This window comes from Hermetia illucens, chromosome 7, assembly GCF_905115235.1.
Source record: "Hermetia illucens chromosome 7, iHerIll2.2.curated.20191125, whole genome shotgun sequence".
In the NCBI taxonomy this organism is placed as follows: Eukaryota; Metazoa; Arthropoda; class Insecta; order Diptera; family Stratiomyidae; genus Hermetia; species Hermetia illucens.
Window position 1 is genome coordinate 12,269,399 of NC_051855.1, and position 225,958 is coordinate 12,495,356.

At 43.5% G+C, this 225,958-nt stretch overlaps 7 protein-coding genes across 11 annotated transcripts in view; 3 read left to right on the forward strand and 4 right to left on the reverse strand.

The window, feature by feature from the left end:
* The window catches only part of LOC119660961 (glutamate receptor ionotropic, kainate 2), a 45,556-nt gene extending 13,262 nt beyond the window's left edge, over nucleotides 1-32,294 (reverse strand). For all 3 annotated transcript variants that reach the window (XM_038070004.1, XM_038070006.1, XM_038070005.1), the window contains exons 1-8: nucleotides 31,914-32,294; nucleotides 31,147-31,357; nucleotides 13,225-13,386; nucleotides 8,984-9,244; nucleotides 8,735-8,901; nucleotides 4,298-4,537; nucleotides 4,020-4,172; nucleotides 3,365-3,568 (exon numbers count right to left, since the gene is read on the reverse strand). In XM_038070004.1, the coding sequence (XP_037925932.1) occupies nucleotides 3,365-3,568; nucleotides 4,020-4,172; nucleotides 4,298-4,537; nucleotides 8,735-8,901; nucleotides 8,984-9,244; nucleotides 13,225-13,386; nucleotides 31,147-31,258 (1,299 nt within the window). In that variant the 5' untranslated portion in view covers nucleotides 31,259-31,357; nucleotides 31,914-32,294. The remainder of the gene's footprint in view (nucleotides 1-3,364; nucleotides 3,569-4,019; nucleotides 4,173-4,297; nucleotides 4,538-8,734; nucleotides 8,902-8,983; nucleotides 9,245-13,224; nucleotides 13,387-31,146; nucleotides 31,358-31,913) is intronic.
* Nucleotides 32,295-35,508: 3,214 nt separating this feature from the next.
* LOC119660962 (mitochondrial import receptor subunit TOM40 homolog 1-like) lies at nucleotides 35,509-37,301 on the reverse strand. 2 transcript variants are annotated; one of them, XR_005250500.1, is made up of 5 exons: nucleotides 36,906-37,301; nucleotides 36,556-36,818; nucleotides 36,073-36,490; nucleotides 35,812-36,007; nucleotides 35,509-35,756 (listed from the first exon to the last, which is right to left on the reverse strand). XR_005250500.1 is itself a non-coding variant. In XM_038070007.1 (4 exons), exons 1-4 carry the CDS (start codon nucleotides 37,072-37,074, stop codon nucleotides 35,868-35,870), a joined length of 990 nt encoding a protein of 329 aa, XP_037925935.1. In that variant the 5' UTR covers nucleotides 37,075-37,301; the 3' UTR covers nucleotides 35,509-35,867. The 2 variants fall into 2 exon arrangements, 1 of the variants encoding a protein (XP_037925935.1); XM_038070007.1 differs by having other exon boundaries at nucleotides 35,509-36,007.
* A 53,781-nt stretch (nucleotides 37,302-91,082) lies between these two features.
* Nucleotides 91,083-180,492, forward strand: LOC119660960. Its single transcript, XM_038070003.1, has 11 exons — nucleotides 91,083-91,204; nucleotides 138,584-139,525; nucleotides 162,722-163,512; nucleotides 163,633-163,693; nucleotides 174,864-175,367; nucleotides 175,443-176,605; nucleotides 176,833-177,339; nucleotides 177,408-177,783; nucleotides 177,853-178,040; nucleotides 178,106-179,174; nucleotides 179,532-180,492. Exons 2-11 carry the CDS (start codon nucleotides 138,595-138,597, stop codon nucleotides 179,921-179,923), a joined length of 5,982 nt encoding a protein of 1,993 aa, XP_037925931.1. The 5' UTR covers nucleotides 91,083-91,204; nucleotides 138,584-138,594; the 3' UTR covers nucleotides 179,924-180,492.
* Nucleotides 180,493-181,189: 697 nt separating this feature from the next.
* Nucleotides 181,190-200,424, reverse strand: LOC119660984 (phosphatidylinositol 3-kinase regulatory subunit alpha). 2 transcript variants are annotated; one of them, XM_038070070.1, is made up of 10 exons: nucleotides 199,716-200,424; nucleotides 199,368-199,627; nucleotides 199,229-199,297; nucleotides 198,910-199,140; nucleotides 186,706-186,815; nucleotides 185,363-185,497; nucleotides 184,491-185,298; nucleotides 184,192-184,408; nucleotides 182,848-183,945; nucleotides 181,190-182,723 (listed from the first exon to the last, which is right to left on the reverse strand). In XM_038070070.1, exons 2-10 carry the CDS (start codon nucleotides 199,546-199,548, stop codon nucleotides 182,213-182,215), a joined length of 3,360 nt encoding a protein of 1,119 aa, XP_037925998.1. In that variant the 5' UTR covers nucleotides 199,549-199,627; nucleotides 199,716-200,424; the 3' UTR covers nucleotides 181,190-182,212. The 2 variants fall into 2 exon arrangements, with proteins under 2 accessions (XP_037925998.1, XP_037925997.1); XM_038070069.1 differs by lacking the exons at nucleotides 198,910-199,140; nucleotides 199,229-199,297; nucleotides 199,368-199,627; nucleotides 199,716-200,424 and having other exon boundaries at nucleotides 186,706-190,833.
* A 2,989-nt stretch (nucleotides 200,425-203,413) lies between these two features.
* Nucleotides 203,414-205,112, forward strand: LOC119660987 (very-long-chain (3R)-3-hydroxyacyl-CoA dehydratase). The gene is made up of 5 exons (XM_038070072.1): nucleotides 203,414-203,655; nucleotides 203,745-203,861; nucleotides 203,916-204,026; nucleotides 204,085-204,560; nucleotides 204,618-205,112. The coding sequence occupies exons 1-5, from the start codon at nucleotides 203,548-203,550 to the stop codon at nucleotides 204,955-204,957; spliced, it is 1,152 nt and encodes a 383-aa protein (XP_037926000.1). The 5' UTR covers nucleotides 203,414-203,547; the 3' UTR covers nucleotides 204,958-205,112.
* A 2-nt stretch (nucleotides 205,113-205,114) lies between these two features.
* On the reverse strand, nucleotides 205,115-216,106 carry LOC119660986 (transcription factor YY2). The gene is made up of 7 exons (XM_038070071.1): nucleotides 215,765-216,106; nucleotides 215,156-215,351; nucleotides 214,933-215,092; nucleotides 214,444-214,877; nucleotides 214,146-214,368; nucleotides 213,966-214,085; nucleotides 205,115-206,135 (listed from the first exon to the last, which is right to left on the reverse strand). Exons 2-7 carry the CDS (start codon nucleotides 215,346-215,348, stop codon nucleotides 206,030-206,032), a joined length of 1,236 nt encoding a protein of 411 aa, XP_037925999.1. The 5' UTR covers nucleotides 215,349-215,351; nucleotides 215,765-216,106; the 3' UTR covers nucleotides 205,115-206,029.
* Nucleotides 216,107-216,636: 530 nt separating this feature from the next.
* On the forward strand, nucleotides 216,637-218,949 carry LOC119660988 (adapter molecule Crk). The gene is made up of 6 exons (XM_038070074.1): nucleotides 216,637-217,213; nucleotides 217,270-217,392; nucleotides 217,456-217,666; nucleotides 217,728-217,856; nucleotides 217,918-218,067; nucleotides 218,164-218,949. Exons 1-6 carry the CDS (start codon nucleotides 217,182-217,184, stop codon nucleotides 218,476-218,478), a joined length of 960 nt encoding a protein of 319 aa, XP_037926002.1. The 5' UTR covers nucleotides 216,637-217,181; the 3' UTR covers nucleotides 218,479-218,949.
* The last annotated feature ends 7,009 nt before the right edge of the window (nucleotides 218,950-225,958 follow it).

Here is a 225,958-nt window from a genome sequence, read left to right on the forward strand (position 1 = left end):
AGTTGCCAAGCAGGTAGTCGATACTCAGTAACAATATAGGAACAGCGTTGCAAGAAATGCGTTGGACAAGGATCGGTTTCCTGAGGAAGGGTCACTATACCATATATTATAGTGACCATCCGGTGAACCATGAGCTCCTAGTGGATTTCGTCGCAAGCTTAAAAATGAAACTAGCTTTAATAGCCCTAATTAGCGTTCATACCCTAAAAGGGAAGACTCCACAGTCGGAGAAGGATAAGCCTGCCCGAGTTATAATATCAAAATCAGCCAAGTAGGGACGAAGTCCGTATACAGGCGATACGTTGGCTCCCACAGATTACACCAAACTACCAATGACAAAGAACTGCCGATCATCCAACTAGCAGTGTCGCACAAAATGGTTGTTGCAAGTACCTGGTTTGTGCGGAAGCTGGAATTTAACAAATCGAATGAGAAGATAGCGGATGGTTTTCGCGGCCAGGTCTAGAAGGTACTAGGTGAGCAAGCTAAAGTGAAAGCTCGAAAGCAACAGATAGTAATCGAGTGCAAAGACCTAGATGAAGTTATATCACGAGAGGATATCTATTCTGGGCTAAGGAAGCAGTTTAAGCTTCGCGGAATAGAAGAAAGCGCGATAAAAAGAATCAAGAAGGCGCATGGAAGTACACAGGCCACTATCCTTAGCTTGCGGTTGAATCAGGGATTAAATTGATTACCCCGGGCAAGGTAATCATAGATTGGGCCGTATGCCGACTTAGGGAGCAAAAGGAAGTGGATAACCGGCACATTGCACGTTGTGGGAGGTGCCCGGTATACAGGAGGGAGCTCAAGCGTAGGGCTAAATGAGGTTCATACAAATCAACCTCAACCATTGCGAGGCAGCTCAAGACTTGCTCTGGCAAACCATTCGAGAGTCGAATATGGACAATAATCTGTGAACCTTTCGGTAATTCCGGTAGTTCTACGTGGGCGAAAGACTCATCTCGGAACGCGGCGATATGGGCATGTGGACGGCAAACCATTCAAGCCAATGGCGTTCTCGGGAGCCGGTTTTGTAAGAACAAAAGTCAACGTCGTCCATATGTACAGCTGTTATGCTCCTCCAAGTGCAACATTAGCGCAATATGAGTTGTTAGACAACATGGTGTTGGACGCCAGAGACCACAGCCTCAAAATCATTACCAGCGATTTCAACGTGTGGGCCTTAGACTGGAGAAATCGGGAGACGAACACCAGGGGTCAAATCCTGCTTGAAAACTTCGCGGAGCTGGACATGGTACAAGCCAATGTTGAATAGGTGCCCATCTCTCGAGGCAGAGGGATAGGCTCAATCGTCGATTTAACTTATTTCAATGCCTCGTTGGCGGGAGGGATGGTCTGGCGGGTGAGTGAACACTACACCCACAGAGACCACCAGGCTATCCTTCTTGACATCAGAAACGGAGGAGGCGACGATCTAGTGAGCAACAGAAGTGGAAAAACCAGGATAGCTGGCAACTTTCGAAGGGAACGGCGTTGGAAAAAGCATGTCAGCAGGTAACTAAGCTGAGGCATGAGACTACACAATGCCGCGACGGAAGTTTCGCTATAGTAAGAAACCAGACTACTGATGGAGCCAAGAAATCGCGCTGTTGAGAGAATCGTGTCTGCGATTGATGACGCTTTGCCATCGGACAAGAGAGAAGTCAACACATCGCCAGTCGGAGAAAGAATACCGCGATCTTCAAAGTAGCCTTAAGAAGCAATTGAGGTGCTGCGTACAGGGTTGTAATGAGCAAGATTCGTGGACAAAAATCACTCTAAGTAACGTGCCCGCGACTCTTGCTCAAACTAATCACAATCCATTTCCCCCAGCAGGAAGAAAGTGGACCTCAGCCAACGGTTCAATAGGATGCCTTCACAACCCTCGGGGTGACCGAGGAGGAGCTACGAGAGATAGACGAATTGGGGATAATAAGGCTCCGCGATTGGATAGGATTCCGAACGAAACCTTGACGATTGCTGCTAAAATTAAGCACACATGTTTCATAAGCACATTTAAATCGTGCATGGTGAAAGGAGTGTTTCGCGGCCAGTGGAAAAGGAAGGGGTTGGTTCTGCTACCGAAGCCCCAAAAACCATCTGGCGCACCCTCTCCACATTACCTTACCTGTCTTTTAGGCGCTATGGAGAAGATGTTGGAGAGGGTGATACACAACAGGCTGCTTCCGTTCGTCGAGATAACAGATGGTTCATCGGAGCGGCAGTATAGGTTTCGTAGAGCACGGTCCACTGTCGAAGCAACATCAACGGTCTTGGATCTTGCTCAGGAGACATTGGCTGCGCAATGGTGACACTGGACGTTAGGAATGCTTTTAACGCGCCCAACTGGGGTTGGATTAAGGGGACCCTGGCTAAACTAGGTGTCTCTGGTTATAGAGGTATCACGTTGTTGAATATCATCTATAAGATGGTACGCTATCTTGCTAGGCCGGATAGTCCCATACGCCCAGAACATCGTCGGCCATACCAAAGAGGCTTCACTCCAGGCAAATCAGCAACATTTCAATTTTTTTCTCAACGGCAAGCGAAGGAAAAACTGGCGACGAAATTGATAAGACTAATTAGGCTGATTCTGATTGTGGATAAAATCCGGCTCAATAGGTTACGGTGGGCGGGTCACTTAATCTGTATGGATGAGGACGATCCAGCCCGAAAAATTTATAAGGGTAATATCTATGATACAAACAGGAGAAGAGGCAGACCCTGCCTGAGATGGAACGATGGCGTAGCCCAGGACACCAGATAGCTTTTAGGGATATCGAATTGGCCGACCTCGGCGGGATGTCTGGAGTTTCTTATTAAGGCGAGCCTAGACCGGATACCGGTTGTTACGGTGATGATGATGATGATGATTTGGAGTGGTGAAGTTAACGATCTACCCAATTAAAAAATCAACTTTGAAAACCTCCTAATGTGGTTTCCTTCCATTAATGCTGCTACGAGGGAATTACCCTGTCATGCTCACAACTTTACTCTACGAATCTATCTTTTAGAATGATGGTTTCTTCTATAATATCTACTTACCTTCTACGTAAACAATAAAAAATATGAACAATGAAAAAGTAGAAAAAATTAAATTAACGTATCACCATTCCCACTAAGCTTATCAACGTGCAAATCATGTAAACAGGATAGAGTAAAAGACATATTTACTTCTAGATATATGGAAAATATAACCAAGTTAGCGAATGGCGGAAATAGGAGGATCTCAAATGAAGCATGAATTGAGAGGAGATGCATTAAGATATAAGAAAATGAAAAAGGAATATGATGATTTCAAGATCTAAATAGAAAAATTCAATCAATGAAAACAAACGAAATACAACAACCCACCTAAACTCACCAATATTGTTATGACTACCAGGGTTACATTCATGATTCCCGAATCGAAAAACAAGGAACGATCTGTTATATTTAATCTTGTTTCGGGCGACCATTCACCAACTTTAACAATAGAATGTTGTTTTAATTTTACTAAATCCAATTTGAATTGTATCCGTCGCCCTTCTTTAAAATGTATCGGACCCGAGAGTCCTTTCCATTCTACCTGCATTAGTACGGGCGATATGAAAAGGAAAGTTTCATTTTTAAAACTTTGCACAAAGTACCAGGTGGGCTGAAAAGTTCATTAGCTAACACGCTGATGGCGCTGCTAGTATTAAATCTGTGGCAACTCAGCTGAACAAACACAGAGGGCTTCTAACTTTACCACGGGAGGCAGTAGAGAGCTCGGTAAAGAGAGGTATCGAGACGTCAGCCGCAACAGCGCATAACCTTCTAATTTAGTTTAAGTATTCTCAGATGGAATAAAGTAGTTTGTATTTAGAAATGCCTCCTCGTGTCTCCTTTATAGAGGAAGACGTGCACGTGGCGATACGCTCCCTATAAATTTTCAGCCCACCTGTTAGCCACAACTGTACAATAAATAATTCTAATTCATTTTATCGAGGCAAGCGGGATGAAGGTGAAGTGCTATGATTTTGTATCTACACACTTACCGCATTGATATAATTGATTAAACTCAGCCCACCAACCCAAGGACGTTCATCTGCACAGGACATATTAGAAATGCGGAGGGTATGAGATTGTTCCAGTGTTTGCAGTCCAATGGCAAAAATATATAACGAATCGTATAAAAGAGCGGATTCTGTCTAAGATAAATTAGACCAAAAATACAAATTAACTTTGTTGAAAACTTGTAGCGTTAATCACTAATCAATAAAGTTCCAACCAACAATATCAATATCACACACAACGATCATTTCTGAGAGCTCACCTCGATGATTTTTAATTTGTGCAATACGCTGTCATCTTGTTGTTCATCATATTTGTGAGATCGATGATAATGTTCCATGTCCTTGAGAATTTCCCTAACTCCAACATCATTGGCGTCGACTAGACGAAATGCTGTTATATTAACAAAGTTGTATTTGAAATCCTCCAAATCGAAGGTTTCGATATCGAATGAAGTGAAGAGGTAATGATATTTGTACTCGTTCATCTGTAGTTCTAGGATCTGTTTTCAAATTTAAGGGAACATAGTAAGTAGCGGAATCTTCATAAAAGGCGTCATAAAACAATTTAAGGACAAAACGGATTCATGGCGCGAGGATGGCGCCAGAACCAGCTTTTTGCATCCGGCCATCCATTGTAAGGTCTATCCTGAAGGATGAAACCGGGGGGGAGGGGATTGGGTTCACCCAGCCGGCAGGCGAAAATCTTTGTGAAGCGACCCGGGACCACTAGAGCGACATTTTTGTTGTCTCTCAAGAAGTGGAATATGAAAACCGGGACGCTGCACCTTAAATTACCACATGGAAAAAATCTGAGTAGTGGTCTCGGTCATATGCAGCCAAGACGAGGAGGAAGAAGAGACGACCCTGCACTTCATATGCAGCTGCACGGCCTCCACAGACCTCAGGTGAAGAGACCTTGATAAGGTAACGAAGTCTGCGTATTCTCTGTCTTTGAAGAATGTCCTCACATTCGCAAAAGCCTGCGAACGTCATCGGCAAGAGGCCGATGAATAGGCAATATCCGGGGGTAGTACAATGGGCCTAGCAAAGGTCTGAGTGTTTGGAGCTACGGCTCCCCCCACTAAACTAAACTAACTAATTCAAATTAAGCATTATCGGGAAAAGGATAGGCGCTATGTCGTGCCTACTCCTTGGCATCAGGAAAAAATCAAGCTAGGAAACTCTTTCCTTAAAGCGGTTCAACATTTTCTTGGGCAGGAAAGGCGGTGTCTTAAAGACCCCGAGTTCAAGGAAAAATCTGACGAATTTATGATGAATTATCGTGACTTGGGCCATATCGAAGAAGTTTCAAGGATGCTGAGAGAGGATACTAGTGAGGATGTGTGTGTATGTGTGTGTATCTCAGTGTTATTCGTAACGATACAACTACAACGAAACTCAGGAAGGTATTCAATGCCTCGAGTCCAAGCTCCAATGGTATCAGCAGCCTCAACTCTGGTGTGTGACATAACCAAGATGTTTCAGCAAATTCTACTGCTTTTGGAGGATCGGTTGAAGGTACGTATTTTGTAGAGAAGCAGTCCCATGAAGCCAATAGCAGAATAATTTCTGAAGCCCATCACCAATGGGATGGACTGTGTTCCTTGGTAGGCGATTAGGACACTTCACCAGGTCACCGTGAACTACGAGCCCGATGAAGGGCCTAAATGGATTATTACAAATGCGTTTTATATGGATGATCTTTGGTATGGTGCTTCGACTGTGGAAGACGTCAAAGAAATTATTAGGAAGGCATCAGAAACCTTAGAAAAGGGCAAGCTGTCCTTGACGAAATGGGCTGCCAATCACAAAGAGATACTGAAAGACGTGGAAAAAGCTCGGACATTGACCTGGAAAAAGTGGGGAGTGACTTAAATATCTTGTCACCCCATTAAAAGCTCGGATAAGTCATGAAACGCGAAACAGAGCCTGGGAGACATCCCCATTAAATTCATCGCCTCCATTGACTCCCCGAGGTAGCTTTCGTGTGGATCCGGAGTCAGAAAGAGTTGGAGAACAAAATGATGAGACGGAGAGATGCGTCGATCCGCAAAATCGTTGATCCCCCCGACATTCATCATGTACGGCCGAAGTGGAATCCGGCGACTGCGTCCTCCAAAGAAATCGATCCCCGGAAATTTGTGGGACATGATCTACGGCTTTCTGGTCCTCCTTTTCTAAGGCGAGAGCTCCCAACAACTTCAATCGCCTCAGGAGTGGTTACATGCGAGTACGTAGCCATTGGCCACCCGGAACCGATTACCTTACGCGTTTCTTATTGTGAATGTCATTGCCAAGTGCTTAAGTTGGAAGTCTGGGGCAACTGGGCCGCTTTCAGTACTAGAACTGGAACACTCTCTGCCTCTGGAGAATCTTCTCAGCTCGACTGCCGTAGGCTTGAGCCAATGAATATGTGATTAGCGGGGATAGTACAATGGGCTTACCACAGATGCTGAGTGCTCGGAGCTGCAGCACCCCTCAGTACACATATTTTTCGCCGGTTTAACTTCCACGATTGGGCCCTTGAAATCATTGGGTCCTCGCCTCCATTTGCAACCGATGTCCAAACTTGCATCTGTTTTAGAAAGCACTAATTAAGTCCTGTCATTTGGTTATATCCGATGACCCAAGACATGGTCCCTTTCGCTAAATTTCATGACAATTTCATAACCGTGCTTGAGAGAAGTGCGTCTGACAAACAGACAGTGGAACGATTTTAATAAGGTTTTGTTTTCCATAAAAACTCAAAAACTACCACGGATAAGTGGCTCATCTATTTGTAAGATATCCGCCATTTACGTCGTCCTTTCTCACCGTTCACATCATTTCGGGTGTTACGCTTTTATCAACGTTCATTCATGGCAAATACACCATGACTTGGGCACCATTAACCGGACATTGTTTTCTGTCGAATATTGAATCTACACTCAGAAAAAGTGGGAGCCTAAAACGCTTTAATGAGCACATGAATTTCATCCGAGTTAATGGCTAAGGACACGCAACTACATACATAAATGGCAGCTCCGTCTGGACCAACAGAGGATATAAGGCGTCATTTATATTCTGAATAGGAGGGAGATGTTGAGGAGTTGCCGCAGATTAAGCGTATTAAATGAGCACGAGGTTCCTGACAGCTGACATGCAGCATATATGTACATGCATGGGTACACCTAAGGGAGGGATACAAGTACTCGGGTAAACATGCATATTGTGTTTATATGGTCAAGTGGTTTATTAATTTTGCGATTCAGTCAACCATTCAATAAAAACGAAATATATTTCAGAGGGTCAACGTTGCTATTGCAGACCATTCACCGTCAGAATAATAGTAAAAAATAAAGTGAGCCCCATGACATGACACGGCGGATTGGATTTCGAAATTGTTAGCATTCCGGATTATAATTTGTGTACCCAAAAAGTTAGTTAAGTTTGATGTTTATTTGTTGTTTCTGTTCGAAATTAGTGTGCCTGAAATTGGTTTCCTTTTCTCATGGAATCTAACGTCTCAGGTTCTGATTGCGGTCAGGCATCGGCAGGAAACCAAGCCGAAGGGCGAAAGGTACCTGTACTGTAAAATTAATAATAATAAGTTTGGTGGAAATCGCACTATAACTAACGAAGTTATAATAGGCCGAAGTTGTTGCTCTTGTGCAAATTCAAGACTTAGAATGTTCATATCACACTAAAGTGGATATTCTCACATAATATATGCATATATTACGTGCTAGGTACGTTTGACGATGAAGGGAGCAAATCCTTCTAAATGGGTGCTTTAAATGCGTCAAGCTTAGACACTTTGTGAAGGCATGCACCGGCGGTATCGATCGGATATCGAAGGTGTGGGAACAAAGGACATATTGCCAGGGATTGCAATAGGGACCCCAAAGGAAGACCTGTTAAGCGATCTTGTTCGCGACGCAATTGGACGAGGTCCAAAGGTGATAGCCGGTGACTTTAACGCATGTGCCATCAAATAGAACAGCACAGAGACTAACACAAGTGGGCCGTGCTTATTAGAAGCATTCGCCCAGTTGGATGTAGTTCTGGCCAACGAAGGTGATGTAAACACTTATCGGAAAGGGGGATCTGGTTTAATTGTAGATTTGAATTTTGTCAGCAGTCAATCACCTCTGAACAAAGGATGGAGCCACAGCCACAGCCAGTTTGAGGAAAAGCGCTGCATGTTCCAGGCAATGCTCATAAACTGAGTGCGGGCTACAGAAGAACAGCCTTAAGGGTGTATTCTGCCTTTAGAACCATCTCCGATGATGCTGGGTTCGTCAACTTGGGGAATGGTGCCAAGTGACATCCTGGCAACCGAGATAATGAAAATATATATTACACCAGGTTCCTCTCAAAAAAGTTCTCTCTTAAACATGTGGCAACAGTGATGGAACCAGTCACAAAAGGGTCGTTGGATTTACGTCACCACCTGCACAGGTTTAAATTGGACACCTCACCTGATTGTCCAAACTGCGACAGGATCCCAAAGGACCCAGCGCACGTATTCTTCCAATGTTCTAGGGTTGTGGAAGAAAGGAGGAACCCAGAGGAAACTCTTGGTGAATTGCTATCATCAGGATTGTCAGGAGAATTGGGATGCGATCAACTCCATGATCGCAGCAATCGCGGGGCGGTTTTAGTGCGTAGAAGGAAGAAAAATATTTATTACAGAAGTGACAAGAAAATGTACTTACCCCTTTCAAAAGTAGAGAAATATTATCGGCTCTTGTGTCGATTATGAAGTTATGAAATTCTTTGTTTTTCAACTCATTCAGGACCATCATATATGTCCCAGCCTCTATCTGTCGAACATGGACCTCTAATCCTGATGTTCTTGCAAAGTCACGTAATTTTATCATTCCTGTATTAATTACAATTGCTTGTGTAAGTCAAAGAAATAGATGCGTTTATATCTTGTAGATTTTTAATGTCCAGATACTCACCATAATTTTTTTCAAACAATATTGCAACTTTTGTCCAATTTAAATATTGTACAACATCCTGTATGGCCATATTTACAAGATTTTGTGAAGGATGTAAATTTATTGAGAAATCTCGTACACCATTACTATTGCTGTCAATATCGATTCGTGCCTCTAAGTGGGGAATATCAAGCGCATCACATATGGAATGAACATGTGCGCCTAAAATAGGATCCGATGGTCCAAATATCGCATGGACGCCTAATTCTACCTGGGCGCAAACTGTGTAAAAAAAAAATAAGTATTTGTTACGACCTTTATATTGGTTGGCTTTCATTGAAGGCGGTTGAGGGGTCAAGAAACACATAGAATCAGTTTCTACTCAAACTTATGAATAAGCATCCATACCTTCCAAAGATATTTTTGTCCTTCCATACACATACCCCACAAGAGTATATTTGGTGGAAAAAAATGTACACCCCCTTTGCATGTATACCTCCTCCCCCCCTTTAAATTCAACGCAGAATGATGTAACTCCCTGTATGCGTGAGCGTTCACAGTTTCCACGTTTCCACAAAATTTGGTGTCAATCGCTACAACCGTTTACGAGAAAAATAGGTACGACAGACAGAGCTGTGAGGTGCGTCCCTTCGTGCGGATAAGGGAATCCTCGGTGGATGCCTATGAATATGTACTTATACGCATGCGAAGGTGTGCGTGCATGGGCATCTTTATGTGCAGGTCGGGTTGGTGGGAGAAAAACGCCCACCCGTGGGTAAAAATGGCTACGGGAAGGTCACCCAGAATAATAAACTGAAATAAGCTTACGGTGCAGGGGGTCTTAGCCTCAGTTGGGGCAGCTTTGGGGGTGGGTCGTCGATATCCCTCGACTGCAATGTCTCGGTGGTGGACAGCTTGGTCACCTACACAAGTAGCTTAGGTGTTTAAACCGAACACATTGCTCCCAAGAACACCTGAAGCAAACGCACAGAAGGATGTGCTCAAGGGAAAACGGCAGTCGTTAAAAACCGCAGCGACACCAACCACATCGGAAAAAAGAGTTAAGAGTAAAGAGTTAGAGGAGGCTCCTCAGTAGCGAGAGCCGGATCCATTTAGGTGAAGCTCAACGGCGGGGGGGGGGGGAATGTTAACAGGATCCTGCGGAACAAAAAGGGAGATCTCATGATATAACTAAAAGGTCCGAATAGAGCAAAGCCGAAGGCTTCCACAGTCAAGTCAAAAATTACTGCCGTGCGTGTTGTAAGGCATGAGATCGCTACACAATGCAAGGACCTAGACTGTAACAAGGTAACTTCTGGGGCAGGAATTTGCACTGCCTTAATGAAGCAGCTCAAGCTTCACAACTTGCAGGGGGCATCCATTGTAAGCCGTAGAAAAGCGTATGAAAATACACAGACGGCGACCATCCGGCTACCAGCAGAAGCAGCGCGCAAGCTACATATCGGGAGGGTCAACATTGGCAGTCTGTCACCTTAGAGAGCAAATCTCATTGAAGAGATCCAAGTGTCTCTTCTACGAACATCTAGCGAGAGTATGTACAAGTGAGATTAATTGGTCTGGTTGTACTGAAACAGGTCACATTGCTCGGAATTGTAACAAGGATCCCAAATGTATATTGTGTGATGGAAAGTAGGGCCTGGACAACGGGCATATTGCCAGAAGAGGCAAGGGTCCGAGTTCAAAAAGGCGCTAAATGCAGTGAGAAAATGTAATTGATCCAAATCAACCTCCATCACTATAGGGTCGCCCAAGACCTGCTCTCGCAACAAACCCTATAGCAGCCCCAACAATAATGTATGGGATCCAACAGGTGGGGCGGCCTTGTCGCCATGCAGGGACAGGACATACAGGCATGTATGAGGCAGTCCACAAGTGGGTTCGTATGGGCAAAAATAGACGAAGGACATGTTTATAGCTGTTATGTTCCTCCAAGTCTGACGTTGGCTGAATTTGAGGACATGCTAGACAGATAGGTTTTGGAAGTAAAAGGACGGAAACCAAATGTCATCGCTCGTGACTTCAATGCATGGGCCACCCAATGGGGAAGTTCACTGACGAATGCAAGAGAGCGTTGTCTCTTGAAGGCTTTCGCGCAGTTAGATATCACAGTGGCTGACGACTGTCAGGTTAATACTTAACGGAAGGAGGGGTCCGATTCGGTTGTGGATGTGACCTTCGCTAGCCCTTCACTAGTTCACGATATATCTTGAAACAGTATACTCACAGTGATCACCAGGCAATAGTCTTTGACCCGGAGAGCAATTCAAGCGACTGGAAATCTGCTGGTACAAGTATGAGGATAACGTCAGGTTGGTCTACGAAAGGAATTGACGGGCAAACATTCATAGATGTGTGGTTGGACCAAGACATTATACTCGGTATACCCTCGGAAAGGGCCCTTCATATCACAAAATTTATGGCGAAAGCATGGGACTCATTAATGCCAGGACGTCAAGCTTTCCCCAGTAGAGAGCCCAACCGCTGATGGAATAGTGAACGGTCAGATCTCCGGTCGGCGTGTCATCGGATCAGACGAGCGGCTCAGAGAGCAATGGGTATGATTGACCAGGAGGTTAAGCAGGGAGCTTACAAGGAAGCTCGAAGAAAATTGAAGCTGGCTATACAGCGAAGCAAAAGGGACTACTTCAAGCAACTCTGTGCAGAGGCGGATATATACCCATGGAGAAGGGCATAGAGGGTTGTGATCAGAAGATTTAGAGATCGAGCAACTGCGCAGATTACATGTCCCGATCTCTTACCGAAAATCGTTCAGAATTTGTTCCCTCAGGAGATCACAAGCGGTGTCTACGGACATCTTTAGATGTGGCTGTTATACCCCCCGTAACGACGAAAGAAGTACTGTAGTTTTACGGTCGGCTGGGAGATAACAAAGAGGCCGGTCTCGATGGCATACTAAACAAAGCCCTGAAGTCGAGGTCAGACATATTCGTAGAGTTGTTTGAAGCATGCTTGGCGGATGGGATCTTTCCCGAGACATGGAAAAAACAAACTTTTTTCATCGTTACTGTATTTATTCACATAACGACAGGATTATACCAACATAAATCAATTTTCACCATATCTCCTTTAAGATTCATTATTCTACATTGTTCATAGTAATATAATAAACATAAAATAATTTTGCTCCCTTAATTTGCAGGAAATAGCGGCACCAAATATAGGAAGCAGAACCTTCGGGAACAGTCAATCAAATTTAATTTCCACTTTCCCAAAGGCTATATAGTCTATTGCAGTTTTCGGTCTCATACACTTTTAATGTTAGCATGCCGCTATTATCCCTAACAAATTCCTTATATTGATTGGCATCCCCCTATAAGGTAGTCAAGTATATCGAATAAGTGGGCAAAATACAAATCCGCTCCCTATATGAGGCAGACACCCTTGTATCCCCGGAGTACTGCTTATAACTACATTTATCATTTCATGACGGAGTAAGCTCCAGGGAGAAAATATCAGGCATTATTAATCTACACAGGACCCTTTGAATGTTGGATGTAGGCAAATGGAACTTAATTAAATGTTAAATACCCAATGGAATAAAAAAATGGGGCCTCCCAGATAAGATTGAATAAAAAGGGATTTATAAATATGTTATATTTTCAGTTTGCAAACAGGATACCTTTGCACTTGAGTAAAAAGCAATCGAGATTCAACAGGGCAAAAGGTGTAATCTGAATTTACATGTATTGATATCCTTCAGCCTTTTCACGAAATCCTCGGCGTTAACGGTGGTACGAGGGTTTAAAGTTTTTCAAAAGATTCCTCCACTTTCCGGCCATTTTTCTGGCACCCAGACCCCCCAACCCATATACCATTTCAAAGGTCTAATTCTCCTCTAAAATAGTGATCACGAATTAAGGTCCTGTTCTCGGAATTCTCAATATTAAGGGAGATACGAGCGTCTATACTGTGTCAGAAGATTCCTCCACTGTCCAGTCATTTTTCTGGTTCCCAGACCCCCCAACTTAAATACCAGTTGAAAGGTCTAATTCTCCTCTACACTAGTGATCACGAATTAAGGTTCTTTTCATGAAATTCCCAATTCTATCTTTTCCGGAAACTATTTAATCCAGGTGGGATATATGTCTATAATTATCTTGAAAGTTTGCAGATAGGATACAACTTGACCCCCCAAAAAAACCTTGCCTTGAACACTAAACTACTTTCTTTTCCATACTAATACCATGACTACACTGTTATTATTTGGTAATGCTACTCACCCTTTTTTGAAGCATGAAATGAATCATCTTTTGGAACATATTGTACGTTGTAAACAAGCGTTGTATCTGGCAGTATGCTTTTATCACGATTAACATTATGTACGGCGTATTTGAAGGCTAATTCACTAGGACTGTTCCTCTGATCTTCACTGAAGATTGCCCCTGCCAATGAGAGAAACAAAACGACAATGATTATAGTGAAGACAAATTATGGTTAATACTTCTCAATATCAAGGATTGATAAGGTCAATATAATCTAACGGAATTTTTTTTAATGACTAAAAAAGGTTCAAAGGGTCATCAGCGTCAGTAACTAGTCGCTTACGACGTGGGGAGTGACGTTCCCGAGGTGCCCGAGTAACTAGTCCTAACTCCCTAGCTGACAGTGTACCTGCATCCTAGGTAGTAGCCTCTAGAAAGAATCTCGGTGAAAATCGAACCGCGAGTAACCGGTACACGTCAGGACACACTGGGAGTCCTCGGAGCCATCGACCGCTCACTTTCAACGTCGACAGGGTTATGTGAACCTAGTTACGAAAAAGTGGTTATTGTGGCGTGTATTAGGAGCCATCCCCTTCGGGACTCTGATCTGGTAGTGTGCATTGAGCCGGTGGTAGGAGAGCGCATTGCCCCGAACGATCTTGGGTAGGGGCTTTGTCTCCGAGGATACACCCCTTCTTGATTATTGTGGCCCACTCCCTAGCACACGATGCACTGGTGAAATTTCCATGGAGAGTCATCGTAATAACACACGAAAAATTGGCGAAATATCATAGAAGGAAAAATTGCTGACTGCGTTTGGGTGCAGCACAAAAATGCATCACTCACCGTAGCGGACAGCAGAAGAGGCAGCATGACCCAAGGATGCCCAAATAAAGAGGAAGCCTTACCAAGGGTGGCGAGTAAGGGTGCAGGGACGGCAACTTCTGCACCTTTTGGTGTCGCTGTTCCGGAAGATCGTCCAGTCAAAATTGGTAGTCCTGAGCAGGTGAATTCGGACACGAACCGAGTGGGGGTGCAGTCGACCATTCTAACTAGAGCCGAAAAGGAAAAGATCATCAGGAAATGCCTAGTAGTAGTGAAGCGAGTTGATGGAACTACTGGACCCCATCTCCTTCTGCAGACGAACGTCGAGAGCAGCGGACAAACGGGTGGAAAGCAGAGACAGCAGCACTACTTGCTGCCCTGCAAGCCCACTACAAGGCGAACCGTCTCTAATCTAGAGTTTATGTGCTCTCTAGAAATCCGATATCTTGGCTGCCTCACAGAAAATGTCGAAGTGGAACAGGTCATGAAGCGTGAATGTCCAGAAGTAACCAATGCCTGGATAGGTATCACCTCTGTAAATGCTCGAGCCCAAAAACTCGCAATAGTGGAACTCTCCGAGCAATATGCGAGGAAACTCCTTGGCAGGGGGAAAATCAAATTGCAAGGGTACGAATATGGATAAAACCCATCAAGTGCTGCATGTGTCTGGACTATGGACATAGCATGCCGCAGATGCGCTCAGACAGACCACCAAGCGAAGTCCTGCAATGAAAGCGAATGTTGAGTTCCCTACAGGGATCGTGGCGCGTCTGGTGAGAGCGTTGCACACTGCGGATTTGGGACGATGTCCAGTTTTTAGGGCGGAACTAGAAAAGGCTAAGACACCACTAGCGTCATCCGCATCCTACAAATTAACACCAGCTGCTAGCGCAATTCGCTGCGGATGTAGAGACCGATCTGGTGCCAATCAGCGAACAATACTGGAACAAGGACCCAGTTTCATGACATCTTATCGGGACTTATCGGGAACCGCTAGTTTGAATATCGGACCCACGCCAGAGTTTCGACGCCCAGACTTCGAAGGAAGCATCCCTGAATATAATTTTTGTGTCGGAATCGCAGGACGGGTGGCATGTCCTAGCAGGCTTCTCGGCAAGTGATCACCAGTACATCACGTTCGAAGCGGCTTACGCTACTTATCAACATACACCACCCCGGCTGCGTGTGGAATGTCGCGAAGGTGCACATCGGGAAATTCGTCGAAGCTCTTGGAGCAAGCAGCGTCGCGCAGGATGGCGCTGCTGATAACTACTACGTGCGAGGCTTCTATGCTCCGGGGGGTCCCAGCCGTGATAAGAATTCTATACCGGTGCACGGCAGAAATCGCCGTCCTATGGAAAGAGTGTCATAAGTTCGGCCGTTTGACACAACGTTTACACGCCCGCGAGAAGACATGCGCCATAAAGGAAAGATATACATCAGCAAAAAGGAGACTCCGCAGGGCTATAAATAAAAGCAAAGCTTGAAGCTGACAGAACCTGATCAATGAGATGAATGAGGACCGGACTTGGCTATAAACGTGCCTCCCGGAAAATCGGATCTCTGCAGATTCACGATGATCAGCCAAGGGAAAAAGAGACCCGGAGCTGCCGTCTGCATATAGACCGGCGTATAGGCTTGACACGGCCGATATGCTAAGCACTTTAGACAATTCATTCCACTTGCAAAGGTCTCTGATGCGACGGGTAAGCGGATGGATGACTGCTCATGGTTTCACCGAAGTAGTTACCTTGCCCAGAAAGAGAACCCGACCCTGCATCCCATATTAATCGGGGAGTTGACTATAGAATCGAGGCCAGCGGCTAAATACCTTGATTTAATGCTCGACTCGAAAATGAGCTTCTTCGAGCACATCAAAGCAGCAGCGGACAAGGTTGCAGATAGAGTCGCGGCCTTGAGTCGGCTAATGGCGAATGTTGGAAGCCCTATATCTACTAGGGGACGTCTACTTATGGGAGCAACGCAGTCGGTTATGCTCTATGGCGCGGAGACATGGGCTAATGCCCTTGAAAAGGAGGTGCATCGTAAGCGCCTTGCTCAAGTGCAAAGACGGGGAGCTTTGCGAGTGGCGTGATTGCGGGAGTAATCCCCGTTGCCCTCCTTGGCAAGGAGCGCAAAGCTATATACCGCCCGTGAAGAATGTCTACGCACCCTTACCGAGTGGCAGCTTTCTTGGCAAAATGAGCCAAGGGGCAGATGGACCCTAATCGACAATTTAGACCCAACTTCTAAGCGGGCTTGGAGGTTTTCAGTCTGTTCTGCACAGGATTGGGAAGACGCGATCTCCTGATTGTATGTTCTGTAATAGAGTTGGTGAAAGGAATTCCCTGACTTGAAGGATACCGAAGCCGGGACAGCGGGAAGGCGGCCGGAAATAATGTGTCAAACGCTTCCAGGCTAGTTCTCTGATGACAGGGAGGTGTTTAGTTGGTTGTCCGATAGTGTACTGTTGCGGGAGTCTTCCCTACCCTACCCTACTCCCCAAAAAAAAAACAAAATGTCTTGCTTAAAACCTTCCTTCTGGGAGACAAATACTCCCGGGGGAAAACGCGAGCGTCGCGCCCGGTTCGACTTGCCGAGCTGAGGGAGTTACGCTTCGAACTTTCACTGAAGCCCTCTGGTTTCCTTTTCTTAGGGTTTGTGTTTTCCTAATTATTCCAACTACCGATTTTTTTTCTTCGGTAAAACTTTGTCTTTTAATTTTCCCGAAGGCATCACCCTCGCATAAAAAATCAAAACTTCAATTAGATTATATACAAATGTATATTTTTTATGCCTTGATCCTCAAGTAGAAGTGTTAATACTATCCCCGAAGCATTTTTTGCTCCTACCACTACTACACAAGTCCTTTCTTCACTTGGTGCTAACGCAATCCATCGCTGTGAACCGATTTTCTTTGCCTAAATTCGTTAGCGCCTTTCACACTGACAAGCATGAATCTGAATCTTATCTGGGGTATGTTTATATAATACAAGTTATGAGTTATAAGATACGTATCTCTCGCATCGAAGGACTACAACATAATTTTCTACGTTCTCAACCCTCCGTTGTTAATAAAGTATTGCTACAGAAAGGTAAGGCACGGAAAATCTTTTGCCAAGGGTAGCGCGATTGACGGAAGCTAAAGTCGAATTAAAAAGGGAAAATGAGTTTCCTTGTCCTAACTTGTTTTATTATTGTGTTGGGTGTTTCTGCCTATCAAGTCAGATCATCCGATTTGAAGTTATCCTTTGCTGACGGTGCTGCACACACATTATATGTTCTTATCCTTCTAGTTGAATTCCTCAGTGTCAAGCTGGATACAGGACGATTGAAGTGATTTATCTTAATTAGTTCCAATTCCATCGCCTTCACTTTTTGCTAATGTGGCCATCAAGGATGCGATTGAAGCCTTGGTTTTTGGCATACTAAGTTTTACATGTCCTGCTATGCCGGCAAGTCAGACCCCTACTTCTGTCAGGATGATAAATGGATGCTAAACACTGACCTGATAATATAAGGAAGACGTCTCACCAGCGCAAAGTAGCAAATAGAAGACATTGGAAGGAAGACGTATAAAGTTAAGATCTGCTGTATTTTTTAATGATCCTTATGTCCTGTAAATCAGTAATGCCTTGTAATCTGTCTGGATGTTTTCCATTGTTACTATTCCGGATTAACGTACTTCGTCTTATGTTTTTCTTATGAAATGAGTCTTATGGGCAGAAGTGTGCTTTCAGTGTACATTTGTACATTGTCCTCTGTGCCCTAGGTAAAATTCGGCTTTAATTGGCGCACATACAGAGGTATTACCCCAAGGATGTCAAGAAAACTCGTATCGACATAATGCCCGCAGAAGAGAGAGAATCATTTCAATTAGATTACAAAACCTCGACATCTTGAAAATGATTTAGTTAGTTACATTTTTTTAGTTGTCCATTAAGGGAGGAGTGTAACCTTTTTAAACTTGAAGCAGACTTTATCGAAGTAGTTTCCAAGGGTTCAAAAAAAGATGGCGAAGAAGGAAAGGAAACAACTGACTACGCTGCCAGAGACACGTCTGTCCAAAGACAAGGAGGCTGCAAACCAAAAGCCAGGACGAGGAAACGAAGAAGGACTAGACCATCAGCTCTGCTCATTAAGCCGATGGAAGGCAAGACATTCGCGGAAGTCCTTAGTGAAATCAGCTACAGGATGACACCCGAAGATAATGGAGTAGATGTGTCTTCCATATGGAAAACGAGGAGTGGCGGAGTTCTCATCGAACTGAGCCCAAAAACGACTAACAAGATTACGTTCTAGGAAGCGGTCAAGGGGTTATTGGGGCTCTTGTTTCCAGCCTAGAGCCCATGTGCTCTCTAGAAATCCGGGATCTTAACTGCCTCACAGAAAAGGTCGAAGTGGAGGAGGCGATAGAGCGTGAATTTCCAGAGGTAGCCAATGCCCGGGTAGGTATCACGTCTGTAAATGCTCGAGGCTAAAAGCTCACCGTGGTGGAAGTCCTCGAACGATATGCGAGGAAACTCCTTAGCAGCGGGAAAATCAAATTGCAAGGGACTGGACAAAAGGACAGCATGCCTGCAATGAAAGCAAGAGTTGCGTTCTCTGCAGGTATCGTGACGCGTCTGGTGAGAGCGTCGCACACACTGCGACAATTTTCAGGGCGAAATTGGAAAGGACTAGGATGCGAAAGGCATAATCCGCACTTTACAAATTAACATGCACTGAAGTGCAACCGCTCACCAGTTGCTAGCACAGTTCGCTTCGGAAGTAAAAGCTGATCTGGTGCTAATTAGCGAGCAATACCGTAACAAGGACCCGTCCTCATGGCATTTCGACTTATCGGATACCACTGCCATCTGAGTTCGGGACAACGTTCGACTTCGTGTTCTTGCCGAACGTCGAGGGAGCGGGTTTGTCTGGATTCAGTGTTTAGGGATAACGTTTTTTAGCGTTTACCTGACGCCGAACGAGAGCATGGAGAGACGAATCCTAGTGGGCGGTGATTTTAATGCCAGGGCATTTGAATAAGGCATGCCTCAGTCAGACACCAGAGGGAAACGGATTCTGGAAATAGCGGCATAGTTTTAAACACCGGATCCACGGCAACGTTTCGGCGCCCAGGCTATGAAGGAAGCATTCCTGACATCACTTTTGCGTCGGAATCTCTGGCATTATCGGTGGATGGACGGGTGGCGAGTTCTAGAAGACAAGTGATCACCAGTACATCGCATTCGAAGTGAATGACGCTACTTGCCGAAATGGAATGTCGCGAGGGCGAACATCGGGAAGTTCGTCGAAGCTCTTGGAGGGCGCTCCCAGGGTGATCGTGTCACAGCTGACACCGTCGTAAATTCAGTGATGAACCTGATAACGACAGTGTGTGAGGCTTCCATGCCCCCGGAGGGTACCCAAGCGCGACAGGCCTTCTATGTACTGGTGGACAGCAAAAATTGCCAACCTACGGGGGGAGTATCATAAGCTCCGCCGTTTCCCACAACGTTTGCACGCCAACGAGGAGGCATGCGCCATAAAGGCACTGTATAGATCAGCAAAAAGGAGACTCCGCAACGCTATAAATAAAAGCAAGGCTCGCAGCTGGCAGAATCTTGGCAACGAGGTGAATGAGTTTCTCGGTGAAGAGCGAACTGCTAATGACCAATACACGCCGGGAAGCACTAGGAGTCCCCGGAGCTGTCGACGTCAATGGAGTGATGTGAGCCTAGCTCTGCCAAGGTGGTAGTTCTGGCGTGTATCAGGAGCCAGCCCTTCGGGACCCTGGTCGGGTAGTGTGCATTGAACTGGTATTAGTAGAACACGTTGCTCCGAGCGAGTGCTGATCCGTCCGTGAGCTAATCGTAGGTTAGGCCTCAGGGAACTGGAGTAGGGGCTTTCTTCCCGAGGGTATACCCGTTCCTGACTATTGCAACCCGCTCCCTTGCACACGATGCGCTTTTAAACAACTTAAAATGCGAACAAAAACAAATCAAATGAGGAGATAGGTGGCGTGGAGAGTGAGCTGGCTGCGTTCATTCGCAGCACGAAAATGTGCCACTCGCCCCAGCGCCTAGTGAAGGATGCAACAAGGGCTGAAATACCCGACGAGACATCGGAACACGCAGACAGAGAGAAAGACGCAAAAGTAATGCGGCACCTGTAACGGAGACAGGAACAAAAATAGTACCACGCAGCCCTATAATTGCGGAAAGAGGCACAGTGGAAACTGCTGAAACTAACCAAATGGTTTCGAATATAAGCCGAGTTGGAGGGCTGTCGACTACTCTGACGAAAGCTGAAGAGGAAAGGATTGTTAAGAAATGCACGGCAGTTGTGAAGAGCATGCGATCTGCGACGTTCCTCCAGAAAAACGTCAGCAAATGGATGATGAGGGCTAATGGAACTGGAGGAGCTCCTGAACAGGATTTCATGTTATAGGCGGACATGGAGAGTAGGAGAAAATCTGCAGGAAGCAGAAACAACCGCGCCTCCCGATGAGAACACTACGAGTACCAAACTGATCGCAGACAATCCATTGCAGAGCGAACTGGGGAAAAAACGAAAGGAGGAAGGGACATCTGCATACTAAGTACCGACCAGAGCACGGAAAGTATCGAGGATTGCGGCCTTTCACAATGATAGAGCACGAAGAAGCGAAAAAGAAGAAGGCGCCAGGTCAGGACCCGGCGGAAGTTTACAAACTAGTGTTCCGCCAACGGTCAGAATTGCTGCTTGAGGCGTTCAACGCTTGCTTGAAGGGTACATTTTTCCTTGTCGCTGGAAAGTGGCCAGACTCGCGCTGATCAGCAAGGCTACAGGAGACTCGGAGCTCCCGCCTGCATACCGACCGCTGTGTATGCTTGACACGGCCGGAAAAAATTCGAGGAGCTCATCAGGAGTAGACTCACTGCGTTCGGGTTCAGAACAGAGAGATCCTCAGTGGATATTATTATGGGGGTCATAGATGCGGTTCATCGAGCCGAAGCACACAGCCACCGATCTCGACGGATAGTGCTCCTTATAACGCTTGATGTCAGAAATGCCTTCAATTCCGTAAGATGGACAGATATGCTAGGCTCACTAGAAAACTGATTTCACGTGCCAAGCTATCTCTTACGGATATTGAGGGATTATCTGAAAGACCGCTCCCTGCTCTATGAGACGGTAGAAGACCAAAGGAGGATGGAAATCACGTCGGGAGTAGCACAGGGATCTATCCTAGGGCCGGACTTTTGAAACGCTTCCTATGATAGTCTGCTGAGACTCGATATGCCCGAAGAATTCTGCCTGGTCGGTTATACAGACGACGTTGCGGCCACATCTTATAAGGCAGCATGCGTGATTGAGGGATGTTCCCGGTGGATATTCTAGCCGGTGATGAGAATCAAGGAGCGAGCCTAATCAAGCAAAGTGAGCGAATGAGGTCATTGGCTAGGAATGGCCGATGGACACACAGGCTTATCCCAAACATAAGTATGTAGACTATGCAGTTCTTAACCGGACACGGTGAATACAGGAAGTAATTCTAGAGGCTCGGTCTCAATGCACCGTCCGATTGTCCTACGTCTCAAGGTACAGTCGAAGAGGCAGAACACGTATGTCCATATCATTACGAAGCTCACTCCCAACATTGACGGAATGGAATGGTTTTCAAAATAGGACTGTACGATTTTATAAGGTCCTTGACATTCAATAAAACATGGAGAGAGAAACTGCAAGTTAATCGCAGAATATATTCTATTGAAATGTGTCAATAGTTCCAAAGACGATGGCTTCAGTTATCTGACTTGAAGTATGCTCATGTGCCCTAACTGGAAAATTATTGATTTCATTTAATCGTCTCAGCATGAATTTAATGTCCTCAATGGTCTTCTCACACAATAAAAAAATCTGTACAGGAGTAAATGAGTGTGTTCTAGAAGTGCAGTAACATATTCGAATGATTCCTTGGAATACTACATATGAGTACATATTCCTATTCATTTTATGCAACAATGCCTCCCATTAGTGAAAGTATATGTGGGTACGTTTATGAAGCTATTTTGAGGTATAATATATTCTATGAAACCTAAGCAGGCATTTCACTCATCTCCAAGAAGACATGATTTTCCTCTCTCAAATTACAGAGAGTCGGAACTATAATATTGATGTCACTTTATGGAAAAAAAATCAATTTAAAACTCGAACGTAATTCTAGCCAACTTTAGGGGTAGTTCCTTAAGTGCTTTACTCAAGGTTTATAACTAAAATTGAATTGGTGTCATACAGGCTCCTGCACGAGACTATACGAATCGAAGATGGAGCAGAATCTTAGCAATAATTTTTATAAGTAGTCTTCATTAATGTTATCACACTTTCGTCAATACTATTTTCCCGACTACAAGGATATGTCCAAAACGCTATTCTAAAAATAGGAATTTTCAAGTCAGCCATTCTTTTATCAGAAGTCATTCAATTTAGGAGCAAGACTAGGGTTATTTATCTAAAGGGTCATTCGTCTTCAGATCACGTATAGGGCTCTGATGAAGTTATTAACGCGATACTTTTATTAATAAGAAACAACTTTCTCGTTCTGTTTTAGGTTTTAGTAATCAAACGCTACTAGCTGTTGTCATTGTCCTTCAGACGAAATGAAACTCTGTACGTGTAATTTGTCATCAAGGAAATAGTCCAAAATGTCCTTACATGCACCTTGCAATATAGCGTCCTATTTTCGGCAGTTTGTATCCCATGACGGAATATAAAGCTCATCCAATAGAAGTTGCTATTATGGATAATCTCGTCCTGGTTGAATTTGAAAAAAAAGGACGAAAGGAAATGTGAACTCTGAATATTGGAACCAAGGGAGGCATTGCTTCCCTTACAGCCATCTACTCGCGCCGGCCTCCAACCTCCAATTTGTCGCCACATTCCTACTGTCAAGGAGTTTCCTCGCATATTGCTCCGGGACTTCCACCACCTCGAACCTCGAGCATTCACAGAAGTGATGTCTACCCGGGAATTGATTAGCGCCCTTTATGGCCTTCTTCACGTCGACCTTTTCTGTGAGGCAATCTTGATCCCGGATTTCTAGAGAGCACATAGGCTCTAGACTAGAAATGAGAGCTAGCTCTCCCCGTAATCCCTTGGTCGATGCCTCCTTAACTGATCTAAGTGCAAATGTCACGCAGATAAGACGAACACAGAAAGGCGACCAGCTATTCGAACTTAAAGTTGGTGACGATGGAGGTGAAGACCTACGGAAGTAAATTGAAGTATCGCTAGGTGAAGCTGCGATCGTCAAAATGAGTAAGGATTCTGTGGTGATCGAATGCAAGGACTTGCAGGAAGTCATCACAAATTCTGAGATCTGCAAAACCTTCCACACCCAATTAGGATTACAATCGATGAGTGAGTCTAATGTGCTTCGACTAGTTAGGAAGGCGTACGGTAACGCGCAGATAGGGTCATAAGTCTTCCTATCGAAGCAGCGAAAAAGGCTACTGTAGTGGGCAAAATACGTATTGGATAGGTGGTCTGTCGGATACGGGAACAGAGTCTTCTTTCTTCTTTTTCTTCAACCTTTGTCCCGTTCACAAGCGGGGTCGGCTCGTCGTGACCGGCTTCGCCATTTGGCTCTATCGAATGCCTGATCTGGGTGCAATCTCGAGGCTTTCAAATCCCCATCCAGCGTATCAAGCCACCGTTGTTTAGGTCTGCCTTTTGGTCGTTTACCATTGGGAACAGAGTGCAGTGCATAAATGCTATAAGTGCTGGCAATTTGGTCACATAGCGAAAGCTTGCACTAGCTCACCAAACAGATCAAATCTCTGCCGCAAATATGGGGAACAAGGCAATTTTACAAAGAACTCCAACGGAATGCCAAAGTGAGCATTCTGCGTGGAAGCAAAAAATTGCGACAGCGCCCACACTGCAGGAAGCAGTGATTGCCTGGTGTTCAAAAATAAGGTCAAATTAAGTTTATGCAACTCAATCTAAATCACTGTAGAGCGATTCAAGACCTACTTCCCCAAAGTGGACTTGAGAATAATGTCGACGTTGCTACTGCATCCGAACAATACCAGGATCTGCATAGCGGAATATAGATAGCAGACAAAAACAGTGAGGCGACGATATGGAGCTGCCCAAAAAAAACTATAGAAGATGCGACAAGAATATCCAGAGGACGGGTTCACACATGACACGATAGAAGGGATATATATATACATTGTTATTGCTGGAGAAAATATCCTTCAATGCAATTCGCTATAATCCCAAAATAATAGCCGGCGGCTTCAGCGCATGGGCAGAAGAATGGGGTAGCGGAGAAACCAACGCAAGAGGACAAATATTGCTAAAGGCATTCTCGCGTTTGAACGTGGTACTTGCCAACTCTGGGGGAGCTAACACATTTCGGAGGGGAGAATTTCAATCGGTGGTAGACCTCACCTTTGTTAGTGATACTCTAACCGGAGACTTACAGTGGCACAGCGATCATCAGGCTATCACCTTCCAAATCTAACAAAGGAATATTATGAGCCCCTTAAAAAAAAATAACGATGAGATTCTCCTTGGAAGAAGACCTTACTGCGACCCAGACAATGGACTAAAAACATTCCGGACAACTTGCGGGGTGCTAGAAGGCTCAGTTCTAGATCCCTTAGTGTTGCTAGGTATGGATAATGGAGTGTTGACGCTACGCCTTCCAGACAACGTGACAACCATGGGCTTCGTCAATGATATCGGAATAACACTAGTTACAAAGCATCAAGACAAAATCGGGATCTACGAAAATGGAACGATATGGGAGATCAACTCCTGCTTGACAAATCCCGGCCTATCACTTGCTGAACATAAAACCAAAGTAGTTCTCATCAGGAAGAGAAGAAAGAACACAATCGTGAAAATCAAAATAGGCGAACAAACAATTTACTCCCAACCATCGCTCAAATACTTGGGAGTGAGGATTGACAGAAGGCTCAACTTAAAAAAAAAAAACATTGAGTGTGCCGCAACTAAGGCATCTTTTATCGCTGCAACGATCTCGAGGATACTACCAAACATTGATGGACCAAGACATGCTTCCTAGGATAGTCAGCTTCATGCTACTCTACGCAGCTCCAGTTTGGGCGAGGATACTACCGAACATTGATGGACCAAGACATGCTTCCTAGTATAGTCAGCTTCATGCTACTCTACGCAGCTCCAGTTTGGACGAGGATACTACCGAACATTGATGGACCAAGACATGCTTCCTAGGATAGTCAGCTTCATGCTACTCTACGCAGCTCCAGTTTGGGCGAGGATACTACCGAACATTGATGGACCAAGACATGCTTCCTAGTATAGTCAGCTTCATGCTACTCTACGCAGCTCCAGTTTGAGCAACTATTCTGGATAACAAAGTAAACTGCAGAAAATTGGGAATGGCATTTCGACTAAGTGCACTTCGAGTATGCAGTGCGTATTGGACAACATCAGGAGAAACAGCATATGTACTAGCGTGGATGCCCGCAACAGACATCGTGGCGCATGAAGGCCGGCGACTCTATGACAAAACATATGCAGTTGGGGAGTCTAGCGTATTTCAACGGCAGCTGCCACGGTGGGAATCTATCGAAAGGTCGCAAAAGAGATGCACAAGTCGCAAACCAGCAGTTGGACATACCGCATCATTCCGGATATTCGGAGATGGTTTGAACGAAGTCATGGGGAATTAAGCTACGAGTTAACGCAATTCTTAAGTGGACATGGAGGTTATCGTGCTTATTTACACCGATTTGGTAACCATGTTGCCCAAGATGTAGTAACGTAGTTGAGAATGCAGAGCATGTCATATTTGATTGCCCCAGGTTTACCGCGCCCCGAACAAGAATAGAAGCGGTCGCAGACAGGCGCCTAACACCCAAAAATATTGTGGAGTTCATGCTGCAATCAACGAATGCTTGTAACCAGGTTGTAAAGGAACTGCAAGCTATTCATCAAAAGCTTAGGCAGGAAGGACTGCGACGAAAACAAGAAAAGGAGAGGACCATAATGAGCCGCAGTTGAAAGCTGATCCAGCCCTGCGACGCAAAAGTTTATAGGAGAATGAGAGTGAGCAGTAGGCTTTGAACCTTCCAGACAGACAGACGGACAGGCAGGCATCGACCCGATTCTGCAGCAGTAGGCTTTGAACCTTCCCAACTTCCAGACAGACAGACGAACAGGCAGGCATCGACCCGATTCTGCAGCAGTAGGCTTTGAACCTTCCCAACTTCCAGACAGACAGACGGAGAGGCAGGCATCGACCCGATTCTGCAGCAGTAGGCTTTGAACCTTCCCACCTTCCAGACAGACAGACGGACAGGCAGGCATCGACTCGATTCTGCAGCAGTAGGCTTTGAACCTTCCCAACTTCCAGACAGACAGACGGACAGGCAGGCATCCACTCCATTCTGGTTTTGTTTTAAAATCCTACAACCTCTCTCCTGCCATGGCGGGAAATTTATCAAAGGATGTGTGTCCACCCCTCTTCCTTGATCACCCAAGTTTACTAATATCAACCTAATTGAAAATGATTGGAGGTTTATAGGAAACAAAACCTTATGAAGAAAGTTCACATCCACAAAGTATGCCTGGGCAATAGATACAGATTCATCTGATGCCTATCTCTCAAAAGCTGAATAAATATCCACAAATATATGGTGCGTATGCGTATATCTAACAATTTCCTCGACATGTAGTTGGAATTTTTCACTTTCCCTTGTTTTCGAACGTATCCTCGAGAATAATTCCTGTTTCACTTTCTTCGGGGGCCTGATATATTCTTGTTTTCCTTTCGATTGTTTTGCCGCCATAGTGTCTCCCTAGAATTCCTAATGCATTAAGACAGTCCCAAAGGAAAATTAGAAATTTATTTTCGGAAAAAGGCTATAGACGCCGTATTATGTGCATATGGAGTTTGATACGTTTCTTATCAAGCTTTTTGCTTTGTTTTACATAGACCTTTAGTGAACTCTCGCGGATATGCTACTGAGAACCCAGCCCCCCCTCCCTGTACTAGATACGTTTATAAATATTTGATAGATGAAGGATATATCTTACGAGAAAATTGTATAGTAAAAACTTGACGCCAAAGTGCCGCGACATAACCACTTGAATGGCGACATTGCTCTATCACTATTCCTTTGTAATATTTTCGAATGGTGACCGATACTCACGTGCTCCTTGTTGGGGGAGCTCAATATATTACTTGTAGCTATACAAGGACAAATGTGTGTCACATCTCCTGGACTAGTCGCAAAGAGACATACTTGGGACTGGTCTGGTCAGTACTAATGCTATGGAACTGTTAACCATGACACCTTAAGGACATTATTCATATCCTATGACATCTCAACACAATGACCCAAGAGTAGTGAAGTTGAACCAAGGGAAAGCAAACTTCGTTGACTCCCCTACTCCTGCATCTTATCTGTCGAGAAATTTTTGTTTGTGATGCCAAAAAAAAAATCCCGGAAGAGACTCACCCCCTTACCCCGGGAGAATCATAGCAAATCAGGCAAAATGTAGATCAGGCAGACCTGGCAATAGAAAAGGAATAAAAAAAATATTGGTTGAAGGAATTTTCGGTTAACATTCCGTGTTACATTACACGGCGCCTTAGATACTTCCAAACAGAGTTCTTTCAGTGCTGGTTCACTAGTAGGCAAGTAGCCAGACATCCTGAGAGACCGACCAGCTGGCAAAAGAAGCGAAAGTATTTTTTGCTTGAATTCTCACATTTTATTGTTGTTGATTACCATAAAACCGTTCCACTTGGGGCTTTATCGTCCAAAATTTTCAAGTTTTATCTGCTGAAATGAGACTTCTCTTCATGTTTGTTTTTGATATCAAAGATTCAGGAAATCATCCTGAATAGTTTTTACAACATTTACAGCACTTAAAAACGAAGACCACGACGGAGACACGTGGTTGGAGACAAATGATGGACAACAAGATAGAAGTGGTTGTGGAAATGAAGCAAGAAGACAATATTATCTGAGAAAGCCATTCGATCCGTTGCTATAGCGTATTTGGATTTAGAGCAAAAAGATAACCTACTATGATTGTAAGAGCAATAAAAAGTTCCTGTTGTTGGCTAGCCAAACAAATTTATTGCACATTGTCAAGATGTCCTTGTAATATAGTCTTTCTCTTACAGGTTAGTGGGCTTTGCTTGTTATGGAAAATAAGTGAGATTTTCAACAGATAAATAAATAGATATTGCGGCAATTTTTCTCTTTTGGATTTGTTCCGGTGGACGGGATTGATCGACGGGTTTAGTCTAAAGCGCGGTCCTTCCTCGTTGGTAATATCAACCCATGAAAGGGCTCTACTCCTTTGACAAAAAACCGGGAGCGATGAAGAAATTAGGGAATTGAGGAGCCTAATTTGTAGAAGGCGGTCAAAGGGTAGTATGAGTCCCAAGGCGAAACGTGGATTGGTACCCACGATGGAGCATAAAACCTGGGAAACGCCTGCTGGACCAACACCAACAGCTCTACTACCAAACCCTATCTCCACCTCCACGTGGTGACCGTTGGGAGCTCTTTCTTAATGAAAAACTGCAGACGGAGAAGGCTAAAGGCGAGTCTCCCGCGCCTAAAAACGGGGCAAATTGTAGGTTGGGGGTTGGGTAGAACTGACAACCCTACAAGGAAAACAACTTATTACGAAGTCACAACAGGAGCCCCGAACTGGACTGATAACACAACGATGAACCCGGCAATGACAACGGAATAACAATTTGCGCATTTTCTCATGGAACGTGCGCTCCCTGTACAGAGATGGAGCTGCCGAGTAGCTAGGCGATACCCTGTCCCAATATAGGATTGATGCAACAGCGTTACAGGAGATGCGTTCGACAAGGATCGGTTTCCTGAAGAAGAATCTCTACACCATATACTATAGCGGCCATCCAGTTAACGATGTGCTCAGAGTAGGTTTCTTAGTCAGCCAAAAAATGATACCTGCTGTCAGCGGCTTTGAAAATATAAGCCAACGGCTATGCACTCTGCGCTTGCGAGGCAAATTTAGCAATATAAGCCTCATTAACCTTCACGCCCCTACAGAGGAGACTGCAGAGTCGGAGAAGGATATTATACCTTCTACGAGGCAGTAGAACGAACCCTCGAAGCCTGTCCCAGATATGATATCAAAATCATACTTGGGGATTTTAACAGCCAAGTAGGAACGGAGCCCGTATTCGGGTGATACATTGGTTTCCATAGTTTACATCAGAATACAGACGATAACGGACTGAGGATTATTCAATTAGCAGTGTCACACTAAATGGTCGTTGGAAGTACCTGGTTTGCGCGGAAAGCGGTCTACAAACAAACGTGGGCCTTTCCAGACGGGACCACTTTCAACCAAATTGACCATGTGTTGATCGAGGGCCGCTACCTCTCAGCCATGATGCATGTCAGAACATATAGGGGGGGCCAATATAGACTCGGATCACTATCTCGTTGGCATAATGCTCCGAGCTCGAATAACAATTATACTATATACCAGGAGCTTCTAAAACTTCCAGCCATCCAAATACCATTCTTCATCGGCCTTAGTAAAGAATGGAGTCAATTTATTGAATTATACAAGTTCAAGGAGTTTCCTATATTCGGCTCAAACTTCTATTTACTCTGCAAGACCTCAGATAAAGGACCTAAGCCATTCATTCCGTCCGATTTTCGCAAGGAATTATTTCACGCAATACACCATCTTGCGCATCCAGGCATCAGGACACCGAACTGGTTGGTCATTGGAAATACTTGTTGCCGTCCATGAACAAGGACATAAACGTCTGGGTCAAACAACGCATCGCGTGCCAGAAGTGCAAAATCAACAAGCACGTAACAAAGGAATTAGTCGTATTCCATAGGTTGACCAAGCACTTCCACATCATCCATCTTGACATCATTGATCCTTTGCGAGGCTCGTATGGATACAAGTATTGCCTCACAATCATCAACAAGTTTACGCGGTGGCCTGAAGCAATACCTCTTACCGTGTCCGAGAATAGATTCTGCTCTTTGGTATACCAGCCGGCACGGACTAGGGAATGCCGTTTGAGTCTACTCTTTTCTCGGAGTTAGGTAAGCTCCTGGGTTTCGAACGACACAGGACTACTGCATACCATCCGCAGTCCAACAGTATGCTGGAAAGTTGGCGCCTTAATGGCTGGTTCCGTCGCGGTCGCGGTCCTTGCCTTTCGTCCTCCTCGGCCTTCGCGCAGCCCACCGAGAGAATTTCACGGCCAGCCCCACGGAGATGGTGTACGGAGAGAATCTACACCTCCCCACCAACCCTGTGCTGGTCATCAAGCGACTCAGACATGCTTTTCTCCACATTGATGATCAAACCCGCGCTCTTCAGATGAGCAGCTACCTGTTGGAGAATGAAAATGTGGCCCTCGGACGTCTCAGATAGGACCAACAAATCATCCAAATAAACGAACACTTGATTCCTCAGATGGGCTGGAATCACTTTGTCCATTAACTCACACAATGTTTGTTGAGCATTGCACAATTCGAAAGGCGTTGTTCGGAACTGATGCAAGGGTCTCCCTTGGATGACGAAGGCGATCTTATCTCTTGACGCCTCTTCGAGGGGTATCTGCAAGAAAGCGTCCTTAAGTTCAATACCGGAAATGTATTGAGCCTTAGGCAACCGACTCAAGACCCCATGAAAGCTTCTCCACAGCTGACCATACCGGATAGTGACGCTGTTTGATCGGCTTGGCATCTCCTACATCAATGTGATGGGATACCAACAATGAACGTCCCAGTCCTTGTTTCGTGAAAGAGGGCCAAAATGTCATCTGGCCCCCCATGAAGAGGAAAGGAAGACGGGGGCCACTCGTCGCGTAGGGGCCATAATCAGCTCAGGGCTAGCGCTTCCCCGTCTACCACCCCTCTCTCTCTGTCCTCTACAATATTACTTTCAATTTTGGAAATATCTGTTTCGTGTTAAAGGGTTGAAAGTATTTAAGGTCTTGACACTCGTGTCAGAGATAATAGAATGGCTTTATTTTGTATCCTAGCCAGATTGGAACTTGATAATTCTACACATGATTAAATTGTATATAAAATGTAAAATAAAATTGATATTACTCACCAACTTTCATCAATGATGGCAAAGCGTCGACTTTGGTGAACGATTGTGAGATTGTTGTAAAGAATGTTAATGACAGTATTATGTTGGCTTTGTCGATCATATCCGTCATCATAATTAAATCACTGATTTTTATTCACACGACCTTATTATTATTAAGTTTTTTTTTATATATATTTGGTTGATTTTCCTGTGTGGACAGACCCGATTTTTGCTGTATGGACAAAATAAAAAAGAACCGGGAAACCAAATATTAGTTCGTTTATTTATTTTTTTGTAGGGAATAACTTATATAAAATAATAAAATAAATTAATATATATATTCATTCAAATAATTGGGTAAAGATTCCATCATCAAAAAATCAAAAGCTCTACCGTTTAACGGCCAAAAGCAACAACAAGTTGTTAATGATCATATTCAAATTTATGAAACCGGAACAGGAAAACTTAACGGCTGACATGAGGATTTGCGATAATCGACGCGAATATTCTACATTCAGGAGTAAACTAAAGGCGAAAGGCGTTATAATGCATTAAATAACGCTCCTACGAGTATAATTCACGAGCACTTAATGTGCATTGCCTCAAGCACGACTAACTAGAACAATTAAAATATATCAGTATCACGGGAGAGTTTACTAATATGCCCATATGTGTAACGCGACTTAACTACAGGGAGAGTATCTTGCTTTCATTAGATACGTTACCCACACAAAATGCACCACATTTTAATTTAATTAGAATGCTTGTTTGCTTGAGGCAATTCTCACCATTTCTTTTCTCAGCGCATCAAAACTGGGTATTATACACAAACCTTACATTCACATTGTTTCATTAAATTAACAATTACAAAAGTAAACCCAAAGGGTTCACGTCAGGATTAATTAGCTACTGAGGATTTTATTTGGTTTAATATTTTCACGACACACTTAAATTTGGTCCTGTTTTAAAACGTATGCTTGAATCAGCTCAAACTGTCCGTTTCATAGTACATCGGTCAACTTCCGCTTCAACCAAAACATTCACTTGTTTTGGGTATGTTAGAAAAGGATCATTGCCACCGTTCAATCCAGAAAGCTTCCAACGACTATGGAAATATCCGGCATTTCGGACTAACAAACGGCGTTATTTTTGCCTTCCTTCTAAACGTTATGAAGGCTGGGCGAACACTAACACATAAAGCATTGTAAAATGACTCTCAGCAGCTTATCTGTGCCGGGTAGTGACTTCGTTGCCTGCCACCCACAAAGACTGTTCAGATATCTTCCTTCCACCTTTCCTTCTGAGCTTCACTACTTAGCGGCTAAAACTAAGTTAATGCAAGTTTAGAACCAGCATAGACATTAACCGTTATAAAGCTTTTTGTGGGAGGTCGTTCTGCTAAATGACAAAAAAATTTAACAGGTAACGTATCGCTACCTTTAGTCACTTCGGGAAATAACTACAAATTTTTGTTGCAAAAACAAACTAGCCCGTCGCATCATAGAAGGTATAATTTTACCCACCAAATTTGCCATAGGTAGACCGGATGATGGCAGTTTGAAAACAACACAACGTTATTTGCAATTCACAGAAAAATCCGTTCAAAAGCGCTATAACATTGGAAGATGTCACCAGGGCGAACAGGTTCGCTTTTAAAAAAATCCTTCACCAAGTATTGTGGGTAGCGAAGTTTCATAGTTGGTCAGCCAGAAGAAAACTGGTCATCTCCGAAAATGACAGAGAAAACAGTCTGCCTCTGTGAAAGAATGTGCTATCAAATACTATTCAGAAAAATCACGGTTTTAAGTAAGCCAATACGGAGCACAAAACTTACGATATAGATGCAACCCTTAACTATGGCGGCGGGAATCAGTTCGGGTTCCAAAGTATCCATAGTGAATAAATTGGTATCTATTGACCCTCTTGCCGCCCAACCGGGCCGAGGGGCGACCAACCTAAGGATGGGCTGAAGGCAACATCCAAAAGCCCGCATCACAACGATGATGCGTTTTAACGCAAAGTGTGTGCGATCATACAAGAATGTATTGCTACATTCCGATTGTCTCAAACACTTCAAGCAATGACGCGGTAGAACCACCACTACAGAGACATAGATCTTAAATGGAAGACAATACGAATCAAGACCGAAGCCTACCAGGTCAGATTATTACCAGACCGGACTCTTCGGACTATAGCACAGGTTGCAAGAATAACCGCGTCCAGCCCTAAGATCGAGCGTTCGCTGTGGTGTGCGGTTTTGATACCACAAGCTCCTAAGACGGTGACTGTTGTTATGAGAGCCAGGAAGTAAAGTCCAGCCGGCTCAGATTTTCAGGGCCAGTGCGTAGTGTCCACAAAGGAAAGCAGCTCTCCTACCTTGCAGCTATAAATATCTCTGAGGTCCCCAAAGAATGTGTTACCCAGTGTCCGTAGCCTGACTCTAGCTAGAACTGCGTAATCGCAAAGGAAGTGCCTGAGGGTTTCTCCATCTTCTCCGCAGCTTCGGCAATGCGAATTGTAGGGTATGTCGAGCTTGGCGGCATGGTCCCCTATGCCCTATTCAGATCACCATAATCTTGTATGCATTTGCACACGCCTGGCACAGTAGCTCTGGTGATCGGGTTTTGTTATAAGCGGGCCAAATCCTCCCTGACTTGGCACAGGCGATGAACCTTCGCCATCTTAGGTCTGCGGTTGCTAAGTAATGCAAGTAGATTCCGCCCTTGACAGTTGCCAGCGAGACATCAATTGTACCCGCCGAATGACCGCCAATTGCAGAGCCCCGTCTGGCTTATCCGTCAGTCCGCTGATTCCCCTTTATGTTCATATGACCGGGAACCCCTCTATGGCCTTTTTCCCCGTGCAAGCCGACATAATCTTGTATGCATTTGCACACGTCTGTTCTTGATAACTTCACCAAACTTCCTTCGGCCGATCCCCCCGATGGGGTCTCTGAAGGTTCTGGAGATCTCTCCGGCAAGATTTAAACAGAAAAGTGTCCAGCTACGATATGAGAGGGATCTCTGGTCAGACATTCTCCAGTTCTCCAACCTAAGAATGTCATTGTCGGTTAGTAGGGTGATGACAAGAACCTCTTTCCAACCTTCATAGTTCTCTGAACTAGGGTAATGGAAGGTTGGTGTACTGCCCCTGTTATACACCGATAGCTTTGAAGTAATAATAAATTCAAAGAATGACTCACCTCTCTAGTTGATTTCCGAGCTGCCCCAAAGTGTATGTCTTGAATTGGTGTCGCAGCTTATCAACAGGTTGGCTTTTTTTGTTGCTACGGTATTTGTGCGATGTTGTAGTTCTTCTGGCGGAGCTGATCGGTGGTGAGTCATGTAAGCCGAGGGAATATACACGTTTTCCACTCCCGCTTGCTCCGAAATATACACGTTCTCTACCCCCGCTTGCTCCCATTTGACCACAACTAGGTCACTGAAACGCAGGTCCGGATATAGAAAAACGTGCAGACTCTTCTCCGCGAGGGTCCATCTGTCCTGATCAGCGTCTCCTGTGCTGTGGAATAAATCATATCTGCTTTGGAGCCCTTTAATGGTTCGGTCGCCTCCGATCCAAGGCTCCTGTACTAGTACGAAATCCTCCTCTAGGAGGAATGCAAACAGGTTAGTCGAGACACACTTCGAGGGCTGCAAATGCGCCGATTGGATCCAGGTCGTCGTCCGGTTTTGAAGAGCGGAACACTTTCATCTTTGCGTTCCTGATTCCGAACCGCCGCGTCCAGCGTCTCCAAGGACTCTCCGTTTATACAAAGCAGAAAAGGTTGGCTGTTTGTCTGGGGTTCCTCCTCCTTGATCACTATCCAGTCTCCCATGGGAATCCTAGGGTTTTGGTGGTGCAGGAATTGGACGGGCTTGTCTTTATCCATGCGAATCTTCGGCAACCAGATGCAGGCGATCGGTCTCCTGAGAATCCCGTCGCAGGTGTTGACTTTGAGTTTTACGCACTCCCGAGCATCGTTGATCTCACCGACGCACGAACCGAGAAAGTCCCTGAATAATTGGTCGCCGTAAGCTATAACATGGAACCCATTGACCCGCTGAGAGGAATCAAAGCAGGGGATGGATCCCGTGTGTTCACCTTTGGCGTCCAGGAAATGCTCAATGACCATCTCGGACAGTCTGACGTCAACGCTGGTTCACAATTCCGGCGCTAGTTTGCCGCTAGTAGATCAAGGATTCCATCAGCATCACACGTAAGAACTACAAAAATTGCTTTCATGTTGCGCCTTGACTTTCCGCAAATCCTCGCTGAAACCGAATGTTCGGATATGAACATGTGCGTTTTGGTGGGATGGGAAAGCAATCACCATTCAAAGAAGCCTCTTAGGACCAGACAGAAAAAAAAAAACAGAACGAATTAGGTCAATTGGAGCCGCATAACGCTCCATATTTATTTGACAAAGAACAATAAACTTCATCAAACTTCAGTTTAAAGTTATTCTACTTTCACTATACTAACAGGATCATATTTTATTTCACGTCTTTGCTGAAAGTACCACATAATTGTTACATATCAAGATAAAAAGAAAATAAATGCAGCAAGTGGAAGTTATTTGCTTTACTAATGATTTCAGGAAGGAGGGGTGGATGCGCGTGAATTTCAGACTGCAATGAAATAACTATGAACAAATTCAGCCTAAAATCTGGGGCAATTTATTACAAAAAGGAAACTCAATAATGAATGCTGCGAGTGTCGGTCCACATAACGCATGGAATTTAGCCAATTATCAGACCACATCCCAGCCGAAATTGGGTCTTGACGTGATTTAATCGGCCGCTCAGAGCGAACGAAAATGGCAGAGGTTGAAGGCGTTTCTCTAACACGCCGCTGACATTCCAATTTGAGTCGACCATCCCTGCAATTGTGACATCCAATGTAGTTTGCTGTGAACATTTAAAAAAAACAACCAGGCGGACATACCTCGGAATACCAGGTCGGCTTTAGGTAAATCCACTTGATAGCCGACAGATGCAACGGACTCCTGCAGTCGGAAGCTCGTTTCGAACTCGACGCCAACCTGTAATTGCTCACTAGCCTTTTGGTAATAACAAATATGAACACCCCCGGCACCCACAGTGCCCGACCAAGTAGATTTCTCATCTCCGTATCGTCCCGCTGCTGATACAACAGCGACTTTCCCACCTGGAACATTCGGTCCGTACTGATAAGCGATTTCCCCGCCAAGGGCACATTTTTCTGAGACCGATTGCAAATAGTGAGCCACCACGACCCCAGAGTTGGTGATAATGTTGGGGTTGACCACTGTAAGGGACGCGGTGAAATCCTTGCCACGATAATCGGTTGTAAGTTGCGCTGCTGTGACTTTGCTTTGTTGGATCTGGATGGAAATCGGAAGTAGAGCTGCAATCCTAGTTCCAGAATGGACAAGAGTTTGTAATTTACCTGAGATGCGAACTTTAGACGAAGTTGTGGTGAGAATTGGTGAATGAGATTTGCGTTTAGGTTTCCAGATGGATCGATGTCGCCTAGCAATACGGGATAAGCTTCATTAGGCGTGAACTGTTTTGTCCCAACGTATGTTGCACCGAATCTGTACCCAGACGGGCTTGTCGAGCATAAGTTAAGTGTGTGCGAAACTTGGAAGTGATTGCTGAGCCCCTTGTTCAGCATCATCTTTGCACCTTCGAATGGCACGGGCATGACATCTGAAAGAACACAGGAGGGACCATGGACCCATTTTTCGCACCGTAAGAAAGCAATGAACCCCAATTATTGCAAGGTTAGCGCCTCACCTTTACACTTTTTATGTAAATCTTCAATTGTCCCCGGATTCACGGTGTCTTCACCGCTCGCAGCAGTCTCTTTTGTAGATAAGCTGGCCGAGGGCACCGGTTCCGGTATGTCGACCTTGCTGTCAAACAGAGGCGGTGGGGGCTTCGAAGCGGCAAGCACATTTCCCATCTTCGAGTAAGATTTGACTAGTCCGAATGTGTTGAAAGACTTTTACATAAGCAAATGGATTGTCACTTGGGATGGGAACTAGCAAGGATAAATTGTCGTAAAGGGACACACGGAATTTAACTATAAAATATATAAGTGTATATTATGAAATTTGTACAAATTAACGCAACGGAAAATGCACGAACCGCGCGACACCCGAAATGACAGTTGAATGGCCCACCATATGACTTGAAGTTGACAATTGGATTTTCGGTCCAATTGGAATTGAAACGAACATTTTACAGTGTAGCAATGCACGTGGAAAGTATTTCAATGTCAGAATTTTGGCTAAGCTAAAGGTTAAATGTGCTTAATCCAAGACGAGAACCACTTAAACGGACCACAATAAGAGCCCCTCCCACCTGGGGCTCGCAAAACTCGGAGCTGTTAATAAAATTCCTCATAACGAAAATGATCTCGGTTACATGCGTGAACAATGCAAATTACAAAACTTGAATATGCTTTATTGATGCCAAAATCTACCACAGACCTAAACGGTTCTTAACTGTGATAAAACAGCTTTGGAAAGCCTTGTCGAATACTTGGTTTTCAGCACTCCTAAGCTCGGCCCAACTTAGTCCAACCTTCCAACCTTTAGAGTCAAGAACCACTTGGTGCTCGCACTTAGCTTACGACGATGTCTGTTGGCGACCCGTCGCTCTCAATGAACAAGTGTTGAATGAAAATATAGCGTCGTATCGCCACCATCAACGGCCCAACAACCGATATCCGGTCTAGGCCTGCCTTAATAAGGAACTCCAGACATCCGGATTTTGCACCGAAGTCCACTAATTCGATATCCCTAAAAGCTGTCTGGTGTCCAGGCCTACGCCATTGCTCCATCTCCCCCAGGAGTCACCAACGATCCTTAACGGGTCGCTTACGATACGGGCAATGGCGTTCCCGAGGTACCCGAGCAAGAAGTTCTGACCCCTTAGCTGCCATACTACCTGCGCCCCAAGTAGTAGCCTCGAGAAAGTTTCTGAGTGAAGAGCGAACTGCTAATGACCAATGCCCGTCGGGACATACTGGGAGTCTCCGGAATCGTCGACAACTCCTTGTCGATGTCGATGGGGTGATGTGAGCCTAGCTCTGCCACGGTGGTAGTTGTGGCGAGTATCAAGAGCCAGCCCCTTCGGGACCCTGATCGGGTAGTTTGCATTTAACCCGAGCGAGCGCTGATCCGTCTTTGAGTTCCGGGAGCTAATCGTAAACCAGTCTTCAGGAAACTGGGGTAGGGACTTTGTCCCCGAGAGTATATCCGCTCCTGACTATTGCTGCCCGCTCCCTTGCACACGATGCGTTGGTAAAAATCTTAAATGGCAAACAAAACGAACGAGGAGATAATGGGAATGGAGAGTCATCTGGCAGCACGAAAATGAGTCACGCCCAGCGAAGGACACAGCAAGGGCTGAAATACCCAACGAGACATCGGGGATGCGCAAACAGAAAAGAAGACTCGTAAAATGATGTGGCGCCTGCAACGAAGAAGGGAACCCAGACAGTACCACGCAGTGCTGTAATTGCGGAAAGAAGCCCAATGGAAACTGTCGAAACCAACGAATATAAGACGAAGGTTAGCGCTGTCGACTACTCCGGCGAAAGCTGAAGAGGGAAAGGTTTAAGAAATACACACAGTTCTTAAGCGCATGCTATCTGCGACGTTTCAAAGAGCGAACTGGGGACAGAACGAAAAGAGGAAGAGGCATCTGAAGGAGACTTCACTCAAGTACTCTCCAGGGCTCAAAAGATGAAGGCAAAGATGAACAAGAGACAACAACACGCCGAGGCATCAGAAAAACCTCTGCTTAAAATTAAGGCGGACAGGAAGCACCAAAAGAAACGGTGGAGAAACGAGGGAAGACTAGACCGCCAGCTCTGCTTATTAAGCCGACAGAAAGCAAGACTTTTGCGGAAGTCCTCAGTGAAATCCGTTACAAAACCAACCCCGAAGATAGCAGTGGAGAAGTGCGTTCCATTCGTAAAACGAATGGTGTTAGAGTCCTAGTCGAACTAGGCCCGAGGGCAACAAATAAAGTTACGTTCAGTAAAGCAGTCAAGGGACTTCTGGGAGAGAAAGCTTTGGTTTCCATCTTTCCTGCTGAGACTTCTGGGAGCGAGCCTGGAACCCACGTGTTCTCTGGAAATCCGAGACCTTGACCGCCTCACAGAAAAGAACGAGGTAGAAGAGGCCATCAAACGCGAATGTTCGGAGTTAACCAATGCCCGGATTGATATCACCTCTGCGAACTCCCAAGGCCAAAAACGCTGTGGTGGAAGTTGGCGAGCAATACGCGAGGAAGCTTCTAAACAGCGGGAAAATCAGAATTGGTTGGGTAGTGTGTAGGATACGAATCCGGGCCACCCCAATCAAATGTTCCTATGCAGGGACCGTAGTGTGTTTGATAAGAACGTTGTGCACACTGCTGGCTCGGGGCAGGGTCCAGCCTTCAGAGCAGAACTGGAACGAGCTAGGACGCCGTCAACATGATTCGCATCCTACAAATCAATATGCACCGAAATGCAACCGGCCACGAGTTGCTAGCGCATACCGGAGCTGATTTACTGCTTATCAATAAGCAGTACCGAAACAAGGACCCAGTTTCATTGCTGGCGCTGTCATCTGGCCGGTGTTTAGGGATAACGTTTTTCAGTGCCGAATAAGACAATGCCGGAGTTTCGACGCAGGCTTGATGCTTTGGAGGACGCTATCTTGGGAACAGATGGGCGGTTCCTGGTCGGGGGTGACTTCAATACTAGGGCACTTGAATGGTGCATGCACCACTCAGACTCCAGAACGAACCGGATTCTCGAAATAGCGGCGAGAACAAGACTGGTAGTTTTAAACACCGAATCCATCCCAAAGTTCTGACGCCCAGGCTGCGAGGAAAGTATTCCCGATGTAACCTTCGAGTCGGAGTCACTGGCGTCGCTGGTGGACGGGTGACGAGTTCTGGAAGACTTCTCGGCAAGCGCCGTCGAAGTTGTGGAGACTCCGCAGCGCAATAAACAGGAGCAAAACTCGCTGCTGGCAGGATCTAGTCGACGAGGAGAATGGGGACCCGTGGGGACTCAATTACAAACTGGTAACCAGAAAAATCAGGGCTCTATGGAAACCCTGTTTACTTAAGGCCGAGCAGATGGACCTTATTGTATTGGGGATGATGACGTCGGCGCGGAGAGTGCAGAGGACGGACAGTCCTCTGCACTCTCTATAAAAGAGTTGGAACAGGGAGTCCCATCTATGAAAAGGATCTCGATGTCAATTACGATGTCCCGTTTGGGGAAAGTGGGGTCTATTATGGCGAAGTTCAAGCCTTTATTGAGAAGCGAAAGCTGTTCCCGTGTAAAGTGTTCGTTGGATACATAGTTAGATATGAATTCTTCCTTCCGTTTCTCTCTCGGGCCAGGGAACAAGGCCCGCTTGTGTTGTGGTGACCGCCTTTTTTTCCAGTATGCTCCTGTTTCTGGCCTTTTCGCAGGTGTAGGGTCTATTGTTTTTTTTCCCTATTAAGAGTTCAAGGCACTTGATTCTGCACCTTCTGCTTGCTCTAGATATCACCACACTAGATGGTATAGCAACACCCATGTCCTTATTCCCAAAAAAACTTCGCCTTCTTTCGCAGGGCGTTCCATCGTCGTCGACTGGGAGCCCTTCCAGGTTCCCACATACCGGAATTAGACCATCCACATCACCAGCTTCCCTTTCTTCTGCATTTCCTAGTAGAGGCGGAGGAGAAGGTTCTAACAGGCAACCCAGTGGTCCCTTCTCCTGTGCGGTTGAAGTTTCCTTCTGCCGAGACTTCCTCCTCCGTATTTTAGAGGAGTTAGGTAACAGTGTCACCGACAGACCGACCATAGTCAGGTTACCAGTTCCTCTTATTAAGAGAGTTGCTGTACTATCCTTTCTGGCTGACAGACAGACAGACAGATAGACAGAGTGTACACCAAGTAAATGAAAAAATCTGAAAATTTTGGAAAAGGCTCGACAACGACTGCGCAGAATACGTAAATAATTTTCGTCCCCCATTTCTGAATTGCTAAAATGAAATGCGATTTTTAAATTCCAGGTTGGGTTCAAAACCGAACAGGCTGACTCAATTCACACTTACCTCATTTGCATACCCATCAATATTTTATCAAGGACCTTGCATATGTACATCTGCAGAATCGACATATATTATGAACATAAAAAATGGCAATGTGTCAACTGAATTCACGCGTATAACCGTCTCCATTAAAACCCATACTGCATTTTGTAATGTACAAAAATTCAAAAATGAAAAATTTACTGATTATGGAAATTAGGCACAATCCCTTTTTCCTTTATTCTTCAATTTTTATTTGCATCCCTTTCGACATTTCCATTGACGGTGTCCTTGCGTCGAAAAAAAGCGCATTGGGGAAACAACAAATCTATGCGAACGCGCACCGTTTACAATAGACAATGTAAATTTCAAAAACCAACTGCCGAGAGTCCTTGCAAATGTGCATATTGAAAATTTTTTGAATCGTATAAGGGTGCCGGAATTGAAATAATTATGAAATGATTTTTAGAGGGGAATAGGGATGTGAACGAACCCATTGCTTGGCTAAGTGACAATTTGCACATTAGGGTAAATTGCTTCTGCGCAACTGTCGCGCCCTGTTAGCGTTTTCTCGCTGAACGAAAGGCTTTAGTCGAACCAAGAAGACCCGCTTGACCGTACCCCCGACGTGGAGGCTATAATGATGTCAGCCTTGCTCGAGAACTTCGAAGGGGCCTTCAGAAGATGGCTGCAGCGGCTTCCGAGGAGCGTCCGTGGTTGGGGAGTGGTGGTGACTTCAATTTTGGCATTGCGTCCTTGAGCAGACGCAACAGATCGGTAGCGTTGAGTCCCGACCTGACGTCGAGAACAGGGTCGCTGGGAAGTCTTAGGTTCTCCTTGTATACCAGCTACGTGGGACTTGCAGCTTATTCTTGACGATTGGTTGCCCGGAGGCCAAGTAAAACGAGTGGCAGGACCTGTGACCAAGAAGGTTCGTCTTGGGCCGTTAAGGCGTTCTTCAGATCCTGTGCCACCTTTCGAGCATCCCATTGGACTGCGGGTGGTACACGGTTGTCCGGTGGCATTTAAAGCTGAGATTTTGCAGTAGAATCTTTCAGAAATGTCGCCTCAGGCCAACGCATGAACCTATCAATGATTGTGAGGAAATACCTGAAAACGTGCGAGTCTCGCAAAGGGCCAATGATGTCGAGGTGGATTGTGTGGAAACCCTTGGTGGAAGGAGGGAACACTCCTACCTCTTTCCTCGCATGCTTTGTAGTCTCGCGCTGCTGGTATGGGATGCATTGTCTGACCCATAAATTGATCTCCTTCTTCAGAAATTAATACCCCGCGATGACTAACCGATTCGGTGTCTGAATGCCTGGGTGCGCTAAATCGTGAATGGCGTGAAATATTTCCTTTTGGAAATCGGCCGAAATATATGGAATTGCGAGGTATGCAGGGAGTAACTCACCATCATAGGTGCTGTAATTCCGTTTAGCGGGATTAAGCTGTTTGGGAAAAAAAGCTCAACGGCTGCCAAATTTGACAGGACAGCCTCTGGGAACCACATAATCAGACGGGATACTTTGGTTTTCGACCCAGACAAGACGGCGTTAAGGTTCGATTGACTATGGGCGGCCTTGGGCAAGAAAGAAGATAGAAGTTTAACATGCCCAAAAACCTTCTGAGATCCTTAAAGGTTTTTCGAAACTCCACTGAGTCTAGTTGGATGGCTTCAGAGGTAATCAGGTGACCGAGGAATCTCACCTGTAATTGTAGAAATTGCACTTTTGAATGTTGTATTAGACCAGAGCCTCGAGGAGACATTGAAAAATCCGCTCGAGACGCCCTAAATACTTGGACTCAGAGGGAGACGTGACCAGAACGTCACTCAAATATATGAAACAGAAGTTGAGTTTTTTTTTGTTGAGGATGCTGGGAGTCCTGAGTCCGAGCCCACTTGGTGACAGCCGGACCACTTGGGAAGCAACTTACTTCCTCTTTTTTAGTCCACGGACTCCTCTTTTTTGGGCTAAACACCCAAGTTTTCTGGACTTATGACGAATTTCACTTTGAATATGATTTGTACCCATTACGTGTTTGCGATTATATATAAATAAAGCAATTACCATCTGTCATTACTTTCTGTCAAGCTGCTCTCAGGGCGGAGACGAGGCAGCGTCTGTCGTTGCCTCTGCCCTGGACGAAACCGTCAGTTAACTTTTTGAAGTTGAGGTTTCACAGCACAGAATAGATGAATCTCTGAAAGGTTTGCACCGCGCTGCATAGTCCAAAAGTCAGCCTAGTGAACTCGAAACGTCCGCTTTCGGAAAGTCTTCAGGAGCTACAGGGATCTGATGATATGCCTTGACTAAGTCTCAGGCCGAAAAAATACGGCAATTTGCGATAGAGTGCACAAAGTCGTGGTTGAGTGGTATGGGATAGCGGCCTGGACTCATCTGAGCATTTAGGCGACTGTAGTCGCCACAAGGTCTCTCTTGGATTTAGAGACCATGTGAAATGGCGAAGACCAACAATTTTCAGAAGATCTGCAAATAACCTGCTTAAGAAGTTCTTCAAACGCTGGTAATGGACAATTGAGATTGAGATTCTTCCTGATGACCTAAGAGAAGTTATGGGATCAATGTTATGTATATGCACTCGCAATCCACTGTGGCACAGGAAATCCACACCTAAGATGGGTAAGCTGATGTCTGCGATAATGAAGCGGAAAGGAAACGCTTGTTGAAGTCCTAAACTCAAGTCTACCTGCCTGTAGTCATGTTGCCGCGGGTTTTAATGATTGCGATATTAAATTACGATGCCGGGATACGGGAAGACCCGAAATTTCAGCGCCTGTATCCACCATGTAGTTGCGCTGGCTCACGGGGTCGTACATTTTAAGGCGAAGTGGTGCTGTTCGCCTACAATAGTTAGACTAAATTCTAAGTAACGCTGATCTGAGAGTGAGACTTCATCTGGCACTCGCCAGTTTCTAATCAATTCTAGCAACTTTTAAGTGCAGATTGTTAGGTCAATTAATTCACTTTTCCTTGGCCCCACGAACGTAGGGGCACACCCTATGTTTGCGGTCATTGGACCAGCTGAAGTGATAAAATCAAACAACTTCTCTCCTCTAGGATTACATTTGCTACTGCCCCTACAAATTTGCTGAGCGCTCGCATTACAGCCTATGAAAAGTTCAAGGCCGCTTGATTCTGCATACACTACCAGATCCCTTAGTTCTTGCGTCAGCGGGAGCACAAAGAATCATAGGGTAAGTAGGCAGAGGCAACTATGACGTTTCCCCACTTGCCATTAACCTGGTATTGTAAGTTGACCGCAACAAGGTCCTGGGAACAGAATTGTCTCAGCATGGTTGTCTCTAACAATTTTGACATCAGAAAATAGGCCCTCGGTCTCAAGGATCTTTCATCGAAGACGATCCTAGTCTCCTTAATTTGATCCAATACAACAGATTCTGTTAAAACGAACCCATGGCTCTTGAACCAGAAATATATATGGACAGTCCTAGAACTTTGCCAGTTTTGCCGCATGTAGCAGGTTGATTTGACTAACTCTTATGTTTGTAGCCATAAGTGTAGTCTAATATGAAAACTGCCGCTAACTGAAAAATCTGCGGCGTTCAGTGTGGATCTTACCGGGGTTAGCAACTTGTCCTCACCTTTCGCCGAAAGTTCCGCTTTCTTGCGTCCGATTTCTCTGGATATCGCCACAGTTGGTGGTATAGCAACGTCCGTGTTCTCATTCCCATGAAATTTCTCCTTCTTTCACAGTGCCCTCCGTTTTCGTCGGCTAGAAGCCCTCCTCCCTCGGTTCACGGAGTCCGGGATGTATGAATCTGTTTTCACATACCGGTATTAGACCAGTTGGGACCAGGTAGGTAGGTATCAGTGGCCGCTCCGAGGAGCCCAATTAGCGCTTTGGTGCGCCGTTTTGATGCCACAAACTCCTAAGACCGTGACTGTTGTTATGGGAACAGAGAAGCAGAGTCCAGCCGGCTCGGATCTTCAGAACCAGCTCATAGCATTCATGAAGGAAAGCAGCTCTCCGACCCTGCAGCTAGAAATCTCGCTGAGGTCCCCAAAGAATGGTTTACTCAGTGTCCGCAGCTTGACTCGAGCCAGAGCTGAGCAATCGCAGAGAAAGTGCATGAGGGTTTCCCTTCCTTCTCCGCAGCTTCGGCAATGCGAGTTATAGGGTAAGCCGAGCCTGGCGGCATGATCCCCTATGGGCCAGTGCCCCGTGCAGACCGCCGTAATCTTGAATGCATTTGTACGCGTCTGGCACAGGAGCTCTCGTGATCGGGCTATGTTATAAGCGGGCCAAATTCTCCTTGACTTGGCACGCCAGTACTTCCGCCTGGAATACACTGGTGGGTCCACATTACCAGCTTCCCTTTCTTCCGTTTTTCGGGGTACAAGCGAAGGAGAAGGTTCTGACAGGCAAGCCTGTAGTCCCTTCTCCTTTTCGGCTAAAGTTTCTTTTTCTGCCGAGCCTTCTTCTCCCGTATTTTAGAGGAGTTAGGCAACAATATCACTGTGACAGGCTGACCTTAGTCAGATTTCCAGTTTTTAAGGGAGTTGCTGTACTATCTTTTTTGGCTGACCGCGCTGTAGACACCGGATATAGGTTTTCCACTGAAGTGAAGAGCCTGTCTTCCACAGATTTCTCCGTGGGGGAGCATGAATTAGGTGGGGCCTCCACGACCTGATTTCTTAGGGTCGTGGGTGGATTCGAAGTCTGTGACTTCTTACCACTTGGAGAGTTACAATCCTTTGTTTCCATATTCATGTGTTTTAGGACACTCTTAGTGTAGTAGTAAACTACCACAAGGTGGTGTCCGAGGAGGAGCTAAACCAACTAACTAACGATCCTTAAAAGGCCATTTTTATATCCTACACGGAAGGAACAGGAATCTAGCAATAAATATAAAGTTCATGCAATCAACTTCCAATTGTGAACAACTCAACCTTGTCATCAAAAGCAAGAGGATTTATTTTTCCGGTGGTTTCCAGCAATTCTTACAATTTACGAAAATGTGAGTCATCAAGGACGACTTACAATTATAAGAAACCAGCCCCGTCCTTCGGCATTTCTTTTTCCATATATTAGCCTAATATATTCTATGAAATTTTCACTGTAAATGACATAGTAAATTGCAACTTAAAATTCGTCTAAAAGAAACCCAACGCTGGCTACATGATAAAGGCGTGAATTTTCTTCATCTTTCATCCTTAAAATGTGTTTTTTCCCCTCCGGATTACTTTTCATCTACAGACCATGTCCTGGATGGTATAATTTTTGAAATATTTCCATTAAACTTTGTTAGTTTTATGAAATTTTCATCTTTGGATCTATCTTTGTCAGTTATTTCTCCCACAATAGATGTTTTGTAGATTTAATAGATTCGGATATTATATTTTTCTTGGTACTTTGAGATCTTCTTATTCAAAGATACAAAGATACAATGACGCTTTTTGTCTCAGGCATGAAGTCTCTAATTATTGCCATTTAGGGGAGGAATCTTTGGTTGTATACAAGCGGTAAAGCCAGTTTAATTGATGACGCTTTTCCTTTGTAATAATTTCTGGTAGAAAAATTGTCAAAACTCGAGAAGAGTCTTAACCATTTGTTAACGAAGTCAAGATGAATTACGTTCCCAAGTTCGAATATAACTTAGCCCGCATTCCTTCAAATTTCTTCGCAATGGTTGTGTGTATCTTTCTCTATTATACTACAGAGTTTTATGCAGTTATGGTTCTATAGAAAGATACCCTTGATAGTACATAATTGAGTGACATGAAGTTTTGGCTTGGAGACGGAGGGAACGACGCTGGAGCTAAGTACGTACATTGAGATTTCCAGGCTTTGCCACATATTCGATTACCACATGTTTGGGCATATTTAAACCAATTGACCAAATTATGAAAGAATATGTAAGAATTTGTTCACATTCCGATTGTGGACCAGAATTTTCGAGCAAAGTGGATAAGTTGGTCCATCTGTTTGGGGTCTAGTTTGAATAGGTTGACTCCGAATGCTGGTCCATGAATGTGTGCCTATTGTTCTTGATACTTGTCATATTCGCGGTCCAAAATGAGGTGAACGATAAGGTTCCCACAACAGCCAGCCTCCACCAGACAAGTATAGTAAGTCACCACTTTCAGCGACTCTTCATACCTCCTCCTCGTCATCTGTGCTCTGAAGGGAATGAAGTTGTGGTTTCAGATCGTTTGTTTTAAGATGAAGCCACAGAATTAAAGATAATCATGGATGTATTGCTTGAGCATATCCCGGCGACCAATTTATGCTCTGTACAAAGCAATTTAACCGCAAAATATGCAAAAACTTAAAACAAAGACTATTTCAGGAATGAAATGTGCAAAGATACATTTTGAAACAAAAGCGCTATTTCAACACCTCCCTGCAGTGAAGAGATCAATCAAGCAATGCAATCAATTGTTGGATTGCAACCACTGATTCTTTTGAGGAATATTCAACATCAATCTGGAGTTTGTCTTTACGAGCGTGTTTTGTATCTGCGGTCGGCACTGAAACTGGCTGACTTAGGCTCACCAGGACAAAGTGTGACAGAAAAGATACGAAATATCTTTTTATGTCCCATTTAGGACCACATCCTCGATAGCCGATTGCCACACATATCCAATGAAAAACCCTACCAAGTACTTAATTGTTATGTAGGACTGCACGTACGAGTATCTGCGAACACATCCATAGTGGCATACATTGAGTTAGCATTCAGATTTTCAGAAAGTATCGCAATTAACCTAACCAGATATCACTTGCTTTCCAATTGAATCAAGTAAAAGGAACAACGGTTTTTTGGAACCATTTCTATACCATAGAAGATTCATAGAAAAAAAATGTGTCATACATATAAGCACGTGCCTATTTAACTACAGTTAATATTAATTTTGGAATGAAGATACGTAGATTTGAGGCACACATTAAATGCAAAGGCAAAAGACCAAGAATTTATAATGGTCGGGAACATTAATGTATAATACAAAAATAGTATTCAGGCACGCACCTACTACTCGATAACAACCCAACAAATAGCAAAAGAGAAAAAAAAAACAATGTACAAAGCCTAAACCGAATTACAGAAGAGCGGAATAATGGAATACATTGAAAAGATATAAACGCCTAGAATCAAATAAGAATTTCAATCATTAATCGGCATGAATCCAACCCGCATACATAGTTATTATATTGTATTTTTACTTGGAAGCGCGCAGACGTTTTCATATTTACACTAGAACTGAACACTGCAGAGCAAAAATCAAGCACAAGTTCAGTATAAGATATTCACCATCCTCATCAACGGCGCAACAACTGGTATCCGGTCTAGGCCTGCCTTAATAAGGAACTCCAAACATCCCGGTTTTGCGCCGAGGTCCACCAATTCGATATCCCTAAAAGCTGTCTGGCGTCCTGACCTACGCCATGGCTCCATCTTAGGCAGGGTCCGCCTCGTCTTGTTTTTCTACCATAGATATTGCCCTTATAAGATATTCAAATCTGAGATAAAATGTCATCGTAATTATCGGATTTCTGCAACTTCCACCGCCTCGTTCTCGGTGACACAATGTTCGAGCACAGAGCCTGTCATAATGACAGTTGGGTTTCAACTGACCGACCCCCTACGACCAATCAGATCGACCACTTCGCGATCAGCAGTAGATTTAATAGTTGCCTTGTGGATCTAAGTAACAAGAGAGGCGCTGACATAGGCCTCGAAAGAGATCACCATCTGATGGTCACCTAAGTTCCCTTATGTGTTACGTCCGCCATTTATCGCAGAATTGAGGAGTTGCGACCCCCCAAGTTCAACATCGACCGCTTGTACGACCCAGCTGTCACTCGACGCTGGGAGAGCCATCTTGCTGATCGAACGGAATATCTACTATCTATGAACATTGGCCCACCCCATCTAATATCGATGAACATTGGCCCACCATCAAAAATGCTCTTTTCTCGGATACTGCATAGGTCATAAGCCATGTCCCGAAAAGGCATCATAAGATCTGGCTAACTGCGGAGTCATGGAAGCGGATTGATGAACGGCAGGAGTTGAAGGTTCCAACTGACCGCTGCGAGTGATGGCAGCCATGACGCACTCGAACTCCAATACCGAGCGAAATCCTGAGAAGTTCAGCGTAGTGTACGGCGTGACAAAAGATAATTTCCTATTGCACTGGTCAGAGAAGCGGAAGATGCCGCAGGTCATAACGATTTCAGAACTGTATACCACATCACGGAAGAGCTTGCAGGTATTGGCAAATCTTTGGATAGTCCTCTGAACACGGTCGACTTCTCATCTACGATGATAAACAACTGAAGAGGTGAAAAGAGCACTTCACCGTGGGTCCTTTACCGTATTACATCCGATGAGGCATATCCTCTTTTCGATAAAATTGCTAGTCACCGTAACATACGAATAAGGGATGTTCCTTCAAACAAAAGGACTCACATTCAAACGGAGTAAAGCCACTTGATGGTCTCCCCGCAGAGTTATTTATCTCTGCGCCTACAATTACTGCAGATCTTCTGCTTCCACTCATACGGAAATCTATCGAATTCGAGACATTTCTCAGAGAATGGAAAAAGGGATGATCGTTAAAATTCTTAAAATAATAATAATCATTGACGCAACAATCCATATTGGATCAGGGCCTCAAAGTGGGCCAGAGTACTTCATTCAAGACCGCGCGGTATACTACAGGATTATAGTATCCTATAGGAGACAATAGTGGTCAAAGAGTTGTATAGGTCCCAGGACGAAACTTGAATTGGTACACACGATGGGGCATAAAACCTAAGGAACGCCTGCTGAAACAACACCAACAGCTCTACTACCAAACCCTATCTCCCCCTCCACGTGGTAATCGCTGGGAGTTATGAAAAACTGCAGACAGAAAAGGATGAAGTCAAACCTGCGGCGCCTAAAAACGGGATCAATTGTATCAGCTGGTCCTCCGGGTTTAGGGTTGGGTAGAGCTGACAACCCTACAGGGAAGACCGACGTTACGAATCCATGGAAAGATCCTTGGACAGGATGGATTTTACGGCAACGAAAGCGGAACAACTATTTGCACATTTACTCATTGAACGTGTGCTTCCTGTACAGACCGAATGCTGTCCAGTTGCTAACCGATACCCTGTCCCCATATAAAGCTGATGTAACAACGTTGTAAGAGATGCGCTGGACGGGGACCTGTTTCCTGGATAAGAGTCGCTACACCCTATATTTTAGCGGCTATCCAGTAAACCACGAACTCGGAGTAGGTTTCTTAGTCAGCCAAAAAATGGAACATGGTGTTATCGACTTTAAAAACATAAGCGAACGGCGTTTACGAGGCAAATTTAGAAATATACGCCCCATTAACGTTCACGCCCCTACAGAGGAAACTGCAGGGTCGAAGAAGGATACCTTCTAGCGGGCAATTGAGCGGACCCTGTCTCAGATATGATATCAAAATCATACTTGAAGATCTCAACAGACAATAAGGGACGGAGCCCGTATTCAGGCGATACGTTGACTCTCATAGGTTACATAGGAATACCAAGGATAACGAACTGCGGATTATTCTGTTAGCAGTATCGCACGAAATGGCTGTTGGAAGTACCTGGTTTGCGTGGAAAGCGGTCCAAAAGCAAACGTGGGCCTCTCGAGACGAGAGCACTTTCAGATAAATTGACCACGTGTTGATTGAACACCGCCACTTCTCAGCCTGAATGTCAGAACATATAAGGGGGGGGGCAATATAGACTCGGACCACTATCTCGTTTGCATAGTGCTCCGAGCTCAAATTACGACACCACCTACAATACCCTCTGACAATCAGGTGAGAGTGAATACTGAACCCATTCAAAACACAACCCTCCGCAAACCCTATAAGAGGGAGGGGGTACGGGTTGTGCCCATACAATTCCCTTTGCATCCCGTATGGGATGATGACGGCAGTGTAGAGAGCGCCAAGGACTGTCCACCCTTCCCTCTAAAGGAGTTGAAAGAGGTGGTCCTCTCTATGAAAAACAAGAAGGTGCCAGGACTCGATGGTATCCCAGCAAACGTATACAAACTTGCCCGGCCTCTTCCTGCACCCATTCAACGCTTGGCTGAAAGAGTGCGTTGTGCCTTTTCATCGGAAGGTGGCGAGGCTTCAACTGATCAGCAAAGGGAAATGCAAACCTGAGTTTCCGTTTTCATACAGAACATTTTGTATGCTTGACACTTCCGGGAAAGTGCTCACAAAGCTCATCGGAAGTAGATTCGCTGAAGCGATATGCGCTGACGGAGACTTATCCCTACGGCAGTTCGACTATAGAGCCGGAAGATCCACATTTTCTGTTTATCGAGCAGAGGCACACAGCCGCCAATTTCAACGGGTGGTGCTCCTCGTACCGCTTGACGTCAGAAACACCTTTAAATCCGTAAAATGAAAAGACATTCTAGGCACACTAGACAATACTTTCCACGTGCCGAAGTATCCCTTACGGATATTGACCGATTGTCTAAGGAAACGCTTCCTGCTCTTTGAAACGCTAGAGCGTCAGAGGAGGATGAGGGTCACGTCGGGGGTAGCGCCGGGATCCATCCTAGGGCCGCACTTCTGAAATGCTTCCTATGATAGGACATGACAGAAGAGTCGCCCCTGCACGGTTATGCAGATCATGTTACGCGATGCGCTTGTTGCCGCAGGGTCGAACAGGCGCAAAGCAGACTTGGCATATTGATATGACGGGTAAGCAGATTAATGGCTGTTCATGGTTTCAACCTTGCACTGGAAAAAACCGACCCAGCGTCCCATATCGATCAGCGAGTCGATAATCAAGTCAAAACCAACAATAAAGTACCTTGGGCTGACTCTTGACTCAGCCTCAGACCTTTTTCCAGCAAGTAAACCGGCTTCGGACAAGGCTGCAGCTGCAGTTTCGGTATTAAGCCGGCTAATGGCAAATATTGGGGGTCCCACGTCTAGCAGCCGACGTCTTCTGGTGAGTGCATCGGAGTCTGTTCTGCTCTATGGCGCAGAAGTATGGGCTAACGATCTTGGCAGAAACGGGGAACTTTCCGGGTGGCATCTGTCTACCGCACTGTCTCTAAACCGGCCGTGATTTATTTATTTATTTAATTAACGGACAACAAACAGAGAGAATTCCAATTAATTATTGTCCTCAGGAGGAGGAGAGAGCAAAAAACTTATCCTACGTTTAAAACTACTTAAAGTAGGGAAGTTAAAAGGACCAAGCTGTTTTGCATTATAATTCCGGCAAAGCCTGGGAATCGGGGAATGAAAATAGACTTCGAGCTCCGCGAAGGGCACGTTGAAAATATCTGCGTTACGTGTGTTATAAGACGCAGGACGGCAGGTGATCTCGTCAGCGGCGGAGCAATCCATCAGGTCCGAGGAAAGTTTAAAGAATGTGCATAGATCCAGATAGGATCTACGCTGTTGTAGGAAGGGAAGGTTTAGAAAGCGGAGGCGGGAGGGGTAATCCACACGAGGGAGACTTTTCTTAAAGAAGAGAGAACGGGTGAATTTACGTTGCATATTTTCAAGGGCAAGACAATCACAGTTACTAGTGGGTGACCAGATCACGGAGCAATACTCGAGGGTATTCCTCACAAGGGAATTGAAGAGAGCTAAGGAGGGTTGGATGGAGTCAAAATCAGAGGAGGAGCGAAGAATAAAGCCAAAGGTGATCGGGGGAGTGATTCCCATTGCCCTTCTTGCGAACCAGTTGGGGAGTTCCGCCCCCACGTACTCGAGGAGGATGATCAGACCCGAGTCTGCAAGGAACTCATCTGAAGTGGCTCTGCCACGAAGCTTCACCGGAGGTTATCTGGTACCATGGGAACCGGGATGGCCCTCTGAGAGCATATGCTCCAGGAGAATTTCTGGAGGATGTGTTCTCGGCCCGGTTATTTGCGGTTGGCCCCCTAGTGGGAGTTTCATGGTGGTTGTGATTATGCCTACATCGCGGGCAGAGCTCCTCGGAGCTCAAGCGTGGAGTTGCGCTGTACAACTCGGCCGCCGTACCCCTTAGTTGCGGCAGAGGTGTTAGATAGGCCTCGCATCCACTGGTATGAATGCTGAGCCTGCACTCAGTATAAACCAGGACCGCTGTGCTCGCATGGCGGGGCTCTGATTGTGGTCACAAAATCAATCCATGCCCGAAGAGGACCGTGGGATTATGCCTCCTCGGCAGGTACTCACGTTAAACACCCAGGACTTTCATGCCCTTCTTGCGAAGGAGCGTAAAGCCATATACAAGCGCAAGGGAGATGGTTGCTCGTGAAAAATGACGACGTATATTAGATGAGTGGCAAAATGAGACTAGAGGCAGATGGACTGCGCGATTCATTAGCGACTGATTATTTCCTTATCCAGCTCCTGAGTGAGCATGGAAGTTTTCAAGCCTTCCTGCATAAGATTGGAAAGGCAAGATCTCCGGGATTGTGTGTTTTGCAAAAGAGTTGTGGACGACGCCCATCACATCTTTTTTTCTTGTAGAGGTGGGACGGGGTTTGTCGGCAGCTCTATTTAAACATAGAGGATCTATCTCTAGACAACATTGTCGTGGAGATCCTGAGGAGCGCTCACCGGTGGAGTCGTGTTGCGCATGACGTTCGGGTTCTTCTCGATGCAAAGAGGATAGAGCTCGATCGGTGGAGGGGCCGAATGGCAAGGACTTCTGTGATTTGAAGGCTCTTTACATATTGGACTGACCTGCTAAACTGGTCCATTTTCATGGACATCATCTAGCAAACGGGTTCGTATAGCACGCGTCCCTTTTGTGAAGCTTTATATCCGTTTATTGATTCGTAGGCTATGCCTGCAGTCTGTCGATTTCTTAATAAAAATTTGAAGCGCCATATTTCTAAAGCAGAGTGTGGATATTGATGAGTCCCCTGTGTTTATACATTCATACATGCATATACATAAAGACTGCACGTTTGGCTAAGTCCATAAGTGAGCTTTTCATTCATTTTCAAATTCATTGGGTACGAGATATGAATAGGGATATATTCACTGCATATTTGCATTTTCGTATTGAAAATATGGTAAAAGCAGAAAAATTAATCAAGACAGGAATGCCCCTGAAATGAAATATTTAAGAATTGTGCATCATTTATCATTCAACTCATGTCTAATTTCTCTAATAGTTTGAGGCACATATACGAGTATTTCCGATTGCTAATAGTGAATTCAGATTGTTTTCCTCAAAGGTGGACTTAGTAAGAGATTTGATGTGGTCGAAGATTGTCAAGAGCTGACTTAGTGAGGCTTTTTTTTTGAGAACATATTAAGTAGTGATATCCTACGTTGGAGAATGATGAATTGCTTTTAAATCAATGACTTTACAGACCCAAGAACAATATTCCACCCATCATTTCTACTTTTCACTCTTCAGGAAGGTTCACTTTAATCCCAATAGGTCTTCCTCAGCCCCCGGCTTTTCCCTGATCCGCGTCACCTCCACCACATGACCAATATCTAATCTGGTTCATCTTAAAGTTTTTTCTTCATTTCTTCCATCAAGATTTTACATATTCTGCTTATGAATGTATTTATACTGGAGTCTTCAATATAAAATGAGGAATGATACAGTATAATGGTTAAGCAAGCATTTAGTTTACAGCACCGAGACCACATTGAGACGAAAACAGAATGAAGAACGAAGAGGAACGGAGGTCGCCAAGATTTATTAAAGCGGGGGAGTTGAAGGGGACGTGAAATCGACAGCGAGTCTTTTTTAAAAAGGCCTCTGTACTTTGGAAAAAAAGTCGTTCTTTCTATTCCTTCGTTTGTCGTTTTTTGTACCCACTTGAGTGCTCGGGGCTAAATAACAATTTAGAGACTTGTTACATTCCAATCGCGTTACGTTTAATCAACTTTGAATCGAAAAGATACTATGAAATATTCAAGTTGTCCTCATTCCTTGCGGACCCACAGTTTTTTGGAAACACCCTTGCCAAGAAAAGATACGTTTCCGTATTGAAATTAATCCAAAGAGAGATTAAGCACTTAAGCGTCACTTGCATTATCAATAGTGAACGCAAACGATTGCTAATTCTTACCTGAAACACTTAACAATTCAGTTATCTTAGTTATCATTTGCATATATTTGGAGATTTCAGGAAAGATAAAAGTACGGGTGTTAAGATTTTATTGAGAAAGTATACAAAAGACAGTGTCTCCATGCATCTAAAAACCAAATATTAGGATAAGTTTAATAGTTTTTGGTAATATTTCTTGTATAAGCAACAATTTCGGTTTTTATCAAAAAACGGAAATCCAATCAGAAAAGAAAACATTTGTTAGTAAGCATAGAACACGCGATAAGAAAGGTTAACATTAAACCAATTGTGATATAAGAACTGGTTCCCATTTCATACATTAATGAAAAAATCTGAGAACGATTCCAACTTCATTTACACAGACCTGACGAAAGAGGGGATTCCCCCGGGGCCTGGGTTTTTTCCGAGGACACGAGTTTCTTTCGGGGGCCCGAAATATAAATTTTAAGGACATAAGTTACATGCCAGACCGTAGGACAGGAAGCCGACATAAGAGCTAGCAGGCCCGGAGATCACTATAATCTGCAAAGATATATAGATGAAATCACGACGAAGGAGGAGGTTCGCGAAGCGTTGGAGAAACAGTTCGATCTTGCCGGACTACAAGAGTCAGCGATGAAAACGCTAAGGAAAGCCTATGGGGGAACACAAACCACCATCATCAGCTTACCAGTGGAGAACGCACTCAAACTGTTAGCAGCAGGGAGAGTGAGAATAGGCTGGGTAATATGTCGCCTTAGGGAACAGGTGGTGTTAAAACGGTGCTTTAGATCCCTTGGCTTTGGTCACATTGCGAAGTCATGCACTAACCCAAATGATAGGTCAAAGCAATGCAGGAGATGCTGAGTGGAAGGCCACATCAGCAAGGACTGCGGAGCTGACCCAAATTGTCTACTGTGCAAAGGAAAGGAGGGTGTGGACCATCGGCACATTGCAAGCAGCAGCAGGTGCTCGGAATACAGGAGAGCCCTTAGCACAAATCGCAGATGAGATTAATACAAATCAACCTCAACCACTGCGAGGCGGCGCAGGATCTACTCGCGCAAACCATCCGCGAGAAAAACGTCGATGTGGCCATACTAAGTGAACCATACCGAGACCGCGGTGGTAGCGTTTGGGTCAAAGACCAAACGGGCCAAGCAGCGCTGTGGACTTGTGGAGAACAAGCCTTCCAGGAAATAATGGAGCACCCGGAGGAGGGCGAAGGTGAAGGGCATCCACATCTACAGCTGCTATGTTCCACCCAGCGCTACACTCGTCGAGTATGAGCGGATGCTTGCTGCTCTTGTTTTGGATGCAAGAGGACGTTGGCCGATCATAATAGGAGGCGATTTCAATGCGTGGGCTCTTGAATGGGGCAGCCGGATAACTAATATTAGGGGACGTGTTCTCCTCGAAGCATTCGCGGAGCTGGACGTGGTACTGGCGAATGTTGGCTCTTCGTACACTTTCCGGGGAAGGGGCCTGGGGTCTATAGTGGACCTGACATACGTGAGTGCCACTTTAGCCAGTAGAATCGCTTGGCATGTCAGTGAGGACTATACTCACAGCGACCACCAGGCAATCTGCATAGAGATGAAGGGCGGATCGAGCTCGAAAAAGAGTTTTCGCAAAATGCCGGGTGGTATGATTGGCTGGACAGTGAAAGCGTTCGAGGGGGACACGTTTTCCGCGGTGCTCAAATCCGACATATACCTGAATGGTACCTCCAGCCTCCACCCAGATCACTCGATGGGTGACGGAAGCATGCGATGCTACTATGCCCAGAAGGCGATTGCTCCCCAGTAGACAACCCAACTACTGGTGGAACAATGAAATCGCAAGTTTGCGAGTCGCATGTTTTCGGGCAAGGAGGCTTTGCCAGAGGCTCAGGGGAAAACCCGGTGGCGACGGTCGAGAGGAGGCACACAAGCAATTGCGTGGCCGCCTAAAGGAAGCCATTCGGAGGAGCAAAAAGAACTGCTTCAAACAGCTGTGCGACCATGCCGACATAAACCCTTGGGGCGAGGCTTACAGAGTGGTGATGAAAAGGCTGCGGAAATCACCCCAGGTGACCTGTCCGCGCCTCCTGAAACAGATTGTTACCACTCTGTTCCCTCACCACGAAAATAGGGGAAGGCAAGTTTTCGTCCAGCCAAATGAACTTCCAGCAATAAAAATTCACTGAATTTGGCATGAGAAACGTATCGGTTTTCAACATTGTAAGATTGCTTGGATTTTTCAATTATCAGCAATTTCAAAACGTTTCTTAGCTACTCCATTCGATGCCAAACGTCTGTATGGCTGCATATACAAATAATTATTTATTTTTACAGTAAACATTCACCAGCATCCGTAGTTCCCTATCGTCAAATGAAGCATCAATTGGCAAAGCATAAATGGACCTATATATGTATGTGCAGGGAACGTAGCGTTTTTTTTGCATGGTTCATTCTACATAGTGGCTTTTCGTAAGTAAATCGAGGACAAACTCTCAAAATAAGAAGCATGTGAGCATACATCAATCCTAGAGTTCCATCTGACTGGAAGCTCCATAATTATTAGAACATTCACGATAATCGATAGAGGAAGCAGTCTCAACTGGAAGACCTGCAAGCTTCAGACTTATTGGTTAATCTTACTCATATCTAGGAAGGTTTGTCTATCAGACATTCATCCATGGATCCCATCACAAAATACAATTACTCTTTCTTTGCACTGTCCACCATTTAATATGCATTGACACTTTGTGCTCCTTCTGTTTGCAAGAATATATCAATCTAAAATCTTTTTCTGGGAGTCTTTTATGAGCGATCGTGCAGCATCAGCATCATTAATATTTTGTGTTATGGTTTTTCAACAGTCAAAGCGTAAATAATGAAAAGGTTACAAAGTAGATATTTTCAAATGAAAATTAGGTATATGTGTAGGATTTGTTATTTTATTCTTTCTTATGTCGGTCAAGCACAATCGGTAAAGCATAAATGGACGGGACTAAGATTGCAAAAACATCCTCATCGTCACCTGAATAAACAAATTGGTATGTATAAGTTTTCGTAAGAACTGAGAGTCGATTTTCAATATTCAAATTTCCAGTGAAAGATAATTTGTTGTAAGTGGAGACATATAACCCTCCAGGAACGATGAGATCATAAATATCAAGAAAATGAGATGATATCAAAATGTGTTCCAGGAAAACATTACGGGAAATAGTATTGAATAATCAGTTTTGAATGTTAAGGATATATATTGGATAGGCTAGCTCTAGTATATCCTTATGATCCTAAACTAATATATATTGGATACCCTAGCCCTTGAAAGGGGGTCAAGCAGTGCAGGATAGACTGACGCGGAATATATAATAGCTCCCTGGGACCAACCTCTCTCTCTCTCTGAGAATGAGCTGTCTCTCTCCTAGGCTAATATGTAGCTATCAAGGGGTCAAGCGCCTCGTCTACTAAGACGATTAGTAAGTGGTGATAGCCACACCCTGTACGAGGTGACCCTGCTATTAACAAAACGCTACGGATGTAGACTGGGGGGTCGAAAAACACCTCCCCATGTTACATACTGAACAACAGAAGCCCCACATTGGGCGCCAACTCTGTTGATGAGAGTTTAGAGTTGCATTACCTTGGCACCAACATGATACCATCCAAGATTTCAATCCAAAAGGAGCTAAAATGCCAAACGGCCTCATAAGGGAGAGGACTAAATCAGGACTAAAAAAAACCCGCGGGATAGACGAGGAAGGATTAGGTTTGAGCTAATTCTGGCATCTACGCAACGAGTAGCCTCCGTCTTCCTTTTCGCTTCATGGTGGGGGCCAGATGGTATGACTCACCCCCCTTTGACAAGCTGAACTTTTTGGTTATGTGGGACCAACAATAGCTGCAGCGCCAAAAATATGGAGTCGAAATTCAATACTTGACCACTCCACGCTAATTCAACAAAAACGACGCTTCGGCGCCACACACAATCTGCACAATGATTGCCTATTCGCCCCCTCCTCCGCCGATTGGACCATGCACATCGTTTTTTTTTCCGATTCATCTCTCGCTGCCGTTTTGGCGACGTAACCCGGGGGCCTGGTTCCGACAATTAGAGGCTTACACGCGCTCACGGCCATCACTACTGATGTCACGCCATTTAATCATGCGCTCGTCGGCCTGGACTAGAAGTCGATTGGGCTCGTCACCGACCTATTTGAACAGTGATCTTACACAAAATCAGAGGACACCCTCATCAAGGAACTGTCGGTACGTGAGTAAGCAAAGCTGGATCACTTGTTGACGGAGTTCACCTTAGGGGACCACTCCCTGAACCAATTGCTGTATGAGATGAAGCAATTGGGCGGGGATAAGATCGGAGTTGACCTTCTGAAGTCGTTGTGGTTGCAGTGAACCCTGGAAAACACCCAAGCCATCTTGATTTGTGCGGATTCCGGGCCTTTGGAAGTGTTAGCGAACACCGCGAACACACGAGGTGCATGCGCGCCCCGTATTCAGTGAAGTGTCGCGAGAGGACAAGAGAAATAGCCGAGGTTCTGCAGACGGTAGCAACCCTCGCGGCTACCATCTCTAAGCTAGCGTTCGGGAGGTAGGCCCAGAACTCGTTTGCTGTCCACCAACCAAAATGGGCGATCGCGTAGTCGCGCTTCGGGGACCTCAAAGAGTTTTGCAATTTACAAGTACCATCGCATCTTTGCCGAGAAAACAAAGAAGTGTACCATCCTGGCGTTCATGGCATCACAAAACTAAACTCGTTGGGAGCTCTGGCGGTAGCTCCACGCCGCCTAACCGTCTATGATGCTTTGAGCAAGTGCCATTACCTAATCGACACAGGTGCAGACGTCTCAGTCCTCCTGGAACCGCGAAAGCACAAACTGATCTCGTATCAATTCAAACTAGTGGCAGCAAACTCATCAACCGTGCACACTTACGACTACAGGCAAGTGGACGTAAGTCTAGGACGAACGTAGTGGATATCAGCAGTCCCATATTAGGCGCAGACTTTCTAGGCCTTTATGGATTGACCCTCGCATTCGCGCGCTCTTTCGAAAATACAACAACATAACTACTGAAAGTAGCCTCTCGCAGCCAGTTAAGCATGATACTCAGCATCCCATCCGCACTACTGACTCCCCTATTTTTCGAAGGTGCATCCATTACCACCCAAAAAGCTCGCTGCTGCTAACAAAAAATTTGATATACTTTTAAAAGGGGGGTCTTCTCCACTGCACATATTCCCAAACCCAACGGCGAATAGAGACCATGCGGCGATTATAGATGTCTGAATATTCAGACTATCCCAGATCGCTACCCTAAGGCATTCATTCACGACTTTGCGCACAACCACGCTAATTGCCGGGTTTTCACGATCTTGGACTTAGCCAAGGAGTACCAACAAATCCCTGTAGCTCCAGCAGACATTCCGAAAACGGCAATATGCACACTCTTCGGACTGTTCGAGTTCACACGGATGCCTTTTGGTCTGTGCAATGCGGCGCAAACTTTTCAGAGGTTCATCCACTCTGTCATGAGAAACGTTTGTTTCGTGTATTTGGATGATGTTTTGGTCGCCTTTTCTTTTGAATCTGAGCATTTGGAACATCTCGAATGGATTTTCCAACGTCTCCTTGAAGCTAGTTTCGTACTTAACGTTGAAAAGTGCAAATACCTTCGCCAGGAGATGCAACTTTTAGGCCAGACGATTTTCCCTGAGGGAATCCAGGCGATAAAGGCAAGGTTCAGGCTATCGCAGACTTCCCACAGTCTAAAACAGTCAAGGATCTGCGAAGGTTTTTGGGCATGTTAACCTCCTATCGCCGCAAAATCAAGCGATCCGCAACGCCTACTTATCTGGACCCAAGACCAAAGACTCACGCGTGATTATTTGGTCTACAGAGTCCGCGCAGGCATTTCAGCTAGGAAAACGACAGCTTGCGGACGCTACACTCCTAGCATTCCCTCAAGCAAATGCACCCCTAGTTGTGTTCATCGATGCCTCAGACATCACAGTAGGGGCTGCCCTTCACCAAAAGGTGAATCAAATCTGGCAGCTGTTGAACTTCTTTTCCAGGCAATTCAATACTGCTCAACGGAACTACAGCGCCTACGACCGTGAGCTATTAGCCGCGTGTCTGGCAATCAAATAGCTCCAATATTCTCTCGAAGACATCATTGGCTCCTTGTGAGGTTCGCATGACTTCAAGTATTGCCTCGCAATCATCGACCCACCAGGCCCAAGAACATCGCCGTGTCCAGGCTAAAGTCGTTTGTCCCCGGGGCTGATATCTCGGGGAAGAAAGGTGTACGGCACATGAGATTTGATCTGCGTCCCGAAAATTGGCGGACCAGAAGTCTGGTTTTGTCGCTAAAACCCAGTATCAACTGCTGGTGGGGTAGTGTGGAGGCGCGCTGTGCTGCTTAGCGGAGATTCACCCTACCTCCACACCAAAGTAGCGCAACCAAACACATCAAGACTCGAAACTCACCCGCCTGAGTAGCTCGACTATCTGTTGGTAGCAGGATGACAGCCAGAGGGCTGGCGTAGGTACGTTCATTCTGCAGTCAGCCAATTATTATAAAATTTACAAGTTCCTAAATTGCTCGGCTGGAAAGGTGCAGAACTGGCGACAACATTCGTGACCAGCAATAGACAAGAGGTACAAGACATAACTCTAGGGAATACTCTAATGAACTTCCGGGTCGGGAATTGAAAGGTGTCGGATGAGCTCTAGCCAGACTGAGAACAAAGTTACGAAAACTCTTCAACCGGGCAAAACAAACCGGGAACTAGCCGAGGTACAAAAAGCATGAGACTCTTAATCTCAGGGTCGTGGGTTCGGGCCCCACGTTGGGCGCCATTTGTAATGATAAGAGTGGATATAGGAAGGTCAGGTCGCTCATCCTAAGTGGCCGACAACGACCTAGAGGGTAGGGACATCCTCAAAATGATAAACTGGCCTGAGGATGTCGAGGAAGGGTGGGAACCTCAGGAGCCGCGTCTCATACAAGATCTGAGGCGGAAGAGGCAATAATTGAGACGGTGATCCGTCGTGGATCTTCCCCTCCTTGATCGCGGCACTCGGGTCCGGAGACTTATGGCTCCACGCGCGCGGTATAGCCGTTTTTTTTTTTCTATTTTCCAATTTTAGTTCGCGTTCTGTTTATCATTCCATAGGCCGTCGCGAAGTCCCTTTTAATGTCTATCTTGGAACCCGGTGCGGGCCCACGCATCGGAATAGACACGTTGTTTTGTAGTAATGAAGCGTGAGGGATCAAAGCGCTCAAAGGAAAGGTACGAGGACTCTGATGGCCTGCAGGTCCATAGCAGGGAAACATGGGGCCGCACCCCGAAGATACTACTTTGGGTATACACTGCAATAGTAAGACCAATGGTTACCTATGGGCGTTAATCTGGGCACAAAGAACTGAGCTCAGCACACAAGCTGTCTCGGTAATCTACGCGCTGTAAATGTAAATCTGAATTCCTCAATAATAGCTGTAAATTTCGAGCACGAAATATTTAATTTCAACATATCCAGTATCTGGCCACCAACTTAACGTATGTCCTAAATTCATCAACAAAATTGTTACAACTTCCAGCAAAGCATTTTTATTCAATTATGCAAAATGAATAAATGAATAAAGTACAGACACAGTGAAAAAAGGTAATAGAAACGACAGTTGATCGCTTGAAACAGAGAATATAATTGAATAATGAAAATTAGATGTGATAGATTATTGTGTTGTGCTTTTCCCAATTAAAATGCAAAGTGTTTAGTATCCGCTGCCATTTTTATTAGTTTTTCGACAAAAAGAATTTTTATTGTCTTCGCTCACCAACGCTCACCAAAGGCAGCCTATAGCTGTTAAGCTGTTAGGCTCAGTTCTTATTGATTATTTTGTTGTTGCTAATATATTAATTCTATGGTTGTTGCCTTACTGTCATCTATTGTTGTTGCTGTTTCTGATATTATTCAAAACCGCGGTAAACGTATTTTACCCATTGTTGTGAATAATTTTTCTGCGTTTCTCTTTCTTTTGTTTCTTCCGCAAGGTTTTTTCATATGAAGCCTCCGCGCCGATAATAATGTAAAATCATACAACAACTATGGACGCAAACATTATTCACTGAATATATCATGGATTTTAAGAGAAAAATAATATATTCAAAATGATTTGGTATCATTGTCATCAGTCTTGCTCATTGTATGTGTGCGTGTACAATGGAAGAAACCATTCTGAATTAAAAATGTACAAACAAAAATTTACGCCACATTAAAGTACCAAGGAGCCTTAGAGTTAGACCAAACTAAGAACGGTTAGCACCCCACTAAAGGCTTGAGATACAATAAAAATTTGCCCCCAATCAGAAGCAAAGAACCAGATTTAGGACAGCAGGCACTACCCCAGCAATAAATACGACGTGAACCTGAACACACTAGGTACACCCGGAAGACTTCAGGAGATTTCAGGTTAACACCATTGATTATGTGGCACCATAGGAACCAAAAGCTTCCTGTGAGGAGTGGCCAGATCTCCCATCAGGTGCGACCCCAATTGGCGTATTGGGGCAATGTTGTTGAGGCGGCTACTTTTACCCACCGATAATCCGAAGGAAGAAGGCTTGAGCCTAGGTTCATGTACCTAGACTCTGGTTCTGGACTCGCATCGGTGCTTATACCAATACGCAATTGATGCTGTCGACTTGGCCCCCAGGCAATGACAACTTGGAGCGCTCAACCTAAATCACCTAAAACTTCTGGACAATAGAAGAAATGAAGACTTGGACTACACAGACCATACCATCTTCGTCCCGAAATACTTGTGTGATTCGCCCCATTAGCCATTTGAGTGGTGGAATGTGATCCGCTCTTAAGGCGACCATACCTACCTCAGGTGGTCAAAGGGTAGTATAGGTCCCAGGGCGAAACGTGGATAAGTACCCACGATGGAGCATAAAACCTGGGAAACGCCTACTGAACCAACACCAACAGCTCTACTACCAAACCCTATCTCCACCTCCACGTGGTGACGGCTGCGAGCACTTTTTTTAACGAAAAGCTGCAGACGGAAAAGGATGAAGGCGAGTCTCCCGCACCTAAAAACGTTACAAATTGTACCAACTGGTCCCCCACGTTGGGGGTTGGATAGGGCTGACAACCTTACACGGAAAACAACAGGAGCCTCGGACTGGACGGATAACACAACGACAACGGAATAACGATTTGCGCATTTTCTCATGGAACGTGCGCTCCCTGTACAGAGATGAAGCTGCCAAGCAGCTAGCCGATACCCTGTCCCAATATAGGGTTGATGTAACAACTTTGCAGGAGATGCGTTGGACAGGGAACGGTTTCCTGGAGAAGAGTCGCTACACCATATATTATAGCGGCCATCCAGTAAACCATGTGTTTTTTTAGTAGGTTTCTTAGTCAGCCAAAAAATGACACCTGCTATTGTCGGCTTTGAAAACATAAGCGAACGGCTATGCACTCTGCGCTTGCGAGGCAAATTTGCAAATATGAACCTCATTAACGTTCACGCCCCTACAGAGGAGACTGCAGAATCAGAGAAGGATACCTTCTACGAGGCAGTAGAACGAACCCTGGAAGCCTGTCCCAGATATGATATGATATCAAAATCATACTTGGGGATTTTAACAGTCAAGTAGGGAAGGAGCCCTTATTCAGACGATCCGTTGGCTATACTGACCCGTGATGCTGAAGTAAATGCAAGGAGTACGTACGATCCTCTTTAAGTCCACCCAACTATTGGCCTATGATGACGATATCGACATCATCGACCCAAGACGTACAAACTGCCTTCATCTAGATCGAGCAAGCGACGCGACATCTTGAGCTGAGCATCAATGAAGGCAAGACAAAATATATGGTGGCAACGTCAGCATCGAAAACCGACCAACCAACAACATCAACCTACAGTGGTCAAAGGGGAAGAATAAATATAGGAGTCTAGATCTTTGAGATCGTTGATAATTTGTCCTATCCAGGATCGAAAATGGCAACTGATAACAGCTACAACGATGAAATCCGCGCACGGTTGTTGGCCGCCAACAGAGCCATCATAGGGTCAAAGCTCTTACTGTACAAGACAATGATTTTGCCAGTCATTCCTGCGTGTAGTCCTCGGAGACCTGGGTTCTTAGCAAGAAAAATTGAGAACTCTTGATTGCATTCGAGAGAAGAATCCTCCGAAGAATTTTTGGACCCCTACATAAGGAATGACGATTTCGTAGTCTATACAACGACGTCACTTAATCCGTATGAATAAGGATGATCCAGCCCGGAAAGTCTATAAGGGCAATATCTATGGTAGAAAGAGAAGACGAGGCAGACCCTGCCTGAGATGGAGCCATGGCGTAGGTCAGGACGCCAACCAACTTTTAGCGATATCGAATTAGTGGACCCCGGCGCAAAATCCTTATCAAGGCAGGCCTAGATCGCGTTGTTGATGATGATGATGATAGCCTGACAAGTCGTCGCAGAATATACATGAGCGCTAACAAATGTTCTCAGCAATAAACCAAGTGTTTTGGTCAACAGAGTATTTGAGCACTCTTCAATAGCGGACACAGGACACAGAGAATCCAAGGGTTGGTGAGATGGTTTTGGTCAAAGAACTGAAATAACCGGTAGCACGTATTCAAGAAGTTCATTCCAGATCAGACGGAGGACCTCGAGACGTGACAGTAAGGTACTATAGGAATCTACTATTCGTAACCAGCAAGTACCAGAGGGCCGCAAGACATAAAACGAAAAGTAGATCCACCTATGAAGAAACGTTGCTCGCTGTACCTGGGCAAAAAATCTGCTGAACATAGCAACAATATTGTTTTCGCTTTTGAGTTTGGGGGCTGCAGATGCCAGTTTCAAAGAGCAGCTAGTGGTTTCTACGTTAAAAATGGGATATGATTAGGTCTTAAGAGGCAATTTGTGACTAGAAGTGAATCTTCCTATGAAGGAGATTCATGAAGATAGGAAACAACATGCTCAAAACCTGGGACCAGATTGAGAAGATGTGTCAGCGTACAGGACAACTAACAGATATCACGTACTGCCAACTGCTGCTGGCACACTTCAAAATTAAACGCGACTATCTTAATGTGGAAACTGCCATTATTAGCCAACCCTATAGGGGCGTATGGGTTACAGATTTTACTGATGGAATGAGGTTATGGGCGTGCAGTGGACAAGCCATACAATGTACTGGGAGTCAGACAGCTACTGGCTTCTGTGTGGGCGGAAATAAATGCGGTATATATGTACAGCTGCTATGCCCCACCAAGTCTGACACTGTCTGAATTCGAGAAAATGCTTGACAGTCTTGTTCTCGAAGCAAGGGGACCTAGTCCAAAGGTGATTGTCGGTGACTTCACTGCTTGGGCACTTGAGTGGAATAGCAGAGAGAAAAAGCCAAGGAGGCGCAGTCTGTTAGGCGCTTTTGCACAGTTAGATATAATCCTGGCCAACGAACCTTTCAGAAAGGGGGGTCTCCTCAGTCACAGGCCTAACCATTGTCAGCCACTGGTGCGTGGTATGTCCTGATGCGTTAGCGAGGACTACACCCACAGCGATCACCGGGCAATTTTCTTTGAACAATGTGTGGAGCCTTAAGGCAGAGAACCATCATGGACGAGACCGAGAAAGATGTCAGGCTAGTCTGCAAAAGCTTTGAATGAGCGTACCTTCTTAGAGGTGTGATTAGACCAACCTAATAAAGCGGGCGCCTCTACGGTAAGAGCTGTGTATGGCCCAATGCATCGCCAAAGCATGTAACGCGTCCATGCCCAGGAGGTGCTCATTGCCCAATAGAAGACCAAACTACTGGTGGAATACTGAACTGGCCAGCTTTCGATCAACCTGTCAGTGAGCCGGAAGAGCGGCTCAAGGGGCGGTAGGCAGAATCGACCAAAGGCAAAAAGAGCGTGCCTCTAAGGAAGCCCGCAAAACCCTGAAGGTTGCCCTCCAACGGAGCAAGAGGAAATGATTTAAGAAGCTCTGTTCAGAAACGGACCTCAACTCGTGGGGGAGCGCCTATAGAATCGTAACGGAGCGATTCAGAGGCCGTTCATCGTCGCAGATCACGTCCTTTTCCCCCTTTTGTTAAAAATCATTCAGGGGTTCTTCCCCACCCAAGAGGGGGGCACTGAGAGCTTCTGAGAGTTCTGCGGTAGAAAAGGAGATAATAAAGCACCGGGTCGGAATGGCCTACCAAATAGGGCCCTTAAGCTTGCAGTGAAATCCAGACCGGACATGTTCGCTGAATTGTTCGAACCTCCGGTCCCGTGGGGAATCCCTCCCTTTCCGATTCCGATTCGGGATTTTTAGAGTACCTTTCTACATATGAACCGAAAAGGACAGTTTGTCCCGAGTGATCCTAGCGAAATTGATTGCACATTTCTCTATCCTCAATCGGTTGCATTCCATGAGTAATTGGCACGCGCTTCCACACATCATAGTAAAGCCCGTTGGTCTCTTAATCGTTCTTTTATTACCGCATTAGAGTTTGCAATCGCAGTTGCCACGTACCCACTGATATGTAGTCTATAAACACGCGTACAGTAACTAGCGTTTTTCGTTGCGTTTCCTTTCTTTTTCCTTCCATTCATCCACGTAGATGTGTACATTCATTCATTTGTTGGTTTGCTCATTCTGTAATTTGTTCAATTATAATATATTTGCCGCAGAGAGGCTTCCATTGACACATTCCGGCAATGACCAGTAGCCGCATGGGCATATCACGTATATGATTTAACTTCCCTACGTAATCGGATTGTTAACAAGTGGACAGACAACAGCACATGAAGGTTTAGGGTGTGTGGTGTGGCCCAAGAATAGTAAAGAAAAGCAAAAGAAAGACCACGTTTTTTTTTTTCTTTGAGGAACTTCAACCACCTGTTGGACGACGCAGCTACATACATGTTTCTCATTTATTCGATAAATACGATGTACATGCTTGGAATATCTTTTTGAATTCCCAATTTGCGTGCATAGAAACCTTCACGTACGTAAATTAAAATATGTGATTATTCATGGGCGGGTGAGCCTATAAACTTTTCAATAATTCGTATAAGCTGTCGGTTTGAAGAAAGAATTTTGAGCAGGGATCTATCTGATTCTTATGAAAAATAAAATGAGATAAGATACATTACACATACTTGCCATTTTGGAATGAAAGTCCATCCTTCTTTGGCGACAAAGCCATTAATTAAACAAACACAGGCTTCGGGAACCAGCTGCTCCCTTTTTTGGTGAAACTTGCTATTTGTTCAATACACAAATGACTTTGTGGTCAGAAAAAGGAAGCACCTTCCTCAGCTTCGTACTAATCCCAGCCCTCACCCTCGACGACTACCTATCTTCCCTTGGTGAGGGAGCTCAGTAAGGAGGATCCTCCCGGAAACCCGAGGTGACCCCTGAAGCTAAACGCCAACCGAAACCCCAAACCAAAGTGTGGCTACCGTACCGAGGGCTGAATGGTTACAGGGGTTAAGATGTGGCCGTGGGCTATGAACCCTGGTACCCAGGCGACCCCCAGTTTCAACTAGCCTTGTCTCGGCAAAAAGAGGCTCTACCGAGATCGACTTATTTTCCCCGGTAAAACAAAGGCCATGGCAACCAACAGACAATAGCACTTCAATCATGACGACCCAACCCTAAGCGCTTCGATAGAGAACCTGAGTCCAGATTCAGATTCTCCACTTATTCAAGTGGAAACCAACGTTATTGGGACCCAGTCCTTAAGGGACGAGTCGAAGCAGTTAAAGAATTCACTTGAACTTCTTTAGAACTTTTATTTTCATTTCGTCGTCACGTCAACATAGGTAAATGCAAATTACTCTTGCCCACACAGTCGGTTCAACTCTCTACTTCGACACTCAATTCCCAACTGACACCGAGAAACAAATTTCGCTGCCAGAAATTGTTTTTAGATGTCATGGCCAAGAAGATTCATACTTCCTTGCATCCGACATGCAAGTTGCTTGCTTCGCACACTCCATCCCCAGCTGAAACCAAAGAGGTTTCAGCAAAAAACCTTCTCCCGGTTGCACTTTCTTGCTGGACGGAAGGCGTTAGTCGAACTAGGGAGACCCGTTTGACCGTTCCCCCAACGTTGGGGACATAATGGTGTCGGCCTCGCTCGAGGACTTCGAAGGGACCGTCGTAAGGTGGCTGCAGCGGCTTCCGAGAGCGTCCGTTCTAGGACATGCGTACAGAACTCGAGATCCCTGGGCACGTCAGCCACGGTTTTCGTGTGGCATTCCGTCCATGAGCAGACGTAACAGACCGATAGCATTAAGGCCCGACCTCATGTCTAGAACAGCATCGTTGGGAATTGCAGTTTCTCCCCGTATGCTAGCTCCACGGGACTTGATTAGCTGTTCGGAGGCCAAGTAGAACGAGTGCCACAACCTGCGACCAAGAAGGGTTTTCTTGAGCAATTATAGTGGCCTTCAGGGTCCTGTACCACTTTTCGAGCATCCCATTGAACTGCGGATGGTACGCGGTGACGTTTAAAACCACGGATTTTGCCCAACTCTGAGAAAAGGGAGGACTCAAACTGCATTATAATTACCGAACCAACAAAGCCTGGAATCTATTCTGGACAGAGAGTCTCAGCAAAAGATTGTGCAGTAATGTCTTTCAGAAGTGTTGCCTTAGGCCACCGCGTGAACCTGTTGAGTGTGAGGCAATACCCGGAACCGTGTGAGTCTCCCATAGGGCCAATGATGTCGGGGTGGGTTGAGTGGAAACGCTTGGTGGACCGAGGGAACACTCCTACCTCTTTCCTCCTCAATTCTGGCAAACAATGCATTCTGTGGCCCAAAAATTAATGTTCTTGTTTATGGACGGCCAGAAATACTTTACGATGACTAACCCACTCGTTGTCCGAATGCCTGGGTACGCCAGATCGTGAACGGCGTGAAATACTTCCTTTCGGAAGTCAACCCGGATATATGGCAATCGTCCCTTGTATAAGGTCTCGCAGCATATACTGGACGTTGAGCCGAAGATAGGAAACTCCCTAAATGTATATTTGGAGTTGGTCCTCAAGCTCTGAATAACTGCGTCGCCCTTCTGTACTTTGGCGATTGCCTGAAAATCGACGATGGAGGGGATCTTGATCTCCGCAACATGTGATAAAGCGTGAGCAACCGCGTTATCTTTCTTCTTCTTTTGGCACGTGTTGAATGTCGGAAATGAACTGGCTGATAAAGCTCAAGTGCAGAAGTTGGCGAGGGGACGCTTTGTCGGACTTTTGTTTCAAATCAAAAGTGAGTGGCTTATAGTCCGTGAACTGTCTGCTTGGAGAAGAAGCTAAACGACTGCTAGGTTTGGTTCACTTTTTGGTTAAGAGCAGCACCTAGGGCGATGTTTGAGGCACCGACGAACATGGCTAGGGGTGCATCTTGCTGAGACAATGGCAGAAGTGTAACATCCAAGAGCTTGGTGGTCTCAAATGCCTGGACAGCCTCTGGGAACCACCAAATCAAATGGAAGTTTTTGCTTTTCAGCCCAGGCAAGACGGAGTTAATAATCGATTAATAGTGGGCGGCCTTGGGTAAGAAACGACGATAGAAGTTTAACATGGCCAAGAACCTTCTCAGGTTCTTATCAGTTTTTGGAAATAGAAAGCTCGAAATCGCTTGCACCTTGACTGGGTCCGGTTGTATGCCTTCGGGGGTAATCAGTTGACCGAGGGATCTCACCGCCGATTGTAAGAATTTGCACTTTTCAACGTTAAGTACTAGACCGGCCTCAAGGAGACGTTGAAAAATGCGCTCGAGGTGCTCAAATGCTTGGAATCAGAGGAAGACGCGAGATTTCGCAGCACAGGGTGGATAATTATCGGCAAGTTTGCGACCACATGTATGTGACCGCCTGAATTCAACACTGCATGTTGTCCACAGTTGGTGCCTTCATAATGGACTCACGGTGGACGCTAGGAACGTCAGACGGAACAGCTACATAAGGTGGGTAGGGACCTTAGTAGGAGGGGAAATCCATCTGGTACAAACAGGCAAATATGCATCTCGGTTCCAAGTTAACGTGGAAGCACTACATCCAGGAACAACATTAGAAATCCTGCAGATTGCTCTGGTGCTGCAGGACTGCTATAGATAAGGCCTGGGAACTTTTACCAAAACGCATGCATGATAAAATCCATTTTGATGTATGCATTCATCGTCTGGTGACAGAGACTAAACTTTGCTAATAGCAGGAAGTTGGTGAAGCAGAATCAGAGGCTGGATTGAGTAAGTACTACTGGAGCAATGAGTATTACGCCGACCACAACACTCGAAGCTATTCTAAATTTACCCCCAATCCATTTGGAGGTGAAACGGAAAGCAACTAACGACGCATGTAGACAGTCATGTAAAATGGATCAGGCGTAGGGGTGTTCACGGGAAATCCAATTATGGAACCGGCTCGACCTCTCGGAAAAATGACAGCCATACTCCTCATTTGACTGACAGCAGAAGAATTATTGCGACAAAAATGAAGGGGTGGGGCAGGCCAGGGTACTCAACATCGCTGGTAATGAGGAAGTTGACAGACTGGTTCGCCAAGGTTCTGGGTCCAAAATGATGAGGTCAGAACCAGCTTTTTGCATCCGAATATTTACTGTCAAGTCTACTCTGAAGAGGGAAATTGCAAGGATTCACGCAGCCAAATGGAGAAATTTGAACATCTGCCGGAAAACGAAAATCATTGTGAAGGAACCTGGGGCCGATTGAGCGAAATTTTTTATTGTCCCCTAAGAAGTGGGACATGAAAACCTTAGTAGGGCTTTTAACGAGACACTTCCCCTGGAAAAAATGGAAGTGATAACCTCGGCCATATGTCGGCAATGTGAGGAGTAGGAAGAGGCGACCCTGCACTTCGTAGGCAGCTGCTTGGCCTCCTTAGACCTCAGATGGAGACACCTTGGAAAGGTTTTTAGCCAAGGAAGAGTGTGCGCATTCTCTGTCTCTGGGGAATGTTCTAAGATTCCCGAAAGCCTGAGAAGGCCGATGAACAGGCGATCTCCGGGGATTGTGCAATGGGGCTCAGAAAGGTCTGGGAGGACCTTAAAGCTGCAGCTTCCACCATGAAACTAAATTAGTCCCAGGCCTCATAATTGCTTAATCAAACATTTATCAAAGGAGAAGTAAATGTCGAAAATACTCGTGTACTTAATACTTCGTATTGTACTTCTAATGACACAATTCAACCCCCATTAACCCAGCCACGCATTCGCTTCAATACTCCACTATCTTGGAGGTACTATTTTTATTTCAAACATTATAAAATACCAATATGGCATGTAAATTCCATATTTTGATGACTGTATAGGCATTTTGCATAAAATTAAGCATACGATATAATGTAGGGATACCTATTTGACGGTATAATGGCAAAAGAGAGTAAATAACGAAACAAAAGATAAAATAACCTCAGAAGACAATATCTGGAATTTTTGTGTGTATGAAAAACAATTTGAATGCTCACTTATGGAAATGCTTGCGTACAGAATCGGCACGAGCTCAAGCTTAGCTTTCTTACAATACATACCAATAATATGCGTTGTCTTACGTAGACGGTACAATAGGTTGAGACCGGGGCGGTACAAACCAAACCCATTCTTTTTGAAAATTACCATAACCAAGTACTGTCGTATTATGACAATTTGTCATTTCTGTCATTATTGACCTAGACGCTGTACCCACTGGCTAATGATGCAAATATGGGTATGCTTATATGGGAACTCAAAGGCTTCACTTGCACTCTGGTATTTTTCTATATTTTCGTGTTTTTTTGGTTATCATAATATGCTATCATCTCGTAGTCTTTGAATTACCATGCAAAGATGCGTATCCACAATTTTAGGTATTCAAGAGTTAAGATGATCAAGTTTCACAATAGTATAGCTTAACCCTTGGACGCCTGAGTGGGGTCAATCAGGTCCCTAAGCACGTTTGAATGAAAATGTCTCTTAGAATGGGTCCATGAAAGTAATGATCACTTTCGACCCCCGCACTTCCCACTTTTCGAACAAATGTCAAAAGGGCGACATCGGAAAGTACTAATCGAAACCCTTCATTTGATACCCCACATGGGCACCCGTGGACAAAAATGGCTATGGGTAAGACACCCAGAAAAAGTTACGGTGCAGGGACGTCGAACCCCAGTCCCGGTGGCCTTTGGGAGTTGGCAAGCAAGCTCCCGGTCGTAGATATCCCTCGACTCCAGTACCTCGGTGGTGGATTACTTGGCCACTGTTCCATCGAATACTACAAGTAGCCAGTTGAAAGAGGCATTGAAAACGAGTACCTCATTCCCGAGAACGCCTGTTCAAACACGGAAAGATGCCTCATAAACTGGTCATTCATTAGCCCATAGTGGAGTGACTACAAATCATCGGGAGATGTCGCAGGACTTAGTGTAAGGTCCAATTAGGAGAAGCTCGACAATTCTGCGATTCCCTCCGAAATCAACCTTGGTGAAGGCAGGAAAACTCCCAGAAGGCTAATAAATACGGAAGTGGCCAGTGGGAAAACCAAGCAGAGGAGCAGTGTCAGAATACGAACAAATCATCGTTTACCCTACTCGGAGGAAAAATATTGAAGTTGTCTGAAATAGAACATGGTCCGAGTCATTCGTTTACTGTAAAATTATTCCAAGGACGAAAAAAATGCCCCGAAGAAATCTAGCGTCACTCAAGCAACACAAGTGACACCTCCTCAAAATCGGAGTTTACTGATCAGACAGAAGAAGAACGACTGTCAAGAGCGGAATCTACTCGCACCACCGCCGACTCAGATGATGAAGGCTCACCACCTGTAGCAAGTCAAGGAGGATCACGAGAGCTCCTGTGCCAGACGCGTGCAAGTGCATACCAGATTACGGCCCTCTGCATGGCACGCACTGGCCCATAGGGGACCATGTCGCCAGACTCGTCATACTCTACCCCCCGGAAATTTTTTTGGAGAGACATTAAATACGGAAAATTATTGAAAATGCCAGCGAACATTGGAAGATCAACTAGTCATGCGCGACAACTGTCAGCTAAGAGAGATGCTGAAATATCTAAAGAACGAAACTCGCGACTAATACAGAGCCTCTATTTCAAGAGATGCTAAAAAACGAGAATTCTTCAATGATAATACGCTAGATGGTGATTTGGGAACTTCTCAACTCCACCCAGATCAGGCCTATGATCCGAAAAAATAGAGCAATCAATCGAGACAAACCGCGGGGTCGGTGACGAGGCCAGACCGGTATTGTAAAAGAAGATGCTTACTCTTACCTAGTAGCCATACTGAGAAGATACCTTACAAACGCTTAAAGAAGATACACACGCCAAGTCCTTGTATCTGTAACTCTGTTGAATCATTGTAAATTGGAATTTGTTTCTACAAGCAATCATCCAAATGAATGAAAGCAAAAATAACAGAAATTATCACATATGGTGCGGTAAAATACTCAGCTCCAGTTAATAATTGCGAAATCGGTGTCAATTTCAGAATAATGTTGAATTGACACGTTTTCACGTCCATACTATGTTCGGTAGGCAATGATGAAAGAATAAACTATGTCGCTCGTGTAGATCCAGCTCTGTTACAATGAAAATTAAAGCAAAATAACGAATATGTGTTGTCGGTACCCAAAATGAATAATTTTAATATGTGGATGACTATCGCGAAGTATATTACATGGAATTCTCCGATATACTTATTGACTTTTTCTTGGATAAGCGTTTTTACTGCCCCAACTTTTACTGATTTTCCTATAGCTACCAAACTTGTAAAAAGGCCACGAATAGAAGATGAGAATTTTAGCTAAAGTGGAATACTCCAATAAGCAAAATTCAAAATAATCTCTCTTGGTGACAGGTCCCGCGAGAGGCCGACCAAGAGAACGCATTCAATAATGTTAAAAGCCAGTAATGATCGCGTTGAGTACAAAGCCCAGGAACCATAGTAGGGCGTTCACCTTAGTGGACGTTGCAGGACGGGCCTTGGTCCTGCCAAGAAATGGGCAAGGGTTCTTGACGCATAGCCCTCAGGGGTTCGTCAGCGACCTGTAACTATTCTTCACACTACGAAAAACAAGATGGCACCAGGTCCTGATGGTATCCCGACGGAAGTTTACAAACTGGTGTTCGGCCAGACTTGCTGCTCGGGGCGTTCAACACTTGCTTGAAAGAGGGCATTTTTCCTTGTCGATGAAAGGTCACCAGTATGAATGCTAAGCCATGCACTTGGTATAGACTGGTGCCGTTGTTGCTTGTCTCAGCGGGGCTCTGATTGTGGTCACAAAATCAATCCGTGTCTTAAGAGGACCGTAGGATTTAAGTCTCACGACAGGTGCCTACGTAAAACACCATGGGCTTCACTGTCGATGGAAGGTGGTCAGACTTGTGCTGATTAGCAAGGGAAAAGGAGACCCGGAGCTGCCGTCTGCATACCGTCAGCTGTGTATGCTTGACACGACCGGGAAAGTGCTCGAGAAGCACATCAGGAGTAGATTCACTGAAGCGATCCGCGCTGCCGGGGACTTATCCCCAAGACAGTTCAAGGTTCAGAGCAGGGAGATCCACAGTGAATGCTGCGGTTCATCAAGCTGAGGCACACAGCCGCCGATCTCGACGGATAGTGCTCCTCATAATGTGAGAAATTGAAGGCATTTCCGTAAGATGGACAGATATGCTAGGCACATTGGAAAACTCATTCAATGTGCCAAACAATATCTTTCGAATATTAAGGAATTATCTGAAGGATCGCTAACTGTTCTATGAGACGCTAGAGGGCCTGAGGAGGATGGAAATCAAGTCGGGAGTAACACAGGAATCCATCCTACCGCCGGACTTCTAGAACGCTTTCTATGTGAATCTGCTAGACTCGAAATGTCAGGAGAGTCACGCCTGATCGGTTAAGCAGACGACATTGTGGCACTTGTTAACGGATGCACTATTGAACAGATGCAAAACAGACTTGCGAAGGGTAAGCAGATGGATGGTGCTCATGGTTTCAGCCCTGCCCAGGAAAAAACCAAAGCAGTCATCCAGACCAGACCAGAAAGAGAATCCCGACCCTGCTTGCCATATCGACCGGCGAGTTGTCTATAGAGTCTATGGTTTAATGCTCGAATCGAAGATGAGATTTTTAGCCTTAACTGCACAGAATTGCGAAGGCGCGATCCCCTGATTGTGTATTCTGCAATGGCGTGATGGATGACCCTGAATACACTTTTTTCTCTTGCGAAAAGTGGGACGGCTTTCGTCAGCAGCTTTATACAGACGCAAGGAAGCACTCTCAAAACAACATTGTTAGAGAGATGGTAAAGAGCGCTAGCAGCTGGAGTCGTGTTATGCATTATGTCTGGGCTCTGCTTAGAAGAAAGGGGTAAGGGGTTCGCTGAACTAACAACTCCCTTCCTCTTTCCTCCTCCTACTTGTGAAAGGGATCCCCTGACTTGAAGGCCCCCAAAGCCAGGACAGCGAGACAGCTAGTAATTTGTCAAACGTTTCCAGGCTAGCTCTCTGATGACGGGGAGGTGTTTAGTTAGTAATCCGACAGCGTACTATTGCGGAAGTCCAACACTGCGCGTAAACGCATTCACCTATCCTACTCCCAAAAACAGAGGGGTTTCCCGGTAAATTTTTAAAACATGGCAATATACTACAACTTTATTTGCGGAGAGATCGGGACGGGATGTATTTTGAGGCCTAGATTCCATATAGATGCATCGCTGTGATTTTTTTCAGACTTTTCGGTTAAATAGGTTGTGAGAACTTTGGTTTGCCCCAATATCAGAAATGAGATCATTCTCGAAAAACCCTAATCGAACCCTTGCATTTGATACCTCACATGACCATATTCTGCAACAAAGCAGGCACTTCCACGGATAGGGCTCTCCATGCCACACAATGCATCGATGCCTAAGCGATGCTCATTCCCCATTAAATAACCCAATTATTGGTGCAATAGTGAACTGGCTAACCTTCTATCGAAAATGCAATTCACGGAAGGGGTTGTACTAGAAAATATTGCGTGGTGGACGTGAGGAATGCATTCAACTCGGCCAATTGGAACCTGATACGAAACTCTCTGGCAACGATTGGTGTTCCCAAGTGACAATCATGGGCTATTCACAAACGAGGCAATTTCCAAACTCAAATCTTGGTTAGAGAAAGCTAGTCTGACACTCGCAGAGCATAAAACCGTGGTAGTTTTGGGCGAAGAAAGCATAGGTCGATAAACATCAGGATTGGCGAACACATCATAGAGTCGCAGCCAAGGCTTAAGTACCTAGAAGTCATGGTTGACCATAGAGTGAAATTCAAGCCCCGTCTTGAAAATTTAGCAACGAAAGCTTCCGGGGTTGATACATTGTTAGCAAGAATATTACCAAATATAGGTCGCCCTAGACAAAGCCATCGGCACCTTATCTCGAGAGTTGTCAGCTCCATCTTGCTTTATACAGCTTCAGTCTGGGAATCGTCTTTGAAGTTAAAAGCAAATAGAAGAAAAAATTGCAACCCCACGCCGATTGACTGCATTCCTAACGTCGTGCGCTTAGCAAGCATGGTGTCCATCGACATCTTATCGAACGAAGGTCGACGCCTCTATGGACCCATCATATGCAATCGGCGAGTCCTATACCTATCGTCGGCAATCAGTACGAAGTGAATCTAGTTTGGAATGACAAAAAAGCTGGGATGATTTACCTAAAGGACGCTGAACACATGGGATTATTCCAGATGTCTTAAAATGGATCAAACGAAGGCACGGTGAGGTTAGTTACGACCTAACTCAATTCAGGGTACAGGGCATCCCTTTATCGCTTCGAGCGTAATGGCTTTCCGTATTGCCTGACATGCGTGATGGTCCCGGAGGATGCGGAACATATCGTTAAGGTTTTGTGTAAACCAAACCCTTTTTAAAATCGGTTTACTGTCTGTCCGTCAAACGCATTTTTTTTCGGAGATTGATTGACACCAAATTTGATGGAAAGGTGGGAACTGTGAACGCTCACGCATACAGTGAGTTGCATCCTGTTATGGAGCGAGTGAAATGGGCATTTAACTCGTTCCACAGATATAAGTCTGCAGGTCCGGATGGCATCATTCCTGCGCTAGTAATAGAAGGAATGGATGCCCTGGGTCGACACATTCGGAATATATATCGGGCATGCCTAGCACACGCTTATATTCCAATTATATGGCAGGATGTGAAGGTGTTGTTCATTCCCAAACCAGGAAAACCCACCTAAACAGACGCAAAAAGCTTTCGACCGATCAGCCTAACGTCCTTTCTGCTAAAAGGACTAGAAAGATTAGTAGATTGGTTCATAAGGGATACACACATTCCTAAATGGCCACTTCACTATAGGCAACATGCCTACCAGAAAGGCAAATCCACGGAGACAGCACTGCATGAACTTACGGCAAAAAATGAAAAGGCGATGTCCGATAAAGAATACGCTTTAGGCGCATTCATGGACATCGAAGGTGCCTTCAATTATGCCTCATTTGCGGCAATTTGTGATACGGCAAGACAGCATGGAATCGAACCGCTGCTAATCAGTTGGATCCTTCACATGCTAGAGTGGAGAAAAATCCACATATCGGTCGGCCAGAAGTCTATTGAAGCAGGATGTCTCAGGGGCTGCTCACAGGGAGGGGTTCTCTCTCCACTGTTATGGCTCTTGGTGATGGATATCCTGCTGTGGCTCCTGGAGGACAAAAAAGTCTTCGCGCAAGCATTTGCGGACGACCTAGCCGTAATAATTACCGGCAAGTTTGCGGACACAGTATGTGACCGCTTGAATGCAACTCTGCATGTAATCCACAGCTGGTGCCTCCGCAATGGACTCACGGTAGAAAGAGAAGAATGGTCGACAAGTGGCCATGAGTCATTTCAGATTACAGACCTAATAATCTTCACCGACGGGTCAGTCACGGAGGATGGATCGGGTGCAGGCGTGTTCTCGGAGAATCCGATTATAGAACTGGCCCGACCCCTCGGAAAAATGACGACCATATTCCAGGCGGAGATATATGCCATTTCATTGGCAGCAGAAGAATGTCTGCGACAAAAATGGAGGGGCCGCACCATTCGAATCTGTTCCGACAGTCGGGCGGCATTATCAGCGCTAGCTAGTTGGTGTGGAGTTGTCATCAGGTGCTGCTGAAACTTGGTCGACTGAACGAAACATTCCTAATGTGGGTGCCGGGGCACTCTAACATCGCCGGTAATGAGGGGGCTGATAGACTGGCTCGCCGAGGGTCTGGATCCACAATGGTGGGCCCAGAACCAGCTCTTGGAATCCGACCATCTACTGTCAAGTCTACTCTGAAAGGTGAAATTGCAAGGATTCACGCAACCGAGTGGAGAAATTTGGACTCTTGCCGGCAAGCGAAGATCCTTGTGAAGGAGCCTAGGGCCACTAGAGCGGCATTTTTCTCAAGTCTACTCTGAAAGGTGAAATTGCAAGGATTCACGCAACCGAGTGGAGAAATTTGGACTCTTGCCGGCAAGCGAAGATCCTTGTGAAGGAGCCTAGGGCCACTAGAGCGGCATTTTTGTTGTCTCTTAAGAAGTGGGACACGAAAGCCCTAGTAGGGTTTTTGACGGGACACTGCCCCTTAAACTACCATATGGAAAAGATTGGGGTAGTGGTTTCGGCTGTGTGCAGCCAATGTGAGGAGGAGGAGGAAACTGCCCTGCACTTTTTATACAGCTGCCCGGCATCCTCAGATCTCAGACGAAGACACCTTGGCAAGGTTTTCTTCAATGAAGAATCTGCACACTCTCTGCCTCTTGAGAATGTTCTCAGATTCGCTAAAGCCTGCGAACACCGTAGGCGGGAAGCCATTGAATAGGCAACTTACGGGGATAGTACAATGGGCCTAATAATGGCCTGAGTGCTCGGAGCTGTGGCTCCCCCCATTTAACTAAACTAACTAACTAACTGCATCCTGTTACGTCGAATTTAAGGGGAGGTCCCCATACATGCAAAAGTAGGTAAAAGTTCAGCGCACACAGAGCAGAGGCGGAAATTGACGAAGGGGCGCGGTTGACACCCAGGAATATCGTGGACCATATGCTAGCTTCTGAGACATCTTGGAGGGTGTTGGAAAATTAATGAAGGTGATACACATTCTGCTGAGGAAGGAGATCCTCCTTCGGAAGAAAGTAGCAAATAACGATTCGGGGCGCAGTTTGTAACTGATCCTGCCCCGCGACGTAATACCGAAATGACAGTCCCGCGGGGTAAGCGAAGGAGGCAGTTTTAGTGGTAGCCAGCGGTAGATTTCGAATCTTTCCACCTTCCAAAGCCAGGAAAAGAAGGACAGACAGGCAGACAGTGAACCGAATTTAATAAGGTTTTGTTTTACACAAACAGATATTATCTGACATATGTGTGTGCATGACAATCTATTTCGAAGGGTGTGGACTCCATTAGCTGGAAATATGGTTGAAGGGTAATAAAAAAATCTACCTAATTTGCATGACAAATAAATTAGTAAGAGGAAAAAGCCTGTTCAAGCTTACGATCTTTAACTTCCAACAATACGATGGATGGAAACCCACATGTAATACAAATAATCATATTTGTTACAAAACCGCAATATATCATCAATCTTTTTACTTTTCTAATCCGAAATTTCAACTGTGTAGTATGAAAAAAAATCTGAGAAGTAGATACAGAGCCACAAATGCACTGAGACTAGCTGTCAAGGTGCATCAGTGTACCTCTGGCTTTGCAGTTTATTCCTTGTATCTAAATTTACTTGACTAAAACGATGAAACTAACTTTATAGATATCCTATCATAATCGACAACCAGCAACAATATGCTTTGGTTTTGGTTTTGATTTAACGATGGATAGTGTGGGGTCTCGCCACAAAGACCGCCAAGTAGACTAAATTGCATCAAGTTTATTGGATTTAACATTTTATGTACAATCTTTCGAGCGGTCTCAATCCTACGATAAATACGTGTCATGATAAATGTCTGGGATTTAATAAAAGTTTTAGCATCTCCAGTCATTACTAACTCCGTGTAAGATAGAGATTTTCATGTGCTAATTTGCAATTATACTTGAAAAAGATATGGGGCTAACAAAGGGAGGGGGGGATATGTTCCAGTGTTTCACTTTACAAGAAATAGATAAATCTGAACGGCACTGGATAAACTTTAAAACCAACCTGAGAAGATCATGTCCTTAAACGGTGTACATTTTGGGAGGATACGCCCACTATAATCCTGTCACATAGACCACAAGGCCAGCGACACTAAAGACCAACATCGCGGCATCAGGGCAAAACGCTATTTTCCTTATCAGATAGCCGTATATCAAAAGGAAACGATTAACAATTTATGCCAGATCTTTCATTATCTTTCGACCGTATCGTGAGTGTTTTTCTAGATATAGATGTATCTATAATCTCATGGATTTTCTTCTTCTAACTCTCCTCGACTGTTGAATGTATATTTTCAGGATTTCCTACAGGCACATGTTTCCTATCTTGTCGATATTTTACTGAGATACTTTTTCGTTTGTTTTACGTTACTTTTGTATTAGAATTTTTCTAGAGAGAGCGCTAGCAAGCAGACATTGGTCTCAGATCAACTCATTTATATAGAATTCAACGTATCGCCTTTTTGTACAAGAGATGTAGTTGAGAACAGTGAGGGTTACATACAATAAAATGGATCAAGGAGGGCGCTAAACTGTATTATGTAGAGGACCTGGCATGTTGTCCATAAAAGAACTTTATCTGTAAGATATCTTAGTCGTCACGGTCCCTTCTTTGCAACAACACACTCCAACTGGATATAATTACAACCTGAACGAAATGAAATTAATGTCTTTCGAATCGGCAGGGTAACGTGTACATATGAAACATGCCAACCTCATGCTAAAATATACCATGATCATGGAATGTGTCTGGACGAATAGATATGTGCAAAACAGATATGTAGATATAGAAATTCGCTTTTATCTTTAAACTAGATACCATCGAAAACAAACGAGTAAAAAAGTATTGGAAAACCTTAATATCTAGCACTGAATATCTGCTTCGGGACCTTAAAAGTATTTACATGAGTGGAAGCAAAACGTATTGAATTTATCGATTTAAAATTTATCTTTTTGCACTGTTTCCTCGGAAGGCTTTCATGCAACAAGCTCATGATTATTCCCAATTTCAGGAGGAAGTTACATGCATAGATACTTTCTGTATCTGCCGAGAATAATTGATATCAATGCGTCAGGTATAGATAATAGCGTAAGATATTGACGATAGTAAAAGAAAGTTATCAGCAAGAAGAAATCTGTTATCTTTTTTTTCTGTTCGTACACGGAGGTTGAAAATCTTCGGAAGACAAGTCCGCTCCAGCTACGCCGTACAAAACCCGGAGCAAAAACCACTCCTGGTCTCTCTAGCTTCAGCCCAGCAGGACCATCGTTTAGGTATTACTTCGCGGGGTAAGTTTGCCCTTAGGCACTCGTTCTTTTCCTCCTATGGGCTTTCCTCCTTCATTGCTCCTTCAGCATCTCCTCCTGTATTTTCACGATTGCGGAGCAAACCATAAACCAGTTCTCCTTCGACCTCAGTATCTCGACAACTAAGTTATCCGGGCTCAGGCTTGGTTTAGGTTTCACCTCTCCATTGCGAACCTCAGACACTGAAACATCACATGCTCTGGATCCTCCGATATGCCGCCGCTTCTAGGACCATTAAAAGAATCATCCAACTCAAAGCGGGGCAGATACTGACTGTAGCAACCACCGTGTCACGTGAGGAACTGAGTAATGTGGTAGTTGCTCTCTCCATGTTTCTACTCAAACGACACCCTAATGTTGAGAATGAGCCTGTGCGTCCACCAACCCTACGTAGACTCGTCCACATTTCTACGTTCTGTGTACCCCTCCACACGTCTTGTATGGTACAGCACACTCATCTCTTTCGCCAGAATGTCAACAGGGATCATACCCGCCACCACAAATACTGCCTCATCTGATCTGGTTCTAAGAGCACTGCAAACCCTCAGAGCTATCAACCCGTAAACCAAGTTCACCTGCTTCCGTCTCTGAGAGTTTGCAAGCGCCTATGCCCACACAGGTGACGAGTGAAGTAGGATCAATCCCATCATTACAGCTAGAAGCACTCTGCGACAGTGTTTCGGCCCACCAATGTGTGTTTGCTTGAGATGGAGAAAAGGCAAAGCCTCTGAGCACTCAGACCCTAATGGTCCATTGTACTTGATTCCCCCGTCTAACGAAATATCTCAGGTTCGTTTATGTATCGCAGGATTTCTGTTAGTGGACCCGCTACAGTCGTAGCATATCAGCACCAAAAATTGGATGTCTGATCCATCCATAGGTGGACCACTAACATAGAAAATTTTCCGTGGATTCCGCCTCCTCATTACAGGAAGTGGAGAATTCCTACTCTAAACATATGTCCTGCTAGTGAATTAAGGCCAGTCAGAACGCCCACAATGCTTCCGCAAGCCTTCCTGCTTTTCGACAGGATAAACTGTATCATATGTTTCTTTGGTAGCAGCCAACGAATATCCTTGTGAAAGAATCTGGGGTCGCTAGAGCGGCATTTTTGTTGTCCCTTAAGAACTGGGACATATTACCATATGGAAAAGATTGGGGTGGTGATTTCGGCTATGTGCAGCCAATGTGAGGAAGAGGAGGAAACGGCTCTGCACTTTTTATGCAGCTGCCCGGCCACCTCAGATCTCAGACACCTTGGTTTTCTTCAATGAAGAATCTGCACACTCTGAATGTTCTCCGATTCGCTAAAGCCTGCAAACGCCGTAGGCGGGAAGTCATTGAATAGGCGATTTACGAGGATAGTACAATGGGCCTGATAATGGCCTGAGTGCTCGGACCTGGGGGTCCCCGGAGAAGCGACTGCATAGACGGAAAAAGGAAGTCAGGCAGAACCAACAAGTCCGTGATCTAGAAAAGTACAGGGAGCAACCGTACCAGGCGCGCAAGTTTTACCAATAAGCCAGCAGGATGAAGTCTTATACACCTCGATGCTCATCCTGCCAAGACAAAGAGGGAAATCTCATTTCCGATAGAAAGGGCATATTGGAGCGATGGGTTGAGTACTTTGATGAGCTACTGAACAACCAGAATATCGACGAGTTGGAGGTTGCGTCAACTGAAGACGACAGACAAATGCTGTCACTACCAACCATAGAAGAAACGGTCCATGCTTGGCTGGTCCATTGGCTTAAAAACCATCCATAAGTCATCAGGGTCCGATGGAATTACAGCCGAATTGGGTAAATATGGAGGCGACCAATTACACTAAGTGGTTCATCAACTGATGTTCGGGGTATTATCTGTCCCATACATGAAAAGGAGGATATCACGCAGTGCATTAATTATAGAGGTATCACGTTGCTGAGTACCATATATAAGATGGTACGGCCCGGATAGCCCATACGCTCAGAACGTGGCCCATACCAAAGAGGCTGCACTCCCGGCAAATCAGCTACAGAACAGATTTTTTCTCTGCGGCAAGTGATGACAAAACTGCTGGAATATGACCATCTGTTACACCATCTTTTCATCGACTTTAAAGCCGCCTATGGCAGCATAGGCCGGGTAAAACTTTACACGGTCATGACAGAATTCGATATCCCGACGATATTGATAAGACTGACTAGCCTGACCCTGACCAATGTGCGTGGCCAGATAAAAGCAGCGAGATGACTATCGAGACCATTCAACATCAACAACGGTCTAAAACAAGGGGATGCCCTATCATGCAACCTCTTTAACCTGGCCCTGGAGAAAGTAATTCGCGATGCATATGTAAATGCATCATCTTCTTCAAGTCCACCCAACTACTGGCTTACGCTGATGATATCCACTTCATGGGAAGAACAGCGCGAGATGTACAGTCTACCTTCATCCAGATCGAGCAGATGGCGCGAGATCTCGGACTGCACATTAATGAAGGTAAGACGGAGTCACCGCCAAAAACGAAAGAACCAACAATATCGAATCGAACTGGTCAAATGAAAACAATGGAGATATGAGACTACAACTTTGAGACCGTTTTCAACGGTTTCTCCTATCTAGGGTCGAAAATCACAACCGATGACAGCTATGACAATGAAATCAACGCACGGTTGCTGGCTGCCAACAGAGCCTATTTCAGCTTACAAAAACTGTTTCACTCGAAACGTCTCACCATAGGGTCAAAGCTCTTACTGCACAAGACCATGATCTTGCCAGTCCTTATGTATTCCTCGGAAACTTGGGCTTTTAGCAAGAAAAATTGCGAACTCTTGTCCGCGTTCGAGAGAAGAATCCTTTGAAGAATTTTTGGCCCCCTAGATTAGGATGGACGATTCCGTAGGCTACATAACAACGAAATCTGCGAGCGATACCATGACCGTCCGGTTGTGGATAAAATCCGGCTCAATAGGTTACGGTAGGCGGGTCACTTAATCCGTGTGGATGAAGGTGATCCTGCTCGGAAAGTCTATAAGGGCAATATCTATGGTAGACGTAGCATACCCTGCCTCAGTTGCAGCGATGGTCAGGCTGCCGGACAACTTTTAAGGATATCGAATTGGTAGACCTCGGCGCAAAAGCGGGATGTCTGGAGTTCCTTATTAAGGCAGGCTTAGACCGGATACCAGTTGTTGCGCCGTTGATGATGATAATAATGATACATCTACAAGTTTCTAGTGGAAGAAAGTTTTTTGTGTTGCTTGATGGAATTTCAAAGTTTTTTTATTTTACTTTTTATAGTTATAAAAAAAGCATTAACTTGCCTTTGTACGTTTAAAAGGAAATAATTATTAAAATGTTTTGAGTTCTAAAGTTTTTATTGCTCCCTAACCCTCTCCCGGGAAGCATCAGTCAGTTAGGGTTTGCCCTGATTATATTGGAAGCGGCAGGGGGGGGCGAACGATACCATATCATGTGGCCCTCCATGATGAAGAAAGGAAAATGGGGCTCGCTCGTCGGTTAGATGTCCAAATCGACTCAGAGCTGATCCTTCCCCGTTCATTCCTCGCACGTTAGGTTTTTTTGAGTTAGTCCTCTCCCTGATAAGCCCGTTCGGCATTTTAGCTCTTTTGGATTGAAACTTTCGTTGGCCGTCTCGAGACTTCACGTCTCTAATAAAGTAGTTTACCCCGGTGAGTTTAGTTTTGTTGACTCCTGAGTCAAGGCACGTGATAAAATCTCTGTGTCCTGACAGGGAGGTGATATGTGAGAACAAAGAAACCCGGCGCACATCTCGCCGAACTATTAGCATTCGGGGTAGCTCCAGCACGTGCCGTCCGGTTCCATATATTATTTCGTGCAGTCGGTGTTTGCGATTGGTAAACCTGTTAGAGGAGTTTGGTTGACAGCCTTGATGACCGTGTTGGTGCCAATGCTAGACTGTCATCGCAACAAAGTTGGCGCCCAACGTGGGGCCATAGTTGTTGCGTACGTAACACCCGCGAAGCAATACCAGAACAGTGGGGTCCCGCAGGGATAGTGTGTGGAAAATATGGGAGGTTTTAGTCGGTAAGAGTCCGGCATGCGTGTCCTAGATTTCCCCAGTAAAAAAAGAGACATCGACTCGGTTTTGTTTCACAGAAAAACCTTAAAAAAATTGAAACTGGTCAACTCAATCGAAATTTTTGGCGCTAGTGAGAATAATCATAGTCAAGCAGTACAGTCAATGAGAAAAATGCATTCAAATCTTTTCTATTATCCGCATTTTAGATACATATTTCAAAACATATTTAATTCAAGCAACAATACTCCAAAGAAATATAAGTCTCAGCTTTAGCACACAAAGCTCAGGTAGCAAATAACACCCTTCCACTATCCCTACTTTATGTAGATATATTTCCACGTTAGATTTTCATTAGCTGTCGACAAATAAAATTTTATTTATATGTACAGATATATAAATTGTCTTTCCAATATTTTAGAGCTTTAGAGAAAAGACCACCCATCTAACTCCGCCTAGTTAACGTAAAACACGGCACACGCGCACACCATGCTCAATTTTTATAGAAAAAGATTGAGTTTAATGTTTAAAGATTGTTTTCCGATTTGAGATTTTTGTTTTTTTAAGATATTTCAGAATCAAAAATAAAGTTCACTTTTTTTCCATAACGTGTGAGAATCATTTTGATTGGCCACAGCTGGCGGGTTGATCACTAAATGTGATGACAGACCGACATATAAAAGTTATAACGATGGTTGGAGGCTTGGAGCATGTTTCCCTCCTGGACCCACAAAGTGGGGCTAAGGTGATCAGTAGCTACCGAACAAGAGAGACCTGAAGGCGTAGTTAACCGATTCAATAGAAAGATGTAAAACGGCAACACAGCCAGAGAAAAACAGACCATCACAAACTGTGAAATAGCGCGATAGTGATTGGGGATTTCGGATTGGACATAGAAGGCACGGGAGACATCAGATACATAGACGTTTGTCGGTCAGACAACCAGACAGACAGTCAGTTTGTTAGTTGACTCTTATCGCTACTGAACGTTGAAAAAGTAGATGAAAGGTAGAGAGACTCGGTGAGTAGTTTGAACATTTGAGGATGATCATTGGGCCCAAGCGATGTCGATTAATTGTTATATTGATCAAGCCAGGTCTAACTGGCCAATAGAGAATTGATGATAACAATGAACAATTATTGTTGAATGGAAAATCAAAATGAACAATCAATATAGATACATATGTTTATATATGTGTGATATTGCATATCTAATCCGTAAGCTAATTTGTAATTTAACCTGCATAATATGATATTAATGAGGGGTTGTATGGAAACTGCACATCAACACTATCAACAGGCCACCATTAAATGCACCAATAGTGGAATTTATCTAATTTACAATTGTATCTTTGAGTAATTGTTTGATTTGTGACTCATATGTGAGTCGATGTATTAATATTTGAAGAAAGATTAATGATTTGTTATTCTTGGGTGGAAGCTTGAATTGATTGATTGAATCTTGAGGAGTAGTAAGGATCAAAATTTGAGATTTTTCGTATCCCATTACCCTTAAATTTCAGTCTGTTGCACCTTACCAGGCAAAGATAGTGAAAATGAATTTGTATCTTTTCAAATGGCAATTGTGTATGATATTGGTTTGCAAAAGATTGAATTTGAATAATGCAATTTATACGTCACAACAGGTGAATCTGACAGAAAAGATTGAAAAGATACATTGAAAGTTCAAAGTCTCCCTGAAATGCCCCAAAAGTACGCAAAGTCCTTGAAGGGAAGGAATAGATTATTTTCCCTGAATCAGTTAAGCTGATTTCATATTGCTTAGATTATGGGTCCCATTCAGATACTATCTGCGTCAACAGATACATTTCCAAACGATAAACAAATCGGATTATCAGTAAGTCAAATATTTAAGAAACTATTTCAGATTAAATTTTGTACTCATTAATTGGCTTCCAGAAAAGATAATGACAATAACAACGAATCAACCCCATTAAAAATTACTTCACGAAAATAATTTGCCAAAAAAATTTTTATCGAGAGGCGGTCGAAATAGATAGATATAAGTATATATATCTATTTTTTTGCAACTGATCTTGAGAGGATTGGTCGGTCATGTAAATTACCCATCATTTTTCTGATTGTACGTAAGTAGCGCGCGCACACAAGACACGATCGACGCGATCATAATGGATTGGTGGGTGGGCGGATCTAGCGAATTTATGGGTCTCTGAAGCTCCACAAAGCCAGAAATTCACTACGCTTGAGGTGAAGATTTGTATGAATAGAGGAATATATATATATGCGCGTGCTCAGTATATTCCACTAATGGTAAGCACACATGGTAGCACCATATAAAAGGGGGGCTCGTTGGTGGGGTTGTAGGGTGAAACCGGCAAAAAGATTTCAACAATTTCCCAAGAACATATTTTACTATTTAATATAAAAAAAAAAGAAAAATTGTTAAGGAAAAAAGATACTTTCCACAGATCCTTGAATCTCCTAGAAATCTCAAATAAGATGAAATAACCCAAATACTGTCGCACGTATGGACTCCACACCACCCTTGTAATAATTAGGGGAAGCTTCAGTATGTTCTAATGAAAGAGTTTTTCCCCGTTCGCACTCATACTCAGGCCACACAATACTCTATATGCTGGTTGCCATTCGTTAAACTCTACGTATGCCATGTCGTCGTGTGCACATCTCAAGGGTTAGACTTCACTTGATTCAAATTCAATTCGGCCGTGCACCGGATTGCGCACACTGAGCCCACGGATTTTTAACCCGAATGCGCTCCCATCGTCTACCACTGTGTACATGATCCGCGAGTATAATCATATGGCCGCCGCGAGTTTTCATTCTCATCTAAAATCTTTTTTCTTGTACAACTAAATCTAGTGCCATGTGTGTGCTGTGTGTTAGAAACGCGCATGGTACTGGCTTTTTAGTTTTGGATGTCGGTTTTTCGTGGTTTCATCGCTTTTGAGTGAAGTCATTGAGTTTGGGGCTCGTTGTGATCGGGATAAGATTTGCATAAGAGTGAAGAAAAATAAAGTGATCCCGTTTTATTAAAACTTACGTCGCGTTAGTTATCTGATTCCTTAATATTTAATTGAAAATCTTGAGGAGTTCGCGAGGGTTGTGTGACCGTTCCAAAGAAGACGTTATTGACACGGTTGATATCCGGATTCCAGACATCCGTATCCGCTAGCAAAGTCTAACTTACTTAGTGAATCTGTTCGAAACGGTTTCGTGGAATGAGTAGCTAAAGGACTCGCGGAAATCTATCTTCGGCGAAATTAGATAGAAGTTTCAAACTTCTTTGGAATTTAGGGGCGGTTTTTTTGTGGTGGCAAGCTTTGTTTTATATGATCAGTGTGTGTTCATAGAATTTCCTGATTTTAATTTTCTCTGAAAGACAATCACAACTTCTAGTGCTCATGAAGTATCTTTTGTGCATAGTGTGTTATATCATCCCCCGGATAAAGAAAAACATAAACCCTCATTTAAGGGATTGCACTGAAAGTTATTACGCATATTTATCATAAACACTTACATACTTACATCGGATCTAAAGTAATTCAACGTGTCCATGAGCTACCGGAATACAATTTGGAATTCCAAGGAAACAAATTTGAACCCCATCAGGATAAACTACTTTTACGGATATAATTAAATAATAAAATTAAATCCTAAATTCAAGATGCAACCAATCAAAGCAAACTCTGCAATTGTAAGATACATAGCAAACTAATATCTTTTTTTAAAAAAAGAGGGAACCGTTGAAACTCATTCCTTTCCCATAAATGTCTACAATCCTCGATTGTGCTGTGAAACTAATCCAGGAGTTTATAATTACCTAAATCTACTATTGGCCACTGTTTAAATTAACAGTTCTAACCGATCAACATTGCATCACAATAAAAAATTCCCATCTTCGATGATAATCCTTAAATTTTCAGTTTTAATTTAACCAAAAGCTCACAGATTTTAGACTCCTTAAATTTACCTAACTACAGTGATTTATCATAAAATATCTGATGTAGAAATGTATCTATACGAACCAATCAACCAATATAAATCCAGATTATGAAGAAAATAAAATTTTCATTATAACAACAACAAAAAAAAAAGATACAAATAATGGTGATACTGGCCTGACTTTGTCGGTAAAAAAAATAACATGATAGTACGCAATCATATGATGAACCTTTCAATTTAATATTACATATATATATATATATATATATACACATATGTAAAATGAGTGTGACTGTGATCGTAGTGAATGCCTTAATTAAACAATTCTACCGACCGGGATACGCTTAAGGATCTCCTTCACATTCCCCCCAGGTTTATTTGTGTTAACCAAAAAGACATTGGCCAAGGAACAAGAATAAAGTGAGGTAAGTTAGATACATCTCTTTTTAAAAAGATTGGTTTAACTTGGTATTATATACCGCTTCATCCATACGATCTTTTTGAAAGAATATCTATTAGAAGATACATCAAGCTGCTCCTTATCGCAAGAAAGATTCTAAGGTGCCGATCATAACCTTTGTCAACCCTATTTTTTTATGTATTCTTTTAAAATGCCTGGAAGTAAGGGCGATTCAGACTCTAAGCACACATTGCCATTTAGAAAAATAGTAATCAAGCAATCTACAAGAATAAGGCCGCTGAAATAAAAAGATTGAGTAACCTACAACCGCTTAAACTAGTGAAATTAATCACCCTATATCTGTATCAACAAATATCTCAAATAAATCTTGAGCAAGTATAGACAAACTGACATACAAAATCCTGTTATTAGGGACCCGATCTACGAAAAAAAAATCCATTTAACTTGAGTATACACCCAAATTGCTCCTGAAATATCGATATTTGCTGAATAAAAAAATTACTCCCATCGACGAAGACGGTGTTGGGTTTAAAACCCAAACTTTTTTGTTAGAAATATCGCGAACACGCATTGATTCTTCACATCCCCAATAGCGAGAACAACTTGTTCCCGAAATATCGATATTTACTGAACAAAAAAAAATCTCCTATCGACGGAGAGACTGTAATTGAGTTTTGATTCCTAAAAGTTTTTTGTTAGAAATACCGCGAACATGCATTGATCCTTCACAACCCCAATAGTGGAAACAATTTGTTCCCGAGATATGGATATTTGTTGAAAAAAAATCACTTCTAGCGACGGAGACCCTGATGAGTTTTAATTCCTAAAAACTGTTTGCTAAAAATCCCGCCGGATTGATTATAATTTTTGATCCTTCACATCCCTAATAGCGGGAACAAGTTCCTTCCGAAATATCGACATTTAGTGAATAAAAAAAATTACTTCTATCGACGGAGACGGTGCTCAGTTTTAATTCCTAAAAACTTTTTTGTTAGAAACACCGTGAACAACACGCATTGATTATAAGTATTGATCCTTCACATCCCCAATGGCGGGAACAATTTGTTCCTGAAATATCGCTATTTGCTGAATAAAAAAATTACTCCTATCGACGGGGACGGTGTTGAATTTTAATTCCTAAAAACTTTTTGTAAGTCATACCATTAACACGCATTGATTATAAGCATTGATCCTTCAGATCCTCAATAGAGACTGATGAAGGGAACAAGTGGTTCCCGAAATATCGGTATTTGCAAGACCAATAAAATAACACTAGCGAATAGAAAAACCAAGTTTTCATCATTTCAAAAACAAGTAATATGGTTTTAGCACTCCATCGATAGACTTGAAACTTAATTATGAATAACAACGGTTAATTCTATAGCTAACTTTATTAGATAATTTTATTTAAAATTTACACACAAACCTCTAGACGATATTTTACCCAAAATCCTAGCCGTCTACAAGGATTGTATATTTACATCATTCGTAAATAATATTTTCATTTGTAGATTGATGTGTTTGCATGTAACAAAAAAAATGTGTATTAACCGAAAAATATTGGTAACTTGTTCCTTTGCAACTGCTGATTAATTGAATCATCGAAAAGATAATATGCTTCTTTGATGCCATGCTGTTCATGACATTGACAGATCATTCTCCGATCCTTCAGCATTAAGGATCTGTTGATCCTGCTCTAGTTTCCTTTACAACTTTACTACCAGAGGATCAAAAAAGAACGATTGGATCAAGCCAAACGATTGAGAATGGACTCTGCGATCAAACATCCAAAACTAGTAAAACGGATGACCACAAAGAAGGAAAGTTCTTTGACAAAGCAGATAAGCTTGACCATCAAGGATCTGTTGATCTTGCTCTAGTTTCCTCTACAATTTTACTACCAGAGGATCAAAAAAGAACGGTTGGATCAAGCCAAACAATTTAGAATGCACTCTCCCTCAGATGACCACAAAGAACGAACGTTTTTTGGCAAAGCAGATAAGCTAGCCTTCATCATCATCAACGACGCATCCGGCGGTATCCGGTCCAGGCCTGCCTTAAAGGGACCATTCTGTATGAAGTCAATCCGTCAGAAATGGACTGATGAACTGACGAACCAATGACAACTGCAATACACTAGACGATACGGACGCTGCCTCTGGGAGCAGTGTGACCGAACCGGCTCGCAGATGTTGAATGCTCCTTTATATCATATAATTTGCAGAGCACAACATGACCGCCAAATCTTGGCCAGAGCTAGTCTTACTTTGTTTAAGGCAGCGTCTGACGATTTGTCTCTGCCCTGGTAAGACACCGTAAAGCAGTCTGCACCTAATATTTTTGAAGTTTTAGGTAATTAGCCCTAAACGAGGGGTACGTGGACCAAAAAAAGGGGGAGAAAATTGCTTCCTTGCTTGGTCCGGTCCGACCCAAGTGGATGCGAACTTAGGACCCCTCAATCCTTAAACCAAATACTTATTTATTTTTATTTATTTTCATTTTTAAATTTTATTTTAATTTTAAACTGATGTGTTTAGTCTGTCCTACGTATATAGGCAACAATTGGCTTTTTCCGCAAAATTTTATTCTAAATGGCCTCCTTCCTCTTCGATACACTGATTAGCGCGATTTAACAACTTTTCGAATTACGATTTTAGCTCGTTGACCTGCATGGCGCGGCGAATGTCGGTACACGCCTTTTTAATGGTCAAAAAGTCAGCATAACCTTCAGCCTTTCATCGGAAAATGAAATTTTCCGAACAGATAAAAATCACAGGATGCCAGATCAGGCGAATACGGGGAATGATTGACCGATAAAATGCGATTTTTGCTCAAAAAAATCGGTGATGAGCGTCGATCGATGAGACGATGCATTATCATGCAGGAAAAGCCAACTCCCTCTCTCGCGATATTCTAGCCGAATGCGACGAATACAATACAGCAACTGCCTCAAGATACCAAGAAAATATGGTGCAGTAGCCGTTTGACCCGGTGGAACGAACACATGATGGACAATACCCTTTGAATCGTAACAACAAATGAGCATTGTTTTCACTATCGTCTTCTGAAAATTTTTTAGTTGCTGGCTTGTTTTGTGGCCTCCATTCTACAGTTTGACGCTTTGTTTCCGGATCGTATTGGAAATACCACGTTTCGTCACCAGTAACAATGTTGTAAAGGAAGTTCTTGTCCTTTTTCGACTCTCGTTATTCGGTTTGAAAGTTTAAAATTAAAATAAAAGTTAAAAATAAAAGTAATTAAGTATTTTGTTTAAGGATTGAGGGGTACATTCACTTGCTGTCGGACCGGACAAAACGGGAAGCAACTTCCTGCCTCTTTTTTTGGCCCACGGACCCCTCGTTATCAAGAACTAAACGTTGCCTAGGCTCTATCGTAAGTGTTCGAATTGCGCACCGTCGCAGTTGATGCAGTCGTCGAGGCGCTGAATGCACTCTTCCAGAACGTGTTTTCGACGTCTAGAAAAGCGTCATAAATGTACGCCTCCAAGTCTTGCAAATTGCGTGGGCTACGGGTGAATATCTTATCCTTCACGACAACCCAAAAATAAAAATCCATGGGGGTCAGGACAGGGGGACCGCGGAAGTCACTCCATTGGCCCCCCCTGCCCGATATCACGTCCCTGGAATACGTCATCTAGGTAGAAATTGACCATAACCATACTGCGGTGCCGTAGCGTCTTGCTGGAACCGCAGGTCATCAAAATTGAGAAATTGTTGTATTCCTAGGAGGAAGGAATCCTGCAGCATCTCCAGCACTGACATTGCCGTCAAAAATTCAATTTTGTTATTCAGACTGATACCAGACCAATGAAATACTGATCGTCTCAGATCAGCCATAGACTTTCTGGGCTGGATCGTCCTCATCCATACGTATTAAATGATCCCCCCACCGTAGCCTATTGAGCTGGATTTTACCCACAACCAGACGGCCATATCACTCATAGACGTCGTCATTATGTAGGCTACGGAATCGTCCAGCTTCCTGGTAGGCTAGTAGATAGTAGAGTAATGCGATATCGACTAGAAGCCAGGAAAGGACCAAAGGATCAAGAAGACTTTGAAAAATACTTGTAACTAGGATTGAGACCAACTAGGTATATGTATTAAAACGTGATGTGGTCTTATGGTGAATACTACAAGGGATAAACTATAATATTTGAAAATAAAGCACCCTCAGAATAGCATTGATTGTTTATATAGAAGGTGAGGGCTATACATATTAAAAAAAGGCTGTACTTACCAAAAAAGGTGAAGGATTACTCCAACGCAGCAATGATCGTAAATGTCGGAAGCGGCTCCGTCTGCAATGAGAATAGAAAAGGGGATCAGTTGAAGAGTAGATATTGTAAAGCTCAATATTATCAGGACATTAAAAAATAAAAAATAATTATACATATAAGCCTGACGTTCTGTCAGTTGACAAGGTGTGTATATCATTGACGTTGCTATCCCTCATAATAAGCAACGAGGAGCGTCAATTTTCGGAAAACAAGATGAACTATGAGCCACTGACTCGGCAAATTTGGCAGTTGTGGTTGTCAACTGCAGGTAGTCTAGCTAAATCTCATGGCTTCCCTAGATCTCCTGGGACTCCCCCACAGTTGGGTTCAAACCACGCAGAGATACACAATTCTGTAAGGTGCTCGATGTTTTCCCATTATCCAACCCCTCAACCTCCCTATTATTTCTAAGTAGCCAGGATCGCGGAGCTTAAATGTCTAGTGCTTAGTGCTAATGTCATGTCAAATCCAAAATTGACCGAGATTCTGACAACCCGGAAGGAAAAAACAGGTTGGGAAGCCGAAAAGTGGACGTGGAGGCATAAAAGGCTTTATGCGTTTCTTATGTAAGAATATTTAAGTTCAAAATGATCTCATCGTTATAGGTACCTATATTGGAGATATGTTTGGACGACCAATGCATATCTGGCGGCTTTCCAACGATTCTTGTGTAGAAGAGGTCAACCTAGAACACTTCGTTCCGACAACGGCAGAAATTTAATGGGAGCCTCCAACCTCGGATTGTGCAAGCCCCATGATTATATGGTATCACAACACACCTAGAGCCAGTCACTACGAAGGGAGGCTGCTATGGGCAGTTTGAAACGATATATTAAACAAATGTCTTCTAAATCTAACTCATCTTGTGAAGACTTTTGTACCGCCCTTTGTGGGGTGCCAGGCGATACTCAACAACAGACCGCTGTATCCTTTGGACAACAGTTATGATTTGCAAGTGTTGACTGCCGCTCATTTTCTGATTCAAACAAGCTTATTATCTCCCTCAATGGGTGACGATTTGCGCGAAAAACTGCCAGATACAAAAAGGTGGCTCCAAATTAAGGAGCTTCGAAGGTATTTCTGGGTTAAATTTGAGAATGTCTAGTTGAGGTACCTACAAAAATGGTGCACATGGATAAAGCCCGGTCGGTAGATTGCTTAAGGGTATCTATTAGCTATAAAAGAAAGCGGCTACAGTACCCTAAGTTGGAAAATGGCCCGTGTAATCGAAGTGTATCCGGATCCTAAGGGAATTGTGCGGCAGACGAGGCTGAAAACAGCTGCCAGGAACAACGTTCATCGGGCCGTGCATCGGAATTGGAGGAGGAGCTACCCTCAGAGGAACAACTCGATCTAAAGGAGTAGCCTCCAGAAGTGGCTTATATTACTTACCAGCCTCGGACACGAGCTAGAGCCAGAGCGCAACAATTGTCGTTATCACATGTTGCGATGTTTCTGTGTATATGCTTCCTAGTGTGTAAGGTCCGTGCTGGGTCAGTGGAACGGTGGTTGAGATTGAAGAAATAAGGGAAAGTCTTTGTAAATTGAAACTAGAAAAGGGGAGTTTTCAAAAATTTGAGGGTGGATGACAGGAGATTCAACAAACCTATGCTGAATTCCTTGAGGATCATAAGAGACCCGTACATCTGGTATACTTCCGTGAAAATATGTTTGCGCCTTTGAACAGCACATACGCAAGGACAGGAGAATTCATTAGTGGAGTCCATGCTAGATTGGTACCCAAGGAAAGTTCAATTGACGACCATCTTACGAGAACTAGAAAGTGTTTGAGTGATAGAAGGACCAAGTAGTCCTATCGGTAATAACCCAAAAACCCAAAATTAGATGAAGAGGAGACTCGAGGGATAATGTTGAGCAGTCAGCAAATTTAGACCGAAATGAGGTTCGAAATAATTTGGTAAGCCAGAAGCTTGGGTGCAAGCTTTCACGGAAATAGAACCCAAGCCAGCGACGATTGGAGGACGCACAGTGCAACGGACTAAATCCAAACATCAGGACAAAGACCAGGATATAAACCTATACCCTCCTATACGAATTTGCCTTCCTGGAGGCGGGGCTATCGGCCAAGGCCTAGTCCTCCAAATCCCTATGTTTCAGGAAGATATTAGTCACTATTAGTCGTTCAGAAGTCTATGCTCAAGCATGGGACCTGTTGGATCGACGATATAGAAATCGGCGAGCCCTGATAGAGAGGAAGACCCAAGCACTTATTGACCTCTCTCAAATCTCGCAGAAAAATCCCAGAACTTTAGGAATGGAGGATACAATGCAGGATAGAACACTGACGACGCAGGGCCATTCATTCCTTTTATCTTGACGCAAAAGGGGGATGGTTTGGCCCGTAGGGAGTTTGAGATGACATTGGGAAATCCAAAAATCGGAAAATCGTCTAAACAGATACTATAAATCGACGAAGAAAATTCGCAACAAGGATCCTGTCAAGGAAAGTAGTTTCACTTGAGGGATAGCCCGTAGTATAGCCTTTGATTGTTTATTTAACAAATTCAGGGAGTTATTTTTGCCGGAAAATTGAAGAATCTATGTTTTACCAGGAATGGAAAATCTATGGCGCTGGTGAAAATCTTCTTGAAATAACAGAAAATAGTTTTATTTCCTTTAATCCTTAAGGTCCTTACGTAAAATTCAGAGACGATTGTGGTAATTACCGGGCTATTAGGGGGTAGCATTCAATTACTAACATCTCTGCCAATTTCACAAATGGACTTTTAGCAGAAATATGTTCATTATTCGAGTATATTCGAGAAAATTGGAAAAAGAAAAGCCGGAGTTTCCCCCAAGTGGTTCAAATCTATTAGAAAATAATGAATAATTGAAGGAACAACTCATGCAGAAAACCTGAATTTAGATACATAAATCTGTAAATATGAAATTAAAGTCCATAAAAAAACAGTGAACAAATCTGTTGCTTATGACTATCCATCCTACACAATCAAAAAGTATTTATATGTATTGGTATATAATCATATTTTCCCCTTCCTTTTGAAGTCAGTGTAAAAACAGGGAAAATTTGCATACTTTTTTCATACACTTTCCAAGTAACACGTTCGCATAAATTACGACCCTGAATACTTAGTTTCGAGCGCAATATGGACATTAAAATTTGTGTTTTCTTTTAGGATATGGAGAAATACATATATATATATGTATATTTATATGTTTAACGTATGTATGGCAATGATACTTCTAGAGCAAGGGCGAGAGCTGTCCAACGCGCATGAGCAATAGTGTCAAATTCTTTTAAGGACCAGATTTTTTTTTTTTTTTACGGAAGGCAGTTTTTTAAGCTGCATTACATCCCCTCTTTTAACCCTGTTTAATATACATATGAATGCGTGTAGATTTATACGTGCATGTAAAAATGAGAATACCAAAACCGTTTTTATTTGCGCAGATGTGAAATAATTATGCAAATGAGGAATATTCCGCACTATACCGCCTGTGAAGGAAAGAACATTTGAAAAATAGTCTACAATTTAAGGGATGAAGCTCATTGAATTATCAAAATGTACAGCGAGATTGCGCCCTTGTGTTGTGTAGCTTCATAGAAAACGGGCAAACCCTTGCTTTTAGTTTTTCCTTTCCCGTATTTTGAGAGTTCTTAAGGAAAAGAAACTCCGTCTACGTAGGCACGTAAAAGGATTAGTTTCCTAGAGTTCAACGCTTTTTCGGAATTCATATTTTTGTCTTTATCTCATAATGAACTTCTAACTAAACTAACCGGACAAGGGGGAAATAAACTTAAACCGGTCCATCCCCCAAATTTCCACATCTCCCCAGGCACCTATAGGGCCACAGTTCAAAAGCCCAACAGAAATCAGTGGCATGTCCTAACCCGGAGAGAGAGAAGGGCATCGAGGGGCCTGTCAAAATCCCCAATTCAATCTCCCACAATCAAACAACCAAGGATTTCTGGAATTCTACCAGTCACAGCTCAACTCCAAAGCTTCTCCTGAGGTTGCCCAGTCTCTGGAAGGTGTTCCTAGTTCCTATGGGGCAAACAATCCCAGTGTACAAAACGTATACAGTATGTGTGGAAAGATGCAACCCCACGGCATAAATAGACAAAATTAATGGTCAAGAAAGATTTGAGGCGTTCAAACCCCTCAATTTCCATAAGCTTAATCTCAATGACTAGGTATTTATGTTCAAGGAAGATGGACCTACGAGGATAAAAGTTTATTGTAAGTCAGCGTCCTGTGCGAACCACCTGCCATTCGACAACTGCTTGACTACATCTAATACGGACGAACAGCATATCATCATCACCAACGCCCGCAATAACCGGTATCCGGTCTAGGCCTGCCTCAATAAGGAACTCCAGACACCCTAGTTTTGCACCGAAGTCTCCCTAACTTTCTCGATCTCCCTAACTTTCTGAACGCAGTTAACTCGCCACTTGGTCCACTAGGGACTTTAATAAAGATCGTCTGGTCGTCGCTGTGGGTGTAATGCCCACTGACATACCAGGTGGTTCCCCTCACCAATGCGGTGCTCACGTACGTGAAGTCGACGATAGATCCCAGACCTCTCCCTCTGAACGTAAATGAGTTCCCAACATTGGCAAGTACAACATTCAACTCTGCAAGTGCAACCTCACCGATATCCTTGCACTCGATATTTTCCTCCTGCCGTCTGGCCTTTACTTCAGTCCGCTGATCAAAGGATTTTTCCATCTGATCGAGGAATTTCTCCGTTATTAGACTTCTTTAATTCCAGCAAGATGTCTCCCTTCTGTGATCGCCTAATTCGATTGACGATGTTCCCTAGATCCCTAAGCTTCCCTCCTTTTGGGAATGACAAATAATTCTGTATCTTCCTCTTCTTGGAGACAACCCTGCTCCATACCACCCGTCCCTCGAACTTCACGCTCTGCCTCCTTTGCAGGCATCACAACTATCACCTTTTCCTTGATAGTTTTGGGTGTTTTCATTGCCTGCTCTGGTTTCCTTAGAGAAAGGCGTTTGATCCTTTTGGAGACTAACCTTTGCATCCTTTCCATCCAATCCAGTTCTTACAATGCCTTCCGATTCTCTTGTGCCCATACATCTGTTTGGTAGAAGATATGTAGTTACCCTGAAGCATAGAGAGGACTGGGAAGACCCAGAGGAATGCGTGGAGGGATATACGGAAGTCTTCTACACCGATGGCTCAAAAACAGAAGAGGATTCTGGAGCCGTAGTCTACCTCTCGAATAAAAACAAGAAGTGGGCTTTTCCTTTGGGACAATATGCAACGGTTTTTCAAGCCGAAGTTTATGCGATCCTAAGGGTGGCAAACTGGGTGATTGACGAGCGGTTGAAGGGCAGGCGCATCGCAATCTGCAGTGACAGTCAAGCTGCACTGAGGGCATTGAGCAGTCCTTTGATCACCTCGAAAATCGTTCAGGAATGCAGAAACCGTTTGAACTCTATGTCTAGATTCAATACGGTGGAACTACTCTGGGTACCTGGTCACTGTGGCATAGAGGGAAATGAAATCTTGGACGCTTTAGCGAAAGAGGGGTCAACCTCCCCTATGCCGGGACCGGAGCCAGCAATTGGGGTATCAGTAGCATTGGCTAAATCTGTTTTCAAAAACTGGGAACAAGTTTCCCATAATGACAGGTGGCAGAGCCTAAATACTGCTCGACACACCAAACTTTTCCTGCCAGAACCCAACATACGTACCGTAAAGTTTATCCTGTCGAAAAGCAGGAGGACTTGCAGGTGTATTATGGGCATTCTGACAGGCCATAATTCACTAGCTGGGCATATGTTCAGAATAGGAATTACTCCTGTAATGAGGAAGCGGAATCCACGGAGCATTTCCTATGTGAATGCCCCGCCTATGGACACATCAGGCATCAGATCTTTGGTGTCGATGTTCTCCAATTGCGACGGGTAGCATCACATCCACTAACGGAAATCCTGCGATACGTTAACGAATCCGGAATATTCCGTTAGACGGGGGACGCGAGTACAATGGGCCAACACGGCCTGAGTGCTCAGAAGCTGTAGCTTCTCCCCACCATACACAACCTTTGCAGAGAAGGTGTCACCTGTGTTGCTTGGGTCACTTTCTTGCCTGGTTTACTCGCTTCTTTCTCCTCCTGGGCTAGGCTGTACGCCATTCTGATATCCCTTATCATAGCCCTAATATTCTGGTGCCGTTCGGGAATCGGTTCGCTCGTTCCCAAAACCATCTGAGCTCACTTTGGTTTGCTGGTCGTAGGTGCAGTAGGCGAATGCTCCATAGCCTAATTAGGACCATCAGATCCGAATCTGCACAGAGACTCATCTGAAGTGGATTCGGTCACGAAACCTTACCAGGGGTGTACTGGTACCATAGGAGCCGAGATAGCCCCTGAATTCTCATGTTTCAGAAGAAATCCTGGAGTATGTGAATTCAGCTCGGTTTTTTTTCGGTTGGCTTCCTTGTGAGAGTTTCATGGGGACTGTGGTTACGTTCAACCGAACAAGAGAAATTCGGGCCTCAAACGTGGTGTTGCGGTTCATTACATTTACATGGTTTTTTTCTGATTCTGATTTTGGAAAGGAAAACTCTGAATTTGAAATGGAAAATTCTGAAATTGAATTGGAAATCATTTTGGAAAAATATGAAATTTTTTGGAAGATTTGGAATTTGAATTGGACAATTCTGAATCAGAGTGCAGGGGAGAGTGCACGTAAAACGTGAAGTCCTTGGAGCCTGAAGCTAATAATTTCTGGTTTTTTAGTTGTTTAAAAATTTACTCTGAATCACAGAAGCTGGTTTTACTAAAACAAAGTTAAGCTAAAATATCTAAGTTGTGAATCCGACATCAATTCGTACTCCTTATCATATCTACTTCCTTTTAGATACAGACAAACCAGGCGCGCATGAATTTCACTGAAATCGAAGGTCTAATAATGGTTAAGATTATGAATGGACTGAAATTGAAAATTCCTATTTCAAGTATAACCAAAACGGAATCAGATACTTCGTTAATAAAATTCTATTGATTTTATATCTTAATATGCAAAAAACCTTTTGTTCCCTACGAGGGGCATGAGAGGAATTTCAGGGGGAATAAAGGAGAAGACAGAACGATAACCAAAGAAGCAAGTTTTCCTTAAAAAAGAATTATCTTCAACTTCGATTGTGAATCAGTATTATCTTCATGGATACATAAAGAATAGTAACGAGGCATAAAACAACTTCTTCTTTCAGAACGTAACCATCTATCCATTTTTGTAACCATTTAATTTCGTTTAATATGAGAAAAAGATTGGAAGGAAACAACAAATACAAAAGAATCAAAATGAGCAATAGTCGAGACCAGCTAAACCATATATATATATATGCATATAGTATCTGCAGTACGAGTACTTGAAATAATCTACATTCATAGTTTGCGATGCGAGATTTTGAACAGAAACAACATTGTTCCCCATTATCTTTTTCCACTAAGAATACAAAACAAATGTAAAAATAACAATGGACATTGAAATGAGAGTGACTCGATTACGAAATGCATGCAAAAATGTACTTATAAATATCCTTTTAATATGATCGTGTACCTGTATGTGTTGTTGTTATGATTTAAACTCGGAACTTTGAATTAATTGAAGATACACTTATCTATCTTCCTAAGATATCGTAGAGGTTTTATAAATTATGCATCAAAGAACTTTTTTTTACACATAATAATGTCCTGACGTCCCCATCCTAATCTTTCGAATTTCCAGTGATTATCAAAGGATAAGGCGTCCTAAGTATCTAAATGGATTAACACCAAACGGATGACTACGACCGCTACCGACTGAATGACGCTCTGCTTTGCAGTTCAAGTTCCACCAATTTTTCCAAACTAAATTTATAACAAGTCAGAAACCGGTAGCTCGGCGCTCCAGGTATGAAAAGTTGTTGATTCTTTATATAAAAATATTTGGCAACACCTCGCTTCCACTTATATATAACTCGGATACCAGCGGGCTCAGCTGTGAATGAATACCTCAGTCCAATCAGGGTAATAATTGGGGTCAAGATTACCAATGAGGAACTCAACCAAGGAAGGCGTAAGGCCTCTCCAGAGATTCGGAGCAGTCTGCAGCTATGAGAGGAGTAGAGGGTGGAGGGCTCCAGAGAAAAAACCTTGAAGAGAAGTAGGTGCAGAGAAGGTCGCAGGATTATTGTGGGGGGTTGGCAGTAGAGTCAGCAAAACTGATAGAAGAAGGCAAAGATTGAACTGCGAGCATGAGGCCAAACAGATTTTAAGTTACCGCTGGCAAGGGCGGCTTCGACGCTCAATAACTACCCTTTACGCGCTTTTCTAATCACTGACTTCACAGTAGAGCGGATGGCCTTAAAGTGAGCAAGGTCGGAGTCATCCTTAGAAGCCCAACACTTCTTCCGCAGGCGAAAGTTAATAAGAATTTCCGTTGTGAACCAAGTTGGGTACGAACGTAGGCAGGGAGGGGAAGAAGGGATATAACAGGAGAGGAGGGAGGAGGGAGGGAAAGGAATCTGACAGTAAGGAGTTCAGACAAACTGTCAAACAATTCTTCATACAGGTGAGAAGGGCAAGCACAGGGGACATATACACAAGATACAATGAACGGGAGGAAGTTGGGCGGGGGAGACACGAAGAGCAACAAAATCAAAAGGAAAGCCAGAGGAGAAGACGACTTCATTGTACCTTGCTTGATACCCATGAATTCCGAAGAGATCGTCGTCTTCGCTCTCATTCTGTAGCCTACCTTTATACAGGTAGATGCTGAGACCACAGCACAACTCGTGGCTTCTTTTGTTCATACCACCGAGAACCGCGAAACCATTTCTTCCGGCCCAGTTTAGTTTGTTTTGGACTTTTACCATCCATTCTTGTTTGGTTTCCCCAGCTGTCCTGCTAGGTCCATTCCAGACTTCCAGCCGTCTAGTTGAGCAACGACCCTCGTGAGATACGTGAGATACTATAAGGTATGTACATATGCTTGATACTGCTGGGAAAGTGCTCGAAAAGCTCATCAGAATTAGACTCGCTGAAGCGATACGCGCTGCCGGAGATTTATCTCCCCGGCAGTTTGGTTTTAGGGCAGGCAGATCGATAATTGATGCTGTCATGCAGGTCGTGGACGCCGTTCGACGAGCAGAGGCACATAGCCGCTGAACTCGACGGGTGGTGCTCCTCGTAACGCTTGACGTCAGAAACGCCTTCAATTCCGTAAGATGGAAAGACATTCTAGGCACACTAGACAATACCTTCAACGTGCCGAACTATTTCTTACGGATTTTGAAGGACTATCTGAGGAACCGCTCCCTGCTCTATGAAACACTAGAGGGTCAATGGTGGATGGAGGTCACGTCGGGGGTAGCACAGGGATTCATCCTAGGGCCGGACCTCTGGAACGCTACCTATGACAGTCTGCTTAAACTCGACATGCCAGAAGAGTCGCGCCTGGTCGGCTACGCAGATGATGTCGCAGCGCTTGTTGCTGGACGCACTGTCGAACAGGCGCAAAGCAGACTCGACATATTGATGCGACGGGTAAGCGAATGGATGACTACTCATGGTTTCAACCTTGCACTGGAAAAAACCGAAGTAGTCATCCTGACTAAGAAGAGAATTCCGATCCTGCGTCCCATATCGTTCGGCGAGTCGATAATCGAGTCAAAATCAGCGGTAAAGTACCTCGGGTTGACTCTTGACTCAAAGATGAGCTTTTCTGAGCAAATCCAAGCTGGAGTTTCGGCGTTAAGTAGGCTAATACCAAACATTGGGGATCCTACGTCTAGTAGGCGACATCTCCTGATGAGCTCAACGCAGTCTGCCCTGCTCTACGGCGCAGAGGTATGGGCTGGCGCTCTTAACAAGCAGGTATATCGTAGACGCCTCGCGCAAGTACAGAGACGGGGAGCTTTACGGGTGGCGTCTGCGTACCGCACAGTATCTGAACCGGCCGTGATAGTGATCGCGGGAGTTATCCCCGTTGCCCTTCTTGCTAGGGAGCGTCAGACCACATACAAGCGCAAGGGAGGTGGTTACTCCCGAAGAACGGCAACGTACTCTAGACGAGTGGCAGCTCTCTTGGCAAAATGAAACTAGAGGCAGATGGACTGCGCGGCTCATCGTCAACTTAGGTGCGTGGCTGAATCGGAAACATGGTGAGACTGACTATTTCCTTACCCAATTTTTAAGTGGGCATGGAAGTTTTCAGTCTTATCTGCACAAGACTGGAAAGGCGCGTTCTCCGGATTGTGTGTTTTGCAATGGAGTTGTGGACAGGGGTTGGCCCGAAGTAATGTGACAAACGGTTCCAGGCTAGCTCTCTGACGATGGGGAGGTGTTTAGTTGGTAGTTCGACGATGTACCGAATCGGGAGTCCAACACTGTGTGCGTAAATGCATCCACCTACCCTACCCCAAAAAAAAAGGTCAAAAACTTCCCTGAAGCATTTATATACTTTCGAGAGGTCATTGTTGGCAAACGGGTTTTCTGTCGCTAGTTTATAAGAGGATGGTAAAGCTCTTTTAGACCTAATCAACAGTTTAGCCACTTTTTTGGGGTTTGAAGCCCCAGGATAAGCCCGTAGAGAAGGTGACAATTCTTGCTGTTTCAATTGCCTAGTGTGAGTTTTAATTGACAGAGAAGCAGCTATTGTCCTACTCAGAAAAGTGATTTCCTTATTTTGCCCAAGCAGATTTCGATTGACCAACATGTGACATGGTGCGATTCTGCTTTTTTTTTTAAAAGTGATTATGATGATTTTTAAGGTTTTATGTGAAACAAAACCTTATTAGAATCGAGTCGGTGTCTGTCTGTCCGTTTGTCTGTCACATCCGATTTATTCGGAAACGACTGGACCGATTGTCACGAAAATTGGTGAGAGCATGTGATCGGTTCTTCCCTTTACATGCAGCAAGTGGCGCCATTTTGTGTGAAGTTTAAGGGGGGCTCCTCATACATGTGAATGGAGGGTGCAAAAATTTTTCTCACAAATTGTGGCCATGTGGGGTATCAAACGAAAGGCCCGAAGCGCGAGCTTCCGGTATTCCGACTTGTTTGAATTTAGCAGATGAAAATATATAAGAATAGGTTATTTTTCAGTCCGAAAAAAAAAGTTATTGTTGAGCAGTATATCGATAATTTCAAGCATGACTAGATATTTAACAGTTTTTTTCCCTGCATTTTGTTTAAAAAAAAAGTTTTTAAACGCGGGTGAAGGCACTAATCCACATAAATCCTATGTCTCAACGTCTCAGAGCAAAAAATACGAAACGAACACTGCATCAACAAATCTCTGTCAAATCATACAGATATATACCAATGTGTATGGGAATATTAATTTAGTCAAAGAGCTCAAGTCAATCAGTTAGATAGTCTATCATTTTCTAACCATGGAAAAAAATTAACATGTTTCAAAGAGGTTTCCCATTTCGTCCATATCTGCCCAAAAGAGTTCTCAATAAAAATGTATCTGGAATTAATGTTGGTTTTTCAGTCTTAGGTTGTCAAGTAGAAAAAAAAATCGTTCAAAATTTGATGGAAAAGAATGATAAAATACATGTTGAGAAGATCCAAACAAACAGTCAGAATAATTTTCTTTCTATATATTTTTTTTGACATGAAAGCGAAGAGAAAAGACACTCATTTCATCAGTCATTAGACTCTAATGTTATAGATGGGGTTAAATCGTAAAAATTGTTTGAGACGATTGTAACGCATACATGCGTAACTTACATCTTTTCTTCAACTTCATACTATGTCTCCTTCATATTCTCCTACTTCTTCAAATTTTCTGTTCAAATTTCTATTAAACAATATCAAGGAAGCCTTTGTGTTTTTTTTTTCTGTATTGTCCATTTTTTCTCTCTCCTACAATGGAATTGGAGTTTCTTCATCTGTGTACTTCATCTGGTTGTCTTCATTATTATTTTCCATTAATCATTTTGAATGAGATCCATAAAACAGTGTTTTTTTTTCTTTCTGTTCTTCCTTTACTCGAAACTATAGCGTAGACATCAAAAGATGCCAAAAAAAAAAAAAAACGAAAGAAACAAACCAACGAGAACCATTCGACAGATCGAAGGCACCTTCTACAATTCGATATATTTTTTTGACTAGAAAGGAGAAAGATACGGGGCACAAAATGAAATTTGAAAATTGCAAATTTCAGTTTTTTATCTAATCTGATGCTTTTTACTCTTCAATTTAAGATTGCTACCCTGTTTTATTGGATTCCTCGATTAGAGAACGTGCGCTAGCAGTGACCACAATTTTTTTCCTGATCAGAATAAATAATTAGCCCCGAAAGTCAGTAAAGATAAGTTATAAAATTAGATAAAATTTTATCAAAATTTTGTGCATATTCCTTAGTAGCTAAGCACGAGACATAGCTTTTAGGCAAGTGAGAAGCTCAGGCATGAGTGAGTGAGTGCCAATCTGAACCCACACAACAGAGGTTAATCATCAACACCACACTTAGCACCTTAAGATACTCAAAGTTTGCAGTGATAAACGAGGCGATAATATAATATTGAGTCTTTTCTAACCTGCTCGGAAAAAATGGCTCTCAGGCCTAAAGTATAGATTTTCAGGTTTTGACAGTTCTCATACCTACAAGGCTTTCTCTTTCACATACCGTTTAAGTGGTTGGAAATATTGACCCAAAAACTTATCTGAGAGGAAAAATTTCACAAAACTTGCTCCTATTGACGTCTCACGGGCGCTATTTTGAAGCTACCACCGCCTTGTCAAATGCTTGCAGTTTCGACAAGGAGACCCAATTGGGCCCGCCCCGAACGTCGAACTCAAACGAGTGCTCGCCTCACTCCAGAACTCTAAAGGGGACTTCCAGAAGCGTGCACCCGGATGAGGACTTGTGCACATGTCCCGAGGTCCCTGGGGGTGTCGACCTCCATTGTCGTGTGGGGGTAGGTGAAGTCGGCCGCAGCGTCAAAACCATGTCTCTGAGCGGACGCAGCATGCCAGAGCCACGTAACCTTTCTCTGATGTCCAGCGCAGACTCGGCAGAAAGGCGCAGATTCTCTCTGTACACCATCCCTGCGGGGCGGGCCGTAAACTCCTCTCGATGGGCTGTGCGAGGACGAAAGGTAAGGACCGCAACCACAGCAGATCGTCGCGAGCCATTAAGATGGCCTTCAGCGTCCAGTGCCAACATTCTAGCATACCATTAGAGTGCGGGTGGTATGCAGTTGTCCTATGCCATTTGAAGCCAAGGACCTTCCCAACTCCGAGAAAAGAGTAGACTTGAATTGCATTCCTTGGTCCGTGATGATTGTGGCCACACCAAAACGCGGGATCCATTCTCGACAGAGGGTCTCGGCACATGATTGCGCCGTAATGTCAGACAGAGGTATTACTTCAGGTCACCTCGTAAACATGTCGATGATTATGAGGCAATTTTTGTACCTGTGCGAGTCTCGCAAAGGGTCAATGATGTCGAGATGGATGGTGTGAAAGCGCTTGGTCGATCTAGGGAATACGCCTACTTCCTTTCTTACGTGGTTGTTGCCTTTGCCCTTCTGGTACGCGATGCACTCTCTGACCCAAGAGTTTACGTCATGGCTCATGGACGGCCAGAAGTATTTTCCAGTCACTAATCGGTTCGTCGTCCTGATGCCTGGGTACGCCAAATAGTGTATTGCGTGAAATACATCCCTGCGAAAATTGACCGGAATAAATGGCCTGGGTCCCTTATCTGAGGTCTCGCAGAGTAAATAAGAGTTTAAGCCGAAAATAGGAAACTCCTTGAACTTGTATTTGGAGTTTGCCTTCAGGCTCTGAAGCTCTGCGTCGTCTTTTTGTGCTAAAGTCACACCCACTAAATGGAGACCAACCTGCTTTACCAACGTGGAAAGTCCTGTGAGTCTGCTCTTCACTTTTTGGTTACAATTCTGAAGGGCTAGTACGTGAGTATACGAATGCGTATCAGGATATAGAGACGTCTTCTACACCGATGGCTCAAAAACAGAACAGTTTTCCAGTAATATATCCATCAAAATACCGGGATTCAATTTAATTTTGCACTGGTCCCATGCGATTCACCAAGATACAAAAGTCTCAAATATGATATTTCAAATATCACAACATCTCCTCCTCAGCAGTTTAGATAAATTGATAATCAAATGAATTTATATTTACAGATTTCAGGAAAAAAAAATTTCAAATTCAAAAATTAAGTATTTAAACTCAGACTAAATCATGTTTGGAATTCAACCTCTGCTCTGTTTCGTTTTCCTTTCTCCACTTTTGTGGCTTCTTAACTTTTCTTCCACGCCTGCTTTGACATTAAGTACTTTTCAAGTACTATTTAAGATTCAAGTATAGCATTAGTATGTCGATGGTGTATATGTATCATATTTTCAAAATTTTCATAGGAGAGATACTAGATTCAGAGAAAAAAAAAAAAACCTGTTTTTTTGTTTTTTTGTCTGTACTTTCTCGAAAGAGACCCTTCACGGTGAATTCACACAATGAAAGTAGTAATGTGATGGGGAGGGGAAAAAAAAAGGAATAGATAATTACGGAAAAGAACTGAGTAATCGTTGGTGTTTTTAAATTAATTAAATTGCAAAAATCAATAACTGGATAAATTGTTTTGATAAATTGATTATTCGAATGGGATAATTATCTGTTGGTTTGGGTGAAGTTGGGCCGGAAAAGTAACACCAACAGCTAGGAACGTAGGGAGAAAATCTGAGCATAAGTTCTGTCAGTACTTTGACAATTTATGACAGCAAAAACTAAAATAGATACAAAGCTGAAATTATGCTAGAAGATACAGCATAATCCAATAAGTAAGCGTGGTTATTCGGTTCTACACACAAAGCTTCAGACGCTTGGGCCACTCATCGATCCAGCTGAATTTCACTATACTGGGCCCTCAAAGTTGCCAAATTTGAGTGCCGACAACGACAGGCGACCTCGTCAAGCATATTCCACAGAGAATAATCCAATGGATTTCAGTTTGGGTTTCCGAAAGACCAGTCACCTGACACTATGAAATCTGGCACGTTCATCGGTAACCAATTTTGAATTTTCTTGACCTTGTCAGAATCCTGTTGGAAGCACCAATCATTACCCTCGAACAAGCTTTAGTTCAGAGGCTCAACTACGATCTCTAACATTTGTTCGTACAACACTGAATTGGCCTTGACGCCGGTTTCACAAAAACGAATATCCGTCACGCCGTGGTAGGAAACCACCACACCATCACTGAAGGAGAATGGTGTCCCTTTTGAACGTGTGGTGCTGGCGCTTCTTAGCCTCATAACATGACCTTCCATACACCCGATCATTTTGGCGATTAAATTTTTCATCGATAGAAAAGATTTTTTCATCCGTAAAAAAGATTTTGGTGTGCTTATTGTTTGTGAAGTGTTTCATCAGTTTTTTCGCATCGCTGAAGGCGAATTTCTTTTAATTTAATCGTAAGTATGGATTTCATAGCATCTGTAGGCGCCTAAATGGAAATCCATGGTACGCGTGGAGACGTCAATTTTCCCCGTTAAATGCTTCTGTTCGCGCAGCGGATTCCGATAAAATCTTGCATGAATAGCCTGCATAACATTCAGCTACGGTACAAACTTCGCACGCCCCTCTCTCGGCTAATCTTCGATGTCATCTGTACCGTTGTAACGTTCGGTACACGAATGGATAGCGGTTTAAACGTTCTAGGAATCGCTTTGGCCGTCTTTCCACACTCGTATAAGGCAACAACAATACAGATGGGTAGGTGATGTATGTAATATTACAAAAGTGATATCACCTTTAAGTATGATATTACATTACCATCACCGAGCGCGATCCAAACGTTACAACATCACCTAACTTTACCGCATGACCGCATTACCAAGCAACATCGCACTACCAAGCATCATCCTATTACCTAGGATCATTTCATTACCAAGGATAATCGCAGTGCAAGGGTGATATTGTAATATAGCATCACCTAACATTAGCGCTCTTTGTAGTACTAATCGCGGCGGCAGTTATCGATGCCGAGTGTCGTGCTGGCTTTGGGCGAACCGATCACGACGAGCCGAGCCCGCTTGTGAACGGGACAAAGGCTGAAGGAAAAGAAGAAGAAAAAGTAAGGCATTTGCTAGGACCAAATAGCGAAACCGATCACGACGAGCTGACCCCACTTGTGAACGGGGCCAAGGCTGAAGGAAAAGAAGAAGAAGAATTCCACTATGTGTTGTTAAGATAAATTCTTCCATGAAATGCATTATTTGAATACGAATTAGTAAACTTGCACCAATTTGTAAGATTGATGCCGTTTAGTTTCTGCTTAAAATCGTATAGGATCAAATAGCAATCTCACCGGACTACTGAATCTACAGTTCCTAATTAACGATTCTATCGAAGTAAAAGTAATAATTCTATCAAATAGAAATGAAATTCCAATCAATATGAAAAGAATCAGACAATCATTATTCGTTCATTTAAAGCAAATACGAAAAAAACGTTCCACATTGCTTAAAGAGAAAAGGTCTCCACCTCGGTCCTCATCAAAATAGCAATCCCAAACAAAAAAAATGACATATTATAAAAGCCAGAAACGAAGTCACAAAGTGCGAACTGCAAAAAAATAAGAGTCTTAATTTGATTTGTAAAAATTTTTCATTCGTCAAAGATGAAAAAAAAAAAGATACAGTACCACAAATGATAGAACAGAATATTCACAAAAAAAGATCAATTTACCAACTGAACCTAAAAATGACGGTGCAACCAACTTAAAACTTCTCTTGGAAAAGAAAAAAGATGCCAAGAACAGACACAAATGAAATTCTATTGGAGACGAGAGATTACACCCCGCTTAATCTTTTATTCTTTTGAAGAATTCTCTCTTCATTTCATTTTTAATTCAGGTCTGTTATTTTTGGATCAAGCCAAACATTTTGCCGTTTTTATATGCTTTCTGTAGATTTTTCAATTATAAGATATAGTGCCCAGTACCCTCCCTGCTTACTATTTGGCCCGATTTTGCACCTAGTCCAAAAAATCTAAAGATACAACCGAAGCAATGGTAACAAATCTAAGATTTTCAAAATCGACGTAGAAAAGTTAATCAAATGATTGAACGTCACAAAAAAAAAAGATAGAAGCCACCATAAAGCTTTCAAGGTAAGACAAGAGCAGCAAAATAGTGTATTATATTCACGCATGGTCCTATAACTATCTGTAGGCATCCTAGTTCGTTTACTTATTCATGTTACGCTCAGTCAGTCTGTTTGGAAGTATGTTCATCGTCTTTTTTGGCCATTTTAGCCACCACCTTCACCGCCTCCATCGTCAATGCCAGTCCACATACGAGCCATTCTTTACAACTACATCAAGCAAGATCCTCGTCTTCATTATCGCGCGCCGTCTTAAATACAAAAACCGATTAAGATTAAGATGGATTGAAATTTATAAAAGGTGTGTCAGAGTCGAAGAATACATGGCATGCTATAACAAGTGGTTGCCTATTCAATTGGATTGTTTTAGAGTTTTGTATTTGCTGGTACAGATGTTTTTTCTTCAGATATTTCGTTTCTTTAACATTCACAAAAGATAGTTAAGAATATACGCAGCATCGACCTAAGGGATGGGGACGAATTTCGCTACTATTAACATGAAACCTCAGATTTAATTCGTGATGCATTCAAGCCATTTCTAGAAAACAATTTTCATGAGTACTCTTGGTAATCACCTTTCGGCAATTGCCAATCGATCCACGGTCATTTAGTTGAATTTCTCATCTTAAAGTCGACTCCTGAAGACGATTTATTACCTTTTTTGCACATGCAAAATTTAATTTAAAGAGGCAAACGTATAACAAAGCAATTGGTTTAACATACCTATATATGCAAAAGCGTCCGTTTTTGATAAGTACAGTAGTTTGCGATCTACTGTAAAAAGTAATTCGTAGATACTATATAGGTCGTGTATCTTATGAAATATGTTAAAACAAATCATTGGAAATGGACACCAATTGGCACGAGCACTCATCATGAAAAGGAAGTACATTGGTAAAATGCTGATGAATGGCAATTCATCCATATTTATTGTGATGAGTTTTCAAATCATAGCTAACCGATTATAAAGTTGAACAGTAAGGAAGTGTGATGGGCGTGTGAAGATACCACCGATATCTTAGACGAACTTAAGGTAGCTAAGTAGCTAAAAGACAATGGTGGTGGTAGGCTGACATTTGTAGACAACAGACGTTTTTAGAAATTAATATTATTAATATAAATAATTTTAAAATTTAAATTAAATTAAATTAATAAAAAGATATTAATATTAGAGTAGAGTGGGGTCGAATAGATTGGTGTTTTTAGAAAGCTCGTGCGATGGTGTTTTTGCACCGATTTCGACGTATAAGCTTGCGTTGGAAAGGTAACATACCTGACAATATTTTGGCCATACCGAGTTTAGGTCTAGCTAAATATTTTACAAGCTAAATCCAATAAGGCGAAGATACTTTTTTTTTTGCCATTTTAAAAATCTGGGGCACGATAGGTCACTATATTCGAGATGAAATTAAGAAAATTAACGTTTCAACTTTTATTTCAAAAATATGATTACTGCAAGTAATAAAAAAAATAATCACACAACAAATCGGGAAACGCTTCAAGTATAAAAGATGATCAGGCAAGAGGTCATCGACATTAGAGTGACGTCCCCTGACATTGCGGCTTTGATCGGAGAGTGGAGAATATCAAACGATATCACACTCCCAGATCACAAATATTTAACTTTAATAGTCCAATTCTTTGTAAACCACAATTTTTAGGTACACCGAAACATAAGACTAGGTTTTTACAATCAATACTCGATAGATTTAACAATTAGACTTTATTAATTAATTTATTTACAGAATGAAGAAAAAGTGAAGTGACTATTTTGTCGTTAGAGGCAGAAGAGAAAATTATATCGCTTCATGTGTTTCTTTTCTGCCCCTAACTCATGGCACACTTTTCTCGCTAGTCTTCCACTCCCGTGGCGAACCCTACAAAGTGGATAGTTCCGCGCCATCTATTTGTTCGCATTCGCAACATCACTCCGTCCCCAGATGAAACCTAGGGGTTTTCGGCGACTGATCCCGGAACTTCGTTCACCATCAATCCACAAAACGGACACGACGCTGCTTCGGGGCGGACACGGGTTTCAGCCTGGACAGAGAGACCGCCTTCCTGTGTCCACCGATCTCGAGCTGGAAGAAATGTTCTCCCCGCTCGAGAACGCAAGGCTGCAGCGGCTTCCGGACGGCATCCGTCCTGACCAGAACGTGCGTGCACGTGTCCAGTTCCTTGGGCGAACAGGCAGGTGTGGACGAGTGTCGGGTGGGTGGTGTGGCTTTTATGCGTCGGAGATTGTCTCTCAGCAGACGCACCAACCCCGACTCTGTGAGACCCGATCTCTTGTCGAAGACCGGATCGCTTCGAAGTCTCGGGTTCTCCCCGTATACCAGCTCTGCGGGGCTGGCAGCAAATCGGGTTGTACGTAGGCCGAGTAGGACAAGAGGCAAGACTTGGGACCAGGACGGATCGTCACGTGCCATAATGGCGGCTTTCAGCGTCCGGTGCCAACGTTCTAGCATCCCATTGGATTGCGGGTGGTATGCAGTAGTCCGCTGGCGTTTAAAACCAAGGAGTTTGCCTAACTCGGAGAAAAGGGTGGACTCAAATTGCATTCCCTGGTCAGTGATGACCACTGCAGGGACGCCAAAGCGAGGTATCCACTCTCGACAGAGTCCTTCGGCACATGATTACGCCGTAATGTCTTTCAGAGGTATTGCCTCAGGCCACCGCGTAAACCTCACAATCATCGTGAGACAATACCTATAACCGTGCGAGTCTCGCAAAGGCCCTACTATGTCGAGGTGTATTGTGTGGAACCGCTTGGTAGTGTGGCGGAATGAGCCCACTTCTTTCCTTACATGCCTGGAGACTTTACACTTCTGGCATGCGATGCACTCTCTGGCCCAGGCATTGACATCCTTATTCATAGAGGGCCAGAAATATTTCTCGGTGACTAGCCGATTTGTTGTCCTGATGCCTGGATGCGCTAAGTCGTGAACTGCGTGGAACACTTCCTTGCGAAAGGTGGCCGGAATGTATGGCCGAGGTCCCTTTTCCGAATCTTCGCAGCAGAAAGAGAGGTTTGAGCCGAAGATGGCGCGCCACAGATACATTGATTTCTTAATGGCCATACGTCCGCCTCCATCCACTCCATTTCGGAATCCGCGGAAGATAGATTGGGCGACGTATAAAATAGAACTGAGCGCCCGAGTCACGATCCCTGGGAGGCACATCAAATCCATTGCTGGAATTGAGAAGACAACCTAGATGCTCACAACTAGCATAGGCGAAGCTTTCGAACAAAGCTGTCCACTCAAAACGCCAAAGAAGGGAACTCGGATGTTGCAAAACCGAGGAGTACGACAAAGATGCCCTTCAATCGTGCTCTGAAGTGTGATTCAGCCGCTGGGTGGAATCACTATAAAGAGGTACAGAAGGCTCTAAAGAAGAACATAAGATCGGCTAAATGATCGTCATGGAGACGCTTTTGCGAAGAAACTAACTCTCTTGAGGCAATCTCAAAGCTGAAGCAGATCCTTGTTAAAGAACGTAACGAAGCTGGGTTATTTACGTTTACAGAGCGGGGGTAAACAGAAAGCGATGAAAAAATGCCAAACCACTTCCCAGACAGCATCCAAAATCTCATCTCGGGGCCGACAGGTACATACAACCCTCAACTGAGAGACTGGAATCTGGCATACAAAGTAGTATCACTAGAGCGAGTAAAATGGGAATTTAACTCGCTCCATAGATACAAGTCTGCAGGTCCGAATGGGATCATTCTTGCTTTAGTAATAGAGGGAATGTATGCCATGGATCTACACATTCGGAATATACACCGAGCATGCCTGGTAGACGCTTATATTCCAATTAACTGGCATCATGTCAAGGTGATATTTACTCCCAAAACCAGGGAAATCCCCCTACATGGATGCAAAAAACTTCCGGCTGATCAGTCTAACTTCCTTTCTACTAAAAGGACTAGAAAGAGTAGTAGATCATTCCATAAGGGATACACAGATTCCTAAGAGGGCCACTTCACCATAGGCAACACGCCTATCAGAAAGGCAAATGCACTCCATGAACTCACGGCAAAAAATTGAAAAGTCCATGTCTGCCTTAGGCGCATTCACGGACATCGAAGGTGCCTTGGATTATGCTTATTCGCAGCATTTTTTTATGTGGCAAGACAGCATGGTTGCTCACATGCTAAAGTGGAGAAAAATCCACATATTTGTCGGCCAGTTAATTCTATTGAGGCAGAATGTCTTAGGGGCTGTCCACAAGGACGGGTTCTCTCTCCTCTGTTATGGCTCCTGGTAATGGATACCCTGCTATGACTCTTGGAGGACAAAAAAGTCTTCGCGCAACCATTTGCGGACGATCTAGCGGTAATTATTACCGACAAGTTTACGTACATAGTATGTGACCGCTTAAATGAAACTCTGCATCAAATCCAGAGTTGGTGCCTCCGCAATGGACTCACAGAGAACGCTGGGAAGACTGGACATTCATGTTCACTAGGAACGTCAGGTGGGGCAGCTGTACGCTTCCCACCTTAGCAGGGGCGGAAATCTAAATAGTACAAACAGTCAAGTATTTAGGAGTAAATTTCGACTCCAAGTTAACGTGGAAGCACCATATCCAGTACTACCCCGACTGCGACACTTGAAGCTATTCTAAATCTACCCCCAATTCACTTCAAGGGAAAACGGAAAGCAGCCAACGACGCATATAGATTCGATACCATTGGAGGGTGCCACTGTCTGAAAATTCCTTGGCAAACATTCGGTAGCTCTGATCCGGCCCATCATATGGTTTCCAAATTCGTCTTTGAAAAGACATACGCTGTCGTAATCATCAAAAGAGAAGAATGGTCGATAAATGACCGTGAGTCTTTTCAGATTACAGACTTAATAGTCTTCATCGACGGGTCAGTCATGGAAGGAGGCGCAGGGGTGCTCTCGGGAAATCCGATTATGGAACTGGCCCGACCCCTCGGAAAAATGACGACCATATTCCAGAGCAAAAGAACGTCTGCAACAAAAAGGGGTCGCACCATTTGAATCTGTTTCGACAATCGGGCAGCATTATCAGCACTAAACAGCAAGGACATATCAAGTCAGTTGGTGTGGGGTATCAGGGCCATCAGGGGCTGATGAAACTTGGGCGACTGAACGAAACATTCTTGATATGGGTTCCAGAGCACTCAAACATTTCTGATAATGAGGAGGCTGACAGACTGGCTCGCCGAGGATCTGGAGCCACAATGGTGAGGCCTAAACCAGCTTTTGGCATTCGGCCATCCACTGTCAAGTCTACTCTGAAGGGTGAAATTGCAAGGATTCACACAGTCAGCAGACGAAAATCCTTGTCAAAGAACCAGAGGTCGCCAGAGCGGCATTTTTTTTTGTCCCTTGAGAAGTGGGGCATGAAGCCCTTAGTAGGATTTTTAACGCGGCACTGCTCCTTAAAGTAGCATGTGGGAAATATTGGGGTAGTGTTTTCGCCCATGTGCAGTCAATGTGAGGAGAAGGAAGAGAGGGTCCTGCGCTTTATATGCAGTTGTCCGGCTTCCTCAGATTTCAGACGAAGATACCTTTGGTAAGGTTTTCTTCAATGAAGAATCTGCACACTTTCTTCTCAACCTAAATTAATCCTGTTTCGGTATTTGTTCTAAATAGAAATGATTATGAAAATAGCAAATGTGCAATGATTTTTGAGATGGTCTAATTTACAAAAATCCGAAACCAACGACCAATTATTTAATAGCCGAAACTGACTGTCTTCATCTAGCAGCTAACACGATACAACAACTGGAATTCCAGCATTAATGACATTCCATTTGTTTTTGAACCTTTCAAATTAGAATTTCTTCGATTAATAATCAAAATGATTTTATCCCCCCCGAAGCACTTTGAGGTATTGTATTTAAAAGAAAAAGACAACCGCCAAATGTCCGCTCAATTTCTGGGCTCCCCTATCGAATATCTTAAGTACCTTTTATAGAAAATGGTAGTTTCTTGAGAAATTGGCGGGTCGTATGCAGAGAAAACAAAAAAAAAAAAAGATGAAAAAAAAAGAAAAAACGGTGACTGAAGTGGATCTGAGGAAAACTGACGATCAAATTCAACAATCAACGTACAAAAAATGGTATATGATTCTGTAAGAAATCACTATTTAGAGAACCTATACAAGATTTAAATAATAACCTAAAAACGATATGATCGGGTCATGATGGATTTCATTTCATTTATATTTTTTTTTTCTTCTCTTTGGCCTTCTTAAGAGACCTGCTTCGTTTCAATATTATTTGGTTTTTTAGGCACCAAAAATTCTTTCGTTTCATTTCAATTGAGAGAGTTCGTGTGCTTTTTTTTTTCTTTTGAATTCTTTCAAGTAAATGTCTTCAATTTCCTCAAAAAATGAACGCAATCATGTTCTTGGATTAGAGTAGAGCATATGTGTATATACATATAACATATCAAGATCGCGGAGACGTAGTCATATATCTAACATTTTCGAAAAGATACTTCAGGTGTTTTTATTTGTGTGTCCAAATCAAATGTCCATTATCTGTCGATTTTTGTACCTTCTTTCTCTATCTCCTTTTCGGGTTTTTTTTTTTTTATTCATCTGTGTGTATTCAGTTTTGGATTGTTTTCCATTTTGGCATCATATTTCGATTATGCCCCGGGGCCATTCAAGACCATAATCGAAATTAGAATTGGTGGTGGCAACAGGCAATATTTCATGCTGTGGTTGCTTGTGCTGCTGTTAGATGGTCGCACGTTCCGCGGGGTCATAACAACACATTTTATTTGGTTTAACTTTTAATTGAAACTACAAATAAGGTAGTTTCTATCGATTATAATTCTCTTCTCCAATTTGAATATTACAATTGGGATAGCTTGATCAGTCTTCGAGTACTGGCTCATTAATAGCAATCCTCACTATCCAGCTTTATTGCAAATTATCACAGGAGCTGCAAACCAGATATAGATATATTTTGTAATATAGCATCTGACTTACACTAGCAGCCCAAAATCACAATGAAACCATTGAATATCTTGTATCTTGTACTGATTTCTTCATTCGACTCGCACATAGTAGACCAAAAAAAAAAGATTAACACAAACAATTTCGATTTACATTTTTATCCCTTCTTCCCACAATAAGAACATAACACCGACTCCCTTTACTTATCTGCATAAATCCAATTTGATTTGGGACGTAAAACAAAGAAAAAAAAACCAAAAACGCAGATACAAAGAAAAACATCTCTGGTGATAATAAAAATCTTCTGTTCAGAACATACATATCTACATATAGTAATTTTTCATAAATGAAAGAAAGATACTGAACTGCATATCTTTATGCTATGAAACCTGCAGCAATAAAATTGCATTTTGCTATATGGAGACAACAACAACAGGCAGTAAATCGGGGTCCGCGATCGATGAGAACTCATAAAATAGTGGTCAGGCACCAGAAAGTCATTCCTAAACTGAAGAAAACATAAAATTCACATAAATTAAGAAATTCCCGAAAATATCTTTTTTTTCCTTGTCTTAAAGCAAAGCGAAAATGCATTTTGCTTTTCTTGAAATAAAACAGATTTTGCAAACAAAAAAGGCAGATTAAGAAACTTTTCATTCGACCTTTATCCTGTTTTTTAGATAAATCATTGCAATTTTTAGATAAGAAAAAGTGCAACTTGATCTAGATTGATTTCACCATTCACAGGAGTTTCCACCGCTGCGTTTGTCGCGTAGCAAACTGATTTGAGGCTTATGTACTTTCGTTATTGCACCTAGAAGTGCATGTCCCACTGCACTTTGAAACCCCAACGATGAGAAGATCGGAGAGAGCCCAGCAGGCTTAGATCTTCAAAGCCAGCCCGTAGCATTCCCGAAGGAGAAAGCAACTCTCCCACACTGCAGCTAGGAATCTCTCTGAGGTCCTCAACGAATGGTTTATCCAGAGTCCGTAACCTGAGTCTAGCTAGAGCTAGACAATCGCAAAGAAGGTTTCTCCCTTGACAGTCGCCAGCGAGACTGCCAATCCGTCAACCCGCTCATTTCCCTCTATGTTCCTATGACTGACCCAGAGAACGGTGACCAGGAGATCCATTCAGGAGAAGCTCATCAATTTTACGATCTCCTCCAATATCAAAGCCGGCAAAAGAGAAAGCTCATGGGAGCTCAGCAACTGAAAAAGATGAAGGAGTCAGTAAAAGGAGTAGTCTGGCCAGGACTCACCGAGAACAGAGCCCTGACCCAGAAGAACTACCTTTTATGCAGCTTGGGACTAAAATAGTTGAGCTGTCCGAATTCATCAAGGACAAGCACAACGTGCACCAAGCCATTAAGAACATCAGGGTGCTTTATAATAGGTCACAGGAAGAAATAAGAAAGCCTAAGGAAAAGTCGGACATCCCAGCCTCAACAGTGTCACAGGCGACCCAAGTGACACCCAAGCACAAAGTCGCCGACCTTCGCTCAAGTAAAAGAGTGAGAGACAAGGAGGGGGAAGCTTTGGCGAATCAACAGGCCCCAAAAAGGAAAAAAGGGGTCTTGACCAGTCCAACAAAGGGAACTAAAAGTTCAGAAGGGCCCAAAGTACCAAAAGTAGGAAAGTCGGCTAGCGAACCGAAACTGAAAGAAAATAAGAACGATGGTTGGACTAAGGTCGTGAATAAAAAAAAGAAATAAGAAACCAAAGATGCGAATTCGTCCGGAGGCAATTGTAATCTCCAGCAGAGGACATCTAACATATGCGCAAAAGAAATTACGCCTGCATTAGAATCGGGAATCGTATCATCACTTCCAAGCCGGCCATCAAATACTTGGGGGTGATGATAGACGGAGGACTTAATTTTAAGCAGCACATAGAGCGTACTTGTAAACGAGCATCCACCACGAGTATATCTCTGGCAAGGATGATGCCGAACGTAGGAGGCCCGCGGCATACTTGCAGGCTGCTTATAGCCAGGGTGGTGAGCTCTATCATGTTGTATGCAGTCCCAGTTTGGGGAAAAGCACTGCAGGTTTTAGGCAATACACATAAACTGAGTGCGGTCTACAGAAGAACATCCCTAAGGGTGTGTTCTGCCTTCAGGACCGTCTCAGACGATGCAGCGTTCGTCATCTCGGGAATGATGCCGATTGACATCCTGGCAACCGAAATGATGAACATTTATAACACCAGGTCCATCTCTCCCTTATCGCATGTGAAAAAAGCCGAAAGGGAGAGATCCATAAGCAGGTGGCAACAGCGATGGGACCAGTCAGAAAAGGGTCGTTGGACTTACAGGTTGATCCCTTCCATCGGGGAGTGGCTGGAGAGAAAGCATGGGGAGATCAATTATAATCTCACCCAGTTTCTCACCGGCCATGGAGGATACCGTCAATACCTGTACAGGTTTAAATTGGACACCTCGCCTAATTGTCCAAACTGCGGGGTCCCAGAGGACTCGGCGCACGTTTTCTACCAGTGTCCTAGGTTCGTGGAAGAAAGGAGGAACCTGGAGGAAACTCTAGGTGAAGTGCTATCACCGGAAAATTTTGTCCGAAGAATGGTAGCCTGTCAGGAAGACTGGGATGCGATCGATTCCATGATCGCTGTAATCCAGGAAAAACTGCGAAAAACAGAAGAAGTGAGGAAGACGCGGTTACGAACCCCGCGGGTAGACGGAAGGAGACCTAGCTAAAGTAAGCTAACTCCGCCCCGTGATGTAATACCTAAAGGTGGTCCCACGGGGTAGGTGGGGGGAGTCGGGGGTGGTTTTAGTGGGTAAAAATCCCACATTCTGGCGTGCCCAGGCCAGAGTCTTTTGAAGATTTCCACCTCCTCAAAAAAAAAAAGAAAAAAAAAAAGGACGGTGACCTTGAGCATGCCGCTCAGACTGTTCAACGCGTTTCTGCATTGCTGCACCAGCCTGGAAGATGCCGTCGCTGAGTACAAGGCCTTAATGGCCGCTTGGCTGTCAGTCAGAATAGTTATGTTACACTTGGGGCTCGGATCATACCCCACCTATCGACAGAATTCCAGTATCACCAGTACTTCCGCTTGGAATACACCAGCCAAATCTGGAAGACCATATGACTCGTATGCACTGTGTATATCCAAGAAAGCCCTCACACAGACTCCACAGACCATTTTTGATCCGTCGGTGAAGAATACTGTGTCACGCCGCCGGTCTTCCACTCTGCCCTGATTGGAAAGTCCACAGCAAAGTTGCTCGTGAAGTTCTGCTTGGATGTGGCATGGAGGAGAGAAAATGCCCAGATTTCTCGAGATACTTCGTCTTGGATGTTACTATGACCGTAGGAATTCGCTGTCCACCATCCGGACTCACGTAGTCCAAAAGCACTGCACGCTACAGCGTATTTAATGTGGAGGTCCAGGGGGAGGAGATGCAGGAGCACACTGAGCGCATCTGCTGAAAACCTGCCACCATACAATAAAGTCGTACGTTTCGATTGGACGCACCACAGCTGTGTACATCCAGAGAAATATCCTCGGCTGTAGACCCCATTTCTTTTCAAAGGTTCTCTTACAGACATAGAAGGCTATGCAGGCCTTCTTAACTCTCAGTTCTATGTTCAATCTCTAATTTAGCTTTGTATCTAGGATTACACCCAGATACTTTACATTGGAGGAAGCAATCAGGTACCCTTGTCTTGGTGGTGAATAGCATCAGTTCCGTTTGAGATGGGTTTATGCCGAGTCCGCATCTTGCGGCTCACCTTTCGCCACGCACCTTAATGTCGCTCATAATGGAGGAAAACATCCCTGACACTAATATCACCAAGTCGTCGACATACGCCACTATCTTCACTCCGCTCCAATCAAATATTCGCAAAATTTCGTCCATTACTATTAACCAAAGCACCCCCACCCAGTCTCATATTGTCTGAATTTGAAGACATATGAGACAATCCTGTCCTCGATGCAAGGGGACGAAATCCAAACGTAGTTGCCGGTGATTTCAACGCTTGGGCCCTCGAGTGGGGAAGCAGGGAGATTAGCGCAAGGGGCCGAAGTCTATTGACCAGTTAGATTTAGTTGAAGGTAATGCAAGCACCTTTCGCAAAGGGGAGTCTTCCTGAATCGAAAATCTGCCCTTTATCAGCTCTGCACTGGTACGTGGTATGTCCTGGCACATTAACGAGGACTACACCGTCACCGATCACCAGCCCAGGGAAAAGGCCGCTTGCAAAAGCATTAGACGAGGGAAACTTCTTGGATGTGTGGATAGGCCAACCTGCTAAGGCAGGCGGTTGCACGGAGACAACAATGCATCACCGAGGCATGTGACGCACCCATGCCTAGGAGGTGCTTATTCCTCAATAGAAGACCCAACTATGGGTGGAATAGTGAATTGACCAGCCTTCGATCAGCCTGCCACCGAGCCTGACGAATGACTCAGAGGGGACAAAAGGAGCATATTTACAAGGTAGCCGTTGAAAATTTCAAGTTTGCCACCCTTCGGAGCAAGAGGGAATGTTTGAAGGAGCTCTACTCAAAAGCGGAGATGACAGGACAGTCGAGAGACCGGTTATTCCACAGAACACGTGCCCTCCTCTGTTGTTGAAAGTCATCCAGGGGTTATTCTGTCAGTGCTACACCACGGACGAGATGTTGGAGATCTGCGACAGAATAGGTGACGATAAAGCTCTGCCCCTGAACGGGATAACGAACAGAGATCTTAAGTGCGCCGTAAAATCCAGACTTGACATCAAAATGGTTCCTGACTTGCCCGAAATTGCAATTCACGGAAGGGGTTGTACCAGCAAATATAGAGTGGTGGTGAACCTGGACGAGAGGATTAATTGGAACCTTTTCCGAAAGTGCCTTGTGACGTTCCTGTTCCCACCTATCTCCAAGCTATTATTGATAGTTGCCTGCGAGATGGACCCAAGGAGTACGTTGTCTCCGTGTGTGTCTCACAGGGGTCCGTATTGGGCCCACTACTGTGGAACATCATGGTCAACGATGTATTTAACCTTCCGGTTCCGGAGGAGGCCACTGTGGTGGATTACGCCGATGGCATAGCATTGGTTGTAGTCGCAAAGCATCTAGAGGATGCTGAGTTATGCTCTTGTAAAGCAATCAGTGCTGTTAAGACCTGGTTAGAGAGCATTGAATTGGCAATTGCGGAGAAAAAAAAAACGGAAGCGAAATTACGCCCGAATTAGAATTGACAATCACATCATCACTTCCAAGCCGACCATCAAATACTTGGAATTGATGATAGATACGAAGTTAAGTTTTAAAAAAAACGTACAATATGCTTGTGGTAAGGGATGCACGACGAGCATGGCCCTGGCAAGGATAGTGCCGAACGTGCTGCGGTATACTTGTAGGCTACTTATTGCCAGGGTGGTGAGCTCGATCTTGCTTTATGCCAACTCTATTTGGGAAAAGGCATTTTGCATATCATGTAATGCTCATAAGTTGAGTGCGGTCTATAGAAGGACAGCCTTATGGGTGTGTTCTGCCTTCAGAACTGTCTAAAATGAGGCTGCATTCGTCACCTCCGAAATAATGCCAATTGAAACCTCGGCGGATGAGGTGATGAGTATATAGGTACAATCTGAAGTCAGTTCATAGACGAAGAACACTGAAAGATCTGTAAATAGATGGCAGGAGCATAAGGACCACTCGAGAAAGGGTCGGTGGACGCACAGGCTGATTCCTGCCACCAAGGAGTGGCTGTGAAGACAATATGGGGAGAGAAAGGGAATTATAATCTCAACCAGTTTCTGACGGGGGATGTTGGATGTCGCCAGTACCTCTACAGGTTAAAATTAGACAATTCTCTCAACTGTCTACACTGCGAGGGAGTCCCTGAGGACTCAGAGCACGTATTCTTCCATTGTCCAAGATTCAGGGACGAGAGGAGAAACATCGAGGAAACTTTAGATGAAGCACTGATACCGGAATATGTGGTGAGGAGAATGCTAATATTGCGAGAGGATTGGAATGCGATCAACTCAATGATTGCATCAATCCCAGGGGCAAACTCGTTTTATTTTCGATGAGACTAGGTTGGGCTTCATTATCATCACCTTTAATGCTGCGTAAATGATGAGTTTACAACAGCGAGAAAAGAACCCGGGGAACACAAATATTCGTGATGAAATAGGTAACGAAATCGAGAAGCTTGCGTTCAACCCACTCGATCATCGCACTACTTCAAATGGCTAACAGATGAATTAATTCCAAAGCGGAAGTGTTTGTGGATGCAAGAACGTGACGCTAGCCATTAGTTCAACATTTTTAACCTTAAGCTGCACCCAATGAGTGGAATTAGCAATAAATCAATATCTTCGTTAATATAACATTCCTCAGGACACAAAAACACATCAGCCAATTTAGCAACAATCAATTAAACTAAACAAAATCTTTTTCGTGTTCTGTCTAGGTTCATTAAAATAAGAAGTGAATTATCTTCTCAATTTCCTCACAGTTCAGATTGAATTTAAGGATATTCAAATTATCGAGAAGGAGTCCATTCTTCAACAGTGAAAATCTGATTTCGTAGAATTCTGAGATATATCCCCATAGTTGATGCTTATTTTCAAGGGAATATTTCATTAAGCTTCATCAACCACCACACAACGCGAGAGAAGACCAGAATGCCAGGCAATATCATCATCATGATGTAAACGAGACGTGGTCAATGTAAACCAATTTATTGTCATTGTCATCATCTTCGTCGTGTGGTCATTGTCATAAAACAAACGGGCAGCATCGACACACTCTGCGGAAGGAGTTGAATCGAGCACTTTTCTTATCGATTTATCGCAACAAGAAATTGCTATGCTTGCCAGGCTAACGACAAATAATATTCGGTCCAGAAAGAGGAGAGGGGATGATTAATATTAGGACTGAAATTCAAGTGGGAGGATTTGTGGAAAGTGGGGAAAAGATCCTTTAGTGGAGATCTTCGAAAAGGACCACTTGACTATTACTAATTAGCTAGCCAGGCTCGGGTCTTAATTTATCTGAATTTAGCTCAGATACTTTGCTAAGCAATGACAGACATGACTCCTAAATGAATGTTTGTTTCAAATAGAATTTTATTGCATTTACTGTGAATTCCAAAGATTCCACTAAATAATCAAAATTCGATTGAGGTTTCTCTTGAAATTGCCATCATTTTGAACTCATCAAACCTCCTGGCATACCAATTTGAGTATTTTATTTTCAAACATTTCCAACAAAATACAGAACATTCCTCCTTATTGGGATGAAATCAAAGAACAAGAAAAAAAAAACATTCACTTTTCGATTCAATATCAAACATGCTCTGGAAAAAAGTGCCGATACTATGTAGAACTTGGGTAACGCCGTTTAGTATCTTCCAATTGAACACGACTAACTTCTTTCTGATGTTTTCAAGGAAACACATGAAAATGTTAAGTTTGTTAAATATTCCTTGGATATACAATAAGCACTATCGGACATTGTTGATCGTTTCAAATGATATTCCAAAAGATCAATGATTTTTGTAAGTTTTCATAGTACGATAAAGAATGTCAATGGTTTCTTGGCCGCTTAAATTATATATTGTATAGATACTGCAATAGATATATTATCTGTTATTGTAAAATCTTTTGGAGCTTGTGTTCTTCCTTTCCTGTGTTTGGTATTTGTGAAATTCTTGTCAAAAATCAACGCTAAAAATTCTTAATGAGAATTCGTGGCAATGAACGGAAAGGCTCTGTTCAGATATCCCAACTTTTCGGCTTTATTCTTGTTTGATTTTTTGTTTGATATTGTTAGTACAATTTAATTAATCACATAAGCTGAAGACAAGGTTTTCTTCATCATGAAATTGGATAGCCGGAAGTTGGATCCACTATTTTTCAGGACCCATCAATTTGGAGAGTTCTTTATTAAACCTAGTCCCTTGGTGTCAAAATCTACCTTAACGACAACCAGATATACCATTATTGGTCCTTTTAACTACTCAATAAATAACATACGCTAATCACCTAGATAAAAAGGTCACGCAAACTACTGGTCCTCTTCTTTCCACGAAAATGTAAAATACCAGATAGACCACAATATACTATTGACAAAAGACACAGACTCCCTTAGACCCTCCACCAAAATGATCAGTTGCCGCTTGAAATTCCTGAAGAACCATCAATTAATAAGATTTCTGTGAGATTTCAAATCAGACAGTATTTGATTCGGTGACGAATGATACGCTAAAAAATCTAGACGAATTCCCATGTATATCCATCCATATCCATATCTAAATAAATCGAGGTTCTTGTTCTGTTTATTCCTGAAGAAGTTGAAGATTTCTTTTAATCTCTCTCATTTTTACCTACGCTACAAACGCTTGAAATTTTCTTCATATTAGACACAAACAAATTTGAACACAAAAAGATATCGTCGATGGATGGGTCAGGTAAATTAGATTCTTCTCTTTTATAAGAAAAAAAACCTCTTTCCATCAATGTGACAATAGTTATCGTATCTCGAATTACTCTTTAAGTAAAAAAGAAAAAAGACAAGTTGAAATCCTTTTCTTGTTACAATCAATACGTCAAAATGTTATCGAATCAAAAATGAACATTTTACATTATGATGGCGTATAAGAAATTGAAATTAAACCCTATGAAACCACTTGTAAGACTTTTTTGTTATAGACTTTGGATAGGTTCTGAGAACTCGACCTGTTACACTTTTCGGGCACACATTTTGAGCCCCCACTCCCCTATGTTTCCCCTAGTATCAAAAATATCACCAGTTTCGAAATGTACTAATTAGGACCTTTCATTTGATACCCCACACGACCATATTCTATGAAAAAAAAATGTACAAGCCCCCTTCATATGTATTGGGAGCCGCAGCTCTGAGCTCTCAGGCCATTGTTAGTCCCTTTGTACTATCCCCGTAAATCACCTATACAACGGCTTCCCACCTACGACCTTCACAGGCTTTAGCGAATCTGAGAACATTCTCCAGAGGCAGAGAGTGTGCAGATTCTTCATTGAAGAAAACCTCACCAAGGTGCCTTCGTCTGAGATCTGAGGAGGTCGGGCAGCTGTATATAAAGTGCAGGACCGCCTCCTCCTCCAGTCCGAAACCCGCTCTGACGATCCCAGGTTCTTTCACAAGTATTTTCCCCTGCCGGCAAGAGTTCAATCCTTGCAATTTCACCCTTGAGAGTAGACTTGACAATGGATCACTGGATGCCAAAAGCTGATTCTAGCCCCACCATTGTGGATCCAGACCCTCGACAAGCCAGTCTGTCAGCCTCCTCATTACTAGTGATATTTGAGTGCCCCAGCACCCACATCAGGAATGTTTCATACAGTCGGCCAAGTTTCAGCAGCATCTGATGACAACTGCACACCAACTGACTTGATATGTCGTTGCTGTTTAGCACTGATAATGCTGCTCGACTGTCGGAACAAATTCGAATGGTGCGACCCCTCCATTTTTGCCGCAGACATTCTTCTGCTGCCACTGAAATAACATATTGTATATCTCCGCCTGGAATATGGTCGCCAGTTTTCCGAGGTGCCGGGCCAGTTCTATAATCGGATTACGCGAGAACACCCCTGCACCCGATCCGCCTTTAATGACTGATCCGTCGATAAAGATTATTAAGTCTGTAATCTGAAAAGACTCATGGCCATTTATCGACCATTCTTCTCTTGTGGCCATTACGGCAGTATGTCTTTTCGAAGACGAATCTGAAAACCATATGATCGGGCGGAATTAGAGCTACCGGATGTTTGTCAAGAAATTTCTAGATCGACACATAACCTTATGATTGCCCACCTTTCCACCCTCCGATGGTATCCAGTTTATATGCGTCGTTGGCTGCTTTCTGTTTCACTTCCAAGTGAATAGCGGGTAGATTTAGGATAGCTTCAAGTGCCGCACTCGGCGTGGTACTCATTGCTCCAGTAATACGTAGGTAACCGAGCGTCTAAATCTGCGTTAGTAACTTCCTGCTGTTAGAAAAGTTCAGTCTCGACCACCAGATGATACATGCATACATAAAAATACTGTGCCCGCAAACTTGCCGGTAAGTATTATGGCTAGATCGTTCGCAAATGCTTGCTTTTGTCGTCCAAGAACCACAGTAGGGTATCCATTGCCAGGAGGCATAACAGAGGAGAGAGAACCCTCCTATCGGCAGTTCCAAAGACATCCTCCTAAGCTGTTCGCACTGCTCAGTATCGTAACGGGGTGGATTAGTGTCGTCATACAAGACCCATCCATTGGCTTTGATAGCCTTGGCTGCAAATGAAGGCCTAACCTTTGCCGGCCAGGCCCTCTTTGCTGCCTTTTGTGTCGACGAGCTGAGATCGTCCGAGGACCGCTGCTGCAGGTGTCCAAAACGATCCTCTACCCTCAACCTTGGCACAGCCGGTGGGTTGTGATTCGCCCGAAGGCTGTTTGCTGTCCGTGAAAAGGTGCTCACCCAAAGACAAGATTTTAGCCTCAGCAGGCGGCGCCGATTGGAGCTTGAGGTCAGGATTGCTGACAGAAGGGCCCTGCTCTGGCTCCTCCGTTGAGGACTGGGTCCCAATTAGATTGGTTCCCACTTGAGTAAGTGGAGAATCTGAGTCTAGACTCAGTTTCTCCATCGATGAGCTTAGGGTTGCTCTTTCACTTGGGGTTAGATCATCACGATCGAAATTTAATTTTAGTTTTTTAATAGGTTTTTTGCTTTTTTGGCTTGTCATAATTGACTGCCATGGCCCCAGTTTTATCGAGGAAAGTAAGACGATCTCGGCAGAGCCCCTTTTTGCCGAGACAAGGTTATTTGAAACTGGTGGTCGCCTGGTACTCAAAATTCACCGTTTATTATTGAGCTCTCTCAATACGACGTTAAGGGAAATAAAATGTTTTATCTTATTTAATCTCAATTCAAATCCCAACCCCGATGTAATGAGGGACCACTGTAGTTCATGCTACGGTCACTGGCGAGAGGTGGAATTTCATCGAGAGAGAGAGAGAGAGTCGTCCTTCTACCTCATAAACTTCATAGGGGATAACAAACCCACTATTAACGTAGACCACTTTCGTGATGCAATAAATCTTACACAAATCATCATATGCGGCAAACATTTCTTCTTATACAAGGGCGATTCGATAAGTATTTAGCCTTACCGCTCGTTGGCGCCACTCACTATCGAAAAAGAAATTCACTATCGTGTAGTACATTCTCGTAGACGCAAACTGTCAAAATTCCATCCGAATAGGACTGGTAGTTTTGTTTTGACCACATATAACGCATAGCCGGTGTGTCCGCCGATTTTAGAAAAATCTCGCATTGACAGACAGAAGGTGCACGAGATATCTGAGACAGTAGGGATCTGTGGGTCATATCCTGCATGAAATTTTGTACATGAGAAATTAGCCGGTACGATGGGTGCTACGTTTGCTCATTCCGAACAGCAAGCGCAACCGTGAAACTACTTCAAAGCCGCGTTTGACGCTATTTAAAGACAATCCAAAGGAGTTTCTGTGCCGTTTCATAACGCCAAGACTACCGTATCGGCCGAAAAAGTGATGGCCACCATTTTCTGAGATTCAAAAAGTGTGATCTGAAACGACAACCTGTAGAAGGGCAAAGGAGTCAAAGAGCTCCACTATGCCGAATTATTGGGCCGATTCGACGCTGAATTGCTCTTCCACCATGACAACGGACCTACTCACACCTCCTCCGCCACCGCATTAAATTTTGGTCGAATTGGACTACGAACTACGAACTACGGACTTCGAGATTTAACCCCGTGCGATTTCTTTTTGTTACCAAACTTTACAAAAAATCACACGCCGGGCAGAAATTTGAGTCGAATGAGGAGGAGGTCATCGCCGCCACGGAGACCTATTTTTCAAACCTCGAAAAAACATAGTTTCCAGATGAGAGGAGAACTATGTTGACAAATACTTTTCAAAAATTTTCGTTTTTCTTTTCTAGACTAAGTACTTATCGGATCGCCCGCTCTTAGTGTAATTTTTCTTGGAATTTAATGTAAATGGCAAAGCGGAAGCAGGATCAATTTCAAGTTTCTCGCTTGAATCTTTTGTTTTTTGTGTTACCAAATGGTTGACAATCATAGCAACCAGGGCATGTGGGAACCATATTTTCACATTAGTCGTGATAAGGAAACCGTGAAGTGATTTGAGACATACGTGAAACAAGAAAATTGAACTCTTTTAGTTAGCAAAATTTTTTTTTCTCGAATATTATGAAGTCTACATATGAAAAATTGTTACAGGATCAATTTCAAGTTTCTCGCTTGAATCTTTTGTTTTTTGTGTTAACAAATGGTTGGCAATCATAGCAACCAGGGCATGTGGGAGCCGTATTTTCACGTTAGCCGTGATAAGGAAACCGTGAAGTGATTTGAGACATGCGTGAAACAAGAAAATTTAACCCTTTTAGTTAGCAAAATTGTTTTTTTCTCGAATATTATAAAGTCTACATATGAAAAATTGTTAAATTCCAAAAAATCCAATACCCTCATTTGCTGCCTCCATGCACAAAGTAAAACCTAATTAAGTATCCAAAGACAATATACTGTTTCTAATCTTTTCGAAAAATTCCATTCCATTGACAACTTAACCCAGCGGCAAAGAAAAGAAAACATGGATCATGGTATGACTTAGCGGGATTGATCTGTCAATCAAGTAATGTTTGAAGAAAAAAAAAAATAATAAAATGAACAGAAAAATTCATAGAAAGATTTCAAATTCATAAAACTTATAAATGATCCAGCAGAGCAAGAGGGGCACATCGACATATAGACGTGTTGTACTGGTGTGACGAGGTAACGCTCAAGTAACAACTGCTTGTGTTATTCAAGTATTATTCAAATTTTCCAAGGTGAATATTTCCAAACAAGAATCAATTTTTGATAGAGTTTAACGCAGTCCCACCCGCACCACTACATTTATCCATGGTATCCATGGTAGCTTTCATTAAAAAAAAAAAGTCGCCTCAAAACAATTGTATATTCTTAAAGATTCTGATTTAAGATACACATACGCATATACCTAGGTATGAACTAATTTCGAATGTATAATTAATATTAGGAATCACGAATAAAAGTCAGCACATTATTGCATATGTGAAACGAAGGAGTATGGATCAGGGTTGCTTCAATTGAAGGAGGAATTGTGCAGTAAATTGCTGGCGAACGCAAAATATTGAACTAGTTTCAGCAAATGTATCTGATTGTGTGATTAATTTGCCTCTACCCAACTGGTTTTTTTATCTACAGGTTATGAAGGCCTGAATCTTTCTTTCCGACACAAATCAATATTGAATATACTTAAAAATATCAACCCAATCCTACCATGATCGTGTATATTCAAGAGAAATCCACGGACCTGTGGAAACTTTTTATTTTTTTTGGGAATAAATTGAAATTGAACGTTTAATATTTGAAAGTTATCATGTTGCCTGGTATTATCATTGTTGTTGGCGGTGTTCCTGGTGCTGTTGCTTTTTCGATCATTTGCCTCCTCCAACCATCATACATAAGTGTAGCTGGATGCCAACAGCACTAATCATAATAATGATAACAACAACAATAAGCAACAGAGTAACAGTCAATCTATGTTCATTCTATGGCTTGTCTTTTCCATTTTTATACGGACTATGTACACTTGTGATCACTTTTTTTTCTTTTGATTTTGAAATTTTTCAGTCTCCATCGTCATAAAAAAAAATCAAAATTGAGAATGATTTGACACACCTCAAAATGAAATCACATATACGCGTATTGCGCCCAGATAGATTTATACCTGACGAGAAATATCTATATATATTCAGACAAATCTACGTGGATAAGTATTTATTTATACCTTGCGGCATGCGTCCGCCTATAACTAGGGGGCCAAGGAAAAAACCGGTTACAATTATTCTCGAAAAAATAACAAATGGTAATATCTAAAAACAATCTTTTGAAGAAATAAATTCAAATTTAAATTGAATTACGAAAAATCATAGAGAAAAAAGAAGAAAAGATACTTAAAACGAGATACAGGCAAATCAATATGTCAATTTAAGATTTGAAAGGAAGAAGGTTGATGAATATCGGTTGGTTGTCTTTTTAACTTGCTTGCTATTTACTGGAATCATGCGGATAATATTTAGATTTTTGTAAGTGAATTGGAGACAATTGCGAGTAGTGAAACAAAGATATTGCTTTAACTTTCAATCGCCCTGTTAATTTACGACTTTACAACTTTCATGGCGCTCAGACCAATCCTCACTAATCAAGGTGCGCCTCTACGCTACCCCACCGTACCGTGCTTCAGCGACAAACTCGGCTCCTGGCCCGCAAATTTTAGGGGCGCAGACCACATGTCACGCGCAGTAAACCCTTTCTCCCCGAAGACAAAAGATGTTAACTTGGACCCGGAAACGTTCTTGGGCCTGCCGCCAATGTCAAGCCTAAAAAAGTGATCCCCTATATTCAGCACTTCATATGGACCCTCATATGGGGGCTGCAAAAACTTCCGGGAAGCATCAACGCGAACCAAGACGTGTGTGCAGACATCCAGGTCCCTGGGGGTGTAAGCCCTCGTGAAAGAATGACGGTTGTCACAGTGTCTCGGAGCAAACGCAAAAACCCAGTGGTGCAAAGGGTTGACCTGATATAGAACACAAGATCGCTGGGGAGTCTCAAATTCTCCCCATATAGCAACTCGGCGGAAGAACCTTCTTTCGCGTACCCAAAGACGCTCCATTTGTGCTGAAAATGTCGGCCAGAGGTATTGTTTCAGACCACCGCGTGAACCTATCGATGATTGTGAAGTAATACTTGAAACCATGCAAATCTCGCAAACGACCAATAATGTCGATCGTGCGGATCGTGTGAAAACGCTTTGTAGACTGAGGGAATGACTCTACCTCTTTCTGCACATGCTTGATAACTTCTGTCTGGTCCATGAGTTAACATCCGTATTCATTGATGGCCAGAAATATCTACTAGTGACAAGGCCGATTCGTTGTCCGAATGCCTGAGTACGCAAGATCATGTACTGCATGAAATACTTCCTTACGAAAAGCGGCCGGAATATATGGTCTAGGTCCCTTTTCAGAAGTCGCGCAAACTACTTCAAATGTTAAGCCGAAAAGGGGAAACTCTCGAAATTTGTATTTGGAGTCTCTGCATCATTCCTCTCTGCCTCGTCGATTGCCGAAAAATGGACCATGGCAGGGATTTTAACCACTGAAACGCGTGACAAAGCATCTGCAACTACATTATCCTTAAAAAAATGACTGACGGTTTCGTCCAGGGCAGAGTCAACTCATCAGACGTTGCCTCACCTCTGTCCTGGAAACAGCGTGACCGAAAGTAGCGACAGGTGGTAATCGCTCCATTTATACATAATCGCAAACACGACATGAGTGTGAATTATATTGAAGTGAAATTCGTCGTTTGTTGAGGATCCTGGGAGTCCTGAGTCCGCATCCACTTGCTGATGGACCGGACCGAAACCATCAGTCACTTTTTTTGAAAAACTTGGGTGTTAAACCCAAAAAAGAGGAGTCCGTGGACCACAAGAAAGGAAGTATGTTGCTTCCCAAGCGGTCCGGTGCGTCATCAAATGGACTCAGGATTCCCAGCACCCTCAATAAAAAAAATAAATTATCCTTGTCGGACACATCCTGGATGTCCGAAGTAAACTAGCTTATGAAGCTCAGGTGCCGGAATTGACTAGGGGACGCTTTGTCGGGCTTATAGGAGCTTCACTGGATCCGGTTAAATACAAAGACTTAAATTTGGAATTAACATGAAAGGGAACACCATTTAATATTCGCAACTCCGTGACAACTCCAAATACAATAAAGTATGCAATAACGACGCCAGCCGGTTGATTGCTCCAATTCGACTGTTATGTTGCTAACCGAATAAACGCCCCTAGTGGTCAGAGTTTTTGGTACCTGAAGGGAGGTGCACTTGAGTCGCTACATATGAAACACCCCCTGGAATGATGGAGCCACGTGAGAGTAGGAAAGCTACTTCTCGGGATTTCTGTTGGTACACATGTCGGATGTGCTGCGGACGCGGGTCGAATGGACTCAAGATAGCAGATGACTGCTGCTGGGTCAAGTGTTTTTCGACTACAGTCAGCACTGCCTCTGCTTGAGCTGGAATCAGAGATTTGACCTGGCTCGGTGATGAAGAACTTGGTCTGTTGACTGGTTTGGCTGTCCTCGAGACGAATGAAGGCGTCCTCTTCGTAGGCTGAAACTTAGCTGGCTGGCTGGAAAATCGTGGATGGTTTTTCCATTGCAATTTACTAGTTGATGGCCGAGGGGTCGCCACGATTGCACCGGAAAATCCGCATCCAAAATTCGTGTAGTGCTGGGCCTTAGTTCCAAAGGCTGCCTGTATTCCGACTGTGACATCGGATTGTCCACGTCGTATTCCAGGAAGGCTGGTTTCTGCCCTTCGGTGGAAATATTTACCTACGCCCGTTAAGATCCACGTTGACCAATACAAGCGAAATGCGGTGAATGACGCGGTGAGGTTCAGTAAATGGTTTTTCCAAAGATCTTTTTACGGCATCCACCCAAACGAAAACATGTGTGCAGGATTTTAATTTCTTGTGCACAAATGGTGTTCGATAGCTGCGGTGGGCGATGGTCGTTGGACGAAGCTATCTGAGATGCTAATGGATTTTGCTGAGAAATAAGTTGGGATCACTCTCGACTACCATACGCTGGCAACCGTAATGGCGTGCCGAATAATAGCTTTACTGATGATGTGCTCAGATCTTGTTTGACACTTGTCCGGAGGCCGAGGAGAACCATAGGCAAGACCTCTGCCCAGCTACAATTTTCTTCCGAGCACGTTATGGCGACCTTGGAGAACGTTGTCACCGTTTGATGACGGATGATATGGGGATGTTTTGGTCCGCTTGCATCACAGTGTTTTGGTTAAAGTAGTGAAAAGTGACGATTCAAACTGAGTGCCCTGGATATCGATCCGGGGCTGTTACCTCGTTTAATCTCCTTAAATCTCCACATGGCTTCTAAGTTCCGTCCTTTTTGGGGGACAAATGCAAGGGACTGGGCCAAGGGCTGTTCGACGGGCGACAATAACCCATCTTGACCATAGACTCAAACTCCTTTCCAGCTACCTTCACTTGATCGGGACTCGAGACGCTGTCGTCATCGGCTACCTTTTCAAACAAAGACTAACAGTAGAGCAGGTGGCAAGTTTCCCTGAAGACCTGAGCAAAGTTATGGGGCCTGTAAGAGACTTATTCTGCAGACCCACTAGCAACTCATAGTGGCTTAGAAAGTCTCTGCCTAATACGGGGCCACTGATATCCGCTACAACGAAACGCCATGAGAACCTCCGTCGAAGTCCCAGACTTACGTCCACTTGCCTGTAGCCGTAAGTGTATATGGTTGAAGAATTTACCGTCGCTAGTTTGAGTTGATGCGGAATCAGTTTGTGATTCCGCGATACCGGGAGGACTGCGACGTCTACGAATGTGTCGATCAGTTAATAACGCTTACTCAAAGGATCAAATATTGTTTAGCGATGTTCCACAACTTGCCAATGACAAAGGAAATTTCCGATTCCTCTATCAAACGGGTAGTGGACGCCACTGCAGAGTTCATTGCGTATCGGCGTCAACACTGAACATTGGGACTTGTTGGTCCGTCTGTCTGTCACACATATTTTTCTCGGAAACGGTTATATCGATTGACAGGAAATTTGGCGAAAAAGTGGAAACTGTGAACGCTCACGCATATAGTGAATTACATCATCATATGTCGCATTTAAGGGAGGGTTCCCATACATGCGAAAGGGGGTGTAACATTTTTTTCACCAAATAGTATCATGTGGGGTATCCAATGAAAGGTCTCGTTTAGAACTTTCCGAAGCCGGTCTTAGTTTTGACATTTGGTGAAAATATGGAGAATGCGGGGGGTCGAAATTGATTATTTCTTTGACGGATTTATTTTCTCTCTAGAAGTTCCAGTGATGAAAGAAATCACGTGAGAAACCTATTTAACGTAAGGACAAAGGCAAGGACTTTAAAAAATCCTTCTTCAAGAACAAAAGAGTTCATTTAACTTAAATTAAAATGGAATGGTTAAACCAGCTAAATCAGAGGTGATTCTATAGTTGTGAAACGCACCATATAAGTCTTGAAATTGTCATAAAATACTTTTAACGATGTATTTAGCATAGGTTTTGCATGGAGCTATCTAATAGTGGCAGCAGAACAGATAAATTCATTTTTGCTTTTAAAAATTGCAAGTGCATTGCCGGATACATCTATTCCATAGAATTTCGAAAAACCTCGGTTTACATTATACACCACATGATGCTACTCAAAATACAGTCGAAGAGGCTAACCTGCCTTAACGAGTTTTCACAAAACTTCTGTTTGTATCGTAAGAATTGTATCGGCAATATCTTTTCTGCGGTAATGTAAGGGAAGGAAGAAAAAAAAAACGAGAGTAACATACAAAATACAACTGAACAACTCTCCAGACAAATAAACAATATAAAATAATATAAAAAGGTGTTCCAAGAGGAAAGAAATCTTCAACCTACCGCAATGCAAATGATCTATAGAAGTCTATACGCGATTCCAATTAAGAGTAGTGTGCAAAGAGTTTGGAAAAAATGCAAATTGATCTTGGTCGATTGTGCGAGAAGGGCACCGGTGTTAAGAGTCTTCATATTGAAGTCTTCGTTTTTCCTGGTGGCTGGAAATGTATATAACCCACCCAATTAGCTCAACATATTTTCCAGAGAAAGGGCTACAAGAAATTTCATTTTTAAGGATATTCGTATGGAAAATTGATTTAGTTGAATGAATGGAAATATCTATTGCACTTTGGCCTAAAATGATATCCATATTCATCGTAATTTATTGTACAATTTAAATTTTTTTGAGTTATCTTTTGGTAGCATTTCTCACAAATAAATTTTCCTTTTTATTTTTTAATAGAGGATCCGGCGATGGACGGAACAATAACCGAAACACAAAACCTACAATCTAAACCTGCGTCATCTGTTCTCCGCACCTCGCCACGAACTGGTTCCCGAAACGCAATACTTTCTCCGCTACCAACACTATCTATTACCACAACTTCAACAGTGAGCGTGTCATCAACAGTTGAATCCTTACAGAGGGTGGTAATAGACAGAAAACCTGATACAGTACAAACTAATACTACAAGCCTTACATCGAGAAATAAGCGAAAAAATTTCAATCCTCGTTGCTCATCTATCAACGATGATGACATTACAGTAGATCGTGGTCACAACAAAGATACTTATCCTGGGGAGACTGTAGATCGCCAACCAGAGATGCTGCCATCTTTACTTTCAGCAAATAGTACAACGATTACTTCCCGTAGTTATAATAGCCATGATAATAGTTTTAGTGAAATCGATTTGGAGAACAGTGGCGGAGTAGACAATGGAACCAGCACCATCAATAGTAGCGGCAATAGTGCCAGTGGTAGTACAAATTCAATAACCACAACCATGTTGAAAAGTTGGCATAATCTGGTCGATCTTCACCAGTATCGTCGATATAAAGGTTCAGTGATGAAACCTCATCATTCCAGAAGTAATAAGGCGAATAGCAATGATTTTCATAATATTCCGCGTGTTAATAAGACAAATCAACAAAGTGATGATAGCTTTACTGATGGCGATCATCAAATAACAAGGATGACAACAGCAACGACCTCAGTGGCAACATCAACCCCAACACTGGAACGACAGTTAAAGAATGAATTTGCCTGCAATGCTTTCAATGCGGTGCAGGAACTACTCAATGTCTATGGCTTATCTATATCGCCAGGTGATATAGTTGATGCATTCAAGAAACAACAACAACAACAGCTACAGCAACAACAAAAACATTCATTAGCAAAAACTGGTAGGTAGAAGAAATCACTTTGTTAATATAATTTCAGATATTTTAATTATCTGTATCTTTTTTTTTTTGCTGGCAGAATCTTTGCCAAATTTGAACCCGACACCCTGAAAACGGCTTATATCATATTTCTAGTAGTAATTCTATGCCTTAAATGACTCCTTAAAAAATCACTTCCTATCAAATTCAAGATTAAAGTATTCGAATCACATTAATCACTCGATTTTTTAAATGATTCAACATCGTGCGAATCACTTCCAGACCTTTTGTCCCTTCTTCAAAATAACAAAAAAAAAAAAGAATCTTTAAGTTAAGAAAATGGTTACGACCTCAGGACCAGGACCTTCTTCTATAAAGAATTTTAGGCAATTGAATCCCTTCAGTGTTTTCTTTTCACAGACAGAAATTCATCCGATCAATGGCCACTTTTGTCTTCCAACGACGACCAAAAAAAAAAAACAAAATTCATCATTCTCAAGTTGCAAATACCCTTCCTTCTTCTTCGGAAAAATAAGTCCAAGTAAAAGAAATATCTGGGAAAATTTATCAACCCTAGTTATCAATTTGAACCCTGTTTGTTTTTGCTTTAAAAAAATTTTGCGCATTCTATATCGGATATTTTCGTATCTTTTTCTTCCTGGCTTGTCCCTTTATTTATGACCCCATAAACCAAAAGATATCATCGCTTAACCTTAATTGAAAGTAACCTTTGTGCACATTTTGGTTGAATTAGCCCCTGAAGGCCTTTCGTTTTGAGCAATTCCCCTTTTTTTTTCTTGGGGAGAGAAAACTTTGGACGCGGTTATAGATACATATATGGATTTATATGGTTTGGAGTGTGAATATTTACAACTCGATTTCCACTCAGAATTTGAAGATTTTATAATGTAACATAAAATATATATGCCTAAGAAATAATCACCTATTCAAACCCAAAAGATACTCTAGCATTTCCACAACTTGGTGGATTATAAGTGCATATCAAATCTCCAGCAAAAAAAAAGATTTATTTTCCAAAATTCAGCACAATATCTTTTTTTTGGTGGGACTAGAGTAGGTGAATGCGTTTACGCACAAAGTGTTGGACTCCCGCAACAGTACCCCGTCGGACTACCAACTAAACACCTCCGTGTCATCAGAGAACTACCCTGGAACCGTTTGACACATTACTTCGGGCCAGTCCTTCCGTTCCCCCGGCTTTGGAGCCTTCAAGTCAAGAGATTCCTTTCACCAACGGGAAGGCAGCAAGAGAGTTATTATTTCAGGGAGCCCCTTGTCATCTGGTCCTTCCCCCAGTCGAATTCAATCTTCTTCATAATAAGAAGAGCCCGAACATAATGCACAACCCAACTCCATCTGCCAGGGCTCCTCAGCGTCTCTCTGGCAATGTTGTCTGGTGAGAGCCCCCCGTTTTTGCATAAACCTGCTGACAAAAGTCGTCCCATCTTTCACAAGAGAAAAAGATGTGTTCATTGTCAACCGCCACTCCATTGCAGAACACAAAATCAAGAGATTGTGCTGTCCCAATCTTGTGCAGGTAAGACTGAAAACTTCCATGCCCACTTAAAAGTTGGGTAAGGAAGCAATCAACCTCACCATGCGTTCGGTTCAGCCACGGATCTAAATTGTCGATGAGCCTCACAGTCCGTCTGCCTATTGGCTCATTTTTCCAAGAGAGTTGCCACTTGCCACGTTCTTCACGGACAACCAACTCTCTTAAGCTTTATGCTCCACGGCAAGAAGGACAACGGGGATCGCTCCCACTATCGCAAAGAACCCCGTCTCTGTACTTGAGCCAGGCGCTTACGATGTCCCTCCTTATCATAGGCATCAGCCCATACCTCCTCGCTATAGAGCAGAAAGGACTGCGTTGCTCCCGTAAAAAGACGTCTGCTAGTAGATATAGGGCCCCAGGCATTCATCATTAGCCAACTCAAACCCGAGACTCCACCTGTAGCCCAGTTCGCTGCTGCTTTGATTTGCTCGAAGAAGCTCATCTTCAAGTCGAGCATTGAATCAAGGTATTTAACCGGTGGTTTTGACTCTATAGTCAACACACCGATCGATATGGGACGTAGGGTCAGGATTCTCTTTCTGGTCAAGATGACTACTTCGATTTTTTTGAGCAGTTATCCATCCGCTTACCCTTCGTATCGCATCAATATGCCAAGTCGGCTTTGTTGAACAGGCACAAGTACGTCCGGCAACAAATGCCGCAACGTTGCCTGCATATCTGACCAGACGATACTCTCCTGACATGTCGAGTTTCACCTGACTATCATAGAAAAAGTTCCAGAGCTCCGGTCCTAGGATGGATCCCTGTGCTAGTCCCGACGTGATCTCTATCTTCCTCTGACCCTCTAGCGTCTCATATAGCATGAAGTGATCTTTCAGATAATCCCTAATATCCGCAAGAATTAGGCACGTGGAATGAGTTTTCTAATGTGCCTAGCATATCTGTCCATCCTACGGGATTGAAGGGATTTCTGACATCAAGCGTTATGAAGAGCACTATCCATCGAAATTGATGGCTGTGTGCTTCGACTCGATGAACCGCATCCACCGTGAATTTCAGGAACTGCCTTGGAGATAAGTCCCCGGCAACACGGATGGCTTCAGCGAGTCTAATCCTGATGTTTCCAGCACTTTCCCAGCCGTGTCAATGATACTCAGTGGTCGATATGCAGAATGCAGATCCGAGTCTCCTTTTCGCTTGCTGATCAGCGCGAGTCTCGCTACTTTCCAGCGACAAAGAAAAATGTCCCTCCTTCAAGAAAGGGTTGAACGCCCCGAACAACAGGTCCGTTGGCGAAACACCGATTTGTAAACTTTCGCCGGGATACCATCAGGACATGGCGCCTTCTTGCTTTTCATTGTGAGAACCGCTTCTTTGAGCTCTCTCATTGTGAAAAAGGAGCAATCCTCAACGCTTTCCGCGCTATTAACATCAACCCGTACGAGGTGTCTGGGGAATAATGCCCGTACATTGCGGTCCATTTGGTCGGTACTTGCTATTTCGTCGAATTTTTTTCACCAACACAACCTGTGCAAGGAAGCGGGCCGCAATAGTCATAAACGAATGTATCCTCGGGGACACTGCCCCTACTCCAGTTTCCTGAGGCCTGACCCACGCTTAGCTGATCCCGGAACTCACGGAGGGATCAACGCTCGCTCGAGGCAACGCGGCCTACTAGCGCCGGTTCAATTCGCACTACCCAACCAGGGTCCCCAAGTAGCTGGCTCCTGATACACGTCACTACTATCACCTTGACAGAGCTAGGCTCACAACACATAGCCGGTCAAAAGGTTGTTGGATGAGAATGGAACCTCTAAGTGGCAGCTTAGATGGAACGAATGTGGTAAAGATCGGGTCACGTATGAGTACACCAGAAATATGTCTGCCAGAGGAAGTTCAATTGTGGACTTCGGACTTGACGGGGAATGGTTGCTTGAATGAGTTTCTCTTCTCGCGGAGCCTTGGCTCCAGACAGGGTAGTTGTTGTGTGTGGGGTAGACTCAGAGGACTAGTTCCATGTCCTCTATGTCTGTCCAGCGTACTGTGACATCCGTAACGACATGGGCGTTCAAGTGGTGAACGGTATCTTTGATTGGAGCCAGTGTCTTGCTAGCAGTGATATACTTCAATGCGCTAATTAATTTGGGCGTGCTGATTCACCTGCGGTATGATGGGCGAATGGCACTAGTGGTCGTGATGGAAAACCACCAGTTCTGTGTGTTTTGTGTTAGTGTTGTCTTGTGACATCTTACGTGTTCTATTGTACGCAGAGCGGTAGTTGACTGGTGGAAAGTGGAAGTGGAGATAATTCCAATCAGCCGGTTGAGGAGCGCCATCCCCACATACTCTAGGAGGACGACCGGACCCGAGTCTGCAAAGGACTCATCTGAAGTGGCTCTTGCCACGAAGCCTCACCGGAGTTTATCTGGTACCATTGCAACCGGGATGGCCCTCGGAGAGCATATGCTCCAGAAGAATTCCTGGAGGATGTGCTGTTGGTCCGGTTATTTGCAATTGGGCCCCTTGTGGGAGTTTCATGGTTGTTGTGGTTAAACCTATATCGCGGGCAGAGCTCCTTGGAGTTGAAGCGTGGATTTGCACTGTACAACTCGGGTGCCGTAGCTCTTAGTTGCGGCAGAGCTGTTAGAAAGGCCTTGCATCCACTGATATGAATGCTAAGCCTGCACTCAGTGTAAACCAGTACCACCGTGCCAATTAGATTTTGATCTCCAAATCAATCTGTGTCCAAAGAGGGGAGATATGCCTGCATGGCAGGTACTCACGTTAAACTCTCAGGACTTTCATGTCAGCGCAACTTAAGTCAAGAAAGTAATACAACGAATGAAATCGGGGAAAGCGACAGGACCTGATAACATCGCATCTAAGCTCTGCAAAGCGAAGAGGTGGGACCCAACGCTGTGCTCAGTGAATTCTTCAATCGGGTTATTGTGGAAGGTGTATGGTGGGGGAGAAGCTACGGCTTCTGAGCAGATCAGGCCGTGTTGGCCCATTGTACTCGCTTGAGGAAGGTAGAAAACCATCTGACTGGCGAAAAAAAAAACCAAAAAAAAGGTGATCTAGCAGAATGTTTAAATTACCATCCGATCCGGTTGCTTTCGCATTCCATGAAGATTTTTGAACACATTTTTGACAACCATATTCGCGAAATTGTTAAAATAACCGTGAATCAAGTCGGATTTGTCAATAACTGGAACTACTGACGCAATACACTCTGCGCAGTTACTCATGGAGAAACACTGCGAGAAACACCGCCCTCTTTACATTGCATTTTTCGATCTGGAGAAAGCGTTTGATCGTGTGGCAAACGAATTCATCTGGTATGTTCTACGACAACGCTTAGTGTCAGAAGAACCCGTCCCTAGGGTCCAACCCCTCTTCCACAGTTCGAAGTGTGGCGGGTGTATCAAAACCGCTTCGTGTCCGTGTTGGTGGTCATCAAGGAAGCACCCTCTCATCACTCCTCTTTGTTCCTGTTATGGATACTGTCACACGGGACATCCAACGTCCAGCGATCTCGAGCAACTTGTCCAAAAATAATGAATGAACGCCTCAAGCAACACGGTCTCAGATTGAATCTAAATAAAATTGAATTTTTGACGACCAACCCCCATGAAACAGGCGCAGTCACCGATCACTGGCAGTGATCTGCCCAGAACTGAGCAATTTAAATATCTCGGGTCAATGCTATTAACCAATGGAGAACTTCGTTTTGAAGTTGCTTCACGCATTAGCGCAACCTGGATGAAGTGGGGTTCCAGAACTGGTGTTCTTTGTGATATCAACGAATGTCTCAAATCTAAAATTACCGCAGTGTCATCCGCCCTCTATGGTTCTGAGTGTTGGCTGACTATAGAAGACAATGGACAATGAAGGGCGTCTTGTGGTAATGGATACGAAGATGTTGCGTTGGACTAGTGAAGTGACAGGTTTTGATCACATCCGAAATGAGGATATTTGCGATCGATATTGGGTTGCACCGATCGTGAAGAAATTGCGAGGTACGGTAATTCGCTCGCCAAGACTGGTCTGAACATTTAAGTTGATGGGCCGACCAAAACAACAGTGGCCTGATACGCTATATTTCGTAGCAACTGCCGGTAAGGTCCCTCCAAATTCATATATGGATTCATTAATAGTGATGATCAAATTTCAAAATATTCCCTCTTCAACTAGGACGTAACCTTTTTCTTTTTCCACGAACCCTTTTACATTGATTCCCGAACACCAACCTTGGAAAAAAAAACACATTTTCTTCGATTTAAAAGGAAAGCATAGAGGACAATTCATCATTTTCTACAACGATAAAAATTCTTGTTGTTGATCATCGAATATCATCATCATCACAAAAACGCTGGCACTGATGGCCCGAGAATCGATCATTTTGATCATTAATATATGTACGTAATACATAAACTTTTCCTGTAACATTAAACGGGAACCAAGAGATTTTCTCAAGAAAATTTTATCCCGGGATTACATCTTTTCATCATTTTTTTCTTTTTTTTTCCTTTGGGTTTTTTTTTTGCACCCGTCACCCTTTCTTCAGTTCAGTTTGAAATTCGGGAACTATCGCCGGTTTCAACCCTTCCTCTGTACAGCAGATGATCATCTCATCTCGAATTTCACTTAAATATGTAATGTGCGTACAGAACTTTCTATTCCGTAATATGAGACGTGAACCCCTTCCTTATTTTTTGCCTTTCTGTTGCTGGTCTCGGTATTTTTCTTTCAGAAAAATGGGAGAGAATGAAAAACGATTTCCTAGTAATCGTGATGATGACGATGAGTGTCTTGAAAATTTCTCACGAATCCTTTTTCCCCATTTTATATTTAGTAGAACGGAAAAGATCATTAATATATTTACTAATGACCGAATGACTGACAGCCGTAGATGTAACAATAAGGAATGTGATTGTCTTGACTTTCAGTACTACAATTTTCCTGCCGTAACCGTCTATCAAAAATTTTTGATCAATCGGTGTCAATAGTGACGAAACTAATGCTTTAATAAAGGAAGAAATTATTGCCGTTAATATTGTGAATTTTCCTAGGAAAACTGTTCAGGTTTGAATGATCTCATCTACCAGTAAAACACTCTGCACATAATTTTCCAGATGTTTTGGGGCTCTTTTTTTTTATCTCCCGCATTTGTATAAAGAAGGAAAGGATTATCGGTCAATGTATCTTCCTTTTGCGTCAAGTAAAGATCTTAGGAATCGGCGAGAGAATAAATTATCTTTTTTCATGGCTTGGTTTCCCCAGTCTTTGTGGAAATGTGACTGAAGCCTCTCCACACAAAGACGCTCTTACATGGCTACGCTTATATCAGGGGGAACGGTCCTCTTCTGAATAGAAGTGTAGTACGTGGTGATACATATGCTATCCGATATACTCAATTATGCTTACGAAATATTGAAACCCGTTTAAAATAAGCCTGCATGAATATTACTTTCCTTTTCGCTCCTATTCAACCACTTACTTTCAATTTGGAACTTATAATGAGTCCTCAACAGTCTAGACCGGGCATGGGACATGGGAATTTCCTTTAAGTGAAGATTGCGGAAAAAAATTAAACATGAAAATTATTTCTTTTCATAAATGAGGGGGGGGACGACATAAACATTTAAGTGTCATCAGATCTTTATAATCACAATTGAACCACTATCCTTCCCCCTTCTCTAATCTTCTCGGGGCTGCATAGCATACATGTGGCACATATTTCGGCCCAAGTTGTTTTTATCGTCTCACACGCACAATTTGACTTGATGAAGCAATTCTCAGACGTCCACGCAACCATAAAAAAAAACCCAACATGATATGTACTTCCTAAATAAATGATCACTACGACAATATGTTGGAGAATCGTTGATTGAAACTTGAGTTTTTTCATTGCTCATAATATTTTCTTGGTCTCTTGCCGGATTGTATAATAATCTTCCTCCCCATATTCTATTTATTACCAAAAGTTTCAGACAAAAACGGAAGCCGTATGCAAATTAGATATTATGCATATACATATGTACATGCACGTAAAGAGTCAACATGAAAGGAATTAATAATACCATTTATGAAGAGTGCATTTTTTTCTTGGACATCGAATGAGATGCATTTGAAAACTGACAGGAAATAATTAGAAATTCCCAGAGATTTCAATGATTTTTCATATTTGTGAATAGACAGGCAGAGTAGACACCCAGTGTAATGTTAAGGTTAGCTATCACAATTTTATATGTGTATAAGTCAACCCCCAAAACAAATAATGAGAAAAAAAACTTTCCAACATGAGGGTAACCCCCATAGTCTTCTTCTTCCTTTTCCCGTCCGCTAATGAGGTCTACTAATCTTGATCTGGTTCGTCACTAATCTCGGCCATAAACTTGATCCAGGTGACCCAACAAATCATCCAAATAGACGAACGCTTGATTCCTCAGATGAGCTGAAATCACCCTTGTCCATTAACTCAAACACGGGTCTACCTGGGATGACGAAGGCAGTCTTGTCCCTTGACGCTGCCTCATCGAGAGGTATCTGCAAAAAGGCGTCCTTAAGGTCAATACCAAAATTGTGTTGAGTCTTAGCCAATCGACTCAAGATTCCATCAATGAGCAGCATGGGTTAAGCACTCTTTAAAGTGCCTCACTTTGCCTGGACAACCGTCACCCGAGAAGCCCAAGCGCTTTGCGACTTCTCGGTGACTCCAATTTCCAACAGCTGATCTACCTCCGCGTACAAAAGCTTCTCCACAGCTGGCGATGCCCGATAGTGAGGCTCTCCTTGATCAATGTGACCAATGAGACCAACGATGTACGTCCTAGCTCTTGTTTCGTGAAAGAGGGAAACATGGATATTGCAGCTTGCAGCTGAGGCTCCTGTATGGGCGACAGAACCTGCCGTTGGCCACAGGTGTCATAGATAATCTCCCAAGCTCTCAAACCCCTTGAAAACGAAAAAGACCAGGTGCTAAATTGAAAGCGCGGAAAAAATCAACTTCCAAATACAAGCTTTGATTTAGGCTGGGAATGATCCAGAACTCCAGGTCAGCTGTAAATCCTCTAAACGTGACCGTAGCAGAAATGAGGAGTCCTATATGCCGTCTTTAATGAGCGGCGTAATTTTCGGATGAGGACTAATTTTTCAAGTAGGACTTGCTCAGCGATAGATACAATTCACCGAAGCTCTGGTATGCTCCAAGCCCAGTACCTCCTGACCCCAAAGGGGGTTGTCCGCATATGGTCGTAAGTCTCCCTTCGGCTTATCTGCTAACACTACCGGCGAAAGGAATTGTTGTGTCTTCTTTCGTGCAGCCCAGTAGGAGCGGACGCGGAGAGTGGAACGCTTGAACGGGTAAGTGTCATTTAGTTCAGAGATGGTTTCGATTCGCTCTCGAGATTCCTGATACCTCCGCAGCCGAACATGGTACGGAAGCAGTGTCTAGGTACGTGTTCCTACGTCTCCTGGCGAATCTGGCGAAGGTGTCGATGGTAGGATCAATTAACTGTTTACTTCAATTGCCAGTATTGGCTGCAATGCTTGTCAACGAAACCGAGTTGGGTATTGTGGTTACTTTTATAAAGTTATCGTCAGAAGACGCTAATGACTTGTCAGATTCAGACGAACTATAGACGTTAAATGCAACCCCGGAATCATCGCATTGTGAAGGAACTATGCCTGGGGATACAGTCTTATTACGGACATAACAAATCGTTGAATCAGCTGCTACAGCCTTTCCTATATTCTGGGACGGCCGCCAACCTGAGAATGGGAAGCCATTGGTGGTAAGGTCCTCCCCTTCTGCCCGTTTTTTGATGCACATGCAGTGCAATCAGGTTTATTTATTTATTGCTCTCTGGAGGAGTAGAAAGCAATAATTTTATCCGAGGCTTAAAACTACTTACAGAAAAGAAGTTAAAAGGACCAAGCTGTTGTGCGCTGCAACTTCCGCAACGCTTAGGAATCGGGGAATGGAAATAGGATTCGAGCTCTGCGAAGGACAAGTCGAAAAAGTCTGCGTTACGTGTGTTATAAGACGCAGGACGACAGGCAATTTCATTTGAGGCGGAGCAGTCCATCAGACCCGAAGAAAGTTTAAAAAGTGTGTATAAATCGCGATAGGATCTACGCTGTTGCAGGAAGGGACGTTTAGAAAGCGGAGGCGGAAGGGGTAGTTCACACGAAGGAAATTTCTCTTAAGGAATAGGGAATGGGTGAATTTACGTTGCACATTTTCAAGGCTAAGACAACCACAGTTACGGGAAGGTGACCAGATCACAGAGCAGTACTCGAGGGTATTCTTCACGAGGAAATTGAAGAGAGTCAAAATCAGAGCAGGAGCGAAGTATAAAACGTGACAATTTTGCTGCTCGATTGGTGACTTCGAGGCAATGGGTGTCGACTCGGAACTTATTGTCGAAAGTGACTCCAAGATCATGACCGGAATTTAGATATGAAAAGGAATGTTCGTTAAGAGAATAGGAGAAGGAAGTGGGTGAGGAGTTAACCGAATAGCACATAGAGTATCACTTTCTGACCTTTAGCGCTAAACCATTAGCAAAGCAACAACGAACCAGAGTGTCTAAGTTAGATTGAAGGGAAACATAGTCCATAGGCGACGATATAGCGGAAAACAGCTTAAGGTCGTCGGCATAGAGCAAACAGGGTCCTGTTTTCTGTAGGAACTATTTGGATCTGGTTTTCAGTTTCTCTTATTATAGGAGTCTCTGTACTCTCCTTTTTGGCTAGCCGCGCCGTAGACACGGAGTACTGGCTTTCTACTGAAATGGAGAGCATTTCGAGGGAGGGTTCATAGTTCCCACCTTTCTACCAAATTTGGTGTCAATCGTTATAACCGAGGCGGTCGAGTCACTTAGGTCCAACCAGGTGAACTCTAAATTGGAATGCCTTGAGAGACTGAATACACTCGGCTCGTCCAACATGGTCTGGATACTCTGGGTTCCATGCCATGTTGGGTAACCAAGAAGGGAGCAGGGACGCCTTTACATGGCCCAGAAGCCTTCTGTGGAATCGGAAACGGTTTCATGGCTATGGCACTAAGAAATGAAGAGGAGCAATTGAGGGAAGGCCTACCAGGGATGGAGCAGTCCAGGGTGCTTATTGGGGGATACGAACCCATGCGCACAAAAGATTGATTAAACCTCACCAAAAAAAACCTCGGAATCATAGTGTTCACTGTTGGCTAAACTAGGGAAGCTAGGGATATCTACGGACACTGGCTGCAGGTTTTGTGCGGAGTGTGATGAAACCTCTATTCACGTCCTGGGGCAGTGTCCGGCACTTGTTCAATGTAGGTCCAGGCATCTGGGAGAACACTTAATACCAGATGCAAAGTTAAAAGATCTGGAAGTAAGGAATTTACTAAAGTTCCTGCCGGTTTTAGGCTTGCTTGAGATACTATGATTAATAGGTGCACTATAACCAGTAAAAGCGGCACGATAGCTCTTTAAGGACGCGGTGCGACTTTCTCTTAACAGAATACTAATGCAAGTACTACGTAAAATTTTATATCTGAACAAATATTATATGGCAATATCTTGATCATTGATCTCTCTATTTTGATCATTGATCTCTCTATTTAAAAAAAAAAGATAATTGAATAAACCTAGCTCAATATACGAATATTCTCTCTGATTGGGCTTATTAAATGAGTTGATTTCACAAAGCGCTCAATATCGCATTACACTTCCCGCATATGCCAAGAATATAATCTAACAATAAATCCAAAAAAAAATACCCTTTTTAGTATAACACCCCCTGTTACTGACACCCCTACCAATATTCAGGATATCTAATAATTTGAAGTCAATGGCCTTTGCAATTAGAAGTCATTGGCCTTAAATGAACCTACCTTCCTAAGAAATATATTGACCCATGCTAATCTTTCACTTTCGCTCTTAGTTCAAAAATTCAAGGCTCTTATCTGTTCCTAAAGCGACATCGGCTATTATGAACATACACTAACGGCCAAAAAAATAGCACAAAAGAAATTATTTTCCATTTATGAGCAGTTAGTCCCTTTTGAAGGATTGTGTTCAACACAAAACCTTATTAAACAATTTTTTTATTGCTTGCCGTCTCACTGTTTGTTTGTCTGTCTTCCTATTGATAATCTCTCTGAGTTGAGTTTGAAAGCCTGACGTCCGAAGGGGGGTGGTTGTACTTTTTTTTCGCTGAACATAGTCATGTGGGGTATCAAAAGAAAGGCCTTGATTAGTGCTTTCCAAAGTTAAATTCTGGTCCGGCATTTGATCCAAAATGGTGGAGTATGGATGCTAGTTTCCAGGACCCATTTTCAGAAACTACCCCACCCTATAGCCCTCAAAATATCCCTAAAATCTATATCTGCTCAAACAAAGTTAATAATAGTATCTTATTGTAAAAGCGCTGAGATCAGGGAAAGAGATGAATAAAGTCTAGTTGGAGTTATTCCACTATAATAAATCCTACCTGATCTTTTGGTGACAGGTCCCGCGACAGACCGACCAAGAAAATGCATCCAATGTCGTTAGAAACAAGATGATCGGATCGAGTAACAAGCCGCGGAAAAATGCTAGGGCGTTCACCTCAGTCGACGCGGCAGGACAGGTCCCGGTCCTGTCGAGAAATAGGCAAGGATTCCTGAATAACTCAGATTTTCCTTGGCCAGATTGTGGCATTACGCCAGACAAAATTGTCAAATTGTCAAATGATAACGGACTGCGGGTTATTCAATTAGCAGGGTCACACGAAATGGTTGTTGGAAGTACCTGGTTTGCACGAAAAGCGGTCCACAAACATACGTGGGTCTCTCCAGACAGGACCACTTTCAACCAAATTGATCACGTGTTGATCGAACGGCGCTACCTCTAAGCCTTGATGAATGTCAGAATATATAGGGGGGCCAACATAGACTGGGATCACTATCTTGGTGGGATGGTGCTCCGAGCTCGAATAACAATACCACCTAGAATCCCCTCTGACAGTCAGGTGAGAGTGAACACTGAAGCCATCCACAACACAACCCTCCGCGACACCTATAAGAGGGACGCCAGGAGCCGATGGAATTGCAGCCGAATTGGTTAAATATGGAAGCGACCAGTTACACCAAGTGGTTCATCAACTTGTGCTCAAGGTATGGGACAACGAATCAATGCCTGACGATTGGCAACGAGGCATTATCTGGCTCATACATAAAAAAGGAGATATCACACAGTGCAGCAATTATAGAGGTATCACGTTGCTGAGTACCATCTATAAGATATTCTCCACTATCTTGCTAGGCCGGATAGCCCCATACGCCCAGAACATCATTGGCCCATACCAAAGAAGCTTCACTCCGGGCAAATCAGCAACAGATCAGATTTTCTTTCTGCGACAAGCGATGGAAAAACCGTTGGAATATGGACAACAGTTGCACCATCTGTTCATCGACTTTAAAGCCGCCTATGATAGCGTAGCCAGGGTAAAACTGTACACGGCCATGAGAGAATTCGGTATCCCGACGAAATTAATAAGACTGACTAGGCTGACCCTGACCAATGTGCGAGGCCAGATAAAAGCAGCAGGATCACTCTCAAGACCATTCGACATCAACAACGGTCTACGACAAGGGGATGCCCGATCATGCGTCCTCTTTAACCTGGCCCTCGAGAAAGTGATCCGTGATGCTGAGGTAAATACAAGAGGTACGATCCTCTTCAAGTCCACCCAACTACTGGCCTATGCTGACGATATCGACATCATGGGAAGAACCACCCGAGATGTACAAACAGCCTTCATCCAGATCGAGCAGGCCGCGCGAGATCTTGGGCTGCACATCAATGAAGGCAAGACAAAATATATGATGGCAACGTCAGCTACGAAGACGAATCAACCAACAACATCAAACCGCACTGGTCAAACACGAAGAAGAATACAACTTTGAGACCGTTGACAATTTCTCCTATCTAGGGTCGAAAATCACAACCGATAACAGCTACGATGATGAAATCCGCGCACGGTTGTTGTCAGCCAACAGAGCCTATTTCAGCTTACAAAGACTCTCACCATAGGGTCAAAGCTCTTACTGTACAAGACTATGATCTTGCCATTCCTCATGTATTCCTCGGAAACTTGGATTCTTAACAAGAAAAATTCCGAACTCTTGGCCGCGTTCGAGAGAAGAATCCCCCGAAGAATTTTTGGCCCCCTACATGAGGATGGACGATTCCGTAGCCTACACAATGATGAAATCTATGAGCGATACCATGACCGTCCGGTTGTGGATAAAATCCGGCTCAATAGGTTATGGTGCCCAGAAGGCGATTGCTCCCCAGTAGGCAACCCAACTACTGGTGGAACAATGAAATCGCAAGTTTGCGAGCCGCATGTTTTCGGACAAGGAGGCTTTGCCAGAGGCTCAGGGGAAAACCCGGTGGCGACGGTCGAGAGGAGGCACACGAGCAATTGCGTAGCCACCTAAAGGAAGCCATTCGGAGGAGCAAAAAGAACTGCTTCAAACAGCTGTGCGACCATGCCGACATAAACCCTTGGGGCGAGGCTTACAGAGTGGTGATGAAAAGGCTGCGGAAATCACCCAGGTCACCTGAAACAGATTGTTACCACTCTGTTCCCTCATCACGAAAATAGGGGAAGGCAAGTTTTTGTCCAGCCAAATGGCGGCATAATACCGCCTGTAACTGTGGAGGAGCTGCGGGAAATATGTGGTAGGTTCGGTGACAACAAGGCCCCAAGTTTGGATGGCATCCCCAACCGAGCTTTGAAACTGGCAGTGAAGACTAGGGCCGACCTTTTCGCCAACACCTTCGAGGCGTGCCTAAAAGAAGGAATATTCCCTGCCCAGTGGAAAAAGCAAAAGTTGGTGTTGCTTCCGAAGCCTGGCAAGCAACCTGGAAACCCAGCGTCGTATCGTCCTATCTGCCTGTTGGATACAATGGGGAAGATGATGGAGAAAGTCATCTACAACAGACTCCTGCCCATCGTCGAAGCCAGCAATGATTTGTCGGAACACCAGTTTGGTTTCCGACGCGCCCACTCTACGGTCGACGCAGTTGGCATGGTGGTAAGCCTGGCAAAAGGTGCACTGATTTCTGGCGACTGCTGTGCCGTGGTGGCGTTGGATGTCAAAAACGCATTCAACTCGCAGCAAAACACCCAGAAGATGTGGAGGTTTACGCAACGGAAACAGTGAGAGCGGTAAAGTCCTGGCTAGAAAAGGCCGGGCTGACCTTGGCGGACGCGAAAACGGAAGCGGTCTTAATAACGAAACGCAGGAAAAATAATACTGTAAAAGTGGAGGTCGGTGGACATACGGTCGTATCAAAGCCGGCTATCAAATACCTGGGGGTAATAATTGACACCAAATTGAGTTTTAGGGAGCACCTAGAGTATGCATGCCAAAAGGCAGCCAGTGCCACCATGGCACTTGCAAAAATGTTGCCAAATATTGGTGGGCCGAAACATTGCCGGAGGTTGGTGCTAGCCGGAGTGGTGCGCTCCATCCTGCTCTACTCGTCGCCTGTGTGGGCAGAGGCGCTTGCAAACTCTCAGAGACGGAAGCAGGTGAACTCGGTTTACCGGCGGATGGCTTTGAGGGTTTGCAGTGCTTTTAGAACCACATCAGATGAGGCAGTATTGGTGGTGGCAGGCATGATCCCGGTTGACATTCTGGCCAAAGAAATGAGTGTCCTGTACAATGCAAGACATATGGAGGGGCATGCACAGCGTAGAAATGCGGCAAGGTCAGAGTCGCTTGATCTCTGGCAACGCAGATGAGACGAGTCTGCGAAAGGTCGCTGGACGCACAGGCTCATTCCCAACATTAGGGTGTGGCTTGAGCGAAAACATGGGGATACCTGCTACCACAGTACCCAGTTCCTCACGGGACACGGTGGTTGCTACAGGCAGTATCTGCACCGCTTTGGGTTGGATGATTTTCCGAACTGTCCCAGATGCGATGGCATACCGGAGGATCCAGAGCATGTGATGTTTCACTGCCCACGATTTGCGATGGAGAGAAGGAGCTTAAACCAGGTGCTGGGCAGGAGCGGGACCCCGGAGAGCTTGGTTACTAAGATGCTGGAGTCCGAGGAGAAGTGGCTTGCAGTTAGCTCCGCAATCATCCAAATGCAGGAGGAGTTGCTGAAAGAACAAAGAAGGAGGAACGCTGTAAATAGGAGAAGGATGAGTGCCTAAGAGCAAACATACCCCGCGAAGTAATATCTCAATGGTGGTCCCGCGGGGCTGGGGCTGGAGAGACCGGGGGTGGTTTTTAGTGGGTGTGAATCCCACACGCGCCCGCTGTTGTTCCGCTGTTCGGGCGGCGGAGCTGCGGCTGACGTGTCTTTCTAAGATTTTCCACCTCCGTGTACGCACAAAAAAAAAAAAAGATTACGGTGGGCGGGTCACTTAATCCGTATGGGTGACAATGATCCCGCCGGGAAAGTTTATAAGGCTAATATCTACGGTAGAACAGGAAGACGAGGCAGACCCTGCCTAAGATGGAGCGATGGCATAGGTCAGGACGCCAGACAGCTTTTAGGGATATCAAATTGGTGGACCTCGGCGCAAAACCGGGATGTTTGGAGTTCCTTATTAAGGCAGGCCTAGACCGGATACCGGTTGTTGCGCCGTTGATGATGATGAAAATTGTGGAGTATTCACTCTCAACTCAACTCTTTTTTTTTCCTAAACTGATAAAAGATTCAATTTACAAATGGTTTATGCAAGAAACACTTAACAGATGAACAATCTCAAAGCGCGGTTTAAACCTAATTTGAGAGATTGCCCAAAATTTCTGCCTGGAAACGTAATATTTTCCAACAAATTTTCATTGTGCATCATTTTGATCGCTAGTGTGTATCTAACTCTCTTCCTTTTCGGATACTTGCGTATCTTCTCGTACGATCAAAAATCTCAGTGGAGTAGAAGGAAGGAAAATACCAAATTGCTTGTTCTGGGTCAATGATTCCGGTCTCAAATTTAGGTATGAATGTGTATCTTTTCTGGTGTAAAAAGATCGCTAGACACCTGCTTTTGCATCACAGGATACATTCATGCAAGACCGTTCCGGATTCTTATGCATGGCCCTTGAGTGTATATGCAGAAGGACATAAGGAGATGTGTCACATTTAATGGAAAATATGGTCAGGATCTTAAATTAGGGAAAATATGCCGGATTTTTCATAGATATTTATGTGTAGTCAACGATTTATGGGATTGCCATGTTTTGACTTGTGCTGAAAGCAGACGGACGAACTAGATTGACCGGGACTTTGTCCTTTTGTAATCGGCTCAATTTTATCTGGGCGGAGGTTTCTTTTAATAGCATTAATTAAGAGATACAGTTTGAAGTGTGAAGATAGATTTGGGAATTATGGGAGAAACAGTTTTGGTAGTTATTCAGTCGTAGTTAGTAGACATTGTGTACTATGCCGGTCACATCCAATGTGTTTTGACCCACATACAGATTCACAAGGATCAAAGAGGTCAATTCAATTAAGAACTTTTCAACTAAGTCATAATCATAGAACACATTCATGTATTTTACATAATAATAAACTGTAACCATTGCGCCATTAGTAAAGACATCAATTAGCATTTTCCCAAGGAACTAATTATACCGGGGTCGAGGGAATCGGTTACGTCGTCAAAGAAGGTACTCCATGAAAGCAACATTTGTTTCGAGGGGAAAATACAAGACGCAAACAACATACCTCAGCGACTTACCTAAAATTCTAGAATATACTTTTGCAATTCAGCACCAACCTATCTTTTATAGCACATAAGCGCGAAAAAACAATTAGAAAGGTAGCATGCATGCAGTAAATGAGGAAAATTCACGATTGTGTAGATTTTGCGCGAAAAATTGCTACTTGAAGCGATTTATATTGAGTTGTTGCAATAATTTGACATCATTCGACATTTATGGCTATAATGAATCTTGGTCTCGCATATCACTTTCTTACTTAATCAGCTTTAAAGAAAATATTCCAATATTTCGATGATTGAGTAACATTTTTCTGCATGTTTTTATCGAATTAAATGAGTAATCAGTTAAAGAACTATTAATAGGAGACAACATGGAGTTCAAACCAGACGTCCCTTGGGTAATCACTTCAGGAAGCTCTAATTTCCCGAAACTGATGAGATTTTTCCTAAAATTTTGTCACAACGAAAGACCCAAAAAGGACTAGATACACATGGGTTTGCCTAAAATGTGTTTGTATCGCTTTTTTTCCCAGTTATTTCACCAGAGATAATATCCTCAATATTTTAACCCTACCTTGATCCTTGCCACCTCTTTGTTCGAAGCAACAGAAAAATCGTAACCGGAGGCCAAGGAATTACAACAAATATAGAGAAATCTATACGCAATTTACCTGCGACCCCGAACCCTCATTCACTCTTCATACACACAAAATAAAAACACATGAAGATGAATTGATCGACCTTTACTTCATTTGAATGGTTGCCAGGAAAAAAAGGCACTAACGCTTCTGATCTCTAATAACTTCGAAGACGGGGTACGGAAGGACGAACGAGTGGTAACACAATCTTTATAACGACGCAATCCTGGCAGAAATCGGTTCAATTGAGTTCAAAGGAGATTCATATCTTCACCCCTCATTAGGTCATGGCACTTCTGAAGGGTGATGCAAAAGGTTAATTTTCTCATGGAGAATTTACCAAAAGGAATTCTTCCTTTTCTTCTTTTATTTAATCACGGTCTGATACGAAGATGATCCTTTGAAAAGAAAATTGAGATTTTTCGTTTTTTTGGATTTCCCTTCTATTTTTTTCGTTTTTTTTTGGGTGTGTGCAACGAACCCTTTACCGATTTTTGGCAATTTGAAAGGACCTCGGTAGAAAAGAGATACCATCATAAGGAACGAAAGGTTTACGTAAAACATTTGCAAAATAAATATCCATAAATGTTTTGAAATTTAATAGGTTTCATCTGGTTGCTGGTAAAAGAATTTCAAAAAAAAAGACCAGACCAACACAGCATCAGTTGTAGATTTTTAATCCTTTTATTGCTGATGACGATCCTATTTTTTGTAAAGAATGTTCTTCTATTGTACCGGATACCGGTTGTAGCACGGAACCATGATAATCTGAGAAACAAACAATATGAATGAAAGCAGCTGATGAGAACTCTCGGTTTTGGCGCCTCGGCATGCATGAAAACGCATTTTGATAGTGACATATGGCCAGTCGTAGATTAAGTACAAAAAAGGACGAAAAAGAATGTATTTACGTTGGGGCACATGAATTCTCTAGGGTCCTAGTTTGGATGTAACTTACTCTATTTCTGGCTATGTTTTTCAGCTCCTTTCAGATCTGTTTCGCCCCACATAAGTCTAGCTTCACCAATGGCCGCCTCTTTTTTAAGGTTTCGTGTAAAACAAAACCTTATTAAAATCGGTTTACGGTCTCTCTGTCCGTCTGTCCTTTTTTTTGTAAGAAGGTGGACATCTTCAAAAGACTCTAGCCTGGGCACGCCAGAGTGTGGAATCCGGGGCTTCGCTGTCGCCTATTCGACTGCAGATCTCCAGCAACTCGTCCCTGGTGACTGGCGAAATCAGCATCACATTCAGGGGACCCTTGAAGGTGTCCGTGCCCTCCTCTTGCTGGGGAAATAACCCCTGAATTATATTCAACATGAGCATAGGGCACGTGATCTGCGGAGATGACCCGCTTTTGAATCGTCCTGTCACGATTTTATTGGCTCTACCCCACGAATTTATGTCCGCTTCCGAACAAAGCTCCTTAAAACATTCCCTCTTACTCCGCTGGAATACTGAATTCTACTACATAAGTGTCATCGCTAGCAGAAAATTATGTAAAACAAAACCTTATTAAAGTGGGTTTACTGTCTGTCTGCCCGTCTGTCTTGTTTTTGTAAGGAGGTGGAAATCTTCAAAAGACTCTAACCTGGGCACGCCAGAGTGTGAGACCCGGGCTTTGCTCTCGCCTATTCGACTGCAGATCTCCAGCAGCACGTCCCTGGTGACCGGTGGAATAAGCATCACATTCAGGGGGCTGGAAGGTGTCAGTGCCCTCCTCTTACTGGGTCCAACATTCCCTCTTACTCTGCTGGATGGCAAACTTGAGGTTCTTGCGAGCAAGCTCCTCTTGTCCTTGATCGATCATACCTATCGCCCTCTGAGTCGTTCGTCTAACTCTGTGGCAAATCGATCAAAGGCTAACAAATTCACTATACCACTAATAACTGGGTCTTCTAGTGGGGAATAAGCATTTCCTAGGTATCGACGTGTCACATGCTTTAGAGAAGCTTTGTGTGACATGGAGAGCTCTATCCGTGGAGTTGCCTGCTCTGCTAGGCAGGTCTACCCACACCTCCATGAATGTTTGCTCATCCATCGCTTTCGCAGACCATCCTAGTGTTCTTTTGGATTTCGGCTCCCGGGGTGCCGGTCTCCTGCCTTGTGGCTCCGTCCTTAGTTCAAAAGTGACTGCCTGGTGGACCTTTGGATCTCGTCCCCTTGCATCGTGAACAAGATCATCTAACAGGTCTTCCAACTCAGGCCGTGTAAGGCTCGGCGGAACGTAGCAGCTGTATACGAATATGCCGCTTATTTTTGCCTACTAGCCGTTAATGTAATAGTGAACTACTACAGGTCATTAGGACAAGAAGGTGTCCAAAGGCAGGCGGTATAGGATAGCAAAATCATTATCATTTATGATAACTTCTGTCCCCTGACCAATGCAATAGTAAATTTCCTTGTATCACCATGCACGTTGCGCAATCGCGAAAGTGCATCACGTTCGTCCCCACTCCCTGCGAAAATTCGAACCTTTAGTCCTTAGTCAGTGACCTCCAAATTTCAATAGTTAGCCAAATCTTATGATGTGCTCATCAATATTTCTCGGCGAGCTGTTCCGGTAACAAAACAGAAAGCAGTGGGAGACCGTGTTGAGTGTAAGGGGTCGAAATGTTCCAACCCTGTCAGAAAATGCAGACGTAATGCGGAAACGAACATCACGTGACTATTTCGCTCTATGCCGAGCGTTGTGGACATCCAAAAGACGGCTTCTAGCCGAATTTCCAGTCTGTATTGATGAAAATCTCGCTTAAATTAAACCAAGCTAGCCGTTCCCAAAGCATAAACCATAAAATCAACATTTGCAAGTTGCTAAAGCACAAATCTGCATTCTTTTTTCCTTTTTTTCAGATTTTAATAAAAACAAAACCTTATTAAAATCGGTGTGCTGTCTGCCTGTCTGTCAGACGCACTTTTCTCAGAAAGGACTTCAACCATTGACACTAAATTTTGTAGAAAAGTTGGTATTGTGAACCCCCACGCATGTAGCGAATTACATTACTGCACGGTGATGCAAGCTTTCGTCGAGGATAACCGTAAACTTTGAAAAAAATTATGGTCATCATGATATCATGGTATCTAGGCCCCAAAATATTAGATACCTCCTCAAATCTGCCATACTGCTCCCAGGGCAGAGGTGAGGCAGCGTCTGATGAGCTGTCTCTGCCCTAGACGAAATCGTCAATTCCTCTTTTTGAATGCTTGGTTTCTATGCCCCAAACGAGGGGTCCGTGGACCAAAAAACGTGGGAGTAAGTTGCTCTCCATTTGATCCGGTTCACCATCAACTTGGCTGTGGACTGAAGGTTCATCACATTCCAAACAATGCTTAAATATGGTTAGTAATTGTATATTATAATATTTTGAAAATATACTGCAGACCCGCCTTAAGTTCTTGCTAAATCCATAGAATTGTTGGGAGAACCAACAAGTCTTTGAACTGTTTGTCCTACACATGATAGAACAAGCTGTTATCACAGGCTACCTTGGTATTCATATTACCCAAGCCAATCTCAAATTCTGCTTAAGGAAATCTCTACAGGACTCTGGCTTGACGATAGGGGGAAGAACGGGGGGGGGTAATTCTGCCGAGACCGGAGCTTTCTCGAAAACATTTAAAATAGAGTTTAAAGAAAAGCAGAGAAAAGAGTCCTTATAATTTCCATTTTCAACACCCAAGATTTTATGCGTAATCCCCATCTGAAGGTCGGGTTTTTTTTTAAAAAACCCTTACTGGACTATATTCAACTGCAGCAATTGAAAATAGATAATACAAGCATGGTAAAGCCAAATTGCTTAATAATTCCTGGAAAAAATCTGCCATGTTCAAAGTTTTGGCAAAGATGTAAGTGAAGAAGCAGCGAGCCGCTTCGGCCAAGCTGCTCCCAGGGCAGAGGTGAGGTAGTGTCTGATGAGTTGCCTCTGCGCTGGTACGAAACCGTAGCCGTCTTCGCCCCTATTTGGATTTTTGAACTCTGGGTGTTAAACCCCAAAAAGAGGAGTCCGTGGACCATAAAAAGTGAGAGTAAGTTGCTCTCCATTTGATCCGGTCCGACATCAAGTGGATGCGGACTTAGGAGTCCTCAATTCCTAAACAAAAATTGAAGCTTTTCAAAGCCTTTGAGGGAATGCTTTAATAGAAGGTGCCCCCTTCTACTTAAGCATCAGAATATGAAGTTACTATCGCACAAACATAATTTTGATGATAACATTTCAATATTCAACACAAATTTGCATATTCTATGCCATTTCGATATGAAATATGCCAAGGGGCTTTACATATATGAAATACATACGATCTTTCGAAAAGTTTAGAAAGATCGGCTACAAAAGGGGCGTATCCTTATTTTCAAATGATAGATTTTCCCTTTTTTGTCCCTAAAAAAATGCGTGCTATATTTACAACTTCTTTTTATCGAAATAGTTCAGGTAAAAAAGTATCTGAATTTCCTTCACCAATGATTAGGACATATCTCGGTGTTGATTCGCTGACATTGCCCTCTGCCAACCCCGTATCGATCCTGCGATTGTATGCACAACTAAAATATATTTTTCCCCGAAACACTAAGGAAATTGGAAAAAGGAGACTGTTTGAATCACACAACCACAATGAAAAGGGATACGATGAAATTGTGATTAAAGATTTTTTTCTATAAAAAAAACTATTATATACATATATAGGTGAAACTCTCTTTTTTAAAACCCTTAATGATCTCGGGAGGATTCGGAGAGCTAAATAAGAAAAATCTGTTTTTATAAAAAAAAAAAAAAACCCGGAGGTATTGCTTCCCTTTTTTCCCTCTGGCTCAATGGTTTTGTTGTATGAAATTATGTAATCTTGGTTTTTGCAGATCGTACAAGATACGGAAAGGGGTTGAAGCGATTTTTGAGGTCCTCGGGAAAGAAAAAAAAACGCAGAACTCTTTACTTGAGGAAAGTGAAATAGAGACTTTTGTGTGATGATCAGTTTGTACAGTGCCGCCGGACTTGAAACAAGTATTTTTGGCTTTGGAACTTTACAAACTTTTCACACTCAAAAATTATACGTTTCAAGGATAAAAATTTTCTAAAAGAAAAATCCCAGTTTGATAAGAACTCAGTGATTTTGATAAAAAAAAAATTTTTCCCCTTTGAGGCTTTACTAATATTTTCCTCTTTCTAGTCAATGTGGTAGTTTCGATGGAAGAAATAACCATGAATTCATTGCCGATGGAAAGCGTAACGCAATATTTATTAATATTGCAACAACTTTTCTCTCAATTTCCACCAGAACTGATGAATAGATTCCCAACAAATCAACTACAAATTCCATCATTTATTACAGGAGGAGAATGTCCCCAGCCACCCACACCCCCTCGTACACCAATCTCATCACTATCAACATCATCAACGATAACATCGAGCGCAGCTGCAAGCAACTCGGAGCACAGTTCAAAGGACAAGGATCATCATCATCAACAACAAAATCATGCAGAACATCAACAATCAACACCAGAAAAAAGTGGCGATCACCACGAGAGAGCCTCCTCCGACCATAATCCCTTTAACGCATTAGCCTCAATTGCAAAATTATTAACACCATCCGCAATCTCATCAGCAACAGCAGCTATCACACCAACATCTCACCAACAAAGTGTTGATAAAAAATCACCAACAGGCGAAAGTACCAGTAATAATAATTTCCACTTAGAAGTTGATTATTTAAATGATAATTGTGTTGGTGATGATACCAGAACAATCGGTGATGATGATGATTACGATGTTGGTGAAATGAAAACACAACAAAACCTTAGCGACAATAATTTCAGTGAACGTTTTGATGAGTCCTCATCGATGAATCTGTATGATATCAACCATTGTGACAACGATTCAAATATTTCATCAACAATTATCGATGACGATCGTGCTAGTAGTGATGATATTACAATGGGTGGTGATAATGTGGCTATTGGGGATAATCGTGGATATGGTGAAGGTAGTACAACAGGTGCTGATGATGAGGGTGATGTCGCTGATTGTGAAACACGAGCGGGTCTTAAATGTGCTGATAGTGATATGGAAGGAAGTCGATTTCCAATGAAAAATGTTGATAATCTTTTAGATAAATGTCCTTTGGTGAGTTGACCCTTAATTGCTATTTAATATTCATTGTTCAACCAAATTCATTGTGATGAAAATAGTCCAAAATGACTCTTGTAAATTGGTTCTTACGATTTTTCTCGGTTCCGTTAACAGAATATCTTTTCACCGATATTACAGTTGGGACACATGCAAAACGATGATAAACAACTGCACGGTAAGTTAGATTTCGTTACTTTTATTTCGATTATATAAGGAGGATACTGAGCTAAGCAAGTATGATAAAATTTTATTGAAAAGGTCTACTGCTTCCAAAAATCCTTGCCTCCGTTCTTACAAAGTATTTCCTTCGTTAAAAATATTTGGTGCCGCTCCTAAAACTATTTATTTTCGTTCTTAAAATCAAGTTCGTCTGGTAAATGTTTAATCAATTTTTTTCTGTAAAGGGCTCTTTGACGTCATTTTGATATTTAACGTAGCCTAATTCAGAATTTTCCAAATCAAATTCCGAATTTTTCAAACAATTTCAGATTTTTCCAAATTGAATTCAGACTTTTTCAAGCCAAATTCAGAATTTTCCATTTCAAACTCAAACTATTTTAGTTCAAAATCAGAATCAGTTTTATACCAACATTTTATCACTGGTTAAGGATGGAGTTTAGACAATATTTGTTTTCGTGACCTTACGTCTCTATGGGTTTAATGGAAGCACCTGTCTAGTGGACTTAATCCCACGGTCTTCCTAAAACACGGATTGATTTCGCGACCACCATCAGAGCCCTCTTGAAACAAGCACAACGATATCAGCCTATACTGAGTGCATGGGTCAGTTTATTCACTTAAATCTCTGTCGAACTTTGGAGTACGACACCCGTATTGAACCCCGCCCAAAGGTCCCTTATTCGCTTGAATATAACCAACAACCCCTACGAAGCTTCCACAAGGGGGCCAACCGCAAACAACCAAGCTGAATTCACATGCTCCAGGACTACTCCTGAAACATAAGAATTCAGGGACTATCCCGGTTCCCATGATACCAGTATATCCCTGGTAAGGTTTCGTACCTGAAAACACTTTAAATGACTCCCCGTGTAGACTCAGTTCTGATCGCCCTAATTAGGCTATGAAGCATTCGCCTACTGCATCACGGCCAGCAAATCAAAGTCAATACAGGGTTCCCCGGTGCCACCACGAGGAGGTTCTCCACAGACACCTTCAGCACCTGTTTTCATGGTCTGGGAAAAGCTGCAATCTCCTCAATTTTCGCTGTTTTCCAGAACTTCTAGATATAAAATCCTGTACTTGTGACCGCAATTAGTTCCGCCGTTTCGTGAAGAACCTCATTAATGTCCATTGACAATCAAAAGAACTTCCTCTGTATTAAGAAGTTGCAATTGAGGAGCTGCTAATTACTTTCAAACACTTATCTGGAATAAGCGAGGAGTCGTTGAAGTAAAAGTTGTCGAATTGACATTCAAGAGAAGCAATTGGTTTGTCCAAAGCTTGTGTTGATGAGGGATTTACGTTTGATGTTTCAACGTCCTGGCATCTGAAATTATTGGTTTTACTGGCTAAGCCGTTGTTTCTGGCGAGATAGGGCATCCCTTTCCAAGCTCAGGTAGTCTATGCCCTCGTTTGTTTTTACCCTAATTTTTGGACAGAAAGTGTTATCGAAGCTGTTGCGATATAATCGTCCTTTTGATGAGTGTTTTATCAATACGCCTTCTCGTTGCTAGATTGAAGGATACTGATGCTGATTCTGCATAGTCTAGCAAGGTATGGTGAGGCTTCTTGATTGGAAAAGTGTTCCTCTAGTATAGAGATGACTGTTTCATAGTTCAACGCATCCAAAGTAAGCTGAGAAACCGCTTCCTATAATCGCCACTAAAGTGTGGTATCTCAATTGTCGGCAGCCTTGAAAGTTGGCTACCATTGTACATTGATGCCCCAGATTCAAGAAGGAGGTGTAGGGCCTACTACAGGCTGGTATACTGGCGTAGTGGTTGGATTTGCTGGGGCGGAAGCAACTATTGTAGTAGTAATTAGATGTTGCACGTGTTGAAAAGCTAACAGGATTTGCGATCTGCAAGTATTCTGTGGTTGGCGCTGTTATAATTGGTTTCGCCGTATCTAATGCGTAGCTCCCGATAGGTTCAGAAACCTTACCAAGCCGTTCGTACTCCTTCGTATAGATGTAGCTAACCAAATTGTTGCTGCGTAAAGCAGTATAGAGCTTTCCACTCTAACTATAAGCAGTCTACGAGTGCATCGTGCGCCCCCAAGATCCTTACCAGGGTCATGCTAACATTGGACGCCTTGGTGCAAACATTTAGTAGGAGTTGCTTGAAATTCAGCCTCGCATCTATCATCACTCCAAGGTATTTTATTGCAGGCTTTGAAGTGATGATATGCTTCCCCACGGGCAGTGGTTCCCTTGCGCCGCTTCGTGATAAGCGCCGTCACTGTTTTATCCTCCGCGAGTGCAAGATCTGCATCTTTCAGCCACTTCTTTATAACAGTGATTGCTTGGGATGAATATAATTTCACATCCGCCAGATCTTTTGCAGCAACAATCACCGCTATGTCATCGGCATAACCCAGTATTGTGGCCTCGCTAAGATATCATTATACACGATGTTTCACAATAGCGATCCCAGCACAGAGCCAGTAGCTGTCGACTAGCGCACGAGTAGACTACCAGCAGTTGGGCCTTCTACTGGGGAAAATATAACAGGGTGCTCTCTCCAAGGGTGTACCTTGCATAGTATCCTGGTCGAACCACACATCTATGAAGGTTTGCTCGTCAATTGCTTACGCAGACTAACCTGACGTTCTCCACTTTTTTGAACGAGCAGATTTCCAACCGCTTGACTTGCTCTTCAGGTCAAAGAGTATTGCCTGTGAGTGACCACTGTGGGTGTACTGTTCACTGACGTTCTAGGCCATATCGTGAGCTATTGAGGGACTACCAAAAGTAAGATTCACAACCGAACCGAACCCCCCTTTCCGGTAAGTGTCAACATGACCCTCGTTAGCCAATATATATAACTGCGCGAAAGCCTCCAAGAGACAACACCCTCTTGTATTCGTCAGTCAACTTCCCCATTCTGTGGTCCATGCATTGAAATCCCCGACGATGACTTTTGGTTTCGATCCTTTTGCCTGGTGATCACTGTGGGGTGTACTGTTGACTGACCATCTGTCCCAGTAGAAAAGGTATCGTGAGGCCGTGGAAAAGCAAAACAACTTTCGCAGACGAGGTTTATGTAAATCAACCACAAAGATTGCAGGTGGCGTGGGGCCTACTTTTGCGAAGCATCTGCTAGAAAGATATCGATGCGATCAAAACTAGTGCGCCATATCGAAATCAGGATGGTGGCATTTGGGTCAAGGATAAAAAACCCAAGCTGAGCTATGGGGTTGCGGAAAACAAGCCCTGCAATAAATAATGGAGCATTCACAGGAGGTATTACCATGCACCACCCACGCTTCATTTGGCGAGTATGAGCAAATGCTGAGCGCTCGGCTTTTGGATACGAAAGGACGTTGACCGATAATCATAGGAGGTGAATTTAACACGTGGGCTGTTGAATGGGGTAGCAAAACTACGAATATATGAGGACGTGTTCTGCTCAAAGCATTCGCCGATGGGCCACTTGCGAATGTTAGAACCTCATACTCTCTTAGAAGAGGAACCTGAGATCTATAGACAACCTGATATGCGTGAGCCTCTCCTTATCCAGTAGCTCGCTTGGCAGGTTAGTTAGGACTACATTCACAGTCATCACCAGGTAATCCGGGCGAATTGAGCTTCAAAAATAACTCTCTTACGGGTGGACTGCCGCGGTGGAAGGCAAATGCTTTTTAAAAACATTCTCTGCGCTTGATCCTTATGTATCCCTGAATGGTACGGTCAATGGGTGGCTGAATCATGTGATTACACTATGCCCAGAAAGCTATTGTTTCTCAATAAGCAACCCAGCTGCTGATGGAAAAACGAAATCGCATGTTTCGGAGTAAGGAGGCTTTCCGAGAAGGCTAGGGGAAAACCCGGCAAGGATGATCGCCAGGAGGAACACAGACAACTGGGGCCGCTTAAAAGAAGCGATTCGTAAAAGCAAATGGAACTGCTTCAAACAGCTCCAATATAAACCCTTAAGATGGGGCTTACAGAACGGTACTGAAAAGGTTGCAAAAATCTTCTCAGGTGACCTGCCCCACTCATCTGAAATAAATTGAATTGAATTCTGATGGCTGCTGTATCATTTTGCCACCGGATATCAAAAACGTATTCAATTCTGCCAACCGGGCCCGAATTAAAGGCACATTGGCTGACATATTTGGATATTTGGCGGATCTGGTTGAGGGAATTCTCGACTACATCGTTACCATGGGGCTTGATACTGGGTCCTCTGGTGTATAATGGAGTGTTTGTGCTTCGCACCTCAAAGGACCAAAAAAGGGGTGCAAAACACCTAGAGGATATATAGATCTACACTAAGGAGGCAGTCAGAACAGTAAAGACGTGGCTGGGAAAGGCCGGTTGACCCTGGTGGATTAGAAAACGAAATCGGTTTTACTCACCAACGGTAGAAAGAAAAGCACTGTCAAGGTGGAAGCCAATAGACTGAGTTATAGTCGCCGCCCCATCTGTTGGGTTATTAGGATTTCTACAGGGTTCGCTTATTATAGCCACTTGCACCTCTGATTTGTGGGTGGTCTACGAGAGCAGGTCTTGCGCGACCCTACAGTGATTGAGGTTGATTTGGACCAACCACATTTTTCTCGCTTCATTTGACGTACAAATATATATTTATACGCATCCACCAAGCATTCCCTTATCCGCATGAAGGGACGCGCCTGATGGAAGATCTGGCAACTCCTGTCTGTCTGTCTGTCACACGCACTTCTCTCCGAAACCGCTATACCAGTTGACACGGAACTTGGTAAGAAGATGGGAAATGTGAACGCCCAGATATGCAGTCAGTAATATCTCTCTACGTGATATACCAAGTAAGGGGGATGCAAAAGGGGGGGGTGTAAAATTTTTTCTTACCGAATATAGTCATATTGGGTATCAAATGAAAGGTCTTGATTAGTACTTTTCGATTCCGGTCTTAGCTTTGGCATTTGTTGAGAAGGCGGGTAGTGGGAAGGGTCGGAAGCGACCACCGTAGGTGGTTGATTGACCATTCAGCTTCTGAACACCTGATCCAGTGATGCTGATATAAAATCTTAAAGTAAACCATTGAAAAAACTCTGAATTTCAAATAGAAAATTATGATTTTGAAATAGAAATGTGTGAATTTGAAATGGAAAATTCTGAAATTGACTTGGAAAAATTTGAAATTGTTTGAAAAATTCAGAATTTTATTTGGAAAATTCTGAATCAGACTTTCAAAACCTATATTCAAGACATTGACCAATGATGAATGGACAAACTGCTCTTCAGAATGTTTCCCCCAAATAGTGGCTACTCAAATAATTTCTTAGCGAAGAATTCCATTCATTACGCAAAAACCAAAATAAAAGGTTTTGTAGAATGCTCAACAATCTAAGAGCTACAGAAACTACATTCTTCTGAAAAGATATTTAAGGAAAAAAAAACCAAATTGTTCTAACTTCTAACAAGCTGATCAGCTAGCTAGCTAGCTAGCAATTAAATTAATTCATTCAATTTCAATTTAGCTTTGTCTGCTCAAGAAAATTATGCACGCTCATGCACTTTGAAATCATGCAAGTCCGGTTAATTCTAATCCGATTTGAAAAATTCGAATTCCTGCCAAGAATTCTAGCATTTAAAGATTTAAACAAACATTTCTCAGCGTTTTCTCTAATTTTCTAATCAGCAAGGCGGTGATATATATATGAATTCACATTATTTTCATCGAGTTATTTATTCGTTTAGTTTCTTGGTATCTTTTGTACAAAACCATCAGCCATTGCACAGAAAAAAAGATAGCAAGGACTAGATTGCTATTAGACTACAAGTAAATAATATGGTACAGTTCATTGATGGCACGGATAATAATCACCGGACTATCACCAGCAGGAAAAGGTCAACACTAATGCACACACGAATTAATTTTATAGGGAAAACTTTTCAATGAAATTAGGGATTTGACGGGGAATTTGTATTATATAAATAAATCCAAGAAAAGCACAAATAACTGCAGTCTGGCGATTGCCAGTACATAATGTGTGTGTGGAATAGTGAAAAATAAGATAATAAAAAAAAAAAGTAAGGAGAAGCAGCAATACGTTGCTGATGATACACACAACTTGATATATTTGGGTGTTCAAAGTGATTTGAAGAACATTCCCAAGATGTGTACAATTTTTTTTATTTGAAATAATTCACCATCGTAAATAGCAGAAATCTGGCAAAGAAGTATTAGGTAATTTTTCTTTATACTGAGTTGCCTTGAGATTGTTAATGGGACAGTGTCGAAAGTATGCTTGTGTTTCCTCTACGCAATTTAAATAATTTCATATTTGATTTTTGGGATTTGAGAAATATGAAGATGCACGTAAAATGCTAATTACTTATTTCGCTTGGATATTATAAATATTTAACTTTATTTGAAAACAGCTGCGAGCATAAGACATCTTTTCTTGCTATTCTGATTATAATCATCCCCCCGTTATCATATAACAGAATACCGAATAAGGGATCATCTTTATTCATCACCGTCAACGCCGCAACAATCGGTAACCGGCATCTTTATTGGGTGACATAATATAGAAAAAAAAATTTGTTTAAAACGAACATACGGTGCCTCATACGTTCCTACAGGAAAAAAATCCTGGTCCCCGCATACCCACTATCCCGGGTCGGAAAAAGACTCGTCATCTTTGGAGGCCATCCGCGAATCAATCCAATTTTCGACTTCCTCGTCAGAACAGAATTTCTAATCAGCTAGGCCGTGCGCCATTGATCAAAAAAGGTGGGAATCAGATGGAGCAATGCCAGGAGAATACGGCGGGTGGGGTAGAACTTCCCAAGTGCGTTAAGCAAAATCACTTTGTCGTCCCTTTCCTCGAACTGAGGCTGTTTTTTTTCCTTCAGTCGCCATCTCAAACGCTCGCCTGTAATGGTTTCACTCGGTTTTAGCAGCTCGTAGTAACCTACACCGAACTGGTCCCACCAAATACAAAGCATAACCTTGGAGCCGTGAATATGGGTCTGTCCCATGATTTTCTACGTTTGGGATTACCGTAGGGAACTCCTTTTTCGACCCCAGTCACGACACGGCGCAGAAACCCCTTCCATCAAACGCTGTTCAGCATCCCTCGGCTTCAACTCGTACGGCACACAGTTTCCTTGCTTCTGAACCATTCCCAGGGCTTCGAGGCGCTTGGAAATGGCTCCCTGAGTCACAAGCGATGATTCCGCCTCGGGGTCGAGTAAAGTCGTCAACTCGTCATCGTCAAACACCTTTTCCCTTCCACCGCCATGCCGGTCTTCGACGTTAAAATAAGCGTTCTTGAAGCATCGAAACCATTGACGACAAGTTCTTTCACTAATAGCTACCTTGCCATACGTATCCGAGAGCATTCAATAAGTCTCAGCATCAGATTTCTTTAAATTGAACGCGTGAGATAAAACTTCCCGCAAATAACGAAAATTTGGCTCGTCGGTGGTCTACGACAGCAGGTCTTAAACGACCCTATTGAACTCAGGACAGTTTCCGCTTCCGGCAATACACCAATTTTCCAGGACCTCCTCTCCACTGCGCAACATGCACTTGGAATCCTTGTTACATTCCCGGGCAAAGTGACGCTTCTGCATCGGCCAGATTATCAGATGTCCGTAAAAGCCACACTTGAAGCATCTCAACAAAGAGACCGACAAACTACCCATCCAATACGGACCTTTCCGACGTCTAGCGGCTTGCCCGCTAACAAGACAAACTGAGAGAGCGTGGCTGTGACTGCAGCAATTGATTGCTTGGTACACTGACGGATCCCTCACAGCAGAGGGAGCGGATGCCGGTGTCTTTGATCCAAGGAAAATGTACTTGAAGCCAATGGGTAAGCACACTAGCATATTCCAGGCGGAAATATACGCCATATGCAGATGTACCTCCTTTGGTCTCCAAAAGAACTACAGGGGGCAGAACATTGCTATTCTCACCGACAGCCAAGCAGCGATCATGTCACTGCGGTCCAACCAGGTGAACTCTAAACTGGTAAGGAAATGCCTTGAGAGACTGAATACGCTCGGCTCTGACTGTGAAAAAAACAGCGCTGATTGGCTCACCTAATTATAACTCAGCATCTTCGAGATACTTTGTGACAACAACTAGCGCTACATCGTCAGCCTAACTCATCTCTGTGGCTTCCTCCGAAAGGAGAAGATTAAGTACATCGTTGTACATGATGTTCACAGTAGTGGGCCCAATACGGAGCTCTGCGGGACACCGGCAGAAACAAAGTACTCCTGGGGTCCGTCATCGGTGTCATACCAGAGCTTCTTTTTAGCTAAATAACTATCGACGATAGCAGCGAGATAGGCGGAAACGCAAACCTTCGCTAAAGATTTCCGTATTAGGTTCCAATTGGCCGCATTGAATGCATTTTTCACGTCCAGAGTTACTACAACGCAGTATTTACTGGTACTACCCTTTGTGTGAATTGCATCTTCGGCCAAGCCAGTAACCAATTTGATGGCACCAATGGTTGATCTGGCTTTACGGAACCCACATGCCGACATGGCTCTCAACAACCAGGAGTAATCTATTGTAGATTACCCACTCCAACATTTTCCCCAGAGTGTCCGAAAGACATATGGGTCTGCATGAGAATGATTTACCTGGAGGTTCACCAGGCTTAGGCAGAAGTACCAACTTTTGCCGCTCCCATGCAGCTGGAAAAATCCCTTCGGACTTGCATGCTTCGAACAACGCAATTAGCATGTCCGGTCTGGATTTCACGGCAAGCTTAAGGGCTTTATTTGTACTCCGTCCAGGCCCGGCGTTCGTCTCTGGTGCCTGGGGGAATTTCTGTCTCATCCAGGGCTGGTTGGAATGTGTCGGTGCCCCCCTCTTGTTGGGGAAACAACCCCTGGATGATTTTCAGCCATAGAACGCACGATCTGCGGAGATGAACGGTCTCTGAATCATCCCATCACGATTCTGTAAGCATTCCTCAGCTAGGTTACCCCCCCCCCCTTCTGAAAAGAGCTCCTGAAAGCATTTCCTCTTACTTCGCTGGATGGCAAGCTTGAGTGTTTTGCGGGCTGTCTTACAGACGTATTCTTTTTGGCTCTGATCGACTCTACCTACTGCCCTTTGAACCGCTCTTTTGGCTCGGCGGCAGGCTAATCGAAAGCTGGCCAGTTCACCTTTCCACCATTCCACCAATAGTTTGGTCTTCTCCTGGGGAATGAACACCTCCTAGGCATGGATGCGTCGCATGCTTTGGCGACGAACTAGGCCACATGGACAACTCTTTCCGTAGAGGCGCCTGCTTTATCAGGTTGATCTAACCACACCTCTATGCCCGTCAGTCTGTCTATCACACCTTATATCTCAGAAACGATTATCCTCATTGATACGAAATTTGGTAAGAAGATGGGACCTGAAGATTTTACATAGAGACACCATCATGATTATTTTTTTCATATTTTTCGGTTGTTGAATATTTTCTAATTCTCTATACCCCCCATAATTTTAGCAGATTTTATGGAATATTAGATGAAATATGTACCATAATTTTTAAGTTAGCTATTTGAATTAAGATTTCGCCTATTTGCTGCAATCCTTACTAAAGATTGCTGCATGCACCTATTTTACAAATCACATACCTAAACATACAGGGAGGAGGAGCGAGATGATTCGTATCGCAAAACCCTCGTTGTTAGTAAGAGCGAAGCACTTACATTCAATTTGTCTCAATTGTATGAAATCAAAGTTGCCTTAATATTTCCCACGATTTGTAAATTAAGCCTTTATTGGCTTAAATTGCTACTAGCTCGCTTTTTAAATTTGTAAATAAACGTTCGCGGTATGACGACGATATGTTGACTTGATGTGAAGTTGCCGCGATGATCATGATGATGATGATGATGATAATGATTCCAATGAATCCAGCAGAAGCACAAACGAGGAGAGAGGGAACATTCTCGGTTGGGGTTATGTAGCAAATAAGCAACAGAACATAGAGGGAGAGCCCTAGTTTTCCCCAATTCTAAAATCATGCTTAATCAGAATACCGTATGCGTGAAACTGAATTGTTTTTTTTTTTATATTTTCTTCAATTGCGCATACACATAGGCATTATATGTGAACACTTATATTTTTTTTATCCAGATGCGGTTACGCCGCACTTCAACTGACCTCTTAAATATATACAAAGAAGAGAAACTGCCCAATACCGTGTCAGTTGAGGAAGAATCCAATTAAAACTTATTAGTTTCGTAAATATTTTCGACGAGTTTTTAAAGTTTTTGATATTACTTTATTATAACATCATTGGATCTAATAATGTCCACCACTTCATACTGGAAATTTAGTTAGGTGGCATGAATTACTAAAAAAAAACGTATGATTCGTTGTCGTACCAAAGTAGTGATTCACAGGAATACTGGAATTAAATTCGTTACGAAGCTCTTACTCATTGCAATGATGCAAGCAGAGTAAGTTCATTAGGGAAGATCTCCTCCCCTACTTGTTGTGAACAGACTGGATTATCATCGTTAAGTATGGAATGTGTTTGTTATCCAGCTCGTTCAGAACCTCAAGTCTCAAGGATCCTACTCGTTCCCTTTTTGCTCGCAATCCCTAACACTTCATCCACGTGCCGTACCAAAAACTTCAGAAGTGTCCCGCTCACAAGCGGGGTCGGCTCGTCGTGATCGCCTAAAAGCCTAATCTGAATGCAATCGCGAGGCTCTCAAATCCCCATCCAGCGTATTAAGCCACTGTCGCCAAGCCTTTTGGTCGCTTACCATCAACTTCGATGTTCAGATCAATCTTGGCAAGTGAATTCTCGCTAGTGCGAATTACGTGACCATACCATCGAAAAGGCCTCCATCGCAAGTTTTCCACGATCGGGGCAACTCCATATCGAGCGCGGATATCCTCATTTCGGATGTGATCAAAACGTATCACGCAACTAGTGCAACATTTCCATCTCCATTACCGCAAGACGAGGTCCATTGTCTTTCATAGTCGGAAAACACTCAGTTTAAGAAGCTTAGAACTAGGGTTTGAAGGAGTGAAGACTAGCTGCTCGCGGACTTTGAGAATAAAATGGATAAAATGGTTTTCTGAAAGTGCACAACCCTAGCCTCCCTCCCTCCTTAAGCTCGAAACTTACAAATAATCAAGTAGGCTCCATACATCAAGCACTTAAAACATCTCACATATTGAATTTACTTCCAGCTGAAGGATTAAAATGCTTAACGAAGTACTCATCATATCTTCAATGCAAAACGGATGCATGTCAGTTAGAAAATTTACGGGAGCATTATCATTGCTATGATATACCCTGCCTTGGAAAAACATTCAATAAAAAAGAAGAAATCATACGCCATTTGAAATGGCATAAAAAACGTGCTGAAAGTTTAAATCATGGTTTTCTGCGATTCTCCTCATCGGACGATTGCAGTCTGGCGTTTGGTAGTAATTGTACGCATAATCGCAAGCAAACCCATTACCATTGCTTTCAGCCAAATTGTGATAAAGTTTATATAAGTACAAGTGATGTTCAAATGCATTCCAATTATCATCGAAAGGATTCGGCTATTTATCAAGAAGGCTTTCAGCGATATCGGGCAACAGAAGAATGTAATGCCGAATATTGCATGTTTGCTGGCCAACGGACAACACACTTCCATTGTCGACGAGATAATTGTCGTTATACATTCAAAAACAAAGCTGACATGGGTAAGCATGCTCCAAAGGATATTCTGAATGTAGAAGTAATCAGAATTTTTCTTCTGCCTTTCTATACGATTCCAGAGAAACACAAATCATATCACATTAAAGACTTGCAGCTAGCACGAGACGGTTTTAAAAAATTCCTAAAAACCGAACCGTGTCCTTATGAACGTTGCAGATTTTCACGAATATGCAATCATATTCATTGCGTTCGTGAAAATTGCCACTATGTATTGCACTCAAGTGGTCAGCTATTAAGTCACAAAAGGAAGCACGAACGTATGGATTCGGAACAAGCTTATCGTCGTTTCAAAATTGCTCAGAAAGCAGCTGCGGCAGCTGCAAATATGTTAACCTCTTCTGCACCCTCTCCTAGTGGAAGTGGAAGCAACAGTACATCAATGTTGGCAAATACGGCAGTTTGCGGTCCAATCAGCGGCGGAACTGAATCGAAACCATCAACACCATCCACGTCTTCGTCAATCGCAATTTCACCTGATCTTCAAATACCACCGGATTTGACCGTGTCCTTTGCAGCCACAAAGGGATTGAAGCCGGATACTACATTGTTAGCACCCGGACTTACACCGTCCTCCCATCAAATTAGTCAACCATCCCAACTTGATATGAATCTCCTCTATACTAACACCGGGCTTTCACTCGACATCCTGCAACAAATCCAGCAAAGACATCAGAAACTTTTCAACGCTCCTGCCGCAGACGATCCGAACTTTTGCTCTAATACGTCTGGAAAACCACCGCCGCCTACAGCCACCGCGATATCTCACCCTCCCTCCTTTATTCTGCCTTCCTCTTTGCTTCTACACAGCCTGAGTCGAAGTGCAGTGGATGAGATTGAAGATTTAATACGACAATATTTTACGACCAATTGCACGCGACAGCACATAATTGATCAGATTGAGCCTCTGAATCTAAAAAGTTCTGCTTCCTCCAGTGACCAGCTTCCACGTATTGGTAGCAGTGCTGGCAGCAACTCGGAAAGGATCGAGTGCCTTTCAACCACTACTGAACCGCATCTGCATTGCTTGTTCAAAAATTGTGAAGCTATTATACCCCGGAATCTGGTCGATATATCTGAACATATGCAAATTCATGAGCTGAGCCGGAATGCCGACAACATTATTCAGAATTCGAATTTGTTGCAAATCACTTCAATTGAAGGTTTCTTCAATCGTAAGCGAGGTCGACCGCCGAAAAATCGCGTTGTTGAAGTCTACAATAATGTAAGTATCTAAGATATACGGAGGGCAATATACATAATGCGAGGCTTCGTGTTGGTTCTTAAGACTGCCTGTGTGGTCCTTAAAACCTCTGCACCAGTTATTCAAGAGCATATCGTCGCCACCATGCTTGAATCACGAATATAGAACGGGTTAACATGGTGGCAACGAATCATAGCGAATTATTCCTAATTCATGAAACTAATCAGAATAATCTATTCATACAACAGGCACGAAACCAATCACCGCAAGCGATCTTCACAAGTTTCAAACTCGAGAAAACTCTAAATGACCCCCAAGTCCTTTCGCCACCCCTGGCAAGCATGAATACGAACCAGCCGAGATCACTTTTCGGCCCCGCAACATCCAGCACAAGTACTATTACTAGCTTCGACACAAACCAAGCTTCATCGAATATCAGCACCAATGTGAATACAATTAACCTTTCCGCACACCAGGCTGAAGGTCGAATACAAGCTTTTCACAGTGACGCTCAGAAGTGTGAGGACACCAATTGCCAATTTGTGCGACAATTCCACTTCCATTGCAAATTTAGCGAAAAGTGTGATTTTGCGACTAAAGATCCGTTCGCGTTGGAGCTACATTTAAACGAATCTCATAAAGTCGGTCGGCATGAGGATGATAGTAGTGAGCAAACATCGCATCGCCCATTAAAGTGCTGGGAATTTTATGAAACATCAACAAATTGTCAGTTCAACGGTTGCGATTTCAATCAAGTAAGTTGGAAATTAGAATACGCATCAAGTGCGATTGAGAAAAATCCCTGATTTCTGACTATTTACAGAGAAATAATCATTTTCATTGCACAAAATGTAACTTTGTGACTACTGTACAATCAGAGATCGAAAGGCATTCGTCACTCTCTGATTGTATGGACGAGAAAACTAATTTGGACAATGCATATCAGAATAGATCTGCATCATCATCTGGCAGAAACGTACTAAATAATTTACTTAATTATAACAGTAAGGAAGAAGCTAATAGTAAGAGTTTGTCCCGAACAACTCCGGAAAGTTCCGAAGCCAGTGTAAAATTGAAATTTCCAAACCCTGAGAGTGTAGGATCAGGGCACAGTATGGATGACAATTTCAATACTGAATTGGGTACAAACAATTCTATTAAAACAGAACCTATGCAAACTGAAGATGAGAAAGTTTCAGGTAAGTTCTAGACTCAATAGTCAATCTTCAACTGATTTCGATATACTCTTGTTTCGGCTTAATTTCCAGTGGTCCGAGCGGCCGGCACGTACTTTCCACAAAACAGCAACAATTCAAATGATATTGAAGCGGGAAACGCCCTCCATCGTTCAGAGCAGACATCCCCGTCATCGGAATGTAACTCCTCGTTGATGTGCCCCCGCCCATTCTGCAGACTAAAGAGAAAATCCCATCAGCATTGTAATCTATGCAGTCAGGTAAGCATTGAAAATATTCTCTCATACTCATGTCCTTAAGTATTTTCTATTTTCCTCGAAAACAGGCTTTTTCAGATAGCGTAAAACTAGAAATCCACCGATTAAAACACTCAACTTTCTGTCTCACCGGACAAGAAGAAGAAACGGAAAGGGGAACAACCTTGATAAAAGACGAACCAAATGCTGAAGACAATTCCAGCCCTCAGGATCTCACGAAAACCCAGCAGCAAGCATCATCATCGCCAACATCATCCCCGCTTGTTAATTTCTCAAACGCCGCAGCAGCAATGGCAGCGGCAATGACCCCTTCTGCAGCCGGATTACAACAGATTGTTCCGCCCAATTTTGTGGACAACTTCTCCCTGCAGAATTTACACATGGCTCAATTTGCCCTCTATCAGCACAACCCCTTCTACTATCAAAACTTCTACCCATTTTTGGGTTCGCAGAACCTTCCAGCTGCATTTGCTGCGCATCCAGAACTCCTCCAAGCCCAGCTAGCGGCAGTTGCAGCGGCTGCAAGTGGAGGCTGCGACAGACCTAAAGAATCATCATCCCCTGAAAAATCAACCGATCGTTGTAATGTGTCAGGCCAAGTGTATCCTTTCGCGACTGTTGCGGCGGCAGCAGGCAACCCAACCCAGTCAAGCATTGGACCTTCCATTGCCAGTGGCCAAGCTTTCGAAATGCCCAAACTCTCCCAGGATCTTTTCGTAAATTCAGGACGGCGCAAACGCAAGGCGGACGATTTCGATGGAGCAGTGCATGGACTTATGGAAATGGGTATACCGTCAGCTTCGGCGCTTGTAACGGTCGCTGGCAACGCAAAAAAGATGTTTAAGACCAACAAGCAGGCGAACTTTAAAATGTTCAAAGATGAGCCTATCCCGCAAGGTTACTTGAAATTTCGTTTCAATGAAGATTGTAACTTTCCAAATTGCGGTTACCGGAATCATCAATCGCACTTTCATTGTTGCCGGAAAGATTGTTACTACAGTTTTTGTGATAAGACACGTTTTGTTCAGCACACTGCACGGCATGAACGGTTGGACAAGCTAATGGGGGATGATTTTAAGCAGTTTCGAGCGAATATGCGTTGCGGCTACGGAGATTGTGCGTACAATAAGAATTTAGGTAGGTAATATGAAGTTTGTTTGTCTGTTTTGTAGTTTTAGCTCCATAGCTGAGTCGTTAGAGCACAAGGATGTCGCATGAAAGGTCGCCGTTCAAATCTTACTGGTGGTAGTGATTTTACATCTGAAACCAGTCGACTCAGCTGTGAATGGGTACCCGAGTCAAACCAGGGTAATAATCTCGGGCGAGCGCAATGCTGACCTCCTACAGGGTACTGTAATTCTGTACTGTACCGTCATAGTCTTGAATAAAGTGCTCAAACCACACTTCAAGGCTCTGATCCAACTGGATTGTTGCGCCAACGATTATAGAAGGCAGCTACCGACAACAAACGTTCTCACACTTGTTTTCTTTCAGCTGGACAAAACAACAAATCATCACATTTCCACTGTTTAAAATGCAACTTCATTTGCTCAGACACTAACAAGGTGGTGGCTCACCGACGGCAGCATAGCAAAATGGAATTTATTCGAATGGCTGGTTTTCGTAAAGTAGCCAACAATGAAAAATGCACAGCTCGCTCGAATTTATCAACATCGACCACAGCAACATCCAGCAGTGAACAGATGACTGAAATCAGCTCCTCTACCGAAACACCAGGCACTGGTGGTGATATTTCTTCGGGTGGCGCAAATACAGGCAATGAATGTACATATAGTTTAAAACAAACACATTATCACTGCCTGATATGCGATTGTAGTGTATTATCACGTGCACAGTTAGGTTCTCATCGGCATCGTGTACCATAATTTCAAAGAATATAATATTAGCAAGTCAAATTGATTCCTAAAGAGACGAATAATAGAAACAGTGTCGAAAAAATGGTTGAAGAGCTTTCGATGTAGCGAGGCCGTCGGTTCATATCATATCATGTTGTTCCCAACATGTATCGAGCTGAAAACGCAAGGACCCGGGAAACAATTGGAAATTAAGATATTAAAAATATGAAAAATCTACTAAAGGAAACGATTTCCAAATCTCTTTAAAAATTGTAGATAATAGCCAAAAATCTAGTTTTGATAATAATATAAATCATTTCCAAGAGAAATATACGTTTAGCACTGATTTACGAGTCAACAACTGACCCTAACTCATATTTCAGTTTTGTAATTATTTATTGTACTCTTTATTTTTTCTCATTCTCTCTCTTTGAAGCTTCTGTAATATTCCGTTCTTGAGTTTGAAACTTTATGAAAAAGTTTGTAAGACAAATTGTATATTAAATATAAGAAACTGTCACAACTAAGTTATTGTTAAAATCTAATTTAGTTATTCCAAGAAGAAAATTTTATATCTGAAATATAAAATATAGAAATTACCCAAGTTTTCAATTATTTCACCAACATTGGTGTGAAGCAGTGAAATAGATACGCAAATATGATGTCTCCAGCTTCCAACGAATCCCTAGAAATACCACTGAGTCAACTAATAAGAATTACCAACCAAAAAATCCATTCCGAAGCAGAACGAAAAAAATACCTAGTTTCAAATCTAAACCCAATGACGAGGGAAACAATCGAAGAAACGTCTTTAAAAACATATGCTGAAGAAGAACACAACTATTCGAGACTATTCCCTGATGCTTTATAAAAGTATCACTTCATAATTTATTAAGGTAAACACAAAGCTGAACAATTCATGTACCGCTAAGGCAATTCGAAAGTTATGTATAAAATATAAACCTGATGAAATTACATTACAGAAGGACGATCTATCTGGAAGTATATGAAAACGAAAATAAAGACACAATTGTTATACATATTCTAGAAGATCCTGTTTAATTCCAGTTGTATCGTGTCATTCATAATCTTCTTTGACATTCCTGGAGGAAAAGAAAAAACCGAAAACTGGTCCGGTTCCCACAAAAACATCAGTCTGTCATATAAATTGTGTTTTTTAAGGAGAATCAATATTTTTTTCCTGCGAATTACTGCAGTCATTGAATAATAAACAACATAAAATTGAGAGTAGCAACATTTTCTCAAAGGATATTTGAAAAACAAAACGAGATTCACTTATTTATATTACAAAAATATATATTATAAACCAGATACATAGTTAATATTAATAATTTTATAAATCACATATTTTGCTGATGTATTTACCTTTCTAATTTACTTCTAATATTTCAACATTCTCCTTCCTTCAAATATATCACAAATTAGATGAATTTTTTTTCTTTTTGTGCTATATATATGTATCATATATGCACATTTATACGCGTATATGTGAGAATATTCACGTATATATATGCTACATAACGTACATAATATACTTTACATATACACTATATACTATAAGGTATGCTTGCCGTATTTTTTTTTACTTTCTTTTGGATGACTACAAACATCGTTAACAAGTTTTTTTTTCCCGTTTGTTCTTTGTTTTCGTATGAAATGAGTACAGAAAAAATATAAGCAAGCCATGCGCAATATAGAAGATTCATATATACTTTTATTCTCATCCTTAATTACAAATATATTTTACTTGTTAGAAAATCGCCTAGAGGCGTGACTCTTACAAATAACTGGCATTGCCATTTTCCAGTTGATCCTCAGATGATGAAACAGAAAAAGTATGAATTCAAAAGAATTGATATTTTGTCAGATTGAAAAAAAAAAATACAGATGAGAAAGGAATACAAATTAGTAAGGAAAATTAGGCGAGTGATGGAAATCATGAAGAAAGATGAATGTTGTGTATATTATTACGTTATATACGCACATAGAGAGGACGGACAGTGAATGAATGCGGTGCAGAGTGAAAAAAAAACGAGGTTAAAAAATATATAAAGGCGAAATGAGAAGACATTCCATGATACAACTGAAAAGGCAGCCCCATAACTTTCATCACGTTAAATTGGTCACAGACAGAGCTACACATATTAGAATTTTTTATTTTTTATTCTCTCAAGATAGTATATATACATCGAGTTAGTCCTTTTCCTTTCCAGCTGACTACAATAATATTAACAATCCCCAAAATTCTCGGGAGTTTAAACGAGAGTGAAAACTGCGCACAGACCTGAAACATACGATTTACCTACTGCTACTGCTATTCCCAAGCTCTGAGCAAGAACGTAAAGTATCATCACCGATGCTTTGCTGTTGTTGTTGTTGTTGCTGTTGTTGCCGTAATATATAATGAATAGGATATTTTAACGTTGTAACTAAAGTGTCATTATGTTCCTCTAGTGAATTATTGGCATAATGCAATACTAAATTTTTTAACGACACATAAATATTGTACGGTTCAGCGAAGCCAAAACCGCGTTCAGTCTGATGTATGATACAATGATTCACCGTATTTTTACACATAATTGATAATGCATAATGGCCAGCTGAACGCGGTCTTATTAAAAATGTGCCTGTTGGTGTGTTAGCCAGTAACGATTCAGCATGTTCGCGTGTACATTCCTGTAAAAGCCAGGAGGAATCGTCATAGTGTGGTAGCTCCAAATTTGTCTTATATTTCTCATGCCACGCATCATAACCGTACTCTATCAATTGTTTAATCTCATCTTCATGGAAACCATATTGCTTTAAGCGACTGGAGAGGATAAAAACGAGAAGAAAAAAAAAAAAAAAAACAAACATCACAATTAGAAACACATTGGCGCCCCTGTCAAAAATATATAGAAAAATCTTCAATGCCTGATATATTAAACACTTACTCATGATACCGTTGCTTTTGTCGTGAGAAGCGATGAACTTCCGGTTTACTAGAATTAATATCACGCTCGATGGATTGAAAGTATTCTTTTCGTTTTCTCAAGTATGTATTCAATTGTTCCGAGCTATCACGCAGAATTTTCAATTTGGCTCGTATCAATTCTTTGTTCTTATCGAGAAATTTGAATTCATTGGGTTGCGCTAAGGAGCGATATCTATCCTGCATTGCAACTTGCTCTTCAAATAGCTTGATGGCTTTGTTGAATGCCTCTTGTGCGGGTTTTTGCCAATTCAGTTCATTCTCTATTTGTTCATAGAGATCTTTTTTCTGTTGCATCTTTTGATTTTGTGCCTCGCATGCTTCATGTGCCGCAAGAAATCGATTGATTAGCTTGTGCAAATCAGTCGAGGCATTAGGACCTGCATTGTTAACAAATTCACCTATATCGCAAACGCTACTGCTACTACAACTAACAGTGCTAAACTCATCGTCCTCCCCGACACGGTAGCGGGATATAGGTTTAGTGAGCATTATATCTAATTGCGGATTATATTCTTGTAACGAGTGCTCTCTATAGTTGTTGATCAACTCAATCACAGAAATAAACCTATATGGTTTTATAAATCCATATTTGCCATCTTCATGACAAATCTTAATTAATTTCTCGGTACCATCTTTCACTAGCGTCAATGTATACTCCCCGCATTTGGACGATGCATCACGAACCAAGAAACTGCCATCAGGGCAACCCGACAACTTCTCTTTAACTTCCTCTCGCGTTAGAGTTCCCCAATACCATTCGACATCCCTCAAATGTTCACTTCCTGGATTAGTTGAGGAAATGGGCAACAAAGGAAGTGGCGGCTGTTGTTGATCACCACGATCGCGACCACCATTTGAATTTGTATTACTACCGGTATGTTGCCTACAAACCAGTGGATGATTTTTAGAATTAGGCGTAGAGAGAGAAATTTTACGTGGCGGCAATGCAGGCGGTGGTATATCGACTGGGCCACGTCTAGGACGGATAGCAGTCATACCTTCATTTATCAAACTCTCCAGAATTTTCACGTGAATAGAAATATTAACAAGAAGCGACCTGTAACAGAAATGGAACACACAAAAAAAAAAATCTATACTATCGTCCAGGAAATATCCTAAATGAAAATAATTCTCTTCAACGATCCTTCTTTCAATACCAGCCTACATGCAAACCATACCACCCAATTTGACGTCATATTCCTCAAACACACTGCACTTATGAAGCTTCCAAATGAACTTGATATATATCATATAATAAGCGAAAATACAGCTAAACTACAAAAAAAAAACCATCGGTACTCACGTGATTTCCGTCCATTGCGGCCGCATTATAATCGAACTAAATGCGAAGAGTATAACTGAAGTAATATCTATTTGATTAGCATCTTGTTTGGTGTAGGCGATCTGCAGAACTTTCCGCACATGGTGGACAAAGTAGCTTAGTGTTAATTTATGATGATCAGGAAATTGGGCGATGTAATGCCGAAGACAATTATATAACTTCTCCTCACGCAATGATCCTTCAAAAGAAAAAGAAAAAAAAACACAAAACGCATTGGTACCCCCTAAACTTTATAATTGTCCTGCAAAGTTCAAACTTACTTCCCACTATCATAAATGTCTTGTACCACTGAACCGGAATCAGAGGATCCTTCAAATCGCTTAGAAACTTCTTAAGGAATCCAACAAGCTGTTGAGGTTTATGTTTCGATAACAGTGCACGATTGTAAACCACTGTATCCGCCGATTCTATTAGTTGCTCCGAATGTTCATCCGGCGTACATATCGGTGCATTGTAATAATCACATAAAGTTGCGGCTGATGAGATTTCCTTAGCGATAATTTCCAGGGCAGATGCTAGATTCATTAGAGCCATTGGTGCTGGATGCTGCTTGGCATCAAACAAATGACAGAGAATCCTTACTGGTACCACTTTCATATTAACAGCACTGGGGTCCTTGTTAGAAACACTATTTTTATTGGTTGCTTTGACAAATCCACCATCAAGTTCCACTGACTGTTCTTTAGGTAGAGCATTTGCATGAGATGAACATTCTAAATCCTTGTGAATTGCATAACAAGTTCTATGCGATATTTTATTACAATTTTTGCAGAGCAACCCTTGGTTTTGTACACCACGCAAACACAAACGACAGTAACTACAATATCTTAAATCAGCAAATGTTGTTTCCTCGAAGCAATGATGATGATGCGAAGAACTACTGTCAGCTGACACTGAGGATTGTTTAGGAATATTACGAAGAGGTGTGGCTACTTGTTCACTTCTCGCCCATACATGACGTTGATCCTTTAGAAGTTCTACGGGCACTCTATCGGGACGCTCACCACAAAGAAGTTCCTGTACACATGTTAGTATAGCATCTTGATAGAAACCCTCTATACCCATATTCTAGGATAGTAATATAAGAAGATATTTAGCATGCGTAGTAGAAAATGTAAAGATATAGACTTACCAATAGTTTGTCACGATCCAAATGTTTTAAATCACAGCCTTTTATGTTATTTAATTCAAATATATCAATGAACTGCGACAAATTGACCGCTGTCATCCATTCTAGGACATTTTGTTTTGTCCAGTCTTCAATTGGCTAGATGAGTAGAGATGGATTAATTGTAGGAGAAATAAGCAGAAGGGAAAAATTAAGACCTCACAGAAAAGCCTAAAATTAAGGGGTTCATATACAGTTGTAGCGCGAGATATAACGACGACAATTTCCGGATTTTTCTTTCGACACAAAGGCTTTCTTTTTTGTAAATGGCTTGCCGTAGACGCGATAACTCAATAACGATTCATCCGAGATCAGGATTTTTTTCGGGATGGAAAACTGTTGATTCTGCTATTCAAAAGAATTGAAAAATCCGTCGTTCAGCGACCACGCGATTATCATAACAATTAAGTACGACAACTTCTGGAGTTTTCGGCGGGAGCCCATATTTTGGGAACGACTTGCCATGGACACGATAGCAACCGTTTTCTCGGTTCATCAGAGATCATAATTTGAGGCAAAGTTTCATATTTCAGGTTTATGTTGATCGCCGTAAAGAAGTGTGAATTTACCGATCCAAACGACGTTCGAATCACTTGACTAAAGGAGCGAAAATTGAAGCCAAGGATTTACATGTCCTTTTTGAAAGGAAACGAAGGTTTATCAATTAATTAGAGCGGGTTAATGGTCAGACAAGGTTTGATGGTCCAATTTTTAAATGGGGTTTTCCTCGAAACTGCATCTTGTAAATCTACTGCCACCATAGCCCAAAATCTATCCAAGGAAATTCTTTGAAATTTTCAATGTTTTGTTTGTCCAGTCCTACAGCCGTCATTTTGGAGAAAATTGTCAATAATAATTTTTTTCGTTACATCTGAAAAGTTGCTTAATCCATGGACTATAATTCTAACATATCTTGGAAAGGAAAAACCTTTTTTTAAGGGGGCTCCAAACAGATATAACCCCTTAAGTACTAAAAATTTGACTTTGACGTTTTTTAGTAAACGCGTTTAAAGTTGTCAAGTGTCAAGTCGTCAATGTCAGGATCACCGAATGCTATTCCTAAAGACTGCAAAACCTCGATTTGATGCTGCTGAAGTCATTCTAGCTTTTCTCGTGGCTGTGTAACTCAAGCAGGTACATACGGCGATGAAGGTTCAAAAGTCTATACATAAATTTACCAAAAAATAAAAATTGTGGATGTTCTCGGCCATCACAACTGTATACAACCCCTTAAGCAGAATCTAGACAGCTGGCTTTCAATAAGGCCAGGACCTTAGTTTGACTTTTCTCTATGATATCATTCTTACCGTATCATTCAACTGGACTTCTGGGGCGGTAGGGTAGATCTTCGTTTGCGGTGCACACCAGTACATATTACAAAATGTTTTGCATACTAAATGAAAACAGGATGCGCAATCTGTCGAACAGCAATTATTAGCATCACAATTACAACAGCATTTCATGTTGCACAAACAATAAATACTAATGTCATAAAGATATCTTTGAACACAACTATCTACACCGGCGCAATTTTGCAATGTTGGGAGTACATTTTGATTATGATCATTGTTACCACCATCACTGTCAATGGTTGAATCAACTAATTCATTAACGCCGCTATCACTGTTGGTCATTTGCTGGGAGGATTTTACTGAATTCAAAGTATCAAAAGTAAATGTACTGAGAGGGAAACGAATATTAGGTAACGAATGATGATGACAGGTACAATCCATGGGCGTCACGCTGCACTGGGGCTCATTTTCATCTGAGAACAGTGCACTATAAGGCAGATTTATGGTGGCAAAATGGTGCGTTTTATCGGTCGACATAGATGTTAAATCATTAACTGTTTTCAATTGTGGAAGTAGAATTGGATAGAGCTGAACTTGTTGTCGTGGATCATCATTATCCTCTTCGCCGGGCAGATTGTTATTGGCAAGCTTAGCCGGGGGAGTAGTTTTTTTAGTGACAGAAGTCACTTCAGCACAGCCGGTGGGTTGACCTATGTTTATGTTGCAATTACGCAGGATATAATTTCTAGAATCCACTTTCACCGTCATGGCCGCAGCAGATGCGTCTAAAGGCAGCTCTTCATTGCCATTGTCGTTGTTATCCTCGGTGGTATCCACACCAATGGATAGACTAGTCGTTGCCACGACCTCCTCGCAACGATCGTCACTACCAACACTCATTGCCTTTATCGCCTTATCATCGTTACCAGTAGAGTCCTCGAAGAACTCCAACAGATTCAGTTTAATATACGAAACTTTTTTGCTTTCATAGGAATTGTCGTTAAGATTATTCTCGTATTCGTGGGGCGACAAGGAGAGTTGGCCCTGTGTAACGGCCGAGGCTAGGGAATCATCGGAAGGCTGTTCGTCAATGGGGGCATGATCCAATGGTTCTACATCCTGAAGTGGGGGGTCACTCGCTGGAGCGGTCAATGTCCCCGGTCGGGACAAAAGTCCCAGTACTTTTGCCGGCGCTTTAGTAACGTTGTAGCAACAACGTAGCAATTCGTAATTTCCGCTTGATCCATTTGATAGTTTCTTGCTATTGCAGAGAAGTCTTGCTGGATTAAAACGCACCTGAGCCAACTCTCCATTGTTGAGATTTTTCTCGGTATCTAGATGATTACAGAAGTTGTTAGTGTGATCCGAAAATGTTTGAGACGATGAAGGAGCACCTTTCTCCGTTTGCAATCCAAGTTTTTTTGTGCTACAGCTTGAAATATGAGGTGATTGCCGTACGCTTACTGGTGTTGGGCCAACTTTTGTCGTTAGCTCACTATTGTATGCGGTAAAGTCCGAATTGTCACTAGTCATGCCAGCTATAAGGCGTCGCATTGCATTCACAATAAACACACTAATTTAATGGTTGGTTTTATAATACCATCTAAAGCATAGAAAAAACGTTTTGTCGATCCTAACGTCTAGGATGGTTCGGGGGCACGGCAGTTTGCAGTCAATGTAGTCGCTGCTGTGCACGACGGTCGGCTTTGACGTCCGATTCCTGTTCGGATGTTCCTTCTGACACTGCTTCCTGAGCAGTAGTGTGATATTCATACCTTAATCCGGAAGCTGTTGTGTTGTTCTAATCGATTTGTGACGACACTTATTCAGACTGATCCAAAGTACCAAGAAATTGTATATATTGTCCGGTTCCTTCGCTAGGGTCTCAATTTTTCCGGTCGTTTTGAGAATGGGCAGCTTCCAGGGCGAACAGGGATTGCCGGGCTGCTGCGGATGCGACAGCAACGGCAATTACAGTGGCACATTGGTGCTCCAAGCCGAAAACGGCTCCTTCCAACGAGGCTGGCACGAATATTCCCTCTTTTCTGGGGCAGTATCTCTGATACAACATTCTTTCTCGTATCCCAAGTGACTGTAAATCACTTGATTCGACACAAACCACACAACTGTCGGGCCCAATGAATCGATGGTTGTCCTAATTTACCAAGCAATTGTTTGCCGTGGAAACACGTTTCAACATTATACGACTGTGGGCACTCCGAGATCTTCCAATACTTGTAGCATTTGTGGCGGCGATAATAATAAAAATAACATTCGCTGGGGAGAAATGCACGGTTCAAATCGATCGGAACAGTCGGACAGACAATGCTGGATGATACTGTTGATGATAGTATCGTGCTGAACCGGGCATATATTGGAATCAGCCGGAAAAATCGTCTCTGGAGGTGACCAAGGGGGAGGAAAGCCTTGCAATCCTGACACTACTTCCGAGGAATTAGGGAGAACGTCAAACGACCGGGGGGTTCCCCCGATGAGTTGTCAATTGATATTCTAGCACGAAAATTAATCCATATCGACACCGCAGGCGGTCAGAATAAGTTTAATATATCCTACTTTGAGTTTATCCACAAATATATAAAATTGGCTGGTGCTGGTGCGGTGCTGCGGCTGCTTTCACATCAATTGCGGTTAACTTCGTGTTTGTACACACACACTCACATTTATACTACTGTCCAGCGGCCGATCATGCGACACGAGTTCTTACCGCGTAAGCATTAACTTAGACGGGGCTAAATATGGATGAAGGATTCTCTCCGATGAGGACAAGGGCGTTCGCGGAAGTTGCGTTTCTCGCGTACACCTGTGTATGCCACCACCATGCGTCCCGATGGGAGCCCGGAAGGGTTCCCTCCCGTCGCGAGAACTGCGATTACGACGTGTAGCCAGCCGCGGGGTTGGGATTATCACGCGCGTTATTGACTCCCGGCACAATTTTGCTTAGTGTCGCTGGAGTAACTATGCCCGTGCGGCCGGAGCCCAAAATCAATCAATTGACATTCGGCCGCCAAGCGGCGCTCCCGGCACGACCAGATCCAATAACTTCGCGAAATGACCAACGATCCCCTACGCGGCCGCACCACGGGACTTTGTTAGGCGAATTTTCATTTGTCGTTTCCTAATCCTGTCCGAATTGAACCCAGGAGAGGTTGGCCCCCAGCCCGACGACTTCTGACCAGCGACGTCCCGACGGATTTATAGTCGAATGAAAAGCGCCCGAGCGCCTACAATTTGGATATTTCAACTCGGAATTATTCACCACTGCACTGTTCGGTGCCCCCGCGCGGGAATCCAACTATGCCGTCTCTGGCGATCGTACAAAGGCCGCATGAAAGCCGAGCCGAAGCTGTTTCCCGACTTGTCCGTGTGTTGCGAGATGGAGAACAGCCCCTCACATGAAAATCAGAAAATCGCGCTTCATGAGACAGCAGACGGTCCGCGAAAGCACCCCCGGAATTATCACGAGCGTCTTGCAAACAATTGCCAAGAATTTATACGAAAGGAAGATGAAAGTGGAAAGAAAAAAAATGAAACCACACCAAGGAAAAGTGCTCGGAGACTAGCGGCGGCGACGACTACCCGTGTTGAGGAACACCAGACGTAGTGCGCGATCTCTGGCTAAACGGAGACAACATTAATTCAAATACTGGGCGCACAGCGCGGTCGTCGGCGGAGCGGGAGCGGGAGCTGGCCAACACAATGAATGCACGATGCAGAGTGAGAGAACTGTATGTGTGTACACCGTAAGCCAGCGAAAAGCACACTACCCAGAAAGGGGTGCCGTGCGAACGACGTCAAGGGGTATCATCATGCCTTCCTCGCCGGCTCTTGGAGAGGTGGCCCCGTCCGATGCGCTGCCGGCGTACACAGGATAACGGGAACCGAGCCCAGCTGAAGGCCCTGCCAGAGTTAACACTCGCACGCTGCATTCAGCCCCGGGTCCGTCCCGGCGGCTGCGAGGCCGCTTCCTTGCATGCGAGACTTCCGGGCAGCTCGGACCCGAACCCGCACCCGCCGCGGAGGAGCAGAACAAAGTGAGCCAATTCGGCCATGATCCAATGCACCTAACATGAAATGTGCGGGGCACCGTAGGTTTAGGGTTCAACTCGCCGCCACCGTACACACAAAGTGCCGCTCTCATCGCATACAGTTGACCTACTAACGATTTAGTGCTCACACAACCGATCCCAGTGTGACGGCTCGGCTGAATGGCACGCGCATCTACACACCGTATCGGGCCCATTTGTATGTAAACCCCCCGCACACTGAAACACACACACATTCAGAAACGCGACTGTCGGATTTTGCTGATACGACAGGCACAGGCCAGCTTTTAAAAACCATGAAATCACCACACAATTTACAGTGGCTCCAACGAGTAATCGGACACCATTTATGTGATGAATGAACTACAGCATTTGCCCATTGAATTATGAATGAACTTTTTTTTTTTAAAAAATTTACTGTTATCACAGTCACTTTCATTTCTAAAAATTGAGATATTAAAATACAATTAGGACCGTTATTTATCTGATGGTCGATTTTTCAATATTGCTGGGCTTTCTGTGGTTTTTCCGGGGAAAATTGGGAAATTAAGTTTAGAATAGTTATTTGCAAGGTTTGCAGTATGCTTAACGGTACACGTGAGCAAAAATCTTGATTTTATTCTGCATACACAGCTCCCCGTGGGACACCACCTTGCCGTGGTAGGGGAGCTTATGATAGTTTGAAGATAGAAACAAAGGATTGTAACTCTCCAAGCCTCCGCAGTCACAAACTTCGAATCCACCCGCGCGAATCTGAGAAAATCAGGTCGTGACCGAGGCACGGATTTTGGAGGCCTCACCAAATTCATGTTCCCCCTCGGAGAAATCTGTGGAAGACAGGCTCCCCACTTCAGTGGAAATACTACACCCGATATCTTCGGCGCGGTCAGCGAAAAAGGATAGTACAAAAACTCTCTTAATGAGAGGAACTGGAAATCTGACTACGACCTGCCTGTCGGTGACACTGTTCCCGGAGTAGGATGGCTCGACAGAAGGAAACTTTAGCCGCAAAGGAGAAGGGACTGCAGACTTGCCTGTCAGAACCTTCTCCTCTGCCTGTACCTGGAAAAACGGAAGAAAAGAAAGCTGGTCATGTGGACGGAACTGGTTTAACGCCAGTACAGATCCATGCAGCCCGGACTCCGTGAACCTGGGAGGGCTTCTAGCCAACGACAACGGAAGGCACTGCGAAAGAAGGCGGAGTTCCTTGGGAATGAGGACATGGATGTTGTTACTCCACCAAGTGTGGCGATATCCAGAGAAATCGGACGCAAGAAAGCGGAACTTTCGGCGGAAAGTGAGGACCAACTAGTAACCCCGCTGAGATCCACAGTGAACGCAGCAGACTTTTCAGTTAGCGGCGGGTTTCATATTATACTGCACTTATAGCTACAGACATAAGAGTTAGCCAAATCAACCTGCAGCATGCCAAAGCTTCTTCTTAACCACTGGCGGCAAAGCTGGCAAAGTTGCAGGACTATCCTTATATATTCCTGCTCGAAGAGCCATGGGTTCGTTTTTACAGAATCTATGGTATTGGATCAGTCAAGAGGACTAGCATCTCCTTCGATGAAAGATCCTCGAGACCGAGGGCCGGCATTCTGATATCGAAATTGTTTAAGGCAACCATACTGAGAAAATTTTGTTCCCAGGACCTTGTTGCGGTCAACTTATAATAACAGGTTAATCGTAAGAGGGGAAACGTCATAGTTGACTATGATTCTTTGTGCCCTCCGCCGACGCAAGAACTAAGGTATTTAGTAGTGTATGCAGAATCAAGTGGCACTGAACTTTTAATAGGTTGTAATGCGAACCTTCAGCATATTTGTTGGGGGAGTAGCAAATGTAATCCTAGAGGAAAGAAACTGTTTGATTTTATCACTTCAGCTGGTCTGATGACCGCGAGCGTAGGGTGCCCAACTAGGTTCGTGGAGCCAAGAAGAATTGAAGTAATTGACCTAACAATCTGCACTTCAACTCTAGATTAGAAACTGGCGAGTGCTAGATAAAATCTCACTCTCAGATCACCGTTACCTAGAATTTAGTCTAACTATTGCAGGCGAACAAAGCCAAAGACGGAATCTAAGGAAAACGGATTGAACAAAGTTCAATGAACTTCTTGGCGACAAAGTTGAGCTCCTTTAGCGATAGAAGATCAATTGAAAACCCTAAATTGCACACTTTTAGAGTGCTTTGAGGAGTTTTGTCCTATTTCCCGAGGCCAACGTGGTAAAACGGTTCCATGGTGGAACCGAGAACTGCAGAGACTCAGGAAATCAACCAGACGACTTCTAAAATCGTACTTACAAACTTCCGGAATTCACAGCGTGAATATAAAAGGCTCGTAAAAGTTCGAAACGAGACTCTTTTAGATCATACTGTGTGGAACTGGAAGGTGAAAGGGAGACTTCCAGATTGTGCAGAGTCCTTGAGTCTCGGACTGACGGTCGCATGCCACTAAATGCTCCCCATCCCGAAATATCCACGAAGGAATGTGCTTTTCATGAGATCCTTTTTATGGCGTATTCTTAACATTATCCACTTTCAAAATATGCGCCAAAAAAACTTGATTTGCTGACACTACGATGGTAGAAGACCCCCAATTGTCCTTTTGAAACTCCTTTTTTTTGTCCCCTAAATTGTTGCGAGTACGTTTAGAAAGAGTCAATGACGGAAATGGCATCAATATAGCTCATGTTCGGTTATTCTTTGGCGCCACTGTGTATCTAGGTACCTTAGATACGGCTGAAAAATGTCCTCTTTGTAGGACGTAGAATGTTAAACATTGTTAGCAAAAAATAGAATACAACGTTTCCGCTTGACCCTCAAATTGAGTTCCTGTAAAAGGAGCAGTATCAGTGGCACTTTGCCTGACCTTACGCACAAGGAAGCATTTTAAAGTCTGGCGTGCAATTAACACGATCTACCGAGGTGTGGTGCATTACGCTATACATTTCCATTACGTGAAATTGGTTCAACAGTTCAGACGAAACACACACGTTCCCAGTCTTAAATTCCAGACTAGCTCCATTACATTTTCCTAAGATAACCCTGGAAATGTGCAGTCGCGCCACAATTAAACTGGACGAGAACTGGAAAAGGACCTGGGGACAACATAGATTTCCAGATGATGAGCGCTTCTCTCTCAATTTACGTACGGGAAAAATTATTGCATTTTTTTTATCGAAATGTACGCGGCACGTTGATGTGTTCACCTCCGGCTGAAGGTTCCTCGCTTCGCACACGAGCCAGCAACGGTGCTGGTATCAAAAACTGGTTGGGAGAGCTGATACCCATTCAAATGAAGGTCACACATAGCAGCACACATGTCCCAAGGCAAAAAAAAAAAAAAAACCAGCAGAAGACAGCAGCCATGGGGCTATATATATGCACACTATTACGTTACATCCCACCACTCTTCATGCTCCTACGTTTGCCAACAATTTACGTGTGTTAACACACAGTTTCCACTTCCTGTCTCTCTTGCTCTGCCTGCTTGTTCGAATTCGGAACAGCCACAAGCAGCCGGCATAGGCTTCTAATATAGCCAATCATGCAAAGATTAGTGCAAAATGCTAGCCAACAGCAAGAAGAACGATTTGCACATATAAATGAATTATCGGAAATTGCCTCAACAGACAGCACACTAGAAATCCGACGGGTAGAGTACTGCAAATGGGGTGGTGGAGGCGACCGAGTCATAGAAACATTTCGAATGAGTTCTGTATGGGCAGCGGCTAACTCGGAAGAATTTATAAAAATATTTGATTGCGTTTATTGTCTGATTTCTTATATTTATACTTTATTTGATCCAAAGATTAAGGTCAAATAAAAATGTCGAGACAGGTTCAAATGAAACGCTCTTCGTTATAAACCTTAAATTCCTTTTCATCCCCAACTAATCTGCTATATAGCAATAGCTACCACAAAAGGGCCCACAAAGCAGCAACCTAATTACCAACAAATTGGCAAATATAGTCGGAATTGCAAGGCTGTGGACAAGTGGCCGTTGTTCGTTCAAGTTGCAAGAATGTATAAACAATTCTGATATTTGTGGGCGATGCCTCTGGTCAGTGACCAAGTTACACTGTTATCTGTAACGTGCTCCGGAACATCAAATGAATTGTAAATTGATTGGCTGCCAGGTGGCTTGTCTGTGGCTACGGAAAGACCTGCTAAGCAGGTTGCCAATTTGTCTGGCAAAAACTATACAACGTAACTAACAACGTCATTAAGTTATCAAATCAGGAAGAGTAGACAACTGAGCTGACTTGTCTCGATTTATCCTTCAAATCAAGGAATTCCTGTCACCAACGGGAGGGAACTGTTAGTTCAAGGACCCCCTGCCACCGGTCGAGTCCTCTCTTCTTTACAACAAGATGAACCGAACGTAATATGTAATACGGCTCCACCTGTGAACGCCTCTCAGCAACTCCTCGACATTGTTGTTTAAATAGAGCTACTGACGAATCAGGTCCCACCTTCCTGGCCGATTTTGGAGCACTAGTTTGCATACCTCTGCTGGGATACCATCGGATCCTGGCGCCTTCTTGTTTTTAATAAGAGGACTACCTCTTTGAACTCTGTCCACGCTCTCCACGCCACCATCATCCCGTATCATCAATTCGGCCTTCAGTGAACAGGGTTTCCTCAGAGCCACGATTTTTGGGGGCCCCACGGGCCCCATTCACCCCGTCGACCAGGTCCTACGAGCAGCGAAATGTGCCCTAGAATTGAAATTACCCCCGATCAGGATCCGCCCCACTGTGCCGAAGATAGCATACCACAGAGCATCAATCCTGCCTCGAAAGTCCTGACACTGAAAAACGTTACACCGAATGTAGACAAAGGCACTCGGGCTTGGGCAAGAGCCCTTAGGTCGGTGCCGTCTCGAACCCAAATGATAGCGGTACCTAATATGTCAGGGTCCTTGTCTCGATACTGTTCACTGATGAGCACAAGATCCGCTTGATCTCAATAGCGAACTACGCTAGGAGCTCTTGAGTGATTGCACTACGTTGTATATTGATTTGTAGGATACGGATCATGTTGACCGCGTCCTCTTTCAGCTTCAATTCAGCTCTGAAGACTAAACACTTCCACGAGCCCGCACCGTGCGCAAAGTTCTCATCAGACGCGCCACAGTCCCTGCATACGACGCAACTCTCCTTTTTGTTGGAGATATTCGCTTTATGGCTTGCCTGACCGACAGGTTGCATACGTATGGCCATAATCCAAACATCTGTAACATTTGGTTGAGGCAGCCCAAATTTGTATCCAACCAATTCTGATTTTCCCGTTATGCCAGGAAGCTTCTACCTGGCATATTGCTCTGCAACTTCCATGACAGCGAATTTTTGACCTCGGGAGTTCGCAGAGGTGATACAAATTCTTCACCAGCGATCAACAATCGAATTGCTACATTAGCGAAACGAGACCCGTTCTAATCATCCAGAACGAATCCAAGCGAAATTGGCAATGTTTCATTACGAACTGATACCAAACTGGATAGATTTGTGTAGGACTTGTTAGAGACGATAATGCTATCTCATGCCAACGATAATATGTCACCTATTTGGACATTTCAACAGGACAATGATCGAAAACACTAAATGCAATTGGTCAAAAAATGGCCCCACGGACATAATGTGATCGTCCTTGAGTTTCCAAGCCGATCCCAAGACCTCAATCTTATTGAGGACCTCTGAGGCGAACTTAAATGAAAAATTTCGAAGATAGTTTGCCAAAAGAATTCGCAGTTGTGGGAAAATATTCAAAAACATTTCTGTAAAAACTTGTCGCAAGTTGATATCGTCGATGACCGGAAGGATTGACGAAAACAAAGGAGCGGGAGGAAGCAGGTGATTACTCCCCAGCCCAGGCGATGATCATCCTTGCGAGATAGATTTGCAACTGCTCCTCAATTACGTACTGAATTGCTGGCAAAATGTGGCAGTTAGTGTGAGAACGATGCAGCGACGGTTGAATGAATTAGGACTCTGAAGCTCGAAGACCAGCAAAAAAAAAAAACGATTACAACGAAGGCTATGCTCGAAACAATGCTGAATTAGACATTGGAACGGCGTGCCAATTTGCTGAGATCTGACAGTCCGTCCCCCGTGCCAAGAAGAAAAGGAGACAGATTTGATCCCTAGTGAGTTGTACCAACTGTACGCCATTCTCCCTCAGTAATGATGTAGAGATGCATAACACCCAAAGGAATTGATAGTTTTTCGTTTCTAAACGGTGTTGTCAACGCAGAAAAGTACAAAAAATTTATCGAAGATTGCGTTGTTCAGACGGTAGAAGCACTGCATAGGCACTTTGATGAAGTAATGTTTGAGGACGATTCGGCTCCATGCCATAGAGCTCATACGTAAACGAAATTTTATCTGTTTTATCCTCAATACGGCTCTTATTGACAGGTCACATCTTGGAAAGAGGAGCTTGGCCAGGAATCAGTCCACATTTAAAACCCCCATGCGACTGCAACAAAAATTTGATAAGGATTTTATTTGTTAGGCACTGTACATGATGAATTTGAGCTCACAGTGCTTCACCATTGCGAGGTTACATGCAAAAAACGCGATTTTTCTCAAAATTGTATGCCGTTATTTCACCTTTTATAACCTCTAGTCACCAAAAAAAAATCATACATTTCAAGATTTCTGAGATTACAAGTACCGTTACACCAAATGCCACTGTTATTGGTTAACCCCGATAATCGGAGAAGCATCCTAGCGAACGTGTGGTTTATGTCGATAGGCTCGCGCGAACCCCCAAGGTTTGAATATTCTTTAGGATCCGGTGCAGACCCATCCACCGGAACTGACACGTGGGGGATCCAAGTATTCGAAGAACCTCGCACATTCCCCCGAAACATGTTTATGTCGATAGGCTCGCGTGAACCCCCCAAGGTTTGAATATTCATTAGGATCCGGTGCAGGCCCATCCACCGGCAATGACACGTGAGGGATCGAAGTGTTCAGAGAAACTCACACATTCCCCCGCAACATGTTTATGTCGATAGGCTCGCGCGAACCCCCCAAGGTTTGAATATTCTTTAGGATCCGGTGTAGACCCATGCAACGGCAATGACACGTGAGGGATCAAAGTGGTCGAGGAACCTCGCACATTCCCCCGGAACATGTTTATGTCGATAGGCTCGCGCGAACCCCCCAAGGTTTGAATATTCTTTAGGATCCGGTGCAGACCCATCCACCGGCAATGATACGTGAGAGATCGAAGTGTTCGAAGAACCCTAGCACATTCCCCCGGAACACCCGACGGAGCTTCAAAATTTGCGAGCAGACATTCACGATCAATTTAAGCCATTTTTTTTTTTAGATTTTTAGAATAGCTCTACCCTCTAGGCCGTCTTCGGCCACTCAGGATTATCTTTTTTGAGGATATTCCACTCCTTGAGTCGCTACATGGTGCATAGCATTGTACAATTGTGATGCTCCTTAACCTGGGCCCAAAATCTTTTAGTTAGAAGTCTGTCAAAAATCGGCTCCCAGGTCAAGAGAGCGCGTCTCGCGCCGTCACCAGCAATTCGACACCCGATTTGCGTCTGTTACCACTTGAATCTCGTGACTACAAAAGCACATTACCGCAAGAGGGAGAGGAATACTCTCTCCAGAGTCCCATCATCCTACTTCGCTTAGGTTCAGAATGTTCAGTTTATGTCACTGGAATTCCCGGTCAAGTTTGGGAAAGCGAGCATTCTGAGGACCCTCGCTACTGTTGTCGAGGAGCGTGCGCACAACCCAGAAACGTATCATAGTCCGTTTTCGATAGCTACAAGCCGTTATTGTGAGGTCAATACCTATCGGAGGCGTTGTTGTTTCGGTAGCAATAACATTTCAAAACTTGCGGACTGCTAGCCCACAAATTTCTATCCCCTCTAGTCGCCTTTTACGACAAGCAGGGATGTCTTTGAGTGAATCCTTAAGCCCCAACTAAATGGGCAACTTTCAATCAAGCAATTATTGTTAACGACGATGACCAAGATCGTTGGGGCGACATTCTTCTCCGCCCTTCGAGTCCCCTTAATCTATAATTTATTTTCCTCCCAACATGCTTTCCAGCGTCCGGTAGTAGACAGTTCAATTTTCAACACCATATTAAAGTAAATGAAGTAAATGGTACTCACTTTTGCACTGCACTCCCCGAAATCCATTACCATAAATGTAATCCTTACAATGAAGACATAACGTAGGTTTTAAAAAGTAGACTTTCTGACTGAAATCATGTCTTGATAAAACTTCCCCAGTCGATGCTGGTGGTGGTTGCTGTTGAGATCTTTTTGAATTATTATCAAAACTTCCATAAAACAATACGAACGGCCTTCGCGGTAAGGGCTGGAAGGGACCGACAGGAGATTCTGTGAACGAAAGAATACGTGGTAAGAATTCATAACTTGCGTAAATTATCGTGTGATCGTCAGCGCAGAATAGTGGACGAATACTCACCAGTTTTACATCGCGTATCAACATCGGGATCTCGATCGACACTCAGGAAATTTGACTTGAATTCATTACCTATTCCGGGAAAAAGGAGGAGACACATGAAATGTTTGGTTATTCTGAGAATAAGTTATTTGTTACGTACAAGGTATAATGCCGGTTGTATCAGTGCAAGCGTTCGTTGCAACGATCTCATCTTGTGAAAAATCCGCGTTGAATTCAACTTCAATCAAGTCATTCTTGCTGTACTGCAAAGTCCTGTCGCCATGCAATGTCGGGCAGTTCTGTATAGCACGATACATTCGCGACGTAAAACCACTCTCCATCCTTCCAAGCGAGGTCTCCTTCCGGTGGCTGATGCTTACAGAATGTCCCAGAAATCAGCCACCAATGAATCAAGTCCGCCTAGAACAAAACAAAAGAAATCAAAGTTTAATGGAGTCCTGTCAAAGCCTACGCGGGCGTCCAATGGGGTGCAAAAACACAAACTTACTCAACGTCAATCTATGCTTCTACGAACAACCTGCCGAAAGTCGGGGCGGGCGTATCAGGCTCATCATAGTTTATCCTGTCGCGGCACCGAACGTTAAAGATCACGCGCTTCCGAACCGACCGAAAACAACGATTAGAGGACTCACCGAGTTGAGACCCTACCCCGAAACCCCAACTAAATATGTCTTCCTTAGCGAGCAATATTGAGGGGTTGGCGCGACAATCCTAAATTCCACAACGAAACAATTTCACTTCCTTGAACTCGCCGAATACATAACGCGCCCGCCGTTCACTCACTTAATCTAATCGAAAACTTCACGATACAACCGCCGTCCGCCGTAGGATAATTTACACATTAAGCCGCAACCGAACCGGGGGTGACAGGATAACGAAACCAAACATAAACTTCTTCGAAACGAATTTTTAGTGTTGTCAATTTGACTGTGACCGAACGTTCCCCAGTAGCCGCAATATGCACCCGCGAGTTTGAAAGAGACCACAAACGCTCGCGCGAGTCACACTGGGATCTTATCGCAACAAGCAACACCGCAGATCCCAAGGTTGTGGACTGCGTTAAATTCAGATAGATATGAAACAATTGAATTTGTACAAATCAGGGAAAACTACCGCACAACCTCACTCTATTCTAATATCAACCATTCCCAATGGACACTTTCGACGAGTGAAGAATGAATAAATGAGAAAAAGATGTTTCGATTAAAACTGCGTGAAGTTGGCGCTTTGTCGCTTAAATGTCATTCCATTGTGAATGGGATCAATTTGAAAGTTTCAAATTGTTTTCAGCGCAATTGTGCAAAATCCATGTGAAGTGCTGAATAATTCACAATTATATTTTATAAATATAAAAAATACAATTAATTAGATTGATTAGATCTTTTTTTGCAGTAGATCTGGATTGATCTAATTACATAGGGTGGCCAAATTATTAGAACCACTCATCATTTTTTTCACATTTTGAAAAATATGTGTTTTTACTATAGTTTTTTATTTACCATCATCAGCAGCGCAACAACCGGTGTCTGGTCTAAGCCTGCCTTAATAAGGAACTCCAGACATCCCGGTTTTGTGCCGAAATCCACCAATTCGATATCCCTAAAAGCTGTCTCGCGTCCTGACTTGCGCCATCGTTCCATCTCAGGCAGGGTCTGCCTCGTCCGTTTTTTTCTACCACAGATATTGCCGAGTGCAAGCGCAGTCGACCCTAGGACGGTCCGAGGAAAGCCGAAGAGGAAAGGCTCATCAGGAAATGCGCAGCAGTGGTGAAGCGTACGCGGTCGGCAGCGTTCCTCCAAAGGCGCTAAAAACGGGCTGATGGAACTGGAGGAACTATTGGACCGCATCTCCTCCTATAAGTGAACGTGGAGACCAGCGAAAGACGATTGGAGAGCATAGACAGCCGCACTCCCCGCTGAGAACGCTGCTTGCGTCAAACGGACCGCAGATAGCCCACTGCAAAGCGAACTGGGGGAAAACCGGAAAGAGGACGAGGTGCTTCAAGGAGACTTTATCGAAGTAGTTTCCAGGGCCCAAAAAAAGAAGGCGAAGAAGGAAAAAAGTCTGTCCAAACGACAAGGAGGTTGCTAACCAAAAGCCAGGAGCAGAAAAGACGAGGAAACGAAGAAGTACTAGACCGTCAGCTCTGCTCATTAAGTTGAGGGATGGCAAGACATTCGCGGAAGTCCTTAGAGGCCCGAAAATAACGGAGCAGAGGTGTCTTCCATACGGAAAACGAGGAGTGGCGCAGTTCTCACTAAACTGGGCCCAAAGACTAACAAGAATACGTTCTGCAAAGCGGTGTCTGGACTATGAACACACATCAGCAGCTTGCAAGGGACCAGACAGGAGGATAGCAAGCCGGAGATGCGGTCAAATGGGTCATCAACCGATGACATGAAATGAAAGCGAAAATTGCGTTCTCTGCAGGAATCGTGACACGTCTGGTGAGAGTGTCGCACACACTGCGGGCTCGAGACGGTGTCCAATTTTCAGGGCGGAATTGGAAAGGGCTAGGGTGCGAACGGCATGATTCGTATTTTACAAATTATCATGCACCGGAGTGCAACCGCTCATCAGTTGCTAGCACAGTTCGCTACGGAAGTAAATGCTGATCTAGTGCTAATTAGCGAGCAATACCGAAACAAGGACCCGTTGCCATGAGGACGACGTTCGGCTTTGTGTTTTTGCCGAAGGCCGCGGGAACGGGTTTGTCTGGACTCGGTGTTTGGGGATAACGTTTTTTAACGTTTATCTGACATCAGGCGCGACAAGTCTTCTTTGTACTGGTGGAAGGCAGAAATTGCAGGCCTACGGAGTATGTTTGGGGAACAATGCCAACGAGAAGTCATGCGCCATAAAGGCGCAGTATAGATCAGCATGAAGGAGACCCTGCGCGCTAGAAATAAAAGCAAAGCTCGCGGCTGGCAGAACCTTGTCAACGAAATGAATGAGGACCCGTGAGGACTTGGCTATAAGCCCAGAAAATCGGGGCTCAGGGGAAGCCCTGCATACTAAGTACCGACCAGATGGACCGCATTGTTCCCCAGACGTCCTGTACGGGTTGATGTTTCTAATGGCGAATGTTGGGGGATCCTAGGAAACATCTCCTTATAGGAGAAACGCAGTCCTTGACAAGGAGGTGCATCGTAACCGTCTTGCTCAAGTTCAGAGGCGGGGAGCTTTGCGAGTGGCGTCTGCTTATCGCACCGTCTCCGAACTGGCTGTCATGGTGATCGCGGGAGTGATCTCCGTCGGGCTCCTTGCCAAGGAGCGCAAGGCTATCTTCCGCCGTAAGGGCGAGAACTTAAGAGAGGTGGTTGCCCGTGAAGAACATCAACGCACCCTTACCGAGTGGAAAAATTCTTGGCAAAATGAGCCAAGGGGCAGATGGACTGTGCGACTCATCGACAATTTGGGGTGGGACTGATTACTTCCTTACCCAACTTCTAAGTGGGCATGGAAGTTTTCAGTCTTACCTGCATTTGGAAGGCGCGATCACCTGATTGTGTGTTCTGCAATGGAGTGGCGGACGACCCTGAACACACCCTTTTCTCTTGCGAGAGGTGGGACGGATTTCGTCAGCAGCTTTATGCAGGCACAGGGGAGCACTCTCCAAATAACATTGTCAGAGATATGCTGAAGAGCGCTGGCAGCTGGAATCGTATTGCGCATTATGTTCGGACTCTTCCTATTGGTAAGGGGTTCCCTGAACTGACAACTCATTTCCACCCTTCCGCTTCCGTTGGTGAAAGGAATTCCCTGACCTGAAGGCTCCAAAAACCGAGAAAGCGGGAGGGCTAGCCCGAAGTAGTGTGTCAAACGATTCCAGGCTAGTTCTCTGATGACAGGGAGGTGTTTAGTTGGTAATCCGACAGCGTATTGATGCGGGAGTCCAACACTCTGTGCGTAAATGTATTCACCTATTCTACTCCCAAAAAAAAAAACCTTTCATTGTGATTTGTCATCAAGTGATGAGGAATGACTCATAAATATTCATATTTATATACGTGTGTACTTTTATAATATTTTCTAATAAATTCTCTGAAACCAATTAATGTGATAAGTCAAGGTATGCCACCGGATTGATCCAATTTTTCCAATAAGAATTGTCAATTCACAATGACAAATTGCAATAGTCGTGCCCGATTTCACTAATAAATTTGCGACAACTTCAGACTTATTTTTGTAGTTGACAAGTAACAATCCGAAGGTCGGTGCTTGTCGGTGCTAAGAGAAGTCTGCTATTTGGTGGAATATTGATCGTATCTAGATTTATGTAAATTACGAATTAATAAAAGCAATACAGGACTGGATAAATGACGGGAAATAATAATATGGACGGAGGTGAAAAACTGAGCCCGTTTGTGTATTGGGCACAAACGAAAAATCAATTAATGCTGAAAATTGATTTAAAGGATGTTAAGGTAAATATTTAGGATATCAGTTGCAGTTGGACGATGATTCGTTGGAATTGTTATCATAATTAAGACGAGGCTTCTTTGTAATTCACTAGCAACCTGACATCGAAATTCGGGATGGCGATCTGAGGTTTCAAGCGACGGGCATTGGGGCCCGCGGCAGCAACAATTACAAATTCAAATTGAATTTATATTTGCCGGTTGACGAGTCGGTACGTTGTAATTTGCATGTTTCAACCAATTATTGATATGTTTACAATTTTCAGAGCTTATCTTATAAATTGCTGGACTCCAAAATCGACTTGTTCATAGAGAAAATCGAGCCCAATTGGTGGCCTCGGTTAACAGCGCAACCCCAAAAGCCACATTGGCTCAAAGTACGACAAATTGAAATTTTCAAATAAAGACACAACAAATTAATCCTGCCCTCCACAGATAGACTTCGATCGCTGGACGACCGAAGACGATCTTGAGGACGAACAACAAAACAGCGCACGCGATATAATGCAAGACTATCCGGGCATGTACGAGCAGCTTCAAAAGGAGGAATATGGCTACATCAAAGAGCAAGGCAAAAAGGTCTATTTGATATTTTACAATCTTGCACAATTCGTTGGGTATCTGTATGTGGTCGTTGTCATGTCGATACTGTACTATCGCGACAGCTACAAGGCGCTTTCGGCAACATACGAAACTGTTGGAAATGCAATGAAGTTCTGCCAGTTGTTGCAATATCTGGAAGTTTTGCATCCAATGTTTGGATACACCAAAGGAGGCGTTATAGTTCCGTTCCTGCAAGTGACCGGTCGTAATTTCGTCCTGTTTGCCATGATAGAAAGCGAGAGCAGGATGCAAACAAAGCCTGTAGTTTTCTATTTGTTCTTCATTTGGTCAATGATTGAAGTGATAAGGTGAGTTGACTGTTGGTTACTTCCATTTGGCTGTTGATTACTCCGATAACTACTTAGGTATCCATACTACATCGTGACCTTGCTGAAGCGCAACATTCCGTTCCTAACTTGGCTACGCTACACCATGTGGATCCCTCTTTATCCGATGGGAATCTTATGCGAGGGAATAGTCCTACTACGGAACATACCATATTTCCATGAAACGCAACGATTCTCGATATTCTTGCCGAACAAGTGGAATTTCATATTTTCAATGCCAGCGTTCATCAAAGCCTACATTTTTCTGCTCATTCTACCCGGGACGTATCTTGTAATGACACATATGGCCAAGATACGCGCGAAAAAGCTATCTACGTCGGCATCAAAGAAGAAACCAAATAAATACCATGTGAAGTAGTCAGTCAGAGCTTTATGGAGCCGGTGGAGGGCAACGATCGAAGGGAGCGGGATGCGTTCAAGTTATATATATTCTCTATTTATGTCTAATAAGAGAGGGTGGTGTTTAAAGTTGTATAATTCGATGCGCGAAACATAGACAATTTAATAATAAAATCATTGTTGTTCCTTTTTTATTTTATATTACAATCCTTAGGTATTTTCTACATTTTACTTCATGCTCATCTTGTAAAATCAAAACTAGATTCACGTGCGAGTGGTACGTATAGATACCGGATATCTCCTTGGCTTTCACACGGGCTAATGTCGGTTATTACTTTAAATCGCAATTTCCCCCAGAAGAATCCTTACTTAAGGGGAGAAAAGCAGTACCCGCCCCTCATACAGTCTTCTTCAAACACTTTTAACGCGCTTTTTTTTTTGTTTTGTTTTAAAACTTTCTTAGTAAGCTTTGCCTTCTTTCACTCCAAACTTAATTATGTAACATAGACCTAAACACTATCATTGCATATATCAAAAATACAATTATTTCATACTTATATAGGTTTACATCTATAAGGATGCGTATATATGTTTAATTTAAATCTCATGTGATCGAATAATTCCTTTAAACTAAAGTTCTCCTTATTCACTATACATATTTTACAGCTGGCTAGAGATTTCCTTAATCTGTCTCTGTTTTCCTCTTAAACTTTTTCCTGACACGCCTCCACGAGGAAGACAATAGTTGACATCCTATCCGGGGGACTCTTAGATTTACGATTGCAGTTGTTTTTCAAGTTGAACACTGAATTCAACTCCACAATGTTCGCAATGACGAGGCAAACATCAACAAACTACTTCCTTCAATCTACGCCTGGGACTGATTAAAACACAATCTTTAATCGCAACAGCGCTTTACATATCTGCTTCTCGATTTCTTTTTTTTTTTTGGCATATGAAAGTAACTAAAACTATTTTGAAACATAGATTTCCATGTTAAGAACAAAAAAGAAGAAAATTAGAAACCAAAAGGAAAATTGCAAGGAAATACCGAAACGGAATTAAAATCTGAATTTTATACAAAAGAATCATTATCGAGAAAGATAATAATTATTATCGAGGTCTGTCATTTCGACTTTAACGAAGTTTTGATTGGGCATTGGTATTGAATTGCGATTACCGCTCACAGAATTTCGCCTGGAACAAAAGAAGAAGAAAAAAACAAATGGAAACGAATTAATAGTTGCGATTTTAGATGATATCCCAATATCTACGCATCACACAAATTGACTACAAGAGATTTTAACGACGAAATCTCGCGAAACTTGCTTTTTAAACCGCATTAGCGAAACATACGAGGGCTGCCCCCACATTTTTTTCCGGCACAAGGAATAATTTATTTGAAAAAACCCATACACCATTGGAAAGATTGATCCTTGAACTATTTTTCTATTTAGTCACCATTTTTCGTGACGAGTAATCCCACTTTTGCATTCCCAACCCAACCCATTGAAAAAAAACTGCGTCCCACAACTCGTTGACCGCCTATTTGCTCCTTCAATTTCGGAAACAGATGGAAATCACTGGGTACAATGTCAAGGCTGTAAGATGAATGGGCAATGACTTCCCCGACAAATCCCTCGATTAAGTCCTTTGGTTGTTGCTAGACATGCAAACGCATATTTTCATGGTGCAGTCTTGCGCATTTGGTGAGTTTTCCCCTTACCACGATTTTGGATTATCCGTCTAGGCATTTTCAAGGTCTCGCAATAACACTTGTCGAGTGTATTGAGTGGTCCCTCTAGGCATAAACTTGATAAGCAGCGCACCACGCCGGTCCCATAAAAAAAACCACGGTTGCCATGACTTTTCCTGCTGAAAGCTTCTGCTTAAACTGCTTTGATTTGAGCGACTCGATGTCTTTCCACTAGCGAGATTGTTCCCGGAGTAACGTAATGACACCGCGAATTTCTATGGCTGATAACGCACGAATTTCGCACCTGGCAGCAACGACGGTGACGGGCTCCATGGCGAATGGCCGGTACTGATTGTCGTAGATGGGTGATTGCTGTTGGGATCGGTGGTGGAGAAATCAGCGAACGAAGTGGTGTTGCTGTTAGCTGCCAATCGGGCACATTGCTTCTGTGCTGATGTGGATGATTACGACACTGAAGCAAAGTTCCCTTGCGAATACTGCAAATAACAGAAGCTGCATTGCTTTACCCCATCTTCCCCCTACCTTCATCACTGACCAGACGTCGTGGTGCGACTTTTTCTTACTTTTGTAATGTGTAAGTGTAATGGTTTGAGTTGTATTGGCCTTCAAACGTTAGGTACCCCGTCTTGCCCTATCTCCCATAAGAGCCATGGGTTTGTTGATGAGAAAATTAGGTGCTTAAACTTCCAAAATGCTGACTTGCTGTATGCCAATGGAAGTGGTAGACCCGACTCGTGCATGGTGCTTTCAAAAGACCTCCAAGCCAGCTTGGTTAACGACCTATGCGATGACGACACCACAACGATCAAATTGACCATAAAAGGTCAACAGAGAGATAAGGAAATTCTATGGTGCTCCTTATGACGTAGACGAAGTTCCCAATGGAAAATCCGTCAGAGCTAACCAATATGCCAAAAGTAAAGGCTGCTAACGCCCACCATATATGCTGGGGAAGTGTTCCAACATTAATGCGGGAGGATCGAGACTACTGGAGTATCTGGCAGGAACCGAATTGCAGATCCTCAATTTGAGTAAGAAACCTACTTTCTTCAGCGTAGTCAGGCAAGAGCTCTTCGACGTCACGGTGGCATCCCCTTGCCATTGGGGCTCTTGTCGGAGGGTGGAGAGTATTAAATGATATCACGCTCTTAAATCACAGGCGCAGTGATTTTGTAATGGGAATTTCTCCATCTCCACCTACCCTATTCCGGAATCCACGTAAACCACCAGACGCATATACCGCCAACCAAATACACCACGTCCTCATTGGCAAAAGATGGGCACTCAGTGTATTGGGTGCACAACCCTATCGAGGAGCAAACTGCAATTCAGACCATAATTTGATGAAGGCAACATATCGATGCAGAATTTCCTCAGTGCACCAATCGGGAATCGCTCCTACCAAAATCTCCTGAGCGTTGTTACGGGCATAGACAGCCGCTCTGGAGGAAAAACTATCATCTATGCTACACGAGATCAGCATCACAGATGTACATGGACTCTTGAGAGAACTTAAAGGCATCATTAAGGAAGTCGCAGAGAAGGTCTTAGGATACATATCCCGGCGAACGCGAATTGACTGGGTCCACAAAAAGGGAGATAGATTGCGTTGTGGAAACCACAGAAGCGTTTCACTTGTCTGTTCGACTTGCGCCGACGCTCTGCAACCTACCACTCGAATACACTATCCGAGCAATGGATTACCAACACCAGCGAGACGCTACCAATTAAGTCGACAGAATCGTGAGCGTATGCAGATGACATCAATATCATGTCTCGACAACTGACCGACGCAGAGGAAAAAAAACCATCATATGACCAGTGCTATGCTATGGGTGCGAATCCTGGACCCTAACTCAAGCCTCCATGATGGATAACGCATCCGGTACAACCATGAGTTGTATGAACTGTACGATGAGCTAGAAATCTCGAAATTCGTTAAACTACAACGCCTTCAGTAGGCAGGGCATATCCAACGAATGAGCGATGATCGTATGCCTATAAAGGTTATGAATAGACATTATGTCGACGGAGCAAGACTAAGAGGAAGACCGAGAGCACGCCGAGCACCAGCTTGGCTTCCAAGATTTGACGACTCGGTCACGTGGCCGAGATATTTGGAGGATGGATAACGATCCAGACGGGGCTATTGTAGTGCCACGATGATGATGAATACGCCACGCCGGTCCCAAGAAAAACACCATGATTTTCCTGATGACAGCGTCTGCCTAAATTTCTTTGGTTTGGGTGACTCAGTGTATTTCCATTGGCGAGATTATTATTTTGTTTCCGGAGTAACGTAATGGCACCACGAATTTCTCTATGAGTGGCAACTTTTTTGCGGATGAACGTACGAATTTTGCATTCGGCGATCACACTACTGACCATCGCAGACGGGTGATTGTGGTTGGGATCGTTGGTGGGAGAACCAGCGAATAGGATGATGTTACCAGATTTCGCCTAGCCTCACGCGCGGTAAAATTACAGCATTGGGAATCTTATTTTTTTTTAAACAACTCTCGTACAATCAGTACTCTGCAAGCCATACAAACACAGTCATATATCACGCGAAGTAGATAAAACGAAAACTCAACAGATAGTCGCTAATAACACGGGAATTCACAACCGATAACAGCCATGACGATGAAATCCGCGCACGGTTGTTATTGGTTGCCAACAGAGCCGATTTCACCTTGCAAAAACTGTTCCGCTTGAAACGTCTCACTATAGGGACGGACAAAGTTCTTACTGTACGCTAGTTTCTATGTATTCCTCGGAGACCTGGGTTCTTAGCAAGAAAAATTGCGAACTCTTGGCCTTGTTCGAGACAAGAATACTTCAAAGAATTTTTGGTCCCCTACATACGGATGGACGCGACGTTAATTCTCAATTTTCTCAATAAAATTTTAATTAAACAGAAAGTTGTGTGTCTGATTTTTTCCTTCCTCCCTCCTCCATAAGCCCGCAACATTTGGTCCTTCGAGCCGGATAACATACGACTCTAATTGTACGCTAAGATTTTATAAATTGAAATTGTGAAAGTGCGCTCGCGTTTAAATATTTTAAACTTTCGCGTCTCACATCCTTGTGGGGTGTTATGTTTGTGTGTGTTTTTGCGTTAGAATCGTTGATTACGAAATTTGAGGAGCTTTTCGATGTGGAGCGGTTTTACTACTACGACGACGACTACGATGCGTTGGCTTTCCGATAGTAAAGTATACGAAGCAGTTGATGCTCTCGGAAGCCCGGTCAAGCAAGCAGCATCTTCTCGTCTACATGATGGTGCAACGATTAGCATGCACTACTCGAGACTGGCAAAAATTACGCAGCAAAACCACGACATCTCCAACATATCAGGGGCTGAACGAGTTTTTGAAAACTCGGATCGAGGCGTTGGAGTTTGTTGAACGCCTAAAACTCGTCGCCAGGAGGGACATTATTGTCAAGCGTAAGTAACTCTAGCTTCCGGAGTCACATCAAGCCATCTGCGCATATCCGCGCACAATTCCTCCCGAGCTCCTGTAAATTGCTCCTACTGTGAGGAAGAGCGCTATATCGCTCCCTGTACGAAGTTCACTTTACTGGGATTTGTTTCAATGTGTTGCATATATTGAACGCCTGTCGAACCAGAAAGACTTGCTGAATTTGCAATGAGCAGCTCAACTGACTCTCTATGCCCGTCCACGCCGAGCCGACTCCCCATGCGCCAATTGATAGTACTAAGAACAAAGAAGAAACTTTCGTATCAGAATCGCTCGCGCAGCGGCTCCGTTTTCCCCGCCATTCCTCATTCGTATTAGTCTCTGGTGTTGGGGGCGCTTGCTGCCAAACTGTACGTAGCTGCTCTGCTCTCTCCGTACATTTGGATTATTTGAAACGGTGGCGGGTGAACGCTCTCATTCTGTCGCCTACCTGGCGTCGTCGCTTCTTTTGCCGACGGACTACAGAGCTTGCAGACCCCCGCCCCCATTTGGATGACGCAGTCGACCTCAGCATTGGAGCGGATCTCTTTCTTCGCCTCATACTGAGCGGACTGAAGCGTAGACCGGATGCGGCAGTCGTTGCTCAGGCGACCAAAATCGGATGGGTTTTCACCGACTCTCTTATGATGCCTGCCAACGCATTACTCTCCACGTCTTCCATCTCCATCGCTGGATACTGGACTTCACGACTTTATAGAGCAATTTTGGTTGCAAGAGGAAATCTCCAGCAGCCACGGATCATTAATCTCCGCCGACGAACTTGCATGTGAGCAACATTTTTTTGAAACGCAACGTCGTGGACGGGCACTATGTTCTACCACAAATTCATACAGGAATACATCGAACTGGGCCACATAAGCGTTTCGCCTGAGACCTTGAAAACTTCAGAAGACAGGAAATCCTGCTTTCTGCCTCATCATGGCGTGTTGAAGGTCATCGACCCGAAGGAACAGGTGCGTGTGGTGTTCAACGCTTCTGTCCGCCTTCAAGATGGGCTTCCGCTCAATGAATGCCTACATGTTGAAGCTGCAAAATGATATAGCTGATGTGCTCTTACCCTGGCGGATTTAATGCCACGTTCAATACATATTAATGCTTCGTCTCATCAGGAGGGCTCATTGCGTCTTGGCGGGCGGCTTCAACCGGACGAGAAACCTATACTCGATGGTCAGGAGGGCTTATTGCGCATTGGCGGGCGGCTTCAACCGAACGGGCAACCCATACTCGATCAGGAGGGCTTTATTGGGCGTTGGCGAGCGGCTTCAACCGGACGAGAAACGTATACTCGATGAGGAGGGCTTATTGCGCCTTGGCGGGCGGCTTCAACCGAACGGGCAACCCATACTCGATCAGGAGGGCTTTATTGGGCGTTGGCGAGCGGCTTCAACCGGACGAGAAACGTATACTCGATCAGGAGGGCTTATTGCGCCTTGGCGGGCGGCTTCAACCGGACCAGAAACGTATACTCGATCAGGAGGGCTTTATTGGGCGTTGGCGGGCGGCTTCAACCGGACCAGAAACGTATACTCGATCAGGAGGGCTTATTGCGCCTTGGCGGGCGGCTTCAACCGAACGGGCAACCCATACTCGATCAGGAGGGCTTTATTGGGCGTTGGCGAGCGGCTTCAACCGGACGAGAAACGTATACTCGATCAGGAGGGCTTATTGCGCATTGGCGGGCGGCTTCAACCGAACGGGCAACCCATACTCGATCAGGAGGGCTTTATTGGGCGTTGGCGAGCGGCTTCAACCGGACCAGAAACGTATACTCGATCAGGAGGGCTTATTGCGCCTTGGCGGGCGGCTTCAACCGAACGGGCAACCCATACTCGATCAGGAGGGCTTTATTGGGCGTTGGCGAGCGGCTTCAACCGGACGAGAAACGTATACTCGATGAGGAGGGCTTATTGCGCCTTGGCGGGCGGCTTAAACCGAACGGGCAACCCATACTCGATCAGGAGGGCTTTATTGGGCGTTGGCGTGCGGCTTCAACCGGACCAGAAACGTATACTCGATCAGGAGGGCTTATTGCGCCTTGGCGGGCGGCTTCAACCGGACCAGAAACGTATACTCGATCAGGAGGGCTTTATTGGGCGTTGGCGGGCGGCTTCAACCGGACGAGAAACGTATACTCGATCAGGAGGGCTTATTGTGCCTTGGCGGGCGGCTTAAACCGAACGGGCAACCCATACTCGATCAGGAGGGCTTTATTGGGCGTTGGCGTGCGGCTTCAACCGGACCAGAAACGTATACTCGATCAGGAGGGCTTTATTGGGCGTTGGCGGGCGGCTTCAACCGAACGGGCAACCCATACTCGATCAAGAGGGCTCATTGCGCCTTGGCGGGCGGCTTCAACCGGACCAGAAACGTATACTCGATCAGGAGGGCTTTATTGGGCGTTGGCGGGTGGCCTCAACCGGACGGGCAACCCATACTCGATCAGGAGGGCTCATTGCGCCTTGGCGGGCGGCTTCAACCGGACGAGAAACGTATACTCGATCAGGAGGGCTTTATTGGGCGTTGGCGGGCGGCTTCAACCGGACGAGAAACGTATACTCGATCAGGAGGGCTTTATTGGGCGTTGGCGGGCGGCTTCAACCGGACGGGCAACCCATACTCGATCAGGAGAGCTCATTGCACCTTGGCGGGCGGCTTCAACCGGACCAGAAACGTATACTCGATCAGGAGGGCTTTATTGGGCGTTGGCGGGCGGCTTGAACCGGACGAGAAACGTATACTCGATCAGGATGGCTTATTGCGCATCGGGCGAGCGGCTTCAACCGGACGAGAAACCCATACTCGGGCGGGCGGGCGGCTTCAACCAAACGGGAATCGCATTGTGGATACTATGCGATTGATGGCTAGTACGGACCGAGATATTTGGTTGGTTGCGCTACCGCGCGCACCTGCCTTTCAATTGATAGCCGAGCCCGAGTTACGTGCTCAACGATGCCGCCCATTTCAATACTCGAGGGCTCTTTATTTCGGTGGACTATGGGGAGGCCGCAGTTAAAAGAACAACAAATCGGCGAGGTTTCAGTCAACTTCGTCAACTCCGAGGAAATGTCCATCTTATTAGAACAAATCTAGGCTTGTCTCAACTCTCAACCTTTACAGCCTCTATCTCACGACTCTACTGATCTCACTGTGCTAACACCTCCTCATTTTTGGATTGGTTCGGACGCGTGCACAATCCCTGAGGTTTCGTTGACGCGCTTACCGATCTGACACCCTCTCTCGTTGGCAGCTGCTGCATTCAATGCAAGACTTGGCACTTTTGGCGACGTTGGAGTGCAGAATATTTACAGGAACAACAGCCCCGTCCAAAGTACGCGTGATATCAACGTGAAGATCGGTGATCTGTGCCTAATTCGCATCGAACAACTACCACAAATCAAATGGCTGCTTGTCCGCGTCACTGAACACTTGCCTGGAGAGGACGTTCTTGTAGGGGAGGTGAGACTGTGCACTGCCTCGTCGAATTTTCTACATTCGATCACCAAAATTAGTCTGTTGCCATTCACATGAAATAACACACCGGAACCCGCGGAGATTACCAACGCACGCACCCTCTTAATGTCGCCTCAGTTATTTTTTCGGAACCGTCACGCGATCTTATATGTTAATCCTCAATTTAAACTCGAAGCCGTGTTTGATTTACCCCCCTTCCTCCATTAAGCCCGCAAAAATGTGAATTCAAGTTACAGCGTTGGGGATCTTACTCGTTTGAGACAACCCTCGTACAACAACTTTGCAAGCCATACATCACGCGAAGGAAATAAGACGAAAGCTCAACGGATAATAGTTAGTAACACGAAGACTACTCACTTGGCTTTAGCATGTGTTAAAATATGTGACTTCAAATTTGTAGATTGGGCGAATTTCTTGTTGCATCCATCAAACGGACAAACATATGGACGATCGCCTGTGTGAATTCGAACGTGCGTCCTGAAATATTACAAAAGATATGAAAGAAAATGAATTGAAGTGGGAGAGGTACTGCCTTACCTTAGATTGAAATCCAATGAGAATCGTTTACCGCATCCATCGAAAGTACATTGGAATGGTTTCTCGCCAGTGTGTACAAGTTGATGCCGTTTAAGTTTTGAACTTTCCACGAAGGCTTTACCGCATTCAGCGCACACATGTACCCTTGGTCCGTGCGTGTGTAAATGCTTGCGCATTGCAGAGTTATCACGGAACATTTTGTTACAGCCTTTATGCGGACACGCTGCAAATAGATGCATAGAAGTAGCAGGTGAATGGCGGATCAGACGGGGAGGTTACTCAATAATCGCCTACCTACCTATTGTACGATCGTGAATGTCATTGCTTTGACTTGTCTTCTTCACTTTTAGCTTGTGCCCCGGACGGGCAAACTCAGCCAGTTGTTTTGGATCGGATAAGTCTAAGCCGGGCACACAATCCTGTGGAATTTTCTTGCCGGTCATGTACTCAGTGTAGTCGGGATCGGGCTCTGGGTTAGAGCCGTCGTCATCGTCCGAACCACCCGATGCCCACATTGTAACGCTGAATTCACCCTCCATCGTCTTGATTTGTACCTGTTTTTGTTCCCATCGTCGCGGCTTTGATGGTGCCTGTTCCATCGTGATAACATCTTGCGCGTTCCCTGTCCTAATGCGACTAACTAGGCTCTTGGATCGGCTACTGTTGTTTGTCATAGCCTGTGGCTGGTGATGCTGAGCTGTCTGCTGCGGCTGCTGGAGATTTTTCCTTTTTCTATAGAAATATTTTTGACGAATTAATGACCGTGCGAATGGATGGAGAAATTTACCTTGAAGGCCCTGGTCCAGGCGTCGACTCCACATATATTTCGCCCGAGAACGAGGAGACGTCTCCGTAAACACATAGCGGGTCTCCCGATGCATCGAGGACTTCCTCGTGCCCCTGAATCGCGCTATCTGTCTGCAAAATCACTTCCTCTGATATGAAAACTGCGGGTGGGAAGACGAGACATTAGGTTAGGAATTCTATGGCCAAGAATTGTAAATACTCACCGTCATCGATGTTCTGCATCATCAGCTCCTGCGAGTCTTCCGTCTTGCAGGTAACCTCCTCATACTGATCGTCGCCTACCTCATAGTTCTCATAGGGCACGGCGCCAATCTCGCTGAAGTGTTCTGTGTCGACAACCTCAACTATTGACGAATCGGAAATCTCCACCTCGCACATAATGTCCTGATGCGACATTATCTGTAAAAGGGAAGGCTTGAGAAAGAAGTCACAGCAAATGGCGAAGAAGTAGAAAAACGCTGGTGACCCAACAAGTCCTGGGAGAGCCTAGCCTAGCCGGCCAATTTGAATTCCGTGCAAACGATGCCAAGCGTGAGCATGTTTTGATGGCCGCTCCATGTAAGGGGCTCCTGCACGCAAATCCGGCGATACTGGCGTGAACTCGGCGTTTGGGAACTGCTAATTCGCAGTTCGGCGAGACTGTCAGGCTTGGCGCGAAGACGGCCAGCGGTCATGACGATGTAAGTCAGCTCGCAAGGGCGCGGAGATAACCAAATCCAAGCTATGCGGAGCCCCCCGAAGCCATGGCTTGGCTCACCAGCATTTTTCTACTTCATTCTGCCGCCAAATGAAATATAATACACAAAACATACCGAGACGTAGTCCCGAGCCACTGCAGACGGTCCACCACTACGGAAGCCGCGAGGTTTCGCAATGATTCTGCACCCACGCCAAAATCGCACTTTAATTCACCAAATAACTTGTATAATACAAAACGGTCGTCCCGGTTTAGAAAAAAATAACAAAAACAAAAAACTATGATGGCCACCGACACAAGCAATTTTTGTTTATTTTAAATATGTCCACCAAACATGGCGGCATCCGATTGAATTTATTTAATTCCAAAACCAAAGATGGCCGAGTCCAAAATGGCCGCCACCGTCACAACTACCGCTGCCGTAGTCTGCGCTATACTGTGCTGCATAATATGAAATCCCGGCCGACAATGTTCCGTCGTTTTCCGTCGTCAAGGAGATTCGTGCCAACGATACGACACGAATGGGAATTGTAGAGACCTCTGTGTATGGGCGAAGCAATGGCAATCGGCTGGTCGGGTATGACCGAAGTATCCGCCCGAAATTTCAGATGGCATTCGATCGAAACGGATTGCCATATGCGACCCCTTGGAAGCAAGCAGTGATGGCAATGCTGCAAGCCAAGGCGAAGCCAAGAATGATTGGTAGTTTTGGAAAAATTGTCGAGATGACGCTAACGGTAATTTGATCCTATTAATTTTAGTAAATTAAAGGAATTAGATACAATACGTAATTAACTTATAATAATTAATATCATTAATTCAAATTAATCGGAAGAAAATCAAACAACGTAATTGTAGTTTGGCTAATTCACCAGCGCCATCTACAAGCCGACATTCGATGAACAGTAGCCTGGCACTGCTGCAATCGCTACACTAGAATCAATCACCGGTCGTGCATTGGAAGAGACGTCAAAAGTAGAAGTTGGTAGTCGCCGCGTATTGGTGGGGTAGCCTCAAGTGACATTTCAGCCGTGATCCTGGCCGCTGTGTGGTGTCCCGTGTATTTTGGCTTTTCAAAAGGATTACTTTGGAGGATTTACACTTCATTGCATTGCAGTGTTCAATCACGAACCACCCATCGCCACCAACTCATCCTGCATAGGGAATTACGTGAGCAATTATCTACCATTTCTTCGGGCGTTCAGCTGGTAGAGTGCACATTTTACCGTGCGCTGTTCGTTGGGGGGCATTTTCACCTGAAGCCGCAAGTGGACAAGAAGAAAAAAACCCCCGGGCAGCCGTGCAGCAAAGCGTAGGGCCGGGCCCGCACCCTTTAACACGTAAAAGGTGGCATTGGCTACAAACAACCTAAGTGACGGAATGGACGGCACCCTTCAAGGACACGGCCGCCCTTAGGGAACCGTATTGGAAGTTTGATAATATTTCCTGTCGAGGATCTGGCCGGATCCAGGATTGTTTAGAACTGTCTGCGTCGCCTTCGGTAAACCAATTGGATCCATAGATTGCACAGCATGGCTTCGTTTGACGCGAACGACCGCAGCAGGTAAACGTCACGCTTTCTGTCTGAATCCAATTGATGACATCTCTCCCTTCCTTTAGTTGGTACTTTGGATCTATGACTCGGATGCAAGCGACTGATCTCTTAATGAATGAACGTGAAATTGGAGTGTTTTTGGTGCGTGACAGCAACACTATACGAGGAGATTATGTTTTGTGTGTGAGGTAAACGCTCTGGGCGGGTTCACCCCTCATATGTTACTCAGAAAGTCCCTCATTGCATTTCAGGGAAGATACCAAAGTTAGCCATTATATTATCAACAGAATCCAGCAGCATCAGCATCCCGACGTGTACAGAATCGGGGATCAATCCTTCACAGATCTACCCGATCTGCTGACCTTCTACAAATCACATTACTTGGACACTGCACCCCTTCGACGGCCAGCCACTCGTCCCTACGAACTAGTCATCGGAAAATTTGATTTCGATGGAAGCGGAGTAAGTAATAAGTCGACTCTATAGCATTTGCCATTTTCACTGACTTATCCTTTCGCTCTAGGATCAGGACGATTTGCCATTCCGACGTGGTGAGATTCTAACCGTGATAAGCAAGGACGAGGAGCAATGGTGGACGGCAAAGAACTCCCTAGGAAAGGTTGGTCAAATCCCAGTGCCGTATGTTCAGAAGGTTGGTTAAATCCGCAGCAAATTCGATCATCGCGTAACTTACTCGTTCTCTTCCAATTCAGTATGAAAAGATCGAAGGCATGTCGAACACGCTCGAGCGAAATTCCGCGGACAATAATGTAAGTGGTGCTCGACAGAACAGTGGAACTGGAGGCAGTGGCGTTCCCAATCCTCATCAGCTGGGCAGTGTTCTTAAAAAGTCTGATCTGAATGTAGGTATCCGCGAGAGATCATCTCCTCGAAAACTCACTAATCCTGGGAATGTGTACCAAATCTTTTTTTTTTTTCTGTTTCTGTGATCGTTTCAGCGAAAACTCCCTGCACTTGCGCGTGTGAAACAGGCTCGGGTGCCCAATGCTTACGACAAGACAGCTCTAAAGCTAGAAATTGGTGACACAATAACAGTGACAAAAACAAACATAAACGGACAGTGGGAGGGAGAGCTGAACGGCAAAAGGGGGCATTTTCCATTCACCCATGTCGAATTTATCGAAAATAATGAGAGTGATAACACAAACTTTATACATAACCCGGCCGGCGTGACTACCAGCACAAACGTATTACCGAATGTTGGGAGTGGCGGCGCAAATATGATATTAGGCAATAGTGAATGGTGTGAATGAGGTTGGTAGCTTGATCGCGCGTACTTGGCCATCGCCGCCACTGCTCGTTGGGATTTCCACGTTCGTTTTTTTTTTCTTTCCTCTCTGTATTTAGCTTCAATTGTACATATTACCCCCTACTGCCTGCGCTCCCATTATTTTATTTTGCAACCATTATCTGATCGCAGTTTGGCCCGTATAGAAAGAAAACCTGAAAATATGTTGCCAGAAGCTCTCCCGCCTTCAATTCGAGGTCCGGCGCTTATGACACTGAGGAAGCACAGTCGAATCTATTAAGAACAATCCCGAGGGAGACGAACCAACGCATTATAAAGGAAATCAACTGAAACTCATATAGAATGAATCTATAAAAATCAAATTATACAATATATACATATATATTTTTCTAAGAGTAAAGGATATCTGCCAAGTTGCACAAATGGACTCATAAGTATTGTGAAATCGATGAAGTGAATAAAGAAAGTATATATATGTGTACGTGTTTCGATTTTGTACCCCAAGTGAGAGGATTGCAAGCGGAAGTCGTATCTTCCGGACGAATGCTCGACTTCCCATGGTGAACGAAGAGCATGACAGCAGTACGCCACCCTATAGGGGTGGTATAGAGTTTTTTTTTCAATAGGGACGTCCGGGTTTTTCGATAAGGATAACTTCCCAATCGAATGACATTTGTGACATCCAATTTTGCAGCAATCTTCACTACACTTGGACAAGGCCTTGAAGTGTGTTAGAGCACTTCATTCAAGGCCAATGAACCAAGATACCCAACCAAATAACGTATACCGTTTAGCGTTATTGGGAATATTCGCAATTTGTGACGCGCACCCAAAGATCATTACGTGAAATTTACGGTCAACACATGAGTAGCGTTACATTCGTCGCCTCATTCAAAAGTTTTAAGTTGTCTGGGTCGGTACTCGATCGCTTAACCCCTGTACATCGTTGCATTGCTCGGCCAGACGAAAATATCGCTGCGGTTCGTGAAAGTCCAAGACAGAAGCGGGCCTTTCAACCCCCTTAACTTGCGAATTTTAGGGAAAGACCTGGGGCAAAACCCATATAAAATGCAACTAACACAGCAGCTCAAGCCAAATGACCATCACAGCTCTCGTTTTTTCACGGATTGGACCTTAGAGCGGCTCGAAACCGACCTCAGTTTTGGTTAAAAATTAATCTTCAGCTATGAACCGCGTTTTTGGCTGACCGCGGGTATGTTAACAAACAAAATTCTCGTTATTGGACAGAGAACAATCTGCCCAAGATCCTAGAAACTCCATTACATCCGGATAAACTCGTTGTCTGGCGCGGATTGTGATCTGGGGGCGTCATCGGGCCGTACTTTTTCGAGAACGATACCGATGGCCGGGCATTGACTCTTCCAGTGAAGTATAGAGCGATGGTAAAAACTACGTACATAGTTTTATTTAGAAGAACTACAAGCATCGGAGCGATAACAATTTTCCAAAAAGACCGATTGTTTCCGAATTTTTTTTTGTCGGCTCAATTTAGGTTAAATCAACATTAACAACATCTATTCTCAACAAGATGTCGCTACATGCTAAACAACTAGTCAAATAATCGCTATTTTGCATGAAACGTTTCCGGATTGCGTAATTTCTCGAAACGGCGATGTGAACTGGCCGCCAAGATGTTGCGATCTGACGCCTTTGGATTTTTTCTTTGGGGGTTTTTTGAAATCGCACGCCTAATGCGAACACGCCATGCACCCTCCAAGAGATTAAGGACAACATCCGACGCAAAATTGACGATATTACGCCAGTCTTATGCCAAAAAGTAATTGAAAATTGGAGTACTCACATCACATCCGCCAAAAACTCCCCGGGCGGCCATCTTAATGATGTTATTTTCCATAATTAACGCACGTAATCGAATACACTTTCATCCAACATTAACATTTTAAACATATTCTGACTGGTTTGGTTTTTATTCGATTTTCAAATGTGGACATTGAAAATGTAAAACCTTTTGCCAACATGCGTTCTACGCATTTCCGTTTACAAGTACAAGCATTGTTGCTCAAATACAACACAGAAATGAATGCGTGCATTCGCAATGAGAAATGACGGTTGATAGCTTGTTGGCACTTCACGTAATTTGCAATTCAGCGAAGCTTTTCGTTTTCGGCTGCTGCTTTTGAATGAATTCGTTTTTAGAACTGTAGAAGGCACTAATTAAGCTGCAAGTGCTAATTTTGTACATTGAAGCTGCGTGCGGACCGGAGCTTGTCTCGTGCGCACTACGCATGCATATTAATTTTATATTTTTGCCTTGTAGAATGGAATGGAATTGAAGATTGAAAACCTTTCTGCTCACTTAGAAATTTAAATTGTCGATGAGCCACGTAGCCCATTCGCCTTTTGACTCATTTTCCCAAGAAAATTGGAACTCGATAAGGGTGGGTTGTCGTTCTTCACTGTAGATAGCTTTACGCTCCTTAACAAGGGGGGTAGCGGGGATCACTCCCGCGACCACCAACACGGCAGTGTGATAAACAGACGCCATTCGCAAAGCTCCCCATCTCTGCACTTGAGCAAGGTGCTTAGGATGCACCTCCTTATCAAGGGTATCAGCCCATACTTCGCGTCATAGGGCAGAATGGACAGCATTGCTCTTATAAGAAGACGTCCCCTAGTGGAGATAGGACCCCCAACATTCGCCATTAGCCGACTCAAGGCCGAGACTCCAGCTGCAGCCTTGTTCGTTGCTGCTTTCATTTGCTCGAAGGAGCTAATCTTTGAGTCGAGCATTAAGCCAAGGGTTTTGGCTCTATAGTGAGCTCGCCGATCGATATGGGACGCAGATTTGGGATTCTCTTTCCCAAGATGATTATGTCGTGTTTTTCCAACGCAAGAATGAAACTATGAACAGTCATCCATCCGCTTACCCGTTGCATCAATATGCCAAGTCTGCTTTGCGCCTGTTCAAGTGTGCATCCTGAGCAAGTGCCGCAAAGTGGTCTGCATAAGCGACTCTTCTGGCGTGTTGAGTCTTAGCAGACGCTCGTAGGAAACGTTCCAGATGTCCAGCCCCAGGATAGATCCTTGTGCTACTCCCGATGTGATCTCCATCCTAATCTGGCCCCCTAGCCGTCTCATAGAGCAGGGAGCGGTCTTTCAGATAATCCCTCAATATCCGCAACAGATAGTTTGGCACGTGATACGTAGCATATCTGTGCATCTTACGAAATTGAAGGTATTTCTGACATCAAGCGTTATGAGGAGTACTATCCATCGAGATCGTTGCATTTCCACTCGATTAGTGTTCGAATTCACGTCCTCAAGGGTAGCGGTTCTAACTGCTGCTTTTCTTATAAAATACTTTGTATTTAGCCTGAAAATTAGCCTCACTTGCGGCTACAACTTCACCATTGGACCGAACCTCTATTTCTAGAGTTTGTTTTTGGGATCTGCGAACAAGCAGAAGTTAGATGGGCCAGACTTGGTGAATATGGGCGACGTGGGAGCAATTTGATTCGTAAATCATGCAATTTCTCCCTTCGTCTGGCCCTTCGAAAGAAAGTCCAAAAGCAAACTTCTGTAGATGTCCCAAAACACAGAGGCCATGACCTTGCTTGCTGGCTGTTGTGTTTTCGGACGGACATGTTATGTACCGACGCAACGAATCCTTTCTATCCGGCGTAAACTACTGCAAACGGCGCTCGGAATCATCAATTCGCTTCTTGTTGCTCCAATGTGAGCAGACGCGGCACTCATTTAGAACAATTTTTTTTTCATATCCAAATTATCATGCACAATTTTGGATACAATGCCCTTTGATATCTTTAGGATCTTACCTATGTCCTTCAACCTCGCTCTACGATGGGACATAACGATTTTTAGGACTTTTTGGATATTTTTGGACGCACCCACTTCAATTAGGTGACCTGGGCGCTTTGCGTTTTCGATAGATGTTCGACCACGTTTAAAGTTCGCATAACATCGGAAAATGACTGTTTCAAACGAGTACTTTTCCTGATAATACTTTTTCAACCATTTTTCAGCTTGAACGATTCTGTAAAAATGATTATGTTTTTGGACTGTGAGATCTTTTGAAATTCGGAGTAGCGTTATTATGGAAAAGTCGTGAAATAAGTTGTCGTCTTTGAAAATTTTCTATTTTTGTGTAGGATGGGTGCCTTTTTCTAAGCCGTACATTCCGGAAAAGGGGTTGACTGTTTTTTCTCTGGCGAAAGTGAAGTTGTTGGCCACGTATTGGGGCATGAAAGTGGATCAACGAGCATAAGAACTAGAGGATCTTATTGCCGCTGTGACTGGAGCGAATGTGATCCACTTGAGTTCCGGTACCCTGGAAAAATTCGGGAAGAGCGGCATAGCCTGCATCGTGTAAAAATTGGAATTTGAGATTGCGTTATTCAGAGAAGCAGAAGTAAGAATTTGCAGGTGGTCGCAATTCTCTCGATATTCCTGTGAAGGATGTTAACGGCCGACTCCTTCCCTCTAACGACGAGCGATTTTAGTGGTGGACAGAATACTTCATCATGGTCCTCAACCGTACAACATCTGGCGGGTAAAATGGCTAGTTACCATAATATCCGGATACGGACTGCTTCTCCAAGCAAAAGTGAAATCATCTCCGCAATCAATACACTCAATGCCACTGGAATTGATGGTCTCCTCGCGCAATTTTGATAGCGGGAACAAGGAGGGGCATTCCGGAGAAACTAATAGCTATTATCAGAGCGACATAGTAATAATAATAATCGTTGGCCCAACAATCTATGTTGGATCAGGACCTTGAAGTGTGTTAGAGCACACTACAGTACACTGTAGGAGGCAATGTGGTCAGCATTGCGCTCGTCCGATATTAATACTCTGATTTGACTCAGGTACTCATTCACAGCTGAGTCGACTGGTATCCGACGGCAAGCGACTGGTATCCGACACAAATCCCACTGCCCCCAGTGAGGAATTACAGCCGAATTAGTTAAATATGGAGGCGACCAGTTACACCAAGTGGTTCATTAATTTGTGCTCAAGGTATGGGACAGCGAATCAATGCCTGACGGCGGCAGAGAGGCATTATCTGTCTCATAAATAAAAAGGGAGATATTACACAGTGCAGCAATTGTAGAGGTGTGATACCTTGCTGAGTATCATCTATAAGATATTCTCCACCATCTTGTTAGGCCGGATAGTCCCATACGACCAGAACATCTTTGGCCCATACCAAAGAGGCTTCGGTCCATCCAAATCAGCAACAGATCAGATTTTCTCTCTGCGGCAAGTGATGGAAAAACTGTTGGAATATGGACATCAGTTTCACCATCTATTCATCGAGTTTAAAGCCGCCTATGATAGCATAGCCAGGGTAAAACTGTACACAGCCATGAGAGAATTCGATATCCCGACGAAATTGATAAGACTGACTACGCTGACCCTGGCCAATTTGTGCGAGGCCAGATAAAAGCAGCAGGATCACTGCTGTCCTATCATGCGGCGCGAAACCGGGATGTCTGGAGTTCCTTATTGAGGCAGGTCTAGACTGGATACCGGTTGTTGCGCCAGTGATGATGATGATAAATACAATTACATGCACAGATGAGAAGGTCCTTCAACCAGACTCTCTGAATATTATAGGTTATAAGCACCCCGATGAGGTGAATGATAATTGGGTGTTCTCCTATAAATATATACCTATAAATAAAGGGATATTAGTGGGCAGGCGCATAATTAACACCTTGTGCCTGAAGTTTCTACTTAATTTTCAACCTGAGGTCAGAGTTCTATCTTTGTTTATACGTAATGTCGGACAACCAAAGAATATATGCAGTTTTGGTGTCTCGAATAGTCATTAAGACAGTCAACGTTCATGTGAAAATCCTATCAGTGGCAATTTTGAAATATCATTTGATGTAAAATATATTGAAATACATAATATTTTTTTTTTAAATGTAATTCGTTTATTTAATGTTTAATGCATTTTTTTTTTTTACGTTTAATTAATTGGACAAATGAGGAAAGGGTACTATCAACATCATTATCGTCATCACTTCGTTACATCTTTCATTTTAAAAGCGAGAAAAATAAAAGCTGAAAAATTAATTAACGAATGTATATAATTTGGGTATACATATATATATATATATATCATATCAAATATATATATATATATATAACTTGTTATTCTCTGTACAAGGTTCCTTTACTTCTTTTCCTTTATTTTCATTTTGGTTTCTTTAGATTTTGTTTATATTTTTTTTTTTTATAATTCCGTCGGAGTTTTCTGTTGTTCTTTTTTAACATAGCGTTGCTCTATTATGACCGTTCCTGCTTGTCTCTGAAGGGGGAGTGGGGGAAAAAGTATAAGTTATAAAGAGAAACAACAAATATTAAGAATGTCGATACTTAAAGGTTTAAAATTCAACTCAATCTTTCATTCACTAATGCAAACGAATATATATTACTTTTTCCATTTGTTATTCTTCTTTTTTTTTTTTGGTTTTTTTTTTTGGGGTAATTCTTTTATTTTCTGTTCGTTTCGGTTTTAAATCTAAGTTTTTTTTTTTTTAAATTTGTACATAAAATAATTTCGCCGAAGTATGTTAAAGTTTGAAAACAATAAATTAAGTAACATAGATATTTTTCCTAACATTTTTTTTTTCTCTGTGTTTCCGCTCTTCGATATACGAATAGATGATTATATTTGTTTAATGGAGAACTCAACAACGCATATAAGCCGGACATTCTATATAGGGAACAAGAAAGCAATTAATTATTGCAAATTATGATAAAACGAAATCTCTCGATTATTAATTTTCTTCATTTTTTTTTTCTCTCCAGTACTTTTCGCAGTACTTGGACCTTTGTCTTTGTATAAAGTTCGGGATATTCCGCTATAGATGATTTCTTGTTGTTTTTTTGTTTTGATTCTCGTTTTGTTCTTATTTACTTTGGATGCTCATTCAAATGGTCTTGAGTTTAATCATATTGTGATTCGAGACGGTATTCAATGGTGTCTTCAAACGCTTCTTTATTTTTCATTTTATTTTGTTTTGTTGCCTTTTCTGTTTTTCTTTTAAAATTTAAAGTACAATGTCCTTTAAATTACAAACGATTACAAAAAGGAATACAAATCATAAATACATAATAAGCAATAATGTGTTTTAATTTACACAATGTATTTTATGGCGTGTGGATTTCAACATTAGTGTGTATGGTATATGTGTCTGAAATAATCTGTATGGAATAGGAATTATTTTTATTACTTTTATTATTTTTTCTTTTTTCAATTTTAATTACATAGCATTGTCTTGCTTTTAAAATTTTTTAATTTATTTAATCCTTTATTTTTGTTATTGTTGCTGTTCTTCAAATTTCACCTCATTTAATATAAATTTATAATATAAATTCAATGTTTATTTATATATACACATATATAAATAATATTTAATTATCTTTCCGTAATTTGAGTTATGTTTTAAATGTTTTTTTTTTATCTA

Bases quoted from the DNA above. Each gene is read 5' to 3' on its own strand.
- LOC119660988 (XM_038070074.1), top strand. From the start codon at position 217,182: ATGGCTTCGTTTGACGCGAACGACCGCAGCAG. The intron at 217,214-217,269 runs GTAAACGTCACG...CCCTTCCTTTAG, and splicing joins GACGCGAACGACCGCAGCAG to TTGGTACTTTGGATCTATGA. The intron at 218,068-218,163 runs GTAGGTATCCGC...TGATCGTTTCAG, and splicing joins TTAAAAAGTCTGATCTGAAT to CGAAAACTCCCTGCACTTGC.
- LOC119660962 (XM_038070007.1), bottom strand. From the start codon at position 37,074: ATGGGAAATGTGCTTGCCGCTTCGAAGCCCCCACCGCCTCTGTTTGAC. The intron at 36,491-36,555 runs GTAAATTACAAA...ATTTCCATCCAG, and splicing joins GTCTAAAGTTCGCATCTCAG to ATCCAACAAAGCAAAGTCAC. The intron at 36,008-36,072 runs GTATGTCCGCCT...TCACAATTGCAG, and splicing joins AGCCGACCTGGTATTCCGAG to GGATGGTCGACTCAAATTGG.
- LOC119660987 (XM_038070072.1), top strand. From the start codon at position 203,548: ATGACGGGAAATAATAATATGGACGGAGGTGAAAAACTGAGCCCGTTT. The intron at 203,656-203,744 runs GTAAATATTTAG...GTAATTCACTAG, and splicing joins TTGATTTAAAGGATGTTAAG to CAACCTGACATCGAAATTCG. The intron at 204,561-204,617 runs GTGAGTTGACTG...ATAACTACTTAG, and splicing joins TCAATGATTGAAGTGATAAG to GTATCCATACTACATCGTGA.
- LOC119660960 (XM_038070003.1), top strand. From the start codon at position 138,595: ATGGACGGAACAATAACCGAAACACAAAACCTACAATCTAAACCTGCG. The intron at 163,694-174,863 runs GTAAGTTAGATT...ATTTACTTCCAG, and splicing joins CGATGATAAACAACTGCACG to CTGAAGGATTAAAATGCTTA. The intron at 179,175-179,531 runs GTAGGTAATATG...GTTTTCTTTCAG, and splicing joins TGCGTACAATAAGAATTTAG to CTGGACAAAACAACAAATCA.
- LOC119660986 (XM_038070071.1), bottom strand. From the start codon at position 215,348: ATGTCGCATCAGGACATTATGTGCGAGGTGGAGATTTCCGATTCGTCA. The intron at 215,093-215,155 runs GTGAGTATTTAC...TCCCACCCGCAG, and splicing joins GATGCAGAACATCGATGACG to TTTTCATATCAGAGGAAGTG. The intron at 214,878-214,932 runs GTAAATTTCTCC...ATATTTCTATAG, and splicing joins CCTGGACCAGGGCCTTCAAG to AAAAAGGAAAAATCTCCAGC.
- LOC119660984 (XM_038070069.1), bottom strand. From the start codon at position 188,244: ATGCGACGCCTTATAGCTGGCATGACTAGTGACAATTCGGACTTTACC. The intron at 185,299-185,362 runs GTAAGTCTATAT...TTACTATCCTAG, and splicing joins TGGATCGTGACAAACTATTG to AATATGGGTATAGAGGGTTT. The intron at 184,409-184,490 runs GTAAGTTTGAAC...TTTCTTTTGAAG, and splicing joins GACATTTATGATAGTGGGAA to GATCATTGCGTGAGGAGAAG.